Below are 243793 nucleotides of genomic sequence, written 5' to 3'. Positions count from 1 at the left end.
CTGTAGTGTTCTTTTTTTTTTAATCATGTTCCTTTAGTGTAATGTATTTTTTAAAGAAAATCATGAATAAATGAATGTTGTATCTATTGAGTGACTGGGGTCTGCCAACACTATGGTCATGCCCCATAACCACAAATGAGGCTTCTGGGGTGGAAGGTTGCTTTAGGAAGCTCACTTCAGTCATGGTAAACATTTACTTGTTAGTTTGCTGCTATCAGCTGAAATTCCCCTTAGTAAGAATGGCAGTAGAAAAGGATTTTGAAAAACTGGAATATGGAAGTTGTCATGGATCATCCAGTTCTGGGGTCCATGACTTTCTGTAAAGGGTCAGATAGTAAATATACTTGGTTTTGCAGGTCATATGGTTCCTGGGTCAACCACTGGACTTGGAAGTTGTAGCATGAAAGCTTTCGTAGACAGTACACAAATGAGTAGGCACAGCAGTGTTCCAGTAAGTTCATTTTCATAAAATGTACAGGGCCAGATATGTCATGCCTGCAGTAGTTGCCGAACACTAATCTAACAGGATCCCTCTATATATTTTTTAAGAAAAAAGACAGTAGTATGCCAGCAAGGCCTACGCTCTTGGAGTGGTCTAGAGGAAGAGCTAAACTAAAAAGGCAAGAAACAAAATGTGAGAAATTGGAATAAACAAATAACAAAGGGAGTAAACTTTGAGGGAATCAATGAGTATATCATGTTTTGATTGGAGCCTTTATTGAACTCAGCCCTCTGCTGCTGAATTTCCCCACCAAGAAAAGACATACTCAAAATAATATTTTAAAACACACACACGGCTGGGCGCGGTGTCTCACACCTGTAATCCCAGCACTTTGGTAGGCCAAGGTGGGTGGATCATGAGGTCAGCAGTTCGAGACCAGCCTGGCCAACATAATGAAACCCCATCTCTACTAAAAATACAAAAAAAAAAAAAAAATAAATAAATAAAAATTAGCCAGGCGTGGTGGATTACAGGCTCCTGTAATCCCCGCTACTTGGGAGGCTGAGGCAACAAGAATCACTTGAACCTGGGAGGCGGAGTTTGCAGTGAGCCAAGGTCGCACCACTGCCCTCCAGCCTGGGCAACAGTGCGAGACTCTGTCTCCAAACAAACAAAGCACACATACACACACACACAACACACACACACAAACTTTTTATCTTGATTTGAACCCAAAGAAAGACAACTGTGTGAAAAGACTTTTTGGACATGGAAGATCACTACTTAACATGTATCTAATGATATAGCCTCATTGTTTAATTCTACTAAATATTTCTAATTCTAATAAATATTTGTTGCATGAATCTAAATGTAGTGTGCCATAGTATGACTTTGCAAACAGAAAATAAGCTAAACATCACTTTTAGGAATTCCCTGTCAGTTGATGGGGAGAAAACAATGCCTATTCAGTGGAATTCAAGTGGTGGTCTGTGGACCATTGCTGCATGGTGAATATTCAACTACTGTCCTGGGAGAGGATTAAGACAGTTGTTGAGAGTAAGTGTTTCAACACTTTTAGTGCAATTTGACTGTGCCAAAGCAAGTGGACTTGCTTTATTGAAAGAGTTACAGAACAGGTCAAATTCACATGATGAGTCACAAATGGCAGGAACTATGAAATTGTTGGGCACAGTAGGGGCATGTTCTGAAATAATTAGTCAGATTAAGAAGCTTGCGATAGATTATAAATCAATGTAATGTTTGCTTCATTGGGAAATTTTTGTTATATATATATATATAAAAGCAAAAAATCTCGTTGAACTAAACATTATGCTTAGAGAAATTGTAAAATGTAATCATTCCATAAGGGTAATAACTTTAATTTTTTTATAGGCAATGATGTGAAAGCTGACTAAAAACAACTGTTAATGTATGTGGAAGTACATCTTTATTGAGGGTGAAAGTTTGGTGGAGAACTGTTGAACTATAGAACAATCTCAGTGTTTCCAAGGTAAGCAACCAATTTGATATTGACTTTAAGATGAAATTGGACAACCAACCTTTCTCATTTGTCTAGTATTTTGGATATTTCAATTATCTTAATATTGCTTTGCAAAAAAAAAACCATGTCTTTTCACAGCAGATAAGGTTGAAGGGCAAAATCCTCAGTTAGAAGCTTGGAAGAATACAATTTCTGCAGACAAGTTCCATGACTTAACAACAATTATTATTGAAGTGGTTGGTGATCTTGATATTGGACATCTGCCAAAATTTATTATCAAATCCTTACAAATTTGTACAACATTTTGATGTTTTTCTGTTAAAAGAAGATCGATGCCTAATATTAATGTATCCCTCATTCCTTTCATTGAAAGATAATTTAGATATCCTCTTACCTAAGTTAGAATGACTATTATTAAAAAGACAAAAAATAACAGATGCTGGTGAGGATGTGGAGAAAAGGGAACTTTTACACACTACCGGTGGGAATATAAATTAGTAAAATCAAAAAATAGAACTACCATATGATTCAAAAATACCACTACTGGGTATTTATATAAAGAAAACAAAATCAGTATTTCAAAAAGATATCTGCACTCCCATGTTTATTGTAGCACTACTAACAATAGTAAAGATATGGAATCAACCTAAGTGTTCGTGAATAAACCAATGGATAAAAATGCAGCGTATACACACAATGGAATAATATCCAGCAATAAAAATGAGGAAATCGTGTCATTTGCAGCAGCATGAATGGAACTGCAGGTCATTAACATAAGTGAAAAAAGCCACGCACAGAAAGACAAATATTACAAGTCATCACATATATGTGGGAGCTAAAAATGTTAATCTCCTGGAGGTAGAGAAGAGAATAATAGATACAAGAAGATGAAAAGAGTGTGTATGGCAAGGGTACGGGAGATGGACAGAGGTTAGTTAGTGGGCACAAACATACAGTTAGATAAAGGAATAAATTATACTGTTCAATATCATAGTAGAGTGATTATAGTTAACAACAATGTAGTATGTCTTTCAAAATAGCAAGAAGATTTCAAATGATAAACACAGAACATGACACATACTCGAGGTAGCAGTTGCCCTAAATACCCTGTCTTGACCATTATATATTGCATGCATGTAACAAAATATCACATGAATCTGATAAATATGTACAAATTATTTATCCATAAAAATTAAAAGTATCATTTACTTTTAATTATAATTTTACAGGAAATGTATTTATCTGATTATTGCTGAAGGATTGAAGTACATTTTGAAAACATCACTCGTTTCCTTTGGGATAATGGCTAAAAAATTATTATCATTGCGATTGCTGACATTTCTCAAAAATCAATTGCTATTTCAGTCAAAATTTTACTTTAAATTGGTTATTAAAGGACAAAAAGTAGCAACTACAGTAGGAATTTTCTGAATTAACCTCTTGTGAGTATATATAAAATATATATAATATATAATTATATATAATAATACATAATATATAATTATATATAATATATATATTATATATAAAACATGTTTTCATCCATGGTTGTTGGCATAACTCCCATAGTCTTCTGTTATAATGTTGGAGTGCTTTAAGTCTCAGGAGCAGACCTCAGAAAATACAATCTCTCTCTCTGACCTTCCCCTGCCCTCCTCTAATCTTCCCCTGCCTTTCTGATTGTGGGCCATAAGATCCTCATTTGAGAAAGGTCCTGCCATACCCTGGAGGAAGGAATGCTGCACAGAGGTGCTAACAAGAATCTGAATAGACAGGCCTTGCCGGGTTTCCCCACTCAGTCTATTGGCATTATAATAGATATTATAGATCATACCCTTTGTTCTAATAACATTTCTACATGTTTGTTATCTTGCCTATCCAATGGAGTCTTCATAAAAGGCCTGAGAGGACAGGATGTATAGAGCTTCTGGAGAGCTGAACATGTGGAGGCTGACAGGAATCTGAAGAAGAACCTGTCATGTGCCAGGAGGATGACACACCCCAACTCCACAGGGACAGAAGCTCCTGTACTCTCCCAGGCCTCACACTATATATCTCTTCATCTGGCTTTTCATTTGGATCCTTTATTTATTTATTTATTTATTTTTTATTTTTTATTTTATGTATTTATTTTTTTTTTTTGGGACAGAGTCTTGCTCTGTTGCCCAGGCTGGAGTGCAGAGGGGCAATCTCCACTCACTGCAAGCTCTGCCTCCTGGGTTCACGCCATTCTCCTGCCTCAGCCTCGTGAGTAGCTGGGACTACAGGTGCCCACCACCACACCCGGCTAATTTTTTTCTTTTTTTTTTTTTTTTAGTAGAGACGGGGTTTCACCGTGTTAGCCAGGATGGTCTTGATCTCCTGACCTCATGATCCGCCTGCCTCGGCCTCCCAAAGTGCTGGGATTACAGGCATGAGCCACTGTGCCTGGCCCCCATTTGGATGCTTTAAAACATCCTTTGTGATAAATTGATCAACATAAGTAAGTGTTTCCTTGTGTTCTGTGAACTGCTCTAGCAAATTAATCAAACTCAAACAGAGGACTGTGGAAACCCCAACTCGAAGCCAGTCAGTGAGAAGTTCTGGAGGTGTGGAGTTTCAACTGGTTGGAAGGAGGGGGTGTTCTTGTGGGACTGAGCTCTCAACCTGTGGTTGCTGAGGCCATTTCCAGGTAGACAGTGTCAGAATTGAATTGAATTGGAGGACTTCCAGTTGGTGTCTGCTGCAGAATAGATTGCTTGGTTGGTGTATGGAGAGAAACATGCACACATTTGGTCACAGAAGTCTTCCGTGTTGATTGTTGCTGTTGAGAGAACAGAGGAAAAACACACCTTGAGTTGCTCTTTTCCACACTTATCCCTCATGTGCACACTATCAACAAACACCAAGTACAGTTTCTGAAATTCTTTTCTTTTTCTATATAGCTGTTCTGACTTGCTAAATTTATTAATAAACATCTTTTTACTTCTAATGTGTATAATTTTTGCATTTTATTTTTCCAGGAATTTTTAAAAAAAATTTCTTTTACAAAAATATTTATTTGAAAAGGAATGGAAATTTCAAAAATGATCCTAAAGCAGTTAGCTTTAGAAGCATTGGCCTAAATAACATGAATAAACAACAGATCATGATAAGTGTAATAATAAATGTAAAGAGTAAATTACAGAGGCATAAAGAGAGAGGAAAGACCCCACTCACTACTTGCATGACTCTTGAAAAATGCCAGCAATTGGGTTTCATTTTTTTTACTTGACCCTCTAGATGGAGCCACCAGGTAGACAGAGATCACCAAGCTGGAGAAGTGTTCGGACTGAAAACCTTAAGCACTAGCAAATTATAAGGAAGCGTAGCACTTACTTATGAGGGAGGGTAACACTTACTCCTTGTGCTGCCAGTGTACAAAGATGGGGTCAGCTCTCGCTCCTTCAAGTTCTTCCAAGTAGTCTATGCTTGGCTTCCTTTTGGAGGTTTCCAGATACTCTTTTAACAGATACATGACTTACTGGGGAGGGGACAGTTTTAGATTTTAAATCTCTGTATGTATATCTCTAACTTTTATTTCAAATATACAAGATACATTAGTGTGTGGGAAGAGGGTGTATGTTTGATGTTTACATAAGAAGTGGTATCCAAGGTGGGTACCGGTTGAATTGTGACCTTATGTGTCATTTATTACAACAGGAGTGAGCCTTTCAGGTGAGCAGATTGTTTGAGGGGAGTTAGAGTCCTTACATATGTCATCAGCACAACATTTTCACAGACTGCTGAGCAGAATTTAGACAGCTTGAGGAAGTGATGACAATGGCTGGAAGAAGAGTAGAAAGGGAGAGACACAGGTGAGAATGACAGACATTCAGGAAGTGGGTCAGGAGGAGCAAGATATGGCACCACAAAATCAAGATCAACAGGATAATAGAGTGTCAAGCTGTATTTAAAACTTACGAACATGCAAAACTATTCAATATATAGTTTAATAGTACAGAAAGTTTAAGTCAAGCTACAAAGAAAGGCAGTTGACTAATGAACATATAATTCAGGAGAGTGGCTACCGAGGACGTGGTTGTTTGGTGCAGGGGGTGGTGGCCCACAGAAGGAGGCTAAGGTAAATACTGCTCTGTTTCTTAAGATGAGTAATGGCCATGCTGGGATTCTTTAATTCTCTTTCTGCTTCGAGTACACATTTTATGTATTTTCTCTAGTGAGTCAGATATTTTATTTTATTAAAATCGGAAAAGTAAACAGACACAGAAACCTTAACTTATACTGATAATTTTTGAGCTACTGTGGCCTTTCCTATAAGGCCCTTTCCTTTCTTTATTTAAATTTTTTTAAAAAAATGTGTTTTAATAGGAAGTTCGTATAAAGAAAGAACTGCTGCCTTGATCCCCAAGTTCAGATCCCAAATCTCAGAGCCTCTTCCATCCATATCCACATCCCCAGTCTGCTCTTCCCTAAATCCGAGCCACGCCGCTCACCTGGGGGCTCCATTCCTCCCTGTTTCTGCTCATCACAGCTGCACACCTGGGCTGTCAGCCCCTGAGCAGCCAACAAGATCAGGAGTGGGGTGAACACAGCACATGGCCAAGGCAGTGGAGACTTGTTTACTGTCGCCATGGGAACCTCTGAAGGTGCTTTAAGTGGGTGGAGCCAAAAGCTGGGGCAGAGTCAGAACAGCTGGGGCAGCCACACATCTCTGACCTCTCCCAACCTAGCGATTTTGGGAAGCCTTTCTGCTTGGCTCTTTAGAACCAGCTCGCCCCTCTGTCCTGGAAATGAGCCTCAATTATTTTCTCTCCAAAATTTGGGACATCTGGCTCCCCTGGGCAGATGGTGGCGAGATGGGTGAGAAGGAACCAAGGGCGGAGGGAGACAAGGGCTGTTGCAGGGTGGGTCTCCCTGGATCAGGGGCCACTGGAGAAGAACTTCCTGTGATGGAACTTCACAAATGGGGGTGGGGAAGCATGAGGTCACAAGGGTCAGATTGTGACCACCTGGAGTGAAGCTCAGGATTTGCCAGCCAGGTAGAGGGGATTGATAAAAAGCTGGTTGCCAGGGAGTGATCCCAGCAGAGAGAGGCTGGGCATGAAGGGATGGGGTGATGGTATGTCAATTAGGCTTCAGCTCCTGCTCCAGGGCCCTTTCATGGAGGCTTATTTACTAGGTCCTCTCCCAAGGACACCCTCTCCATGCTCTCAACCGCATCCTCCCCTGAGTCTCACGGTCAGACTACAGTCTATGGTCTACAGCTTCCCTCTCCCCGAGTCCCAACCCCAGCTTTCTCAGTTCCTGGCTGCAATGGTCCTAGGCCCTCCACTCAATTTCCAAACCTTTTGCCTGGTGCCACCTTCTCTACCCAGAACTTTGGCCTACCTGTCAGTCCTGCCCTGCGTGTCACCTCAGCCTGGAAGTCCATAGGACTGTGATGAAGATGACTGCTTGCATTTTCTGAATCACTTTGTCGATGAGACATGCATCGTATTAGATCTAACAAAGCTTCACAGAAAGGTTGTTTTGAAGTTGACACTGAGGAAGATATAAGTGCTCTAGGATCAGTATGTGAGGCTGCCACAAACATGCTATACTTTGCACATTCTTGCAGAGAGGTTGCAGAGTCTGCTTGGGAGAGAAGCCTCAAAAACATAGCTGGTGTCTTGGCAGAGTTTGCTCTGGCCCCCAGGAGGGTGTACAAACAGCTTTCATGAGAAGGTGACTTGCTGGCCACTCTTAACCACTAGAAGAAACTGATGCCATGGAACTTTGAAAAATCAGAAAGCAATTCCACAAAAGAAGAACCTCTGAAGATAGTAGAGCCCAATGGAGATAAATGATATCCTCCATAGGAGGGAACAGTGGTATCAACCTAAAGGGGCTCACTGCCCTATGTGCTGGAGGCCAATACTATGACAATGGGTTTTTGAGAAAATAAAAGCTTTGCATTGAGATTCAACCCCTAAAGAGACAGGAGTCAATCTCATCTGTGTCCCTGTGTTGGTTCCAAGGCAGTATTTAGAAAGATTCATGGGGTAGATACTGGGATTAGCAGGTGATTGTAGAAGGTAAGCAGAGTCTGAAAAGTCCTTAGGCCTGTGCAGTTATCTCTTCATGCTACTCATGAGTCATATGTGCAAATTTGGGAGGAGTGAGAGTGAAAGAATCAGTGAAAATTCAGGCTGCAAATTCAGGCTGCAATGTCAGCAAGCTTGTTAAAGTCAGCCATCTTGGTTCCAACAGGTATCAACCAGTTTTCTTTTTGTTTTTTTTTGGTTTTTTTTTTTGAGATGGCATCTTGCTTTGTTGCCCAGGCTGGAGTGCAGTGGTGCAATCTTGGCTCACTGCAAGCTCCACCTCCTGGGTTGACGCCATTCTCCTGCCTCAGCCTCCTGAGCAGCTGGGACTACAGGTGCCCACCACCATGCCCAGATAATTTTGGTAGCAACCAGTTCTTTTATCAAATAAGCAAAGAGAGTTTCAGTGGATTTTTTTTTCTTTTTTTTTTTTCATCTGAAATTCTTCAAAGCAAGAATTTCTGTTAGTCATTATGAACTCTCTGGGACATTGTTTCAATAGAAGGCCTTGAAGCATCACAGACATGTCTTACAGTGAAAAAATTCTGGGCACATGATTATTGCTATTATATTCCTGACATATCTGCTCTTTATAAAGAGAGGATATGAAGTGTCTCAACAGTAGACCAAGAAGAATATAAACAACATCCCAAGAGAAATCTAGGTAATTTTAAATAAACTATCAGATTATATTTTATTTAAATCTTGCATGGTACTTAAAAAAAACTACAGAAAAAAAGAAAAATGAAATAATCAAAGTTTCAGAAAAGACAAAAAGTACAAGGAAAGAAATCAATAATTAGAAGGGAAATTACACAAAACTGAGTGGTCTTACAAATTCCACATTAGAAATTCCCTGTTAGTACTCTTAATAAGAAAGCCGATGCAGTTCTTATCGTCGCCTGGGGCTGGGGGGAGCAGAAATAATTTATGCAGAGAGAATGAAAGTGGCCACCTGAGTAAGGTCCTTAGAAAGTAAACCATCAGCTCAGCTTTGATGGCCATCTCCAGAAACATTCACCAAACAGTTTCACAAAGAGGTCATTCCAGCTGGGGGGCCTCTTTGGTCCTTACATTGAAATGGAGGAATTTCCTACCATCTCTCCACAATGATCCAACTTGTGATTTTTTTCTCTTCCGGAAATGTAAGGTTTGAGCTTATACCTGAGGAAGAGACTCCATGTAGTACCAGTGAATCATCAAAATGCTCAGTAAATTAATGATCTCAGAGCTGTGCCCTCTTTTGGCTACAGCTGTCACCTTAAGCAGTGGATTCTTCCAGATTGAAAAGAGATGCTTTCCACATTGGTGCCCCTGACACTGGGTTTTCCTTACAAATGTCCAGTATGATTCCACCAACTGCAGGATGCCCACCCCTACACAGTCTATTGAGACCCTCTCAATTTGGCTACACAATCGCCAAATAGGATTTGGTTCAGGATTACAAAGTATGTTTAACATTCAAAAATCAAAACAATATGCCATATTAGAATAAGGAACACAAACCACATGATTATCTTAATAAATGGAGGAAAAGCATTTGAAAAAAAATTTAACCCATAAATGATAAAACTTCAACAAACTGTAAAAAAAAGCAAGTCTTCATCATTCTAATAAAGAATACCTATATAAAATTCACGGATAACATCACACATAATGGTACAGAACTGGATACTTTTCCCCTATGTTTGTGAACAAGTCCAAGATATCCACTTTTGCCATTTCTATTCAAAATTACAGTAGAGTTTTTTACTGAGTGAAATAAAGCAAACGTAAATTATAAATAGGAAAATAAAAGCATCCAGTTTGTCAAGGAAGAAATAGACTGTTTTTATTCACAGATGTCAAGATCCTGTAGAAAATGTTATAAGTTACAGATTAGCTTAACAACTTTGTAGGATAGTAAATCAAACTCCAAAATTATGTTTCTATATACTAGCAATAAATAAATCAAACATGAAATAAAAATTTCATTTATAATCGCATGAAAAAGAATAAAAGTTATAAATGTAGCAAAACATTTGCAAAACCTATACATTGAAATTTATAAAACATTGCTGAGAGAAATTTAAAAGGTATACATAAGTGTAAAGACATTTCATATTCATTGATTAGAGACTAATTCTTGTCAAGATCACAATTCTCCCCAAATTAATCTACAAATTCAAACCAATCCTGTAATGATCTTAGGAGGCATTTTTGTCAGAATGAACAAGTTGATGCTAAAATTTATATGGATATGTAAAGACCTTAAAATATTCAAAAGAATATTTGGAAAGAAGAATGAAGTTGGAGGACTTACATACTTGTTATCAAAATTTGCCATGTAGCTCCAGTAATCAAGACATCTTAGTATTGCCACAAGCTCGGGTATATAGAGCAACGAAAACTGTAAGACTCTTGTCTCATACTGCACAAAAAATTAACTGAAGTGGATCATAGGTCCATATATAATAGATAAAAACCACAATGATATACTACTAAATACCCACTACAATGGCTATAGTAAAACACTAGCGGGTGTTGGTGAAGATGAAGAGAAACTGGAATCCTCACACATTGCTGGTATGAGTTTAAAATGGTGCAGCTCCACTGGAAGTAAGTTTGGCAGTTTCTAAAAAAGTTAAACTTACCATGCAACCCAGAAATTCCACTTCTTGGAATCTATTTAAGAAAAATGAACTCATGTTGATACAAAGACATGTCTGTGAATGTTTCTAGCAGTGTTATTCCTAATAGGTCTAACTGAAAACAATCGAAATGCCCATCGATTGGCCAATGGTTACATAAATGTGGAATACCATACCATGGAACACTGTTCCATAATTAAAAGCACACAACTAATATATGTACTAGAACATGAATAAACCTTAAGAACACTGTGCTAAGTAAAAGAATCCAGACGAAAATAGCCTATGTATTGTGTAATTCCATTTATATGCAATGTCTAGAAAAGACAAGTTTATAGAGACAAAGCAGATGATTGTGCCTAACTAAAGCTGGGGATGGAAGACAGGATTGACTGCAAATGGATGTGAAGGACCTTTTTTGGGGAGTATGAAAATGTACTAAGGTAGGATTGTGGTGGTGCTCTTGCAACTATAAATTTAGTCAATTTGAATTGTACACTTACAGTGGGCACATTTTATAGTAGGCAAATCTTATTTTAATTAAGCTGTTAACTGTGAAAAGAAAGAAGCAAAAAGTTATTCTCCCTTTGAAATGTTAAAATAATATGTGTTCTTAGAGAAAAATAATAAAACAATTCCTTTTTTATTCTCTAACTTTTTGTGTGTCTGCAAAAAGAAGTTGGTTATTTTGATTAGAGACGATAAGTAATATAAATATTATATTATATACTATAAATGTAATTCACATATTGCATATTGATAACATAAATTATATATTTTATATATTTATAATATAATTATGTTTTATATATTTATAATATGAAGTACTATATATTATATTTTATAATATATATTTGTTTAATTTAATATAAGGATATTTAATATAAATATTTAATTACACAAGGTATGATAATTAGAGAAATATAAATATGAATATATAATTTTATGCTTAAGAAATTTTTAATAGCTTATTCATGGGACAAAGTTAATATGACATGTATGTATTATTTAATATGCTGGTAAGTTAGTTGTTTTTTAAAGCTATGAGTGAAAGTTTTAACATTACTTATTTTTATACTTGTCTCTGCATGCCTGAATACATGTTTTTTACTCCAAATTATTACAAAAATGATGTAAAACAGAAAAAAATGAGTGTCATTTTTATGTAACATGACTGGCCTATTTTATGCTTAGATTGTAGAAGTTTCTTTTTGTGATTTAATTATTCTGTTAAATTTTGGTGCCTTTTGTACGCACTCAAATCAGTTTTCAAGAAACTTCATGTTTACTTTTCTTAATTGATTCTTAATTAGAACAGTTACTTACAAAATATTTATAATGTTGCCTGAAATTTTTTGACTTTGTATCTTGTCTTTTATAATGATTTTTTTTTACCCTTCCAAAATTCAGAATAATTTTGCTCTTTCACCCTATAAAATAAAGGAAAATAGGAATAATTAAGTTTGTTGAAACTCTTCAGGTTTTAAATACTTCAAAACTGTTATGAGAGTCCTTCAACTTTGGGATTTAAAAACATACAAAAGATTTTCCAAACCTGTCAAATCCAGAAGAGAGCTGATGTTAATTTTATATTAGTAAAAACTATTACTAGAATTAGCTTTTAGTAATCGTATACTTTTCAAGTTAAAAGAAGTATGTTCCTTTTTAAGCATAAACACAGAAACAATAACTATTAAAAGAATTTTCTCCAAGATTCTAGATTCACAAATCCCTTTTTACTTTTTGTTTATAAAAAATCTCAGTAAGTGTTGACCCAATTATGTGGGAATCATTAGGGACCTACTGCTTATTTTAGTCTTTTGTTAGCTCTAGTAGCCAAACTATATCGACCTTGTTTAAGATCTATAACAGCAATAGCAAAATATATGAAAACTTCCATTGACTTAGTTCTAGGATCTCTACTACACTTAACAATTTCTCATCCTACACAGATTCTTTTATTGACAGTCATGTGACATCTATGAAATATTACCGCCTTACCCTTCAAAGGTCTACATCCATTGCTGCTTCCCTCTGAACCCAGGCATCATCTTTTTTATTTTAATTTGTATTTTATTTTGTTGATTGATTTATTTTTTTTCTGATGAAAGAGGACCCAGTAATTTCCAGCCTTTTGGGAACTATTCACAATCATGCAAACCTTCTAGCCAAGATAAATGTGATTTTATTTTGATTTTATGTGGTTCATACTGAAAAAGAAAAGCTAAAAATTATAAAGCCGTTTACGTGATCAGAAACTTAAATTTGGCCTTGAAATATAAGCTTCTCTCAGAAATTAAATAATTCCAGTGGGCTGACTTAATTGCCCTCACTCAGATATGTCAGCTGCCCAAAGATAAAGAAGGTGTTATAGCAGGTATGATTTTTAGGTTAGTTCATGACTTTGAAATGCTTTAGAAGAAAAGAGATGTCCTGACTAATACAAGATGGTGAATTAAAACCCTAATTTGCCTGCAGACAGTGCGCTCTGGATAAACATCAGATTAGCAATGTCTCAGCAATGGTAGGGATCAATGATCTACATCCTGATGCCTGACTAGTTTGCTTTGGCCAAAAGAGGGTAGAAAGAAAGAGAGACGCAACTCTTCATATTTGAGAACTGGTCTAGCACTGTTAGTTCTTGGTGTTGCTAGGAGTAGAACAGGCACTCACAGCTAGGTCATAATATTCTCTGGCTGAGTATAAACAGTTTCGCTGAGTACCAGCATCAGAAAAGGCCACTCTGTGATGGTGGTGAATCAAGACAAAAAGAAGACCACTCCAGTCATGTCTGAATGCAGACAGAAATGTGAACCTTATCTAAACTACACAAACGACCAAACACTCCTCATTCCCAGCTAATATGTGTAACAGTGGCTTATTCACCAATCGCAGCTTTAACCTTACTTCCTCCCAAATTGTAGATCACATTTTTAAAGATATTCAATCATAGTGTTAACACCACTTCCTGATGGCCTCCACCTCAGAGCAAAAGTCCGATTCCGTAAAACATCCCCTAAAGCACTGTAAGCACTGAATGTTTACATTTCCCCAAATTCGTATGTTGAAATTCTAACCCCCAAGGTGACTGTGGTAGGAGCTGGGGCCTAGGGAGGTGTTTGAGGAGTGAAGGTAGAACTCTTACAAATAGGATCAGTGTTTTTATAATAGGGACTCCAGAGAGCTCTCTCACCCTCTTTCTGCCATGTGAGGAAACAGCAAGGAATTGGCATTCTGCAACTCAAAAAAGGATCCTCCCTGGACCCCAACCATGGTGGCATTGTGATCTTAGACTTCCCAGACTTCAGAACTGTGAGAAATAAATTGCCGTTGTTTATAAGCCACCCAGGCTACAGTACTTTGTTATATAGCAGCCAGAGCTGATGAAGACAGGAATCTAACTTAAGTCCCACATCCTATACTGTCTTTTTTAACATGCTCTTACTGAGAGACACCACAGTTCTTCACAGTGTTTTCCCTTATTTCAATGAGTGAGAAACAACTTGTTCAGCCACAGGTCTGTTTCTGGTGATGTTGCTGTAAGATGCCACTGTGGGCACACTGTCTATGGGTTAACCCTCCTCTGCAAGGAGCAGTGCCTCTGTTGCTATAGGCTACTGCTTCAATAAAGTTGCTGTCTAACACCACCAGCTTACCCTTACGTTCTTTCCTGGGTGAAGCCAAGAACCAGGCTAAGCCCCAATTTGGGGGCTCTTCTGTCCTGCATTGCTTTGAGGTAGGGTGAGACTCCTAATTAGAGCTCAGAGAAACCCTCTTGCTCAAAATTAGAATAACTGGTAAATCATAATAAAAAATAATAAACATTTACTGAGCCCTCACTATACCATGCATTCTTCTGAATCTTTTGTGATTTTAACCTTGTAAAAACTCAGGGGCAGGTGCTACCCCTTAGCCTTATTTACTAAGGGTACGACTGAGCTACAGAAGTGTCCAGGGAGCTTGCCAGAGGTCCCAGAAATAGGAGAAATGATGCAGTACATTGGCCTGGGCTATTCTGGTCCAGGGTCCATGCTTTTACACACCACAGTATGTGTCCCAGTGAGAACCTGGCCCTTCCCTCTCCTTCCATGTCCAGAGCTCTCAGCCTGGCTCACGAAGCCCTTATGCTTGAATTTCCCTCTTTGAAAGTAGCAGGACAATGTTGGGGCAGTGAGTGGAAAAGGAAATTAAACTGTCCAGCCCTGGCAGAGCCTCCTTCAAATTGTGACTTTTCACATTGCTGTTAATTTCTCTTTTGCACAAAGCTGTGAACTAAAAGCAGGCTGAAGCCAAGGGTGGCTTTCAGGTTCGACCCATTCCGGTCAGAGGCTGCAGTTGCTGTGAATGTATCTGAGTTTCTCACTGACTTATCTACCTCTGCCAGTGGAAGCTGGACCACTTATGATTCAAGCCTTGAGTCATTAGTTTTCTTCCACACCCATGGAAATGACAGCTGGGTTGATTCCCAGTGTGTGTCAGGATGAAGCCTGGTCCCCTGTGGTGTTTAGTGTTCCTGAGGCCCTGAACCCCCCGCAGGGGATGCATCAAGGGTGTAGTGACTGTTCGTGGGGCAGCGACATCCCAATAGACAGCATGCTTCTTTCTGCAAAAAATTGATTTCTCTGAGAAAAAGCATCGCACATCCAACCCAAAGCCACATCTCATTTCTTTCTCTTCCTCCTTCCCCCAGAGTTGTTGCATACCACAGCCTTGCACACATAAATACCTTTATTACACAGTTCTGTCTAATGAATGATAAATCAACTTATCTGCTATTCTACAAGGATGAACAGGAATGGTCTCACTGTTTGTCTTCCTCCCAGGGTCCCTTCCTCAGGATGTCCTGCTTTCGTGTGTGTGTTTTATCCTCATAGGTCAGCTCAAGGAGAGGTTCTAGAAAGTGGGCACAGAAGTCCCTTCGGTTGGAAAACACTGGCTCCCATGACTCTGGTGGCTCAATGGCACAGTGAGAGACAGATAAGCATGGGCCTGAGCCTGCCTGTTTCCATAGGAGGCCTATAGCCCAGGCTGGTTCTGATGCTGTACATCCTGGAACAGGCTGCATTTCTCTGAAGGAAACAGACCCAGAGAGCAGAGGCACCATGCTCTCGGGTTCTCAGACAGTCTGAGCAGAGCAGGTCCCAGAGCCCAGAGCTACTGGACTGACCCCTGTCCTCTTGATGCCAGAGGCAATATAGTCACTGCAAGAATTAAAGAAAAAGGAGAGAAACTTCAAGGGTGGCTTTACAGTCAACAGGGACAAGTTTATTTTAAATAAACCTGAGAGGGGCGGCTGGCCAAGCTGGGTCAGAGCCACACTCTTATGACTAAGAGTTTTTAAGGATTCAGGGTAGGAGAGTTTATCAGAGGCTCGGACTGCTTCTGTGTCTCTTTGTTGTGCTTATCTGGGAAGGAGAGTTGTGTGTCTGTTCTCATATATCTTTCTGCAGCTGCAGGCATAGCCCCCTGAGTCTGCTTTTAGCTTCCCTTATCTTAGTGCACCTGAAGGGAAAGGAACGTGCTTATTAAGGCCCACTGTTTTACTGGGGCCCGTTGTATGAGGGTGAACTTTGGCAGTTACCCAAGCGACTTTCCCCCTACTTTCCTCTGTGCCCGAGCTGTCTTATCTGTGTTTTACTGTCTGCTCTTTCTGGCTGCTTGTAGTTAGAAGAGAAGTGATTTTCTTGAAATGCATGAGGCTAGAAGGGGAGCTGGAGCTTAAAGTGGCGGTGTTTGTCTGAGATGACGATGCTCCTGCTCTGTCAGTCTCAGCAGCATTTATTTCTTTTTCCTCCTCCTCCTCTTTCTCCAGCAAAGGGCAGGTAGTTTAGTTGGTGGTTGCCTGGCCTCTCTTTAGCAAAACTCTAGCCCACTGCAAATCTCCCTGGGCAGTCGTGACTGGACGTGTGTTCACTGAGCCCCTGGGAGACAGGGCTGTGTCCTGAGTTCTGGGTCATCACGGCAGGCCCTGGAATTCAGCTCCGGGAGTATTGATCTCTGGCAAAAGCTATGTGCTTAAGGAAGGTGGACCCTCCCTAGGCCCAGGAGATGGATCTCACTCATCTAAACCAGTTATGGCATCCCTACTCCTCTTACTGCTGATGGTTTCAGGGACAGGCAGGTGACTGATTTCTGACCAGTCAGTTGTAAGTGTACATTTGCTGGTGTGTGTAGGGGGGTGTCTGGAAAATTTTCACCTTTACAAAAATCCATGGGGAAAGAAAATCTGCCCATTTTTCGCCTTCACCAATGTGGTGAGAACGTGATTCTTAGAGGTACTACAGGCATCTCGTACCCAGGTGGGGTATCTTGTTCTCAAATGCCAATGCATTGGGGAAGACAGGTTGCAGCTGAGAAAGCAGTATTCACCCTTGAAGGTTCCTGGGGCTGCTGAGTCAACCTGAAATCGCCTTTATCCACCTTCCTGGGAGACAGGTTAACAGCATTCTCTCCTAGGGGTCGCGGATCCTGGATTTTTTGTCCCTGTGTAGGAAGCGCCAACACATAGATATACTTGGCCTGAGAGAGGACAATGGCCTCCCAGGCTTGGGGACTGCAATGGGAAGGAAAGGGGGCTCTTCCTGAGACTTTGTGGAAGCTGCTATCAGCAGAGGCCCTTTGAATGCTCCAGTTACTCCATTGTTGTTTATCTAGTGCCACAATCCAAAAGATTATTCATTTGCTCAGAGCCGAAAGAGGAAATGAATGGAAGAGGAAGAAATGGGTTGGAGGCGCGGAAAAATGCACAAATGGCTAAGCTTAGGCTGACATCTTGTGGCTAAGCCCAAAAAAGGCACTTCACTAAGAAATGAACTGAGCAGCTGGGCAGCTCAGCAGGGGGCAGCCTGCAGTCTGAAAACTGGGAACAGCAGCCTTCTAAATCCACTCTTTTTCTTCATTCTCTTTTTTATTACATGTCAAATTTCTTCAGCCTTTTTCTGTACTGTATAGCTATTAGAAAGAATATTTTAACTCTAATGACTACAGACTTCAATTTATTTCTGGCTAAAATACATTGTTATCTTGACTAATCCTGCTTCAAATTAAAACTGTTCACCCAAAATCAATTGATTATCTTTTTCTTTAAATTAGCAATGACATGCAATTGACTTGAGTAATTGTATAGTTTTCTACTTAGAAATTAATAAGCTGTGCCTCATATATTACATTTTTAATGACTAGGAAAACACCTTTTTCCCATTTTACACAGGTGGAAGCCAAGTGATGGCCAGGGTCACAGTGAGCAAATGGCAGATGGGATCTTGCATCCTAGTCCCTCAGAACCTACAGCCTGGAGGTGGAGTTAATGGTCACCACTTCCTTTGAATGCATAGGAACAAGCAGTCTGCATGTTGTCTCATTCAATCTTTAAAACCACCCTAGTAAGGTAAGTTTTGTCTTTCCTGCCTTACAAATGAGGAAACAGAAATCATGGCTCTAGAGGTTGGCTCCCTGGGAAACTGAAGCTGGCTTATCTACTTCTAAAACCCATCCTTCTCATCTACCTCCCCTTTTAGAGATAACTCACTCTTCCCCCAACCCCTTCTTCCTTATCTTACACATACCTCTCGTACATCTGAGCTTCCAAGAAATCGTTAGCATTTGTTGCTATGGTTCTCCTTGAAATATTAGCTGATGAAGAATTATTATTTTTTCCCCCAGGGGCATTTGCATAACAATAGATAAGGCGCTCTTGAACACAGAAAGCCTTTGGGGTTTAAAGGGAGCATGTCAGACTGCAAGAAATAATGGGACAAAGACATTTGGGGGCCAGTGAACAAAGATCTTCTTTAAATCACCTCACAGAGACTGTTCTGTCCTTGGCAGCCCAGGGCTTCCAGACATCAGGTCACATATCTGATGTAATTGAAGATCCAACTAAAGGCAAGCAGTTGTTTATTCAGCATCCTGGACGGATTTACCACCAGACTAACGCAAATGCCACCTGATAAGAGCTGGAAGATGGCCCTAAGCAAACAGAGGGTTCCCCCCACCCCTCCCACCACCATTATTTTGAGAAACAATATCTTTTATAATTCCAAAATACAAGGGGTCAGAATGTTTTAATTCTAATAAGCTTGAAGTTTTCATTTTGCTTAAAAAAATTTGAACAATGGCCAATTAGCTGGTGAGCAATACTTTATCTTTGGCACAGAATTGAACTCATGAAATACTCATTAAGGACCAGGCAACCAGTCACCCTGCTAAGTACTTTTTCTAAATTATCTCATTTAATCCTGACAAAGCTGCCTATAAAGTAGCATTGGTACACTCATTTCACAGATGAGAGAATTGACTGTCAGTGGGATTGAGTGGCCCATCTGAGATTGCATAGCTGGTAAGGGCATGGTGGGATCTAAGTCGTTTCTAGATTCCAAGCTCTTGCTTTCTCTACATCCATAGTATTAATCTCTTTTATTGTACTAAAATAAAATATTGGCGGTGAGCTTTTTACTTTCAGAATCACCCTCCTGCCTCTTTGGCACACAGGTAAGAAGGGTAGATAGAGACACAGACTCAGACACTGGAATCCTTTCTGTTATTTGTAGTTATAACCCAGGTTCCCTGCATTCAAGGAGCCCCCTTGTATGAGTCAGTTCTTGCATTGCTATACAGAAATACCCGAGACAGGGTAATTTATGAAGAAAAGAGGTTTAATTGGCTCACAGTTCCACAGACTGTACCGGAAGCACAGCAGCTTATTCTAGGAGGCCTCAGGGAGCTTTTACTCATGGTTAAAGGCAAAGTGGGAGGAAGTGTCTTACATGGAAGGAGCAGGACTGAGAGAGAGGGGGAGGTGCCATAAACTTTTAAACAACCAGATCTCATGAAAACTCACCCACTCTCATGAGAACAGCACTGAGGGGATAATGTCAATGTACTCATGAGAACTCTGCCCCCATGTTCCAATTGCCTCCCACCAGGCCCCACCTCCAACATCAGGGTTTACAATTTGACATGAGATTTGGTGGGGACACAGATCCAAACCACTGAATTCTACCTCCTGCCCCATCGAAATCTCATGTCCTTCTCACATTGCAAAATACAATCATCCCTTGTCAACAGTCCCCCAAAGTCTTAACTCATTCCAGCATTAAATCAAAACTTCAAAGTCCAAAGTCTCATCTGAGACAAGGCAAGTCACTTCTGCCTATGAGCCTGTAAAATAAAAAACAAATTAGTTACTTCCAAGATATAATGAAGGTATAAGCATTGGTATACTCCTGTTCCCAAAGGGAGAAATCAGCCAAAAGTAAAGGGCTGCAGGCCCCACACATCTGAAACCCAGCAGGGCAGTCATTAAGTCTTAAAGCTCCAAAATAATCTCCCTTAACTCCATGTCTCACATCCAGGGCACACTGGTGCAAGGGGAGGGGTCTCAAGGCTTTGGGCAGTTCCGCCCCTGCGGCTTTGCAGGGTTCAGCCCCTGTAGCTGCTCTCATGGGTTGGCATTGAGTGCCTGTGCCTTTTCCAGATGCATGGTGCAAGCTGCTGCTGGATCTACCATTCCAGGGTCTGGAGGATGGTGGCCCTCTTCTCATAGCTCCACTAGGAAGTGTCCCATGGGGACTCTGTGTGGCTCCTTTTTTCTTATGCAAATTTCTGCAGCCCACTTGACTTTGTCTCCTGAAAACGGGCTTTTCTTTTCTACCACATGTCCAGGCCACAGATTTTCCAAACTTAGTCTTTACTTCCCTTTAACATATAAGTTCTGGTTTTAGGTCATTTCTTTGCCCGTGCATATGAGATAGGTTGTTAGAAGCAGCCAGGCCAAACCTTGAACACTTTGCTGCTTAGAAATTTCTTCCACTAGATATTCTAAATCCTCATTCTCAATTCAAAGTTCCACAGATTCCCAGGGCAGGGGCTCAATGCAGCCAACCTCTTTGCTAATGCATAACAAAAGTGACTTGCTCCAGTTCCCAATAAGTTCCTCAACTCCATCTGAGACCTCCTCAACCTGGACTGTATTGTTCATATCACTATTAGCATTGTAATCAAAACAAATGTACAAGTCTCTAGGAAGTTCCAAACTTTCTCTCATCTTCCTGTTTTCTTCTGAGCTCTCCATACTCTTCCAACCTCTGCTGGTTACCCAGTTCCAAAGCTGCTTCCACACTTTCAGGTGTCTTTAGAGCAATGCTCTACTCCTTGGTACTAATTTTCTGTATTAGTAAGTTCTCGCATTGTTATAAAGAAATACCTGAGACTGGGCAATTTATAAAGAAAAGAGCCTTAACTGGCTCACAGTTCTGCAGACTATACAGGAAGCATAGTGGCATCTGCTTCTGAGGAAGCCTCAGGGAGATTTTACTCATGGTGGAAGGCAAAGTGGGAGCAGATATTTTAAATGGCAGAAACAGGGCCAAGAGAGAGAAGGGGAGCAGTACTACATGCTTTTAAACAACCAGATCTCATGGTAACTCACTCACTTTCATAAGAACAGCATCAAAGGGATGGTGCTAACTCATTCATGAGAACCCTGCCTCCATCATCCAATCACCTCCTGTTAGGCTCCACCTCCAAAACTGGGGATTACAATTTGACATGAGATTTGTTGGAGATGCAGATCCAAAAATATCGCCCCCTTTTCTTTACTGTCTAGGGGCCCCAAGTCTGAGCCGCGTATGGGTGATAGTAGGTTTCTGGGAACCCTGAGGAATACTGGAAGGTTCCATGGGTCCACTTGTGCCTTCAGTATCTCCTGCTCCAGGTTGAGGCTCAATCCCCTCCCTCTATCTCTTCCTGAAGTCTGTGATCCCTTTTCTACTTCATAATTATCATCTCTGGTCTGTTTTCCCAAAGCATTATACAAAAGATGATTTCCCAAGAACAAATAACCCGTAGCTTTTGAACACAACAGACCTCATTGACTCCTGATAACACAAGGGAATTTCAATGCAGAAAAGGGAAACTTAAGATAAAATATCAGGATACCCTTTTCCTGGAATTTCTTTGTTTCTTCTCTCGGAACCTCTCTGCTTCCCACTCTGAGAGTTGAAGCTTTTAATGGCCTTCAGAGTGGGAAATCTACAACCCCTGCCTCTGATCCCTGTCTAGAAAACACAGTGTCAATGCACATCACAATAGTTTCAAGGGGAGCACTCTACTGTGAAGTTGGGAAGATGGTGGCCTTTTACGTTTTCCTAAGTAGGGCATTTCTTTCAGGCATGCACAGTTGGCATGTAGCTTACTTCCCCTGTTGAGTGTTTCTAGGGCACATGGAGTGGGCTTGTGCTTGTTATCGCCTGAACAACGGAAACAACGTGACAAAAATATCTCTTTGGAAAAACAAGACAGTTTGCCCCAAATACCCATTTCATTTCTACCTTTAGAACCACAAGCAAGACATGTTTAGAATACACTGTTTTTTTGTTCTCACATTATAGCTGTATGTGGGTTGCAAGTAATTGAACTGCTCTAGGCCTCCAAATGAAGATGGTAAAACACATCCCACAGGGGTCGTGTGAAGTTAAAATAAGGCAAGTGTTCAAAAGCATCTCATAAACTACAAAACACTACAGTTTATAAACTATGTATAACCACATAAATGGGAGACATTATTTTCTCCCTTTTGTTTTCGGAGCTCCTTAACCCAGTGCTTCTAGAGTTGATGAATTAGACTTTGTTAGTTACCAAGTGTGGTACTATATACATGCAGGCATATTGGCTGAAATCCCTCATTGTATATTTTACATTAATGCATTTTTTTTTCTCTTGTGTGATTGATATTTTAAACTATGTGGGTATGCTTTTCAATTGTATGTTTCTGTGTATATGGCTTTTCCCTTTTCTTTCTAAAGCATTTTTATTTTTTATTTCTTTGGTTTCAGAGGAGAAAAATGGAGTGACGAAATTAGGATTAGGAATATTACAGAAGATATTTAAGGAGAAATAAGTAATATTCAGCTCTTGACATGAAATATAATGTCTCTCTTATCCCTCATATAAGGCCAGACTCTTGAAAATCAGGTTTTACTGGGCCAGAATGTATTTCCTAACTTTGGAGGACTCTTATCAATATTTTTCCAAGGTAGTGAGGATACTTTTTTGTTTATGGCCACTAGGATGGGAGACAGATAAACCAAGTGAAGGAAAAAGAAGCTCAGATAGGAGAGTTAATGTCCTGGGGTAGAAGGATATGATATGGAATAAAGGAAAGTTTGAAGACTCATGCTTCTAGGCCCACAATATCAAGGTTAAAAGAAGGAAAGGAAATGGAGAGAGTAATAGGTCAGGTGCCTGAGATCTGTTCTGAGATGAGGTTGGATCTTGTGGAGGGGCCAGGTTTTCCTAAGGTCATCCAGCTGGGTATGCAGCATGCTTCCACATTACACTGGATGGACTCTGCAAGCCTCTGTCTCTGCATGCGGCCATTGTCAACTTGGTGTTAGGCAAGAACAGACGGAAGTAGACAGGAGTATCTAATTGTTGCTCTAAAACTGATGTAGAGCAGGCCTCACTCACAAAAGAATTCAAGAGAGAGCTGGTGGTGGAAGAAAGGAGCTGTATTGAAGCAGCTGTATTACAGCTCTGTGATTTCAGGGTTAATGCATAGGCAGTGCACAGAGAATAGCCACATGGGATGCTGGCAGTAGTATTATAAATAAAAGTGGGTATAAACCCACTTTTAATAACATGCAAATTAAGGGACAGGTTATTCAGAAATCACTAGAAAATGGGGAGTAACTTCTGGGTTTTGCCATAGAAATGGGTGGCAACTTCTGGGCATTGCCATGGCATTTGTAAACTGTCATGGCACGGCGGTAGGGTAGTGTCTTGGCGGTAGTGAAAGGTTGCTTTCCTGCCACTTGCAGTTTCAGTTTTGGCAGGTTTCCAATTCGGACTGGGAGACAAAATGAGTCCTGGTAGTCTCCTGTCTCAAGACAAGGAGCTGCTTCCAAGAATGCCCTGCCCCCAATCTGGGGTGGTCCCATATGAGCAGTTTTCATGGTACTGCATTGTTAGGCAGAAGGAGAGAGGGCTTGAGTTTGGGCATGGCATGGCTGAAACATAAAGTGTTTCCACCCCACCTAACTCCCCTTCTCAAAGAGGGAAAGGAGAAATAGTTGGGAAAATAGTGGAGGATACTTCCAGAGGGTGTCACTGTGATGAAGTATGGGTTCTGTCCTGGAGGGCTGCCAAGTGACCACATGAGCCAGAATCACAGGAGAATCACCATAGTATTCCTGGGGCGGGAGGGGCTTACAGCACCAACCAGAGCTGACGTGGGGCCCAGTCAGCAGAGATCACTGATGGGTGCTGCTCAGTTATGCTGGCCACAGATGTCAGCAGCTGATGGCAGAAGAATGACCTCTGCTCCAGAGACCACCACCAAGGACTCTGAAGGCAGATATGAAAGTCTATATCACCCCCTACCATCTTGACCAAGATAGGGTGCCATAGAAGCTCTGGGGTGCTGTTCATGTTCTATTTCTTGATCTGGGTGCCAGTTATGCAGGTATGTTTACTTTGGGAAAAATCACCCAGCTAGACACATATGATTTGTACATATTTCTGTATATATATACTTCAAAAAGATGACTTAAAAAATCTATACGAATCATCTATACTCTCCCCTACAAAATAAAATGCTACACACACACACACACACACACACACACACATCACACACCCCCAGAAGGCAGGTAGTTGTGAGAAACATGAATTCAATTATAGATAAATAAAAACATATTATTTTTCTGCACATTTGAGATTAATGTGAGCAAGAGGATGTACTTCATGCTCTTTTGCTAAAGAAAGTGAAACAAAAATCAGTGAATCTGTGAAAATGTCAAAGCATAATGGTAGTGATGCTATAAGGAAAAACTCAAGCTGGCTTAATATTTAATTTTAGAGAAGTATCAGCAAAGCCCTCTAGATTAACTTTTAGGCTACAGGAGCTTAAGAACAGATTCAGGCATAATTGTATCTGCATGCTGTCTTTATAGATAATTATTTGTTGAAACAAATTTTGTTTATTTTTTTGGAAACATTACGTACTTCATAATATTCTTGGACATCTTAAGCCAGCTTTTATTGGAGTTTTCCCTGAACCTAGCCTGAACCTTTCCTGAAATAGCCCAAAATTCAGCCAGGTGAAGTGAAAAGCACTTGTAATTAGAACAAGGAAGACCTGTGTTAACTTCTGCTCCCTTTAGCACTCAAAAGATCTTAAAAGAATTGCATAACATTTTGGTCTATGCAGTGTAATTCCGACTGTAACTATCTGAAGTTAGGTCAAATTTTCAAGTGAAGAACAAAGTTCTATACAAGACTAAATTCACTTCAGACACCAGCTGCAAGCTTGGGAGATCCTGGGCCATTTCTGATAATTTGCTAGAACTAAGAACTAGGAACATCACTATGCTTACTATCATAGTTTTATTATAAAGGAAACAAATGAGTAATAGTCAAATGAAGAGATGCACAGAGTGATGTCTGGTAGGGTCCCAAGTGGGAAACTTACAAGTCCTCAGGACTCATTGTCCTCCGCTAACACATCAATGTATAATTACCAATGAGGGAAGCTCACTTGAGCCTCGGGTGTCCAGATTTCTTTTATTAGGGTCTCATTATGTAGGCATATTTGATTGAATCATTGTCTACATAGTTGCACTCAATCTTCAGCTCCAATTCTCTCTAAAGAAATTGGACTGATATCATGTGGCTCAAAACCCCAGCCTTCTAATAATGTGGTTGGTTTTTGCAGCATGATACCCCATCCTGAAACAATATTGAGGGTCCTCCATGAATCACCTCTTTAGTGCAAACTCAGTGTGGTCCAGTACACCCCTCATGAATAACACAGACATAGCTATTACTCAAGAAATTCCAAGGGTTTGGAGGTTTTCTCCCAGGAACCAGTGGGAAAGGCCAGCCAAATTCTGTATCCTATAATTGGATGTTTGCTCACATAGTGTGATGTGAGGATTCTGCGAGATGAGGATTATAGAATGAAGGACACATTTTCATGACTTTAGATCCATCTTGAGAAATGAAAAGACAAAGCACGTCCAAACTCTGTAACTTGAGTGGAGCTTCATCATGTTCTTTTTGGGCATCTTGCTAGAGAGTGGAAAGCAAGCTGAGTTGGTCACATCAAATTCAATTGTCCTCCAACTCCTGGGGCTTAATAGCCTGCCTTTGAAAGAGATGACCCGCACAATGTTTCAGTCAGGTGCTCTGTGGAATGTGGGTTAATTCTTCCCTTATACTCAGCAGTGTTGAGTTCCTGCATGAGTAGTCAGCAGATGGTGTCATGCTCCTGTACCCTTTTGCCCTTGCAGCCACAGTTCACAGGGCCTAGGGCCCACATTCCCCTGCCAGTATCTGAATTGCTTTGCCTGAGGCTTTCTGTAGCTATTGAAGCCTCTTTTGCCAACTGGAGATGACTGGGATATAATGCACCTCCTCCCCTCATCCAAGCAGCCCTCAATCAATGACTTATAGAACTTAGTGTATGCATTCCCTAGCTCCATCCCTCCTTAGATAATCTAATTCTGAGGACTGTGTTTTGTACTTGTCCCCAGACTTTCCCCAGGCATGCTCTGTGACAGCCGGTTTGACAAGACATTCTTTATTGATGATGTTCTCCCTGTCCTTCTTCCCCACTCCTCTTCCTGGTGTTTCCTTTATTGCCCCAATAAGCTAAATACCCCTTTTAAATTCTTATCTCGGGTCTGTTTCTGGAGCAATCCACCAATGGCCAATAATATCAATTTCCCATTGTCAGCTCCTGATAATTGTGGATGTATTATCTCATTTAACAGTTGTACCTGAAATCCAGCAGCTTGTTCTTACAATGATCATGTCCTACAGCCAATGGACCACACATTGAGTTGAGGATCAAGAGAGGTCTTGGTTTATTTTGGTAGATGTGTGTGTGTGTGTGTGTGTGTGTGTGTGTGTGTGTGTGTATAGCTAGTTCTTTTTCTAAAATTAAATCATTATTTAGTTAGCATTTTTGGGTGCAGCAGCTTTTTCTGATACTGATGTATCTATACCGATATTCTGGAGTTTAGTGTAGTTCCAAAGAAATAGATCTCAAATGTGCTAAAGAAATGAAAATTGTATGCTTCCTTAAGGACAATTATCAGTTTCTTATCATATTCATTAATCAGGGAGAGCTGTGATGAAATGCAGTCTACTTTTTTTCTGTTCTCTCCATTGTTCTTTCTCCTCCTTTCTTCCTCTCCCTTTCTTTTGTCGCTCTGCATTCCTTCCCACCCCCCAAACCTTGGTCTTTCTCTGGACCTCTCCCACCCCTCACAAACACTTTAAAAACAAGACAAGGCCAGGCGCAGTGGCTCACGCCTGTAATCCCAGCACTTGGCGAGGCCAAGGCCGGGTGGTTCACTTGAGGTCAGGAGTTCGAGATGAACCTGGCCAACATGGTGATACCCTGTCTCTACTAAAAAAGTACAAAAATTAGCCCAGCATGGTGGTGCATGCCTGTAAGCTCAGCTACTTAGGGGGCTGAGGCAGGAGAATAGTTTGAACCTGGGAGGTGGAGGTTGCAGTGAGCCGAGATCACGCCATTGCACTCCAGCCTGGGTGACAAGAGTGAGACTCCATCTCAAAACAAAACAAAACAAAAACAAAAACCAAGACAAGCTCTAGATGGCTCCTCTAGACATCTGTCTCAGGATAAACACATTTTGCGTAACAACATACCTCCTGATATCTTAACCTCACACTAAATTATTTTAAAAGACATTGTCTTCTGAGAAAAAACTCAACTACTACTAATTGGAATATTCTCTAGAAGTTGTTGAGTATTCTTGGAATCACAATTATAGCTGTGAATAAGTCATGGGGTAATTTAAAAGGATTCAGAATCAATTTTCTAATGGAGAATAGTTACATCATGGTTTGATCAAGAATCAAATGGAGAGAAATTTCTTTTAAAATTACTAGTATTCGTTTTTTGTTTGAAAATTACAGTGGAAGATTCTGCCCACCTTATGAAAGAATAAGAGCTGGTTTGTAATCATTAAGTAGCTTGCAAATCTTTTCAACTACCAACGATCTACCATGAAACATGTTTACTTTGCTTCAGGAAGAGGAAGTAACAAGGCATTCTTCCATCCCTGAGCTGAAGTGGTTTTATCAGTAATAGTGACATCGAACGAGGGCTTGTCTTTGAAATTGGAGTGCCAGAAAGAGATGTTGAATATTCTCCGTATTTTCCACTGGTGATCCTGGTTGGTATTTTAGAAATTCAGGAGATAACAAAATGGAATGGGACTGAGAAATGAAAGAAGGGAGATTCTGTTGCTGTTGTTGTTGCTACTGCAATGCTTTTTTCTGGGGTTGCACGATCAGAGGAGGTGGTTCATAGACAGTAAAAATTTTTAAATCAACTCTAGTAGGAACCCGGAATTTCCAGAGCTCTAAAATTCTCTTCTTGAGAATTAAGACATAGTGTTTTATGGAGGTGAGAGTATCTTCAAGTCTTTCAGTGTGTAAAGGAGTTTGCCACAAAAACATAGGATGCATGAGTAAAACATAGTTTATTTTGTTGTTAGAGCCTATCTTAACATTTCATGGCCTGAATTTATTTTTAGTAAAACAAGTCTTATCCTTTGATCAGGTCCAGCATGTTTTCATACCTTTCTCTACAATCTGCTGAATACAGAAGGCACTTTGATGAGGAAGGAATCTATAGTAGCTACGGTGAGAAGCCTACTTCCCACACTCTGGAGATTTTCCAGTTGGTGCTACCTTAAGGTTCCTTTGGTCTTAGAGGGTTAATGCTAATGAACTAGTGAAAATGAGTGTCTCTAATGACCTAGTAAGTTATATACTTTTTTTTGCAGGGGGTGTAGTCCGATTTGTACTAAGGCCTTTAATCTCTTTGTGTTCATAGTTTGCTAATGTTTGCCCATCGATCAAGCATACATAACAAACATTTCTTTCTCCTAGAGGAAACAAAAGAAAATGAATGAATGCTGCTGAAAAGTGATAACTTTAGGTTTAAAAGAGTGTTATTGATTTGCTCTGTGCTATTTGAATTATTCATAACAAAAAGGAGAGAGTAGAGGTGCTTAGGGACACAGCATCTATTGAAAAGTCATAATGTTAAAAGTAGGGAAGAATTGAGAGTTAGAGATAAAGGAATTTTCTATTCTCTGATCTTTAATTCAGATATCCCCCTGTAGTCTTTGACAGCTGAATGAGTGCTGGGAAAATGAAGAATTAGCATGTGTATGACTCTATTGCTTGGACAGGCATGTTTAAGACTATCAATTAAGTGTCAAGCTTCAGATAAGGTGTTTTTGTTGAGTTTTCAACTCCTGACTACTTTGCCCACCTTTCCTAATTCCTGAAATAATGTAGGGGTGAGGAGAAATTTTTTTCCTTCTCTTTCTTCAGGCTTGATAAATTGAGTCTACAAAACAAACTGACAGATTAACAATAGACAGATTAATAGGAAAAAGTGGAACACAAATATATTAAAGTGCATATTGACACAGGGGCCAGACACAAAGTATGAGATTCAAAGAAGAGCCAGATGGCTGAGTTTGGAGGTTACATTGGAAGGTTACAGAAAGAGTAGAGACTTGTTGTTTCTTGGGAGGGAGGTGGGATGAGAGTAAGGGAGGAAGCCATGGCTGCTTTGCTATGGAAATGACAAATCTCAGAGCTGCCCTCAGAAAGAATAGATGGGAGCCTGTGGTAGAAGTTTCTCTGGCAGACCCTTAAACGTTTCAGACTTTGGTCTCTTTTTTTCTGTGAGCTAATCATTCCTAGGTTGGGACAAGGAGACAAGGAGGGCCTCAGAGAAAACCTGTTTGTATCTGCTGTTCACTTCATTAGTGCGGATTGCCTTTCCAGATGCAAAACTCTGCCCCAAAAAGACAGCATTTCAAGATATTTCTGTGGTTTGCAGCCCTTCTGAGTATCCAATTTGAAATATGCTAAAAAAGTATATTTTGGGGGTGAAATATTCCAGTTTCCTTCCATAGGCTTGCCTTTCTTTTGATTTGTTCCTATGTCAATCTCAGTCTACCTCAGTCTTTCTTGATCTATGTTTCAAACAGTCAGTGACTATATCTCTTTACATCTATCTCTATGTACACATTTGAAGACAAATTTTAAGTCTGCCAATACTAAGTTTTTGTGAGAATGTAGAGCAACAGGAAGTTGTATATATTCCTGATGGGAATATACATTTTTGTAAGAAGCCAGGAAAACAATTTGGTAATATTTCTGTAAGATAGAAAATGTTCATTCAATCCCAGCTACTCGGGAGGCTGAGACAGGAGAATCGCTTGAACCTGGGAGGCGGAGGTTGCAGTGAGTTGAGATTCCACCATTGCACTTCAGCCTAGGCAACGAGAGCAAAACTCTGTTTCAAAAAAGAAAAAGAAAAAAAAGAAAGAGAATGTTCATTCTACAACTAATAATTCCCCAAAATGTTTTCCTTATTGGTAAATTGGAGTTAATAATTGTATCTACTTCATAGAAATCTTAGGATTAAATGAGTTAATAACTTTAAAACAAATAGGCTAATAAAAGTTAGCCTTGTTATCACTAGTAGTAGTTGTTGTAGTAGCTGTAATAGTATCTTTATTATCCTTTTTAACTGTGTACCATAGAAAACTTGCACATAGCCCCTGGAAGGCCTGTATGAGAATTCTCATAACATTACTGTTTACAATAGCAATAAATAAATAAATAAATAGAGGAAAAAGGAAAAAGAAAACAACTTACTCATTTAAGAGGGAATAAACTGGGCCGGGCGCGGTGGCTCACGCCTGTAATCCCAGCACTTTGGGAGGCCGAGGTGGGTGGATCACGAGGTCAGGAGATCGAGACCATCCTGGCTAACATGGTGAAACCCCGTCTCTACTAAAAATACTAAAAATTAGCCGGGCGTGGTGGCGGGCGCCTGTAGTCCCAGCTACTCGGGAGGCTGAGGCAGGAGAATGGCGTGAACCCAGGAGGCGGAGCTTGCAGTGAGCCGAGATCGCGCCACTACACTCCAGCCTGGGCGACAGAGCGAGACTCCGTCTCAAAAAAAAAAAAAAATGGAATATTAGAAGTGTACATACATATAAGTCTGAATAGAGCTTGGTTGAAAGCAAACCGAACACACTGTGGAAATTCATCCATCAAGCATTTACTGGTAGATACCCATAAAGTTAAGGAAAGCAGGATAGTTGACCTGAAAACTAACAGAGTGATCGACTTAGCCAATTAAAGTGAGCTGAATTGCTCTGTCTACACTGAGTTAACAAACAACAACAACAGCAAAAACAAAACAAAACAAAACAAAAACCAGACAAACAATAAGAAATGTTTTGTTGTTCTGTGGCCCTAGGGCAAGTCTTATCTACTTATGTCTGAACGACTTTTACACTACTGTCTGGTTGCCTTTTATAATTTCCAGGTCAGCATTTTCTCTCATACTTACATTTCTAGGGGGTGGTATTCCGTTTGAAGCACATATCAGAGTCCACTCATTTATTCAAACAGATATTTATTAAGAGTCTATTAAGATTCCAAACATTGTGAGACATTGACCCAATCCTTGTAAACTGAGTGTTTGGAAAACACTGACGATTAACTGTCCAAATGAGAGAGATACGACCTAAATGGGCCAGAAAGATGGGGAGGGAGGATGCTCTGAGCAACCTCTGGCATGTTTTTAAAATATCCCCCAAAGCCCAGGCCCTTTTACATTATGCTGGGATTATCAATAATTATTACTAAAAATATTTTTAAAATCACATTTTCAGTAAGAAAGGGTGAGAGACAGTTCTAAGATTAATTTATCTTTCTACTTAATCTTGGGGCTGATTTTAAATCCGTTTTAAAGTCTTACTGTGGCTTCACTGTTCCAGCTCATAGTCCAGAAGTGTTAACATAAAACCACGTTGCATGTTGAAAAAAGCATTTCAAAGGACCGAACCTCTTCCACCAGCACCGAGGGTATTGTCACATGACACCGAGTGAGGTTTCTGAAGTGGAAATTTGCCTTGGGAAAATCTTTGCAGTTTGAGGGATTTCTGTAGACACAGTACATGGTGGTTTGTTTGTTTTCTCCAACTGCCTTATCTGCAGCTTCCATCCTTGGCACAGCATCATTGTCCTTTTATTTGTATTTACCCACAGAGTTTATACTACTAGTAATAGTTATTATCATTGTATTTGTTGTTATAGAGAAGATTAAATTGAGTATTGCCACTTGGCAGTCTCTGTTCAAAGCAATTTAAGTTCTTCCAGCTCAATCAGTCTAAGACCACCAGGGACAAGCTCCTAGTCCCACTAAGTTGGGTTGCTGATTCATTGCAATGAGGGAGAGCACACATCAGAGGAAGTGTGGGGTATCTTACCAAATAAAGGAACCAATGCAGTTACTATAGGATTTTGGAGAAAGGTGGAGTTTTAGGCAAGATTTAACTGAAGTAGTATTCTGATGGGCTCAAAGCAAAGCAGTGCCATATTTAATGGATCAACATTATGTCTGGACACAAAGTAGACCCAGGGTTGGTCCTGTTAAGGTCCTGTTAATTACTTTGAAATACCAAAGTTAAGGTAGATGTAAAATATTGCAGCCAGAAACCTCTTATTTGAAGGTTTGCACATGAGTTGTTAACTCTGGGCTGCTTTTTTTTTTTTTTTTTTTTTTTTAATGTTAAAATCGCTGAAATCTTCCAGGTAAGAGGGGGATGTTTTCGTGGGAAACCTCCAAGAGCAGAGACCAGTAGGCTCACAGCCAGCAAGGAAATGGGACCCTAGTCCTACAACTCCAAGGAACTGAATTTGGGCAACAACCTGAATGATCTTGGAAACATTCTTCCCCAGAGCCTCCAGAAAAGAATGCAGCCTGGCCAATACTCTGATTTCAACATTATGAGACCCTTAGCAGAAGAGCCAAGTGAGCCCACCCGGACTTCTGACCTACAGAAACTGTGGGATAATAAATGTGTGTTTAAAAAAACTGAAGCCCAAACCAAGCAACCAAGCAATCCAAGAGTGAGATGTTTCATGCATACTGATGTGATTTCAACATCACATTTCTGATAGTCTATGACTTTGAAGAACAAAGTTTCTCAGTAAATAAGAAAGCAGATGTCACCCAACGAAGAGGGTTTTATGACACTTTACAACAGTGGCGTGTCCTTGCAAGAAATATCATTAGCTGTTAACTTTGCAGCTGTTTTCATCTTTTGTCTGTTATCCAAGCCTGATGAATGGCCAGACATTTTTGCTTTCTCAGTCCAAGCTAATTTTTACTTTCTCAAAGTATTAACTTATTTAATCTTCAAAACAATGCTTTGGAATAGGTGATATTATCATTCCCCTTTTTATAGATGAAGAAACTGAAGCATCAGGAGTGATAAGCTGCTTAAGGGGCAAGGGGGAGGTCGTAAGGAGTGGTACCAGGCTTCAACTCAGGCCATCTGCTTTCAAAACCAAGTACTTGGGTGGACTACTAATTGAGCCCTTACACACAGGCCAATAACAGATAGTACCTTAGCAAATGGAAAGAAAATTCCTCTTAGGGAAGAAAAATTAGTTACAAACATTTTTCAGGCCGGAATGTGAGATGAGTTAGTCCATGTGATAGCACCAATAAAGAATATAATTGAACCCTCCATATTAACAATAATGAAAGTCCTAATGCTTGCATGCACTCACTCATATGTGCTAGGGGCTACATATGTGTATTAACTCACTTTAAAAAACATTATATAGGTTAACTCACTTTACAAATCACTTGTGAACTAGGGTGATTCCTATTTCACAGACACGGAAAGTGTGGCCCACAGGTCTAAAGTACCTTGCCCAAGGGCACACAAATTGTAACGGATAGAGCTGGAATCCATACCCCAGAGGCCTGGTTCCAAAGCCTGATTTCTTAGCTATTTTGCTATATAGAAATATATGAGAATTAGAGGACACAGGGACAAAAAGAAGGGAAAGAGAAATAGAGGTGATGGGCTGGCTGAGCCTTATTGCAAGAGAATAGAAGGATTTTGAAGCTCAGATGGCAAATATTCATTTCAAAGTTATTTGCATTGCTGTAATATAAACATCCCTCTCTCCCCAAATTGCTATACATATAAAGGTCTTATGTAAATGAGATTCTTTGGTAGCGGAGGTGGCAGTCAGGGGAAAACTATGAGTTTCACTTTTGGTTAAAAAAAAAGTCCCAAAATATGTAATGGAAAGTGTATAATTCACACAAGGTTGAAAGTAGAAGCCAGAGGGAAATAGAATTTACAATTTTTTTTGGTTGGGTGAGGATTTGTTACATTCCAGAGCATGCACAGAGATTTGAGTCAGTCTTACCAAAGCCTTAAGGAGCTAGAAGACTTTAGTTAACACCCAAGTTGGATTTCCGTTAAGCAATTTCAGAGAGAACTCTCTGAGTTGAATTTAATCAAACCAGTAGCAGGTAATATATTATGAACTGTTAATTATTTCTAATTATTTCTAGCATAGTATCAGGTACTTGGTAGTCCTAGAATAAATAAATATTTGTTGAATAAAAATAATGAAGACATTAATGACTGGTTATTTTTAAACCACAATGATTAATGGACAGAAATAAATTAATTATTTCATTCTGATATGCTTATAGGCAATGAGAAAATTCTTTCCCACCCTCACACTAGTTACATCTTTATCTTCTGGGTTAGAGTATAGACTACAGGTGGTTGCTAGTCCCCTCCTGTCTATGACAATAGCACCTGGTGCCTGTGTTGTGACTAAAAGCAACAAGTTGGTGGTACTTGAGTCATCAAGTTCTAGATAACTGAAGTTGATTTGAAGACATAATGCATGTAAAACGGAAAGCACAAAGTCTTTCATGACCTCTCCTAAATTTTTGCATTAACCATTTTCCAAAATGGAAAACTTTTTATAATGTATCATAACCTTTAAGTCCCAGTTTTCTGAACCTATTAAACTCTTTCTTTGTTTTTGGTAATTCATTTTTATGAACTCTCATTGACTGGCCAAATATTTACTGAGCTCTCCTTTCTGGGCTGCGATGCAATGGTGGTCTTGAGTGCAAGTAGTTGGCGGCATTCTTGGTTTCAAATAGCAGAATCCACTCTACCAGTTAAATAATAAAATACACTTATTCCAAGATACTAAATAGCTTGTAGCATTATAGAATGTAAGAGAATTAGGCATGGAGCCTATGCAGTCCGGAATGATGGCCAAATGACACCAATGGCTGCCCTAAGAGAGACCAAAGTGCTGCCACCATCAGGCACCAACCCTACAGGTTTTACTCTCTGTGGGGTGCTATCTCAGCTACTGTTTCCTCTGAAGCAGGCATTCTCTCTGCCACAATTATTCACCCTCAGCAGAGAATGGGTTCCCCATGGCAACTGCTTTCTCTTCCAAGTCCAAGTTGGGAATGTGTGATGGAATGGGGTTGAGGTCACATGTCCATGCCATAATTACAAGCAAATAAATGATTATAGCTCCTACCTAAGGGTGGCAGACTTAAAAGAGGAGAAATTATCCAAAAAATAGAAAGGCCACTTCAAACAAGCTGGGTAGTCACATACATGGCACATGCCCACTACAGCCATGAAGCCATGTGGGAGGCATCTTTTTGACAAGGAGGGCTCTCCTTTAAAGGATCTTAGCTTGCTGCTTCATTTTACTTGGTCTTTCTTGGTCTTATCTCTTCTTCACTCTTAGTTGTCATTTATTCCCACTACTGGTTAATGGGGGAAAAATACTCTTTATTTTTAATTAGTTATGATAGGTATAATTTGTTGAGCTCCTAGTATGTTCCAGGCTCTATGTAAGAAAGTTTTACATATATATATATATATATTTGTTGTTGTTTGTTTGTTTATTTCATTTTATTTTATTTTATTTTTTTGAGATGGAGTCTCACCCTGTCGCCCAGGCTGGAGTGCAATGGCACGATCTCGGCTCACTGCAACCTCTGCCTCCCACGTTCAACCGATTCTCCTGTCTCAGCCTCGCGGGTAGCTGGGACTACAGGTGCGCGCCTCCCTACCCAGCTAATTTTTTAAATTTTTTGGTGGAGACGGGGTTTCATCATGTTGGCCAGGCTGGTCTTGAACTCCTGACCTCGTGATTCGCATGCCTCGGCCTCCCAGAGTGCTGGGATTACAGGCATGAGCCACCGTGCCGGGCCAGTTTTATATATATTTTAAATTTATTTCTCAAAAAACCCTTATAAGCTCATGACATAAATATTATTCTCCCAGCCTTGAATTTTATAGGTGAGGAAACTGAAGCTCAGAGCAGTGGAGGTATGTGGTTGGAATCTGTACTGAGACACAGAGTGAGTGACAGAGGTGAAATCTGAGCCCAGGCCCCCAGGACTGCAGCCCTAGTACTCTTTTTGCCCATTATGTTAAATCTTTCACTTGCTGGTCAATCAGCCGTGAACTGTTCTCCAGGTTGACTAATTACTTACAGGTAACCATATTGACTTCTTCTGCTAAGAAAGTTAATGAAGTGCCCTGAATTCATTTTACTCACAAGAAATTCAAAAATATGAACAAAGTGATTGCCACACCGTGCACCCCTTTGAGAGAGAAAACAAAACACAACAGCTGCACTGTGTCAGAGTTAATCTTATGTGAGTTCTGCATGAATCAAGTTAGGAATACTGATCTTTCAAGAAATGCAGCCGCCCTGCACTGATTCCTGGGGATTCAAGACTCCATCTCCACATCTGGGGGCTCGTAGTCAGAAGGGGTCTTAACTGATAACTTTGTGGTCTGATTTGATCAGTCTCCTCTAGTATCTCTAACTAGTTCCTGTACTTTGACTCATCCCCCAATTTTCCTGACCTTCTTTGTTTTATCTACTGTATTAGGGTTCTGTAGGGAAACAGAACAAATAGGATGCCTATACAGTCATGTGTCATTTAATGATGTTGATACATTCTGATAAAGGCATCATTAGGCAGTTTTGTTGTTGTGTGAACACCATAGAGTGCCCTTACACAAACCTACATGGTGCAGCCTACTACACACTTAGGCTATATGGCATAGTCTGTTGCTCCTAGGATACAAACCTGTACGTCCTGTTACTGTACTGAATACTGTAGGCAATTGTAACACAATGCTAAGTGTGTGTATATCTAAACATATCTAATCATCGAGAGAGTTCAGGAAAAGATAAAAAGATATAGTACAAAAGATAAAAAATGATGCACCTGGCCGGGCTCAGTGGCTCACGCCTATAATCCCAGCGCTTTGGGAGGCCGAGGCAGGCAGATCACCTGAGGTCAGGAGTTCGAGACCAGCCTGATCAACATGGAGAAACCCCGTCTCTACTAAAAATACAAAATTAGCCAGGCGTGGTGGTGCATGTGCATGCCTGTAATCTCAGCTACTAGGGAGGCTGAGGCAGGAGAATCGCTTGAACCTGGGAGGTAGAGGTTGTGGTGAGCCAAGATTGTGCCATTGCACTCCAGCCTGGGCAGCAAGAGTTAAACTCTGTCTCAAAAAAAAAAAAATGGTGCACCTGTGTAGGGCACTTACCACGAACAGAGCTTGCAGGACTATAAGTTGCTCTGGATAAGTCAGTGAATAAGTGGTGAGTGTATGAGAAATCCTAAGACATTACTATATGCTATAAACTTTAGGACACATTAAATATGTTACATTTTTATTCAATAATAAATTAACTTTAACTTACTGTAACTTTTTACTTTTCAAACTTTTAATTTTTTTAACTTTTTGAGTATTTTATAACATTAGCTTAAAACACAAAGATATTGTACAACTATACACAAATATCTTCTTTATATCCTTATTCAATAAACTTTATTTATTTACTTATTTATTTATTTTTTTCTGAGACAGAGTCTTGCTCTGTCACCCAGGCTGGAGTGCAGTGGTGCAATCTTGGCTCACTGTAACTTCTGCCTCCTGGGTTCAAATGATTCTCATGCTTCAGCCTTCTGAGTAACTGGGACTACAGGCATGCACCACCACGCCCAGCTAATTTTGTATTTTTAGTGGAGACAGACTTTCACCATGTTGACGAGGCTGGTCTTGAACTCCTGACCGCAAGTGATCCACCCATCTCAGCCTCCCAAAGTGAGCTTTAATTGATTAATTATTTATTTATTAGACTCTTTGTTAAAACGACACACATCTGTACATTAACCTAGGAGTACACAGGATCAGAATCACCAATATCACTGTCTTTTACCTCCTCATTTTGTCCTGCTGGAAGGTCTTCAGGGGCAATAATACTCACGGAGTTGTCATTTCTTATGATGATAATGCCTTCTTCTGGAATACCTCCTGAAGGACATGCCTGAGGCTGTTTTATAGTTAACTTTTTAAATAATAAATAGAAGGAGTACACTCTAAAATAACAGTACAAGTGTAGTTTAATAAATACCTAAACTAATAACAGTCATTTATCATCACAATCAAGTATTATGTACTGTAAATAATTGCATGTGCTAGATTTTTGTATGACTGGCAGCTCAGTATGTTTGTTTACATCAGCATCATCACAAACGAGTAATGCATTATGCTATGATGTTAGAATAGCTCTGATGTTATTAGATGATAGAAATTTTTCAGTTCCATTATAATCTTACGGGACCACTGTTGTAAATGTGGTTTGTCATTGACCAAAACGTCATTAAGTGGCACATGACTATATATATATATATGATATTGACTTATGCAATTATGGAGCTGGAAAGTTTCACATCGGCTGTCTGATAGCTGGAGGCTCAGGAAAGCTGGTGGTCATTCATAGACCTGAGAACCAGAGAGCCAATGATGTAGGTTCCAGTTCCATTCCGAAGGCCCGGGAACCAGAGAGCTAAGGGCAGGGAAAGACCAAGTCCCATCTCACGCAATCAGGCCGAGAGAGAGTGAGTTCAATCTTCCTCTGCCTTTTTGTTCCATTCAGGCCCTTAATGGAATAGATAAAGCCTACCCACACTGGAGAGGGCAATCTGCTTTACTCAGCCCACCAATTTGAATGCCAGTCTCTTCTGGAAATAACTTCACAGACACAGTGGAAAATAATTCTTAACCTGTTATCTGGGTATCCCATGACTCAGTCAAGTTGACACTCAAAAAATTACCTATCCTGTCTACTAATACTAAATAGGGAAGCTGCAACTTGAAGTTTCTTTCCTTTTTCAAACTTAAATGACTCTATAGATTTTCCCATCCACCCATTTACCTCATGGATAAAGGTTAACACAACGTAGTGTCCAAAATAGAAAGAATGATTATCACTGTCTATCATGAGCTATCTATGGATCCTCAAATATACCTCTTATAGCTTATGCTTATGCTTTCCCCAGAGATGTTGGTTTTGAGAATATTAAGTCTGACTCCCTGTGAAATTCACATATACACTTAAAATTTAGACTATTTCTTTCCTAATGGATACTAAATTTGGGAAAGACATATTGCTATTTTTTAAAAATAAGTTTGAAAAAAAAAAGTGTAAAACTAACTTAAAAAATGTTTTTTCCCTCCACCGAGATTACTTTTGTATATTTGTGCAGAGACACTAAAACTGTGTTCCATGGAGTATCCAGGACATGTGTGAGGGGTTTTGGGGGTGACAGCAGAAAGGAGCTGGGATACGTGCAGCCTCGTAAGTCCTCATCTGCTTCCCACTGCCACTCTCCTTGAACTTCTTTGTATTTGGGGATCTATGTAAACTTTCATTTGAAAAAGGGATTCCACTATTCACAGAGTTTGGAAGCCACTGAGGTATGAAAGTGTTAAGAGAAAGAGATTTGCAAAGAGCTAAAAATAGACTCGCCATTGGATCCAGCAATCTCAATACTGGGCATCGACTCAAAGGAAAAGAAAGCTTTATATAAAGACGCCTGCACTCATGATTATCACAGCACTGTTCACAGTAGCAAAAATCATGGAATCAAATGTCCATCAATGGATGATTAGGTAAAGAGAATGTGGTACCTATACACCATGACATACTATGTGGCCATAAAAAAGGATGAAATCACGTCTCTTTTCCAGCAACATAGATGAAACTTGAGGCCCTATTTTTCTGAAATAACTGAGAAACAGAAAATCAAATATCACATGTTCCCACTTATAAGTGGGAGCTAAATAACATATATGTATGGATGTAGAGAGTGGAATGATAGACACTGGAGACTTGAAAATGTGGGAAGGTGGGAGAGAGATGAGGGATGAGAAATTACCTGTTGAGCACAATACAATGTACATTATTTGGTTAATGGGTACACTAAAAGCTCAGACTTTACCACTATGCAAGGTATCCATGTAATAAAATTGCCCTTGTACTCCTGACTCCATAAGTTTTTTTTTTTGTTTTTTGTTTTTTTGAGAAAGAAAGAGAAAGAGATTTGTTCCTAGTCATTGAAAGGTGGAGGAAGCAGGGTAGGCTGCCCTTTCACCATTGGGTTTCAGTTAGTTTCTTTCTTTTTCTTCTCTAAGGTATGAATTCTTAGCATCCAAAATATCTATATTCATCCCTAAATTCAAAAATGTGCCCAAATCAAGTATATATATCTATATCTTTTTTTTCTGAGACAGGGTCTCACTCTGTCACCCAGGCTGGAGTGCAGTGGCATGATCTAGGCTCAACTTCTTCCTTCTGGACTCAAGTGATCCTCTCACCTCAGCCTCCCAAGTAGCTGGGACTACAGGTGCATACTACCACACCCAGCTAATTTTTGTATTATTTTGTAGAGTCAGGGTCTTACTATGTTGTTGCCCAGGCTGGGCTTGAATGACTGGGCTCAAGTGATCGGCCCACCTTGGCCCCCCAAAATGTTGGGATTATGGGTGTGAGCCACTGCGCCCAGCCTCAAGTATATATTGCTTGAACAAATCTGACATTTCGGATTTCCCTCAAGTGATCTTGTCCCTTAAGACAAACACTAAAAAAGTTCATTCTCCTCAAATAATTTGGATGGGGAGTTTTTGCAATAAACTAAGAAGAAATCAGCACCATGTAGTACATTCCTTAGGTACTTTATTAAAGCTGAGGAGGTATCATATGAGTTGTAGAGATCTTTCTGTAATGTTCTACTTCTCTGAAAGACTTGAATTCACTGTGTGAAAATATAATTTTCACATGGCTTAGGATGTCAGGCTGGTTTCCCAGTTCTTACTCTGCTTTTATTTATTTATTTGCATGTAGCAAAATGTCTTCTGCTTTTTTTTAAACGGTGAAGGCAGGCCAGGTGTGGTGACCCACACTTGTAATCTCAGGACTTTGGGAGGCCGAGGCAGGAGGAGCATTTGAGCCCAAGAGTTTGAGACCAGACTTGGTAACATAGAGAGACCTTGTCTCTATTTAAAAAAAAAAAAGGAAAAAAAATCTTTTAAAAAGGTCAAGGCATTGCCTTGAAAACTGCTGAGATAAGTCCCAGTGGTCTGATTATAGCTACCCTCAGCTCACTTGCTTAGGGCTGACACAAACATCTCAGCTTTGAGTGAGCACGGTGTTCCCCTTTCTGTGTGTAGATGTTTTCGTGTGCCTGGCTATGAATGTGAGGTCAACCAGGTGCTGGAAATGTTTGGTTGACATTATATGGCACATGGCCTGACTTTAACCTGACAACATCAGGCCTGGCTATATGTGCCACCAATGGCAGGATTCATTTTATTGCTCTTCCGTATTTGGATGCTTGGCACTCTCGTGGTTCGCCCTGCAACAACCAATGGGCTTCTTCTCTGGCTCTTTTTCACGGTGCTGTGGCTGGGCTCTAGAATATAGAGTACCACTGGGTGACCTTGCAATAAAGAGAGCAAAGCCCCCAAAATGGCACTGGGCTCATTAGCAGCTATTCTCCTCAGGTCTCCTGCACAGGGCAGACTTCTTAGGAGGAAGAGAAGCACGATAGGATCAGAATCAGGTCCTGAGTCAGGCCCCAAATTATCGCTGAGTTTCGTTCCTGGCAGAAAAGCCCCACACCTGACCCCAAGCATCAACCTGCAAATTGGTCTTCAGAGTTCTCCTCGGTGGCTCGACAGAGACCAAACACTGCAATGAAGCCTGGGCCAGGCATTCAATTATCCTGTTTCTTTTCCATTGCTCTGGTGGCTCTGGATTGAAGGCAGTCCCTCTGCAGCTACAGAGGGCAGCCCTAGCTTGATTGCTCTGCTCTGAGGGACAAGCTGCCAATTGAGTCTTGATTTTTTTTTTCAAATGAGTTATTTTTAAAGAAGTCTTTAAATGACTTTTATCATTATTGCAAGCTGTGAAAGTAGATCCTTCTTTCTTCACACGTAGGGCGGAGAACAGAGAAGCCCCTTGTAAGGACCAGTGGTTTATATTGGGACTTTGAAGTATTCATTCATTCAACAAATATTTATTGAGGGCACATTATGGGCCAGTAACTTATCTAGGCCCATCAGGGTATTCATCAGCAAACAAAACAAAGCTCTCTTGCTCCTGGCACCTGCATTTTGGCCATTAGATGTATTAAGACTCACCCAGAAGGAAACAGTGACCATTGTCACAGACTGATTCCCTAGTACTGTGAAATCAGGGCCATGCCTGCCTTGCTCAGGGTCCGGTACACATTCATGTTCACCACAGTACACGGCCAAGCTTGCTGGCATCTCCAACAGCTCACAGTTCCTCAGGGCAGCGCAGATGAAGGTGCCCCATGCCCAGGTATCAGGGGCTTCACCAGGACACCTGCTGCAGCTGACATTTGTCCCTTCTTCCACCCCCTGGCTTTGGTAGGTTGTGGAGGACAGCTTGGTGCCGAGTTTCATAGATCTCCTGTTAATTTTTCATCATCGGAGTTGATGTCTGCCTAAAAACAAAAAACCTAATTTAAAAAAATGGATCAAGAGGCTAGGCGCGGTGGCTAACTCCTGTAATCCCTGCACTTTGGGAGGCTCAGGCAGGTGGATCACCTGAGGTCTGGAGTTCGAAAGCAGCCTGGCCAACATGGTGAAAACCCATCTCTACTAAAATACAAAAATTAGCTGGGCATGGTGGCAGGCGCCTGTAATCCCAGCTACACAGGAGGCTGAGGTAGGAGAATTGCTTGAACCCAGGAGGCGGAGGTTATAATGAGCCAAGATCATGCCACTGCACTCCAGCCTGGGTGACAGAGCACGACACCATTTCAAAAAAAAAGGACCAAGAATGTGAGCAGACATTTCTCAAAAGAAGCTATACTAATGGTCAACAGCAATATAAAAAAAGTGCTCAATATCACAAATCATCAGGAAAATGCAAATCAGAACCACAATGAGATGCCACTTCATACCTGTTAGGATGACTATTATCAAAAAGCTATAAGATAACAGGTGTTGGTGAAGATGTACAGAAAAGGCAACCCTTGTACACTATTGGTGGGAATGTCAACTGCTACAGCCATTATGGAAAACAACGTGGAGATTTCTTTAAAAATTAGAGACAAACTGCCATAAGGTCCAGCAATCCCACTTCTGGGTATACATCCATAGGAAAGGAAATCAGTATGTCAAAGCGACATCTATACTCCCATGTCATTGCAGGATTATTCACAATAGCTAAGCAAAGGAATCAGCCTAAGTGTCTATTGATGGATGAATTTATAAATAAAATGTGTATATGTATACATACACAAGGAAATATTATTCAGCCTTATGAAGAAGGAAATTGTGCTATTTGCAAAAACATGGGTGAAACTGGAGGACATTATACCAGGTAAAGTAAGCCAGGCCCAGAAAGACAAATACCACATGACCTCATTTATATGTGGAATCTAAAATAGTCAAATTTATAGAAGTAGAGAATAGACTAATGGTTGTCAGGGGCTGGGAGGGAGAGGTAAATGGGATGATGTTGGTCAAAGGGTACAGCATTTCAGTTATTCAAGATGAATATGTTCTGAAGATCAAATGTATAGCATGGTGACGATAGCAATACTGTATTGTATACTTGAAATTTGCAAAGACTGTAAGTCTTAAGTGTTTTCACCACAAAAAGGAGAAAAAGAAAAGAATATGTTAACTATATGAGGTGATAGATATGATGTGGTTATCATTTCACAATGTGTCCACTTTTCAAAACATCAAGTTGTATATTTTAAGTGTATATTTTTATTTCTCAATTATACATCAATAAAGCTAACAAAGTTCTATCACCCATCTCTCTCTCTCTCTCTCTATCGATCTGTTACCTATCTACCTATCATCTCTCTCCCATCTTACATGCTCTTCTCATAATGTGACAACCACTCCTCCCACTGAAAGGTGGAACTACATTCTCTCCTCTTGAATCTGGGTAGGGATCGGGGGAGGGCTTGTTACCACAACAGATTATGGTGGAAGTGATGCTTTGTGACTTCTGAAGTTTGATTCTCAAAAGTGATATAGCTCTTACTTTCTCTCTCTCTCTCTCTCTGTCCATGAGACTTGGGAGCTCTGAACCACTGTGTAAGAAGTCTGGCTACCTGCAACTCCCATGCTTGTCAGGCCTTGTGGGGGGACTGCATGGAGACAGGGCGAGTTGCTCCAGCCCACACCTGTTTGAGATGACCCCAGTCTTAGTCACCACCTGACTGCGATGTCGTGAGAGACCCTGAGGCAGAACTGCCCAGCTAAGCTGCTGCTAAATTTCTGTCTCACAGAAATCATGAAGTAATCCGTGATTATTGTTTTAAGCCACAAAGTTTTGGGGTGGCTTGTTACATAGCAATGGATAACTAATACAGAAAGTTTCATAGTCAATAGACATGTAGTCCTTAGAAATTAGTTTACTGCCCATTTTGGTTGAATGTCTGAGATTCAAACACTCAAAAATAATATTTAACTTTTGTTGTAAACTTGGGATGTATCCAGCAGGCTGTTTTAAGTGCTTTGCATAAATTAACTCATTTAGTTGTTGTAGCAACTCCTTACCTCAATGTGAAATAGGTGTAAAAAGGAAGCACAGAGAAGTGAGGTAACTTGCTTGATGTTGCACAGCTAGTAAATGGGAGATGAGGAGTTAACAAATCACGTACAAGTATTGCTCCATCAAATCTAAAATTACACAGATCACAAAGTAATTTTTTGAACCTTGCCGGGACTTAAATGGAATTTGAACACAAGAAGTACTGTCATTTGGGAAGGAGAAATTGATATCAATGTTCTTCATTTTGGTGAAATTTAAATGAAAATAAAAGTAAAATTATGCAGGAATTTAGACCAGAATCTTGTGCATATACATCTGTCTCTCTAAAATATAAGAATAGCCCATTATTCTTGACCCTTTTGGCCACTGGCATGGGAGCCACCTGAAGGCAGAGACTGTGCCTTGTTCATTATGTTTTATTTGTTTCTAGGACATAATAAGTTCCCAGAATGTAGTTGTGGACTAAATAAATAGATGTGAGTTTTCAGATAAAAGAGATTATACTAGTACCTCCTTCTTCATCGTTTTATTTTCTATGATTTTAGTTATGTGCAGTACAGTACAATAAGATATTTTGAAAGAGATTGTGGAGACCACATTCACATAACTTTTATTACAGTATATTGTTACAATTGTTTTATTTTATTATTAGTTATTGTTGTTAATCTCTTGCTCTGCCTAACTTATGAATTAAGGTTTATTATTGGTATGTATGTGTAGGAAAAAATTATATGATCTATAGGGTCCAATATTATTCACGGTTTCTGGCATCCATTGGGGATCTTAGAACGTATACTCCCAAGATAAGGAAAGAACTTTAAATATTATATAGCTTTGTATTCCACTACTTGACTGTGTCTGGGGTATAGCAAGTGCTCAAAATGTTTGCTAAATGAATTGGTTCAGCAGATTACAGGTTTTAGCTAGAGTCCTAAGAAGTAGCAATTTTACGGAAAGTAGTTAGCTTATGTCTCTCCAAAATGAACATATTTCTTTTAAAGCAGCTTTAGAAGCCAAATGCCCTTGCATTCTGGAGGGAATAGAGATATTTTCATTTTATACCTAATGAAGAATAAGATTTTTTAAACTTTTTTTCTCTTTCAAAGCTGATACATTCACCTACAACACTGGTCTATGTTATTTGGAATTGAAATTAAGCTTAGAGCTGTACCTCCATTTCTTCGGCCTCTATTTCATGTTGAAAGAAAATAATTAGATTCCTAGTTTTAAACTCCCAGGTTACTGGAGGCTGGGTATGATGAGGAAGCAACCATGCAGGCCATTGGAGGAAATATGCTTACTTAATTTCATGACCATAACAGTTGGCTGTGATAGGTTTGCTGGCACTGGATCACCCCAAAATGATGTTCTTCTATTGTCATAAGGCCATGGAGTAATCACATTGTCCAATCACTTGACAATTGAAGAAAATGGAGACTACAGAGAGGTGAAGTTGCTTGCCAAAGTTTACCATTACTAGCCGACTAGAAATCAGGTCTCTAGAATCTAAGTGTCATTTGCATTATTTCAACATATTTCATTGTTGTCCATAAACTAAATGAGTCTTGTACAGGTTTCTTGATGATAACAGCTGTGCTTCTCTCCCCTATTATTTTTTTCTGATACCAAGGATCAAGCCCTACATATCATGAGCTCAGTCTATCATGGGTCTACCCAAAACAACAGAAAAAGGGGTTCCCATCACCTCCACTCATTGCGTAATAGAAAGGGAAGGTCTCCTGGGCACCTGCATTTCTGCTCATTAAATAATTCACCCAAGATTTAAATGACCAAAATCCCATGTTCAGTCAATCCTCATAGAAAAATCATGTGGCCTCACCTAGATATTGTCCTTCTTGAGGGAGGGGCTGACACTGGCAGAGAAAAGGCAGAATGGATGCCTTGGAGTCTTCCATTTGAGAAACACTGAAAGCCGATGTTTATTCCAGTCTGCTCGGTATTAAGTCTGATTATGTGTCTTCTACTCTTGGGGCACAGTTCCCATTCTATTTTTCCAAAAGTGTACCTTCTCCCTTCACTCCTTCCATAATTCTCTGTCTGATAAGGTTTTTTGATTGCAAAGTTGGTTATAGGAATTAACTTTGGGTAACTTAAGAGAAAGTGGTTCATTGGGAAGCTCACAGAACGTAAGGCAGGTGGAGACTGAGAGAAACCAGGTGGGAGCAGCTTGGTCAGGAGGCTGCCACAGGACTGAGCACTCTTTGGTTTAAGGCCACTTGTCTGTCTATTTGGGTTTTATATTCCATGCTGTGGCTGTCTGGTGGTTCTTGCTTGAGTCATTTGACTCAAGTGAGTGATTCCAGCTAAGGAGAGCAGGGCTCTGGTCATATTCCAACTTAGAGTTCCCTGAGAAGAAGACCATGAGACAAGGATTCAAGTACAAGTAGTATATTTGGAAGATGATCCCAGGAGGCACCTGGAGGGCACTGGGAAACTGAGACAGGGAAGGGAAGGCAGCTGGTAACCAGGCTAACCAACCCCGCTGCCACTGGGCACCTGGAGCTTAATCCCATCGGGGAACTTGGAGAGCTTGTGTAGAACCCACATTGCAAAGTTATTCCACCCAAGGGCAAGGGAGCTGGGATTTGTATTCGCCAGCTCCCATCAGTCATTGTTTGATAGCCCTTGGGAGGAGGTGGTGACAGTCACTCTACAAGCACTTCTGGCATGCCACAGGCACGAGTGGTCTCAGAAAGCAAAGCAGAGGCTGGTAGCTGGAAGCCAAATGGTCTTATAGTAACATAGTGTCTTAGTTTCTTATCAGTTTCTATCATTTTCCTATTAATGTTCTAATTATCACAAATGCAGTGGCTTAAGACAAAAATTTCGTTTACAGTCTGGAGGTCAGAAGTCTAAAATCAAAATGCTGAAGGGCTGAATTCCACCTAGAGGCTCTAGGGGAGAATCTATTGCCTTGCCTTTTCCAGCTTCTAGAAGTCACCTAGATTCCTTGGCTCATGGCCTCTTAGCATCTCCTCCCTCTGGCTCTGTACACCTCTTCTTCCATCGTGACACAGCCTTCTCCTCTTCTGACTCTTACCCCTCTTGCCTCCTTGTGAATACTCTTGTGATGATATTGGGTCCACCCAGATAACCCAGAGGAATCTTCTGTTCTCAAGATGCTTGACTTTACCACATCTTCAAAGTCTCTACCTGTGTAAAGCGACATAGTCACAGGTTCCAGGGATTAGGATGTGGTCATCTTTGAAGGACTGCTGTTCCTCCTTCTACACGTGGTAAGGCCTGAGGCTGGCTGGCTTTTCCCCTGGACAGGAGGAGGCCACTGTGTATAATCTTGCTGACCATTCAAGAAATAACACATTTCTTTTACAGAAACACATTTTCTTCTTTTGTCATAGAGTAAGTTGTCCTCCCTATTCTCTCTATTTGGTTTAAAAACAAAGGCAGATGAAGAAAAATAAAAGACTCTGAATCTTTGATCCCAGATATGAAATGATTAGTGACCCAGTCCTGAGTGCCTTTGGGATTTCCACTAATGATTTCACAAGGTTCCCATTGATTCCCCCTCAACTGAGAGAACTTCAAATGCTCACACCCTCTTCTCCTTATCCAGGTCACTTCCCACTGAGAGCTTGTTTACACCCATTTCAAACACCATCTCCAAACTGACACCTTGACTACCAGATCAAGTGTCCAGAATGTAACAGAAGCTGCCTAATATTTGGTAGAAGAAGAAAGGGAAGAGGAGACTTCAGATGCTAATGGAGAGTATGTATGCACGCATGCACACGTGTGTGTACTCACATTCAGGTCCTCTGACATCAGAGTAAAACCCTGTGCATAAACCTAGAGGCGAGGCTGGCCTGGAGCCTTTAAACAGAAGTGAGGGTATGGTCCTTTATTCTGGATCAACTCTTGGCAGATGTAATGAATCACCTCTGGTGCTTTTCCCATGTTGCTGATATGCAGAGTGCTGAGGGTGGGAAATGGGGGCCAAGGAGCCCGAGGCCCTGACCCATCCCACACTTTGGTGTAGACCTCGCTCCCAGCCTGAGGTATGAGCAGAGCCAGCTTGGAGGAAAATTCTGACACTGTCTTGGCATGATGGGCCTTTCCCTGAAGGGCTGTTTCAGCTGCAAGGCAAAACTGTTATTCCGGGTTACTCTGGGAAAAAATTGTAAGAATCATTTCTCCAAATGCCTTCTCTGATAGAGTTCCCACACAGTCAGAGGAAATGAAATCTCCCTTAATTCCACTGGTTTGGTGTCAAGCTCCTAAGCCCCTCTGAGGCTCCAATACCACCTGCCTCCTCGTTCTCTGCACACATTACCACAAATCACTTTCCATACCGGACTTGGGCAATCCTGTTCATACTTAGGGAGCTAAATGAAACATGCCTGAACTGTGTGTGTTGGTTTATAAATATAATTCCAAATACCAAATTTTGGCTAATAATAGTTTCTTCTAAATATAACATTCTAGGCAAGGGACAAACCCTAACTCTCCTCCCTCCCTCCACCCCCCAAAAAAACACACCACTGTTGCTGACTGTTTTTGTGTGGTCCTGGTCCTAAGCTATTACATAGACAAGCCTTCTGAGGAATAACTGATTGAAACTCTAAGATATTTTTCCACCTACATTTTCCAAGCGAAGTTCATTTTTATTTTATTTTATTTTGTATTACCAGAGTTCCCATGATAGTTCATGAATGTCAGAGAGGCCCCAGACTTTCAAGTTTGCTTTACTCATTTAATGGAAAACTGAAAAGGAGATGAAGATTTAAGTCATTTTCCCAAAGCCACACAGCGGGCTGAGTGTAGAGTCTGTGTGTTAACCAAGAATCCCTCCGGTGATTTTTCAGGAAACACCTGGCCTGGCAAGGAAGACGCTGCATCACAACGTGAGGGTGGTTTTTTTCTTCTCAGTCTTTGAGAGGTGTGAGAGTCTAAGAGGGGCCTGTGTGCGGTCTCTGGGACCACTACCCCCCTCAGTCAGACGCTCCTGAGACCCCTAAAGGCTGTTTCCAATCTCTGTGGGGTGCGGCCAGAGAGAATGCATCCACCCTCAACTTCACCACTTACTGCATTTGTAAAAATTTAAGTGCATCTGAAGGCTCTCCAGCTTGAAACCCCGCAGAGCAGGATGAAGCTCCCTGAGGGCTGTGGAAGCTGCGGCGTCATTTTGATACACAGCGGTTCTTGGAAAAAATACTGCAGCCTTAGCCTGTGGCCTCACACTGCTGCTTCTTAAATGACTCCCCTCTGCCTTAGGGATAATGTGTGAGTCCTTAAGGTGGCTCAGGAGGCTCAGAAGGCACCTGTGCGGTTCAGCTTCTTAACTCCTACCACACCGGAGCTGTTTAGTCTCTGTCGGTCTTGTCTCCTCGTGTACAAGCTCTGGGAAGAAAGGGACCATGGTTTTCTCATTTACATATTTGTCCCCAGAGCTCAGCAGAGTTCCTGACACCTGGCAGGTGAGCAATTGTTGATTGTTGGAAGAGTGAATGAGATCAAATTACTTCTACAGTTGACTGGAATGTGGACAAATGTCTCAAGTCAGGAGAACTTGAGGAAGCTCAGGTCACTTGCCAGGGTCAGACCATAATTTTGTGGGAAGGGACTTTGACCCTGGAGGCCTTTGCTATGCTTACTTTGTGTTCACAAGGAGAAAATGGTTTGACATGAGCAAAAGGAACAGAGAGCCTGGAATTTCTGGTTGATTTATGTAAGTACGTGCTGCAGAAATGACCATCACAGTCTTTCCCCTGTAGGTGGGCAAAAATTGGCCTTAGTTTCTACCCATTTCTTGGAACAGAATTACATCTAATCTCCTTGGCTGTTTAAGCTGGGGGTGGGCTCAATATTTATCCCCCAAAAGGTGAAAAGCACCTGCTGCAAGCCATTAACCACATCCAGTGACAGAACTCATGCACCTGCTGCTCCCCACCCTTGAGGGTGCCCATCTATGCTCAAATTGAAACTACCCAGGTGAAAACACAACATCCCTTTATGTTGTGATTTACTTCAAATGTTCCCAGGGAAGCAGTAGGCAGCCCTATGATATCTGGGATCCATTAGATGGCTGTATTGCATTTCTTTCCATTAACAAATGTTTCTTCTCCCAATGCAAGGGGTGAGCTCCATTGCTCCCCAGAGTCAGCCTCTAGACTGTGTGGGGAACAAACATTAGGAAAACCAAAGTGAGGCTTTCTATCTTATATCTTTATGGAGCACTGTGGTATTCTGGGCTCATCACCCTTCCCTGTCAGGGAGTGGCAAGATGTGCTGGAACTTTCCCCTGGAACACAGCTGGAGTCCAGCTTGTTGGCTTCCAGACAATGTGGAGACAGCGTGGCCTGATGCAGAGGCACTGGGCTTGTCCGGAGACCCGGTTTCTGTTTCACATCTCACACTAATTTGGATTAATGAGATTGTATTGTATGTCCTAAGTTTTTCCTCCTTGTCCACTCTTGCCATTGTTCACTGGGGGTAAGGTATCTTTTCTGGTCCATTGGCTTTGGCCTTGGTCAGTTGACTTGCTTTGGCCAATGGAAGGTGGATATGACAGGTTGCTAGTTACAAGCTGAGGCTTTAAGGGCTGTCACTGCTTATTTCTCTTCTGCTTTTTCCAGTTTCATGAGAAGAACTTGCCCTGGGTAGCTGCTGTAGCCTCCAGATAAGATGAGTCCCCAAGTACTACTGGTCAACCTGCACACTTGTGAGCAGGAAGCAAATGTTTGCTGTTGTAAACCACTAAGTTTTGGGGTTGTTTGGTACTTGACATTTGTATTAGTTCATTTTCATGTTGCTGATAAAGACATACCCGAGACTGGGAAGAAAAAGAGGTTTAATTGGTCTTACAGTTCCACATGGCTGGGGAGGCCTCAGAATCATGGCAGGAGATGAAAGGCACTTTTTACATGGTAGTGACAAGAGAAAATGAGAGAGATGGGAAAGTGGAAACCCCTGATAAACCCATCAGATCTCATGAGATTTATTCAGTATCAAGAGAACAGCATGGGAAAGACCAGCCCCCATGATTCAATTACCTCCCCCTGGGTGCCTCCCACAACATGTGGGAATTCTGGGAGATACAATTCAAGTTGAGATTTAGGTGGGGACACAGCCAAACCATATCAACATTATTGAAGCAATATGTGATTAACGTAAAGAATTTCAAATTCCTTAATGTTTGAATTTTTCTATTTTTGGTCTGAGGTATGATTTGCATACTATAAAGTAAAATGAAGAAATTTTACTATTTTTACTGTTTGATGAGTTTTGACAATGTTCCACATTCATGACCACCATCCCCAACAAGCTATTGACCATTTTCTATCACTCCAGCAAATCCCTTCATGCCCCTTTCTAGCAATTCTACCTCCCCCATTCTAGAGGCAACTGTTTTTTAATTTCTATCACTAGCTTAGTTTGCCCATTCTTGAGTTTCCTATAAATGGAATCACACAGTGCAATCTCTTTGCATTTGGCTTCTTTTGATCAATGTGATGTTTTTTGAGATTCATTCATGTTGTGTGTCTCAGTAGTTTGTTCTTTTTATTGCTGACTAGCATTCCATTGCGTGAACATCCACAATTTGTTTACATGTTTACCTGGCGATAGATATTTGGGTTGTTTCCAGATTTTGGTTACTGTGAATAAAGCTGCTTTGTTTTCAGCAGATGTTTTCTTTCCTCCTTGGTAAATACCTGAAAATGGTATTATTGGGTTATAAGGCAAATTGTTTTCCAAACTGCTTTTGATATATTACCTCCAATCAACAATTTATTAGAGTTTCAGTTCCTTCACATTCTTGTCTTGTGGATTTTAGCTCTTCCAGTAGGTGTAGAGTGACATCTCACTGCGTTTTTAATTTTCATTTCACTGATGAGTAATGGTGGTGAGAATCTTTTCATGTGTTTATTGGGCATTGTTGTATCTTCCTTTATGATGTGTCTATTTAAGTCTTTTGTGCATATCTTAAGTTGGATTTTTTCTGTTTTCTTATTGAGTTGTAAGAGATTTTGATATGTTTTCTATATAAGTCCTTTATCACATATATGCCTTGTAAATCTTTTTGCCTAGATCTCTGATTAGGATTGTAGATTTGACTATTTCTTCCTTCAGTTGTGTTAGTTTTTGCTTAATAAACTAACATATTTTGAAGACCTGTTATTTGATGCATAATTTAGGATTATGTCTTCTGGATGAATTTCTTCTTTCATCATTGTGAAATGTCCCTTCTTATCTCTTGTGATACTTTCTGCTTTAAAATCTGATACTAATATTATAGCCAGCTTTCCTTTGCTTTAAGTTTACTTGTTAGATCCTTTTCCCACCTTATATTTTCAATCTGTTTGTCTTTATGTTTAGAGGATTCTCTTAGACCACAAATATTAAGTAGTTGGATCTTACTTTTTGTTTTGTCAGTCTCTGCCTTTCAATGGTCTTTTCTTCCCACTTAAATTTAATGTAATTATTATTGCTGTTGAGTTTATGTCTATCGCCTTGATATTCATTTTTATTCTCTCACCTTTTTTGCTTTTTGCTTTGCTTCTCATATCCTGTCATCTTCTGGATAAATGAAGTTTTTTCCCCCCACTATTCCATTTTATCTAGTCTCCTTATTTTTCTTAGCTATACATATTTACATAATTTAAAAATAGTTGTTCTGTGTAATAATAAAAAATTTTAATTGTCACAGTTATATGCCTTCCCATGCCTGTAATGATTTGTAAGAATACCACTAAATTTGCTTCTCTTCTAGCCTTTATGCACTTGTTGTCATTTATTTTACCATTATGTGCTATAAACCCTACAGTATACTTTCATTAAACTTTTTGTTTCGCTCAATAGCCTTTTAAATAAATTTACTATAATATAATACAGATAATTTAAAAGTATTTTATGTTTACCCTTTTTGGTACTCCTCGTTCATTACTATTAATCTGAGTTTCTGTCTAATACTTTCCTTCAGCCGGTAACATGTCTTTTAGCGTTTCTCATAGTTCAGGTTTCTGTCTATAGAGGAGTCCTTTTCTTCCCACCACTCTGCTGGGGACACAGCAATCTTGAGTGTCTTCTCTCCTTGGAAGTGTTTGTTAATTTCTAGATTTTATTTCATTTAGGTTTCTTAGTGTCATCAGCTCTCTAATGGGTTGTGAAATGATTTAGAGCTTACTCTTTTTGCTTTTTTGGCTAGGGTGGGTGGCAGTGAAAGTCCAAGATTTAGTTTCCTCTTTTTTGTTTGTTTGTTTGTTTTTTGAGACAGAGTCTCACTCAGCCGCCCTGGCTGGAGTGGTGCAATCTCGGCTCACCGCAACCACCATCTCCCAGGTTTAAGCGATTCTCCCGTCTCAGCTTCCTGAGTAGCTGGGATTACAGGCACCCGCCATCATGCCCAGCTAATTTTTTTATTTTAGTAGAGACAAGGTTTCACCATGTTGGCCAGGCTGGTCTTGAACTCCTGACCTCAGGTGATCGCCTGCCTCGGCCTCTCAAAGTGCTGGGATTACAGGCATGAGCCACAGCGCCTGGCCAGTTTCCTCTTTTTAAGGTGAGCAGTTTAGATTCTATTTATTTATTTGATCAATAAACATTTCTGAACAGCTCTTCCAGAAGCTCAGCATCCAGACTATAGCAAAGAATAAAGCTTTTCTTTCTATGACTCCTTAGACTGAAGTTTACATTTTTAATATGGCCCCCAATACCCTACTTTTATATGCTTTTTAAAAATACTTTGCACTTCTTTACATTGATACTTGGTGATTCTGACACTTTTTAATTTAATATTTGTTTCCCAGCTTGACTCTCAGCTACATAAAGGGAGGTCCATTCATTTTTACATGGTTGATCTGTGCTTTCATGTGCATTTTCTCCCCATCCTTCCTCCCACCCTGGAAATGCCTTTTCCTTCTTTATTCAATGACCATTCTCACTCCCCTCTCTTGAAGTCACCCTAAAACGTCTCCTTCCTTCATACTCCATCCCCAAATCCAAACAGACCTATCTCTTTGACACATAGTAAGAATGAAGTTTATGGCTCATTACTCAACTATTTCCGGATTTGAATTAAGAAAGCATATTCCAGGATAACCCTACTGCCTGGGAAGGGTTGGTGTGCATTTTATTATCTGTGTAATACTGGTTATTAAATATTTTTGTAAATTGCTCCAACAGGACTATCGGTGCATTGCATGGTGTCTGTCTCATAGTATGTGTACAGTACATATGTGTTGAATAAATTAAGGGCCTCCAGAGTGATTACATGGGATGGCACAGATTTGCCAGCTACTAGACTCTAGTTTATGCACTAAGGTACAAAAATAAATGAGGCCTTGTCTCTAGCCTTAATTGGGATTAATGTGTATATATTAGACATGTACATTGTCCCATCCCAACTTTTTGCTCTGGTCATTGCTGTGGACACATGCTGCATTCAAACACAACCCAAGTACACTTGCAACTCACCACGTCTCTTGCTGTCTGCCTGATTGTCACTACTCCCTGAACCCACCCTTGATCACTGGGGGACAGGATCTTTTGGATAAATACATACTCTTCTGTTTCTAGGTGGATAATTCTAGGCATGCTTTACACAGACTCCCAGAGGACTCCATCCCCAGTTGATGAAGCCCAGTTGCCCAACTCAATAATTACCTCTTGGATGACTTTCCCTCCTCTCATATTTTATTCTTCCCAGTCCTCCACTCCTGTTACCTGAAATCACTTTTCAAAATAAATTCCCTGAGTGCATGCTTCATATCTCCTTTTTGGAAGCTCCCAAGCTAAGACAATCTGTAAACAAGTAATCATAGTAAGGCAGATGGACAAGATTAATAAAAGCATTCTATGCTGAGAGAGCAGTGTAGTAAAGCAAGTATGGGAGCCAGCCTCCAAGATGGTCCCCACTGAGTCCCACCTGAGGGGTACCTCTGGTACTCACACCCTTCTTTAGTCCCCTCCTCCTCCCACATTGTACCAGGATTGATCTGTGTGGCCAATGGAATATGACAGAATGGATGACTTGACTCTTGCTGAGATTAAGCTGTAAAGAACTTCAGCTTCCATCATGACCTTTATACCTCTTGGGTCACTTGATCTGGGAGAATGCAGCTATCATGTCATGAGGACATTCAGGCTGCCTATGGTGAGGCCCACATGGTGAAGAATTTGAGTCTCTGGCCAAAAGTCAGTGAAGAGCTGACACCTGTCAGCAACTGCATGAGTGAGCCTGGAAGCAGATACTCCAGCCACAGTGGAGCCTAAAGATGCCTGCAGCCCTGGCTACCAGCTTGACTTCAACCTCATGGGGACCCTGAACCAGACCCACCCAGCTGAGCTGCTCCTGGATTCCTGAGTGCTGTAGCTGTGTGGGATAATAAATGTTTGGGATAATTTGTTATGCAACACTAAATAACCAATGCAGAAAGGAATTATAAGAAAATATGATGAACTTTGAAATTACAAGCAGGCATTTAGGTTTCCAACTCCAAAAACTATGATTACATCATCATTTAGGTCAACACTGTTGAGATTAAATGCGTTGTCTTTAGAGACAAACCACCAACATTACATTATGCCTCTGGCGTGTACTAACTTTGTGATCTTGGGCAATTTGCTTGACTTCTAAACTAATTTACTCATTTGTAATATGGGACTGGAATTCATATCTATCTCAGAGAATACAGAAATTTAAATGAGATGTTACATGCAAGCTTTTATTATGGTTCTTGTGTGTGATAAGCACTTAAAAATCATTGGCTATTATTCCTAAAAATAGTCCCAAAACTATAGGGACAAAGAGGTTAAAAATAAGGTCACAACTTCCCTTTTCTTGGTTTATTTGTAGCCTCTTCTAGCTATTTTCAAAGATAAATTCAACATAAACTTTTCCCCTTTCTTCTTAATCAACTTAGCTCAGGAGTCCAAGAATTTGAAGAAGTATAAAGGTATATTCAATACCTTTAATTAGTAACCGCTAATACATTTTCCCAATGTGCCAACAAAAAGGTTGAAAGTAATCAACTGGGGGAAGGTTAATTAACTCAATCTTTTATAATTCAGAACAGGCTGGGATGTGCTTCAAAACACTTCATTTTGGGCAGAAAGCCTTATGCCCAAAAGAGAAAGAGAAAGAGAAAGAAAACTCAATCCAAATTAAAGTTGAGACCACACAAACAACAAAGCCAAGAAGACTGACAAACAACTCAGCCTGAGTTCCCTTTTTTTCTAAAGATCTGCCCATTCCCACTCTCGTAGTGGAGGCTGGTGCTGGGATTGTGGCTGAGATGATCCAATTGGAGGAAATGGGTAAGTCAGTTTCACCCAGAACAAAATCTGGATAGGCAAAGCAGGTGGGAGAACTAGTCAGCATCCTGAGGAAAGTCAAGGGTCACCTTAGCCACGAGATGACGTTTCTCTGAATGGCTCTGCCCTCTCCTTTTGTATCTTTCTCCCACATACCAACTTTCTTTGATTTCCTTAAAACTCTGCATCTGGCAGGTATCTTTTCTCTCTGTCATTTGAACTGTACGGATTGAAGTCACTGGACTGCCACTCATGAGGACATTTGTGTGTAAAATTTCTCCATCCTCCCTGATAGGATTTCAAGCATCAGGGGGACACTTAGGGCAGGACTTCTCAGAACCCAGGGAACCATTCTGGTTGGGCTAGTACCAAGAGCTTTGTAAAGCACCTTACAGCCCAGAAGGGTAAGGCAGGGCCAACAGAGACATAAGCCCAAATGAAGAGCACAGTCTCTGGGGAAAGAGGTTGACATCTGCAGTTATTAGGAATTTCAACTAATTCCATTGACATTAGGGAATGCATTTAAAGGAAAGAACCCCTAACCCCTTCCCCACTATTTTTTTTTTAGTATAGCACTTGTAGCCTGGGCTTCTTTGTGTCAGAATTTTATAATTAGATCAGATCAGCCTTACAAGAAAAACCTTCATAGCTACTTTTCCTTTTCTCCCAACCTGACTGTGACTATGTCTTGGCCTTCTCTTGTTACCCATTATACCCACTGCAATGCCAGCACACAGTGGTTGGATAACTGCATACCTCTGAGATGCATGAAAAGCCCACCCCTTCTTGCTGGGACTATCTGAGATAGTGAGTGTAACTTGAAGAAATGGTACCTAGACTTTGTCCAGGCTTAGGATTTGAAAAAACAACTAAACATAAAATAGAAGACTCCCTTTTTACTTTCCTTCTTATCTTTAAATCTTAACCTAAAATCTTTTTTTAATTTTTAATTTTTGTGGGTACATCATAGGTGTATATATTTTGGGGGTACATGAGATGTTTTGATACAGGCATGCAATGTGTAATGATCACACCATGGAGAATGGGGTATCCATCCCCTCAAGCATTTATACTTCACATTACAATCTAATTATACTCTTTTAGTTATTTTAAAATGTATAATTAAGTTATTACTGACTGTAGTCACACTGTTGTGCTATCAAATAGTAGGTTTTACTTCTTCTTTCTGTTTTTAATACTCATTAATCATCCCCACCTTTACCCCATACCCCCACTACACTTCCCAGCCTCTAGTAACCATTCTTTTACTCTCTATCTCCATGAATATAATTGTTTTGATTTTTAGATTTCACAAATAAATGAGACCATAGGATGTTTTGTCTTTCTGTGCCTGGCTTATTTCACTTAACATAGTGATCTCTAGTTCCATCCATGTTGTTGCAAATAAAACATCTTCTTTAGAGAGAGGGGAAGAGTCTTGAAAAAGAGCGGAGAAAAATTGAGGGGAAGTAAAAGGGGGAATGAGTGGAGTTCACAGAGGTTCATTCTGTAGGGGTTTGCATCATAGCAGGGATCAGGCTTGCAATTGACAAAAGATGTGTGACCGCTCTCCCCACTCCTCCCATCATCTCTCCACCCAGGAATTATACTGTGGCAGGAAGTCACCTCTTAACTTTTCTTCTGTACTTGTGGGAGCATGAGTTCTAAGAGGATATGATAAGTGTTTAGTTTCTTTGCCAATCTGTATCCGCGTAATTTTGGAAATGATGATTCTGGAGGCTGGCCATGTCGTTTTTGACTGACCATCTGGTTCACTTACTGATGCCATGAAAAATCTGCATCATCTTACTGCATCATTGACTACAAGGAGAATGTGTCAGGTATAGATGTGTTTTAGCATGACCATCAACACTGCTAGGACTCTGGCATAGTTGAATGAACAATGCATCCAGATACTAGATGTGGGAAGTCCAGACTTGGTTCTGACATACGGGACAAGTCAGCTGACTCTTCCAAGCCACCAAGTCCACTTGTGCTAAACGGGGGCATCATCAGATTCAGTGAGCTATTCCTTCCTTTGTTCTTGCATGAAAGTTGAGATTTACTTTTTATCAGTTATTTAAAGATCTAAATTACACAGCAATGACAAATGCGCTTCTATGTTCAACTTCAACCTTTGGAATTAACTAGCTTTCCAGGTTTTACTTTGTTAAACTTAGGTCATGATCCACAATGTTCTCTCCAGCTTGATCTGTTCAAGTCACACTTAGCTCATCATCACTTATTTCTCTACTACTGGAAAAAATTCTGAGTAGGATTTATAGAATCTCGAAACACTATCAAATACTTGCTGTCATGTACAGACAGCTATGGAACCGTAACATAAATCTCTCTACAAGCAGATGTGGTAAAATGAATCATTAGGCAAGCAACATAAAAATAAACAACTCCCACTCATTGGATACTTTCAATGTGCCAGGTATATGTGCCATGTGCATTGCATATGCTAACTTTTTAAATCCTTACCACAACCCTAGGAAGTGGGATTTATATGTTTACACTTGAGGAAACACACTGCAGGTGGGCAGTCAGATTGTGTTGGACAGATTTTGGGATAGCACTTCTAGGTTCCTCCAGACACCCCTTCCCATTTCCACAGTCCCTGGAATCAGTTTCAGTATACATCCTTCACTAGACAGCAGGACCACGGCCTACAGGCTTCGGAGTCATCTTGTCCTGGGGGTGAGTTCTGGCTCTATCCCTTGTTAGCTGTGTGATTTCATGGAGATTTCCAAATCTCCCTGGAATGCAGTTACCTCTTCTGTAGAATAAAACTAATCCCAGCTATCTGTCAGAGTTGCAATGAGGCTAAATGAATTCATAGGCACAATGAATTTGCCCGGCTAATGCTGATCTACTCCTACTTGTTCCTTCATTCTCCCACATGCCCTCTCTTCTCCCTCCTGACTCATCTTGCTTGCTAAGTCATCCATTGTTTATTTCTTGTGCCTCCCTGGAAGAAAGATGACATCTGCTTCTTGTCTGTAAGCCTCTGTTGTGATTTGTTCGCTCTTCTCTACCCACAAGTATTTCCTTTCTGGACTCACCAACTTCCTTAGGCTGGGATGCACCAACCTTCACATTCTTTGAAGAATAGCCTGTGGGGACTCCACCCTAGTGCTTTGAGCAGCCTATCCCTCCTTGCTCAGTCTCTACAATTGCATGCTAGCATCCAAGAATAGCCGTGTAACAGCAGCACAGACAAGAGTCAGGGGAGGTTATTGGATTCTGATTATAAACAAAGCAATCCAAGAGTTGTATAATTAGATTGGAAGGAACATAGTTACAGCTGTTTTAAGGGTTGTGACTCAAACTGACAAAGACAGGAAATTCTGGGAGGCAGATGTCTCATCAACCTTGCCTTTGAATGGCCTGTTTTTTTTTTCCTAATACATTGCTCCCCTTCAAGGTATTTTGAGCTTCTAATTTCTGAATTTTCATTTTTAAGGCATTCACAGAATGTTATACCTGGGATACTGATGGAGTCCTTTGAAACTTAAATAACCCAAAGGAGCCATCCAAAACTCTGGGTGGAATATGTATTCATGCATTTTTAAAAAGGTATATTATATACATCAGCGACTTGGATGGCTCATTAGGAAGAGTTTGGTGGAGTGTTTAATTCAGGATTTAATGTGCTGTCCATGGACTAAGCTTACTGGGGCTGTACTAAAGTTGTTTTGTTTTACTTTATTTTCCACAATAACATCTAAAACCTAAAGCATTTACACAAAATGACTAACTAATCATTTGCATAGTTTCATTTTTGAAATCGAAGGCTTTTTCAAGTTAGATGAAAACCAGACATACCTGATGCCAAAATGCCTTCCGTGAAACTTAAATAATCTTTGTAAAACTTTCTTTTCTTCTTCTCCTTCTTTTTCTTTTTTTTTAAATTACAACTCAGCTGAAATGAGAGATTTTAACTTTTGTCTCTTAGAGTTTTTTTGTGTGTGTGCTTGGATCCTCGCAGTGGAATTTTTGTGATTCCTCATAGAAAACAAGCTTAACCTGAATTAAACTATATAAGCAATTATTAATATTTTTTCTCTGGAATATTAATGCTTTTATATTTTTCAGGATTAAAAAAGATAGGATGGTAGTAGCCAGGATTTAGAGGGAAGCTAATGTGATGATTAACATTTTGGGAACTATCTATTCAAGATGTGAAATGACTGATTAGGTGGAGAGAGACAAAATTGACTTTCTGTACCTTGTGAGTACTTCAGGATCCCCATTTTCCTAGTTCTTGCCCATCCACTTCTCTTTTCTTCATTTTTTTCCGCCAAAACATATAGATAGAAAACATCTCTCACTTTGCTGCTATTTCAATTGACCATATAGAAATATCTAAGTTTCTAGTGGGTCTATATGGGCTGCTGATTGCCACTGAACATTCATTCTTCTAAATCCTGAGGAGCTGCAGAGAGAAGCAAATTCAGTTCTCATCTGAAGAGGAACAACCTTTCTTCTCTTACTGTAGAGAGAATGGGTCACATTGAGGGTGTTGATGAAAGCCTGAGAGACACAAGCTCTTATCCCATGCCTCCTGAGCCTCCTAGGGTATCACAGCTGTGAGAGAAGATGCGAGGAAAGGTGAAGCATATGTAAGAAGCAATGTAAAACACTTCTAAGCTATTTAACAGTCTAACTGTGCATAGAACATACAGAAACATACTGATTTGAGATGTAGTGGATGCTGAAAATTTCCTTCTCTAGGTGTTCTTGAAACTGGCAAAAGGTTTGTGTGTTCTTTAATCTGTTGTTTCTCATAACATTAAGTAATGCATTGTGTTGTGGGTACAAGAAAGGGAGAAAGAGAAGAGACCAATTTTTTGAACTTCTGCTACGTGTCAATCAAGCCAATCACTGTGGTAGGTATTTTACATACATCAATTATTTTGTTCCCTGCCACCCAGCAAAATGATCATTATTATCTCTACTTACCAGTGGAGAAGTTGAGGCTCAGGGTGAGAAATTGATCCATGGCATCATGCTGGATTACTCATTCTTGTCTTGGTTTTGCACATAGCTAGCTGTGCAACTCACATAGTATCTCAATTTTTCTCCTTTGAAAAATGAGTGAGTTGGACTAGGGCTTTGTGTATTCTGGAAGGAAGGTTCTGGATTCTAATATTCCAAGTATTTTCTGTGAATTCTGTGATATCTTCCAAGAGGGGTAATTTAGGTGGCTCCCGTGTTCCACAGAGTCTGCAAACTCATCTGGCAGAGCAGGCATTAGTGGTCCCCAGTGCACTGGAAAACCAAAAGCATTATCTGAAACCTCCATTGTTAAGAACTGAGGGAACCATGGCAAAAGAGACTTTTCTGGATGGAGGAAGTGAGGGCTCAGATGACCGCTTTTTTTGTTTTTTTGTTTGTTTGTTTTTTTTAAAGTGATGAGTTAAGAAATTGCAAGTTACCTTGCAAGGAAAACACAAGGTGTGAGATTTCTGGTCGGAAACTGAAGTAACCCCTTGGTTACTTCTCAAATGTCTCTAGCGCCCCTTCCTACTTGGTCTGACTGCCACATCCTTCTACATTCAAGACTTTGTTAAAATAGCTTAGACTTGCTTGCTTGATGTCTCCATTTTTTTAGTTCTTTCTAGCCTTCTTGCTAAGTCTTCCTCTTACCTCCGGCCTCATTTATTTTGGGTAAGACTCTCCTATAAATCCCAAGATTGCTTTGCCACTCTTAAGACTGTAAACTGGGTAATATGCTCTGAATGAAAGGCTATGGTAAGTTACTCTGCATGAGATGTAAATGCAACATCATCTGACACAAACTGCTCCTGGAACTCCAGATCCTTGTGTTGCAAATGAGCATTTCCATTTCAAGCCCTGGAGTAAATTATTTTAAAATACATTTTCTGCAAACACTATGGCTTTGGTTTCTGGCATGCTCCTCTTATAATCTTCAGTTCAGAGGAAAGACTGAGATCAGCTTTGAGCTTTTCTCTTAACCAATCCCTACTCCACTATCAAATAGCCCCATCCCTTGTGTAACTAATCCCTTTAATTTTTCTTTAGCTTGTGTGAGGATTTTCACCTTAAATTAGAAAAGTAACATATTTATAGACTAACTCATTTGTGATTTTACTAATTAAATTAGAAAAGTAATATATTTATAGACTAACTCATTTGTGATTTTACTAATTTCTGGGTCAGGTTCTTCTGTCTTTTATAACATATTGATGATGCTAGGAACTTTTCAGCAATTTTTTAAAAAAAAAATCAGGATCTCAAGTGGAAAGCACAAATTAAAGACTTCCAAGCTAGATACAATGTTAGGTGCTGCACAAAATGTAGAGAAGGGCTGTTTATTCCCTCAAGGAATGCACATTCTTATAGACAAATTCAAAAATTGCTGCCATGAAAGGCATGCCAATGTACTGTTGCTGGAGTTCAGAGTCAAGGGGACTGCAGGTGTTGGACTCATGTGGTGATGAGATCACTAACTGCTTCCTATCTCAGAGAGCTGCTGCTTGCAGGGACATCGTGCTCTGTGGAGACTTATGGATCTCTAAGTGTATCCATCTTCTCTCTCTTATCATCTTGGAAAAAGAGTTCATACTCCTATCAAAGGCTAAGTCCTGCTCTCAAAGTTCAGCATTCAATCTCCTCGTGCTTTCAAAAATATTTAAGTAAATTAGAAGCCTTATTGAGGTAAGACTGACTTTATGTTCACATGCTATTTGGTTTCTTAGTAATACTTGAGATGGTTAGCACTCACTTCTCCTGGGAGAGTCTCCCATTTTCCTGCCTGTGGACATTATACCTCCTGAATGCACACTTCCTTTTGGGCTGCATTTCCTCTGTCCCCATTAAAGATTTCCCTTGCTTTCACTCAACCCCAATTCCAGGATTTCTAAAGACTAAGAACTGAGTTAGAATCTTTTTTCTTTCTTTTCTTCCCTTCCCTATGTCATCTAATCCATTTTTATAATTTTACGTAGTCTTATAATAATAGCTCCTAATTGTGTTTATCTAAACTACATCTTTCCTTTAGACTTTTATCTTACTTATCCAATTGCCTGTTTCATATTTCCATGTAGATGTTTCACAGACATCTGAGACAACCATCCAAAATGCAATGTTTGATTTCCACCTCCCCCAAGCCCATTGTTGCTGATCTCAGTTTTGGCTCTAACAACCAACCACCCCATTTCTCAAGACAGAGGTTGAGGTGTTTAGCCATAATTCATCCCCTTCCCACATATGATCATCAGTGAACCTGATGGATCTGTCTAATAAATGCCTTCAACCTGACCATTTCTCACCCTCTCTACTAGCATGCCCATGGCTGTGCCTTCATGATATTCATCTGGATTAATGCAACTGCCCTCTCTATTCATACTCCAATCTAAGGGCCACATAGCAGCCGTGATTTCAGCATGCAAATCTTACAGTTCTAATTTACCCTGCATAAATAACTCTGTTGTTTACCTTTTTTTCCATGCACAGACACTCAATCATTCCACTTTTTGATTTGGGATTCTGCTTTTCTACTCTTGCTTCTGACCCCATGAGGTTTCTAAGGGGTTTTCCAAAAACAAAGGGAGCTTCCTTTTAGAGAGAAATTCTGGTAAATTTTTTTTGACTAATAAAGTGTTCATCTAATCAGAAATGGAAACAAATGGAAAAGGTCCTTTGAAAAGTGGAGAGATTTTTGACAACCTGAGATGCTCAGGGAGCACGACACACAGAGAGATTACACATGAAACACAGGGCTGATGTTTGCAGGGGTCATAATATTGGTTTGAAGACAAGTGAGTTTCTTTGGCTTAGCTGGGGATAAGATGTGCATGTGTGGTATGTGGAGGATCCCTGGAAAGGTAAATTGAGGCCCTACTGCAGCTATCCTTCAATGCCTGACTCAGAAATTTGAATCTGGTTCAACACAAGAAGTTGGAAGCCACTGAAGAGATTTTGAGCTTGGATGGGATGTAGTGGATGTCATACTTTAGAAATACCAGGCTGACACTAGTGGCAGGGATGGACTGGGATGGATTGGGATCAGGGAGTCAGAAGGTAGGAAGGCAAAGAAAGAGGCTAATCCAGCTGTGCAGATGAAAAGCATTGAGAGTCTATGCTGGAATGGCAGCCTTGGGTCACTTTCATTTGCTTTAAATATTTTTATGCTGGACTAAATATCTGTTTTCATTGATCCAGTTCTTCCCTCTTGTTCAATATAAATGCCATTGGCCCTTTAGATCTTTCCTTTACACTAAACATTGCCAGATACTGCAGCCTTTCTCCATATACCCTCCCATTTTCATCCGCCCCTCTGGAGGCCACCTGTTTATCAATGCCCTGTCTAAATTTCAGGGTCAGAATTAAGCCAATTGCTTACTTGTGGTTTGCCTACCATAGACTCTCACAATTACTCTCTCCAAATAAGTCATATCAAATCTCTGCTCACCTCATTCAATGTGTTATCTATCTATCTATCTATCTATCTATCTATCTATCTATCTATCTATCTATCTATCTATCATGTCCGTGAAAACAAATGATGGCTCTAAATGATCCCTTGCAAAGAAGTAAACATTCCCTGCTTTTCATTCATTCGTCATGGCAATTTAGGTGATTCTCTTTTGTCTGATTTTGCTTGTCCTTGCTTGTTGCTGAAAACCATCCTGTGTCTACTGTCTCCACTTTACATGTTATGAATCAAGTTTGTTTCAGCTTCGGAGAGCATCAGCAGTGTTTGCTAGATACACAATCTAGTGTTTTTGTAAATGTATTGTAACAAGTATTTATTGGATGCCTACTGCATCTAGACATCGTTCTAGGTGCCTGGGATATTTCCATGAACATAATATTAAAGGTCCCTGCCCTCCATTCCCTGCTTTTCCATGACTTACTCTATGGATAACAGGTAGCAACAAAGGAACATTTATTTTCACTACAATAATGATTTTAAGGCACTGATTCAAATGGAAGGCATTTCAAGGGCAGCAGATTCTGTAATATAAGAGTGAGAATTTCCTATCTTTATCTAGATTATCCTTGCAGTTGGCCCTCTCCTTCATTTAAATTTCACCATTACTGGGGAGGGGAAAGAGATGTTAGCTTGATTCCCATATGGAAATTAATTGATGTTCTTCCTCACACTGGCTGGATAATTTAAAAATTAATATACTGTGCTGACAGCAGTACCTAAAGATTATAGAGGCTGACTGGTGAGCTGCAGGCACTTGGGTCTGTCAAGCAGAATAAGAAATAGATAAAGCTAAATTACAGACCTATTAAAAATAAATTAGTAATGTCAAAAAAGCAAATTAAGATTCAGATAATCAATCTAATTTCAGAGTCTCTGGTGAGTGTTAATGCTTAATTCTTCTTGTGTTTGATGAAGGCATCTATTAATTAAAAATATTTATATAAAAATGAGCCTGCATAAGGTCTTTATTTCAAGAAGAACCAACTTCAATTGATTTGACTCTCAGAAGATGGCCTTGATTTTTGTAATGAAAGGCAAGACCTGCCTTCACACAGTCTAAATCAGGGCCAATTTTCCTAAAATATTTTTGCCAGCTGGAGAAAACATTTGCCTTCACTTTCCTTCACTTTTTGTTTCTCCACTTTCTGTTCTGGCTTCTTGTGACCAACTCCAAATGATCCATCCTGCTTCCTTCTACTCCATAATTGCTCTCCATGCAGAGGTTGCAGCTGAGCACCAAAGTAGAGAAGAGAGCTGTGTTCATTACAATTTTTGGAGAGGGAGAGAGGTCAAATAAGCAGAGAAGCCACAAGCTAGGAGAAAGGAAAGTGCACTTCTAGAAGGGAGGGAGCAGAGCAGGATTCAGATGCCCTGAGCAAAGGCATGTGGGGGAGTTACCGAAGCATTTGGAGTCCTGGGGGTGCCCTGCAGTGTTGAAAAAGCAAATTATGGTCCAGATAATCAGTCTAATTTTAGGGGGCTCTCTGGTGAGTTTAACAGTTAATTATTCTTGTGTTTGATGAAGGCATCTATTAATTAAAAATATTCATAAAGCTTGCACAAGGTCTTTATTTAAAAAGGAACAAATGTCAGTTGAAATAGAAAGCTGTGAGAATTCTGGATCTGATCAAAGAATAGGCCGTCGTATTATAATTGACTATCCTTTTGCTTCTGTCTACTCAATATATTGGGTAAGAGGATTACTACACAGGTGTTGAAAGCACAGGCCAAATAAGTTTAGCCTTTCATATCCATTCCTCTTACCCAACCTCGGACAGGGGGTCAGAGAATAACTCCACAGGGGGGCCACACAGAGCTGTGTCCTGTGCACTAGGCCTTCTGCAGTTAAAGAAACTCACAGTCATGCAGCACTGGAATAAATGCAGCAAAGGAGGCCAGTCCTGCTGCTATATCTCGTTGCCCTACTTTGTAGCAAAAATGGGATTGAGTCAGAGGCTGGAATCAAAGCAAATCTTCCCAGCCGGCTATAAGTCGTGCTTGGGTCTAGCGCTTGCTAATAATATTGGTAGGAAGACTGGTGGAAAGCAACATATAGATTTTTGGTCTTTTAAACTCATTTTTTAATGGAAAATGTTATACAATTCACAGGAAAAAGTTTTAAAACAACTTAAAAAAAAGGATAGATATAGAATGAAAAGTCAGTCTTCCTTTATTCTCTCAGTCCAGGCCTGATTTCCATAAACAAAAAAGGGTTTGCACAGGAGACAGAAAGAGAAATAAATACGAAAAGTGACATGTTCCAACCAAACACTGAGCACCTGCAGCTCAGAGTGATCAGTGTCACAGGGTGAAATCAAGGTGGCAGAGGCTTTCATATTCTTCCAGGAACAAAGCACTGTCATCATAGCAGGGCATAGCTCTGGATTGGATGGACCCTGATCTGTGGCAGGGGCCTAGCACGTTTCTGTGTTGTCGGGGAAAGGTCACCATCTAGTCACCTCATATGGCAATGTTGTCCGGGAAAGGTCACCATTTATTTCCATCAGCGGTCTCTAGGAAAGTGCTGGGCAAAACTTACTAGGCCACCTTTACCTGGATTCTTGTTCAGGGACTGCAGGCAACAGGCTTTTCCCACTCTGAGGGTTTGACGCCTGAGAATTTTCAGTTTAGCACTCTATTTTATACTTAGTGTATATAACAACAAAAATGAAAAATTCAGCAAATATTTATTGAAAGCCCGCTATGTTTCAGGCTTATATATATGTTTCAGCCTCTTATATTTCAGGAACATATATATATATATATATATATATATATATATATATATATTTCTCCAAGGCAGAATTGGTGGTCCCTATACCCCAGCACTACTGTACTTCCTCTTTTTTCTTAGCGTTGATCATACTGTATCTCTTTCTCTCTGTCTTCTCTCTCTCACTGTCTATGTATGTGTGCACGTGTGTGCATGTATATATATATACATGTGTGTATATATATGCGTGTGTGTATGTATATATATATACATGTGTGTATATGTATGCATGTGCGTATGTATATATATATATACACACACGCACACACACACACGCACACACACATTAGCACCTGATGTGCTTTTCTGTTTTGTTTTGTTCTCTCCTATCATCCCCATTTGCCTTCATGGGTCTGGAAGGGTTATTTTCTTTCTCTTTTACAGCACTCAATTTATTTGAGGGAAATGGCTTATTTTCTGGGTGGGTCACAGCCACTCTGTAAAGCCTAAGGATCGCAGGCTGCTCTGCCCACTCCTTTTCCAGATATTCTCTCTGAAGCGTGAGTCAATGCGGATGAACAGCATGGTTAGAATAACCCCAAAGATGAGCCACATGGCTGATGGGCCACAGCACTATTTTTATGTTTGTGTTATTTTTATGCCTCTTTATATGTGCATACATAAAAATAATGCTACTGCTTTGGGGCAGCTCTGAGATGTAAAGATATCTGCCAGGAGATTGGCAGATGACTCAAGAGCCTAAAACTTGTTTTATTCTGCAATTTCCCTGTGGCTTCCAAAGCGTTAGAGCAAAAGAGTAATAACGTTTATGTCAGCTTGCAGGAAACATCCATCATCAATTTCTACCTAAAATTTAGATATGGCCCTAGCCTTTTTCTGCATAGTTAGGTATCTTGCAATACTGCTGAGGATGGGGGCGGTTATGTCAGACTGGACTGTGTCCTTACCTCCCGCTTTTTGCTGCTGTGACAGCTTCAGACATTTCTGCAGCTTTGCTGCTCCGGCTACTATGTACCCTTCAGTCATTTATATCTGATGATTCCTAAAAAGAATTAACCGATTTAAGAAGCCCAGTGATTTCCCTTTGTCCCTTCAGATCCATTCCCTGTCCTTCCTTTGTCTTAGGAAGCTGACCAAGGTCAGAAGAAACGAGAACTGAGGTTGGTTTCAGTCCATTTCTGTGGTCTCCAGCTCACGTTTGTGAGTTTCCAGTTTGTTCTTGTCCTCCCTCACCTTCTAGCCATCCTCCCTCCCCAGCAGCCAGATGTTCTGTGGATTTCAACCTTCCACATCAGACTCAGACCTGTAACACACACACACACACACACACACACACACACACATCTGATAGAGGGAGTGTCTCGACAGGAAATAAAGAGTGGGGCTTCAGGTTTACTTGAACTCTGTTTCTTGGCTGAAGCAAGGAATGGTCTCTTGACTTCTACCGAAGTTGGAGTCAGCAGCAACCAGACCTTCCTAGAATTCAAACCTGCCAGGAGTCCAGTTCATAGCTGGAATCATTCCCCGTCCTCGTTTGCTGGTGGTAGCAGGAGGGATTGATAATGTGGCTGAGCAGTCGGGGGCCAATTTGAGAAGTGGGATTCCCGGGTCTGCGGAAACTTACCAGGCACTTACCAGGGATGGAAACGGATGCATGTGTCCCCGCAGCACCTGCAACACACCGGACTCTGATTTCCTATTCTGGACAGACTTCAGGGTCCAATGCTGGACACAGAATAAAAGACAGCAATGGCAAGAGGGCAGTGTTCAGGGGCTCTCAGGACTGAACAAGCAGTGGGAACCTGACCTTCTACTGAGGTGCTGATACTCGCAATTACATATTTAAGAAACAGCCTCTTGTTTAAGTAGGGTAGAATAATGTATGGAGCTATTCACCTTTCTTCCTTTCTTTTTTCACTGAATTTTCCCCCATCATGCGGGTGGCAGTTGCTTCAGAGGAGGGATGCCTAAGGCAGGGCTTGGAAACCAGAAATAGCCTGCAGATCTCCCAGGCTTTTGTGTCCTAAACCCTAGACTTCTAGGAAAAATTAAACATTTGCATTAAGAAAAATACAGATGACCAGATCTTTCTTCCATCTTTAGACTAGAAAAGCATTTTCCTTTGTTCATGAATGAGAGCAGGGAAAAATAGTGAGGAGGGTCTGTAGCTGCCCTCCCAGAAATGCTTCTGAAAACTGGCAAAGCCTTGAAGAGAAAGTGGCCATGCTGCACATTTTGGAGAGGTCCTGGACAGCCTTGCAGGGAGGTTCCTGGATCCACCGTGTGGCTGATAGACGATTGAGGCCATTTGGCTTGAAAAGTCTCATTGACTAAGGGGAAGATCTAAAGCCTGAGAGCAAAGACATCCTCTCTGTCCACAGCTCTGCATCCTTCATTATGCCAAGACTCTACATAGTCAATATTTTGGCATAATGATAATGTAATAATAAGAGCTAGACCTTAGGCTCACATACTATGTGCCAGCCACTTTACATATGTTAACTCATTTAATTGTCATGAAAACCTTATGCAGTGGCATTTTACACCCCAATTTACAGATGGGGAAGCTGAGGACACACAGCCAGGATTCTAACCTGAGCAGTTTGGCTCTAAGATCCATGCTTGAATTGTGATAGTCAAGGAAAGTGGTATTTTTTGTCCAGGCATAACCTCATACCAGCTAAATGAGTAACCAATATTTACAATGAATATATTTTATCTCGGTAATTCCACAAAGGAGAAAATGAGTACTCCTGGCCTACAGGTAAAATAAAGAGGTGTATACTAAGATCTCTCATAGTCTTTGGGCAGGCTGGCAGGGGTCATAAGTGAAGATTTAAGATTCTCAAACGAACCTGTCTGTGGCCTCAATAGTATCATGCTCTCAGCTAAGTGTCTGAAACATAATAAGCCCCCAATAAATATCAGTTGCCTTAATGATTATGATGATGATTATGGTTATTATCACCCCCAGAGAAGGCTGCACAGAACCAATTTCTTAGTACAGAATTGCTGCTCCTTGAGATCCGAATCCTAGTTTTACAGAATTAGACACGTCTGAGGTTATCACAGTGATTACTCCATCCCTGCCACGGGTGTCCTTGGTCCTTAATTCACTGCTCCCTCCTATTGAGAAGAAGCAAATTCTAATGATCTAAATTAAAAGTTTGGTGTACTAACCCTTTCAGAGGTATTTGCATTTAAACGGAGAGGGCAGTGCTTAAAAAAATGGAAGCATATTTAACAATGTAATGACAAGATTCCCTAAATATTTAATAGTGTAATAGAAGGATTTAATAGCTGTGATATGTCAGGGTGATCAGGCTTACTGTGCTCTTTCAGGTCTTACCCTTGACCCAGTGTTTGTTTCACACATTCCTTCATGTCCTCCTTATAGGTAGGCTGAAGCAGTATGGCCCAAGGGTTGAGATGCTGCTACATAAATATGGCCAAGCATGAGTATTGAGGTCAGAAAAATTTCTTTGGCAATAAACACTCTAGAACATCATGACCTCATGAAGCCTGCTAGGAAGCAGCTCTGTTTCCCCAAATGAAAAGAGAGCCGGCCTGTTGTGTTTTTTTATCAAATAGCAGGTGCCAGTGCAGATAAACTTTGCCCACTTTGTATCCTAGAAGGTACAGATCTGTGTCATGGAAGGGACACTCACCCAAACATGTTTGTGCCTTTAGAGAAGTGTCATCTTTGGAGAGGAATGCCATGAATGAATAAGTCTCAGTGATGTTAAATTCCCAGTGGACCACACACTGGTTGGTAAAGACCAGTTAATTTATTTGATCCAAATGAGGACAGGCAGTGTTAAATCATTCTCATGGCATCTAGCACAGCACCTTAATCACACGTGATGTTCAATAAAGATTTATGGGGTCAGTGACTGTAATGCATAAGGCCCAGGTACTAGAAAGATTGGCAAATACAAACTCAAGATGTCCTGAGTTCTATTCATAGCACAGCCCCCTGAACGGCTATATGACCTTGGCTCCATTTCTCAGTGTCTCTGTCCTTAGATGCTTCCTCTGTAAAATGAAAGGATGAGGCTGGATAATAAGCAGGGTCATTTCCAGCTAGACAGTGATGTAGAGGTACATTCTGTGCTTGGACATCTTCAAATGAAAGTGGAGAGTTAAATTACTCTTTGGAATCTAATGCCTCTCCCTTGGGTACATCCACCCTCTGATCAATGGCTTCTTGGTGACAGTCTCTTTCCATGTCCTGCCTCGAGTATCCTGCAATGATCCACTGTGCAATGATCCAGTTATCAATTGCCGAATCTCAGATGAAACTGTTTCCAGGCTTCCAATTTTGTTTCTACTATAAGTTTATGGGTGACAGATGATACAAAATTAATTCCCTTAGGTTCACTCATGTACCATATGTCTATTCAAACAATGAGTAGAAATGTAGAAATAGCATGGATTTTGGCGGCAAACCTTGAATTATTTGTTTTGGAGGACGTGTTCATAGATAGTAAGCTTCCTAAGGCTTCAGTGTCTGCACTTAGACATTTTAATTTTCCATTTAAGTCTTCGAATCTTATTCATTTTGAATTTTCTCTTAGACAAAATGACTCATAATTATACGTCTTCTCTCATTCCACACCATCACCCAGTAAACAAATAGTCCAATGATATTAACGTTTCCCACTTAATATATTCTTTTCTGTTTATTAGTAGAAAAATGTTTAGTTTTAAATTTGATTTTGTATTAAACTCAGAGACATGGCATTGTTCAGCTATTTCTTCTCTGGAAAGAAAATGTTCAAATATCAGGTCTTTGTGGAGTTTTCCTGACTATTTGGCTTGTGGCAGATATATGAGCAATTTGACCACTGTGGTTCTTTAACAGCCCATCTTAGAGGTGATAAATAAAATGAGTTGACATGAAATTCATCACCTTAATCTGTATCTGTGGGTTAATGGGAGACATTAAGCATGAGATGCCAAAGTGTTCCCAGTGTTTGACAATACTTGGCATGTGGGTGTCCATGACAAAGAGATGAAGCTGTCAATCAGTTTGTTTTAATGCTATTGGACAAATAGCCACACCACCCACCTGTCTGAACACAGCTACCCTCATGGAAAATCAATGAACTGGGTCTCAGTAGCCACGAAAATTAGCATAGCTCCACAAGCTAGGGCCAAGGATCATCTCAGATTAGCTTAGACAACTAGAGAGGAGAGCAAGCAAGGGCTGGGTTAGTCCAGGAAGTTGACTGGTGGTTCTTTTGGGGTTTTCTATAAGTTACAGATGCTTCTCAGATGCAACAATAATAAAGCCTTCTTGAGCTTTTTTTTTTTTAAATATTTTGAACATGATAAAATGCATTGCTTTGGTTGACCTTTATGTTGGTGCAGGCAAGAGCCACAGAGCGAGAGGTATGGTGTTGAAGAGTGGCTTTCCCTGGGGTTCCTCAATGTGGCCCTGAAGGAATAATAGTAGAGCTTCAACTTCACCCTTCCATGTCCTGCATCATGGCTTGCCAACTCTAAATGGCCGCACAAGTCTACAAGCTGAAGGCATTGTCTGTGGAACAATAATGCCTGGCTGACCATGTTAGAGCCTATTGAGGGACTGAACTGAAATGACTTACAAAAACTGCTAAGAGATTTAGAAAAGTGCAATAAAGAATAAGAGTCTGTTTGGGGTGTTTAGAATCTCACTGCGGTGTTAACATGCAGAAGTACCAGTTATAGCTTGTCCATTAACCCCATATTTTCACCCAAACCGTTTGTCCTTTTGTGTTCTCCTCTCAGAAGATGGCACAGGCTAAAATATGGAAATTGTCCTAGACCTATCCATCTACCTCAGGCTAAAATATGGAATATGCCACATAGTCAATCATATACCAAAGCCTACTGTAAAATATGCCCTTATTAGCCTCCACTCCTTTCTATCTCTCTGATTTTATTTCCTTTAGCTTAGATTTTTTTCCAGAAGCTCTCATCTCTATCCTCAATACTCTATTATAGCTACACTGATGACTTTACATGCACACCTAATCATATTTCACCCTATTCAACACCAACTCTTGATTGCTGAAAGAGCAAACCCAAACTTCCTAACAAGGCTTAGGAGGCCCTTTATAATCTCAACTCCCTGAGCCCTCCCATTTCTTCTCTTCTTACTCCTGTCTCATAACGCCAAAGCCCTGTGTTTCAGCCACAAGAAATAGCTGCAGTACCTGGAAGGCACTACAATCTCTCTCACCTCCAGCTTTTTTTTTTTTTTTTTTTTTTTCTTGGAGTACTCTTTACTGCAATTGACAAAGCTCACTCCTATCAGTCTTCCAGGATTCAGTGTAGCTGTCCAGGAACTTTTCCCCAATCATCTAAATCAGTGTCAGGGTTTCCTCCCACATGTGTCCTCAGTAAAATCTATCAAAGCACTCATTACACTTTATTTGCTTTCAAACTCTCTCATTTAAATGTAGCATTCATGCAGAAAAGTGCATAACTCGTCGTGCATGGCTTACTTATCCTGAAGTGAAGCTACCCGTATGATCACCACTCAGGCCAAGAAGCTGAACATAACCAGGACCTCGGAAGACCTCTTAAGGCTTTCTTCCAATCCATACAATTCCTTTTTCCCAAAGGTAATCATCAATCTTGACTTCTAATATTATAGTTACATTTGTCTGCTTTAGAACTTCGTACAAATGGAATTGGGCACTATAAATACTTTTATTTCTGATTTCTCTTACTCAATAGTGTGTCTGTGAATTTTTTCTATGTTGTGTGTAGCTGTAGCTCTTTTATTTTCATTATTGCTTAGTATTCCATTGTATGAGTAAAGTACTATGTGTTCATTCATTCCCCTGTGGTTAGACATTTGTGTTGTTTCTGGATTTTGGTTTTTGCAAATAATAGTGCTCTGAACATTTTTATGCTCCTGCCTTTTGGTGAACATATACACTCATTTCTCTTGGGTACATATTTGAGAAATGTACAGTAGGCATGCATCTGGCTTTAAGTATATACTACCCCAAATTTCCAAAATGATCTTACTAATTTGCTCTCTCCGACAGTGTACGTAGATTATAATTGTTTCCCATTATTGTCAACAATGGGCATTGCCAGTAGTGAGTCATTCTGGTGGTTGTATAGTGGTGTCTTCACTGTGGTTATCATTTCCTTTTTGTGCTTTACAAATGTTTATTGGTCATATAGTTGTCCTGTTTTGTAAATACCAGTTGAAGTCTTTTGCTCATTTATCTATTGGAGCATCTTTTTTACTCTTATTAATTTGTAGGAGTGATTTGTCAGGTACATGTAATAAAAATATAGTTTCCCACTGTGTGGCTTACTTTCTTACTCTTTTAATTGTGTCTTTTGGTGAACAGAAGTTCTTATTTTTAACGTTATCCAATTGATTAGCTGTTTCCTCTATGGTCATTACTCTTTCACTTTGTTTAAGAAAACTTTCTCTAGCTAGAAGTAGACAAGATAGTTTTGGACACATTTTTCTAGAGACTTTTTTGTTCTTCCTTTCACACATATATCAACAATCTATCAGGAATTGTTTTTCATGTATATCCCGCTGCATTTTACTTACCTGTTAGTTGCCTGTCTCTCCAACTAGGCTGTAAAGAGCTAGGAGGAAGAATGTGAATTGCAGCTTCCTAACCTCCAACAGGGGGAAACATCTGGTGTGATGTTTAGGTTTCTGCCACTCTTAAGCAGTAGAACTTTTTCTTACTTTTAGTTAATTTTTCTCTCTGAGTTTAAAAACTTTTTCAGATTCAGTGAAAATTGCATCCTAATGTGTTATTTAAGAAAACATACGCACCACTCCTTTGCCATTGCGATGCTTTTCACTGTTGGGATGGTTGTCTTGTTGCACATGTTGCACATGGTTTTATTTTTGTGGTTGTTAATGTCCTTTTCAAATCCATGCTAAGAAATTTGGAGCAGAAAACGGTATGACATTTATTTAAATTATTTACTTTAATAATTGTTTCCCAGCAGTTATTGATTTAACCTTTTCTCCTTTTAATTATATATATTTTTAAAAAATAGATGGCATATCCTTATCATTCAAACATCAAATATACACATTGAGAAATCTTTTTTTACCTCTGTTCAGATCAACCCACTACTCCTTTTCCACAATGGTCTACCACTTTTGTGGATTTCTCATGTGCCATACACTGGTTTATTTATATGCAGGGGGAAGCTGCATAGCAACCAAGGGTGAATGACCTGATAGCAAACACAACAGGCGATCTGGAAAAACACTTATTGGGAAAGAAACTTATAGAGACATAACAGGTTAGTGCCTGTGTGGTCCCCCATTATTCTGTGGGATAGCAGACAAGGATCCTGAAAGGTCAGTTGTCAGATTTCGGGATTAGGTCTCCAGCCAGTAGGTGGTGGGGTACATGGATCCCCTCCACTGACACCATCAGAGGGCTAGGGTCCAAATCTTGTGGCTGAAGCTGTGTGACAATAGTTAATTGCTCTACATCAGGACCAAGTGTTCTACCTCAGTCCTTTCCAGGATTAATTGCCTTAAGTGGACAATTTTCATGGAGCCCTACAGAGGTTATTACCTTTTCTGAGGAGCCAGCCCACAGGGAATCAATAGAATGAAACGTTATATCTCAGCTCACCCCTTATCACAGGGACAGATGCTTTGCATAATTACCCTCTCAGTCAGGAACCCATATCATTTTAATCTGTAAGATCATGAGGCTAGTCTCTAGTATTGCTATAGGAGATACTGGACTATGGTTATGATGTAAATAAGAAAATGGGAGCCATGAGTAACACCTGAGGCCCTCTCCCAACAGAGAGGCTCAGAAAGCCCAACCCCAGCCCAGAGGACAGGTTCCAGGTTGCTGAGAGCTCTAGACAATCCTTCTTCCTGCTCCCATGTATGGGGCACCGAATGTTCCAGCTCCCCACTGGTGCTGATGCAGATGCAGGTGGTGCATTGGTCCAGGCCAAGATGCTCCCTACCTGGCCAAAAGATAATTAAATTATGTTGTTTAAGATGAGCCTAGAATTTAGGTTAATTTTCTGGATCTTTGAGGCATGGGGGATCTTGTTGGCTACTTGGCCTTTGTGTCTGACAGATCCTATATTATGTCATCAGCACAATTATCCCCCATCTCGGAATTAGGCCACAACCAAGATTATAGAGTGCTATGTTGCCTACTGGGACAACCATGAATGTACATTGCTCAGATATCTCTACAAGAAAAAACTGCTGAAAGGAATGCAAATAGCTGACAGCCTACTGTAGCACCTTCAAGATCTGCTGCAGCATCTGAGCTGAGAGCACACTGTTCCCAAGCTGCCTCCAGTCATTGTCTACATGCTGCGGAGGGACTAGGGTCTGGGCTTTACTATTTATTGAGAGACTCTTCTACAGTCATTCTTTGCATTGGAGCTCCCCACTGCGGTGCCTAAGACTTTCTCAGAGCTGCATCACAGTTGTAGCCTCTTTCTGTGTTATCCTCCTTTCTTTCCCTTCTCCATTCATGGCATCAGGCCTGAATAATGGTCCAAAGGCTTTCTCTCACCCTTTTATATTTCACAGTTTTTACCGCAATAAATCCCTGAAGCTTCTACTCCTGTTTTCGTGTCTTCTTTCTGAAGGTCCTTAATTGGCAAGCGTATACCAGGAGGATTATTCTTTCACACTTGGGCCAGAGGGATGCATAGGGTCCTAGAAGACGTTGCAGGAAAATCTGAAATGACTAGTTGACCCCCTGAACCCTGGGCTCAGATTTTGTTCAACTCAGGTAGAAAAGGATAGGCTGTTGATCCATGGGGGGATAACAGCTCAGGGGAACTACATTTCCCAGCCTGAAAAGTGTCATGTATAGTCATAAGGATCAATCAGTCAGTGGCCCTTTTCCTCATTGGTGAACCTAAGCAGTGAGTGGAGTTGGCCATAGTCAGTGTCTGAAGCTACAAACCAGAGGTTAAGACTATTGAATTCAGGTATTCAGAATTGGTCTTAGCCTTTTTTACTTATTAGGGATACTGTGTCATACTAGAAGGAGGGGAGATTTCATTGGCATATATGCTTGGCCTTGGGATCTAAGATGCTTATTAGACAATTGAATTTACTGGCAAGTAATGAGTGATGTGCCTCAATAGAATATTTCAGAACATGGGAGATACTGGAAACAGTGTTTTAGAAGATGTGGGAATAGCTGTCGACTCTTCCCAAAGATCCAACATAGTATGGCAGATGCAACAGCAAACAGTGAGAGGCCCTCAACTATTTAGAATAGAGCAAAGAATGCAGGATGGCCTGGGTGACAATCCTGCTGGAGCAATTTAGGTGCAAGGTAATGTTAGACATTAGCCCTCCCACCACCACCATGACTGCAACTTCCTGAAGTTTTAGGTATCCCTGTACTACCAGGCAGTAGGCAAGGTAAGCAAGACCTTATGTCTCACAAGCAAATGATAATATAAACATATTCTTATTTTTAGATGAAACACTAAATATTGATCTGCATATAACTTTATTCATTAACAATATGCCCATGCCATTTAGGTAAACAGACAGTCCCTATATTTTCTTCATCCCTGTAGGAATTTCAGAAGGGAAAATATTGGACAAGCATAAAAAGAATCTACAAGGATGGCTATCTTTGTCCCTTTCCATTCTTAATTTTCAGGTTCTATTTGAGAAAATAGATACTGTACAGGCAGTAAGCTATTAGTCTTTTCAAATATGAGAAAACTGCTTTTAACATCAGGAAGTCTTATAGATATCTGCCTGATTAAAATTGATCTTTCAGAACTGATTAATCGACAAAATACTCCATGACCAACACTTACTGTGAGTTCATGTGAGTTCAGTGATGCTTTCTGATTATTTTTCTTTTATTAATCACAATAACATATATATGTGCATGTGTGTGTATGTGTGGGTGTTTGCATATATATACACGTGAAAAAGAAGAATGAAGAATGGTTAGATATTATATTTATTCAGATGGCAATATTTTGTGGCCATGTGGAATATTAGAGTCTCTTATAGTCACAGAAGCAATAGGTCTATCATTTTGACATTTGACATCAGACATTCTTCTATAGAGAAGAAACTTGTTTGAAAAAATGTCTTGAAGAGCTTCTTGGAATGGGAAGAGAGAGACCCTGAAGCATGATGACAGAAAGATCAAAGGCAATAAAAGAGAAGACTGAATTGCTCTGTGTGAGGTGAAGAGAGAAATTTGTTTTAACTCTGGGGAGGATGGGTGCAGGGGGTGGGGTAAAGCGGGGGCCAGGAGTTTGCTGTGGGCTTACGAGAACCCATGAGTGATGTCTTCTATAGGGTGGAGGCTAAAGTCTTCATAAGAAGAAGAATGTTTCCTGTTTACTCTAAAGGTTTTCTTTACAATGTCTCAGTATAAACCTACCTTAGATTGTCTATAAGTCTTTGGTAAAGTTTACCAAAAACACAAGTTGCCTTATATGAGAAGGTTATTTTTTTTGTGTGAGGCAAAGACGGCATGGAAAGGATGACAAGATGATTCACAAACTAAGAAATCAGGAAGTCAGAACTAGAGATGCCCTGAAAACATAGAGCTTTAGAGAATCTCAGAAGCCTTGGGAAGCGTTCTGGAATCTATAGGTGTGTAGAGGATGGTAGTGGTAGGGTGGCAGAGCCACTTAAGAAAACCTTGCCTCAATTTCCAAATATTGTGAGTCTCCAGCTAATATTTAGCTTTCATTCATCATTTACTCACCAAATACTTATTGAAGACCTACAACATACCAGGTATGCTCCTAGGTCCTGGAGATAGAATAATGAACAAAACATAGTTCCTGCCTATGTAAGGCTTACCTTCTAATAGGAAAGACAGTTAATAAATAAAAGAGCAGAAAACATGTGCAATATGATGCCAGTTAGTAAGAGGTGCTATAAAAGAACAAAGTGAGGGGGTGGGTAGATTTGAGAGATGCTTCTTCACAAAGGTCAGGAAAGGCTTTGAAGAGAAAACAAGGTAAGGTAAGAACCTTGAGCAGAACCTAAAAACAGATCTTGGAAAGAGCATACTAGGTGAATGGCCAGTGAAATGGCAAGAACAGAGGGCCTGAGTTGGGAGTTTGCTTGTTGTGCCTGAGGAATAGCAGGGTCAGAGTGGCTGCAGAACACTGAATGAAGGGGAAAAAAGCTGTGAATGAGCGCAGAAATGTTACTGTTGGCCAGCTTATTAGGTCTTTCAAACTTTGGAAAGGAATTTGAGTTTTATTCTAAATGTGGTGGGAACCCATTGGAATGCTCTAAGTAGGAGTGTGATGAACATTTCCTGATTTATATTTACAAAAGCTCACTCTGGCTGCTGCACGGGGAATAGTCTGTAGCAGGCAAAGGTGGAAGGAGATTAGTTAGGTCTACTGTAATTGTCTAGGAGAAAGAAGAGTGTGGCCTCAACTAAGGCAGGGGTTGTTGGAGCAGTGAGATGTTGTCTGAACGACAGTATATTGTGAAGGATTATCCGATAATCCACTTATGGATTTGAAGGAGTTGTATAAATACAAAGCGAGTTGTGGCAAAAACTTAGACATGGAAGATAGTTCTACAGCTCCCCACAGGTTATATTCCAAACAATGAGAATCACATGGGTAGAAGTTTTGATTTTGAGATGCTTTCTATAAATCAGCTAAAAAAGGTAAATTGGTACTATTTCCACTTTAAAATTATGCTTTTAATGATGATGATGATGATTGTGGGTTTAGTTGATAAGAAAACAAGTACTCTTTATAATGTACATATGATGTAACTACTATTCTTAGTGGTTGAAGACTTTATAAATAATTTATCATTTAGTGTTTGTGATGTCAGTAATAAAGAGCACTCAATTAAAATATTACATAAAACTTTGGCTTATTTTCTATGAACTTTTTATAATTAATTACATTACATAATATTACATAAATTGTTAAATTATTTATTACATAAAACATTGGCTTATTTTCTATGAACTCTTTGGTTCTCACACATCTTTATAGAAAAGGGACACCCAATAAAGCAGAGTGGAAATGGTTATAATAATCAGGAGCCTTTATAAATGCTATAAGAGCATGTGTTATTACTCAAAGTGGATTTTAAGTTGAAGACATCAAATTTCAAATCCAAGTTTTACTCTTTTTATCTTTGTGGCTTTGAACAATTCATTTAACTATAGCTTGTTTTCAACTTTAATAGCATGAAATAATGCTACCCATCTGGCAGAGTAGTTAATAAGGATTTAAGAAGGATTTGCCAATGCCTACCATATAAAAATACCTGGTCAATTTTATTTGAATGCAAACTTTTTTATACTGATTCCAAGAATATATATTTTATTACTGATGTTTTCTATTTGGCAATTGACAATATTTATTGTATCTTGGATGTTGACTATTTTTCTTAAATTGTGGTTCTCAAACACTGACAATTTTGACCCCCAGGGATCACTTGATAATGCCTGAAGACATTTTTGGTTAGTATCACTTGAGAGAACTATTGGCATCTAGTAGGTAGACACCAGGAATGTGGCTAACTATTCTTCAGTGAACCACACAGCCACCCCCTGCACCACCTTACTCCCAGAAACAAAGAAGTATGCATTCCTAAATGTTAATAGTGCCAAGGTTAAGAAGCCCTGCTCTAAAACATAGTTGAGTCATACAAAATGTTCTCAGATGTAATTATATTTTTTGATCTCTTGTTTTAGTCATTTGAGTATGGTGAAATTTCACTAGAGCACCTGGCTCATGAGAACCTTGGGAAATACTAGAAAGTTGTTTGTGATTTGTGAAGTATTATATTAGTGCTCAGCAAACATCCATTCTCCTATTCCACTGTGGGCATTTTTGGCCACTTCATTGATGCTGGGTTCAGTCATATGACTTGGCTTTGGCCAGTGCAATGTTAATAGATGTGATGCAAGTGGAAGCTTTAACTGGGTCTGTGTGGCTTGGTTTGTCTTTCACTATTCTGACATTTACTATTAGAACCTTCTCTAAGCAGCCTTTGGCCCAAGGATACAAGAGACACTTGGATCATGCTCAAACCCAAGCCATGTCAAGTCTACCTGATGTTTAGCTTAAAGCAGAACTGCCTGCTGAGCCCAGCCAAAGCCACCCCAGATACAGACCTGCAGACTTGGGAAATGCTAGTTGTTGTAAGACACCCAGTTTTGAGATGGTTGATTATACAGCATTATTGTGGCAATAGCCAATTAATGCATGGCATTGACAAGACATCATTTACTAAGTCTGCATGTTCGGTGGACCTGAACAGGTAAGGAAGATCAGCACTTTGAATATGGGAAGAAAACAATGCAATAACGTGGAGATATTTATAATTAATAACAGTCTCCAAAGATTCTGGGAACAAATCTGGCTATCATCAGCTCAAGGATTTTAGAGATGTGTTTGATATTTGTTATCTGGACATTTGAACATTATCATATCTTGAATGAGCATTTCTCTAAAACAGGTCAGAGAAAATGGTTCCAGCAGTGATTACACAGTTTCAATCAACTGAAAAATGTGTATGTGTGTATTTTTTTCGGAGGTTGGAAGTGGGTCCAGACTTTCACTGGATTCTCAAAAGCATTTGTGGCCTTCTTTATCCCTCTTATCAAGCCAAACAAAACCAAATGAAACCAAACCAAACCAAACAAACCAAAACAAAAACAAAGTAACAAAACGTCCACAAAGGATTCTTAGTCCTTGGATCTAGATGCTATAATATTGGACCTCATATGTACCCTTGTGGAATGCTATTTTTTCATTATTTGAGATCTCATTAGCCAACAAAACCTGCTTTCTTTTTCTCCCGATTCCATAATACTTCTTTGTAACATGCTTACTAATAGGTTTACTAGGCAGAAGAACTTGGGGATAGAAACCATGACATGTAAGCCATCTGTTGTGGCTGTTGTGGCATATGTGCTGCTATAGTTACTCAGTGTTTGGCAGTGTCATACTCCTGATTTAAAACTTTATTTGAGAGGAAAATAGGAATTATGATGATTTAGCACTTGTATGTATGTATACATGACTTAGAATTTGTATGTACATTTAGGGTGAGTGAAAGATCAAAATACAGTCGTAAGTCGAAACCTTCTGGGTCTGGAAGGAATACTAGAGTGTAGGCAGCCTGAAGGATGGTCTCTGTACAGATGGTGGAACATCTGTTTCCTATGCCAAGTAAGCCTACAGAGGCACATCTTTCCCCTACAGCATATGGTGGAACTGAGCATGTACAATTCTAAGACTAGCTGTGACCAACAAGCCTATTGTTTGACTTTAAAAAATTAAACCTTTGGCCAGGTGCGGTGGCTCACGCCTGTAATCCCAGCACTTTGGGAGGCTGAGGCAGGCAGATCATGAGGTCAGGAGATCGAGACCATCCTGGCTAACACGGTGAAACCTCGTCTCTACTAAAAATATAAAAAATTAGCCAGGGGTGGTGGGGTGCACCTGTAGTCCCAGCTACTCTGGAGGCTGAGGCAGGAGAATGGCGTGAACCCGGGTGGCGGACCTTGCAGTGAGCCGGGATTGTGCCACTGCACTTCAGCCTCGGCAACAGACCAAGACTCCGTCTCAAAAATAAATAAATAAATAAATAAAACCTTTTACTCTGAGATTAGTGTGGAAGCATATGTATCTTACAATGAAATTGAATTTTACAACATCTTGTAAGACATAACAAGATATTGACATTGATACAGTTTAGATATAGGGTATTTCCATCACTAAAGGCTCCCTCCTGTGTGCCCTTACATAGCCACACCCACTTCTCTCCTGTCTCACCACTCCTTTAACTCTGGGCAATGGTTATTCTGTTTTCCATCTCTAGCATTATGTAACTTCAGGTATGTCGAATAAATAGAATCACACCATATGCAACTTTTGGGATTTGCTTTTTTACTCTGGAAATTCATTCAGGTTGCTGTGTGCATCAGTAGCCTTCTCCCTTTTATTAAAGAGTAACAATAATTATGCACATCTAGCACAGTTTGTTTCACCGTTGACCCACTGGAGGACATCTGAGCTGTTTCCCTGTTTTGGCTGTTATGAATAAAGCTGCTATCAACATTCACTTTCAGGTTTTTGTATAAAAACATTTTCATTTCTGTGGAATAAATGTCCAGGAGAGAAATTGCTTGGTTATATGGTAATTGCATATTTAGTTTTTAAAGACATCGACAACTGTTTTCCAGTGTGGTTGTACTATTTTACATACGCATAAGCAATGTATGAGTGATCCAGTTTCCGCACATCTTCGCCAGCATATGGTGGCGGTGTGTCTGGAATTGGTGGGTTCTTGGTCTTGCTGACTTCAAGAATGAAGCTGCGGACCCTCACGGTGAGTGTTACAATTCTTAAAGATGGTGCGTCTGGAGTTTGTTCCTTTTGATATTCAGACGTGTCGGGAGTTTCTTCCTTCTGGTGGTTTTGTCGCCCCGCTGATTTCAGAAATGAAGCTGCAGACCTTCCCGGTCAGTGTTACAGCTCTTAAAGGCAGTACGTCCAGAGTTCTTCGTTCCACTTGTTCCTCCCAATGGAGTCGTGGTCTTGCTGACTTCAGGAGTGAAGCTGCAGACCTTTGCCGTCGGTGTTACAACTCACAAATGCCGCAGACCCAAAGAGTGAGCAGCAGTAAGATTTACTGCAAGCAACAAAACATCAAAGCTTCCACAGGTTGGAAGAGGACCCCAGCCAGTGGGGTGGCCAGCTTTTATTCCCTTATTTGGCCCCACCCACATCCTGCTGATTGGTCCATTTTAAAGAGAGCTGATTGGTCCATTTTACAGATAGCCGATTGGTCCATTTTACAGGGTGCTGATTGGTCCGTTTTTACAGAGTGCTGATTGGTGTGTTTACAAAACTTTAGCTAGACACAGAGCGCTGATTGGTGCGTTCTTACAGAGTGCTGATTGGTGTGTTTACGATCCTTTAGCTAGACACAGAGTGCTGATTGGTGCATTTACAATCCTTTGGCTAGACAGAAAAGTTCTCCAAGTCCTCATCCGACCCAGAAACCCAGCCGGCTTCACCTCTCGTCACTTAAACAAAAAAAGAACGGCCAGGCGCGGTGGCTCACGCCTGTAATCCCAGCACTTTGGGAGGCCGAGGTGGGCGGATCACGAGGTCAGGAGATCGAGACCATCCTGGCTAACACGGTGAAACCCCGTCTCTACTAAAAATACAAAAAATTAGCCGGGCGTGGTAGTGGGCGCCTGTAGTCCCAGCTACTCGGGAGGCTGAGGCAGGAGAATGGCGTGAACCCGGGAGGTGGAGCTTGCAGTGAGCAGAGATCGCGCCACTGCACTCCAGCCTGGGCGACAAAGCAAGACTCCGTCTCAAAAAAAAAAAAAAAAAAGAACGAAAAATCATTCTGATAGTGTGTGGTAATATCTTATTGTGGCTTTAGTTTGCATTTCCCCAATGGCTAATATATTGACCATCTTTATATGTGCTTATTTACCATCTACAAATCTTCCTCAGTAAAATATCTGTTTATGTCTTTTCCCAATTATCTGTTTGTCTGCTGAGTTTTATGCATTCTGTATACATTTTAGATAAAAGTTGTTTGCCAGATATGTGAATTGAAAATATTTTCTTTTAATAATCTGTAGCTTGTCTTTTTATCTTACAGTCTTTTACAGATCAGCAGTTTTTAATTTTGATAAAGTTCAATTTGTCAAGTTTTCCTTTTATTGATTATGCTTGTGATGTTAATTGTAAGAACTTTTTGCCTAGTTCTAGATTGGAAATATTTTATTTTATTTTTTTCTAAAGTTTTACCTTTTTATGTTTTGCATTTAAACTCATGACACGTTTTGAGTTACTTTTTGTACATAGTGTGAAGCGTGTGCTGGGTTTTATTTTTTTATTTGTTCTTTTTTTGTTTTGTAAATTTTTAATTTATTTTTTATTTTTAAACTTTTATTTTAAATTCGGGGGCACATGTGCGGGTTTGCTACATAGGGAAACATGTGTCATGGGGTTTGTTATGCAGATTATTTAATCACCCAAGTATTAAGCACGGTGCCCATTAGTTATTTTTCCTGATCTTCTCTCTCCTTCCACCCTCTACCTTCTGAGAGGGCCCTGTGTGTGTTGTTTCCCCTCTATGTGTCCAATATTTAGCTCCCACTTATAAGAACATGTGAGATTGGGTTTTCTGTTCCTGCATTAGTTTGCTAAGGATAATGGCTTCCAGCTCCATCTATGTTGCTGCAAAGGACATAATCTCATTCTTTTTATGGCTGCATTGTATTCCATGGTGTCCATGTACCATATTTTCTTTATCCAGTCTATAATTTATGAGCATTTATGTTGATTCCATGTCTTTGTTGTTGTAAACAGTGCTACAATGAACATATGCATGCATGTGTCTTTATAATAGAATGGTTTGTATTACTTTGGATATATACCCAGTAATGGGACACTAGGTCAAATGGTATTTCTGTCTTCAGGTCGTTGAGGAATCACCATACTGTCTTCGACAGTGGTTGAACTAATTTACACTTCCACCAACAGTGTATAAGCATTCCTCTTTCTTTACAACATTGCTAGCATCTGTTATTTTTTGACTTTTTAATAATAGACATTCTGACTGGTATGAGATGGTATGTCATTGTGGTTTTGACTTGCATTTCTCTGATGATCAGTGATGCTGAGCTTTTCTTCATGGTTGTTGGCAACATGTGTGTCTTCTTTTGAGAAGTGTCTCTTCATGTCCTGCCCACGTTTTAATGTTTTTTTTTTCCTTGTAACTTTGTTTACATTCCTTATAGATGCTGGATATTAGACCTTTTCCAGATACATAGTTTGGAAAATTTTCCTTCCATCCTGGAGGTTGTCTGTTTACTCTGTTGATAGTTTCTTTTACTGTGCAGAGAGTCTTTAGTTTAATTAGATCCCACTTGTCAATTTTTGTTTTTTGTTCCAATTACCTTGGGTGTCTTCGTCATGAAATCTTTGCTCATACCTATGTCCTGAATGGTATTGCCTAGGTTGTCCTCCAAGGATTTTATAATTTGGGGTTTTACATTTAAGTCTTTAATCCATCATGATTTAGTTTTGGTATATGGTATAAGGAAAGGGTTCACTTTCAATTTTCTGCATATGGCTAGCCATTTATTCCTAACACCATTGATTGAAGGGAGAATAATTTCCCTATTGTTTGTTTTTGTCAGGTTTCTCAAAGATGAGATGGTTGTAGATGTACCGTCTTATTTCTGGTCCTCTATTCTGTTCCATTGGTCTATGCGTCTGTTCTTGCAGAAGTACCATGCTGTTTTGGTTACTGTAGCCCTGCAGTATAGTTTAAAGTGGGGTAGAATGATGCCTTCAGCTTTCTTCTTTTTGTTTGGGATTCCCTTGGCTATCCAGGCCTTTTTTTGGTTCCACATACATTTTAAAATAGTTTTCTGTAGTTCTGTGAAGAATGTAAATGGTAGTTTAATGGGAATAGTGTTGAATCTATAAATTGCTTTGGGCAATATGGACATTTTAATGATAATGAGTCTTCCTATCCATGAGCATGAAATGTTTTTCCATTTGTTTGTTTCATCTCTGATTTATTTGAGCAGTGGTTTGTACTTCTCCTTGTAGAGATCTTTCACCTCCCTTTTCAGTTATATTCCTAGGTATTTTATTCTTTTTGTGGCAATTGTGAATAGGAGTTTACTCATGATTTGGCTCTTGGTTGGCCTGTTGTTGGTGTATAGAAATGTTAGTGATTTTTGCCCACTAATTTTGTATCATGATACTTTGCTGAAGTTGTTTATCAGCTTAAGAATGTTTTGGGCTAAGACAATGAGATCTTCTAGATATAGGATCATGTCACCTGCAAACAGGGATAGTTTGACTTCATCTCTTCCTATTTGGATACCCTTTATTTCTCACTCTTGCCTGATTGCCCTGGCCGAAATTCCAATACTGTGTTGACTATGAGTTGTGAGAGATGGCATCCTTGTCTTGTGTGGGTTTTTAAGGGGCATGCTTGTTTACTTTTTCTTGCCTATGTGTGTCCATTTACTCCATCACCATTTGTTTAAAAGGCTATCTTTCCTCCATTGAGTAATTGAATAACTTTTGTATCTTTGTCAAAAAATCAATTGAACATGCTTGTGTGGTTCTATTTTCGGGTGTTCTGTTCTGTTCCATTGGCATATGTGTCTATCCCTTTACCAATACTACACAGTGTTGATTAGTGTGGGTGTGTGCATACGTCCTGAAATTAGGAAAACTGACTCCTTGCACTATATTCTTCTTTTTAAAAATTGTTTAAGCCATTTCTAGTTATTTTACCTTTCCATGTGGATATTAGAATTATCTTGTCCATATCTACAAAATTTTTGCTTGGATTTTAATAGTAATTGTATTAAAGATGTACACCAGTTTGGAGAGAACTGGCATCTTTACTGTGTTGACTCACCCAGTACATCGTATGTATCACCATTTTATAGTTATTTGTTGTATTTAATCAGTATTTTGGAGTTTACAGAAAATGAGTTCCTTACATGTGTTGCTAGATTTATACTTAGATTTTTCATTTTTGAGAAATTGAAATGGTATTACATATGTCAGTGTCCATGTGCTTATTGGTAGTGTATGGAAGTACAATAGATTTTTGTCTATTTATCTTTTGTTATGTGGCCTTGTTAAACTCACTTAAAATCTTTTTTTGGAAGAGATTATGTAAAATTGATGCTATTTGTTCATTAATGATTTGGAAGAATTGTTAAAGTGAAAATATCTTTCTGAGCCTGGAAATTTATTTTTTGAAAGTTTAAAAAATTATGAATTTAGCTAACTTAACAGTTACAGGGCTATCCAAATTATCATTTTATATTTAGTTATTTGTAATAGTTTTTTTTTCAAAGAATTGGATTGTATTCATATTCCCTGTGTTATTTCTGATATACTTGTGTCTTCTCTTTTTCTTTTCAGTTTTTGTGATGGTTAATTTCAGGTGTCAATTTGACTGGACTGAGGGATGCCTATATGGGTGATGAGGCACTGTTTTTCATGTGTCTGTACAAGTGTTTTTGGTAGACATTGATCTTTGAGTCAGTGGATTGAGAGAAACAAACTCACCTTCAATACGGTCAGGCACCATCCAATTAGCTGAGGGCCCATTTGGAACAGACAGGCAGAGAATGCGGATTTGCTCCCTCTGCCTTCTCTCTCCTTTCCAGAGAGAAGGCTTTTCCTACTCCTGCCTTTGGACATCAGACTCTACGTATTCAGGTTTTGACTCTGAGACTTTTACCAGTGGCCTCTCAGGGGCTCTTGGGCCTGACTGGAGGTTGCACTGTCAGCTTCTTTGGTTCTGAGGTTTTGGACTTGGGCTGAGCCATACTACCAGTTTTGAGCTATGCAACCAGCTTTTCCAGTTCTCCAGCCTACAGTCAGCCTATTGGAAAACTTCTCTGCCTCTGTGATCCTATGAGCCACTTCCCCTTAATAAATCCCCCTCCATATATCCTACTTGTTCTGTCTCTCTGGAGAACCCTGATACAGTCCTGATAGAGGTTTGGCAATTTTATTGATCTTTTCAAATAACCTGCTCTTTGTTTCATTCACCTTCCTGTATTGTTTCTCTGTTTTCAATTCAATTCCATTGTTTTCTGCTCTAATCTTTATTAACTACTTTCTTCTGCTTATGTTGGATTTATTTTGTTATCCTTTTTCTAGTTTATTGATGTGGCTCGGGTTATTAGTTTGAGACTTTTTCATCTTTTTGAATATATACATTTAGTGCTATAAATTTCTCTCTCAGAACTGCCTTAAAAATAGCCCATAGATTTTGATATGTTCCATTTCTTTATTTAGTTCAATGTATTTTTTAATTTCCTTTGAGAGTTTCTCTCCAATTCTTGAATTATTTAGAAGTGTGTTGTTTAGTTTCCAGATATTTGAAGGTATTCTTTTTGTTATCAATGTGTATTTGATTCCTTAAGGTATAAGAATCTATTCTGTGTGATTTTATTTCTTTCAAATGTGCTCAAGTGTGTTTTATGGTCCAGAATTTTATCTATGTTGAGTGAGTTGTTCTATAAATGTCAATTAGATCCTGCTGTTTAATGGTGGTGTTGAGGTTTGCTACATCCTTGCTGATTTTCTCTCTAGAACAGAAATATCAATTGTTGAGAGAGGGATGTTGAAGTCACCAACTATAATCATGGGACATCTCTGTTTCCTTTCAGTTCTATCAGTTTATGCTTCACATATTTTGCAATTCTGTTGCTTGATGCATACACATTAAGATTCCTATGTCTTCTTGACAGATTGACTCTTCTATTACATAATGTTATCTGATATTAATGTAGACATTCTTGTATTCTTTTAATTAATATTTATATATCTTTCTCATTATTTTACTTTTAACCTACCTATATTTTTATATTTGAAGTGCTTTTTTTTTGTAGACAGCATATAGTTGAGTTACATTTTGCATCCACTCTTCCCATCCTTGTCTTTTAATTGGTATATTTGGACAATTTACATTTAATATACTTACTGCCATGAGTGGGTTTACAGTTTGTTCTTTGTTCTTTGGCTATAATAGTATAATTATGGTCTAGGAATTTTCTTTCTTTCTAAGATTCCCCTTCCTGGTCCTTTGGCTAGTGAAAAATGTTTTGTTTGCTTGTTTTCTATGTCCATTGAAATTTTCAGGTTGCTTCCGTTTTCATATCCAAGTCCAGAGAACACACCACCACGTTGTTCCATGGGTTCTAAGGCCCCTAGTTTATCTGCCTTATTTCATTCACCTTTCAGAGTTCTCCTTTGTTTGTTTTATACGTCACATCCAGGATTTTTAGTTTACTTAGAGAAGAAATAGAGAACAGTATGTCTAATCCATCTTTCTGGATATATAAGTTAACTTAAGCTCCATATTCAGACAGACTTTGATTCCAATCTTGGCTCCAGCCCATGCTAATTCTATGTCTTTCAACAAATGACTTACCTCTGAGACTTACTTTCTTCTTCTGCAAAATGAGTGAAGCAGAGTTGTGAAGATGAAGTGAATTATCTAAAATAAGCATGCAACACAGCGAAAGCATATAGTAAGCTCTCATTAAATGTAATTTTTATAATTATTTCAACTATTATTACTATCATCATTACTGTTGCAATTGTTGCCATTATTACTACAACTCTTACTACTTACAAACACTTCCTTTTCATTCTTTCTATGAGCACAAAATATTTTCAGTGATTTACCTCTTAGAGCCTGGTTTCCTGAAATAACAATCAACGGGGAGGTCAGGTTAATCCCCTTTGAGAAATGAGGGTAATGGTAAAGATGTTAGAATTTCTTGCTCCTTTGGTCAAAGACTATGATATGTTCAAGGACACCCAAGCCCAGCTGGTGACTGGACTCTCATAATTGCAAAATTTGCTCCTGAACTGCAAATTTTATTCCACAGTTGCATCCCCCAGCCTTTTGCTCTTGCCTCATTACGTGCCTGGTTTTTATTGTTTTCTCTCTGTTTCATGATTTGTCTCTTCCTCCTTGGATTATTCTCACTCTCTCTGGCTGGGCCCCCTCTCTCTGCAATATACGTTTCAATGTTGTTGTGCCCAGCACTGCCTGGTGTTCTTTGGATGTGTCTCTCACCTTGGTGCTGGAATGAATGGCTAAAGTTCGGGTAATGCCAATGGTAACAAAGGATCACTTCCAAATCACCAGTGACAACCTGAAGGAGAGGAAGCAGGGATCCAAGAGGTGCCTCTTACTCCAGATTCTAGTCCTTATAGGTATAAACTCCTCATCTCAGAAGTAGATATAATTCCTTGGAGAAGATAACACACCCCTGCATTTTTCTTTAGTTTTTCTTTTTATAACAAACAATTTGGGAACAGTTTAGGGAAAAAAGCTTGTGTAATCTCACTCCCCTCACTCCCTGAGGGATTACTTCTTTTATTTCTTGAATGTATATTCTTCCATCTCCATCCCTTAATCTTTTCTGTTCTTCAACTTCTACATATTAATGTTGTTGATAAGTTTTGGGGGGACTAGAATTGTTGTTTAAAGACAATTCAAAATGAATCTAGACAAAGATAATATAGAAAATTGTAATTTATTGTTCTACTCTTATCTGACAGACTAGCTGAAAACCAATAAATTTCTAAATAATGTAAAACCCCTGAGAAATCTCTGGTTGATATGAAGAAGCCTACATTTCATGTTATTCTTATATTTTGTTATGGTAAATTAAATGATTCACGTTTTTGGGAGGCAGCAATAACAAAGATTTAGTTTTTTTTTAACATTGATGTAGATCAATCATTTCTAACTAATGTGGGTGTTTTCCTGTTTGTAGAGTAGGGATAACAATTACCCTTACTTCATAGAGTTGCTTTGAAGACTAAAATAATGATAACATTTACCATAAAGAACACGATCACACAGGAGTTTGTGATTACTGTTGTTGATGCTGCTATTGTTATTACATCATCCAATCAATGTCCTTTAACCAACATAGTATGAGAAATGAGGTTAGCAAAATTGTTCCAAATCCAATGATTATTTTTCTTACTGTGTGAGAATTCACAAATTTCTGGCAAATAGTTTCCCCTTAAGACAGCAACTATGTAAGATGTAGAGTACTCAAAACCTCCAGTAGGAAAACTTTTCCTATAAAATAGATTCAGAATAACAAGACTGGGGGTCAGAAGTTTTTCAGGGTTGTTCTTGCTGGTTTTACTCTAGCGGGTGTGGGTTGGAGGCTGAAAGCTACTGAACAATTTCACCCCAGAGAGAGGTCTGAGTGAGTTCAGCCAGTGGGGTGGGGAGTTTGGTGAACTATCTCAGAACAAGAAAAAGGAAACCAACCGTGAACTTGAAAGACAGCATTCTTAAAATTAAGTTAAACCAAAACTTAAAATCATTTAAAGTTAGGATATGGGTTGACTTTCTCTTTAACACTTGACTTTAAGCTGACACGGGGTGAGTATACTAGAATGGTTATTCCTTTCCAAAACTAGTCTATGAAAATAAAGACAGAGAGTTAATTCCCATTTGTACAAAGAAAACCCAGTCCTTTCCTGGACTTGGCAGAAGATGAAAACTATGAGTACCTATTCAGTGTTCTTCCACGGGCTTCTCACATAAAGCTGACATTTCCTGTAGCAACAATCTCTGCCTCATCCTTTCACTGTGCGTCACTCTGGGGTTAGATCTAACAAATTGTCAATGTTTCTGCTTCGTTCCCCAGGACTCTTTTTTCTCCTTGATAGTCTCGGTGGTGACAGATTTTCCTTCCATCTTTCCCTAGCCCCAGATTGTTTTAATTACCACTGCTGTGTTTTGTTAGATGGTAAACTGTGAAAATGGCTTTAGGTGGCTTAGTTTTTTTTTTTTTTTTTAACAAAACAAAACACAAACACTTGCTTGGAGTAAAAGGAGGTGCATAAGACCTGGGGATATATTGATTTACTCATTTATTCACTAGGAAGGGAAGCAGAACTAAAGATAAGAGGTAATTCATCTGCTGCACTCACCGCATTTTGACTGCAGAGATTTTTCTTAGTTCATGCTCTATTGACAGTGTCTGCAGGAAGTGGGGAGAAGATGGAACTTTGTATTTCACTAGGAGATCTTAGTCTCTAAATTATCCCGAATTGTTTTCTTTACACAGTCCTGATAAAGGGGAGGTAGGAAGAGGTCAGCACCTCGGTAAACGTGGGCTACTCAACAGTGAGGTGTGAGTACAGATTAGTCATTGCCCCCAGCCCTTATGGCACAGTGCCTAAGGCAGATCCTCCCTCTTTTAAGCCTCAGTTCCCTCACCTGTAACATGGGATAATAATGAAAACCTGTTTAATGTGTGTATGTGGGGAGTGGGGTGGGTGCTTGCTAATGTACAAATGTACTATAGGTTGTGTGTTTACAGTAGCTCTTGTTATTAATGACAGAGGACCTTCAAGTTCCTTGATTGGCTTCTTTTAGAAACCTAGTCTAGCACAGTGCCTAGTTTATTAAAGGGGCTTGATATAGGAGATTTTTTTAATAAAGGAATAAATGAATGAATGAACTAAATTGAAGACATTAAGAAAGTAGAAGGAAAGAAAAGTAAGAGGTTTTTGAAAAAATGGAGCCAACTTTTGACCTCTTAAAAATGGGAAACATCTTTAGGGGAAGAAACTCTATTGTCCATTCTACAGAAATAAAAGCATCGTGTAATTAACACTGTAAATAAAAGTTCAGCTTAGCATTTAGGTTTTGCTTTGGTAATATTTATACAAACGCTTATACTTCACATGCTGTTAGTTGGGAAAAATACCTGTCATTGATATATTACCAATACTTATAGCAATATATGTTTATTAAGGACTTAGTTCTTTCTTGGTTACTGTCCTAATTGCATTATATATCTTAACCTACTTAATATCAATTTAATTTTCACAAAAGGCCAAAAAGTAGACACAGTTGTTATCCCATATTATAGACAATAAAACAGAGAGATAAAGGTAGCAGTGACAAATTGGTAGTGCCAGAATTGGTAAGTCTCTGGAGACAAATCTAATTTTGGAGTTTTATTTTGGACATTTTCTGTTTTTGCTATACGATGATGGAGTTCTTTTTGCCTAGCTGCATGTACTCTGCCACCTCTATGCAGGCAATCTAAATATGTCACTGTTCATTAGCTATTTGTACAAATGATCATGCTATATTTCTAGAATGTCATATTTGACAATGTGTTAAATAGCCCTGTGCTATGAATAGCCCTCTGTATGAATCAGCTTGCAGACTGGCAGGCTTGTTCTTGTCAAATCACTTCTAATCTAGACTTGCCTAATCACAAACCTTCTTCTTTTTCTTCTTCCATAGCTCTCCAGCACCTTTGGATAAATAGTGTTTTAGCTAACAAAAGCTCCTGCCTCCATCTGGGGCATTGCTACTTCCTTTTCTGGCTTGAAGCTTGTTGCTCTGCTGTTAAACAAGTACAGCAGTTTCAGCACCGGGGACAGCATATTTTTTAATGAAGTGGTAATGGAATGTAGAGTCGGACAGGCCTTGATCAAAATGGAGTACTCTGATTAAATATTACACTCCATTCCCATTTCTTCATGCAATTCCGATTTTTCTTCTGGTTACCAAGCTTCATTCCCAGTCATTGAAGACAGCAATGCAGTTCGTGTATGCTGTGCCTCCAAATAACTTTTAATTAGTCATTTAAATTAGACTGGTGCTGGTTCACTGAATCCAGAGTTTTTATATTTCTCCAATCCAATTATTAGATGTTTTAATTTACCAATTCATGCCTTGCCATTTATTTTAATATTACTTACCATGGCATTAAACCTATAATTCCTAGATTTTCTCATAAAGAAAATGAGATATAAATGTCTGAAATTAAGAACAGAAAATCCTAAGCAGTCAAATTTATAATAAAAAGTAAATAAAGCAAGCTTAAGACATCAAATCTGTAATCGAAAATAGCCATTCTCTAGACAGGTGCTGACGAGGAAGAATGAACAAAATACTGTAATGTGATGGAGAGGACATCTGAAACATCCTAAGGGATTTCCTTGCGCTTTTTGTGAAGGTGAAAGTGAATACGGGCCTTCCTGATGAGATGGGCTACTTCACAAACCCATCTTGGTCTCTACTGGCCAGAACTGGGTTGCAGTTACAGGCCATCGGAATCTTTTCAGGATAGGGGAGACTGGGGCATGAGGTGTGGAGTTAAGTAGATGTGAGGAAGGTTGACATGGCCACTCTAAACATTTATTGAATACTTGTAATACACTGGGAATTTTCTGAGTGCTTTTGCTCATTTAACACATACTGTTATAAAGTATGAACTATTACTGTCTCCATTTATAGAAGAACAAGCTGAAGCACAGAGAAGTTAAGTATCTGATCCAAGGTCACATAGAGAGTAAGCACTGGGAATGAGATTGGAACTCAGGCTGGCTCCTGAATTTGCACTTTCTATCCTCACTCTGCCATACCTCTCCAAAAAAGCAGATAGTGAAAAACAAGAAAAAGCTGGGCTCGTCTGTCAAACCAGTCACAAATGGTAGGAGTTCTTGCCTAATGTAGTCATTGTGAGGATTAAATTGGATAATTCATGTTAAAATGCTTAGCCTAGTATCTGGCATAGAATGTTGTTCATAGTGGACATTAATTGAGAGCTTGCTGCATGTCTTTAAGAAGAAGAAAACCATTTAGTGATGATGATGATGACGATGATGATAATGGGACAGAAGTACAAAGAGGATGAAGCCTAAAGGAAACCCTTAGACGTGGCTTCAGGCACTCCCATCATTATGTAGTGCTCTCAATCTTGATGGTGGTGGATGGAGTCACGAGCTGAGGGGACAAAGAGGGGTTGAGGGGGTTAAGTGATTCGTCTTTCCTTCATGCGCCAGTGCATAAAAACTGGATTTTAACACTAAACAACCCGTGATCCCAACCACGGGCTGGGCCCCGGGCCATCCATGTGCATCCTTTCATCAGTCTGGGGAAGCCTTCTGAAGCAGTGCCTGGCAAAAGTCCAGTGGGGACCCACTGTTTCCACTCACCAGCAATTCAGAGAAAACATTCACAAGCCAAGCATCTTCTGGGCTTCTTATGAAGATGCATGCTTTGCCCTCAAAGCATTCATTATCTAAGAGTAAAAATAAAGTCTGTTTATATTTAGTGAAGAATGTGAGACTGGGAACTGAGGGACAGACATAGGGACAGTTAGTGTGTCTCTTCCAGGAACAGCAATCAAGGTCTTTTTCAAGATTTTTTTATCTGAGGATTTGAGTCAGACACAAAATCGAGGCTTTAGTGAACTTTCAGTGAGACGTCTTATGTAGCCTTGGTGGCAGAGAAATTTTCAGGTACTCCATGCCCACTGCTGAAGCTGAAATGGGTCATATTCCATCTGCTTTTGTCCCCTATATAAGTTTATTTTGTGGGAAGGGAGGTTACCTATGATCTGAGCTTAGCCAATCAGATGATCTTTCCTAGAACTTCACACCTTGATCCAGTCACCCAAGAACACAGTGACTATATATATAGGTCATACATAATAAAGATGGTACCCTACCTGACTAGGGTTTTCTTATTGCAATAGATAAGGAGACTGTTGCTTTGCTGCCTGCGTCCTGTTCTCTGTCACTCTCTTGGCTCCCACTTCTTCCCAAACTCAACCACTCACTAGTTCTTTGAGCCCTCAATAATTTTCCAGTATATTCCCTGTTATCTAAATTAGAGTCAGTGTCTGATACTGAAAACCAATAACCCTAACTTACTAATAATACTACTGCTAATACTGCCTCAAAACGAAATTTAGTCATAGAAACAGCCACAGTCCCATTAGGGTTTTATGGGGTGCTGTTATTAATATACCATATTGGGAACTGCATGCCTATGCCTCTTAGGGTTTTTTATATCCCTAATATTGTACATGAATTTGTGATAGTAACCACCCTAGCTTTCAGTTTTGCTAAAGTGCATCAATAAGGCTTCTGAAGCCATGGGGATCTTTGAATTTCCTATAGTGTGAGATAAGGCTCTTTCTCATTACTCTAAGAATAGCCCAGCTCCTAAAGCCAATCAGAAATCCACAGAGGGAGATCTGGCTCGCAGGCCTTGCAATAAACTCTTATTAACACTATCAAAAGTAATCTGCTTTTGTCTTGACCTCACTTTAGATTCTCGGCAGGTATAATGGACAGATTTGTAGGGTTTCCTTTTCCTTTTTAAAAGACTAGATAAATGTACCTTTCTTTCATCAGATTATAAAAGTCTAATGTAAATGGAAAGTTCATTGCTCACCTTGATAACAGACGTAATCTTCCCAGTGGATGCCCTCCTGTCAGAAGACATGTGAGATAGGCCTAGAGATTGTTTTCGGTTAAAACAGCCTGAAAATAAGCTTAATTTCCCAGTTTGTGCACTTTAACTTCTCTCCAACGGATGTAATGGGAAAATGCTTTTTATCAACTTTCAGTGAGGAAAAGATGTATGCTTTCTATTGTTTACAGTTACACTTGGCTGTGTTGGTCCTGTGCAGGCTGGTTATAATTGGTCCTGATGTTCAACTCATCAATTAGACCAGGCTCCTTATTATTTATTTCTTTTGGTGGTGGATAGGTGGGAGCATTGGGAGGAAGAGTGAGAAACTGTTAACATCAATGTTGGTTTTACATTGAGTATTAAAATAAGCTCAGACTCGCAGTATAGATAAAAGCACATCAAAGCAGCACTCACTGAGTATGTTTAGCATTTTATACCTCACAACATGTGTTTGTTTCTGTCACTTTGGGTTCTATAGCAAATAGGAAGCCTGCACACACCTTTGACCCAAGGGAAAACCAAGGCTTACACACACACACACACACACACACACACGTGCGTGCACGCGGACATTTGACTTAAGTCACACAGCTAAACCAACACTGTTATGAATGAGATTTTGCATATCAGGCTGTTGGCTCATTTTCCTTGGTTAAACAACATGGCAGGTAGGAGAGCCTAGAAGAGAGATGGGATTTGAAAGCAGCAGACCCGAGCTGTGCTTCCAGCTGTGTTCCTTCTTGATTAGCTGCGTTGTGGCAAGAATAAGCCTTAGTTTTTCATCTGTGAAACAGGAATAATAACAATGCCTGTTTTTCATGAAAAACACTTTGTAAAATGCAAAGTACTTTAAAAATACAATTATTATATATTTATGATAATAATTGATTATGTATTGAGCATTTACTATGTGCCAGGTATTGACACACATTATTTTATTTTTATATTGTGAAATAAAACATATATCAAAAATTTCCTAAAACATCATTATATTGTGTAAGAATTAGTTGTGAAGGTTACATCTGTGAACTACCACCACATCAAGAATCAGAATGCTATCAGCAAACCAGAAACTGTGAGTACACATCTCTCTTCCTCCTTCCCCTAGAGGTAACCTCTATTCTAGGGTTAAAGCAATCATTTATATGCTTTTCTTTATATTTTTAATAATCCACAAATAATATAGTTTAGTTTTGCCTTTTTTTTTTTTTGACAGAGTCTTGCTCTGTTGCCCAGGCTGGAGTACACTGGTGCAATCTCAGCTCACTGCTACCTCCGCCTCCCAGATTCAAGAGATTCTCCTGCCTCAGCCTCTTGAGTAGCTGGGATTACAGGCACCTGCCACTACGCCCAGCTACAAGAGATTCTCCTGCCTCAGCCCCCTGAGTAGCTCGGATTACAGGCATTTGCCACTACGCCCAGCTAATTTTTGTATTTTTAGTAAAGATGGGGTTTCACCATGTTGGCCAGGCTGGTCTCCAACTGAACTCCTGACCTAAGGTGATCTGCCTGCCTCGGCCTCCCAAAGTGCTGGAATTCCAGGCATGAGACACTATGCCCAGAAGTTTTGCCTTTTTTTGAACTTTATGTTGATTGAATCAAATGGTATGTATTGTTTTGCATTTGGTTTCCTTTATTGACATGGGGTTTTGAAGGTTCATTCAACTCATTCTGTATAGCTGTAGTCATTCATTTTCATTACTTACAGTATTCTACTGGATGGATATATAATAATTTATCTAAACCTCATACCATCGATTGATATTTAGATTGTTTCTTGCTTTTTGCTCTTGTGAATGATGCACTTATAAATTAGTACATGTATCTTGATGCACATATGTATGCAATTCTGTAGGCTATGCGTTAGCAGTACAATTACTGAGTCACACACAGATTATATTTTTATTATATTTTTTATTTAATTCTATTAGACTCTGTCTTACTGCCTGTAAAAAGGTAGATGTCCCAATTTACACTCCTACTAGCAAGTATAAGAATTTACATTGTTCCATACCCTCTCCAACATTCAATATTTTTGCATGTTTAAGTAATGATGAGTCTGGTGTCCAGATAGTAGCATCTCACGGAGGTATTAATATGCATTTCCCTGATTACTACCGAGGGTGCATCTGTTTATAAGTTTATTTATCTTCTTTTTAAAGTGTTTGTTCACAGGTCCTGCTTATTCTCTATTGGGTTGTCTATCTTTTCTCACTGATTTGTAAGGTTTTAGAAAACAATAATCTAGCCACAAGTCCTTTGTTGGTTATCCATGTATCAAATATCCTTTCCCCTCTATGCTTTGCCTTTTCTTTCTCTGATGGTGTCTTTTGATGAACGTGCTTCTTCTTTTAAACGTTGTCTAATTTATTAATCACTTCCCCTATGCTTATGGCATTTTGTGTCTTGTTATATGATATCTTTCATTTCACGGAAGTTGTAAAGACTTTTTAAATACTATTTTGTAAAATCTTCCAGTTAAGGTGGGGATACAACAGTTCACCATCAGGCAGCTGAAGTTAAGCCACTATTGAGGAAGGGGAGAGAGAAAATGTGGACTGTGGATTTCAGGTTAGTGACACCCATTTTACTTTTGAGTGCTTAGAAAGATCTGTTCAAGGAAGCAAAAGTATATAGAAAGTAGGATAGATGCAGTAGGCTGGTCCAGGGTTCTATGGTTAGGTCATGCAAGATAAGTGGTTTTTTTTTTCTTTCCCTCCATTTCAGGCATGCACACACACACACACACACACACCCCAAAACAAAACCAAACCATAATGAGCTGCTTTATTTTGAGGGGAGTGGCAATTCTGATCCAGTTACTGTTTGCAGTAAAGAAAAAAATTTTGAAGAAGAGAAGGATAACTAGAGCTTTGATACAATATTTCTCCTAGCATGGAAAACACAATTTGGGTAAAATTTAAGACATGAAAGAAGATGGAAGAAACTTTGAAATTGAGGTTTAGAATGTTTTGCAGATTTTTCATTCAAGAGCAAGGGTTACCAAGCTATGGGAATTCTTTAAGTTTCATAGTATCTCTTTTACCCTGTTCCTTGCCCTTCCAAGTAACGTACTTATTAGTATGTTATAGAATATTAGAGATGGACGATCTCAAATTCAGCCTTTTCATTTTTCAGGTGGGGGTACTAAGACTAAAGAAGAATGAAATCTTTGTCTGTGGTCACAGAGCTATTCAGTAAAATAAAATAACAAAAACTAGGTTTCTGAATATCCATCCATGGTTTCTAAAAGTGCTATAGAGTGCACATTTGAATAAAAGTAAATTGCTTGGAGAAATTTCTGACAATTTGAGATGCCATTAGGGATAACTGGAGACATTTATAGTTATTATAAAATCAGGACAAGTGATAGAAAAGTCCATTAAAGTGTGACCAACTCTCCAATTCTAGTCTTACATAAAAACTTAAATCTTTTAATTAATAAAAAACTTTTAAAATACAGTATTAAAACGTTTAAAAATATATGAAACACTTTAATAGGCACTTTACAAAAGGGATACACAAATGGCCAATAAATATGTGTAAAATGTGCTCAACTTCATTCATCATTTGGAAAATGCCAAATAAAACCATAACAAGGTACAATTATACATCCACTAGAATGCCAAAAAACAAATAAGAAGATAAAGCAAAATCAAAACACCATAGACAATACCAGGTGTTGATGAGGACACAGAGCATCTGAAACTCTCATCCTATGATGGTGGGAGCATAAAATGGTCTAATCATTTTGGAAACTGGTAGTTTACTAAAGCTTAGTATATGGATACCCTATAATCCAGCAATTCTACTTCTAGGTATGTACCCAAGAGAACACATATATGCAATATAAGACGTGCACAAGAATCTTCATAGCAGAGCTTTTCTTAAAAGCCTCACTCTGGAGATATTCCAAATGTTTTTTAACGATGAAATGGATAGTGGCATATTTATACAATAGAACTACACGCAGCAATGAGAAAATATGAACAACTATGACATGCAGCAGTATGACTATATCTTACAAACATAATATTCAGTGAAAGAAGCCAGACAGAACAGAGTATATCATGGAGAATTTTATTCATACAAAATTCAAAAACAAATTTACAGTTTACCCTTAAACGACACAGGTTTGAACTGCATAGGTCAACTTATACAATAGATTTTTTTTCAAACAAATGCAGATAAAAATACGGTATTCCTGGGATGCCAACCCCATGTGTACAGAAGTTCAACTTTTTGTATAGGTGTGTTCTGCAAAGCTGACTGCAGGACTTGGGTACGTGTGGAGTTTGATATTACCTGGAGTCCTGGAGCCAATTCCCTGCATATACTGATGATGGAAAGTATTTTGTTAAGAAGTCAGAATAGTGCTTATCCTTGGGGAAATGACAGTGGTGGGTAAATAGAGCTCTAGTCATGTTTTCTTACTTGGTTTGGATAGTGGTTACACACGTGTGCTTAGACTGAAAATTCATCAAGCTATGATATATACCATATATGATATATATCACATTTGTGATATATACATATTTTTTTCTGCTTGTATGTTATGCTTCAATAAGATGTTCAAAAAATCTTAACTTTCTGCAAAGTTCCAGAGCCAGAGGTCTGGAAAAAAACCAACATTCTACCATCCATAAGGCAACCTGAATACATTTTCCATTTGACACACTCTTTCCACTTAGCCTGGCATCTGCTGCACATCTGTATCCCCCATGGCAGCAGTAAGTTAAGCAACCCAGATGCTGAAGAAAAATCATAGCAGTAGGAGGTTGAACTTAAGACTCATAGACGAGGGAGGGCAGCTAAGTTTTCAAGTGACATCAGGAATGAATAGGAAAGTCGATTGGGAAGCAAAGAAGGAGAAAATGATCATTTTTGGCAGGAGTGAAGGCAGATTTTGCCATGGAGTCTGGTAGATTGTGAACTGGAAGATACAGCACAAAAATGAACAACAGTTAAGAACAATGTAAAGAACATGCCTGGGGAACTGGGGAGTTCTTTGCCCTGATAAAACACATGGCTGTCACTAGCTGTCTCTGCCAAGGAAGGACTGTATTCCTGTCTCATACATTACTTTTAAAAATATGAGAGAGAGAGAAAGAGAGAACCCTTAATTTTGAAATGCTCTTTCTTTCTGTACCAGAAGGAAAGTGGGGACTTGCTTTTATAACAGGAAAAGAAAAGCAACTTTGAGTATTACAGCCTGCATGGAACATCCATAGGTATCATAACATTTAATCATCATAGCAACCTGTGAGCTGGTGAGGGTTATTCTCTTTTATACATGGGACTTTAGACTCAGAGTTTGAGAAACTAGCACATTGTCCCATTAGTTTAAGGCAGAGCCCAGCTTTGAACACGCCGCTGTGTGACTAAAACTCCTTACTCTTTTTCACAAAAACAAGCACTGTCTTATGGAAATAGCTCTGCTTCTTCCCCTCTGCACTGATTTCCAAGGAGGAGGAAAATTCTGTCAGGAAACAACTGGTCTGTGATATCTGTCTGGGGAATCTACAAGAGCAGGGATGGGACTGTTTTGTGACTTAAAAAGGAGGGGCACACTGAATCCCAAACATCATGGCAGGGGGGCTCTAATGTATACCCCAGTGCACTGAGGGCATTCAGGGTTTCATTGTAGCCCGGTAGCTGTGGCTCCTTAGGGCAAACTACCATCCCTTTAAGTGGGATCTCAGCCTATAGGTTGAGTAGGTGGGATGTGTTATATGATGTTATTTGGGTTGCACCACAAATCTCCAAAGGAACCCCCAATTCTCCTACACCTACTCCAGTGACAGAAATTTCCACCCCAGCTGTGTCTCTGCATGAAGGCATTATCTGAGGGTAAGTTAAAACCTGGAGAGAAATCACAGTCATTTATCACACAGGCCTTCATTGCTTCATTGGGAGAACCCATTGCCCTTTTGGTGGGCAGGCACAGACTCTGGAGGCTGAGACCCCAAAGAAGTGTATTTTGATGCTGGGGGAAGGTGAAAGATTCAAGAGCTGCTGATGTGGAGGTTAATCTCATTGCATGAGGTAGTCAGGGATAGGTGTGGAAAATGGAGAGATACTCAATGGACTTGGGGGTGGTAGTGTGGGGGATAGTGAGAAGCCACATACACATACACTCACATGCACACTATGCACGCATGCACACTCACACTCATACATACACATGCACACCACCCACACCACACCCCCACCCCAGATACTCAGTGGGTTATATTGGAGTCAGATAATCTGTGTTTGAACCTCACTTCTCTCACTTGTCAGTCTATGATCCTGGCCCAGTTACTTAACCTTTCTGAGCCTCATTGAGCTCATCTGTAAAGCATCTGTAGAGACTGAATGAAAGAAAAATCTACCCATCCCCTACCATGCTGTGAAAACAATGTCTGGTCCAAGGCACTTGTGGATATGGCTGAGTGACACTACAGAGGTGGAATTGGAGTCTAGGACAGGCCCAGGAGGGAGCAATGGGCCAGAGGGCAACAGAGGGGAGCATGATGGAAGTCACGTGGATGCAGATTTTATGATCATGCCAGAGCTATAGAATAAGAAAGACTTTCTGGTGATGGAAGAGGCTGCTTTGTGAGAGAGTGTGCCCCCTACTGGTGGAAGAATCACACAGGCTGCAGGGACACCTGTCGGGCAAGATGAAGTTTGGATTTCCACACTCAAGGAAATTATTTCGAGTTCGAATCCCCCAGTGGGGAAGATTATAGAGTTACTTTCTTTCTAAGCCTTAACCAGGGAATTGGAAAGTGAGCTGTCCAGAGATGAGTGTAGACACCCAGGTGGGCCAACCTTGGAGAGGACCCAGAGATAAGCAACAGCATGTTGTTTTCACTTTTGATTATTTCATTGTTTGATGTCTGACTCCTGGTTTGATTGTGTAGTAGACACTGGTTTGAGTGCCTACCTGAAATTCATTTTGTCTCTTTTCCCTTCTCACCTGCACCCATACGTTTATTTGAGGAAATGCGTCTTACCTCGGGTAGTTGTAGCAGACGGAGGATACCGAAACCCCATCTGTATGCTTATAGTATGTACTCTGGGTTCTGGTCTTTTTGCTGAAAATTGTATTTGGCCTGACTTCCAGCTGGCGGTTTTTACATTTCTTTTTCTGAGAGTTTTCTTTGACTTTTCTTTGTCACATAGGTAATTGCAGAGAAGTAATGTTCTGTAATACCAGTCTTAAACTAATGACTCAGAGGAGTAGTTGGATAAACACTCCATCTCCCTCACCCCTCAGACTTGTCTTTCCTCCCTCATACCTCACTCCTGCACTAGTGTTTTCGAGAATTGTCTCCAAGATAAGCTACTTCCATTTAACTCGTTGTTTTCAGGGTAGGTTTTAGGGGAACTCAAAGTAAGGGAGTATTACTCCTAAGGTTTGAGCATAAGCAAATGAGTATAATCTCATATGTCCAGCCCTCTGAAACTGGTTCAGAAGTGAATGGGCAGCAATCAAAATCTATATAAATTAATATATGGTTTCAAGGTTTGCTTTAGGCATTGTCCAATCAGCGGGACAGGGATTCTGACTCGTTCGCTTCTGTATCTATAGTTCCTAGCAGGGCTAGGAGCTCTAATAGGAGGCCTTCTGTCAATGTTGGTACCTTATCCATATTAAAGTAATAATGAATTATAGGATCACGTTATCAACCTCCCAGGAATAATTACACCTTAAAAGAGACAGAAATAATTTAACCCCAAAGCATATATCATTACTTACGAAAACTTAGTGGAAGATCTGACTTGGAATAGGAACTCCTGTTTTGATGCTCAACAACATATATTAATTTTGCCTGCTTGTGTATTTTATATGAATGAATTCACAGAGAGGTTATACTTGGTTGTGGCTTCTTTTGTTCAACATGATGTTTGAGAGCATCATTTATTTTGTGGTGGGTAGCACTGATTGACTTATTCTCCCTGCTGCATAGTATCCCATAGCATGGAAATGCAAAATGTATCTATCCAACCTTCTGTTTATAAGCATTTGGACCCTTTCAGCTTTGGAGATAGGAATAGTGCTTCTGTGAACATTATAGTATGTATGTGTTTTGATGCTCTAATTATGTAGTGTTCTTGAGTATCCACCTGAATTGGAATTGCTTGGTCATAAGGTTTATACACATATGTTTTAGTAGACGCCACCTAAGGTTTTTTGATGTTTTGTGTAGTGTGTTTTGTATGTTTTAGAAGTTTGGGCAGGGCACAGTGGCTTATGCCTATAATCTCAGCATTTGGGAGCCCGAGGTGGGAGGATTGCTCATGCCTTGGAGTTCAAGACCAGCCTGGGCAACATAGGGAGACCCCTGACTCATATATATATGTCATATATATGACATATATTTATGACATATATATGACATATATTTATGACATATATATGACATATTTATGACATATATATGACATATATTTATGACATATATGACATATATAATATATATATTATATATATAATATATATATCCAGGCATGGCGGTGCATGCCTGTAGTCCTGGCTACTTGGGAGGCTGAGATGGGAGGATCCCTTGAGTTTGGAAGGTTGAGGCTATAGTGAGCTGTGATTGCACCACTTCATTCAAGACTGGGAGAAAGAGTGAGACTCTATTTCCAAAAAAATCAAATAAACAAATTTGTTTTTAAAAAAAGAAGTTTAAATTAATTATAAATATTTAAAAATCAGATTTCCCACAAGAGAATTGGACAAATCAAAGGCCACACTGCCAGATGAAATCAAACAGGCTGTAGCTAGTTGTAGCTGGCTACTTCAGCGAGGGAGCTCACCACAGTCCCCAAGCAGTTGCTTCATTCACAGTCCCCAACCAGTCTGCTTCAACACTTTCTTGAGGTGAGCAGGCCTTATTCATTTGTTGAAGACTGCTGGGGGAGTGTTGCTCATTCCCCAAGAATTCAGGCCTGGTGTACTTGTGTGCAAAGTGGGCTCTGGAGGTCTGAGGATTTCTCAGGCAAACAAAAGCAGATGCTTGCTGGCATTTGGAAGGCAAGGACTGACATGATAATACAGGAATACAAGTGAGGCAATAACTGGCTGCTATGTCAATATATTCCATGTTTTCTCTCAGGTCTCTTGCCCCTAGAATCTAGATCCTAGAAACCTGGTTCTTACAGCCTCAATACATAGAGCTGGACATGTGTTGCTTTCATTTATGCATATGAAATTTCTGCTCCCATTTCCGAAGGTCCATAAGCCCCCCCCTCCTCTACCATCCCCTTATTAGACATGGCCAGATATCTACAGACTTATGGCAGTTTTATTCCTATTACAATCTAGAGTATCCAAGGTCTCTGCTGAAAGCCTTTCTTTCCTTGTTTTCTTTCTATCCAGGTACATAACATCTCCATCACCTCTGTGCAAGCAAATTTAAAATATTTTAATAATACATTTACTGAGATACGTTCATTTTCTGTCTGCATATCCTATGATTTGCAATCAAGTAGAACAATTAGATTGTTGCACAGCCTTTTAAACGGCAGTTAAGAGTTTCCTGGAGATGGAAAGTCCGTATGGAGATAAAGTAGAAATTATATTTCTTTTTTATTGCTCTTCAATTTTCAATTTATATTCCAAGGTGATTTTTTATTTAAAAAAATTCTTAGATTCATAGAAGAGAATAGGATCCATGTGAATAAGAGGAAGCCTACTTATTTATCAGATTTTGTGTTAATAACACACACTGCAAAAAAGAAAAAAATAAGGCTGCAAATGGTCCCTTTGATAAAGAACCCTATGGGATATTTTTGCAAAAGATGGAAAAGTCTAACTTATTCAAAAAATAACAAATATTTAGCCACCCACTGAGACTTAAGTGCATCTCTTCCAATCACAATAATTCTTAGAGGAATACAGTCAGTGCCAAGTCACTTTCATTTTCATTTAAAAACAGCTAAGGTCTTAAAAACAAACACTCCAAAACCCCCCAAAATGTCTAAAGTAATTTTAAAAATACTATTAGCCACAATTTCCTTGTTAGCTAATTTAAAAAATTTATTTGGAAATGACATAAGATTAAAAGATTAAAAAAAAAGAAGAGAACTTTGTGAAAATACCACATGGTTAACACATGCAATGAGAGAGTTTAACCTGGAAGTATTAAATTCCTACATGCAGAAACTGGAAAAAAATTTCAGTTAATACTAGACACACACAGGCAATATATTTGTGTGTACATATGATGATAAGTCTGTCTTGTCTTAGAAGGATGTTATCAAATGAATCTATATAACATAATATGTGTATATACATATACACACATGTATTTTTATTGCTATTCTCTTCTAAGAATCTAAGAACTCTTTTTTAAAATTTAGAAATCACCTTAGAATATGAATTAAAAATTGAAGAGCAATAAAAGGAAATATAATTTCGACCTTACCTCCATACAGATTTCCCATCTCCAGGAAACTCTTAATACTGTTCAAAGTGCTGTGCAACAATCTAATAGATCACACACATATACACACACACACATGCACGCAGAGTTGGTTTTCATTATTCACAATAGTTATGTTCTACAAAGTCACCATGGACACTGAATTAGCTAATATTGAACTATTGCTTCTAGAGGAAATGCAGGGTTAAGTTCCCGAGAGCCTCTGATCACAATGCTTTCATCAATCAAACATTGATTGGTCTTTTATGTTATATAGATTCATTTGATAACATCCTTCTAAGACAAGACAGACTTATCATCATTGAAAATCTACTCTTCCACATAGCACTTAGTAACTATTTAAACAAATTTTTTTGCAGCCTCTTGACCTGCAGAAACTGCATATTTAAAATGTTTCATGCAATACTACTTGTTGAAGCATGTAAGCCAGCCAGCAATGGCTGAGAAGAATTTGAAATTTTCCTGGCCCGGAGTAACATGACCATAAATTTCTTTGGTTTCTAGCCTCATGACAATACTGTCCATTATGCATTTTTATCACATGTAATCTTCTAAATTCACAAATTAGATGCTTTCTCATCTTTTCCATAACTTTGTCATACACTGCAGGTGTTACTTTAGCATTTGCTGAAGCAGCAAGTTTCTTGTTTTTTCTTAAATGTATGATATTGTTGATTTATTAACATTGAACACAGTCAATAGCACTATACGTCATGCCTGAACTAAACTTATCTAGTACACGTATGTTTTCCATAAGGCACATTCAGTCTTCTTGCATGTAGAAACACTTCTTGCAGTTAGACAGCACTTCAGCACTATGCTTGGGGTCCTTTTAAACAGCATCATCAGCAACTAAAAGCACAACGACGTGAAAAACATGGCATTAAGTAGATTGCCAAAGAAACTCTTGTTTGCAGTATTAGAGCTGAGATAAGAAAGCATGAAATTACCTTATCTGGCTGGAGTTGGAAACATGCATGTCTGGTAACTCAAATTTTTCATCACTCTTTTCATGTCCATGAATGACTGTGAAAGCTTCATGGACATTGATTTGGGGCTTACTAATGAGTCTTAGTGAGTAGATGTATTAGCACATACCGAATCCACAAATAATGAGGATCAAGCATATATTATTGCTACTTGATGCATAGTTCCTCAGATATGGGTAATTAGAATAACATTTTTATTAGTATTTTTAATGCTTTTGAGGGGAAAATTCTTGAAATAGTGGGGTGTTTTTTTTGTGTGTGTGTGTGAGTGGCTTCCCTTATTGATTGTGTCCAAGTTGGCATTCCCTTATCTCCCTTGGCTTTTAGAATAAATTTTTGTTCTAATCCTTAAGTGCTATATTCTAGGTAATATCTTGGTTCTGAATTCTGATTCTGGCATGTATTTAGCTATGGTTCTGAATTCTGTTTCTGGCATATTTTTAGTTACGTGACCATTGGCAAGCTACTTAACCTTAAGAAATTTTATTTCCTTATAGCCAAATGTATATAATAATAATACTTCTTTCCTAGTACCACAGTAAGCGTTAAAAAATAAATTTAAAATGCTTTGCAAATTGTTGATTAGATGAGAATTCCTTCTCTGTATCCTCATGTGAATGTGTTTGATTAGAGAGGCATATAAAGTAGTGGGTAAAAGAACAGATTTGGGAGCCATTTGCCTTGTTCAAATCCCAGCTCCATTGGTTACCCACAGTGAAATTGTGGGAACAAGTGGTGAGATGAAGGTCTCCTCTATCCTGGGTCCTGGAGTGATCACGTGGAGTAGAACTCCAACTGACTCATTTTATAACATGAGTGTGAAATGAACCCGTATTGTGCACTGAAAATACTCTAAACCTGAAATGTGCAATGGGAGATTTGTATCATAGAGCAGATTCAGAAATTCAGGGATTAATTTGTTTCTGTAGTTTAACCAAGTGTTGTCTGACAAGTACTTACAGGCCCATGGACCTGTGGCCTTCACTGGGGGCAAACAATTAGGATAGTTATATAGGATAACTATATATATAGTTATATAGGATGGTGAGCTTGTAAGAGCTTAAAAAAGAATATTCTATTTCAAGAGACCCAGGTGTGATTGCTGCATGTGTGCCTATATACTTGGGGAAGGGGTAAGGTTTATGCTGAACAGGGGTGCCTCAAGAAGGGGCAGACTCAAAGAAATTAGAGGAAGTCTTTCAATCATTAGTAAAATCTAGCCATGTGAATAAGAGACATGGAAATGGTGGGCTGATGGAAGAACATTCTAGGCAGGGGAAACTGCATGTGAAAATGTATAGAAGCATAAGAAAGCAGGTACTGGCAAGGGCTAGAGCAGTATGGGGACAGTATCTCATACTAGGGAGTCAGTGAAGATTTTGGAATAGAGAAATGACAGTAGCAAACCTAGGCTCTAGAAAGATTAGTCAATCATCAACACTGATCTGTGATTGGAACAGATGGATAATATAAGCAAGAAGAGCAGTTGAAGGCTATCTTCTCAAACTGTCTACTTGCAGAGTTAAAGCATCTATTCCAGGGCAAGGGGAGAGATGGCTTTCAGAGTCACTGAAAACAGAAGGCATTATATTTGTCGAGCGTATCTGTCAGCAAAGCTATAATAATGCTGTGTAACAACAATAATGAAAACAATAAATGATCAGAAATTCAGTAGCATATAGCCACACTTTTTTTCACTCATGAGACTTTCAGTTAGTTGGAGTTTGGCTGATCCTGGTTGGATTCAGCAGGATTTGTCTCTAGGCTATCGGTTAAGCTCATGTTTGTTCTACCTGTCTCATTCCAAGCCTAGGCTGGAGGAACAGTGGATATCCAGAGTATATATTTTTTCATAACAGTGGCACAAGTGCAAAAGGACAAACCAAACTTCACAAGCACATTTTAAGCCTTTGTTCACATTAAGACTATTCACATCCTATTGAACAAAGTAATTCACATGGATAAGCTCAAAGTTAAAAGGTGAGGAGGCACACTCAGCCCAACATGAGGCCACAGAGGGGTGACGCATTGAAATCAATTGTTGAATCTGTCCCAGTGGATACAGGAAAAGGAGAGATCAAACTCACCCCAAAATTTTGGACCTGACTGGGGGGAAGACTGTCTGTCTTCTGTTTAATTAGTTGCTAGAGCAATATGCTATTGTAGATCGGGTATCTGAGTCTTTCTTCAGCTGGGAAATAGATCCAAACTTATTTTCCTCCAATGAAAGAAGGCTCATGGACTTCAGGAAATACCTGTAGGCTTCAAGACTTTTCATTCTTTATTTAACTGCTTCATTTTGAAGATTTTCATTGTCTGAGACCCTCTGGCTTTAGGAGCGTTTCTCATAACTTAGGAGTTATGAGGCTTTTGGCAAGTTACTTTAACTTCACTGTCCCTTAGTGTCTTGACCTGTAAAATGTACACAATAATTCTACCTGCTTTATACTAAACAAGGTAATACAGGTAAAGCTCTTAGAGCATTTCTGAACTCTAAGTAAGGGTTCCATATGTATTGTTATTATTAACTCATTTAATCCTCATGGCAACTCTATTACGTAGGCATTTTAAAAACAATTATCATCTCATGGATAAAGAATCCAAGTCAGAGTAAGTAGCTTTTCCAGGATTACATACCTAGTGAGATAAGTCTAAATCCAGCTTGACCACCATCTCCACACCCAGTTCCATCGTAGAGAATAATTATTTTTATTATTCAATAGAACTAATTCCAGACCATTTTATCTTTACATTTGTAAAAGTAAAATATTGTTTTGTATATATGTGCAGATTTCCTTTTAAAACATGCTATATTATATTCACATATTCCGTTACTTGCATTCATTCAACTCAACACTATATTTTAGAAGTTTTCTGGTGTTACTAAAATAAATCTATCTTATATAAAGTTTCCCAAATAATTTAATGGCCTAAATATACTCTTACATTATTCAGCCCTTCCATTCTTGGTAAACACATATCTATTACTAACAATACTGTATTGGCTACCCTAGTACAAGCCCCCTGGTGTGATAGATGTGTGTTTCTCTGGGTAAGATTTCGAGAAGTACACTTGCTGGGCCATAAATGTACACAGTTACAATTTTAGGGAATATTAGCAAGCTTCTCTGTGTGGCTCTGGGAGTTCACTCTCCCATGGGCAATGAAGGGGGTTTGTTTCTCTGGCACTAAGAAAACAAGTCTTGAGTAGAAAGGAAATGTATAGGGAGAGAGGAAAGGCTCCAGGAACCACAGGAGGCTCCAAGCCAGTGTCTGCTTCTCCTAAGCTTTCATTGCACCTACAGGATTTAGTTTGGTTTCTGATTCCCAACTACTTCTGGGGTAAAAAACAAAACGAAGGAGATTCTTCTCTTTTATAATGGATAGAATATAATTTCCTATTTGCCTGTACTCAGGAAGCTTCTAAAATTTCACTTTTTTTTTTTTTTTTTTTTTTTGAGACGTAGTCTCGCTCTGTCGCCCACGCTGGAGTGCAGTGGCGCAATCTCGGCTCACTGCAAGCTCCGCCTCCCGGGTTCACGCCATTCTCCTGCCTCAGCCTCCCGAGTAGCTGGGACTACAGGCGCCCACGACCACGCCCGGCTAATTTTTTGTGTTTTTAGTAGAGACGGAGTTTCACCGCGTTAGCCAGGATGGTCTCGATCTCCTGACCTCGTGATCCGCCCACCTCGGTCTCCCAAATTGCTGGGATTACAGGCGTGAGACATCGCGCGTCTTTATTAAGGAGTAGATTGGGGTCTTTTGTTTTGAGTAGAGAGAACAATATTCTTTCCATTACCCAAGTAAGCCTAGTAAGCCCAGCTGGCATTATTAGAAAACCCTTCTTAGTAGCCACTCACCTCCCGATGCTCACATTATATTTAGAGTTGCAATTCAGCACTACAAATTTCTGCTCACTAAAGAAGTCTGGGTATCTTCAGAACGTAAAAAGCTGTGGGAAAAAAGAGTCTTTCCAAATGGTCAAAAGAGCAAACAGAATCTATCATGAGGTATTTCCCTCCTAGCAATTGATAGTAGTCTTTGTAACTATCTACGATAGTTAGCAGAAAATTAGGAGAATGCTGTTCTTCTGACAATTTATAAAGTTCAGTCTTTGGAAACCAGACAGAAAAGCTTGGTTCTAACCTAGTAACCAAAGCTATATAATTAATTAGTTCTTGCAGGTTTCAGGCGGAAAATGGCGTTGCTGTGTTACAGTAATAATCCTGGTTGTCGTTGACTTATCAGCAAACTGCAGCTCCTCTCCCGGGGGAAGAAGCCCTGTAATTTAACAAATCACTGTATTTTGGGTTTTGACATTGCACATGCTTTTCAATTTCCATCTGTTCCTCTGGTTCATTAGTATTTTATTGTTGCTACCGTCAGAAACATTTTAATAGTTTTTCTCCCTCTAAAATAACACACCATCAACTATTTTCTATCATCCCTTTGGACAGCTAAAAATGGCATGTCCATTCCAATTTTAAATAGCTTTTAGGAAGTATTATTTTGGACATTTTCCCAAAAGTTCAAGATGGCTGCCTTTGGCTATGCACCAGAATAATTATTTTGTGTATGAAAACAAATATTCAAAACCTACTTCAAACACAGATTTTTAAAATATGAAATAGAGCAATGTCCTCTTATATTCTTAAGATGTCTCTTTATTAGATCAAAACATGATTAAGGAAGTCACAAATGCATATACACAAAATTCTGATATATATACCGCATACTCCTCAAACACAGTACACACACACAGTGGACACACACACACCATATGTGTAAACTCTCCCACACTCTATATATACACACATTCCATAGTCCTACAAACACAAACACATACATGTATCAGACACATATATACTACACATATATTAATACACACAAACACATACATACTACATATATACACACAACCTTAAACAGGCACACCAAAATTACACACATCCCGTCCTGCCCCAAACACAGCATATACACACACACACACACAGACACACACACACCATGCATGCACATAAGCATATGATCCACATATACACAAACTACAAACACACACACACACGCAGATGACTAGTCTGTGGTGGCATGATAAATAAAAATATTAATCTGTCAAGAATGATGGTGAAAAAATTTATACATAAAAACAAGTAAAATTGTACACTGTAAAATATGTATTGGGAAGTATTTTAGAATGAATCTTCAGATTGTTGCACGTATTTTAGTAACATTCCGGAAAGTCAGATTTTTGGGGCCAAGTGAATAGTTTTCATTTATTGGTCATGTCCTGTCTGTGAAAACTCAGACCCGTTCCTCCTGAGTGGAAATGAAAGGTCAAAGCCAAAGATTCAAGAATGAAATCAGGGCATCTGACCAACACACACATACACACATCAATAGCCATGGACAGATGGTGAAGAGCAGCACTGATTGCAGAATGTACTAGGAATATACCATGTGTGATGAAAAGAAAGGGGTTTCTCTGAGGATGTGGTTGTTCATCACTGGGAAGGATGAGGTAGTCCAGCTTGGAAATCCCCCACCCCCCAGAATAAATAGGCTTATCAATCTCGGGCTCCTTTGTTTTACAGTATTTATTTCTAGCTTCCTGAAAACTGAAGACTTGACAGGCCCAGTGCTGCCTGGAGTACTGCTCAGTGGGAGGCTGATAGCCTTCACTCCTGGGAGTGGTCAGTGGTTCCCTCAGGAAGATAGAGACCAGCCCAGTGCCCATGAAAGCTCAAAGACATGTCAACACACTAAAGTCCTTTCTCAGCAGAAGGACAGGCCTCCCATCAGGATCCACAGCACATAGTCTCATGTCCTGTTAGGAAACTGTCCTTTTCCCAGTGTCACCTTCAGAAAATATTCTGAACACACTGCAGATGGCTGTCAGAACTGTAAGTGTGAAGCTCAAATGCAGAGGATGCCTGAACTTAGAGTGACATCTGACTTCACAAGTTTAAGGACTGTCTAAAGAGCTCTGATGGGAAATCGATTCACAGAAAATGCTGTGAACCCTATCAGACTTTTTAAATAACTTTTTTGCACAGCTTTGTCTCTGTCTCTCCTTTTTTTCTTTCCATTTCTTCCCAACCCGCTTGCTCTTTTTTCCTTCCTCCCTCCCTCCCTCCCTCCCTTCCTTCCTTCCTTCTTTTTTCCTCTATCTTCGTTTTTTCCTTCCTTCTTTTTTTCCTTCTGTAGTCTTTACTATTTTTATTGAGACCAAAGAATGTTATTGCATTATGTTCCATGAGAAAGGGCAGCCCTCTACTTAAATATAATCTACATCAACTGAATGTCCAGTTGTTTAAAGCAGGATTGTTTCAAAATTTGTTATAAAATTTATTTAATCAATGAACAGGCATTGAGTATTGACTTTTAACCAGTTCTCATAACTCTTTCTCAATAGAGAACTGTCTTTAACCAATAACTATTCTATTATTGTTAAGGGACTCTTACGGCCAGCTGAAGTCAGTTTAGATGCAAGTATTTAATAGAAGAATCTTAATTTTTTCACCTGAAGGGTGATTAAAATATAAGATTTATTCCTCATCCACCATTGTAATTCTCCCACATTTGCTGTCAAACTTAACTTCTTAAAACACTCCCTGGATGTTATCCCCCTCATTAGCAAGTTCACACTCACAGATGCCCTTTGCAAGCTAGCTTCAATTCATTATTGGTTTACATCCCAAACTCTAAGATTTGGTCACATGTCTCCAAATCTTAGCCCTTGCTTTCCTTTGGGCTCCCTGTTCTGGAATCCATAGCAGGCAGCTTGTGCATTCACTTGGCCTTGCACAATAATTAGAGGTCTAGTGTCTCTCTTGTGAGGACTGGCACTATTCATCTTGGAGCAACCCAATCACAAAGAGGGATTGCAACAAATTCTGCTAGAAATATAAACATCAAAGACAACAAAGTACTAGTCATCTGCTGTTCTGGCCTGCCTAACCCCTATTCCCTCTCTTTCAAGTAAGAGCATCTGCCTTTTCCTCTGGAAATTATATTTTTTAAAAAAATTCACAGGTAATTGGACACTGACCTTATCCCATTGACGAAGAGATGTACATGTGACCCGACCTGCCCAATCAGATACATAGTGATTGCTCCAGGGATGAATACGTGGCTTAATCGGGCTTGTTAAAGTGAACCTCAGATGTTTTTGCTTAAATTATTGGAAAAGAAGTTTGTTCCTTTGCTATTGTAGTAAAGCTATTGGCCATGTTAAGGGGTACCTGTTGAGAGAGTTTGCTTTTATAAGATGCTTATGTTAAGAAAAGAGCCAAGAGCCAAAGACCAAATTCCAAATGACAGGTTTGGTTTCGATCATGCCTGAAGTTACGTGCCCATGACCATTTTGTCGTATAGCCCAGTGTATTCCTAGTTTTCCTTTGACCTTTTTAATTTTTCTCTGTTATTCTTTTTCTCTTCATTCTTTCATTTATTTTTGTTCTTTACATCTGAAAGATTTCTGGCAGATATAGTCATTTAGAGAAATAATAGAAATAAGCAGATATATGTCCCCTAAGGAGAAAAGATCAAGTAGAAAAAGTTTGTTTTCTGCAACTTCCAATATCATATTTCTGAAGTTGTTTTCCTGGATTCTAATGATCCCGTGTAACTTAGAACACTGCTTCTTCAACTTGAATATACACACAAATCCCCTGGGCAACCTGTTAAAATGAAGATTTTGATCCAACAGATTTGGGGTGCACCTGACATCCTGCATTTCTAGTAAACTGTGAGGGATGGTGACGGTGCTGCCAATAAATGACATTTTGTGTGGCAGGGTCCCAGGGTGCCTCATTGTCAAGGGTCATCATTAGCACCTAGGTCCTCCTGTCCAGCTTCAATTACCTCTAGCATGTCACTGTTGGCTTAAAGTGGTGATGGGTGACTATGCCACTCTTCCCAGATAACTTCCTTACTTTTAAGCTGATTTTCTGAAGAAAAAGAAATGGAGCCAAAAGCAGGATTATGCATGGGAGGACGAGTGAGCAGTTGGTGAAGCCAGTGCAAGGGCAAGTGGAATGACTTGCTTAAAATGCTACAGATACACAGGAACATTTTAAAATCCTGTCTTCCCCCATTCCTGAATCATAGATTTGTCGTATTGGAAGCATTTACTGCAACATAGCCTGTCTCTGCTAGGACTCAGCAGAATTATGGCACATGCTTTCTTCTGGGACCCATCCGGCTGCCCAGCAGAACAACTATTCCACCTGGGCTGTGATCTAATTTATTTCCTTTCCTCAGTGCCAGATTCCTGGGTGCTGGCACTAGGAACTGAAGCAGCACCATTGCTCACCCATATCTAAAGTTGGCCGCTTACTGACAATGCCGGGTGGCTTCGGATAATCTTTGCATGTTATCCTGCCTGATGATACGGTGAGTTGATTTCACTGTAACAGAAACATATGCCTTGTGAGTTAGTTATGTTTGGGGATTATTAATAACCACACAGAAGTATTTAAGCAGGCATGAGCATCTCATCTCCCTGTAAACATGTCACTTTCAAATCCAGATTCTGCTCCCACGTATTCGTAAACTCCTCTCATAGAAATCACTTTACTTGTTGAGACTGAGCATGTCTCCCAATTTCTAGCACATCCTCTCTGAGTTTCTACGGTTTTCTTTCTCCAAATTAAGAGTCAGTTAAGCAGAGATAGCATTACTTGGTCCCAAGAGCATCTCTTATCAGCAGAGGTAAACGTGAGACACAGAATCCTCCTTGAACCCCTTCTCAAGTATCATGAGTAACTGAACAGTACAAGATAAGGAAGGAAGCTTGTTGTTTGTGTTTTCAGAAACAAATGTGACTTCAGATTTCAGGAGCGTTGGATTCAGTGTCCCATAACTTGAGAAACATACCGTTTGGTTAGTTCTTACCTGCCAAAAAAAGAATGTGTTGGCAAGGGTATCAGAGCTAGGGGAAGCAAGAGGAGAGAATAATTAGAAAAATCTGTTAGACTCAAGTTTGTTTTTCTGTATCAGTATTGGGAGAGAGAGAGAGCTTGAACTTAGTCTTTGGAATAAAATGTGATGTTCAAAATACTATTTGGCAAAGAGGAACCCTGTATTAAAGTCACCGTGAAAGCAGAATGAGCAGCTTCATGGAATGAATAAAGCTGGCTTTGAGTCAAGAAAAACTTGTTCCTGTCTCTCAGCAGGGTTTTTGGAGGCTTCTTCTGCTAGCTGATGTGTGGATGCTCACAGAATGCAAACTGATTCTTTTACTAGATTAAGAAAAATCCAATCAGTAAATTAGATATTTTGTAAAACAACTACACACATCTCATCTTCTACACAACTGTAAGTTATATTTGATGAATTGGTGTTCCTATCAATTAAATATGCCTCATAAGAAGAAAGAAGAGACACACGGCAGTGCCAAGGAGTGGGGGAGAGAAAATGGCCTTTCCTCCAAATGACTTTGGCTTCATTCCAGAGCCAGCACCCTTAATTTAGCCCCTTGTGAGTGGAAAAACACTTTATCAGTCTGTAGATATTTGTTGTGAGGTTTCTTTTCTTATACATAAATAGATGTGTTGTTGGCAAAGCGTCCAGACTTAGATCAAATAGATTGTGATGATCATGGGGGAACCAAGTCTTCTTTTCTTCAGAGTTTTGAGATTACCCAAGGGGGCTTTGCTGCTGACAGCCAAATAGCTCTATAGACATTATGAGAGGAGCGGAAGGTACATTTGTGAGAAATGTCAAAGTGATAACTGAGGAGAGGGGAATAGAATGCATTATTCATTGTGCTGGGGACTTTCCCATCAGTGCATGCACCATTACTGTCATGAGAAGACGCCAAGATTTTACAGAGACTTTATTATTTATCAATAAATTAAAAGGGAAGCCTGCTGTTTATATCGTTCATGAGAACATGGCTATGAGCTGGGACTGAGTACTGCTACCAAGGAAAATGTCACTGCTCTAAACAGAGAATGGGCCTTTTGTGGCAGGACTAGGCCCAACAGGGGTGCATATACCTTTTAGGTCCTTATTCGTGGCCAGGTCTGTACCTGGTTAGATTTTTACTCAGGTCCAGGGAAGTGGCTGTCCCCCATTACTGGAAGTAGTCAGTTGTTGTCAGTGGTCACTGAAACTAGAAGCCCTGGCATCTACTCCCAGCTCGACTGGGCAACTAACTCTAACTCTCTGGGCAAGTAACTGAAAGTCTCCGTTTTTCTGGGCTCAGGTTCCTCAACCATAACATGAGAGTTTGGGACTAGAGTAGCAGCCCTAAGGCGTTATGTTCTCTGACACTCTATGATTCTCTTATCCCTTATCTAGACTTTTGGGAAGTCGTGTCAATAATCACCATACAGCCAGATTCTGTTCGACATCTCCACTGCCACCCCCTGGCACAATCTTCTCATTTTTCACTTGGATCACCACAACAGCCTCTGAACTGAACTCGCTGCTTCATCCTCTGCCCTTCACAGTCTGTTCTCAACCCAGCGGACAGTGAGCTCTTTAAATTCCTGCCATGCCATCCCCCCACTAGCTCTCCTTTTCTCCCTGTCCATGTAGAGTCCCATAGAGCCTGAGAACTGACTCAGGCTTATCTCTCCGATCTCAGCTCCTACCTTCTTCCATGTATTATTTCCATAGAGCCACATAGCCACATCCTTCCCTACTCCTCGATTCATCTCCAGGCCTCAGGTGGTCCCTTGGCTGGAATGCCCCTCCTGTCCTCTTTCCCGAACTCCCCTCCCCCAGTTACCTGCATGGTTGACTCTCTCACCTCTTTCAAATTTCAACTTAAACGTCCCCTCCTGTCCTCGATGAGGTCCTCTGTGGCCATTACACTTAATACGTTGAACAAAGGGCACTTTCCAATCCCCTTATTCTGCTTCTTATTTCCCCAAACACTGACTGTCCAGCATTTCATAAACACATGTTAATTACAGATTTGATTCTTGTTTCCTCTACCAGAATGTAGGCTCCATGTGGGCAATGACTTTTGCCTGTTTTTAATTTAATTTTATTTTTATTATTGTGTCACCAGTACCTAAAGACTTTCTGGTGCGTAGAGGTGCCCAATAAAACCTTGCTTTGCAGGGACATGGATGAAGCTGGAAGCCATCATCCTCAGCAAACCAACACACTAACAGAAAACCAAATACCACACGTTCTCACCCATAAGTGGGAGTTGAACATTGAGAACACATAGACACAGAGAACAACACACACCAGGGCCTGTTGCTGGGCAGCGGAGGGTGAAGGGAGGGAACTTAGAGGACGGGTTAATAAGTGCAGCAAACCACCACGGCACATGTATACCTATGTAACAAACCTGCACGTTCCACACATGTATCCCCCCAACCTTTTTTTTTAAGAATAAAAAAAGAAAACAAAATAAAAAAATAAAAAAATAACAGCTTGTTGAATGAATGAGCTAATCCCTGAAACTCTTAACTTACTACTCGTCACGCTCTAGAGGCAAGCGATGCTGATAACCAGCAGCGGTGAAGGTCAGGGGAGAGAGAATGCCCTGCTAGGGGAGGGAAGGCCAACAGCATTTTTGCACCCAGAAGACTTCGTAATTATTCCTAAGCCGATGGGTGTACTAATTTGTATCTGCTCCCTGTGCTTTGTCATGCATGCTGTCAGAGTCCTTCCTCTGGGCCCTGGCATTTACAGTTTCTCCTGTTGCAGCACCTGTGTCTCTGCTCATAGAAGCCTGCGTGGGTCTTTGAGAAGGCATCACCCACAGTGCCAGGGAGTTAATGCCCCTAGAAATATCCTCCAATGAGGAGGAGTGCGAGGTGGTTGCTAAACCTCTCAGCTTCCTTGCCCCTTAGGTGGGACTGTTTTCATGTATGCTAACCTGTGTCCCAAAGGTCTGCAGTAGGATAGAGCCCCTGTTGCCCAGGTGGTGACACATTCATGACCATACGCTGGTTTGACATCTATCCCTTCCCTGTCTCACTTCCCCACTCCCCTTCTCTACCTGGATTTTCTATGGTCACCTCGTGAATAAATTACATCTTGTCTCATGGACTGCTTCTGACTGAACTCAAATTTTTGTAATCATGTAATAAAGACCCTCCTCATCCCTCAGGCATTGTTCAGGGCCTCTGCCTGTCAGGCAGATCACATTCTCCCTGCAGTTTAAGCCTTGGTTGGGAATGTGGATTCCCTCATACTCCCATGACCCAGGATTCCAGTTTGTGAGAAGCTGTGCCATGTGCAATGGTTAACATTCCAGATTGGAGCCTGACACAGGAGCCAGACTGCTTCAGATGGATTCAAGCCCAGACTGTTTCTAGTCAGCTGTGTGACCTTGGGCATGTTACTTAACCTTTCTGTTCCCTGTTTTTTAAATCTGCAAAACAAGTCTGATAACAGTACTGTACCCTGGGATTAAATAGATTCACATTTGCAAGAAGTCTAACCGGTACCTGTCCTAAAGTAGGTGCTACATCATTTAAAATAATAAAATGCCCCATCTTGCCAACAAAAACAAAAACACTGAAGATCAGAGAAGTCAAATTCATTGATTGAGGTCATACAACTAAGACACTCCAGAACGCAAAAGCAGCTCTTTGGAACCCAAGTAGAGTGTGATTTTTGTTACGTTTCACCCAAGAAAACTGAATCCATGTGTCCATGTGTTCTTGAAACATATTCCTTAATAAAGAGTGAAAGGTTTTTTTTTTGTATAATTACTACCAACTAATTAGTGAAAAGCCATAAGCAATCAAATATGTGATAGAAGCTAATTTGAAACAATATTAGCTTTATATATTTGGATCGCTTCATACTCTTATATATAGAAGAACTTCTTGTGGGTAAATATTTCATTTGGATAATAAACCAATCTCTCTCTCCCTCCAGTACTGCAATATTCAAATATAAGACAAGTTTTGCATATAGGAAAGCAGTGCCCTTTGCTCATTTTCTATGAAGCAGTGTAGGAAAGGATTTAGGTTAAATTTTGCTGGAAGGAATTTCATTCAGATGTCAGGCAGAAATTTCATTTTATTTTTATCTTCCACTGCATTGATGTAAAATTGGCAAAAATTTTATATATATTTAAGGTGTAAATGTGATGATGTTATATATATATATAATATATATATGTATATAATGAAATGATTACCACAATGAATTAGCTCATCCATCATCTCACATTGTTACCATTGTATGTGTGTGTATGTGTGTGTGTGGTAGGGGGGTTGTGGACACTTGAGATCTACTCTTTTAGCAAATTTTTAGTAAATGATACAGTATTGTTGAATTATAGTCACCCTGCTGTGCATTAGATTCCCCAGAACTTACTCATATTGTGACTAACTGGAAGTTTGTACCCTTCGATCAACATCTCCCCATTTCCCCCATTCCCCTAGCTGCTGGCAACCACCCTTTGGCTCTCTGCTTCTATGAGTTTGACTTTCTGAGCTCTATTGAGGTTCATATATAAGTGAGCTCATGCAATATTGGTTTTTCTGTGTCTGGCTTATTTCACTTAGCATAATGTCCTCCAGGTTTATCCATGTTGACAAAAATGGTAGGATTTTCTTCCTTATTATGGCTAGATAAGAGTTTTCTTTATCCATATTTTCCCATTGATGGACACTTAGGTTGTTTCCATATCTTGGCTATTGTGAAAAATGCTGCAATAAATATGGAATGCAAATATTTTTTTGAGATGTTGCTTTCATTTCCTTTGGGTGTATAACTAGAAGGGAGATTGCTGGATCATGTGGTAGTTGTAATTTTTTAAGGGATGTCCATACTGCTTTACATAATGGCTGTAACAGTTTACATTCCCACCAGCAGTGTACAAGGGTTCCCTTTTCTCTACTTACTTGACAATACTTGTTCTCGCTCATCTTTCTGGTAATAGCCATCCCAGTGTGTAAGGTGATATCTCTTTGTGGTTTTGATTTACACTTACCTGATGATTAATGACGTTAAGTACCTTCTCATGTACGTGTTACCCATTTGTACTTCTTCTTTGGAGAAATATCTATTTAGGTTCTTTGCCCTTCTTTTGATCAGGTTACTTATTTTTTGGCTAATGAGTAGTTGGGGTTTCTTATATATTTTGGAGGTTAACTCTTTATTAAATATATGGTTTGCAAATATTTTCTCCAAGTCTGTAGGTTGCCCTTTCATTTTGTTGACTGTTTGCTTTGCTGTGCAGAAGCATTTTTTTGTTTGTTTGTTTTTGAGACAGAGTCTTGCTCTGTTGACCCGGCTGGAGTTCAGTGGCATGATCTTAGCTCACTGCAACCTCTACCTCCCAGGATCAAGGAGTTCTCATGCCTCAGTCTCCCGAATAGCTGGGACTACAGGTGTGCATCACCACACCTGGCTTTTTGTATTTTTAGTAGAGATGGGGGTTCAAGACCAGGGTGGTCTTGAACTCCTGAGCTCAGGAAATCCACCTGCCTCGGCCTCCCAAAGTGGTAGGATTACATGCAGAAGCATTTTAGCTTGATGTAATCCTACTTGTTTATTTTTGTTTCTGGTATCTGTGCTTTTGGTGTCATATAAAAACATCATTGCCAAGACCAACATCAAGGAGCTTTCATTCTTTTTTTTTTAGAGACATGGGCAAGGACTTCATGTCTAAAACACCAAAAGCGATGGCAACAAAAGCCAAAATTGACAAATGGGATCTAATTAAACTAAAGAGCTTCTGCACAGCAAAAGAAACTACTGTCAGAGTGAACAGGCAATCTACAGAATGGGAGAAAATTTTTGCAATCTACTCGTCTGACAAAGGGCTAATATCCAGAATCTACAATGAACTCCAATAAATTTACAAGAAAAAAACAACCCCATCAAAAAGTGGGCAAATGATATGAACAGACACTTCTCAAAAGAAGACATTTATGCAGCCAAAAGACACATGAAAAAATGCCCATCATCACTGGCCATCAGAGAAATGCAAATCAAAACCACAATGAGATACCATCTCACACCAGTTAGAATGGCGATCATTCAAAAGTCAGGAAACAACAGGTGCTGGAGAGGATGTGGAGAAATAGGAACACTTTTACACTGCTGGTAGGACTGTAAACTAGTTCAACCATTGTGGAAGTTAGTGTGGCGATTCCTCAGGGATCTAGAACTAGAAATACCATTTGACCCAGCAATCCCATTACTGGGTATATACCCAAAGGCTTATAAATCATGCTGCTATAAAGACACATGCACACGTATGTTTATCGCGGCACTATTCACAATAGCAAAGACTTGGAACCAACCCAAATGTCCAACAATGATAGACTGGATTAAGAAAATGTGGCACATATACACAATAGAATACTATGCAGCCATAAAAAATGATGAGTTCATGTCCTTTGTAGGGACGTGGATGAAGCTGGAAACCATCATTCTCAGCAAACTATCGCAAGGACAAATAACCAAACACTGTATGTTCTCACTCATAGATGGGAATTGAACAATGAGAACACATGGACACAGGAAGGGGAACATCACACACTGGGGCCTGTTGTGGGGTTGGGGAGGAGGGAAGGATAGCATTTGGAGATATACCTAATGTTAAATGATGAGCTACTGGGTGCAGCACACCAACATGGCACATGTGTACATATGTAACTAACCTGCGCATTGTGCACATGTACCCTAAAACTTAAAGTATAATTAAAAAAAAGAAATTTTATAGTTTTAGGTCTTACATTTAAGTTTTTATTCAATTTCAAGCTTAGTATATTTTTGAGTATAATGTAAGATAAGGGCTCAATTTTATTTTGTTGCATGTGGATATCTAGTCTTTTGCACACTGTTCATTGAAGAGACCATCTTTTTCACATGTGTGTTCTTAGCACCGTTGTCAAAGATGAGTTGACCATATATATATGCATGGATTGATTTCTGAGATCTCTGTCCTCTTCCATTGATCTACATGTGCCTGTGAGAATTTCTGACAAATGTGGAGAGTCAGAATTAAAGTTAGCTCAAACTCAATTCTGGAGTTTGAGTTACACTTGGACAACTTCTTTGTCCAAGTAAGTCTTCTATACTCAGCTTGTATTTCCACTACTAGAGATTCATTATTTTGTTGAGTTTAGTTCAAACATTGTATTAAATATTATCCATGAAACAGTCGCTGGGCTATATAGTAGCTGAGATTTAGCTATTTCTAAGACCCTCACAAAATGCAAACATCCCTGAGCAGGAAAAGCATTATGCCATTGTCAGTAATTAACATTTCAGTGGAGCCTTCTTTGACAGATCCTTTTTCAGCTATGATAGCTGCCTGAGAACACGGCCCCAAGGGAATAATATACAAAATTTTAGTTTTAGATAGGGATATGGTAGAGAGAGAAGCCAGTGTACTTGTCATTACTGAGGAATGGAAAGCAACAGTTGTTGAGCAGACACTGCATGACTCCATGAAGACATCATTCCAGGTGTCATGTGACTGTTCTGAGGGGAGCCTGGGAGGCCATTGTAATGGGTGTTTCTGAGACCCCTCATTGGATTGCAATGAGAAAGAATGAATAGTTACCTCTTCTGTTAGTTCTTTTTGTTTGCTATAAAGAAATATCTGAGACTGGATAATTTATAAAGAAAAGAGGCTTATTTGGCTCACAGTTCTACAGGCTACATAAGCATGGCATCAGCACCTGTGTGGCTTCTGGTGAGGACTCAGGAATCTTTCATTGATGGCAGAAGGCAAAGGGTGAGCAGGTGCATCACATGGCAAGAGAGGAAGCAAGAGAGATGCCAGGCTTTTTTAAACAACCAGCTCTGATGTCAACTAATAGAGCAAAAACTGACTCCAAAAACACACTTGTTACTGCAGAGAGGGCACCAAGCCATTCGTGAGAGATCCATCCCCATGACACAAACACCAGGCCCCACTTCCAAAATTAGGGGTCACATTTCAACATGAGATTTGGAAGGGACAAATATACAAACTATATCACCTCCTTTGATTCACTTTTGAAATGGGAGAGAAACCCAGAATATGACAAAATAGAGATTCTGTTGGCACACAGAATTCTTAACTAATGTGCACGGAAATTCCTCGTAGAAATAAAGATGTTGCGATGAGTGTTGAGAGTTACCCAATTTCTTTCTACTACAAGATACAAGTTTTATGACAATGGTAGGTATGCAGATATATTCTTGGTTGAAGAGGAGATATTCTTGTTCGAAGGCTGATAATTAATATTTAGTGTAGAGAAACCTGTTTTGAAGTCTATATTGTCTTTATTAAAGTTATATACTAAGAAGTTTGGCAGAAACAAGAAGCTTGTGATCCTTTTACCATGTGCACTTGTATACTTATTTGTTCTCCCATTTTGTAGTCATTCATTCAATAGGTTTTTTATTGAATATATAGTTTATTGAATATAAGTATTGAATAATACTTAGCCCACTTAGACACCTCCTTGGTTTGCCTCTTGTGGGTTAAAATATGACACAGCTTTAGAATGTTCTTGAATTGCCATTAGGTGGAGCATTTGCCTCCCCTATCATGCGAGCAAGTGAATAGTTTCTCTTTTGATGAAAAACTTGAGATCTGAGCCTTTAGCAAATACTTAATAAAGCTAATTTCTAACAGATACAAGAAAACATAAATATCAGTTCAAAAAACATTTAAGGCATGAGTACTAATGTCAAACCATTATCTCTGATTGGACTTTTAATGTTCTCCTAGTTTATTCCTCTTAACCTTCATTATTTCTGCAAAGTCCTCAATTTCTTTAACGTATTCCTCATCTTGTTCCACTTGCTCATTTTCTTTATGGGCCATGTCTTTTCAAGATTTAGAGGTAGAGTTTGACACTTTAGAGCAATATGACTTTGGCCAAATTATGAAACCTTTTTAACCTTAGTTTGTTCCTCTGTACAATGAGGATGATAATATGTGATATGCTAAGCTTGCTGTGAAGCTCTACAAATTAAATGAAATAATGTACTGAAGGTGCCTAGCACAGCTCTGGACACAAGTTCTGTGCCCAGCAATGAGTGATTATTTGGCTATCCTAGACTTTGGAGGCTTACCAGAGCAATGCATTCTTGCCTGTTCCATCTACCAGCCTTGACACCTGAGTTAATCCCTCCTCTGAGATCATTTCTTGCTGTTTTGTTTGGGGTCCAAGCTCAGTCATTTCACTTGAAGTTTCTTCTTCGGCTTCATTCTCAGTTTTGTTTTTCAGAATCAGAAGAGAAAAGCTGAAGAAAATCTCTCTTTACCATTTTACCATGGCAACCAGCTGTTTCTGGAGAAGATTTATCCTCCTTCCTAGTCGCAATAGAAAATCTGCAGTTTACACCCTCTTCCCTCCCCCTCCTACTCCCGATGGGTTAATTTGAGCCATTTGGCTGAATCTTCTCTAGTATTTATACGAAATAAATAATTAGCTTTAGACTATAACCCTGTTGATATTTTAATGTATTCCTGATCTTTCCTCTCAAGTTTATAAAAGAAAAATAAGATAATAAATAAATAAAGGCTTTGAGTCTGACCAGGCTTTTTAAAGAAGCTCGGAGTAAAACTCCTCCAACAGTTGGATCATTCTCAGCCTCCTGCCTTCAGAAACTGTGCAGAGCTCTGACCTGCACAATGCTGTTCTTGGGTCTGAAATTCCAGGCAGGGCTGGCTTCTCACATGGGACTCTGCTTAGAAGGATCCCATGCTTGATTTAATGTTTTTCTGTTGCTGTCTTGAAATTCTTAATCATTATTGAACAAGAGCCCCTGTATTTTCATTTTGCACTGCCCACCTCCCCCAGCCCCATGTACCCAGCCCTGCTTCCAGGAGCCCTCTCTTTTTCCTTGGCCACCACCTACAGCCACCACCCAACACCTACTACTGTTGTAAGCACCTTCTAGTGCCACTGTATTCTCCACTAAGACAATGCTGAGATCAGACTCAAATTCACTTTTACTAGAAACTCTAGTGAGGAAACAGGAGGGTCCTCAGTGGTTACTCAGTGCCCACCATGTTTACATTACTTTCATCTCTGCTAAACTTTAGAAAATGAAAATGGGGATAAGTAACAAAATACAAACATACGTTCATTCACGCTAGCTTTCTGGTTGTGGTAGATTTAGCTAGACGGTGCAGCTCTTGATAAACTTCCTTTTTTTTTTGACACATAATAATTGTACATATTTATGGGATACATGTGACATTTCGATACAAGTATAGCATGTGTAATGATCAAGTCAGGGTATTTAGGTTGTACATCTCCTCAAACATTGATACTTTCTTTGTATTGAGAATATTTTAAATCTCTTCTAGCTCTTTTGAAATGTAAAACAAATTATTGTAAACTATAGTAATCCTACTGTGCAATTGAACACTAGAACTTATTCCTCCTATCTAATTTTATGTTTGTACCCATTAACTAATCTCTCTTTATTCCCACCCCACCAAACGCAAACCCAGCCCAGTCACTGATAACTAGCATTCTCCTCACTATTTCCATTAGATCAACTTTTCAGCCCCCACATTTGAGTGAGAACATGCAATATCTGTCTTCCTGTGCCTGATTTATTTCACTTAATGCAATGACCTCTAGTTCCATCCATGTTGGTGCAAATGACAGAAATTAATTCATTTTATGGCTGAATAGTATTTAATTTGTGTTCATATGTCACATTTTCTTTATTCATTCATCTCTTGATAGATACTTTAGGTTGATTTCATATCTCTGCTGTCATGAATAGTGCTGTGATAAACATAGAGGTGCAGCTATCCCTTTGATATACTGATTTCTGTTCTTTTGGATAATGACTGAGTAGTGGAAGAGCTGGATCATATGGTAGTTCTATTTTAGTTTTTTGAGAAATTTCCATTTTGATTTATATAATGGCTATACTAATCTACATTCTCGTTAACAGTGTATGAGAATTTCCTTTTCTCCACATCATCACCAGCATCTGTTATTTTTTGTCTTCTTGATAATAGCCATTTTATCTGGGGTATGATGATTTGCATTAATCTGATGCAAAAGATAATGTTGAGCTTTTTAAAAAATACACCTGTTGGTCATTTGTATGTCTGTTTTTGTGAAATTTTTTATTTAGATACTTTTCTTAACTCTTTAATGAGATTATTTCATTGCTTTGCTATTGAGTTTGAGTTGCTTTTATATCCTGAATGTTACTCCCTTGTGGGTTTAATTGTTTGCAAATATTTTCTCCCATTCAACAGGTGTTATCTTTACCAATTGTTTCCTTTGTGGTGTTGAAACTTTTTAGTTTAATATAGTCCCATTTGTCTACTTTTGTTTTTGTTGTCCATGCTTTTGAGGTCTTAGCCATAAAATCTTTGCCTAGACCAATGTTCTGCTGTGTTTCTTCTATGTTTCCTTCTAGTAGCTTTATAATTTTGGGTCTTGCACTTAAGTCTTTAATTAATTTTGAGTGGACATTTTTAATACACTGAGAAATAGGGATCTAGTTTCATTCTTTTGCATACAGATATCCAGTTTTTCCAGTACCATTTATTAGAGAGGGTGTTCTTTTTCCAATGTATGATCTTGATACCTTACTCAAAAATCAGTTGGCTATAAATATGTGAATTTATTTCTGGGTTTTCTGTTGTATTCCTCTGGTTTAGATGTGTGTTTTTATATCAATACCATGCTGTTTTGGTTACTATAGCTTTATAAGATATTTTGAAGTTGGGTGGTCTGATGTCTCTAGCTTTGTTCTTTTTACTTAAGGTTGCTTTGGCTACTTGAATTGTTTTTGGTTCCATATGAATTTTAGGATTTTTTTTTCTATTTCTGTGATAAATGACACTGGTGTTTTGATAAGGATTGCACTGAATCTGTAAATTGCTTTGGGCAGTATGGTTATTTTGGCAATGTTAATTCTTACAATCCATTAACATAGGATGGTCATCATTCTTTACATGTCCTCTTCAATTTCTTTCATTAGTGTTTTGTAGCTTTCCTTCTCTTTCACCTCCTTAGTTAAATTTATTCCTTTTTTTTTTGTAGCTATAGTAACTAGGATTGCCTTCTTTTTTTTTTTTTTTTTAAGACGGAGTCTTGCATGCAGTGATGCTATCTAGGCTCACTGCAAGCTCCACCTCCCGGGTTCATGCCATTCTCCTGCCTCAGCCTCCCGAGTAGCTGGGACTACAGGTGCCTGCCACTGCGCCCGGCTAATTTTTTGTATTTTTAGTAGAGACAGGGTTTCACCGTGTTAGACAGGATGGTCTTGATCTCCTGACCTCGTGATCCACCCGCCTTGGCCTCCCAAAGTGCTGGGATTACAGGCGTGAGCCACCGTGCCTGGCAGGATTGCCTTCTTGATTTTTTTTTTCTGCTAGTTCATTATTGGTATAGAGAAATGGTACTCATTATTGTATGCTGATTTTATATCCTGCAACTTTACAGAATTTATCAGTTCTAATAATTTTCTGGTGGAGTCTTTAGGTTTATTTATATATAAAATCATGTTGCCTGCAAAGAGATAATTTGACTTTCTCTTTTCTAATTTGGATGCCTTTTATTTCTTTCCCTTGAGAAATGGTAAATCTTTGTCTTTTTCCAGTTCTTTGAGAAAAAGCTGAAAGCTTTCCCCCATCAGTATGATGCTAACTGTGGGTTTTCATATATGGACTTTATCATGTTGAGATATATTCCTTCTATGCCTGGGTTGCTTGAGAGTTTTTATCATTAAGGGATACTAAATTTTATCCAATGATTTTACTGCATCTTGAGATGATTGTATGGTATTTGTCTTTTATTCTGTTGATGTGATGTATAATATATTATTGATTTGTGTATGCTGAAACATCGTTTCATCCCTGGGATAAATCTTGCTTACTTATGATATATTATCTTTTTGATGTGTTATTGGATTTCACTTGCTAGTTGTTTGTTAAGGAGTTTTGTATTTATGTTTCTCAGGGTTTAGCCTTGTTGAATGAGTTAGGAAAAATTCCCTCCTCTTTTAGTTTTTGAAATTCATTGAGAAAAATTTGATCTTACTACTTCTTTGTAAGTTTTGTAGAATTCAGCAGTAAAGACATCATCTGGTCCTGGGCTTTTCTTTGTTGAAGAGGGGTGGTTTCATTGCCTATTCAATCTCATTACTCGTTATTTCTCTATTCAGCTTTTCTATTTCTTTCTGGTTCAATCTTGGAAAGTTGTATATGGCCAGAAATTTATCTATTTCTTTAGGTTTTTTTATTTGTTGGTGTTCCTAATAGCTTCTAATTATACTTTTTATTTCTGTGATAACAATTTGAATGATTCCTTTTTCTGGTTTTGATTTTATTTATTTGGGTCATCTCTTCTTTTTGTGGTCAGTCTAGCTAACTATCCATTTCATTTATCTTTTCAAGAAACCAACTTTTCATTTTTCAATCCTTAGCCTTATTTTTTTAGTCTCCATTTCATTTAGTTCCGTTTTCTCTGATTTGGATTAGGTTTGTTCTTTTTTTTCTAGTTCCATGATGTACATGATTAAGTTGTTTATTTACAATCTTTACCTACTTTTTTGATGTAGGCATTTATTGCTATAAATTTTCCTTTTAGCACTGTTTTGGCTATATCTCATGAGTTTTGGTATGTTGTGTTTCCATTTTTGTTTTAATACTTTTTTTTCCTGTCTTGTTAATTTCTGCATTGACCCAGGGGTTATTCAGGAGAGTAATTTGTTTAGTTGTCATGTATTTGTAACATTTTCTAAGCTCCTCTTATGATCAATTTCTAGTTTTTGTCCACAGTGATCTAAGAAGACACTTGATATGATTTCATTCTTTTTAAATTTGCTGAGACTTGTTTTTTGAGATGGAGTCTCAATCTGTCACCCAGGCTAGAGTGCAGTGGTGCGATCTTGGCTCACTGCAAACTCCACCTCCTGGTTTCAAGTGATTCTCCTGTGTCATCCTCCCAGGTAGCTGGGATTACAGGTGTGCACCACCACATCCAGCTAATTTTTTTGTATTTTTAGTAGAGATGAGGTTTTACCATGTTGGTCAGGCTGGTCCCAAACTCCTCTTTCTCTCTTATCATTGTGGTTTGCTGATTTTCTGTAGTGCTAATATTTAAGTTTTTTTCTTTCTCATTTGTGTATCTACTCTACCAGTGAGGTTTATATTTTTGTGTTTTTCTGATAATACATATCATCTTTTTCTTCCGGATGTAGAAGTCATTAAATAATTTTTTTGTGCAGTCAGTCTAGTGGTAATGAATTTGTGGTAATGAATTTCCTAAGTTTTTGCTTGTCTGGGAAGTCACTTCATTTTTAAAGGATAGTTTTTATGGGCATGGTGTATTTTCCTGATAGTTTTTTTTTTTTTCCTTTCTTCACTTTGAATGTATCATTCCACTCTCTCCTGGCCTGTAATGTTACTGTTGAGAGACATGCTATTAGTCTTGTAGAGTCAAACTAATTAGTCTTATATGTGACTTGATGCTTTTCTCTTGCTGTTTTTAGAATTCTTTCTTTGTCTTTGACTTTTGACATTTAGATTATAATATACTTTGGAGATGATCTTTTCAGGTTGAATCTATTCGGGAATCTTTGCACTTCCTGTATCTAGATGTGTATATCTCTCGTAAGACTTGAGAAGTTTTCAGCTATTATTGTATTAGGTAGTTTTTCCATGTCTTTGCTCATCTCTTCTCCTTCTGGAACTCTAAAAATTTGAATGTTTGGTTGCTATATGCTGTCTCAGAAGTCACATAAGCCATTGTCTCCTCCTCTTCCTCCTCGTCCTCTTCTTCTTCTTCTTTTCTCTTCCTTCTCTTCTTCTTCTTTTCTTCCTTCTCCTCCTCCTCTTCTTCTTTTCTCTTCCTTCTCTTCTCCTTCTCTTCTTCTCTTCTTCTTCCTTCTTCCTTCATCTGATGAGGTTATTATTAAAGATTTGTCTTCAAGTTGAGACATTCTTCCTTCTCCCTAATACAGTCTACTTTTGAAGGTCTCAATTGTATTTGTTTGTTTCATTCATTGAATTCTTCAGTTCCAAGGCTTCTGTTTGATTATAACATGTATCTCTTTGTTGAAATTCAGATTATGAATTGTCTTACTGATTAATTTACATTATTTATCTGTGTTCTCTTGTATCTCACAGAGTTTCTTTAAGATCATCATTTTGAATATTTCTTCAGGCATCTTATAAATTTCCTTTTGTTGGGATATATTATTGAAATATTGATGTATTTCTTTGGAAGTATCATGTTTTCTTACTTTCTCATGTTTCTTGTGTCCTTATGTTGATATCTACATGTCTATTTAATAGTCACTTCTTCCAATTTTATGGATTGGCCTTCATAGGGAAAGATTATTTTCCCTACTGATATGTCTAGAGTGTCGGTTGAGTAGGGTGTTTTGGTTTTGATTCTGGATGGGCATTGTAATGTAGTCTCTGCATGATCTTTGGCTATAAGAGTCAGTGCCACCTGTGAGTTTTTCAGTGGCCTACATGGCAGTTGCTAATAGAAGCAGTAGTGAGGCTTTGCTGGGGACAAGGATGCCAAGTGGACTAGACTGCAAGCCCCAGTGGTGGTGATGGTGAGCTGAACATGCCTATCCTTGGGCATCTGGGCAGTGTGCACAAGCAGCAGTGTTATTGGGTCCAAGCAAGCCAATCCTTAGGTTCCTGGATGATACATATGGGCACCACTGTTGGAGGGCTACACCTGAGGCAAATCCGTCCTCTGGGCCCCTAATGATGCACTCAGATGCTGGCTGCAGTGTGTGGGGTGGGTCAATCCCCAGGACCCTGGATGGCACATGGGCAGGCCAGTCCCTGGGCCTTCTGAAGGTATATTAAGATGTGTAGTGGACCTGCTGCTGGAGAAGGAGGGATTTGCTATCAGTGGAAGTGGCCTCAGGCAGGCAGCTCTCAGGCTCTGGAGAATGCAGGCTTTGGTTTCTTTTGTCCATGGGACAGACTCCCTGCTGTGCTGCAACTTCTTTTTACTCAAAATTCCTCATTCCACTGCATGGGGTAGAATGCAGGGAACCCAGCCACACTGCTGGGTTCAGCCAGTGTTGTGATGCTGTTGCCTTCTGGGTGTACATGAGGGTATATCAGCAAGGCTTCAATATTGTGGGAATGGAGGAGCTGTTGATCCTCAAGCAGGATGTAGTCTAGTGGGAGGTGGGCTCTCAAAATGGCAGTGTGCTGCAGCGGCTTGGATCTTGGGAGGTGTTGGGGACCTAGTGTGAACTCCCTTTCTGAAACAGTGCTATTGCATGGACTCCAGGCAGCTCGCTATACTACTCTCTGGGCCAATGAGGGCAGGAGTCTGTGATGGGATGTGAACCACTAGAGATCTCTTCCTTATCTTCACCATGCAATGGGAAGTTTGTCCTGGCTCTGAGCCAATTCTGGCCAGTTGGCTTCTTTGCTTACCTCTCCCTCTGGGCCTCAGAGGTTCCCTGTTGCTTTCCTGCTGCATGTCAGTGTTCTCTCCTAGATGCTCTGTTTTATGTATCATTATCTACTCACCATTTTTGTCTTTCTTTGTGGAGGAGGCTAGCTCTGGGTGCCGCTAGTAAGTCATCTTGAATGTCTGATTCTAGATACCCTGATTAAAGTGGAACATGTGAGATGAACATACCTGTTTAGGTAATTGAATAGAACTTATTGGCCCTAACATCTGCAAATGCCTCCAGTTTTAAGTATATAATTTCTTATAAAACAAGCACAATATTGAATCTGCCAGCTCCATAACACAAGCACATTATTTCTGCCTCACTAGGTTAACACTTCCTGACCAGAAGCTTGATGTGGAACAATTCAAGTATCATGAGGTCATTGTCTTCGGAGATCTTTCTCAGAGTACCCATAGATCTAAAAAGGGGAGACAGCACATCTGGCTGAGTTACTGAATTGAAAATAAAGATATTTAATGTTAACACCCAAAGAACCAGAATCTTATGGTAAGGAAATATTTGCTAATAAAGATCATGTTAATTTGCTTTGTAACAAAACCCCAGAGACTAGCACCTGCAAGAGCATGTGGAACACGGGTCTCCCGTGCCATAGGAGACAGGCAAAGATGTGGAGAATTTGCTAGTTGAGGAAGTTTGGGGTCACAGGGAGGCAATTAGCAATATCCCCACAAATAATAAAAGGTAAGTTAAAATGGGATCAGTCTTTTTCTTTTCTTTCTTTCTTTCTTTCTTTCTTTTTTTTTTTTTGAGATGGAGTCTTGCTCTGTCCCCCAGACTGGAGTGCAGTGGCATGATCTCCGCTCAACTGCAACCACTGCCTCCCGGGTTCTCGCCATTCTCCTGCCTCAGCCTCTGAAGTAGCTGGGATTACAGGCGCCCGCCACCACACCGAGTTAATTTTTTTGTATTTTTAGTAGAGACGGGGTTTCACCGTGTTAGCCAGGATGGTCTTGATCTCCTGACCTCATGATCCACAAAATGGGATCAATCTTTTTCTAAAATTATCTTTTAGTTATAAAAGGAAGACTTTCAAGGAGCGCTGCTGCTATGATTCCATGTTAGACCTTCATGCAGAACTCTGTAACCTAGCTCTTTATGGGTAAGAATTGTCCCTTGTTCATTATTTTCTAATTATTAAGGATTACATCATTTCCAGTTGACTGTTGGTGTTGATTGTGTTTTATTACATTTTAATCCTAGGAATATTAAGAAGCCACATGTGGTTGGTGTAGGTTGCTGTCTTTAAATCCAGTGACCCTAGTGGTTTTATTTTGTCTTGTTTTTTAAACACAAATCTGACTGGATGGCTCAATGGTTGGAAACTCATCAGCAGCTTCCCACTGCTGTTAGAATAAGGTCAGAATCCTCAACCTGCCAGAAGCATCCCTGCCCTTTGTCCCCACATTCCTACCCTTTACTATTAGCCTGGCTTATAAGGGCTGCATGTGAAGAAATACACATATTTTCTTTTCCACTGCTAAAATTCTCACTTGCATTCTTGGTGCTGTGAGCAGAGGTGGTGTCTGCTGTGTTCACTCCTTAAATACATAGTCTAGCACTGTGCCTGGTACATAGCAGATGCTCATTACAAATATTTTAAAATAAATCAGTAACTGAGTAAAACAGTCTACCATGTTAATAATGTGAACTGAAGTTAAATAATTATCCGGATGATAGTGATATAGAAATTAAGAAGAAATTACTTAGGCAGATAGTAAGGGCATGGGAGTCCTCAGTAAGGCTTCTCTCTTTAGTGGAAAGCAGCCCCAAATCATTTTCTAACAAAGAGCAGCCTGTAATGTCGAGCTGCAGATACACACAAGCAAGCTGGGAGCTTGCACAGTGAATGCTGGCAGGAACTAAGGACTAGACGTGTTCAAGATGGCAGTTCCATCTTCCCTTCTCTGCCAGCCAAGTGTACAGTAAGAAATAGACAAGATGGCCTCGATCAACTGGAAAGCTCATTTGCATAAGAAGATTAGGGTGGGGCAACAAGCCTTCCCCAGGCACTATGTAAACGTCATACGTGATCGAACCAATCTATGAGCCCTATGTAAATCAGACACCGCCTCCTCAAACTGGACTATAAAACTTGGCGCATTCACGGCCAGCCAGTACTTTCCCCTCAGAGACCCCTCCCTCTATAGAGGTAGCTGTTTCTCTTTCTCTTCTCTTCCACCTATTGAACCTCCGCTCTTAAACTCCTCGTGCGTGTCCATGTCCTAAATTTTCCTGGCAGGCGACAAGGAACCCCAGGGGTATATACCCCAGACAACATAGCCACTTCAATAGCAGCACAGAATATTAGATTAGAGGAGGAAGATATGGATCCATAAAAAGAATTTAGTGTTAAAAACAGAGGTTATTTATTTTTTAATCATTTTTTTCTGTAGCTAACTATACAGCTTTAAGTAATTTTTATTAAATTTATAATTTATGAAATATTTTTATTTATGAAACTTTATTTATGAAAGTAACACATGAAAATATCTGCTTGATTGATAAATAAAATCAAGTGTTTTCAGATGAACTTGAATTTTTTTTGTCTACCTCCTTTAATGTCTGGGGATGTTGTTAGACTATTATCAAGTTTTATGTGCATTGCTCTGAATTGAAGGTCCACTCCAAAATTCATGTTAAAACTTAATTCCCAATGTGGCAGTTCTGAGATGTGAGGCCTTTCAGAGGTGACTGGATCGTGAGGGTTCATGTTCTGGTTGTAAAATAATTTTAATATTGTCTTTGATTTTTTTTTTTTTTTTTTTTTTGAGATGGGGTCTTGCTTTGTCCCCCAGGCTGGAGGAGTACAGTGGCACGATCTCCGCTCACTGCCACCTCCGCCTCCCGGGTTCATGCCATTCTCCTGCCTCAGCCTCCCAGGTAGCTGGGACTACAGGCGCCCACCATTACACCCGGCTAATTTTTTGTATTTTTAGTAGAGACGGGGTTTCACCGCGTTAGCTGGGATGGTCTCGATCTCCTGACCTCGTGATCTGCCCGCCTTGGCCTCCCAAAGTGTTGGAATTACAGGCGTGAGCCACCGCGCCCGGCCTGTCTTTGATTTTTATCTAATTTTTTACTGTGATTATATACTGTGCAACAATAGGTCTGCCACTCACTACTATGCAATGTTATTAAGTTACTTAATTTCTCTATGCCTCAGTTTCCTTGTCTATAAAATGGAATAGATAACAGCACCTACCTCATAGGATTATTATATTAAATAACTTACTACATGTAAAGGGCTGGAGCACTTTCTGGCACATGGTGTGAGTTGAGTAAATTCTATTATTATTATTGTTATTATTATTATTTTCACTGATACATGCTTCTCTATATTTGTAAGTAGTTGCCCTGGTAGTTAGAGAACATGCTCTCTAGAGCTACACTGATGTTACCCAAAAGGCTTAAAATTAATAAGGCCGTTGCAGAATCAAGCTCTGACTATAATGGCCTGGAATAGAGATGTGCAGGCATTGTAATTGTGTCCAGAGCCCCAAGATTGACTGAAGCTTGATTAAACACATTATAAACCCAAAGGGAGACTTTATCCACTGGAGGGGAGCTGGTTTATCTTTGAAGCATTGGAAAAGGAGAGCTCAATTCAACAAAATACACCAGGCACAGGATCTTGACTGTTGGAAGCATAATGTGTCTTCCCCTTTGAAAATTGCTCCCTCTGGTAGGTAGGGGCTGGGGATGAAATACAGAGAGTGGTGTGGGTGCTACCTGCTTAGGACGGAGCAGAGGCAGAGGCAGGCTGCCTCTGATGGTGTGATCAGAGAAGGCAGGCCAAATGCTATGGTGGGGGCAGATGCTGTGGCTGTCAGAGCCTGGTTGCCAATCCACCTTTGAATCCGATTGTAGACTCAAGGAGAAAACGCCTTCTACCTATTGTAATTCATCTACCTGTGAATGCTACCTAGAGGAAGGGAAGGCAGTGGCCAGTGGATTATATCCTTTCGTGGAGTGATTACTGAGGGTCCAATCAATATCTTGCCCTGTTTGACCTGCTGAAGATAAAATTTGACTAAAACAAAAACAAATCCATAGCCTGGCAGGGCACTTATCCTAGTCATAGAGTCAGGCAATAAGCCATGTACAGTATATAGTTTGTGGGGTGGGGGGCAGAAAAGCCCTGGAGGTTGAAATTTTTAAAAAGTTTTTTTTTTTTTGAGAAGCCTTTTGATTAAATGCCTGTAGGAAGTGAAGTAGTACCTGGTGGGGAGATTCTGGGAAGGGATTCCAAGCAGAGGGAACAACTAGTCTGGGAAAAGTGAGGCAGCAGAGGTGGTGGCTGGAGCAGCTTGAGGAAGGGTGAGCACAAGGAACAGGTGGGCAGATCAGGTAGGGCCTGTAGCAGAGCAAAGAGGATACAGGAGGGAGGCAGCTCAGCACAGATTTTTTAATTGTTTCTATTTTTTTGAAAATGTTCTTTATCAGTATCTCACGAACCTTATTGTTAGAAATGGACATAATCACTTAGATACACTCATAGGATCATGTAATAGGTGTGACTTTCACAAGCTAAGTGCTCAGGTGTGCAAAATGTAACTTATTTTTTTGGATAACGAAATTAAATTTCTAGTTAGAGAGCCATTAATTCCAGTTAGTTCCAGGCACATATAATCATGCCACTTTTTCTAAGGAATTTCTGGTATTTCTCATTCAGTTCCAGGATTTCTCCTGCTTCTTCTCACGGTCGGTATTTTATGCGGCCTCTCTCTCCCTCCATTAACATGGGTGCTTTGTTGTCATTGATGCCTTAGGTTAGTATCACTGAGATAACTGTGTTTCTAACTGGACTTTGAATATTGGTCCCCTGTATTCTGGGCTCCTTAAACTTCCCTAAGGCTTTTCCCATCTTCTCCCACGTTAGCAGCCAGCAGTCTAGTTCTCTTGATTTTCCTGGAAAATGTTACTCTCCACTGGCTGTGGAATTCTTCCCAAGGCTGGTGAAAGAAGGGAAGGAAGCTTTTGTCCATTTTGATGTCTTCTCCCATGTCAATCTCTGAAATGAGGAGCAGCTTGAGATGAGATTTTCTCATCTAGATTCTCCAAGGATTTAGTCTCACAAGTCTCAGAGTCTTTCTCTCAAAGTTGTCTCTGCCATGGGCTTCAAAGGTTTGTGTATGTGGTGGGGGGTGGGGGTGAGCATATCTATGATGAAAAGAAATCAACTATGGCTAAATAAAGCAACATTTGTCTAAAATTCTAGACAATAAAAGCAAATCAATAGAACAGAAAGCAGATCAGTGTTTGTTTAGGAATGAGGCAGAAAGGGAGAGATTTTAAAAGGTCATGAGGAAGATTTTGGGGGTGAAGAGTTAAGTTTATTTTTATGATTGTGGTAATAGTTTCACAGTAGTCTGCATGTGCCAAATCATCAAATTGCATATTTTAAATGTATTCAGTATCCATATGTCAATTATAACTCAATAAAGCTGTTAAAAAAGAATACTTCAGCTGGGCGTGGTGGGTCATGCCTGTAATCCCAGCAGTTTGGGAGGCCGAGGCTGGGCGGATCACCTGAGGTCTGGAGTTCGAGACCAGCCTGACCAACATGGTGAAACCGCGTCTCTAATAAAAATACAAAATTAGCCAGATGTGGTGGTGCATGGCTGTAATCCCAGCTACTCTGGAGGCTGAGGCAGGAGAATCTCTTGAGCCCAGGAGGCAGAGGTTGCAGTGAGTTGAGATCACAACAGCATACTTTAAAGACAGGTTCTTAGGGCAGCTGTGTTGTTATAAGCAGTAGTGTATGAGCAGCTGAAGCCATGTCACTTTGCTGTCTACATCTCATAGCTCTAGTCCATCTGTAATGACTCCATGGGAGAAAAGCTTTTTTTTTTTTTTTTTTTTTTTTAACGTTTTTTAAGCTTTACATAGAACTTTAGTGCCTGGACTATAGGAAGATGAAGAGCATCATGGTTTATCCCTTACAAGTTGAGCAGTCTGAGTCATGGCAATAGAGGTGGAGTGATCAACAGGGTGTCTGAAGTTGCTGCTGTCAGCCACCACCTCTATGTGTGTAGCCTGTGTTTTTGCAGAGCCAGTCCTCCGGTCTTAGACAAAGCACTCCCATAGAAGTGACCTGCTTGTGAGCAATCACTAACTCATTTTCTCCTTTCTGCCAGCTGCAGGGCCAGGTTCTGCAGGGTTGCGGCTCAGTATGGTGGGTGCATCACCACCATCAGTGACAACTGGTCCAGGCCATTGGCTCCTTATGCATGATTATCTTGATGATTGGACTGCTTAGAGGGCAGAAAGCATTTCCATGCTGCTGGATCATAGGCTCTGCTGTAAGGGAACAAGTAATTATGCAGGCACTCACCATGCACACTTGACCAGCACAGCGTTGAAGAACAGGTCTCACATTTCCACCTTGTTGATGAAAGCAGCTTGGGTAGGTTTTCCAGCCACCCATCTTAATGGCCTTTAAAGGCCACAATGACACGTTCCGTTTTTGAGTCAGAGGGCCAAGGGGGGGCCTCTGCCCTTTTATCCACAGCTGGAGATGGACTAGCTTGTCACATGTTGGGGACCCCCAGGAGCATGGCAGATACCTGGTAGACATCTTCCAGCAGCTCTAGGTTGATGTACAGGTAAAGGCCACTCACTGGTGTCATTCTGCCATCTCCTCCAAGCTCTATGTTGAATGTGAGGGCTGCACATTAAATTGTTGTCTCTCTCTTTCTGTACTTTTCAGTGTTAACACTGAAGAAGGAGTAATCTAACTGCCAACGATAGGAGAAAAGACCATGGGGAAAAGGAGAAGGAGGGCTGTGGGAATCAGGTCATTCCCTACAGTATTATACCACTACTGTAGATTTTATACTTGCAAGGTTGAGGACCATGACCTAGACCTTCCTTGATAAATTTATCAAGGACCTGTCACAGCTGGAAGCTTCCATAACTATGCCCTGGATGACTGTTTTGCCACTGTAGAGACTTCCCCTGGCATGGACACTCTCCAAAATATTGTTAACAGGACAGTTTGTGTTTACAAGATTGAGGGGAATTTGGTATGACTATAGAACTCTAACGCTAAAGTCAATGTCTTTTCTCAATGCCATTTTAGCATTGGTCTATAGATAGGACACAGGAAATGGGGTGAAAAAGCTCCCCTTTTTTCTTTATTTGTACAAAATGTCTGGTGCAAGCTTTTGCTTGGGAACCTCAGGGAGACTCTGGGTTATGAGAGAGGAAGGAAGAAACATTGTGAATATGACCATCACTCTGATAATTCACCTGAACTTTTGGGCTTGGATAATCTTAATGTAATTCCTGCTCTAAAATGTTCAGCAAGGGATTTTATTAAATTGAACTTCTAATCACCAAAAGACATTTTCCTGAGTGATGGTCATGACCAACAGAGGCATTAGATTGTTTGGAATCCTTAAGTGGAAGGGTCAGAAATGCTTTGTGGGTGAAGGGTAGGAAGTAGGGCAGGGCTCAAATTTCCAACTCTGCTAACCAAGACAAGCACCTAGCTTGGGAAGAATTCTGGCATTTTCTTTCCTTTTTGTAAAGTCTTCCATTGAAATATAACAGTGTATGGCAGACACATCTGACAGCAGTAACTTAAGCATAGCTTGAGAATGACCCTGTGGTTTAAGAAGAATGTGTGTTTGGTGTTCCCAGCTGAAGAATCCAGGAATGGCCAATACAGACATTCACTTCTTATCTACGAAGAACATCTGAACCCCCAGCCCATTCCTTGGAATGCAGGCTGTACAAGGGACCAAGTCCCTTTGTGTTGGGTTAAATGGAGGTTGCTAGGTGGAGGGTGCTAAGCAAAAATGCTATATAAACTGCATGCTTTTTACAAATGGTAGTGGTTCTCCTTTCCATCCCACCACCACTGGACCGCCCTTGTATGTAAGTCCTCAGTAAACCCTATCTCTGATTCACTGGCTTGAGGTCTCTTTTTTCCCTTGTTGACATAGTGCCAGACATAGAGAAAAGTGTATGTATCATGAGTGTACATGGTGGTACATTTTTGAGAAATAAAGCTCACCCATGTAACATTCAGTGAGATCAAGAAACATTCTCAGCCCTCTAGACACTCCCTCTTTACATGCCCACTTCTAGTCACTTCCTACCCATTCGATTGGCTAATCACAAACCTGACTTCTAACACTATAGGTTAGTTTTGCCTATTTTAGAACTTTATATAGGAAGACTTATACAAGTTTCTTATTTCTGGCTTCTTGTGCTCAATATCATGTTTATGAGATTCATCTCTGTTGCAAATGGTGGCAATTCATTCATTCTCATTGCTTTTCATTTCATTCTCTAAACACACTGCAATTATTTTTAATCTATTTTGTTATTGATGGACATTTGAGTTATTTCCAGGTTTTAGCCATTATCATGAAATCTTGATAAAAACTTTTTTACATGGGTTTGGTGAGCATAGCCCACCAAAATGTTTACTGGCTATTTGTATATTCTCTTTCACGATGTGTCTGTTCAAGTCTTTTGTCCATTTTTTCTTTTTATTGGGTTTCCTGTCTTTTTTTATTGATTTGTCGGCATTGTTATATAATCTGGATGGGAGTTCCATATCAAACATATGTATTGCAAATAACTTCTCCCATTCATTATGTTAATAATTTTTTTTTTGAAAACCAAGAGATTTTGAATCTTTCTCTCAATGCTTACACGCGTGATCTTCGGGTATTCACCTATTCTCTCTAAATGAAACCTTTCTCAGTGAAATGAAACTTTATTATCTTAATTTCTTAAATTTTCTCTTGAGCCTGTATTATTTTACTGATATGGTTTGGATCTGTTTCCCCACTCAAATCTCATTTTCAATTGTAATTGCTGACGTTGGAAGTGGGGCCTGGTGGGATGTGATTGGATCATGGGGGTGAATCTTTTATGAATGGTTTAGAACCATACCCCTTTGGTACTGTATAGTGAGTGAATTATTGTGAGAAGTGGTTGTTTAACAGCGTGTGGCACCTCAATCTCCCTCTTCCTCCTGCTCCAGCCCTATAAGACATGCTTGCTTCTCCTTCACGTTCTGCCATGATTGTGAGCTTTCTGAGGCTTCCCCAGAAGGTGAGCAGATGCTGGTATGCTTCCTATATAGCCTGCAGAGTCATGAGCCAGTTAAACCTCTTTTCTTTATAAATGACCCAGTCTCAGGAATTTCATTATAGCAATGTGAGAAGAGACTAATACAATTACATATGTACTTTTACAAAAGTTGAGTGAGATTCTAAATCACAATTTTGGGCTCCCATCAACTGGTTTGAAGTAGAAGAAGGATGAGCAAAGGAGCTGTGTTAAGTATTGGGCTGGGGATCAGGTGACATTGCAAGGACATATCCAGCCTTTTAACTCCACCCCCAAATCTCTAGCCATTTAGGAAGTAACTTGAAAGTTCTATGCAACTGAAATAATTCCTGCTAAAGAAAATTTACTTCCCATTAGGATAATAATGGGCCACTTCCAAGTTCTTCTTCACTAGAGTCTCACTCTGCTAAATGTTCCACTCTGTGGCCTAGGACATCTCCTGCTTGGCTTGAAGAAACAGACTCCTGCTGTCTTGTCCCCAAAATAAGCATCTGCCATAATACTGATGCTTAATAGATTGTTTTTAAACGAGCAAAGAAGATTCTTGGCAAAAATTGAAACTGATGTGGAGATTGTGGTAGAATATTTGGTGGAATTTTGCTTCCTTAATTTTGTTGGTCTCATTTTGTCTTTTTGAGAGAGGTATGTATTATTTCTGTTTTCTCATGAAGAAGCCCCAAGAATCAGTGTAGGTTGGCAAAATCATACAGAGGCTGGAGTGAGATAGAATTGGTTTAATATATGAATTCTTGACCAATTATGTAATTCTCTGTTTTGTATTTTTCTTATTTGTAAAATAGAAATGATGCTGTCAGCCTTTCTGCGGCACTCTGAAGAATATAAACCTGCATTGTCTGATGCAGTAGCCACTAGCCACATATGGCCATTGAACACTTGAAATGTGGCTTGTTCAAATTTAGATGTGCTTTAGCTTTAACATACACATTAGATTCCAAAGACTTGATACAATTGACTTCATCTTCCTTACATATTACAATGATAACATTTGGAATATATTGGGTTACATTAGAATATGTTATTACATTTAATTTCACCTGTTTCTTTTTACTGTTTTAAATATTGCTATTAAGGATTTTAAATTATATATGTGGCTTATATTTCTATTGGAAAGCATTCTTACAGGTTATGGCTTATAATAGCTATATCCATGTCTGCGAGATCAACACTATCTCACTTACAATGGCAGATTCTGCTTCTTCCATTATATTGGAACACATACACACACACACACATACACACAAACAGAGGAAAAGGAGGTAAGCAAAACTCTCTCTTCACTCTACCATCTCCCACAAAAAGATTCCAAGTTTCCCACCTTTTCTTCAGGGGCACTTATGTGAATCATGGGAAGTCCTTCCTCATTATCTCTTCTACTCCTGGGCCTAGGCCCCGTTGGGGAAGATTTGCTTTCTATTTCACACTTTGAGTGCATCTAATCCTGGAGTCATTTTCACTGGAGTTCAAGTGGACCCTCAGATGCCTCCCTGCCTTTCTAGAAGTCCCAGGCTTTTTTGTTTCTAGGAGGGGAAAAGCTGGCAAATAGGATATATTCACTAGGCACTTAAATCTTTAAATGCTTGCCCCTGTTTGGTTTGGATAGGAAAGGAAACTCTGCTCTCTGGAAGTACCCATGAGAGAAGAGGGAAAGGAAAAAAATGCAGAAAACACTCTGATTTATGGTTTAAGAAATAATGTTGCTGCATAGCAATCTTTTATAGAGCACTGATCATATTTTAGAAATAAGCTAACAGTGATTGATAGCCAGGCAATATGCCAAAGACATTCATACATTATCTCATTAATCCTTGAAACCAACCAACGAGGCTATATACCATTAGTATCACCATTTTACAGATAAGAGACTAAGGCTTTAAATCTCTAGGTACCAGCTATGGTTTGAGTGTTGGTCTCTTCAAAACTGAGGTTGAAACTTAATTCCCAGTGTGGCAGTATTGAGACGTGGAGTTTTTAAGAGGGGGTTGAATGGGCAGAGCCCTCATGAGGGAATTAATCCATCCATGCATGAATGAATTAATAGGTTAAGAGATTAATGGGCTATGAGAATGGGACTGGGGGCTTTATTAGAAGAAGAGAGGCCTTTTGTCATGTGATGCCCTGAGTTGCCTCAGAACTCTCGAGAGAGTCTCTACCAGCAAGAAGTTTCTCACCAGATGTGGCTTCTTGACCTTGGCCTTCTCAGCCTCCCTAACTGTAAGAAATAAATTTCTTTGCTTTATAAATTACTCAGTTTCAGGTATTCTGTTAGAAGCGAAGAAAACAAATTAAGATAGTACCCTTTTCTGCTAAGATTCAAACTATTGACAGTCTGACTACAGATTTAATAACCGTGCTCTCTACTGCACCAAGGAAAGCATCCAGCAGAATGCCAGGAACACCATAGGGACTTAATAAACGGTAGCTTTTAGTACTATTGTGGTCACTGTTCTTTTTTTTTTTTTTTTCATTTTATTTATTTATTTTTTTTATTGATCATTCTTGGGTGTTTCTCGCAGAGGGGGACTTGGCAGGGCCATAGGACAATAGTAGAGGGAAGGTCAGCAGACTAACAAGTGAACAAAGGTCTCTGGTTTTCCCAGGCAGAGGACCCTGCGGCCCTCCGCAGTGTCCGTGTCCCTGGGCACCCGAGATTAGGGAGTGGCGATGATTCCCAACGAGCATGCTGCCTTCAAGCATCTGTTCAACAAAGCACATCCTGCACCACCCTCAATCCATTCAACCCTGAGTGGACACAGCACATGCCCCAGAGAGCACAGGGTTGGGGGCAAGGTCGCCGATCAACAGGATCCCAAGGCAGAAGAATTTTTCTTAGCACAGAACAAAATGAAAAGTCTCCCATGTCCACCTCTCTCCACACAGACACGGCAACCATCCGACTTCTCAATCCCCTCCCCACCTTTCCCCCCCTTCCACTCCACAAAACCGCCATTGTCATCCCGGCCCGTTCTCAATGAGCTGCTGGGTACACATCCCAGACGGGGTGGTGGCCGGGCAGAGATGCTCCTCACCTCCCAGATGGGGTCGCGGCTGGGCAGAGGCGCCCCCCACCTCCCAGACGGGGTGGCGGCCGGGCAGAGGCTGCAATCTCGGCACTTTGGGAGGCCAAGGCAGGCGGCTGGGAGGTGGAGGTTGTAGCGAGCCGCGGTCATGCCACTGCACTCCAGCCTGGGCACCATTGAGCACTGTTGAACCAGACTCCGTCTGCAAACCCGGCACCTCGGGAGGCCGAGGCGGGCGGATCACTCGCGGCTAGGAGCTGGAGACCAGCCCCGCCAACACAGCGAAACCCCGTCTCCACCAAAAAAGCACGAAAACCAGTCAGGCGTGGGGGCGCGCACCTGCAATCGCAGGCACTCGGCAGGCTGAGGCAGGAGAATCAGGCAGGGAGGTTGCAGTGAGCCGAGATGGCAGCAGTACAGTCCAGCTTCGGCTCGGCATCAGAGGGAGACTGTGGAAAGAGAGGGAGAGGGAGACCGTGGGGAGAGGGAAGCCGTGGGGAGAGGGAGAGGGAGAGGGAGAGGGAGAGGGAGAGGGAGGAGGTCACTGTTCTTAATAGTGTACCTTTGAAGCCAAGTTCTAATGTTGTTTTTCTGTCCCTTTTACCTTCAAGCCCACTCTTGTTATTCCTCCTGCCCTTTTTGATGTCTCCTTTAGTAGACAGGAGATGGTGTATAATTTCATCCACTTGCCAGCTCCCACTGGTCAGTTGGGAGTGTTGATGAGGAGTCCAGGGGCACATCCGACTTACAGGAGAGCAAGGCCATGATTGGTCAAAACGGCTTCCAGGGACGGACGGGATAAGTGGGGCAACATCGCACAATGTTGTCATCTCTGCTTTCCCACTCTCTATACTCCCATTGCTCAGAGGTGTCTAACTGCTGCGCCTGTCGTCCCACTGACCAGACCCTTCTTGTATTCTTTCCAAGAAAGCTAGTTTTCAACTAATTTAAGCCTCCCCATGAACAGTAGTCATGACTCTCAGGGACAGAAACTATTGTACAGAATTAACTCCAGAGATATTCTTCCCTAATCACCTTTTCTAGTTATTAATTGCCATGTACTCCCGTAGGACTTGGGGAAGCAAGAAGGTGATGAGGACAAAGGGACGTGTTTGTATACAGCCATCCTTTCCTTGTGTCTCCCATCACATGGCACCCACCTGTGGGTGAAGCTCACTTTAGTAATAAATAGATTGTGAAAGGAAAATAAATCTTTGGGCCCCAAATTCACTAAGCTTAAGGGAAATCTCAAGCTGGGAACTGCTTAGGGCAAACCTGCTTTCCATTGTATTCAAAGTCATCCCTCTGCTGACTGAGATAAATGCATGTCTGATTGCCTCGTTTGGAAAGGCCAATCAGAAACTCAAAAGAATGCAACTGTTTTTCTCTCACCTACCTGTGACCTGGAAGTCCCCTCCCTGCTTTGACTTGTCTTATTTTTCTGGACTGAGCCAATGTACATCTTATATGCATGGATTGATGTCTCATGTCTCCCTAAAATGCATAAAACCAAGCTGTGCCCTGACCACCTTGGGGACATGCTGTCCAGACTACTTGAGGCTGTGTCGTGGGTGCGTGTGCTCCACCTTGGCAAATAAACTTTCTAAATTAACTGAGATTTGTCTCAGGTATTTGGGGTTCACAATATTAAAGGTCCTAGCAAATCCCCAATGAGCAGATTTTAAATGTTTCCTTGTGAGTTTACTCTTATATTTGTGCTCAAAGTAGAATCCATTTTCTCCTCATAACCAAGACAATTTGGAAAACAGATATTCTCCTACAGACGGACCCCAGATATTCTTTATTACATGGCATAAACACAAAGCACTGATATTTGTTTGAAATATGCCCCCAAACCCTGCAAAGGGTAAAAAAGTGTGTTTGGAAATGGCTTGAATTAGGACAGGCTATAATACTCTGAATGTACAGTCTGTCCTCAGTCTTGCTGTTTTGCAAAGAACATCTAAAATTTATGCACTTAGATTTGTCAGTTTAAAATTGTGAGCTGTGTGTTAGCCCAGCTCGGTAAAATATTGAAGGCATCACTGTAGAAGGGAGAGCGGGGGTGGGAAATGTAATACATCAAGATCAAAGGCATCATGCAGACTTTATAAATTCTGCAGAGATTTTATCCCGCCTCATTTGTGAATTTCAAAAAGCTTTGCATAATATCTTCTTTTTCCCCCTTAAGTACTTAGGAAGGACAACAAATTATATTGTTTTTCTGTCACTTTCAGAGACATGCTGTCAATGAACAAGCTGTAAATAATGTAATATTCTTAATAAGTGTGGACAAATCATGTTGCAAAACAAGGTTAGGAAAAGAGGCGATAGGTGGTCGATGACTCATAGCAAATTAATAAGGAAGCATGGGGATACAAGTCCCTATGTTCTCTTGAGGAGCAGTGTTCTTACAACTGTCCTTATTCTGAAGCTCTGCAGATTTAACAATTTTAGCATCACAACCTAGAATCATTCAAAGGGAAAATGCAGCATTAAGTACTGGAAAGGGAAAATGCTTCTGGGCCTCATTTAAACAAGTACTGTTGCTTTTCACTTACAGAACCTCTTGGTAGTGAAAAATGATGATCCCAAATAGGATGTTGAAAGAGGGGAATCCAAATTAAGGCACATTTTTATTTTTACTTTCCCAGAGATGACATCTCAGGCAGTCTTTGCATTTTGCTTTCCTTTTCCTCAAACCAAAACCAAGACATCTTTAGAATGTATGTGGGGAGCACGGCCAGTCCTCATATCCCTTAGCAATAAACTTGAAATAAACTTGATTAAATCATATATGATTACATTATCATCCTAAAATATGTCAAGGGACCCTTGCAATTTCATTTAGGATCATTTTGGAATATCAGTAAGCTGGTTCTATTGGATACTGGGAGGAAGTTAATTGGGGAAAGGAAAATCCATTCCTTCAAAGACTTCTATAAGCCTGCCTAATTGGTATATATGCTACTCTAAAAAGCATGCCTGGCACAATACTATTGTAAGAAGCAGCTTTTATAATAGGTATAGTTCTTGCTGTGTTGCTCTCCTACTTCAAAACATGTACATGGAGATATGCCCTGTGTCTGTGAGAACCATGGCTGAATGTTAGCTAACATCTTAGATGAAGAAAGAACATTTAAGCAACTCATCAATTGAGTTTCTGTTTGGCTGTCAGTTATCTAAACCATTTTATGTTTTTTCTCCCTTCATTGGCACTAATTACATCAATTATTAAAGATTTGACATGTATCAAAAGAGTCTCTGTGCCGGCCACTCTGCTACATGCCAGGAATATTATGGAAGCATTGCCCTTAGAGGGCTGAATGTGGGGAAAATGTGGGGCATCTTTCTTAAACTGTTATGTTATAAACCTGAGGTCTGAAGGGCAAGACTTGGATGCAGTGACTCCTTCCTGAGATCCTACTGTGTTCAAGGAACCATGAAAGCATATGAATGTTAAGTAGATGCTTATAAAATCCAAGGGCCACAGAGCCAGCACTCACAATCTGTTCTGTTATCAACAGAACTTCAGCATCTTCCTTAATAAGGGCATATTAGTCAGTTCTCACACTGCTATGAAGAAATGCCCAAGACTGGGTAATTTATAAAGGAAAGAGGTTTAATTGACTCACAGTTCCACGTTGCTGGGGAGGCCTTAGGAAACTTACAATCATGGCAGAAGGCAAAGGAGAAACAGGCACCTTCTTCACAGGGCAGTAGGATGGAGTGAGTGCAAGCAGGGAAAATGCCAGATGCTTATAAAACCATTGGATCTCCTGAGACTCACTATCAGGAGAACAGCATGAGGAAACCACCTCCATGATCCAATTACCTCCAGCTGGTCCCACCCTTGACACGTGGAGATTATGGGGATTACAATTCAAGATGAGATTTTGGGTGGGGACACAGCCAAACCTTATCAAAGGGTGTGTTAACTCAACTGACATGGGCACCAGCAACAAGATATTTCTGATAATGGCAGTGAACATCATCCTGAGGCAGAGACCTGTTTATTCTCAGCCTGGTAAGGGAAAAGGAGGCCATGCTGCAACACAGATTGCCCTCGCCCCAGCTTAGAGAAGTTACATCAAAGTTTCTGGCATAGAAGAAAATGCGGAAGAAGAGACAGAACAAAGAAAATTCCACAGTTGCAGGAAACATTACAGATGTATTTGCCTTTAATTTCCAAGATTGTAGTTATTTTGTTATCTTTCCACTTTCTAGAAACAAATATTTTTCCTGTTAACAGAATATGGAGAAGAGATGATAGAGAAACAGCCTGTCTTCACAAATCACACCAAAAAACAGTGACTCCTTTTAAAACCCATTTTATCTTGGAAAACACGCACTACTATAAAACTTTACTGCATTTCCCCACCAATGTGGGTGTGGCTGAGGAAACTGAGCATTTGATTGTGAGAAGTCCACACATCTGTTTGTGAGCTGGTATCCTTCCCATCACTTGGTGCCAACAGCATAACCTCTACGCTCTATAAAGCGGGTAGATCCAAGAAACTTTTGACTTTCAAAATGGCCATTATTTTAAAAATGAGTAGGCATATTGCTGGCGAAAGCAAAATTTAGTACAATTAGTTTGGAAAATTTTTGACAGTATCTACTAAAGTCAGGATAAATATATATGACCATACGCTCCAGAAAATTTCCACCCGGGAATATATCCAACAGCAATAAATGCATATATTTACAAAAAGTTGCATACCAGAATGTTCAGAGCAACATGCTCAAGGACCAAAAAGAGCCAATGGATAGTGTTTATTCTCACAGTGAAATGCTATATGGCAACAGAAGTAAACAAACCACAGCTACATGTAACAACATGGATGGGTCCCAAAGACATAATGTTGAGTAGGGAAGCCAGACACAGAGTTCGCACTGTATATACACTTCAAAATACAAGCAAAAATATGTTGCTAGGTGTCAGGGTAGTGGTTACCTTTGGGGAGGTGGTAGTTGCAAAGGCACACTAGGGGACATTTTGGGGAACAGCAATGTTGCTCTTCTGAAAATGGGTGCTATTAGGTTGGTGTGGTTTTTGCCATTACTTTTAATTACAAAACCACAATTACTTTTGGCCCAACCTAATAATTACATGGCTATATTCACTTCATGAAAATTCATAGAGTTGCATGCTTATGATTTGTACTATTTCCTGTACATTTGTTATATTTAGAAAAAATAATTAAAAAGTGATCATGAATCCATAGGCCACTGTGAGATGTTTTGTAAAGCAAGAGCAGTCAGTATAAATCACTTAAGTGTTTTTTGTTCTCAACCAATCAACAATTTACTGAGCACCAACCTTTGCCTGGCACTGTGTTAAGCTTTAGAGAGAAATAAAAAAACTAAAAAGTAGAATATATGGGCCTTGCTCCAGGTGAGTGTAAAATCTAATTGGTGGGATAAACCAAATTAATCTATTAGAAAATTTCTTAGGTTAATGTAGAGTTGGAGCACCAATTAGTATCAGGGAAAAAAATTAAGTCAGGAGTTCAGATTGGCTAAGATAAGCTCTTTTTCCCAGCTCAGGGTTAACACCTGCTTCCACTTCTGTCCCAGTTTCAATGGCACTCTTTGGGAAACCTTCCCTGATTTGCCCCTGTTCTATGCTCCCATAATGTTCCAAAATAATGCTGGGTTGCCTGCATCATGATGAGTTGAATTAATCTTATGTTATTTAGTTTATTGTACCTCTCTCCATGTGGCAGGAACAGTTTTGCTAATGGCTTTAACCCTGGGCCTAACTCATACTTAGAAAATTTTTCTGAATAAATAAGAGTGGAAAAAAAAGAGTTTAACATGAGCTGACTTTGTGAATAAAGACTTTACAGAGGGACATCGTCTAAGTCAGGCTTTGAATGATGCATAGGAAATAAATCAGTGCACAACGTAAGGAAAATGAATACTAACTGAGCAAATGAGAATGTCTCAAGCTGTTTGCGTGTGCACCTCATTTAATTATCACAATAACCCTGTGATACAGTTCATATGATTCCCATTTTATTTATCCCTGTCCAGTATTCAGAGAGGCTAAGTAATTTGTTCTGACTCACACAGTTAGTAAGTAACCAAAATTAGAACCTAATACTTTGGTGCCTTTAAATGGCTCCTCTCAGGAAAAGAAAGGAGGCAGGCTTAGCATGTTTAGATGTGTTCAGCTGGGTCAATAGAACTCCCATGCTATTACATGAATCATTTGGTCCCTGAGAGATCTTTTGGGTGGAAGCCATTTTGTTCCATTAAGCAAACAGTAGGACATTTTCACTTTGTTTTTAAAGAAAGCCAAAAGATTTCTCTACAGGCTTAATCCATTTGGCCATATAAATCCTAGGCAATTGTTAAGGCTGAAAATAGTCTTGCCAATATCTAAAAAGGAGAGGTTTGGGTATAAAATCAATATAAGCAATCAAAACGCACTTCACGCATAAGATCTGGGAGGACCTGCCGGGAGGAGAGGGTTGGGGTGGCCAGAGTGATGGCTGATTCTGATATGCAGGTAACCAGGTACTCTGAATCCTGCACTACTGAGCGTGCTCTCTGCTACCCTACTTCAAGCCCATCTGTGTGCTGCTGCCTGTGTTGCCAAGTACCTGAGTGTTTATGGTGCAACTAATGCCCATCAGCTTTCTAGTGTCCAGCAAATTAATATATCCACTTTGAAGTGTTTCATTTCAGCTAAAAACCATAGAAAAATGAAGCAAGGAGGAAAAATATACAAAACAATAAAAACCTTAAGTGTTATTTTATTTAGTCCTCTTCTCTGCAGATGACAAGTTTGAGGCCCAGAGATGTTGTTATCAGTTATCTTTTGTTGCCTAACAAAACACTCCAAACTCCATAGCTTAAAATATGAACTGTGTTTTACACTTTTGAGTCCACAGGGGAATTCTTCTGATTTAATTCAGAGCTGGGTTCTGGGTTCATTCATGTGTATAATGGCCATCTGGTGAGTCAGTGGTGGTGGGCTGATCTAGGATGGCCTCACACCCGTGGCTGGCTGAAGGCTGGGGTGATCCTTTAGCTAGCAGGCTCTCCTGGGCTTGATCACAGAGAGTAAATGTGTAAAGGTCTCTGGAGGCCCTCATGTCTACTGTGTTCTGTTGAAAACTCAAATTACGAGGCCAGACTAGATTTAAACGGAAGAGAACAGACATTAACTCTCGATGACCAAGCAGAAAGGCCACATTGGCAAGGATGTGAATACAGGGAGAGATGGGAACTTTGGGATAATTTTTTAATCAAGTCACCAAAGAAGTGAAACGGGGGGACTGGTTAAATGTCATTTGGGCTATCAGAGCCGAAGGCATGGCCAACTCAATGTCCCAAGCTGTGCCAGGCCCTTGTGTTTGGGTTAAGACTGAGGTCCTCTTCTGGTACTATGGCACAGTGTTGGTGGTGTGCAAAGGCAACGGTGCACATGGTGTCTCTTTCTTCTTCCTATTAGCAGGTTTGGCCGTTGAAGTTAAAAAGTTCTTTCTTTAGCAGAATGAGAAACCTAGTGAGAATGATTAACAATCATATCTTTAGATTGAAAATGAAGGGGAAAATGCTTTGTTGCTGGAACTCAGAGGGATATGGTAAACTGACAAGACAGGTTTTCTAGAAGTCTAGCTGTAAGCAGGCTCAGATAACTTCTCTTTCTACAGAGAGGAGAATCTGGTAGGTGATCCTGACTCAGTGACCTTGACATAGGGTCATGGAGTGACACTATCTATACCTGTGGTGGTACATAGTGTCTGACTTTCGATTTGTCTTCTGCCCAGGCTCCACTAAAATAGGTTCCATGAGGGGAATGGGTAACTTAAACAAAAACTGAAATTTCTTCAACATTGAAGAGAGGTACAGACCTTTGGTGCCAAAGAAGATGTGGCAGCTGCCAGCAGATGTATCAGTGGAATCTGGTAGAATGAGGACGTATCCATCACATGCCTGGGATAGACTCTGAGGCATCTGGATGTTTTTCTGTCTAAACAGCTGGTGGCCATGGCTGATAAAATTAGATTATTTCTCTTGTTGCAACTCTCCTTTTGCAACAAGGAGGGAAACTCAGTTTCTATTGCCATGCACCTAAACCTAGCAGTAGTAGATGCTGTCAGTGTCCCCCATAATCCTCTCAGTCAACTTTGTATGTCATCACAGCCTTGGGGGATAGTTCCTGCACACTTTCTTGCTATTTGAAGCTCCTGAGTTGATCTGCCTGAGGGCTTTCTGTGGCTATGCGGGCTTGCTTCATACAAAGAGGCAGGCCACAGTTGCTGGGGAGTTGACACCCCAAGAAACAACCCTCATTAAAAGAGAACTATTAATAAAAAGTAGTGGGCAATTGCTTAAACCTTCTCTTCCCTTAGTTGGAACACTTGGGAAGTGTGTTCTACGCACTTCCTCAGGGTGTCTCCAGAAGATCAGGGCATCTCAGAGCATCAGTTTCCCAGAGTGGTAACCTCCTCATTAATAATCCTGTATTTGCCTTCTCTCTTTCCTTATTTCTCTGTACTTCTCTTTTGCTATACTTCCTGGAATTGCATCCATAGTATACCTCTTTCACCCAAATCACTGTCTCAGGTCTGCAAAAGAGCACAACAACCACTTGCAGACTTTCTCTGGTCATCCAGCTGCCAAACTCAAAAGTTACACATTGGTCACATTCTATGTGAACATCTGAGGCTTGTGACATGGCTGACCTTTTCTCCTGATGGACTACTTTCTCTGAGCTACTGGGATATGACCTCAATTCTTGTAGCAAGTATCTGATCTCTCACTTTAAATCTTCTTTTTGTTACTTGCTTCTTCAATGCAGGCAGCCCTCCAGGAATGGGTTGTCATTTGCTTTTCTTCTCTCTTTACTTTCTCCCTTGATGGCCTTAGGTTTTAATTAACTTTTACTACCATATGTATCTGGATGAACCCCGAATTTGTTACTGACCTCAGGTCTGAGAGGTCCGAGGTCTCTCCCAAATCACAATCCCAAATTTCTAGCTCAGTGCTGCTCAATAAAAATACTTGCAATGATGAAAAAGTCTCAGATCTGTGCTGTTAAATGGTAGACAGTAGCCACATATGGCTATTGAGCACTTGAAATGTAGCTAACAAGGTGAAGACATTGACTTTTTAACTTATTTAACTTTAATTTATAATTATATCTAAATAGTCGCATGCGGCTACCTTATCAGACAGCACAGTTCTTCACAGTTCTAGTTGCCTTATGGGTATGTCTTTTTATAATTTTATCTCTTTAATTCTCAATTTTCTCATTGGTAAAATAAGAAGATAGATCAATTCATTTTTTAATTATTCAAATGGAATTTGCACAGAAGCCCCACATATAAAACGTAAATGTATAATAAAAACCTAAAAACAATTACATAGGAACAATAAAAAAGATTTGCCCTAAAATATATCAAAATACCTTCTAAAGCTATGGTTATTAAAGAGGTAAGGTACTTGAGCAGTAACAATGAAACAAATTGAAGGAATTGAAGTTTGGAAAAGACTCATAACTATATATAGAAATTTGGTATATGACAAAGGTAGTATTTCAGAACAGTAGGAACAATATAAATAGTATTAAGACAACTGGGCTATCCCTTTAGTAAAAAAAATCATCTAATTTCAAATTACACATAGTAAACTTCAGATTGATTTAATAGATAGATAAATAAAAATTAAAGACTTAAATGTAAAACCCAAAACTATAGAAACCCTGGAAGACAACCGAGGTAATACCATTCAGCACATAGGCACAGGAAAAGATGTCGTGATGAAGGTGCCGAAAGCAATTGCAACAGAAGCAAAAATTGACAAATGGAATCTAATTAAACTAAAGAGATTCTGTACAGCAAAAGAAAGTATTAACAGAGTAAACAGACAACCTACAGAATGGGAGAAAATTTTTGCAAACTATATATCCGAAAAGGTCTGGTATCCAATATCTATAAGGAACTTAAACAAATTTACAAGAAAAATAACCCAACAAACAACTCCATTAAAAAGTGGGTAAAGAACATAAACAGACACTTTTCAAAAGAAGGCATATATGCAACCAACAGGTATAGGAAAAAAAAGCTCAACATCACTGATCATTAGAGAAATTCAAATCAAAACCACAATGAGATACCATCTCACACCAGTTAGAATAGCTATAATTAAAAAGTAAAAAAAAAAACAGGTGCTGGCAAGATTGCAGAGAAAAAGGAACACTTATATGCTGCTGGTGGGAGGGTAAATTAGTTCAACCATTTTGGAAAGCAACGTGGCAATTCCTTAAAGACCTAAAGGCTGAACTACCATTCGACCCAGCAATCCCATTACTGGGTGTATTCTCAAAGGAACAGAAATCATTCTGTTATAAAGACACATGCCCATGTATGTTCATTACAGCACTTTTCACAATAACAAAGACAGGGAGTCAACCTAAACACCCATCAGTGATAGACTGGATAAAGAAAATGTGGCACATACACACCATGGGATAATATGCAGCCATGAAAATAATGAGATAATGCCATTTGCAGGAACATGGGTGGAGCTGGAGGCCATTATCCTTATGCAGGAACAGAAAGCCAAATACTACATGTTCTCACTTATAAGTGGGAGATACATGATGAGAATACAAGGACACATAGAGGGGAACAACACACACTGGGACCTACTTGAGGGTGGACGATGAGAGGAGCGAGAAGATCAGCAAAAATAACTAATGGGCGCTAGGCTTAACACCTGGGTGATGAAAGAATCTGTACAACAAACCCCCAAGACACGAGTTTACTTATGTAACAAACCTATACTTGTACCCCTGAATTTCAAATAAAAGTTAAACAAAAAACCATAAAAATAATTAAAAGATAAATACAAAAGAATGTTTTTATAGTTGTAAGTTGGGAAAAACTTCTTAAAAATCAGTAAGACAAAGGCAACATTTCAATCTAAAAACTGGGTAAGTCTACTAGTTCAGTCCTATTTTCCACTCACTCTTTTCAGGCAGTGAGCATCCCAGATCAAGGCCCTGCTCTTTTAGAGCTGACATTCTGCTGGGGAAGATGAGCAATTACTTCCCTAGAAGTAGGTGACCAAGGAGTCCCAGTCTATGCTTATTGTTCTGGCATGATTATTGATAGTGTCTATCTTTACTCCCAGCAGGGTCCCAGTGAAATGACAAATTATGTGGTTACCATACTTAGAAGGGCATCAGGGTATGAGGGGCCCTAGTCAACAGGACTTTAAGCTTCTTATTCCAACTATCATAAGAGAAGCTTTACTTCACCTATGTTTCCTTTTTGCAGTAACAATGGTTTTGCACTTTTGAAAGAGTATAATTAATATACCAGCATACTTTCCTAGTCAATTAAAAATATATAAGCATATGGAATTAACTACAAAAAGCCCCATAAGTCTTTTAATAAGCCCAGACCTCTTCTCAGATGTATTCTCTGTCCACTGGTATTCCTCCATTACTTCCATTTTTAAATATTTACATATATATACTGTTTTTAATTTATAATAATTTTTATATTTTTAAATAAATAAGGTCATAATATAGTGTAATATAGTACAAAATATTAGTATAAGGCAATATCATAACAACTGAATTCTTGTTTTCACTTTACATGTGTTAGAGATCTTTCAGCATCAGTAATTTAGGTTTATATTTTTGTTTTCAATGACTGCAGAGTTTTCCACAGTAACGATGGTGTGGTAGGTGGCATAATGGACCCCAACAATGTCCCTGAATCTGTGAAAATGTTACCTTATGTGGCAAAAAGGACTTTGAAGATGTGATTAAGGAATGATTTATATTCCTTTGAGTAAACAAAGGAATATAAGTCATCTTGGGGCTTGAGATGGGAAGGTTATCCTGGATTATGTGGCTGGGCCCAATTTAAGCACAGGAGTCTTTATTAGTGGAAGAGGAAGGGACATAGATGGGTCAGAGAGACGTGACACAGGAAGGACCCCACCTCCCCACTGCTGGCTCTAAAGATGGAAAAGAGGCTAGAAGCCAAGGAATGTGTCAGCCTCTGGAAGCTGGGAAGAGCCTTCAGCATACAGCTGGCAGAAAAATAAGGACCTCAGTCCTACAATTTAAAGGAATCGAGTTCTGCCCACAAATGAAAAGAGCAGAAAATCGATTGTCTTCTAAAACTACCATAAAGGAACACAACTTGCTGCCATCTAAATTTTGGCCTTGAGACCATATAGGACTTTTCTGATCTATACAAATGTAAGATAATAACTTTGTGTTGTTTTAAGTCTCTAAGTTTGTAGTACTTTGTATGGCAGCAATAGAAAACTAATACAGATGGTAAGCTGTAATGTATCCCTTCTATTGATAGACAATAAAGTTATTTCCAATTTTCTTCTATTACAATGCTGAAAATGAACTTGCTTCTCCATTCATCTTTAGGCATATGTGCCAGTAATTGGTTAGAATACATTCCTCTGTAATGAAACTTTTTTATCAGAGAATAGAAACAGTTAGAGGTTTTGCTAAGATTACCACATTTTCTCATAAATGTCATTACCAGTTTACACTCCTGTGAACCGCATATTAGTCTGTCCTTTGCCTCTTCCTTCACCTTCCTGAGACCTGGCTATTATTATTCTTGTTATTTTTTGACAGGTTGATGGATGAAAATGTTTTCTTCTTATTTGAGTTTGGATTCCCCTGGTTACTATTGAGATTGAGCATCTTTTTGTATTGTTACTGCCCCTCGGCAAATCTTTCATAAATTGTCCATTTCAAGTTCATCAAGTTCTACTGTGTAAATCAGCTGCTTTTAATGCTCTTTTGAAGTGAAGCAGATGATAAGGGAATCCCCCAGTATCACAGGGCTGAAGCCTGGACTCATGTTTCACGCCTCCTTCCCTGTTAACGCCCATGATCTGTCCATCCCCCACCCTGAGCGTGCTGTATCTCCAGGTGTTGCTCCTTTCTAGCTCCTCTGCTGCCCTCCAATTCAGACCCCAGTTACTCACATCCTAGTGGTTCTCACTGCCCCTCAGTCCTCTCCTACCATCCAAGTCCCCTTCTTAAATGGGAATTCTACTCTTACTGATCCTACACTTAGGAAGCCTCAACAGTGGCTGCCCTGTGTATCCAGAGACACATAGTTTGCCGGGCTGATTGGCCTTGAGATCTCCATGGTGTGACCCCAGCTGCCTTCTCTCCCACCCTTTCCCTTTAATGTTTTAGCGTGCAGAAATGTTTCTACTTCCCAGAGCACCCTCTCACTTTCTTAGGCCTCTGATTTTGTTAATGCCTAAGTAGTGAATGCCCATTATTTCTGTTTCTACCACTCAAAATCCTTGTATTTTCAAAGAACATTTCAAAATTCCTCCTCATATAGGAGGTTGCTTTTTCCCACAATTTATTATTAAAACTTTCTAACATACAGAAAAATTGAAGGAATTGTATAGTGAATGCTCATATATCCCACCTAGTTTCTACCATTAACACTTTACTATGTTTGCTTTGTCATGTATCTGACCATCCATCCATCTTTTATCATTTTATCAATCCGTCTTCTTTTTTATATATTTCAAAGTAAATTGCGAATTTTATACATTTCTTCCTAAATAGTGCAGTCGCATATCATTAACCAGAATTCAATATTTATACAGCTGCTCTTCAACTTATGATGGGGCTACATCCCAATAAACCCAGTGTAAGTTAAAAATATCATCATAAGTGGGAAATGCATTTAATATACCTAACCTAGTGAACATTGTAACTTAGCCTACTCTACCTTTAATGAGTTCAGAACACTTACATTAGCTACAATTGTGTAAAATCGTTTAACAAAAAGCCTATTTTATAACAGTATTGGCTATGTCGTGTTTTGAGATATCTCAGGTTTTGAGATATCTCATGTTTTGTATTGAATACTGAAATTGAAAAACAGATTTGTTGTGTGGGAACTGGAAATACAATTTCTACTGAATGCATATTGCTTTCGCACCATCATAAAGTCAAAAAATCTTAAGTTGAAACATCGTACATTGTGGACCATCTGTAGTTTCCTAGAGGTAAGATTTGCATGCACTGAAACACACACATGCAAAGTATATCATGTGATGAGTTTGACAAATGCATGTAACTGTGTAATCCAAACCCCTACCAAGATAGAAAATAGAGAGTGCCATCAAATCTGTTCTCAGCCGTGACCATGTCCCAGAAGCCACTATTCTCATTTTTTTCACCATAATTTTGCCCATTCCAGAACATCATATAAATGATTAGAATGGTTATATGTTATATACTTTTTGAATATATATATCCTGAATATACATTTTGTATTTTGTTATTATATAACACTTCTGAGTCAGCCTTCATTTGTTCATAAAAATGCTTTCTCAAATCGTCTCATATAGGAGTAACACGTATTCATGTCTTATGCCTCCTACTGTGTGGCTAACTCTATGAGGTCGGACTTTGCAACGCACATCTCTAAATACACTGTAGTATCAAGCATCCTGCCTTATTTGTAATAGGGAATCCATACCCATTTGCTGAAGTAGAAAGCAGAGTGCTTAAAAGAATCCAAAATATTAGAAGAAGCACACTTCCTGTGTTGCGCTATCTTGGATTGAAGTTAAAAGAAGAGCAAATGTTCTTAAGTTTCTACATTCTGTGAGAAGTATGTAACAAATATCTGATTTTCCCAGTTGCCTCTTCTCATTTTGCAAAGCAGGGAACTGGGTACACTCCTGGGAGCATCCTCAGAGTGGGTACATTTTATGGGAGAAAGCAATTTCTGGCTGCACACTGGCAAAGCTCCTTACAGCTTTTAGAATCCCCAATAACAACATGAATAGACAAAGTTCATGGTCAGAGGCAGTATCATAAATAGAAATTTTGAGTTAAGACTGTGAGTAGGTAAAGAAAAACAGGCCTCAATAAGTGCTCAACCATGAAGAATCAGATCTGCATTTCTTACAATTCCTATTAGAAACTTCCATAATAATAATAATAATTCTGTGTTTGACTTATTTGGGAGGATCAGCTTTGTGCATAGCAATGTGCTGGAAGGTATGGAAGATACAAAAACACAGTAAATAGTTCCTTTGTTTGTCTTCCAGGAACTTAGTGTCTTATGGGGTGAAAATGTCATTGAAGAGCACACAGTAATATGTTGGGGTCAGCTTGATGACTCACAAGAACTGATTAACCTTCCAAAAGGTGCCAATCCAGAGTATGTTAGTTCTTTCTTCATGTAATGGGTGATTATTTGACATTATTGAGGAAAGAGTGAACTGCATTTTTAAAGAGTTATATTATTGATCATAAAATTACTACTGTAGCAGCTGCATCTATTTCTCCCACAGAATTCAGTTGCTAGAATTAAATATTAGTGTTATCACGTGCCAATCATAAAGCACATATAGAGTCAACAAACCAAGCATGATCAAGATCAATGTTCATTTCTGGCACTTAAGAAAGCACTTTATTTCCGTTAAAAATAGTTAAATTGGCTATTTTTTCTTAAAAATAGAGCCTCTGCTCTTCTTCTCATTTTGCTCCATGTCTTCTTCTGAATTATTATTTATCATTTTTTGTAGCATTTGCACTTAAACAGAAAACAACTTTTGTAAAGGAGGTCTATACTACAGGTACTATTGGGAGGCATCCTGGATGATAGCACAGAGATTATGTTCTCTCAAAGGGCAGAAAATCATTCACTCTGTTCCAAGAAAATTACTCATAGGGGCCTTCACAGAGAGATCTCACATCAAAGCTCATTTTTTTTTCATCTCTGTGCTCCTGTTGTTTTTTGAAATCTTTGTGTTTGTGCATTCACATTCATTAGGAGTCAAAGCAATCTGCCACCCTGGTTAATTTCCCCATGCCGACAGCAATAGAAATTCCTATGATATTGCCTGTGTTGGGTAGCGAGGAATCCCTAACTCAACTCAGTACTTTTCCCCACTGGGTAAATGATTCTTCAGAATAGTTAATAGGGCGTTGAAATCTGCACAGACAGAAATGCTAATGCCTCTGCCAAATACCTACGATTATCAGCTCAATCTTTAGTGGCTGGAATCTGACATAAATCCTCTGAATGTATTAAAGTCAGCCATAGTACCTGGCAGAGAGGCTTGTTATGTTGACCTTGAGCAAAGCCTTCCCTGACAGCAATTCAATAGAAAGATGGGTGCCAAGACTGTATTTTTATAAAGAAGGGAAAGAAGAAGCTGTTTAAGAATTTACTTTCATGCACCATAAAAGCCTCCTGTGTATGAGCCACAGTCCAATGAGACCCCGAGGAAGAGAGACATTCCAGGCTGAGGGAGAGTGACATCTAAATGCCCATTACTGGTTATTTCACCATAGCGGCTGAAAGTGCCTAATGACTTTGTGTTCCCTTTGCTAGAGTTTTATTGCTACAAACTGTGATATTTTGAAACAATATGGGTAGAAGATGATGTCTCTAAAGTTTCTCATAATCTGGACATAGGAATATATTGAATAAAACCCATAGAGATTTCTCAATTAGAATTAACTGCTAACGTTGAAATCCCCCGCATAAAACATGAAATAGAAAGAGTATCATTTATGAAATAGCTAAAGGGCCAATTCTCTTTCAAGTGCATGTTAAAAGTTGCCAAGGCCAAATATCATAATAATGTTGAAGTAATAATATTTTGGAAATATTGGATTAAATATGAATAAAATTAATTTTATCCATTTCTTTTTACTATTTTCATGTGGCTACTAGAAAAGTTAAAATTACGTTTGTGGCCCGCATTGTATTTCTAATGGACAATCTTGCTCAGGAGCAGGGGTTGGCAAGCTGGCTAATGAGCCATATCTGGCCTGCAGCCTATTTTTATAAATGAAGCTTTATTGAAACACAACCACACTTATTTGTTTACATATGGTTTACATCTGCTTTTCTTCTTGATATCATTAGCCTTTTTAATTTTAGCTATTCTTATAGAAGAGTCCACTGTGTTTTGACCAGCTGTTTTGTACTCTCCCTTTTCTGCTATCTGTTGCAATAATTATTTATGATCTTTTCTCATTTCCTCCTCCCACTGGACTTGGAGTATGACAGGGCAAGGGGCCCTGTCTTTATTTTCCATGAGGTGTCAAACACATTGTAGAAATATCCCCTGCTATGTATATTCAGTGACTGTTGAAAAATATTGCAATTTCAGGAACTTGAATCTCAGTCACAGCAGAGACAGAACTATGATAAACAATTTTGAGAATTTCTGGAACGCCAGGCTATCAGACCATGTTTTTTAAAAAAGAATCAGAAATGGATGCTCTATGTTTGGAAATTAATGAAGATACAATGTCCTTTCAAAGCCAAGGGCCAGTGGAAAAACTGAGGAAAGAAAACCACAGAGCCAAGGTTGAAACTCAGGTCCCTCTATTCTACCACTTAAGGCATCCCAAGATTTTGCCTCTTATTTCACAGTTAATCTCTTGTCTTATTTCATTGACAACAGTTATAAGAGAACAATCTCATCTGTCCACCAGGAAATCTATCAGCCCACATACATCTATACTGCTGTATACCCTACCTTCCCTCCTGCTCCAGTGGATGAACTGTTCCTTTCTTATTTTAGGATGGAACTTCCTCTTCTGTACTGGCTCCTGTGTTCTCTTGCTTACTTAAGAACTTCATCCTTAAAAATCTCTCTCTTCTCCAACATTAGTTTCTCCTTTTCTTGGATGATTCCTATCCCCAATCGTTTTACTTTAAGCATCTTAAAAAACAAACAAACAAAAAACACTTTCCCCTAAACCACAAATAGTCCCTTCCTCCCAACCTTCTCTTTGGAGCAACAGTCCCCGAAGAGCTATTTAAATTTACTGTTTCCCAAAAACAAAGATAAATAGATGAAACTTAATTAAACTAAAAAGCTTCTACAGAGCAAAAGAAATAATCAGCAGAGTTAACAGACAACTCACAGAGTGGGATAAAATCTTCACAATCTATGTATCCAACAAATGACTAATATCCAGAATCTACAAAGGACTCAAACAAATCAGCAAGAAAAAAACCAATCCCATCAAAAAGTGGACTAAGGACATAAACAGACAATTCTCAAAAGAAGATATACAAATGGCCAACAAGCATATGGAAAAATGCTCAACATCATTAACGATCAGGAAAACGCAAATCAAAACCACAATGTGATACCACCCCACTCCTGCAAGAATGGCCATAATCAAAAAATCAAAAAATAATAGATGTTGGCACGGATGTGGTGAAAAGGGAACACTTTCACACTGTTGGTGGGAATGTAAAGTAGTACAATCACTATGGAAAAAAGGGCGGAGATTCTGTAAATAACTAAAAGTAGACCTTCAGTTTTATCCAGCAGTCCCCGTATTAGGCATCTACCCAGAGGAAAAGAAGTCATACAGGAAAGACACTTGCACACACATGTTTATAGCAGCACAATTTGCAACTACAAAAATATGGAACCAGCCCAAATGCCCATCAATCAACGAATGGATAAAGAAAATGTGATATATAAATATATGATATATTTATACTATATATACACAGTATTATATAGTGTACGTATATCCTATATGTACACTATACTACAGATACACTATACTATATATATTACATATATGTGATATATATGTAATATATATAGTATACATATATATACACTATGGAATACTAATCAGCCATAAAAAAGAACAAAATAATGGCATTTTCAGCAACCTGGATGTAATTGGAGACAATTATTCTAAGTAAAGTAATTAAGGAATGGAAGACCAAACATTGTATGCTCTCACTCATTTGTGGGAGCTAAGCTATGAGGACGCAAAGGCATAAGACTGATAAAGTGCCTGTAATCCTAGCACTTTGGGAGGCCAAGGCGGGCAGATCACGAGGTTAGGAGATTGAGACCATCCTGACGAACACAGTGAAACCCCGTCTCCACTAAAAATACAAAAAATTAGCAGGGCGTGGTGGCGGGCGCCTGTAGTCCCAGCTACTCCAGGGGGCTGAGGCAGGAGAATGGCGTGAACCCGGGGGGCGGAGCTTTCAGTGAGCGGAGATCGCGCCACCGCACTCCAGCCTGAACGACAGAGCGAGACTCCGTCTCAAAAAAATAAAAAAAAAAATAAAAAAATAAAAAATATATATAGTGGACTTTGGGACTTTGGAGACTCGAGGGAAACAGTGGGGGGTGGCGAGGGATAGAAGACTACACTTTGAGTACAGTGTACACTGCTCGTGATGGGTGCCACAAAATCTCAGAATCACCACTAAAGAACTTATTCATGTAACCAAACACCACCTGTTTCCCAAAAACCTATTGAAATAGAAAATTAAAAAAAAAATAAATTTACTGTTTCCACATCCTCAGCTTTCTGTTCTCTCCTCAGCCCACACCCATTAGCCCTTCATTCCCACCACTCCGCAGAAACTGTTCTTGCAAAGGTCAATACCCACCACCATCTTGCAACCCAATGGTAAATTTTCAATCCTTATTCTATTTAGCTTCTCATTAGCTTTTGACACAGTTGCACATTCCCTCTTCTAGATGTACTTTTCTACCCTTGGATTCCAGGATAACACTCTTTGCTTGTTTTCCTCCTACCTCTTTGGCCGCTCTTTACAAAATTTATGTGGGGATACTCCTCCTTTTTCAGACCTCTAAATATTGGAGTCCCATAGCACTTTCTTTTGTCTTTGCTTTTATTCACTCTCTACATGGTTTTATCAGTTCTATCACCTTAAATACCACGTGTATGCTAATAATATCCAAATTTAAATTTCCAGGTCTGTTCTCTCTTCTGACTGCAACTGCCAACCTAACACCTCCAGGTATATGTCTAATGGATAAACATAAATTTTTTGTGATTTAAAATTTAGTTTCTCCCATGTCTACTCCCCAAAATTGCTCTTCCTCCATCTTTATTATGTTGGTAAGTGACATCGACATTCACTAATTTGCTTAAGCCAAAAATCTATGAGTCATTCTTTATTTTTCTCTTTTCTACAACCTTCCAGTTTAAACCTAAGTTGTTAGCAAGTCTCTGCCTTCAAAAATTTATTTGCGTCCCAATGACTTTGCTTCCTTATTTAATCTATTGCTTCCTTATTTAATTTATGTGAGAGATAGCCACTCCTGTGAGAAGACTTTCTTATTCACATTACCTAAAATAAACCCAATTATTTCTGATGCTCAATATACCCTTAATTCTGCCTTGCTTTTCTTTATGATACTGATTGCCATCAGACATTTTATTAAACATTTGTGTTACATTTTTTGTTGCTTTACTTATTGTTTAGTGTTTTGTTTATATGTTTATTTTCAGTATCTTCTTCTAGAATGTAAGTGCCATTAGAGAAGGGACTGGTAAGCTGTATCCAGCTTACACTAGGTTGCAAGAACCAACTCTCATTTAAAAAAAAAAAAAAAACTTTAATTTTCGTTAGGGGATACATGTGCAGATTTGTTATATAGCTAAACTCATGTCATGGGAGTTCGTTGCACAGATTATTTTGTCACCCACATATTAGGCCTAGTACCCATTAGTTATTTGATCTGATCCTCTCCCTCCTCCCACTCTCCACCCTCTTGTAGACTCCAGTGTCTGTTTTTCTCCTCTATATATCCATGTGTTCTCAGCATTTAGCTCTCACTTATAAGTGAAAACATGTGGTATTTGATTTTCTGTTCTTGCATTAGCTTGCTAAGGATAATGGCCTCCAGCTCCATCAATGTTCCTGCAAATGACATTATCTCACTCTTTTTATGGCTGCATAGTATTCCATACTGTATACATACCACATTTTCTTTATCCTTTCTACCATTAATGGGCATTTAGGTTGATTTCATGTCTTTGCTATTGTGAATAGTGCTGCAATGAACGTATGCGTACATGTGTCTTTATGATAGAATGATTTATATTGGCTTGGGTATATACCCAGTAATGGTATTGCTGGGTCGAATGGTAGTTCTGTTTTCAGGTCTTTGAAGAATCACCACATCTTTTTCCATAATGGTTGAACTAATTTACACTCCCACCAACAGCGTATAAGCATTCTTTTTTCTCTGCCACCTTGCTAGCACCTGTTATTTTTTGACTTTTTAATCGTAGCCTTTCTGACTGGTGTGAGATGGTATCTCACTGTAGTTTCAATTTGCATTCCTCTAATGATAAGTGATATTAAGCCTTTTTTCATATGCTTCTTGGTTGCATGTATGTCTTCTTTTGAGAAGTGTCTGTTAATGTCATTTGTCCACTTCATAATGTTTTTTTCTTGTAAATTTGTTTGTTTCTTAAAGATGCTGTATGTCAGACCTTCGTTAGATGCATAGTTTGCAAAAATTTTCTCCCATTCTGTAGGTTGTCTATGTACTCTGTTGATGGTTTCATCTGCTGTGCAGAAGCTCTTTGTTTTAATTAGATCCCATTTGTCAATTTTTGCTTCCATTGCAATTGCTTTTGGAGTCTTCATCATGAAATCTTTGGTTATTCTTTTGTCCATAATGGTATTGACTAGGCTGTTTTCCAGGGTTTTTACAGTTTTGAGTTTTACATTTAAGTTTTAAATCCATCTTGAGTTGATTTACGTATGTATTATAAGAAAGGGGTCCAGTTTCAATCTTCTGCATATGACTAGCCAGATATCCCAGCAACATTTATTAAGTAGGGAATCCTTCCCCTATTGCTTGTTTCTGTCAGCTTTGTTGAAGATCAGATAGTTGTAGGCGTGCAGTCTTATTTTTGGGTTCTCTATTCTGTTCCATTGGTGTATGTATCTGTTTTTGTACCATGTTTTGGTTACTGCAGCCCTGCAGTATAGTTTGAAGTCCAGTAGCATGATGTTTCCAGCTTTATTCTTTTTGCTTAAGATCACCTTGGCTGTTTGGGCTCTTTTTTCATTCCATATGAATTTTAAATAGTTTTTTTCTAGTTCTGTAAAGAATGTCATTGGTAGTTTGATAGGAATAGCACTGAATCTATAAACTGTTTTGGGCAGTATGGCCATTTTAATGACATTGATTCTTCCTCTCCATGAGTGTGGGATGTTTTCTCATTTGTTTTTGTCATCTCTAATTTCTCCAAGCAGTGTTTTGTTGTTCTCATTGTAGAGATCTCTCACCTCCCTGGTTAGCTGTATTCCTAGGTATTTTATTTTATTTTTGTTGTGGCAATTGTGAATGGTATTGCATTCCTGACTTGGCTCTCAGGTTGACTGTTGTTGCTGTATAGGAATGAGAGCCAACTCTGAAATTTCCAAAAATTTTGAGAAATGGTCTTAAAAGGAAACAGGCACTAATTAAATTATATAAACTTATAATTAAATTCATCATATTGAAAACAAGTGCAATACTCAATCCTCATCACTTTCTAATTGCTTTATTACATTTTATTCTTATCTGTGTGCTTGTGGTAATTTTCACCTATCGTATCTGGAGATTAAAAATTCTACATAATGTTGTACTACTGCACATCTTTTTGCCAAATCTGCGTTCACTTATGTTGGTAGCTTAAAACTGACCATGGCGGGTGTAGTCACACCATGGAAATTGGCAAATGTGATAAATAGGCTAAATAACATTCTAAGGCTACAGGCCTAGTAAGTGGGAGAGAAGGGACCTCAGTTCAAGCTGAGGCTCTCCAGGCTATGCGCACATGATCTCCCACGTGATCTACTACCTCACGTGATCATCCAGAAGGCCTTTTGCATCTCATTGTCTCTGATTGGCCCGTGTGCATCAATTCCTGAACCAATGCCTGTGGCCGTGGGCTGGGCTGCTCAGGTCTGAGTCCAGAGAGGCATCCCAAAGTTGCAGTATACTGGCCAGGTGGGTGGCTCACGCCTGTAATCCCAGCACTTTGGGAGGCCAAGGCGGGTGGATCACCTGAGGTCAGGAGTTTGAGACCAGCCTGGTCAACATGGTGAAACTGCGTCTCTACTAAAAATACAAAAATTAGCCCGGCGTGGTGACGGGCACCTGTAATCCTAGCTACCCAGGAGGCTGAGGCAGGAGAATCTCTTGAACCCGGGAGGCGGAGGTTGCAGTGAGCCTAGTTCACGCCACTGCACTCCAGCTTGGGTGACAGAGTGAGACTTTGTCTCAAAAAAGAAAAAAGAAAAAAAAGTTGCTGTATCCTTCCCTGTCCACATTGCATGGACAAAAATAGCAGCCAGGACTTCCTCCTAGAGCTCTTAAGTAGAGTGAAAGCTGTAATGTTCACTACAGAGGACTCTCAAGTTGCAGGGCTTGGCAATTGTCACTGGGGTGGGATGGACTCCCCTACAGATATGCCGCAGGTTCCCTGAACCTTGAGGCGGTGGGGGAGAGCCAGTCCCTCTGGCAGAGTGATGGGCCTGAACAGGCTGAATCCTCTGTGACCTTGGGAAGTGGGGAAGACTCCGTGTGCCATGCTGCGTGGGGGCTCCATCCCATTGTAGGAGCTGATTGACTGCTTGCTTGGATCAGCAGGCCTTCCCTCCCTATAAGGCTTTCAGCTCCCAGCCACAGCGCAGACATTTGAGAACTCATTGATGGAAGCCATTTCTGCTGGGCTTTTGAGGGGCGCGTGGCAAGAAACCAAAAGTGGAGATCGCTATTGAGAAATGAGGGAGTCAGATCTTCACCAAATGAGCCTCCCCGGGGCACAGAGACGACCCCTCCGGCTGTCCAGACCTTTCCACCTTGTCAGTTTAATAAATTTCAGCGCCATAGCCTGCTGGCAATTGTCCGTGCTTGGAGTGAGACAGTGATGTAATCCTGATTAAAATAGTTAATAAGGATTTAATGAGAGGTTATCTCCTTGTCTTCAATCATTTCCTGGTGAGAAGAAGATTCTGGAGCAGAACTCATTAGAGCTGTTCCTTTGCAGTTACTGAAATTACACTATTTTGAAATTACTCAAGGTTTTCAAGAAGCAAACTCATTTCAAGTCATTATTTTCTAATAAGATTCTATAGTATAAAAAGTGTTTTTTTCCAGGTCTATCTGTGTATCTTCTGTGTTGTGATAAGTGGAATGTTTAAGATACAAAAACAAAAAAGCGTCCTCAACAGAATCCGGCTCCTGGGGTCACCCTGGTTACACTGGAAGCTGTAAATCTTAGCCCCAACATTGAACATGTTTTGTGATCTTAGGCAACTAATTTTAAGTTTGTTAAGTTTGTTGTTGTTGTTGTTGTTGTTGTTTTAGATGGAATCTCACTCTGTCTCCCAGGCTGGAGTGCAGTGGTGCCATTTGGCTCACTGCACTCACTGCAACCTCCGCCTCCCAGGTTCAAGCGATTGTCTCACCTCCACCTCTGCCTCCTGAGTAGCTGGGACTACAGTCACACCCCACCACATCCAGCTAATTTTTGTGTTTTTAGTAAGGACGGGGTTTCACCATGTTGGCCAGGCTGGTCTCGAACTCCTATCTCAAGTGATCCACCCACTTCAGCCTCTCAAAGTGCTGGGATTACAGGCACAAGCCATCCAGCCTTGGCCTAATTTTCGGTACTTAAAATACAGAAAATGGGGATAAAAGTAATACTTGCCTTATAGGATTTATTTAAGGCATAAAAGAAGTAATCTGTAAAAAGTATTTAGAAAAGTTTCTGATGCATAGTGTGGGCCCAATGGGTGTGTCTGATCAAGGATCCTGGATTACATTAAAGCTAAGATGGAGAACTTTCCGCTTAGAAGTCTGACAAAGTGTATGGACCACCATCTGGTCAGATTCTGCCAGCAAATTACATTTTATTTCAGGTAATCTTAATGGCTCTCTGGGAAGCTGCTTCTGTCAGAGCACTTGGAAAATTACATCCAGGTGTATACGGAATTTATTATTTGACCAAGAGTGCATTTTTACTCAGAATAGTTTCCTGTCTATATGCTGAAATGATTGCTGAAATAATTGCTACTTATATGGAAGAAATAATACCATGCTGAAATAATTGCTACCTATATGGAAGAAAACATGAGGTCCTTTCCTCACTCCACATACATATGTAAATTTCAGATAGATAAAAGACCTAAATAAAAACAAAAATAATAATCCTGGAACAAATTACAGGGGAATACTTTCATAACCTTGAGGTCATGGGGCATTCTTAACCAGGGCAGGAATCTCAGAAACCATCACGAAATGGAAATATTTGACTATCTAAATACCAAAGTAATATGTCGAATGTATCATTAGTAAAGTGGAAATGTAAACCGTATAGATTGTTAACATAACTACAACAGAAATGACATGATAAAGGTTACTGGTACTGCTGTTCAAATAACTCCTTCAATTGTTAAAATTAAAAATAATATACATGAGTCCAATAAGATGCTTAACCATATGCAGGAAATTGCAAATTACAAATGAATTACCATTTTTTCAGTCATCATAATTACAATCCAATGGGATGAGATTAGCTTTTCTTGTAGGGGGAGTGTAGCAAGGCAAGGAGCCACTGCCATACATTTCTGGTGGGAGAGTAAGTTGCTAACCCATTTGGGAAAATTACCTAGAAATATGGCTTAAAATTGAATATATTGATACCCTTTGTCCATGCCATCCCACTTTACGGAATGTTGCCTACAGAAATCAAAACACAAGAAGGTAATGATATATATAGGAGAATGTTTATTGCAGCTTTGCCGAGGAAGAAAATGAAAAGTAAGCTGGAAAATGCATCAACAAGGTAAAGATTGAATACATAACAGTGGATACATGCTATTGAGCATTATGCAACTTTTAAAGGAATTTATTTATTTTCCCATCTCCTAAATATGTTTTGCTGAGTCTCTCTTGCCTTTCATCTGGCTTTACTCAGCCTCAAAAAGGAGGCTTTACTGTGGCTTTGTTTATGGTTTTCTCCACATCAGTAGTAAGAGAATTGGACCCTGGATGGAAATTCACCTGTTAGATTCATATTCTGCGTGGCATGAAATTGCTGCCTGAAACAGAGCTGAGGGAGCAAGAGGAATGGAATATTGAAAATATATCAGGGCTAGCATGGAGGAGAACACAGGTAGCATATAAATTATTCACTTAGTCTCTTTGCTTCATAATGAATATTAAGGGGGTGGCTTTTCCTGCTGTGGGGGAGGTTGCCTCTCTACAACATCATAGAAGATTTAGCCTTACAACCTAGGCTTGTTCTCATGACAACATAGTTAATGTGACTATCTTCTGGGACCTGCCAGCTACAGTCATGACTACCTGCTACATCATCAAGCTCAATTAATTATTTTTCTAATGGCTTTATTACAGTGCCCTGTGATGACTGCAAAACAGTTCTTAGATTATCTGATCTAATTCATTCATGCTGTCATATCTGCAAATAATTATTAAATAATTGATATGTGTCAGACACTATTTTGGGCACTGGAAGAGTGAATCAAACAGACCAAGTCTGTACTCTTAGGAAATTTATATTCTAATCAAGGGCAGGAGTATAAAACAGACGATAGAAGAGTAAATGAATGGATATATAGAAGAAGATGATGAGTGAATAAAGAAAAATAAAGCAAGTAAGGAGATGGAGAGTGCATACACATGGGTGTGCGTACACATACATGTATTATTTAAAATAGGGTGGTAAGATAGGCCTCTCTGCACAGATGATATTTCAGTCAGACTCTAGCAAAGAAAGAATATGGATTAATGTGGATTCCCAGGAAGGAGTGTTTCAGGCAGAAAGAACAGAAAGTGAAAGCCTTCCCAGGCAGCAGCATTCCTGGTGTTCATGTTCCCAGGTAGGACTAGATGGTCAGTGCATCTGGAACAGAAAACGGGATGGGGAGAGTGGAAGGAGATACCCTCATGGAGGAATGAGGTCACCAAGATCCCCCTGGCTGTGGTGAGAATTATGGATTTTACTCTGCTTAAAGCCATCTGAGGGTTTTGAACAGAGGCTGATGAGATTGCACTTAACATTTTAACAGGGATCCCTTTGGCTGCTTGAAGAAACAGACAAGAGAAGCAAGGGTGGGGAGCAGCAGGAGTCTGCTTAAGAGGCTCTTTCAGAGGTTCAGGGGGAGATTATGGAGCCTGGACCAGGACGGAAGCTGTGGAGTCAGGGAGCAGTGGTCTGATTTGGGACTTCCTGACGATGGAGCTGAGCAAAATTGCTGATGGCTTAGAAACAAGGAAAGAGAGGAGTCGAGGGCAATTCTCCTGGTTTTGGCTGAGCCCCTGGAAGAGCTCCTTTCACAGACATTTCTAGTCTTCTGATCTATATCCAGAGGCTTCATTAATCATAAAGAGGTGGACATTTTGCACTCCAGACTTTGGGGTGAGCTCTGGAGAAGGCTTGTTCAGTAGGGTCTTGCTCCCCCAGTTCTCTAGGGTAATTACAAAACTCACATTTCTATCTTCCTTTAGAAGTGAACGAAAGTTGACCTCATTCAAATAAATCATTTAAAACTCAGAAGTATCTCGTGTGGTCTTTTTCCTATCCCTAATCTTATTCTGATTTTGAGTTTGAAACACCAGGGTCAAGTACTAACATGGTTTCTCCAGCTCGGCAGAGCTGATTTGAACCCAAACCTTCTGATCTCTGTGCCTCACCATGTGATGTCCCACATGAACCTGTGAAGCCATTCCCATGCCTTATATAATCTACACTTCCCAGTGACCTTGCCCATCATGTGGAGCAGATATAAATAGCTATATGGTGTGAACAAGGAAAGTGAAGCTCAGAATGATGTACTGAGATTCACAGAGATCATGCTGTTTGAGGTCATGGTGAGGACCTGAGTCTTCTGTTACTTAGGACTGTGCTGATGTGTCATGGTCCAGGAACCTGCAAGGCTGCTGACAACAACAAAGAATTAACAGACTACTTTTCTCCCCCTAATCCAGCATCTTGCTAAAATACTGAGTTCCCTTAAAATAGGGCTTTCTGGAAAGCTAAATTCAGCAAGGCTCTGTTTTGCAGAGTCTGCTGGCTTACTTAACCCCACTCAGAGAAGATTTTGGTAAGGTGCTCCAACTCAGAGCTCCGAGTTCCCCACTGACCAGGAAGGGTCAGTGCAGAAAGCAGAACCCCAGTCAAGGAAAATGAAAGTTCCTAAGTCTTCTCTGCACTAAAAAGCTGAAGTGGTTGCTCCACTCCACCTGGAACAGGCTCATCAAAGAAGGCTGATCTTTGAGGGAGCAAGATCCCATCCTTTTCAGGGAATCACTGCTCCATGTCAGCTGAAAACTCAGAAGGCACAGAGACACCAGGGAAGGCGCTGAAGCCTTTCATTCCTGCCGCCTCCTTGTGCTTGCCTCCAGCCTGCTGTGGCAGATGAAGCTGGCTGGCTTCACTCTGAGGTGCTTTGCAGCCCTGTCTGCTTAATTTCCGGTGGACCTTCAATGCCCAGGGAGAGCGCATGTTTTGCTTGTGATGTTGGTAATGAACTGCCGCTGGGAACAAATTAATGAGTGTGTCAGGAGCTGCAGTGGAACTGCATCACGATTCATAAACACCACAATGAAAATGCCAGTTAAGCTCTGGTATAAATACACAAACTCTGAAGAAGCAAACTCTTTTTTCTTTTAATGAGAGAAGAATTTAAAATAACATCATTCTGCCCTGAGTAGCATTGTCAGGGGAGAATTTCTTAGCAGATAGTTTCTTTCTTTTTTTTTTTTTTTTTACAAAAAATCATATTTAATACATACAGAAATATTAGAGGAATTTAATTTGACTTTTTACGTTTGGGTACATGCATACTATACTTTGAAATACACATAGCACATATACCATATATGGGTTTGCCGTATACAAAAATGCAGAATGTCAAGTTTATAGGTTATGTACCATGTTTATTAAATGAGATCTTTCTCTTTTTATTGACTATCGTATGTTTCCATGGCCTTCTATTAATATCATTCCTCAATATTCTGAGTCTGGAATTTGGATTCAGAAATTAAAATTCAATTAAAAAAACCCCATTGGTTGAGAGACCAATAACTTTAAAACTCATGGCTAGGGAATGAAAAGAAACTTCCATCACTCCAAATGTGCAGCAGGATTGTGTTTGGGGCACCTGTAAGCATCCGAGTTTGTGACTGACCCCTGATATGCATACAGGTGCTTGTGTTTATGGAGCAAGATGTTGCTGGGATTGAAGGCATAACACAGGGGCTCCTCAGAGCCCCAACAGAAGGCCAACTATAGGGTTTCCTACAGAGCCTCTCTGTAGCAGCTCCCAGTGCTACAGAGCAGAGCACTGGGGGCTGCTACAGAGAGGGTTGGGAAAAGGGGAAGGAATCTAAGTAGGCAAGCTCCAGGCTTTCTCCTCCCAATTCAACCAGAGCCTCTTTTATTTTATCCGGTTTACTTATTAGAGTTCCAGGTAAGGTTTTATTGTATATTATAAGTTAAAGCTAGACAACTACAGGTTAGCAGTAGATTGAGCATGAGTTTTGAAACAGTAAGACTTGACTTCCAATATTAACTTTAGGATTTATGAGCTATTCGATGTGGGGCACATATAACTTCTTTGAACCTTGGTTTCTATCTAAGACAGAGTAATCATAATACCAACTTGCTTGGTTGCCTTGAGGATCACAGATAGTGAATTAAAATGCCATGCACTTCATTGATTTTCACAAAAGACTGTGATTATTACAACAGATTCTAGCTGGTAACTTGTTGTAAATTTAAGTGGTTTGTTTTCTTCTGACAACTGCAGAACATGAAGCCTCCTTCTTCCAACCACTCTAATGCCAAGGCTAGCAGAAGGTAATGTTGCCTTGAGTCAGAGAATCTATTTTAGCTAATGACTATCTCAAATGTTAAATAGAGTTTTAGACAGGAGAACAAAACTTGTTTGAAAGTATTGCTTATTTGTCATCAGCGACCAATTTGAATTTAGAATAATTGTGGGAAATGGTTTACTAAGGCTTAAAGAAATAGTTTAACAGTTCTTTTTACCACCCCATTTTCAGTTATGTTGTCCTCAATTGTTCTTTAGTAACTTCTTAACATTGTAACCTGTGAATTTCCATTCAAAACACTATGCAAAAGAGAAATCACAATGGCTAAATCAGGAGTAGGTGGCAAATAAACTTTTCTAGCATAAAGGTTTGTCTGTGTTAAACTCTAGTTGTCTGTTTGTCTGACTTCAGAAATTGGATTTTTGTAGGGGCCATGTCAGTGTTCTCTCCATTGCCTACATCCCTCCAGTTTTATTACAGATGTGCCTTGCTTCATCACATATTTCCTCTATTCCTTCTCAACAGATTGACTTCCTATTGACCTGGTTTTTTTTTTCTTTAAGGAGATGCAGATCAATTGTTAATGAATCGCTCAGTGGTCAATACAATGGAAAGAATGACAAGAAATGCTCTGCTTTTAATAGAGGTCTTAGTCTTTAAGGGCATATGAAGTGGGTTATATTTTAGAAATCATGGATTATAATCCAAACTGAATGATACTGACCAAAGGAAAGGAAAGACAACTTAACCTGTTCCCACTTTGCTGGGTTTTTTTTTTCTTTTTTCAAATAGATTTTGTCTTTTGGGCAGCTTTTGGAAATTCTACTACCCAAATTGAACTATTTCAGATTAACTTTCTGCAGTTCAAAAACCAAAGATGAGATATTGTATGATCTTTTCAAACTTAGCAATTCAAGGTACAATTTTAATAGATGGATTCCATTTTACATGGGCAAAAGATCTTACATGTTCTTTTCACAAAGCATCAGGGGATGTTAAGTTCTTGCATAACCAGGTATGTCCAGAGAGGGGACACTCATTTTGCTCATTTATAGCAGAAAAATTGATGCTGTAGATAAAAACGGCTTCTATATGTCATGAAAATTTATCCTTGAAGGGCAATTAATCAAGACATGAGAAAGAACTTTAATGAATCCTTCCAGACAGAATCAGAGAAGACTGAGGATTCATTCAAATGCGCACACCTACCAGACTTTCAGAAGTGCTTGTTGACTATTGAGGACCATCTTAGCACAGCTGGAGTGTTTCACATTAGCCAAGGTAGGCTCTAAGCTCAAGGTGCTCAAATTACTTTTAGGTGTAATGCCTGAAATGAAACAAAATTGAGAGGCAATTGTAAGTTACTCAGCAAAGAGGAGTGATTTGTAGGTAGTTAAAGGAAGGTCAGGGTGATCCCCAGCCTATTTTGTAGACTTCTGTTCAGCTCCTGTAGGAGAGCAGTTTTTTTATTTTACAAAGGTCTTTTGCTATGGCACTCATCTTTGAGGGACATACTTTAGTAATAGTAGGTATCATTCACTGGCAGGAGACCACCGGGACACTGATGTCAATTAAGATAATGATATGGTTTGGCTGGATCTCCACCCGAATCTCAACTTGAATTGTATCTCCCAGAATTCCCACGTGTTGTGGGAGGGAACCAGGGGGAGGTAATTGAATCATGGGGGCTGGTCATTCCTGTGATAGTGAATAAAGCTCACGAGATCTGATGGGTTTATCAGGGGTTTCTGCTTTTGCTTCTTCCTCATTTTCTCTTGCTGCCACCATGTAAGAAGTGCCTTTTGCCTCCTGCCATGATTCTGAGACCTCCCCAGCCGTGTGGAACTGTAAGTCCAACTAAACCTCTTTTTCTTCCCAGTCTCGGGTATGTCTTTATCAGCAGCATGAAATCTGACTCATACAGATACTTTCATGTGCATCCGTGTGAAAAGACCACCAAACAGGCTTTGTGTGAGCAACATGGCTGTTTATTTCACCTGGGTGCAGGCAGGCTGAGTCCGAAAAGAGAGTCAGTGAAGGGAGATAAGGGTGGGGCCATTTTATAGGATTTGGGTAGGTAAAGGAAAATTACAGTCAAAGGGGGTTTGTTCTCTGGCGGGCAAGAGTGGGGGTTGCAAGGTGCTCAGTGGGGGTGCTTTTTGAGCCAGGATGAGCCAGGCAGAGGACTTTCACAAGGTAATGTCATCACTTAAGGCAAGGACTGGCCATTTACACTTCTTTTGTGGTGGAATGTCATCAGTTAAGGTGGGGCAGGGCATATTCACTTCTTCTGTGATTCTTCAGTTACTTCAGGCCATCTGGGCTTATATATGAGTGCAAATCACAGGGAATGTGATGGCTTGGCTTGGGCTCAGAGGCCTGACATTCCTGCCTTCTTATATTAATAAGAAAAATAAAACAAAATGGTGTTGAAGTGTTGGGGCAGCGAAAATTTTTGCGGGGTGGTATGGAGAGAGAATGGGCGATGTTTCTCAGGGCTGCTTCAAGCGGGATTAGGGGCGGCATGGGAACCTAGAGTGGGAGAGATTAAGCTGAAGGGAGGTCTTGTGGTAAGGGGTGATATTGTGGGGATGTTAGAAGAAACATTTGTCGTATAGAATGATTGGTGATGGCCTGGATACGGTTTTGGATGAATTGAGAAACTAAATGGAATAACAGAAGGAGAAAAACAGGTGTAAAAGGTCTAAGAATTGGGACGACTCAGGATATCTGATTAGAGAGTGCCTAAGGAGATTCAGCATAGTTCTGCCAGCAAAGATTATTTATTTACTTCAAGAGTGGCAGTTTGGGGTTAGCACCAGGAGATATCAGCTGTGATGGCTTGGAAAAACAGTGTAAACTGGCAGTGTAAACAAGAGCAGGGCATGTATGGGTAGTTGAGAACGGTGAATAGGAGTATGACTAGACAGAAGATAGTAAGGATGACAAGTTTTTTGGGGGGCACAGTCTAAGTTGGTCTGGTGTCTGGAATGAGACCGGGGCCTAATAAAAAGAAGCGTCTATACAGGAGCTTAAACGGGATGTACCTTGTAGCATTCCGAGGACAGGCCTGAATTCTGAGAAGCAAAAGTGGTAAAAGTATTGTCCAGTCCTTTTTAAGTTGGTGGCTGAGCTTGGTGAGGTGTGTTTTTAAAAGACCTTTAGTCCGTTCTACTTTTCTTGAAGACGGAGGACCATAAGGGATATAAAGGTTTCACTGAATACTAAGAGCCTGAAAAACTGCTTGGCTGATTTGACTCATAAAGGCTGGTCTGTTATCAGACTGTATAGAGGTGGGAAGGCTAAACTGAGGAATTATGCCTGACAGAAGGGAAGAAATGACTGTGGTGGCCTTCTCAGACGCTGTAGGAAAGGCCTTTACTTATTCAGTGAAAGTGTCTATTTAGACTAAGAGGTATTTTAGTTTCCTGACTCAGGGCATGTTTAGTAAAGCTAATTTGCCAGTCCTGGGTGGGGGCAAATCCTGGAGCTTGATGTGTAGGGAAGGGAGAGGGGGCCTGAATAATCCCTGAAGAGTAGTAGAATAGCGAATGGAACATTGAGAAGTTATTTCCTTGAGGATAGATTTCCATGATGGAAAGGAAATGAGAGGTTCTAAGAGGCGGGCTAGTGGCTTGTACTATAGCATAACCTGCCTTTGGTGGTGTGTGGCGATTAGGCCTGGTGGAACTGCCATCAATAAATCAAGCGTGATCAGGGTGAGGAACGGGAAACAAGGAAATTTGGGGAAATGGGGTGAATGTCATGTGGATCACAGAGATACAGTCATGGAGGTCAGGTGTGGTATCAGGAATAATGTGGGAGGCCGGATTGAAGTCTGGGCCAGGAACAACGGTAATTGTGGGAGACTCAACAAAGAGTGAGTATAGCTGAAGGAGCCGGGAAGCAGAAAGTATATGCATCAGGTATGAGAAGAAAATAGATTTTGGAAGTTATGAGAAATGTAGAGAGTGAGTTGAGCATAGTTTGTGATTTTTAGGGCCTCTAACAGTATTAAAGCAGTGGCAGCCGCTGCACACAGACATGAGGGCTAGGCTAAAACAGTAAGGTCAAGTTGTTTGGACAGAAAGGCTACAGGGTGTGGTCCTGGCTCTTGTGTAAGAATTCTGACCACGCTAACCATGCCTAGGAAGGAAAGGAGTTGTTGTTTTGTAGAAGGTGCTTGGGTTTGAGAGATCAGTTGGACACGATTGGCAGGGAGAGCACGTGTGTTTTTATGAGAATTATGCCGAGATAGGTAACAGATGAGGAAGAAATTTGGGCTTGATTGAAGTAATGGGGGCTGTCTGTGAAGCTTTGCAGCAGTACAGCCTAGGTAATTTGCTGAGCGTGATGGGTGTCAGGGTCAGTCCAAGTGAAAGCGAAGAGAGGCTGGGATTAAGGGTGCAAAGGAATAGTAAAGAAAGCATGTTTGAGATCTAGAAAAGAATAATGGGTTGTAGAGGCAGGTATTGAGGATAGGAGAGTATATGGGTTTGGCACCACGGGGTGGATAGGCAAAACAATTTGGTTGATAAGGCGCAGATCCTGAACTAACTTGTAAGGCTTGTCTGGTTTTAGGACTGGTAAAATGGGGGAATTGTAAGGAGAGTTTATAGGCTTTAAAAGGCCATGCTGTAGTAGGCGAGTGATAACAGGCTTTAATCTTTTTAAAGCGTGCTGCGGGATGGGATATTGGCGTTGGGGGGGGTAAGGGTGATTAGGTTTTAATGAGATGGTAAGGGGTGCATGATTGGTCGCCAAGGAGGGAGTAGAGGTATCTTATACTTGTGGGTTAAGGTGGGGGATACAAGAGGAGGACGCAAAGGAGGCTTTGGATTGGGAAGAAGGGTGGCAATGAGATATAGCTGTAGTCCAGGAATAGTCAGGGAAGCAGATAATTTAGTTAAAGTGTCTCAGCCTAATAAGGGAACTGGGCAGGTGGGGATAACTAAAAAGGAGTGCTTAAGAGAGTATTGTCTAAGTTGGCACCAGATTTGGGGAGTTTTAAGAGGTTTAGAAGCCTGGCCGTCAATACCCACAACAGTTATGGAGGCAAGGGAAACAGGTCCTTGAAAAGAAGGTAATGTGGAGTGGGTAGCCTCCGTATTGATTGGAGTTTTATTTAATGTCGAGAGCAGATTGGGTAATAAAATGTATTTTGAGAATAAGACGGCCTTTTGAGCTTTTAGGGTCTAGGGCTGTAAAGTGTCTCAGGGTTGCTGCCAAACAAGTCATGAACTGGGCTGGACTTTTCTATTTGATGAAAAAGAGCCTAAACGCTCTCTGATTTGGGATAAAGAAAAAGGAGCATTAACCTTGACTATGCCTTTGGCTCCAGCCACCTTTTTAAGAGTAAATTGCTGGGCAGGTGGGGGAGGGCTAGTCACGGGACGAAACTGTAAGCCTGACCAGGTGTGAGGAGGGGAGACGATAAAAAGATTATAGGGTGGAGGAGCGGAGGCTGAGGAAGAATTGGGACCTAGCTCGGCCTGGCGAAGAGGGGAGAGGTCAGATGGGTCTGTAGAAAAGGAAGATTAGAAAGACTCAGTGACGCTTGGGGTTGGGACTGAGGGGACATGTGGGAGGGAAAGAAGGAAGATTTGGGATGAGTTGCACTGGACACAGAGACTAGGAAGGGACTGATGTGTAAAAGAATGCCTGGACATCAGGCACCTCAGACCGTTTGCCTATTTTATGACAAGAATTATTTAGATCTTGCAGGATGGAAAAATTCAAAGTGCCATTTTCTGGCTATTTGGAACTACTGTCGAGTTTTTATTGGGGTCAAGCTGCATTGCAGAAGAAAATAAGGCATTTAGGTTTTAGGTCAGGTGTGAGTTGAAGAGGTTTTAAGTTTTTGAGAACACAGGCCAAGGGAGTAGAAGCAGGAATGGAGGGTGGAAGGTTGCCTATAGTGAAGGAAGCAAGCCTAGAGAAAAGAGAGAGTAGAGAAACAGAGGGAAGGGGTTCGGGGGTTCTCACCTTCCAGAAAAGTGGGAAAAGGGGTTGGGGCGCAGAGATAAGAGGTCGGGGTGCAGAAATAAGGGATGGAGCACAGAAATAAGGGGTCGGGGCACGGAAATAAGGGATCGAGGCACAGAGATATGAGGTTGGGGTGCGGAAATAAGGGATTGGGGGTTCTTGCCCCCCCAGAAAAGCGGGACTTGCCACTAAGGGTGAAGGAGAAGGGGTTGAGGGGTACTTGCCCTTGCCCCAGGAAAGCAGAGAAGGGGTAGAGACAAGGAGAGAAGGCGTTATGGTACTTGCCCCTTGCCCAGAAAAGCAGAGAAGGGGTAGAGACAAGGAGAGTAGGGGTTGGGGTACTTGCCCCTTCCCCAGAAAAGCGGGACTTGCCGCTAAGGGCGAAGGACCAAGGCAGGCGTCCCTGTGTGGTCTGACACCTTTGAAACATGGATGAATAATCAGGCGTCCCTGCCATGATTAAACACCAAGGGAAGGCTGCCTTCCCAGTCCGTGACTGGCGCTGGAGTTTTGGGTCCACGGATAAAACGTCTCTCCTTTGTCTCTCCCCGAAAATGAAAGGAATTGAAATTAAGAGAAGGGAGAGATTGAAGTGTGGCACCAAGACTGAAAGGAGAAAGAGGTTGAGGGATAGTGAGGGAGGTTGGAGAAGAGCGTAAAAAGAGGCCGCTTACCGGATTTAAAATTGGTGAGATATTCCTTGGGCTGGTCGGTCTGAGGACCTGAGGTCGTAGGTGGATCTTTCTCACAGAGCGTAGAACAGGAGGACAGGGGATTGATCTCCCAAGGGAGGTCCCCCGATCCGAGTCATGGCACCAAATTTCATGCGCGTCCGTGTGAAGAGACCACCAAACAGGCTTTGTGTGAGCAACATGGCTGTTTATTTCACCTGGGTGCAGGCAGGCTGAGTCCAAAAAGAGAGTGAGCGAAGGGAGATAAGGGTGGGGCTGTTTTATAGGATTTGGTTAGGTAAAGGAAAATTACAATCAAAGGGGGTTTGTTCTCTGGCGGGCAGGAGTGGGGGTCGCAAGGTGCTCAGTGGGGGTGCTTTTTGAGCCAGGATGAGCCAGGAAAAGGACTTTCACAAGGTAATATCATCACTTAAGGCAAGAACCAGCCATTTACACTTCTTTTGTGGTGGAATGTCATCAGTTAAGGTGGGGCAGGGCATATTCACTTCTTTTGTGATTCTTCAGTTACTTCAGGCCATCTGGGCTTATACGTGCAAGTCACAGGGGATGCGATGGCTTGGCTTGGGCTCAGAGGCCTGACAGATACTATCTTAGTTAATTTTCCTAGAAGCAAATTCTGAGATGAGGATCCAAGAGCAAGTGGTTTATTGGGAAAGCACTCCCAGGAAACACTGAAGCATGAGGGGATATTGATAAAGCATGAGTTTTTAAGTAAATTATCACTGGGGACAATGGGAGCTCAATCTCATTGGGAAGCTCCAGGAAATGATGTGGAATATGCTTCCGATTTACCTTATATGAGGAGCAAGGAGGGTCAGGGCAGAAGAGAAACAGGAGGCAGTGGCAGGGTGTGCTACAGATGGTGGCATTTTGATGAAGGAACTGATATCAGAAAAGGGCTTTGGAGATTGGGATGAGTTTGGAAAGGGCAGGAGGAAATCCTGCACATGGGAGGATAAAGCAAAGAGAGGGAGCCAAAAAAAAAAAAAAAAAAAAAAATCACAGGAATGTGAGTTTCATGCGAATCTGTGTGAAGAGACCACCAAACAGGCTTTGTGTGAGCAATAAAGCTTTTAATCACCTGGGCGCAGGTGGGCTGAGTCTGAAAAGAGAGTCAGCGAAGGGAGATAGGGGTGGGGCCATTTTATAGGATTTGGGTAGGTAAAGGAAAATTATAGACAAAGGTGGGTTGTTCTCTGGCGGGCAGAGTGTGGTCACAAGGTGCTCAGTGGGGGTGATTTTGAGCCAGGATGAGCCAGGAAAAGGACTTTCACAAGGTAATGTCATCACTTAAGGCAAGGACCAGCCATTTACACTTCTTTTGTGGTAGAATGTCATCAGTTAAGGTGGGGCAGGGCATATTCACACTCTTTTGTGATTCTTCAGTTACTTCAGGCCATCTGGGCATATACGTGCAAGTCACAGGGGATTCGATGGCTTGGCTTGGGCTCAGAGGCCTGACAATGAGAACATTTGATACATTGATTCAAGAGCGAGGGACAGTACTGGGTTAATAATAACCACCCACTATTAATTTTTAAATAGCCACAGAATGATTATTAAGCATGTAGGTTTTCCAAGCCCTGATCCTTTCTTTCTTCCTGTTGGCTTCTATTTGACCAAATCCTTGATGACTACCAGTAGGGGACAAGTAAGGAAAAAGAAGGGAAGGAGGAGGAGAAAGCTAAGAGGAGGACAAGGGGAAGAAGAAGATTAAGAAGGAGGAAGAGAGCAAAAGACAATGTAGACGATATACTCTAGATCAGAAAATTTTGAGAATGGGTTTATGGGCCAATGTTAAACTGTGACAACTTTTTTTCAAGTCCACGGCAGAAAGAGAAATAAAAAGACAGTGTAGTAAAATTCTTGTAAAGCTAAATCTAGTTTGATATCTTCTCAACATTTTGACATTAAAATTTTCTCTCCTTTATGTGACAATTTAATGGGTGGGGTTTTTTTTTTTTTTTTTTTTTTTTTAGAAAAATACTTTCCCAAAGCAAAATAAAGAATTAGAAATCTCATGCTTCCATTTTTTTTTTAAACATATATATATATTTTCCTGGTAGCAGAAACCCAGAGTCCTAGGACAATTAGCCTCATCAACAGAGGCATTCCTTACATCACTCTAAAGAGCCAACAAATGGTAATGACTGCAGGTCACTCCTTAGCAAGGCTGCATAGAGAACACAGCATATTAGAGTGGATAACAGCACAGGCTAAGACTGGAAAAATTAGGACTCTATACCACGTGGCCACTTGCTGTCCATGAGAACTTCTGTGGATTATTTAACCCTTTTTTTTCTTGTGGCGCAATCTTGGCTCACTGCAGCCTCTACCTCCCGAGTTTAAGCAATTCTTCTGCCTCAGCCTCCCAAGTAGCTGGGATTACAGGGGTACGCCCCCACACCCAGCTAATTTTTGCATTTTTAGTACAGATGGGGTTTCACCATGTTGGGCAAGCTGGTCTCAAACTCCTGACCTAGTGATCCACCCGCTTCAGCCTCCCAAAGTGCTGGGATTACAGGCTTGAGCCACTGCACCTGGGCTATTTAACCCTTTTGTGTCTCAAAAGGGCTTTTTCATTTCATTCATTCACCCATTTTATTCATCTATAAAATTGATCAAATAATAACATGTACTTCAGAAAGTTGATATGAAAATAAACCAATTAATACAAGTACAATGTCTAAGACAAGATGTTCCACACACTAAGCAAGCAATAAATGCTGCCCATTACAGTTAACTAAAGGTCCTATCATGTGTTAATAGAAACACACTAATCATACAACTGGAAATTTCCCAAATTGAGTTTCTAAAACAATGCTTTATTACTAAATTACTTAGCCTATATACACTACAACAGGTAGAGAAGTATTTTTAAACAAAATATGCAAATAACTAAACATAATTTTACACACTGAGGGCAAAGATATCATTTATTAGAGGTAATGACTTTTAAATTCTTTAGATTATTTTAATGAACATACAGGTACTCTTTAGATGGACTCTCCTATAAGAAATTTACATTTGTATGAAAGCATTTGTAAAGCTTTTAAGATGTAATACTATTTATTTATTTATTTTTGAGTTAGGGTCTCACTCTGTCACCTAGGCTGGAGTGCAGCGGCGTCATCACGGCTCACTCACTGCAGCCTTGACTCACCCCCGATCCTGAGTTCGGGTGATCTTCCGACCTCAGCCTCCTGGGTAGCTGAGACTATAGGCATGCATCACCATGCTTGGCTAATTTTTGTTTTGTATTTTTTGTAGAGACAAGGTCTTGCTATGTTGCCAAGCCTGGGCAACAAGGGATCTGCCCACTTTGGTTCCCAAAGTGCTGGGATTACAGGCATGAGCCACCACACCTTTACTGTCATTCTTTGCAAGCATTTCTTATTCTAATTGGTATGGAAAACGATGCCATTTTCTTCTCAGTTAAGATACTCCGAAAATTTGTAACTATATAATACTGTACTGAGATGGGATAGTTCCCTTGACCCCCTTCACAGGCTGGAACTGGAGTGGCTCATATCATAGCCTGCTGCTGGCCATTCCTCACAGGAGGGAGTATGTGAGCAAGGGACTGTAGGAACCGGAGTGGATGAATGCTAGAACCAGTCAGTGGCTCCTCTCTGGTGGGAGCAGGCTCTGTGCAGACCTCACGGCAGCCTCCAAGTGTGTTACAACCAAAGCTCCTTCAGCTGCCATCTAGGGATGGCCAAGTGTCAACTGGCTCAGTGGAGGGTCAGGGTGGCAGCCCCTGCCCTCTTGGCACCTGGGTTCTTGTCCGACATCCAGGAAGAATCAGGTCATAGGAATGTTTGAAAGGTGATGAATGTGGAAGACTTTACTGAGCGGTGGGTGGCTCTCAGCAGAAAGGGAGACTGGAAAGGGGAAGGGAGGGTGATCTTCCTCTGAAGCCTGGCTATTTCCAGCTGGGCCCTTTCCGAAGCTGTACATTCTGAAGTTAGCTTTGTCTATCTGTAATCTCCAACACTCAGCCACTTGTATCTTCAGTGATCAGCCGCTAGTATTGCTCTGCCAGCTGAAGTCTTTTATGGGCACAAGATAGGGGCGGGGCAGGCCAAAAAGGCAACATTTGCACAGAAAAATGGGGTCAGCTGTTTTCACTTAGGGCCATGGTTCCAGGCTTAAGAGTGGGGTTTAGCCGGGGTCCAGCCCTTCTGCATCATTTCCAGAACAACTGCATTATAGAATAAAAAAGCAAATGAAAGTAGTCAGTTTTACAGTTTTAGATTTTTCTCATTGTTTCAGTAGCAATTTATTGAACAAGGAAGTATGTAAGTACAGATATAGGAGATGACAATGGTTATAACATGAGTATAGTTTGGAACCAGAGTCTATGAAAGACAGAATAAGCAGAGTCTCCACAGAAAACTGAAAACGGAACAGATGGGCTAATTCTGCATTTTCAAGAGTTATTTCCAAACACGAAAGCCATCCCAGTGGACAAAGGAAAAGTTTTGTCTGAACTCAGCACCTGAAGCAATAAATGCAGACTGTTTTCCCATTATCTTAAAAAAAAAAATCTTGGCCAAGATAGTGGGGAGAGTGATGAGAAGAAAGAGACAAGACAGGTTTAAGATACATTTGTTTCTTTATCTCCTAATGCACAGAATACAATTTGATTTAAATTCCAAGCAACGTCGCATTAGCTGAGTTCAGCAGAACTCCTGAGAGGCGGTTATTGGCCATCTCTAATCACTTCTGAAGCGGTCACTTGGCTGGACTTTCACAGGTCAGCTGGTTTCCAGGCTTGCTGGAGGTGGTGGCTAGAGCACCTGGGAGAGACTATATACACTGTTAGCTTGTTTCTTTCTTGTGTTGTTCCTATACTCAAGGAAGCCACAAACAGCTGTTTGTGGGTGTCTACCATCATGACTTGTTGGGAAAATGCAGTTCACAATTATGGTTTTCAAAATGGCATTTTCCAGTCTGACAAAATACATTTCTATTTTAATTCCTGTTTAAAAATGTGGAAACTGATTTGAATTGCCCCTCCAATGCCCTCTCTTCATTGCAGGTGGTAGGTTGATAACATCTGGGTGTCTACCCTGGATGGCTGATTGTAGATCCAGATGGTTATTCACATTTAATCCAATATGATTACATCCTTTTAGTGGGAATAACATGTCCTTCATATTTTCAACTTATTAAATTCCTACTATGTGCAAACAACCCCTTTTCTAAGTGCCGAGAAGAATGTCAATGAAATGCAACGTACAACCTATACACATGCACGCAAACACACTCACATACCATGGAGACTTGATTAAGTAAATCCACCATGAACAGTGAATTTACGTATTTTGAGAAATGGTGATTAAAGTTACGGTTTGCAGAAATGGCGTTACTTAATGTTGAGTAGCTTCTAAGATGAAAATGCTGAATGCGTGTTTTAAAAAAGATGATCTGCAAAAATATAATTTGTAGAGTACAACATTTTTAACCAAAGAGTGAATATTGTGATGTAGACTGAAAATCAGCAAATTAAAAGTGGATGAAATTTGCTCTGAGTTTATAGGTTTTCCAGTTGCTGCTTTATAATTACCAAGTATGTGTGAAGCCCAGAGTCACACAACGAAACTGAGTACATGATTGAATTTGCAGACATAGCATTTCTGAATCTGCAGATTTCTCATCAAATGCTAAAGCTCCCCCAAGGTTGGTATTGCAGGTGGTGATTAAAGAATAGTCAAATGAAATACTCTTTTTTTTTTTCTCTCTCTCTCTCCCTTTGTCTCTTGCTGATATTAGTACCAGAAGTTAAAACTGATGTAACTCTAGGCTAGTGTGGTAGGCATGTGTCAGAGAGTTTCAGCAATACAGTTTACCACTAATTGGGGGAATAAAGAAACCCTGCTGTTTTCCTCTCTGCCTTCCAAAGGGAGAGGAAGAAAATCAGACCCCATGGGCTCCCTTAACTTTCTGCCACAAGATTGTATAGGCCAGGCTGGAGATCTCAGTTGGGTCCTGTTCCTCTCACTTCTGCACATACTCCTGTGTCTCTGCCTAATTGTACAATCAAAGAGATCTCTGTGTAGTTGTTTAGCCTTGGCCCAAGATGTTTCTTGATATCACATGTCTATGTCTTCTAAATGCAGCTTTTCTTTAATTTTTTGGGATGCCTTCCCTAACCACCCCCAGCAGATCCCATCATAGCTGCCCTCCTCCACACACACACTTTGTGGGGTCCTAAGAAAACCGCCAGTTCTTTCTTTATGAAGTGATACCATGTGGTCTCCATCACCAGACTGTGGGATACTTAGAAGGCAAGAACCATGATGCGTTTAATTATCTGGTCTCCTGCACTTTGTAGGCAGTTCCACATGATGGAAGCTCAAAAGATGTTTGCTGAAGGAATCAGGAGTAAAGGAAGACAGTTATCTAAAACCCTAGCACCAGGGAATTTTGAAGTAAATCCAATATTGATCAGCTCTGGTGTTTTTCTTTCTTTTCTTTTCTTTTTATTTTTTTCAGTTAATGAAGAATGTAGCCGTTTCTTTCTTTCTTTTCTTTTTTTTTTTATTTTTTTATTTTTTGAGATGGAGTTTCACTCTTGGTATCCAGGCTGGAGTGCAATGGTATGATCTCTGCTCACTGCAACCTCCGCCTCCTGAGTTCAAGCAATTCTCCTGCCTCAGTCTCCCAAGTAGCTGGGATTACAGGCGCTCACCACCACAAAGGGATAATTTTTGCATTTTTAGTAGAGATGAGGTTTCACCATGTTGGCCAGGCTGGTCTCGAACTCCTGACCTCAGGTGATCCTCCTGCCTCGGCCTCCCAAAGTCCTGGGATTACAGGTGTGAGCCACTGCACCCAACCAAATATAGCCATTTCTGACATGCCACCCACCTTCAAGTCATAAGTTGTGAATTCTTTTAACATTTAAAAAAATATATATAATAGAGGCATGGCCTCACCATGTTGCCCAGGCTGGTCTCATACTCCTGAGCTCAAGCAGTCCTCCCACGTTGGCCTCCCAAAGTGCTGAGAGTACAGGCATGAGACACTAAGCCCAGCCATGGGCTACTATCTGGAAGTAATAGTAATATAAAATGCAGAGGAGATGATATGCCACCTCATCTGCCTTTTCTTTAGTCCTTAACTGCAACATCAAATCTAGGGCCTTTAGCATTTGAGAAGGAATCAAAAGAACTGTATCTGTGAACCCCATCTTGCACTCCATTTCCCTGTGTGACTCTGGACTCCACACCTATTGGAGGATTAAGAGATAACAATTGGAAAACATACATTCAGAGCAAATTTTACTCACCTTTACTTTTCTGATTTGCAATCCATATCACAACACTCATTCTTTGATTGAAACTGCTGAGTTCTATCAATTATATTTTAACTTTGACTTAAAAAGCCTTCAAGGCACATTTCCCCAGAACATAGCAATCTATGAAATTCTGGATCCATAATGTGTTGTCTTTATGTCAGTATAAAGTAAATGTATATTTATTTGCTGAAGCAACTAAGCCGAATATTAATAAATTATGGAGCAGGCCACTGCAACTTATCACTTCACTGTGTATCTTACTGGACCATAGATTTTCTTCCAAAATTTAAGCATTAAAAAGGCAACTTCTCAATTTCACCAGCAGGTATTCAGGGAAGCCCCAATAGTAAATGAACTAGATGAACAGGAATCCAAATAAAGTTTCTAAAGCAATAGTAGTAAAATTAAGGGTTGCATTTCCCATCAAGGACTCAGTATTGAGTAACTCTAAAAAATCATGAACAATTGCTGTAGTGAATACATAAAAATGTTACATCATACAAAGAATTTAAAATAGTGAAATTATGTTTTATGCTCAGCAGCCATATACACAGGGGAAACATTTACCTTTAAGTGCATCCATGGTGTCATAAACTGCAGAGACAGTTTTTCAATGGGTCTCAAACACTTAACAGCAGAACACATTCTTATTGACATCTTCCAGTCAGAACACGAATAAACTGAAAAACCTGAGCACTTCCTTTTCCTTTCCTTTTTTTTTTTTCCTTTCAGTAGCTTAGGCATACAAGCGGTTTTTGGCTAAGTGGACAAATTGTATAGTGGTAAAGTCTGGACCACTTTTGTTTTCATTTTTGTTAAGGTGAAAGCAGGAATAACCAAGTCTCTCCTTGCCTTTTGTGGTCATCTCTCTGAGACCTCAGGACTTTGTTAGATCATGTGACCACCAAATTAGAAAGGCTAAATAACCAAAGCTAAATATTTGATCTTTCCTTATTTTGTTTTAAAAAATCATTCCTAGTTATTTTTAATAAGTGATATATGTATATGGTGAAAAGTTCAAAAGGCACAAAAGGAAATAGAAATTTCTAGATTGAAGATGACAGCATTTAGCTGCCATATGCCCTCTCTCTACATAAATCACTAGAAACAAGAAGGAAAAACAAGAGGGACAAATGGAAAAGCCAACTCCATATTAGACAAAATTTGGGCCAATTGAAATGCTGAATCAGTGGATGGAAAGGGCATCAGACTACTATTCATGCAAATTACTGTGGCTGTATAATATTCAAATTACTGTGGCTATATAATAAACTTCAGTATTTGTTTGCCCTAATCCTCCACCCTCACTGTTGCCCCTTAATATTCAAGGTTATTTTTGCTTACCCATTTTTTCATATGAAGTTTAGAGTGAATTTATCTTGTTCCAAATAGAATACTACTTGTCTTTTTATTTAGATCACCCTCAATTTATAGTTAAGCCAGGAGGGCTTAATAACTTTGATACTAAGAACATGGAATTTTTTTCCATGTTTTTGTGTCACAATGTATTTTTTAACAGATTGCTCATATTTTTGTTAAATTTATTTATGTACTTTTTTTGATTGTTACTTTATGTGACATTTCTTATTCCATCATATCTTCAAATAATTTGCATGTATGAAGGTTATTAAAGTCTGTGTATTATTATATTTTTGTGCCCAGATACTTTTTGAAATCTTGAATTGTTTGTTTTTGTTTTAAATTAGATTCCAGTTTCTCATATGAACTTCTGCAATGATTATTTCATTTCTTGGTTTCTCACTGTAATTTTTAAATTTTTCTTTAATTATATTAGCTGGTATTTCTTGAGCAATGTTATCTAATAATGGTGATAGCAGCATCTTTGTCTTATTGCTAACATTAATGAGAATGCTGTTTAGTATTTCCCCAATAAACCTATTGCTGACTCTAGGCTATAATCATTCATATTTCAGAGCATTATTTTATTTCTACTTCATACTGGTTTTTTAAATCAAGAGTGGATTTTGATATGGTGTGTGTGTGTGTATATATATATAAATTAACATGTATGTGTGCATATATGGCATTTTATGTGTGTGTATGACATATATGGCATTATAAATGTGTGTACATATATATGTGTGTATATATATATAATGCCATTTATCATCATAAATTCTATAAAGGCATTTTGTAGAATTTATGGTGATGAGTGTCCACTTTTGGTCTATTTATATGATAAATTATATTAATACATTTATTAGTATTCCTTGTTAAATTTTTCTATTGAATCCCATCTTGTTATTCTGTGTTATTTTTTAATGTGCTGCTGCATTTTGTCTGCTAACATTTTGTTGGGATTTGAATATCACTTTTTATCATGGACTTGATCTAGAGTTTTCTTTTATTGTATTGACTGTCAGGTTTTGGTAGCGGTGTTACAGTATTTTCAAAGAAAAAAATAAATTTGAAGTTTTTCTTTCTTTTTTTCTTGTGCTTTAGACAAAGCTACAATGATAAACATTAGAATTATCTGTTCTTTCAAAGTTTAGTCGAAGTGCCCTGGGAAACCATCTGTGCTTGATGCTGTTTTGGAAAGGCAGGTCTTTGAAATATTTCACCCCCTATGGCAATTGGGTTGCCTGGATTCTCTATCTTTTCTTGAATTGGTTCTGGTCAAGTTTTGCTCAGCAATGGCCATGGAGAATCTGTTAACCATACAGAAATCATATTTTTGGAAGCATTGTTGACAGCTATTTGGGCACCTTGTATTTCCTTGGTGAGCTTCTATAAAGTCAGAGATATAAAAAATGTAAATTCCAAACATGTGCCACAGAATTGCTAAAACAAGCATAGGAAAGTGTCTTGACTGTAAATGTGCTACTGCCTTCCAATAATGGAAATTGGCAGGAATATTTGACTGACAGGAAAAGACAGGGAAGGTTTTCAGAGCTTGTAGAAAGCTCTTAAGATGTTGCACAGCTCACAAGGATAGAGTCTTCTTTGTGAGAAAGCTGCTTGGCAGAAACCAGTATTTCCATCACTTATTATTTTAAAACTCAGTTTCTCACCCTGGGGAAATCACTAATTTCTGGATGTTTGTCACAAAGCTTTGGTACATCCTTGTAAATACCAAAAAGAAACCCTCTGCTGCCTCTGCTTACCATCTCAGATCATGAACTCATTCCTATAGTGTCGATTTTTTTTTTAACTACTCAAAGTGTATTGTGCTGTGCAGGCCTAGAACTGAGAGTTAATTAGGCAACAGGGAAGTAAAGAAAGAAAGCAGAGAAAATAAACCATTCTTAACCATCTACTATGTATATGACATGATAAAAACTCTTCATATGCTACGTTATTTTTTATCACATCAATTTTACAGAGAACTAACGAGGTCAGTGAAGTTAAGTGACTTCCTTAAAGTCACATTATTAATGCATAACTGAGTTGCAACATCAACCTGTGTTCTTTCCATTACGCTATCTTGTAACTCAAATGACAAAATGAAGAGCTTCAAAGAAATAAAAGTGCGATTAGTAGAGTGAAATATCTATGACCCTAAGTAAAGGGGTTAAAAAATATCATGGACAACAAAAGCTGAGAATATCAAAATTTCACATCTTAGTCAATCATTTTAATTCCCATTTTATCAGCCTTTTATCACATCAGGGGAAATAAGCATTCTTATTAGTTTCTATTTTAAAGTTGTCAGGCACATTAAAAAGAAAGAAAGGTTTTCAGCAACTTTCTGGTCAGAGAGGTAATTTTCCAGATTGGCAGTTAGTTCCTAAGTGTGAATGCTATTTTGGTCTGACCTAAACATCAGCCCACCATCCATAAGAAACTGTCAGACACCTCTCCAAAGACTTTCCTGTGAAAAGATAGGCTTCACAGCAGTGTACGGGAGATATTTAACCTAGGATGGTTTTAGAAACTAAATTGTAGCAGGGAAACAATGCTTCCTGGTGGCACACTAACCAGAGCCCACTGTTTCTTCTTGTGAGTTCACACATACCCCTCACTAATTTTCTTAGAACTCAGATTTTATTTCATTATTTAATGGGTACAAGGTACGCTATTTGGGTGATGAGCACACTAAAAACACAGACTTCACTGCTACACAATATAGCCATGTAACACAATTACACTTGTACCCCTTAAATTTACATAAATAAAAGAAGTGCTGTTTCCAAGTGCTTTATGGAAACCACTATCTCCTTAAAATGATCTTGCAAATAATATTTCTAAAGTTAAAAATGCTTTTAGGAAATGCTGAGTACTATATTCATCTCTTGGAATCCGCAACATACAGTCACATATTCAAGGCCCTGAGAAGTCCTGCAATAAACAAACTTGCTTAATTTTGTTTAATCCAGCATTTTCAAAGTAATATTTGAATAAGATGCATCATAAACTGTTTTCTTTCAGTGAAAGGAAATGTTTGACAGATAAACACGTTTGTAAACTATTTTTGAAAATACGTTATTGGAACATATTTCTGTTTCCATTTGGCCCTATTAGGATAAGTTGAGAAACCTAGGAATAAAAAGCAAATGTAGGCATGTCAAAAATAATAACAATAACCATATTCTACCAATAATAGTTCCTTTTATTCATGAAATATCATTAATTTTTCATCCTACTATATATTCTGTATATAAACTTCTGTTCATGCCCATGAACTAAGCGCAACCACAGCCTTGTACATCCTGGAGCTAAGAATGTTTTTCACATTTCTATAAGATTGTAAAAAGAGGAAAAAAAATGAAGAAAAAAAGAAAAGACAAAAAATAAAAAGCAAAGAAAAGGAAGAATGTACATCATGGGCATTCAAACTCTACATGTGACCCTCAAACCCTAAAATATTGACTCTCTGGTCCTTCATAGGAAATTTGCCCACTCCTGTTAATCTAAACCAAAAAGTTAACATAATTGAAGTTAATAAAGATGTATCACTTGTTATAAATTATATAAAATAATTTTGAAAAAGAATAAAGTAATAGTTCATCTTTCACTTTAAAGATTACCCTTACTCCAGGCTGAGTGCAGTGGCAAATGCCTACAATCCCAGCATTTTGGGAGGCCAAGGTGGGAAGACTGCTTGAGGCCAGGTGTTCAAGATGAGCCTGGGCAACACAGTGAGATCTCATCTCTACCAAAAATAAAAAATAAAAATAAAAATAATCTAGGTATGATGGTGTGTACCTATAGTCCTTGCTACTCAGGAGACTGAGGCAGAAGGATCACTTAAGCCCAGGAATTCAAAGCTGCAGTGAGCTATGAGTGTGCCACTGCACTCCAGCCTGGGCAACAGAGTGAGACACCAACTCTACAAATTAAAAAAAAATAAAAATCAAGATTACTTCATGATAGAATTTAAAATTTAATTACTCAGATGAAAAGCATGACAATGAAAAGATAAGAGGGTTCAGGGAGCTCCTAAATTTGAGAGTCTAAACCCTCAAATTTAAACTCCATATCAAGAGGCAACATTTAAAATAGGATGAAATAAAGATTAGCTTTAATTGACTCAAAATAACTTTGAAGCCTATACCAATTGAAGGATTTCTAACCTCATAGAATCACTTACAGTCTCAGTCTATTATTTACAAAATGAGCAGATTGAAGTCACTGCTTCTTAGTTTGAGGAGAGTGTGTCACAATTATCTAGTAATTAAAATATGTGAGGTTTGCAAGCTGCAACCCTGTTCTACATTAACTAGGTCTTCTCCAAAAGTCACTGAATCCGGGACACTTTTTCAAAACACAGATCCCTTAGTTAGATCCTTTCTCTTGAGATATGTCTTTTAGGTGTAAGGTGGGTCTTATAATTTGACAGACCTTCCAGGGACTTCTTTTTTGCTCCTCCCCTCCTCTTCTCTTCCTACTGTTGTGTAACAAACCACCCTAACACTTAGTGTCTTAAAACAACAGTGTAATACACCCACTCTCCTTGGGTCTTTCATGCAGTTGTAGTCAGATGGCACATCAAGATATGGTCATCTGAAGGCTTAGTTGGGCTGGACATCTAAGATGGTTTATCTGCATGGACGGCAGTTGACTGGGAGCTCCTCTGGCACTGCTGGCTAGAAAATCTACAAGTGGCCCCTCTATGTTGCTTGGGCTTCTTACAGAATAGAGTTGCCATCCAAGCAGAGGTATCCGAAAGTCCCAAGTGGAATTTTCCAGAGACCTAGCCTCAGAAGTCCAGAACGTCACTTCTACAGCATTCTACTGGTCAAGCAAGTCATTAAGGCCAACTCAGTTTTGAGGGGAGGAGAATAACATGAGGGCACAGAGAGGGAAATAATTGTTACTTGTATCTTTGGAGTTCATCTACCATGCTCCACAGCTAGATGGTGCCTGTTCATCTAAGAAGCTCCGTCATTTCCAGTCTATAAAGGGATGACATGTCCCTTTTAATTTCTCACTGACAAGATATTGATGCCACTATTTCCAGTGGAAAAGTGGAAACTACAAACTACGGAGCACTATGATTTTTTTTAAGAGGAGGTGCATTAGGATGGCTTACGGTTGCAATTGCATTATTTTTCGGTGGCAATTTCTTGTCAAGTAACTGAATGTGTTTTGTAACTTCATCAACCATGGGATTGTACAGTGCAAGGTGTTTCCTTAATTCAAGATTGATGTGATTCTGCAAGCACATACAACACACACAAGGCAGTGTGCTTATTGGTGGGGGTTTTTCAGGACTTACGGGATTGAATGAAAGCAGCAATTGGACAGACTGATTCATTGCTCAGGAAAACTCCTGAAAGCAACTCATCTGTGTAAATGTGTCTCTCCATTCATTTAGCCGGGCTGTATAGTTTCCCCTTAATGCTCTGTCTTTGTATCTATAGCTATCCATATATTATAGTAATCAATGTATACGGAAGGAATGTTCTTACTCAAATAAGAATTGATCTAGCTGTTTGGACTGATCCTTACTCAAGGGATATTACAACGAGGAGCAGGTAGGGGAAAGGGAGGTCCATTTAGTAGGGCTTCACATTCACAAAAGATCTTAAGTTTAGATCTAGATGTTTTCTCCAAATGAAGATAGGCATATGGTCAGGAGGATACCCTGGCACAGATTAAAAAGACTTTTATTCCAGTACTGGACCCAAATTCATGATCAGACCATTACAAAACTTGTAGTACATAACAATTTTTTTCAGCTAAAACTAAATCTTCTACTGTCTGCGAATAGCATCATCATATTGTTACACATTTGTATGTACATGTTAAAGTTGTATAATTTTTTCCAAGATAAATACATCCAATTGGCCACAACGTTTGAACTTTGTTTTGAACTTTTTTTCATTTTTATTAATATGTAGAGCATCTCAAGAGTTGGCAAGACCTTGTCTTGGCTTTGAGAAGCCACAAACCTCCCTCATCTGCATTTTCTGGGGGCCAGGACAGTGGTAAAAACGGCTGCTCTCTCTATCCAATATTGATTGCTCTACTTAACTTACATATGTCACATAGGAGAAAATGATCATCTTAGCAGGAGATGGAAGAAAGTCATTTTTTGGGAAAACTGTATCTTCTGAAAACAGCCTTTGATATGTGGCAGTTGCATAGAATTTATTTTTTTATTTTTTATTTTTATTTTTTGAATATCAATGACATTTTTATTCTCCAAAATTGTTGGTGACAAGTTTATCTATTTTGTGGTAAAGTTATATATTTAAGTTTTCTACTTGTAAGAAGTTAATCATTCAGACTCTGTAAGAAGCCAAAACAAAGTTGCATGGAATTTAGCTTTAAGCCTTCTTCCACATTCACATAAAGGATGGAAGAGAACTTTAATAATTTTGTAGAAAGAAGCGGCAGAGGTCAGCTGAGCAGTGTGCATACAGAAAGTTCAAGGAGAGAGATGACCCCTACACCTAAAGAGACTTGTTGCATTGTTCCCTGTATAAATCATTGTTAAAATGCTCGCTTCAGTCAATTCTACATTACTAAGAAATATTTTTGTGTGACTGTTCTTTTTGAGAGACTTAGAAGATGATAATGAAATGGCTGGCTATTTGAACCACATAAAGGAATAATGTGATTTGATGAGAGTGGGGGCCATAGTTTGAATGTGTCCCCCAAAGTTCATGTGTTGGATGCCCAGTACAAACAGAATTGAGAAGCGGGAACTTTAAGAGGTGATTAGGTCCAGGGCTCTGCCCTCACGAATGCTTTAATGACATTATCTCTGGAGTGGGCTAGTTATTGTAGGAACAGGTTCCTGGTAAAAGGATGCATTTGGCCCTCTTTTTTCTCTCTCACCTATGTGATGCCTTCTACCATGTTATGACACAGCAAGAAGGCCCTTGCAGATGCAGCCAGTTGATCTTGGACTTCTCAGCCTCCAGAACCATAAGCCAAATAAATTTCTGTTTGTTTTATTTTACTCATTCTGTGGCATTACATTAATACCACAACAAAAAGTGGGTTAAGACAGATGATTATACAGCAGGACCCCAGCAGGGCAGAAAATGAACAGCTGTGTTCTGGGCTGCTGTAACAAGAGCAATAGCCTTGATAATGGGAAAGAAGAGGCAGAGGTTTGCTGAGCCTAAGGGGCTTTTCGTGAGCTGGAAAAGTAACCTGGGCTTTACCTTTGTCCCACCAACGCTAGGAAGCTTTGCCCAACTCTTCCCTATGAGGAGACACAACCAGGGTGTGATTAGAACCACTCTTTAGTACCAGATAGATTAGAGCCCATAGTCTGCCTCTTTCACATGGAAGTAGTGAGACATTTGCCAAGTTCCTTAACTCTGTCTGCCTTGTTTCCCCCAAAGTATATTGCAGTAAATGGTACCCACCTTAAAGTGCTTCTATGAGACTTACATGAAATAATGCATAAAACATCCCTGTTGGAGACCACACTTAGTAAGTGTTCAATACATGATAATTTTTACTGTTATTTGTAACAGTATTACTGTAACTATGAAAAATGTTCCTACATTGGTTAAGGACACTATAGGAGTACCATTTGTTTGGAGGAAACATCATGCTCTGGCAGTTCCACATTTGCCTGGAATTCGGCAGTAACAATTCAGAACAGAAATAGCTAAAGCAATAGACACAGGCTTGGTGATTTTTCAAAACTGAACTCAGTCTTGGAGACACAATGTCCTCGAATTGGAACATAGACTCTGAATCAGAAAGCAAGCATTACAACACAAATAAGTAAGACCTGTGTGGAACAGGGACCAATGGAGGCTCCTAAGAGGAACAGAAGAGGAACAAATGGAATCGATGGGATTCAGAGTCGAGAAAATAAAAAATTAAAAAAAAAATCCCAAACCTGTGACTTAGAAAGTTTGTTAGATCAGGTCTTCAAGAATCAGAACTTGAGGTCAGAATTTGTGGGCTCCCAAGACATACTGGTGAGGACATGGGGAAGAGAGACAGGGCAAGGGAAGGGCAGAAGCCAGGCAAGATCACAATATTAGAAACCCCAACCTTAGCCTGATCTCAGGGGAGCTCTGCAGCCTGGCTTGCACTAGGATTTTGCTTCTCTTGAGATAAGGAAACTGGCTTTTGTTACTCAGCACTGGTAAGTCATTGTCACTTTCCAGCTCACACTATATGTCAGCAACCAGAAACAGAATGGAGAATACCTGCTGGAGGTCAGTCACCCTGACCAGAGCCGAGATATGACCACTCGTGGCATAATATTCAGTTGGCACCCACCAGGATGGTCAAAATAGTTGTTCTATTTAAATACTTCTGTACAGCAACAGGGCGGTAAAGGGCTATTGCCTCGAGCACTCTGAATGCCTGATAAACACACTGCTGCCTGAAGCCCACCTCCAAGGCCCTTCAGATCTCCCTAAAGGCTGCTGGCTACTTATCGGATTGTCCAGTGGCCAATCTCAGAGGCTGAAGGTTCAGGATATCACCTATGAATGGGTTTTCTACATCATCATTGTTAAGTTGCTAGTCTATCCTTTAATAAAATTGTATCCGGGTCCCTAAACTCTGCCCTCATGGGGATAAATTCCAAAGCATGATGAGAGCAGCAAAGGCAACACATTTTGGGATTTTTATAGGTGAATTTCTCTTCCTTATATAGGAAGTCTGGAACATTTTTAGTAATGTCCTTGGACTGATTTAGTAAAGTTTCTCAATGGCAACTGGGTTCTCTTTTTTCCAAACCCAGGTGTTTAATGGGAAACTTCAGAGAAACAGCCTGTGAATCACTCTTAAAGTGACACACTCTGAGAAGGTGGGGGGTGGGGGGAAAGGCAGTGTGTTACCATTTAGTACAATGCAGCTTACAGCTATGTGAGTTCCATTCTCTTGTGAGTTCCATTGAGTTGCCTGTGATCACTGTATTGACAAGCTAAATCTGTCTTTCATCCAAGTTGGTAAAGAGAGCTGTTTCATAGTACAGTGGGGAGGAGGACGCACCTATAAGGGGGTTATGGAATAACTAGAGATGCGCTGCTGAGATCTACGGGTTTAATTCTTTCCCCACGTCATTTGCCTCCTGGTCAAATTTCAGTGGAATATGAACAGGCCAGGGCCCTGTTCAGCCATGCTCAAGGAAAGATGAGGCATTTATTTCTGAATTAGCTTCTGGATTAGCTCTAACTGGTGTATGTGATAACATGTCTTCTGGTCTTTGGGATATATGACCAGGTATGTGTGAGTATGTGAAGAGGTTGTCAAAGATTGAGTTTCTCCAGAAGCAGACCCTAAAAAAAAGTTGTGAGTGCCAGCAACGTATTAAAAAGTGATCCCACAAAGCAGGGGTTGAGATGTGGGGAAGAGAGCTAGGGAAGGAGAAGGGTGTGTTGTTGAGTGGTAATCACTGTGGGCCACTTGGGTTGAATCCATCCAGGAAAGCCTGAGAGCTGGTGTAGAGCATGTGCCTCAGGGTTGTCCCCAGCAGGGTGGTGGTAGCATCTCTGTATAGATTGATGCTCTCCAACCCAGGCTGTTTTACTCCTTCTCGGGATAGACCAGTGAGTTTGTTAATCTGCAGTTGTGAGGCCAGGAGCGGTGGCTCACGCCTGTAATCCCAGCACTTTGGGAGGCCGAGGTGGGTGGATCACCTAAGATCAGGAGCTCCAGACCAGCCTCATTAACATGGTGAAACCCTGTCTCTACTAAAAATACAAAAATTAGTTGGGCGTGGTGGCAGGCGCCTGTAATCTCAGCTACTGAGGAGGCAGAGGCACGAGAATTGCTTCAACCCGGGAGGCAGAGGTTGCAGTGAGCTGAGATCATGCCATTGCACTTCAACCTGGGTGACACAGTGAGACTCCGTCTCAAAAAAAAAAAAAGAAAGAAAAACTGCGGTTGCTTGGTAAGTTGGAACAAATGGGGTTATGTATAAAGTCTTAGTTATTACTTGACATTCTAGAAAGTGGGCATTAAAATGGGCATCTCTGTAACTCAAAATACAGAAATGTTAGGAAGTTTTCTGAACTGTTGCTTTCTACCTATATAAAGTCTTTAATACTATCCTTCCATGAACAAATTTACAGCAGCCATTTTTAAATTTCTGGGTTGATGTTCTTACTAATGGCTCTTCAAGATAGGACAAAAATTGAAAAACCCTTAGACATCTCCACAGATGTACCCAAGGTTAAGGAGAGATATAAGGAAGCAGGACCATCTCTCCAAATTCCATTCCTTGATAAATCAAGAACAAAATTTTCATAACAACAATCTTTGTCATAAGAAAAACAAACAAAAAACTAGAAGGGCAATCTAAGAAACACGAATGAGCAGGGACTAAGAAAATGGAAACAGCAATCCTGTTGCTTTAAACCAATGTAGGTGTATTAGTGAACTCTAGATTGGGGGTCAGAAGACTTCGTTTTGAGTCCGTTGTTTACCCCATCTACAGCAGTAACCATGATCTGCTCCTCATCTCTCCTGGCCTCAGTTTTAAGATGGAGACGAGGAAAAGGCTTCATTATATGATCACTTTTGGTGCCAAAAATTCAGCACATTTATTGGCTTCTTTGTCCGCTTACATTTTTTCAGGGGGAAAGATAATTTTTCTTTTTGTTTTGTATCCCTTTTTTACCCATTACCAAAGCAACATCACAAATGTAGAAAACATATGAAAAATAGAAACAGGGAAAAAATATCCATATCCCCTCTACTCTATTTTAGTACGCATCTTTCATTCTTTCTTATGAACACGGTTTTTACATAGTGAATATGATAATTTGTATACATTTGCATATTTTTATATGGATGTGAGAAAAGGAACAGAAAAGAAGGGGATAGTTCTTTTCAAATACTTGAGAGTCTGCCGTGTGGAAAAGATGGCACACTTATTCTATGTAGATTCAAGGACTCAATAAGAAGAGCCAATATCAATTCTGTCTTGCTACAGGGAAAAAGGTTCCTTTTCTGTGTCTCCAGAGAGTGGTGTTGTTCAAAGGGGATGGAATAGGGAAATAGGGAAAATTTGAGATGTGCTAGGATGAGATGATGTCACTCCATTTTGGGAAAAATATAGCTCTAAGGTTTCACCATTTAAGGTCATTTTCTGACATTCTGACTAGCATCTTCCATCCATTGAAAACTCCTAGTGGCCATTTAGCCATTGCCACACTTCTAGATTGATAATCTTAAATGACTCTTCTAGAGAGGACACAAATATGAAAACTTGAAGACATCTCCACAGCTGTGCCCAAGGCAAAGATGACACATAGGAAAACAGGACCTATTCATGGTCTCTTTAATTTCTAGTTCTTTAATATCTATTACCAGTTACTTTAAACTTCACTGACTTTGCCTTGTACATTTCTCTTAATAAGCCCAAACTGGTTTATTTCAATGCCTTGTCATATGCTATTTCTGCAAAACATTCTATTCAGATCCATGATACTGATTCTCTTAGATTAATCACTGATGATTTGGCTCAAATCACTTGTGGGTAACGTAGGTGGCAAATGCAGCAAGGCGTATAATGTCACTTCCATTAAACATTGCTCTAAGAATAGATTTGAATTATTCTTGAGAAATGGGTAAAAACAAGAACTCTAATTTTTACAAGCTTTTTCCTATACCTTCTTTTTTTTTCTTTTTTACTTCAGTGCAGTTCTTGAAAATATCTTTTAGTGTGCACAGGAGTTAAATTAATCATCAACTGGAAGCCAACTCTGTTCTGCTTGAAGAACTATCTAGAAGGGGACATTTGGGTATTCAACATCCTTGTAAGATGAGAGAAGCATAAGCAGGAGGAATTAAGTCCTCTCAACATATCATTGCAAAGGCATTTAGCTAAAACATTTTTCTACCAAATTGCTTTTTAAAGCTTTTATTGAGATTTACGACTGAGAGACTTCAGATGGCAGAGGAAGGAAGACATTCAGGCATAATCTGGAATAGGCATGCTTAGGGAGGAGACCCATTTCTTACTGTGTCTGGTGTTTTAATTTCTGTTTATTGTAATAATTATTTCTTGATAGATGGGTCTTATTTCATTACGGTACCTTTAACTCTTCAAGTTCCATCTATTTGTTTAATTTCATTTGATCTTAAAACAAAAACTCTAACAGCAAAGACATGAAGCTCATTGAAAGAACAGGAGACTGAAAAATAATGGGGTTAATAAAGTCATAAGAATATTAATAAAATAACAGTAATGAGATGTAGTGTTGGGTCCTCTGCTGCAAACTTCAATTTTTTTGGTTTTGGTTTGTTTTTTCAACTTTTATTTTAGATTCAGGGATACATGTGCAAGTTTGTTATATAAGTAAATTGTGTGTCACGGGGGTTTGGTGTACAGATAATTTCATCACTCAGGTAATAAGTGTAGTACCCAGTAGATAGTTTTTCTTTTTCTTTTCTTTTCTTTTTTTTTTTTTTGAGACAGAGTCTCCCTCTGTCCCCCAGGCTGGAGTGCAGTGGCACAATCTCGGCTCAATGCAAGCTCAGTCTCCCGGGTTCAGGCCATTCTCCTGCCTCAACCTCCCAAGTAGCTGGGACTACAGGCGCATGCCACCACGCCCAGCTAATTTTTTGTATTTTTAGTAGAGACGGGTTTTCACCATGTTAGCCAGGATGGTCTTGATCTCCTGACCTCATGATCCGCCTGCCTCAGTCTCCCAAAGTGCTGGGATTATAGGCGTGAGCCATCGCACCTGGCCAGTACCCAGTAGATAGTTTTTCTATCCTCCCTGTACTCCAAACCTCCACCCTTAAGTAGGTCCTGGTGTCTGTTGTTCTCTTCTTTGTGTCTATATGTACTCAAAGTTTAGCTCCCACTTATAAGTAAGAACATGCAGTATTTGTTTTTTTGTTCCTGTGTTAGACTGCTTAGGATAATAGCTTCCAGTTTCATCCATTTATTTCTTTGTTTCCTCTATGTCAGGTTGCAGATGGTTATACATATATTTCATCTTTTTATTTTTAAATAAATTATCTTTGAGTGTGAGGCAGTAGTAATTGAAATAAGGTAGACCAATACTGGTATATGACTTACTATTGCCTCTGGAGAGAGACAGTATAGTACTGTGGAAAAAGCATGAAACTAAAGACTAAAAATGGGCTCAAATATTAGCTCCATTTTCCTTATAGGTCTTCCCTTCAATGCAGAATCCTATTCACTTAATTCATCTGAGCCTCAAACGCTACTACTTCTTTTTAAATTCTTTTCAAGGTGACCCATATTTGTATATCAGTTGGCAATTCCTAATTGTTTGGAATGGGGACCAGTTGTCCTGTGGCTGCCAAGTGAAGTAGAATTTTCTAATGTTTCATAAAAGAAGTGTCAATGGAAGATGCCCATGATGTGTGTAGTTACTCAATGTCTGTAAAACTGAATATCAATTGCAGTGTCTGTAAGGCATCTCTAGGTTGGTGATTGTATTCATGTCATTATTTTGTGTGGCTACTTTGTAGGTTCAATGATGTGTAACTTGCCTGAGCTCATTGTTTCTAAATCAAATTGTAAAACAGAATCTCTGCTCTGCAGGACTTAGCTTCCCTCTACGTGGAGTGCCAAGGGTAGTTCTGAATTTGTAGGGTGGCACAAATCTTGGGATTCCACGGTAGATAAGTATGCCATTCTTATTTTTTTCTTTTAATGATTTTCCGCCAACTTTTATAAATTAAACATTTTATTTTGAGATAATTGTAGATTCACGTGCAGTTGTAAGAAATAATACAGAGAGATCCCCTGTACTCTTTACTCAGTTGTAGCCATTCTAGTCACTTGTCTCTTCCTTAGAAATTCTAGAATAATCTTTTCTATATCTCCAAGAAACTTGCTGTGATTTTGCTAGCAATTGCATGAAAGCTGTAAAACAATTTGAGGAGAACTGACATCACTGGTATGTTGAGTCTTCCAATCCACCAACATGGTATTTTCATTTATTTACATTTTCACTTATTTCTTTCATTAGCATTATGTAGTTTTCAGTAAATAAGTCCTGTGAATATTTTGGTAGATTTATACCTAAGTATTTTAGTTTTTGAGTGATTGTAAACAGTATTTAATTTTGGTTCCCAAATATACATTGTTGGTACATAGAAATACAATTGAGTTTTCTATGTTTATCTTTATTTTGCAAGCTTTGTGAACTCATTTATCAGTTGTAGGAGTGTTCTTGTAGATCCGTTTAGAATTTCTACATAGACAACTATATTATCTGAAAATAGAAATCATCTTATCTGTTTTCTTTCTGATCTATATGCCATTGATTGGTTGATCAATTGATTGACTGATCTATACGTGCCTTATTGACCTGGCTAAAGTTTCCAGTGCTATGTTGAATAAAAGTGATGAGAGGACATCCTTGCCTTATTCTCCATCTTAGAGAGTAAATATTCAGTTTTTCACTGTTAATCATAATGCGAGCCATGGGTTTTTTTGTAGATGTACTTAATTGAAGAACCTCCCCTTTTGCTTGACCAAGAATTTTATTATGAATAGATATTGAATTTTTAAAAATGCTTTTTCTTCATTGAATTGATGTAATCATATAATTTTTCTCCCTTAGCCTGTTAATAGGATGGGATATATGAATTTTTAAATACTAAACTAGGTTTGCATCCCTGAAATGAACTCTATTTGCTTATAGTACATACTTATTTTTATATATTGCTGAATTCTATTTACTAATTTTTGTTTGTCTGTTTGAGACGGAGTCTTGCTCTGTCACCCAGGCTGGAGTGCAATGGTGCAATCTCGGCTCGCTGCAACCTCTGCCTCCCAGGTTCAGGCAATTCTCCTGCCTCAGCCTCCTGAGTAGCTGGGATTACAGGCACCCGCCACCACACCCAGCTAATTTTTGTATTTTTAGTAGAGATGGGGTTTCACCATATTGGCCAGGCTGGTCTCAAACTCCTGACCTCAGGTGATCTGCCCACCTTGGCCTCCCAAAATGCTGGGATTATAGTCGTGAGCCACTGCACCCCGCCATCTGTAATTCTGAGGGATAGTGAACTGTTGTTTTCCATTTCTATGCTATATTTGTTTTGCTATCAGGGTAATATAGCTTCATAATATAAATTGAAAAGTGTTATTTTCTCTTCTATTTATCTGGAAAAGATTGTATAGAATTGGTATTGATTATTCTTTCTATGTTTGTTCTTGTTACTTCTGAGCTGAATGGGATTTCCATTTCTCCTCATGGTTTCTACTGATACCACAGTAGGATGCCATCCTCATTTTGCATGGTATTAAAGACAAAATATACTAGAGTTCCTCCTTGAATATACTGGTACTGCTTCCCGGACTAGATATGATTTTATAAGCCTGCTTCTTCAGGGTGGATGAAAAAGATAGAGATGATGATTATCAAGTAATTCTCATTGGTATCTTGATGTTTAAATCAAGTGGTCAAGTGTCCTTATCTTTTCCTTTTTTTTTTTTCTTTTTTGAGAAATATCGTGCAGTGCTGCAGTCTCAGCTCACTGCAACCTCCACTTCCCAGGCTCAAACAATCCTCCCACTTCAGCCTCCTGAGTAGCTGGGATAGGTGCTTGCCTCCTGGATAATTTATATATCCAGGTGCACTCCTTGATAATTTATTTTTATTTTTGTTTTTTTTGTGGAGATGAAGTCTCACTACGTTTCCCAGGCTGGTTTCAAACTCCTGCGCTCAAGCAATCCTCCCTCCTTGGCCTCCCAAAGTTCTGGGATTACTGGCCTGATTTTTATCTTAATGCTAAAGAAGATGTTTATAAACTGGTGACATGGAAACTCTGATATTGTAGTGTTGAGAATATCTTAATTTGTCTGGGAAGAAGTTTCTTAGCTTTTATTAACTACTTAAAGGGTTCTGCGGACCCCAAATTAAATAAAATAACTACTCTAGAGAATTTAAGCTGCAGAAGAAACTTCTCTTGCACTTCGGCAATTTGGCACTGGTTTAGTAGAGCTTAGCAGTAGGTAACGTTTTAAATGATGTCCCCACAAGGAGGAAGGTGGGGTCCTTAACAAATCGTTCATAGGCAGAAACCACGTTTTGGCTTCCTTAGACAAATAAAATTGGCAAATCCTTTCATGATATCCCTTCCCAGGTAAGATTCATTGAATCTTAATGGATTAGTTACTGGTACATTCTGCCCCATATCACAGTCTTTACATCTCAGTCCCCTGCACACAGTAGCACTCTGTAGGTAATGGTCATGTCTGACTCACTCCTATCCCTAGTTTTCAGCATAGAAAAACAATAATGTTTGCTCTGTGTAAGTTACAGTTCAATTCCTGAACCATATGCATGAATCTAGCTCATTTCATACTCTCATAGCCACAGATGTGATCTAACTCCTAGCTGACTATCTGTAAATATCTATCACTGATCACAAAGGAAGGCTGGAGAGGGAGCAAATTAAAGTTGTGTCATGCAAGGAATAAGAGCAGGGGCTGCCTCAAACCAGTCATGAGATCTTGGAGAAGTTACTTTATGTTGCTGAGCCTCAGTTTCTTCATCTATAAAATGTGGATGTTAGCAGCATCCATCCACCTTATAAATTTTTTCTAAAATAATGAATTATTTTACATAAAATTCCTAATGCTGTGCTTATCGCATAGTAGACAGTGCTTTTTTTATTTTTATTTTTAAGTATTTGGTGAAAATTCAAGCTCACCTTTTGTAGTATGCAGCCTCTATAGCCTCACTCAGAAGGGACCCAGTGATTCCTGCTTCCTGGTATCCATACCCTTGAGTAATCCCCTCTCTTCGAATGTGAACTAAACCTGGTGACTCACTTTAAATACACAGAATACAGCAACAATGATGGCTGTCACTTCCGAGGTCATGCTACAGAAAGATTGTGACTTCCACCTTGTTCGCTACCCCTTACCCTCTCACTTGCTTGCTCTGAGGGAGTTCAGTGCCATGCTGGAGCTGTCCTCTGGAAAGGTCCAGGTGGCAAGGAGCTGAGGGCACCCTCTGGTCAAAATCCAGCTTGTAGTCCAACATCCTGAGAAGCACTGAATCTTGTCAACAGCCACTTGAGTGAGCTTGGAAGTAAGTCCTCCCTCCCTTGAGCCTTGAGCTGACTGCAGCCCCTGCCAACATCTTGATTGCAGCTTGTGAGAGATCCCAAACTGGAGCACCCACTAAACCATACCCAGACTTCTGACTCACAAAGTGTCTGTTGTTTTAAGCCATTAAATTGTGGGGCAATTTGTTCCATGGCATAGATTAGTATAGTGTTGCAAAAAAAGACTAGGATATAAGACCTATTGGTGCTAGCTCATAAAATATTTATATTCAGAAAGCTGCCCATTATAGCCATGTTTGTACATTTAGCCATGGGATAACTATGGACGGTAAAGACATGTGCCTCCTGTGCGGTGCCCCCAGTCTGATACCCCCACCTGATGTTTACCTGGTTGAACACAATTTATAATAAGCACAATATCTAAAGCTGAACAGCAACGTGGTGGTGATGGGTTGGGGAGCAGAGAAGGGGAGGAAAAAGAATTAGAACTGACATTTTATGTCTTTTAAAAAATCTGACCTTTTGGAAATATCACTGTGTACATTTAAAATATTAATAAAGGCTCTTGCTGTTAGTAGGCAAAAGGGGTTGTTGTCATGTGTGACCTTTTATTGAAGTAAAAGAAAATTGACAGTTTTATTAGCAGTAGAATATCACATGAGTAAATGCAAAGGAGGAAGAAAACCTGCCACAGTATAATTAGTTACATAAGCTGAATATTGTAAGCAGCTGAGATTTTAGACAAGGGAAGCCTAAATGTGACTTTTGAGCCTCCTCCACTGAAGCCAGTGTTAATTATGGCTAGTTTGGGTAAGCGCTATTCATAGACTATTCTTTTTGCAGGGATTATTTATGGATTTTTATGTTTCCTTTTAAAAAAATTTCAGCCAAGACATTTTCCCCAAGAAAAATCACTTAGAAGAGCCTGTAATCCTATCCACATCTATTCATTTATGTATTTATTCAACAGATATTTGCTAAGCACTCACAATGTGCTTGACATGTTTCTAGGCTCAGAGGAATCAATGATGAATAAAAGAGAAAGGTCCTTGCCCTTGGGGTGCTTATGTTCCAGTGAGAAAGATGGAAAATAAGCAAGCACATAAATGTCTATCACTACTTCATTGAAAAAGTGAGATCTAGAAGGAAGAATCACAAAATAACTGTACTCTTACACTTCAGAACTTATCCAAATTGTGTGATATTAGTTTGCATCATTTCCTGGATGAAATGTTGGTCCAACACCAAAACATCTTTAATTTATATCATAACTCAGACTACAAAAATTCTCTAATCACTTTACAGCACAAAACAGTTTCATTTCAGTAATGAAAGTACCCAGCCCCATGGACTAATCAAAACTCTTAACTACTTCAAGTATAGCTAAAGCTTCTCACTTCACCAACTGATAGAACCCTGTAACAGGGAAAAGGGATTGTAGACAATCGTTGATTTGTTTTCTTATCTTGTGCTTCTCCTTTCCTCCTCCTCCTTACTACCTCCTTTGATAGTTTCTCACCCCTTTAGAGCTGGGTGGAGGGAGGCAGGGGAGGTCTTCCTTGTGAGACTGTCATGCCCTGGCTTTGTTATGCTCTGGGCTTGGCCAATGCACAAAGCTTTTTCTGCACATGTACTGAAGGAATCTTCAGGGGTCCTTGACATGGATGACACTAACTCCCAGCTTTTTCTCTGCGGGTGCAGCCTGCAGCCTCGATTTGCTAAGATCCTTTCAACTGAGAGACTTGCCTCTAGTTCTGCTTCAGAGAATTCCACTTTGGGCATCTTCTTTGGCTAGTCCTCCTGATCTGTGAGAGTCCAGGCCATTTCCATTATGGCTGACTCTCCTTACTTCATTGTCAGCGCAGCTGGGGCAGCCATAATCAGTTTCTCTTCCTGAGACTTTCCACCTGAGGGTCTAACACCACCTAGGGAACACAGTCTCCACCAGATTTCCTGAAGCCTCTTTCAGACTGGGGTCAAACCACCCTGCTTCCCACCAACACTGGGTGAGGGAGGGAAAATCCACAGCAAACCAATGACTCTCCCCATCTCTTGCTTTGATAGTTTACTCTTAATTGACACTGCCTTACACTTGTGAGTATTGGGCTTAGACTGTGACAACCTTTCTTTTCCCCCATCTCCTCTGCAAGTCATGCACAAATAGCCCAATACTTCATTTTAGAATGTGCAAGTGCCTGCCACCTATTGTTTTGTTCTTAGCTTTTTATGACTAGCAAAATTAGAGACAGATCAGCAATTAGACTATCAATCAATCAATCATATTTTCCAGGTATTGATAATAGCAATAATTACAAATAATAAAGCTAACTGTAGTATATTATATTATTGAGGTGATAAGAAAGTCTTTTTAAGGAAGCAATCCACTCACCCTAAACGGATTTTGCAAAAAGGAAATAGGGAGGAACAGTGGCATTGAGATGACCTTGGGCTTATTTCCCAAAACAAACTATTTTGTTTTTGAGATGGGGTCTCACTCTGTTGCCCAGGCTGGAGTGCAGTGGTGTGATTATAGCTCACTGCAGTTTCGAACTCCTGGCCTCAAGAAGCAATCCTCCTGCCTTTACCTCCTTAGTGACTGGGATTATAGGAATGAGCCACTGTGCCTGGCCCAAATAGAACTTAAACAACTTGAAGGAAAGAGGAAGGGATCATGAGTTATGCTTCTAGAGTGCTCAACATTGCTGCTAGCCCAGCACTGTTCGATAGCAAATATTCAGTATTTTTTTTTATTTAATAACTAAATGACTGAGGAGGTAAAAAGCAGAGCTGTCCCTTGTTGATAGTGGATTTGTTAGCCATATGAATTCATACCCATTAAAATATGCCATTTGAGTTGGTCAAGTTGGTGGGTGCAGTGTTTTGGGTCTGCCAACCTCTGATAACTCTTCTTTTTGCTCACAGTTTTCCTCACTTCAGACACAGCCTTTCTTTGTTTAGAAAAAGCATTTAAAAAAGCACTAGAAAAAACAAACTGTGATGTACATTTTAGAGATTTTTAAGTTCAAAGCGAATCTCAGGCTGAAGTTTGAAACCTGTCTTGGTTTGATATGTGATTCTTCTTTTACTGATATATTTATGGATGCAGAAAGAAAACTTGGACATTTACAGAAAACTTTATGAATATTTGAAGAAATGCCTATCAAGTGGAGTTAAGAGACTAAGTGCTTTTATAGCAGGAAAAAATAGCTGTCATAGAACTGAGAGTCAAGTGGGAGTTGTAGGTGTAAATTACATGAAATCCATTTACTGGAAAATAAATATATGTCCTTAGGAAGGACCCTGAGGCAGACAAGGACTGCCCTTACCAGGCACTCCTGGTTATTCCAACACTAGCCTTGATAAAAAACGTACCCTATGTCTAAGGAATTTCTGTCTTTAAATCAGCTTCCAAGTGGAATTCAGTGACAATGTAGGTTGTTTAAGGCTTAAAAGCATATGATTAAACCACTTGGGCTGGCATTTAGTTTCAAGCATTTAAAACCAAAATTCATGGGGAAAAAATGGTTATCCCTCTAGGTAATGACAACATAGTCTTTAAAGACTGAATTACTTAATATCAGATAATAGGCCCTCACTTTTTTTTGTTGATTTAGACGTTATTCTTTCATTCATCCTACATCTATTAGTCACATCTTATTCGCCAAGAACTGAGTTAGACACAGAGCATAAAAAGAAGTCCATGACCTACTTTTAGCCCTCAAAGGCAAAATGAGGGTCACATTTTATTTTACATTGAAGATCTAATATTTTGGAAATACGGAGTTAAATAAAACACACTTTTAATGTTAATTTCACCTATTTTTTATTTTTTACTTTATAAATGTGACTACTAGAAAAGTTAAGTTGACACAAGTGGCACACATTATATTTTTGTTGGATAACACTGGTCTAGAGGGATCTGCCCACACTATTGAAAATCCAGAAGTAGGCTTCATTACCAATATTATTCATTGGCAGACCAAATACACGGTCAGGACTCTTTAATGGGTAACATTTAGCTTTTCAGTCTGGACATACAGGACTCTTAAAGTCCTTATCTAAGCTTGCATCTCAAGTGCAATACTGTTTATAAAAACATTTTATAAGTTTTTCATTTTGGACAAGAGTGTGACAAGCTTTAGGGACAGTGTTCCTTAAGGGAGAATATAGGCCTATCAGTAAATCTCTAGGGTTGTAGTACTTGTCTACTTAGGTCAAATATCAAAACAAATTGCCCAGGACATCAACTATCACAATAAAGTTTTAGACAGAAATCACCAGTAATCAACCATTAACTTTGTTTAGTTTCGAGAAGACTGAAGAAAACCAGAGAAGAAGATGGAAGAGATCAGGTGTGGTGGGAGTAGAGATACGATTGAGTGGGCAAATAAAAACTACCTTCAGAGAGACACAGTGATTTGAGTAACTGCTTATCAATTAACAGCAATCATGGATGAGGACCCTGTTGTTTTTTCTCAGGAGTTTCCTGGGTATTTTTTTTTTTTTAACCTGTAGGTTTTTAAATGCTTCAAACTTAGGACATGTCTTTGTGGTAGATTGAAAAAATTCCTCTTCCTATATCCATGCTCACTTGTCACGTGACTGTAGCTTTTCCTCTTGAGAGGTAAAACCTAATTCCCCATCCTGTAAATTTGATCTGGCTGGTGACTTGCTTTAATGAATGCAGCAGAAGTAACTGTGCGTCAGCTCTGAGTCCGGATCTCAGGAGACCTTGCATGCCCTGTCTCTCTCTTGAAACCACAAAACAGCAGAGAACAAGTCCAAGCTATCCTGGTGAAAGATTTATTTATTTATTTATTTTAAGTATGAAACAGAAATAATCTGTTCCAAGCAAGATCATTCCAGAACAGTCACCCTTGTCAAATATCTGGTAGTTGACTGTACACATGTGAGTTATCCAGCTGAGACCAGAACAACAACCCCGTTGAGCCCAACCCCAATTACTGACTCACAAAATGATGTACTAAATTGATGATTAGCTTTGGCATGGTTTGTTACGCAGCAAAAGCTAACCGATAGAGAGCCCTTGAATTCTTTTATTTCCCTCTCACACAATAGAACCTAAGTTTCTAAGGTTGGGTGACTACTATTGATTAGCTCCTTTGTAACTTTTACGTGGCAAGACTACTTAAACATTGAAAACATATTTCTTGTTCAAAAAACAATGTTAGATGATACTGACAATTTAGAAGACAAGAAAGTGGGAGGCTATAAATAGTCTAGTTTTACGTGCTTTTAATGTCAGCTGATTTTCCAGGTTCTAAAACAATTTTCTCTCTAGCTAAGTTATCACTGAAAAAGCCTGTTATAAAATATATATATATCACATCTTCAGTGATTCTGATCATTTCAGAATGTTTTTCAGTGCTTTATTATGCCCTCCAAAGATTTGAGTTCAGTCATTAAACTTCATCCCCTAGCAGACAAATTGCTGATATTATTTCCGTTTGAGTGGGATAATGCTATAATCAGGGTGCTCTTTGGAGTTCTATTCCTCTTCAGAGAAATTGTGCCTGCTTTAATGTGGCTGGAATTGAATGAGAAGGTGATGTGTCATGTGAAACTTGGCTATACTAAAGATTTGAGGAAATAAGCATTCTACTTTAAATACACACAGAAGGCAGAAGGAACTTACAGAAACTTTCCCTTAAAATAAAAGTCTGAATCAATGGATGGAGATACAGGTCATGCAAACCAGATTGTGGATTGGCATTTTTTTTTTCTTCTTATAACAAAAAGGAATTTGGGGTAGGAGTGCTGGGCAATAGTTTACATAGCGTGGTGCCTGGTGGGAAAGATGTGTGCTAGGAATATGGGTCTTTGGAAGTTAGCAGAAGATGGGCAGAAAGTGGAGGAGGGAGTGATATGGTAAGAGCTGAACCCATGGCTAGAGAATTCCTCTCTCCAAAGAGGTAAGTTGTGACTGTTTCTTGAGGGTGCTGGTAAAGGGAGTGAGCCTAAATGGCTGACATAGTACTGAGTATGGAGATGAGAGAAAACCACAATGGGATGGTACCACTGAGGATTTTATAAAATTGGGGGAGAGACACTGGAACCATCCACATAGTGAAGTTGAGTGTTCCTATTAGGGTTACCTAAATTTCTGACAGGCAGCATGACTCCAGGTTATTTATACAGGTGATACATTGGAGGGGGTTTCTCCAGAATATGGATCTTAAAGAGCAATGTCCAGCTGTATCATTAAATCACTCTGCTGGAGCTGAGTCCACCAAACCTCAATTGCAAAACTGCAACTCATCATGCAGGGAGTAAATATTGATCCATAGAGGACACAGTGTTCTTTATAACAGGAGAGATGTGGAAACTATTTTGAGATATGCTTTAAAACCCCTGGGGAAGCACTTCCAAGACTGGATGCTTCAGAGGGATCCAGGTGCATGAGAGAGCCAGGTGAATGATGTAAAATTACCAGAGTGACTCATGAAATTCCAAACTGGAAGTTGGTAATGTTTAACTAAGGTATTTTGTTGTTGTAGAAACTGGAGAGCATTCTAGAAGGGAAAGGAGCTCCATAGTGGGTCCTCATTTGTTGGGAGAGGATTCCCTGTACCCTAGGCACTGGACTGTGTCAGTCCCACAGTAACTGCTTGTCAGAAACTGCTGGTTGTCAGTAACCGCTAGGCCCTGGTGAAGGCTACTCATTTTCAGAAACTGGAGATATTTATTTGCCAGGAGTGCAGTGTCAGGAAATGGGATATTTTAAAATTGATGTTAGAATAGTTTCAATCAAACTGGGATTTATGAATTCTTTAGCGGAAATTTTGCATTTGTGGTTTTCATTTGCTAAGTGAATAAAAGAGTAACATTTTAAAGGCTACTTTGGGTCCCCCAGATAAGCCCGTATGAGTAAGTCTTGTCCTGCAATTGCAGTGTCAGCATTTGCATTTATGGAGACAAGTAATAGCTCTAAGATATCTTTACATGCTACTGATAAAGATTTTGTGGCTGTTTAATAAGAGAAAACTGGTGAGAGAATTGAGCCATCACTTTTACAGGAAGCACTAAAGGCATATGAAATTCAGAGGCAATACTATGGTACAGAAATTCTATTTTTCTTTAAAAGATATCTATGTGTTACTCATATTTGGAAATACTGGGTTAGAATATGCCACTGAAATGCTGCAAGAGGGGCAGGCCTCTGGTCTGAAGGTGGTGGAAAAGCTGTGTGCTCGCACTTTGGGAATGCTTCCTGCTGCCTCCACTGGGCAATATAGTAGCCCCTAGCCACAGGGGGCTATTTAAATGCAAGTATAAATGCACTAAAGTGAAAATGAAAAGAAGTCTTACATTTCAAGTGTTTCAGTTGTGACACCTTCCCCAGCCACACTTCATGTGTTCCATATCTACCTGTGGCTAGTGGCTACTGCGTTTGACAGAACAAACGTAGGTAATGTCCGTCATCACAGACAATTCTACTGGACCATACTGCTCTGTGGTCTCCAAGTTCCAGATGCCTGTTTCTTTAGGGAGATGCCTAACAATACTTGCCCAGGTGTGTGGCAACTAGAAGAATTGTGTGGGTTTTATATCTATTTGCTGATCACAGATGAGCAGGGAGGTGAAAGTCCATATGCATTAAGATGTGAAACTGTGTAGCAAGTATAACACATGCTCAGAGTGTATATTTTGGATAATCAGGCTGGACTGGAATTATTAGTTCCAAGAAGAATGCTGGACAATTTGGATGTCATCTAAGAAGATTCTAGAATTCTCACTCTCTATGAAGTACAAATGAGAGAAAGAAAAAGGGCTGTGGTGCTGACAGCTTTCAAGGAATAAGATGGATTGGCCAGCAAGGTTTCAATAGAGAGCCCTGGTCTAGGCTTGGATAACCAGTGGGATGCTGACGTGACTTGGTCTCTTCTGGTCAGATCCCCACCATGCAGGACACCAGGGATTAGAGTTGTACCCTGCACCCTGGGGAAGTCACCAAACTCAGATATCAGGACTGTGTAGTGACTGTCAGAAGGCTGACCCCAAACTCTGAGATTTCAATCACTCCCAGGAATTCCATGGCATGAGACTGCCATCAGAGTAGCAGAGAGGCCAGACTTTGAGCTCACAAAGCCCAGGGTAGACACCATTAATGGGCTGGGCACCAGAAGACCCTCCACGAGTGTCTGCCATGCATCTGAAAACAGGACATGACGCTGAGTGGAGAGGCAGCAAGAGGGCTCTGGAAATTTTTTTGCCAGCTTAATAGATCATGTACATAGAATTAGATTCAACTTGAGTTATAGAGAAAATAAGAGATAAAATAAAGAAATGTAACATTATTTGCTTATCCAACTTTCAAGAATAAGAGCTATTTTCCATACAGTGGTGTTTGCCACTGAAGCGGAGAGTGGTAGTCAGCTTAGACTGCCAAACAAAATATCATAGACTGGGTGGCTGGAACTACAAATGTCTTTCTGACTGTTCTGGAGGCAGGGAAGTCCAAGGTACCAGCAAGGTAGATTTCATTCTGAGACCTCTTCTCTTGGCTTATATGTAGCCTCCATCTCCCTATGTGTTCACATGAGCTCTTCTTTGTACATGCATGGACATGGGGTAGCAGGGGCAGGCAAATGGGGAGGGAGGGAGAGAGAGAGAGACAAGTGACAAGCTCCCTGGTGTCACTTCTTATGAGGACACTAATCCCAGCACGAGGACCCCACTCCCATTACCTCATCTAAACCTAATTACCTCCCATCCCAATGTGACCACCTTGGAGGTTAGAGCTTCAACGTGTAAATTTTGGGAGACTCAACTCAGTCCATAGCACAGGGGAAGAGGGTTTATGCAAGGTTTCTGTAGTGTGGTATGTAGGCAAGAGATGAAATGCAGGGGCTGGGCGCTGTGGCTCACACTTGTAAACCCAGCACTTTGGGAGGATGAGGTGGGTGGATTACCTGAGGTCAGGAGTTTGAGACCAGCCTGGCCAACATGGTAAAACCTCATCTCTACTAAAAATACAAAAAAAAAAAAAAAAATTAGCGAGATGTGGTGGTGTGCACTTGTAATTCCAGCTACTCAGGAGGCTGAGGCAGGAAAATCACTTGAAACTGGGAGGCAGAGGTTGCAGGGAGCTGAGATTGCACCACTGCACTCCAGCCCGGGCAACAGACCAAGACTCTGTCTCAAAAAAACAAAACAAGAAGGAAAGAAAGAAAAAGAGAAGAAAAGAAAAGAGAAAGAAAGAAAGGAAATAAATAAATGCAGGTAGCCTTTAAAGATGGAGGGGAGGAGGCAGATAAATCCTTGGAGATGTAGGTCCAGAAATTCTGAGATCAATGGAGGCATCAGACTCAGATGCAAAACTAGGGGCTTGAGCCAAGTTAAGCTAAATCTATAAGGGTTAATAAATAGCAAGTTGTGTTATTCTTTATTTTAATAAGTACTACATTATACACTACATATATGTGTAGTTATATTTTCTACGTTATAACTGCTCACCATCACCTCATTTTTTATTGTTAATATAACATGTTATATTAACAAACATTTATATCGTGCTTACTATGTGTGTGACACAGTTGTAAATGCTTTACAAATATTGACTCACTAAATCAGCATAACAATTCTAATATGTAGAACTAACTTCCACAGTTTAGAAATGAAGTAACTGTGGCACACAGTGGTTAGTGATTGCCTGAAGCTTCCACTGATAGAAATGGCTCTGCTGAGATTAAAACCTAGAAATCCTGGTTTCAGAATCTGGATTCTTCACTCTTTTGCTCTGCCAATCCTCCCTCCCTCCTTAATCTTTCATTCTACCCTTTGCTGGTTAAAAGGTGGAGCTTAACAGAAAAGGTCAGCTCATGCTTTGGCAGATTTTGCTAAATTTGGACAAAGCAAAACCTTCTTTAGTCCTTGCAAACCATTTTCTGCCAAGAAGATTATGACTAACTTATCTGTTTTTCTTCACTCTCACTCAACATCAATGGAACCACCTTAGGTTGTGAGTCTTAGTGGAGGAGTAGTTGAAAATTCAAGCCTCCCCTTTAGAGATAAAGTTCAATGAGCCACTGAGCCAGAGCAAGGAGTTAGGAGATTCGACATTTTTCAATGGAGATATAATTCACGCACCATACAGTTAAACCCTTATGTAGTAGACAATTCAGTGATGTTCAATAGAGTCACAAAGTTGTGCAAACATTACCACAACCTTGTCCCAGAATATTTTCATCACTCCAAAAAGAAACCCCCACCTCCCTATATTCTTTAGTGGTCAATCTAATCTCTCCTCCCCTCAGCCCATGGCAAACACTGATCTATTTTCAGTCTTCATGAATTTGCCTATTCTGGACATTTTATATAAACGTGGCTAAATAATATGTGACCTTTTATGCTAGCTCCTTTCACCTAGCAAAATGGTCTCAAGGTTCATCTGTGTTGTAGCATGAGCCAGTATTTTATTCCCTTTAAAGACATAATATTCTGTTGCAAGGCTAAAACCATTTTGTTTGTCCATTCATCATTTTGTTTGTCCAATTGATGGACATTTGGGTTGTTTTCACTTTTTAACCAAATTTATAGGTATAATCCCTAGTGTTTCAGAATGTGACTATATTTGGATATATGGCCATCAAAGAAGTAATTAACGTTAAATGAGGTCATTAGGGTGGGCTCTCTCATTCAATGCAACTGCTGTCTTTTTTTTTTTTTTTTTTTTTTTTTTTTCTGAGATGGAGTTTCACTCTTGTTGCCCAGGCTGGAGTGCAATGGCACCATCTCAACACACCGCAACTTTCGCCTACCGGGTTCAAGTGATTATCCTGCCTCAGCCTCCTGAGTAGCTGGGATTACGGGCATGTGCCACCTCACCCGGCTGATTTTATATTTTTAGTAGAGATGAGGTTTCTCCATGTTAGTCAGGCTGGTCTTGAACTCCTGACCTCAGGTGATCCTCCTGCCTCAGCCTCCCAAAGTGCTGGGATTACAGGCATGAGCCACCATGCCCAGCCCTGATGTCTTTTAAGAGGAAATTAGGACACAGATACAAAGAAAACACCTTGCAAAGGTAGAGAGAGAACATCTACAAATAAAGGAGAAAGGAGCTGGAAGAAATCAACTGTGTGAACACCTTGATCTTGAACTTCTAAATTCCTGGACTTTGAGAAAATAAATTTCTGTATTTAAGCCACCTAGTCTGTCATACTTGCTTATGGCAGCTCAAGCAAAGTAATATAATTTCTTATTTTATTATATAACATTGATCCAAACTTGCCATTATTTTACACAAGTGTTTGCTTATAAGTTTATTACCCATGATCCCAACTAAAACGTAAGATTCTTGAGAGTAAGACTGTGTCAGTGCTACTCACTGCTCTGTTTCCAGCACATACACCAGCAGAACTGGGGACTTAGTAGCTGGTTAATAATTACTTGTTCATTCAATAGTAAATCAATGAGTTGGGAGGGATTCTAGGCAAATAGGGAAGCAAAATATGGCTTGAAAGTTTAAGTTTTAGTGCCAAAAGGATGATGATTCCATTGACAGAAATAATATAGTCCAGATGTTGACCTAGTTTGGACAGTGGTTGAGCATTGGCTTCAGTGTTATTAAATTTCCAGCAATAAACATTATACCTAGGTAGAAAAGTCCATAATGCAGTTATAAATATGGAATTGAACTTTAAAATACAGGTTAGGGCTAGTGACTAATTTAGGCATACAACAAAACCAACTAACAATGGCCTAAATAAGATAAATAAAGGCTTATTTTTCTTTCCTAAACAAAAAGTCTGAAGGTCAGCTGTTTAGAACTTAGATGACAGCCTAGGGATGCAGCCATCTTCTATCCTTAGCACATGGCTTCCTTCCTTAAGGTCTTCTAATAATTACAAGTGGACTGTGGAAGTTCCAGCCATCAGATTCACATTTTAGGTAGAAATGAGGATGAAGAGCTGAAAGGATCTGCCTCTCAGATGAATCAGCCTATTTTAAGACCTTTCAAAAAAAAGTCCTATTTAATGACTTCTGATTGAATTTCATTGGTCACCTTGTATGCAAAAGAAGGCAAAAATGACATCTAGCTGATCATTGATGTGTCTAAAAATATGAGTTCTATAACTAAAGAAACAGGAGAGGTGAATATTATAGTCTCTGCCCCTAGCAGTTTATATTACACTTGTATGGAGAAGAGAGAGTTTTATTTGTGAGTGCTGTGTTATTAGTTTCCTAGGACTGCCATAACAAAGTATGACACAAGGGATAACTCAGAACAACAGAAACTATTATATCATAATTCTGCAGGCCAAAAGTCCACAGTACAATCAAGGTGTTGAGAGAGCCATGCTCCCTCTGAAACTGGAAAAGAAGTCCTTCCTTGCATTTTCCTAGCTTCTGGTGGCTTGCCAGCAGTCTTTGGCATTTCTTGGCTTGTTGATGCATTGCTTCAATCTTTTGTCTTCACATGGCATTTGCCCTACGCATCTTCACAGTTTTCCCTCTGTGTCCATCTGCCTCTGTGTCCAAATATCCCCTTTTTATAAGGACAGCAGTTATATTGGCTCAAAGCCCACCCTGATAACCTCATTTTTAACTTGGTTAAATTTGCAAAGACAGAAATAAAGTCATATGCTGCAGTACTGGGGTTAGGACTTTATATATCTCCTCTGGGGAAAGTAATTCAACCCATAACAGAGCGTATTATGTTCTCAAGACAAAGGTTTCCAAATCCTGCACTGAGGCAACCCACAGTACTATTGTGAATTCACAAAGGTACAGTAGAATATTTTAAAATTTGAGGGGAAACACAGGCCTACTTAACATGTATTGGACCGCACAAATTATTAAATCAAAGTAGCTCACAGTTTCAACATTAACTCATGCTATGTTCTTGTTAATGATGCCATAACTTTGAAAACACAAGATTTCAAATAAGCAAACATAGAAATCAATGTAGAAAATGGAGTGAGTTTGAGGATGTTTGATCTGATCCTGAATTTTGAAAAGTTTTGCAGTGGTCAACAGGTACACACAACCTATTAGTAACTGTGCTTGTTTAGAACTGAGCCAGTATTTAGGTATGTCATGTTTTCAAATTGCTGCTAATTTGTTAAGACATATACATACTTATTAAGTTGCTCAGATATAACTCTTTAATGAATGGAACCATTATTGTTTCCTTTGGCCTAAGGGCATTGTGAAACAAATTACCAAGATACCAAGGATGTCATGAATCTAGAAAACCTGGGAGCGTCTGAACAAGGAGCTCATTAGAAGGAGACAGGACATATGACCAAGCAAGCACAATAAAGTGTGAGAGAGATCTGAAAGAACACTATATTGGCAGAAAAGCAGATTGTCCAAATTCAAAAGAGAGATGGCACTTTTTCTGAGTTTCAAAAGCAAGGGAGAGTGAACATCATAAAATCTTGCAGAATGAAGGAGAAAGGAGTCTGGAAAAAGCAGATGGAATCTGAAATAAAAAAAATTCATTTCCTGGCATGGGCTTTGGGAAAATGCATCAGATAGAGATCATCTTTTCTTTCAAGTTTGAGAAGCAACTAAAAGGTGAGGAAATGAAGAAATTGAGTGCATAGTCATCAAGATAGCTGTTGATGAAGGGAGTGAGGGAAGTAGGACAGTAGCTTATAGCCTCTGGGATTCAGGGCAGGTGTTTGTGTTCAGATTCTCTTGAAAGCAACATGTAGGACAAAGGCACTGGTAAAGGTAGCTTATCAGAATGTGACGTAGGGGACAGGAGTGAGGAAAGGAGATGAGACAGGGAAGGCACTGGTAAAGGTAGCTTATCAGAATGTGACGTAGGGGACAGGAGTGAGGAAAGGAGATGAGACAGGGAAGGTGGAACAGCCAATAGGAATGTGCTGTACCAAGGGCATCACTGTAGGAAATGGGGGCTTGATTCCATGGGCCACATTCACTTACAGTAAACATCTCAGAATTGTCTTCATGACAAACAAGAGGCTGGGGCACATTCCCATCCCTCATGGACTTTACCTCCTCTATACTTCTGGGCTGTGTATTGAGTGGCTTCTGCCTCTTTGAAGGTGGCTCCAAGACAGAAGAGCAGAGAAATTCCCAGATGAAGGTGGCCTCTGGCAGCTTGAGACTTGAATGGATCTGCCCAGCACAGCTGTGGTTAAAATCCGAGAGGAACTGAGAGGATGTGACAAAGGGAATTATACTTGTTTGCTGCAGAGAGCATTTGTGTATAGAGGGAAAGGCCATAGGAAGGAGAAGACACATGTATTAGAGCGGTGATTTTCTAAGTGTGGTCCCTGGACAAGTAGCATGAGCATCACCTAGGCACATGTTAGAAATGCAAATCCTTGGGCCAATCTCAGACAAACTGAATTAGAAAATCAGGTCTTGGGCCCAGTAACGAATGTGCTTTTGAATAACTCTTCTACGTAATTCTAATGTGCACTAAAATTTGAAAGTCATTGTGTATGTGTTCATGTGCATGTGCGTGTGTATGTGCATGTGAGAGACAGAAAGAGAAGGATGGAAAGAGAGAGAAAAGAGAGTCAGGTGAGATGTGAGAAGTGTATGAAGTCCCACCATTATACATCATTCATTCAAATATTATTTATTGAGTGTGCATATGTGCAAGTCACATCCTCTTCATCCTATGAAGAATTGGCAAAAGCAGGAGAACATGGACCCAAAGGAAATACAAATATTCTTCTCTCAATTTTTTAGTCAGTAATGTCAAAATCCATTTCATTCAGCCTTTTATAAGACATACTAAATGCAACCAAAACTGATTACTCTGAATTTTATTACCTATTTGTATCTCTCTTCTGACATGATGAAAAAAGTGAAATGGCAAAACTGTGGATAAATGAGAAGAGAATGAAGAGGAGGGTATGAGCCACCAACTAGTTAACTGGTACTTGAAAAAGGCAGAACTGAAAATATGCTCCTTATTCTGCTGTCCATTCTATACTTTTGTGACAACTAAAAAAGCAGTAAAATGTTCATGTTTCAAATTGGGGATGAATACCTTTTTGATGTCACACAGGCACAAAGCAGTTATGAACAAACATAATGCATCATCCTCCATGCCTAATTTCTAAGAAAAAAATAAGCATGAGAGAAAGTTTCTATTCATTGTGATGACAAGGAAAAAAGTTTCTTATAGTATGTAACTTAGAGTTATCAACTGAATACTAATCTGAAAACCAAGCCCATCTTTTTTTTAATGGAAATATGTCCTGTACTATAAAAAAGGCACTGTAAAACTTTTCTTTAGAGAGGACACAGATTTCTCTGGTATTTAATGATCATAAAAATAATTCCTCTCATTTTTGATCTAACTCCACTTACTCATGACTGAGTCAGTTAACGATACTGAATCTTACAAAGAGCGTTTTATCTGGAATGACATTGGTATTGGGAGTGGGAATGTTCCTCTGGCTGTGAGAGAGAACTACTACCTTTTGTTCTCTCCTCCGAGGTGAAGAGAATACCCATTACTCCTCTTTGTCTAATTGTCCAGTGAGGCGTCTTGAGTTTCTTGCCTTGATGGAATACATTATCTGACTGTGCTGTTTTGAGGCATGGTATAGCCAGAGGCATAATCTATCTGTAAATATTTCAGCACCTGTCTATTTCTTTTGTCTAAGCTTTGATGGAGGATGGCTTTTGATTTAAAAAGCCAATATAAAACCAATGCTGCTGCCTATAGCCAGGAGTGGATGCTCAGGAGACAGAGAAAATGAAAGAAATGAGCAGTTCAATATGTAGCGTGGATTATGTTAGGATTACTAGCAAATAAAAATGTATACAACAGGGAGAATTCTCTATCAGAGATTAAATGTCTTTTCTTTTTATTGGCTATGCTCTGGAGAGAGATGATCCCTCATTTTGAAGGCACAAAACCTATTTCTTTCCGTCACCCATGACAAAGTAGGGAAACTGTGTGTGTGTGTGTGTCTAATCTGTCTCCATGGGTCAAAGGCAGAAAGTTTTCAGGCAGAAAACTTTTTTGATCTAAGAGGAGGCACTATGGCATCCTAAGAGGGGGATAATGAAAGTTAAGTATTGGAAGATGCTGACCTTTAGACTGACCACAGAAAGATGGGGTCAGTGAGGACAGAAGGCCCTCAGAGGATGGGCAGGCCAAGGCCTGATAGCAGCTCCCAGCTAAAAGGACCCCTCTCAGCACTGATCTCTCTAAGCATGGGTTAACATGTAAAAGACAAGTGTTATTCTACTCTTGCTTCCCCCAATATACCCATACTCTGGGCATGTCATCTGAATGTCCTCCAGGTGCCTGGAGGCATAGCTGCATTCTGTGCCTCAGAGATGCTCCAGGGGCATAGAAAGATGTACAGGATTTCTTAATATTTAACAAGGTGGAAGGCTTGGTGTATTCATTTCGATATCAGAAATCCCAAGTTCCTACATTCTGGTCATAGTTTGGGGTATGTTGAGAAACAGAGGGTATGGGCAATCTTTGTTACCAATGCAGACCTTGATAACAATGTGCATTAATAAATATCCACAGGTATATGTCTTTCAAAATGAAAAATTTGGAGTTAAAAAATAGATGACTGATTTTTCCTATTTTAAGTCTTACTATAAAGCTACAATAAATAAGACAGTCTCAGATTAGTGAAAAATAGATAAACAGATCAATGAAACAGAAGAAAGGACTTAGAAACAGACCCACACAAACAGCCAACTGATATTTGAAAAAGAAGCAAAGGCAATTCAATGAAGAAAGAATAATCCTTTCAGCAACTGATGCTGGAACAACTGGACATTCACAAGAAAAAAAAATAGATCTTATATCTTTCACAAAATTAACTTAAAATGGATCATAGACCTAAGTGTAAAACACAAAACTATAAGACTCCTCGAAGATAACATTGGAGAAACCCAGGTCACCATGGTTTTGCCAATCACTTTTCAGATATCATAACAAAAGCCTTATCTATGAGAGAAAAACATTGACAAATTGGATTTCATTAAAATGGAACATTTCTGCTCTATATAAAACCCTGTTCAGAGAATGAAATAACATGCCATAGACTGGGAGAAAATATTTACAAAACACATATTTGATAAAGGACTGGTATCCAAAATATACAAAGAGCTCTTAAAACTCAAGAATAAGAAAACCAATTATCTGATTAAAAATGAGTGAAACATCTTAACAGAAACTTGCTAAAAATATACAGATGGGAAAAATATATATGAAATAATGCTCAATACAATATGCCATTACAGAATTTCAAATTAAAACAGTGAGATACCTCTACACACCTATTAGAATGACTAAAATCCAAAACAATGCAAACACCAAAGGCTGACCAACTTGTGGAACAACAGAAACTCTCATGAATTGTAGGTGGAAATGCACAATGATACAGTCACTTTGGAAAACAGTTTGGCAATTTCTTACAAAACTAAACATACTGTTGCCTATGATCCAGCCATTACACTACTTGATAATTGCTCAAATGAATTGAAAACTCATGTGTGCACAGAAACTTGCACATGAATATTTATAGCAGCTTTATTTAGAATTGCTAAAGCTTTGAAACAACCAAGATGTCTTTTAATTGGTGAATGGATAAACAAACTGTGGTACATGCATACAATGAAATATTATTTGTTGATAGAAATGAACAATCAAGCCACAAAAAGACAAAAAGAAACCTTTAATACAAATTTCTAAGTAACACAAGCCAAGCTGAAAAGGCTACATCTTGTATAATTTCAACTATATAACATTATGGAAAAGGCAAAACTAGGAGAAACTGAAAAGATTAGCGATTGCCAGTTGTCCGTGGGAAGAAAGGGAGAGAGGAATAGGTGGACCGCAGGAGATTTTTAGGGCAGTAAAACTATTCTGTATGACACTGTAAGGCTAGATAAATGTTATTATACATTCATAAAAACTCATAGAAGATAAAACACACACGGTGAACTTTCATGTAAACTATGGAATCTAATTAATAACTTATCAGTAGTGGCTTATTAATTATAACAATTATACCACATTAATGCAAGGTTTTAATAATAGAGAAACTGGGTGGGAAGAGGTGAGGATATATGAGAACTCTGCACTTTCTGATTATGCTCATTTAAAAAATTTTTTTAAATTTAAAACTACTGTAAAACTATAGTCTATTAATAACAAAACAAATAACATGTTTTTTATTAAAGGACAAAGAACTTGCATAGATATTTCTACAAACTAGTTATATAAATAGCCAACAAAGGCAAAAGAAGATGCTCAACGTCACTAATCATTAGATAAATGCAAATCAAAACCATCTTATACCAATTAGGATGACTACTGTAATAAAAATAAGGACAGTAAGTGTTGATAAGGATGGAGAGCAATTTTAACCTTTATTATTGTAGAGAATATAAAGTCAGACAGCTGCTACAGAAGACAGTATGGTGGTTCCTCAAAATATTAAAAATAAAATTACTTCATAATCAACAGCTTCACTTCTGGGTATATACTCAAAACAATTGAAAGCAGGGTCTTAAAGTGACATTTGTAGGCCGGGCGCGGTGGCTCACGCCTGGAATCCCAGCACTTTGGGAGGCTGAGGAGGGAGGATCACGAGGTCAAAGAGTTTGAGACCAGCCTGGCCAATATGGTGAAACCCTGTCTCTACTAAAAAAAAAAAATACAAAAATTAGCCAGGCATGGTGGCACGCACCTGTAGTCCCACCTACTCGGGAGGCTGAGGCAGGAGATTCACTTGAACCCGGAAGATGGAGGTTGCAGTGAGCCAAGATCATGCCATTGCACTCCAGCCTGGGTGACAGAACAAGACCCTGTCTCAAAAAGCAAAAACAAAAACAAAAAAGTGACATTTGTACACTTAAGTTTATTTTAGCATATTCACAGTATCCACAAAGTAAAAGCTACCCAAAGGTCCAACAGTGGATGAATGGATAAACAAAATGTGGTACATATATACAATAAAATGTTGTTCAGTCTTGGAAAGAAATTCTGAAACATGCTACAACATGAATGAACATTAAGGACATCATGCTAAGTAAATTAAGCTAGTGACAAAGAGACAAATACTGTAAGATTCCACTAATATAAAGTATAAGTAATCCGATTTATACAGACAGAAAGTAAACTGGTGGTTGCCAAGGGCAGGAGGAAGGGGAGGAATGGGGAGTTGTTTAACAGGTGTAGAATTTCTATTTTACACAAATAGCTAGAAGAGAAGATTTGAAATGTTTTCAACAAAAAGACATGATAAATGTTTAAGGAGATGGCCATCCCAATTACTCTGATTTGATCATTACACATCATATGCATGTATCAAAATGTCACATGCACCCCATAAATATGTACAACTATTATGTATCAATAAAATTGTGCATCAATAAAAAATTTAAAAAAATTAACTACAGAAAGAAAAGATAAAATTTCTGGATGTTGATTACACAACAATGTGAATGTACTTAACACTAATAAACTGTATACTTAAAAAATCTTGAAGCTGGTAAACTTTGTGTTATGTGTGTTTTACCAAAATAAAAATAAAGTCTATTAATGTAAAAATAGATAAGTAAATAGACTTCCAGTTTTAGCTTTCACGGGTAAAGAGATGGTAGTTGTTACCCTCATGTTTACAACAACAACAACAAAGCTGAGAAAAATAAGTCAGGGACCTTTCTTGGACCAATTAGAGAACTGAGGTTGCAGGACAAACCACCCTTCTGAAATTTGGAAAGACGGGTTAATCAAGAATGACAGCTAAGGTTTGCATACTTGGAGGAGAAACCAGGAGAAACCATGTTAGTTATAAACTAGAAGAAACTCAATTGGTAATGTTGAAATATTGCTGGAAGCTGAGTATGTACAATTTGTGAAAAGAAGAACCTCCTGAAGACCAGTCTTGAGGAAACCTCATATTTTCATGAGTTTTTACTTCCATGAGACCCACCAGGTTCCTGGGATGAAGATCTAAGAAAGATCCCCTTTAGGCCCTGGCAAGGCAGAGGAAGAACAATCATTGTGCAATGCATCTAGAGCATTCTCCATAACAAAATCTTACTATCCAGGGGAAAATGCTTTTTGAGAGACTTATCCGGCTCCAAAGGGCTTTCTTCTTATTCCAGCCTCCTCTAATATTCCTATCTCACCTAAGAGGGAATAAAAACACGTAGTCGACAGGGGTCACAGGCTGAAGAAAACAGATTTGAAATGCTTTTAACTAGGGAAAGGAGTAAGGGAAAGAGGGGGAAAATCTACACTGGAGTGGCACATTTGAAGGTTACCATCCAGAGACAGGCCAACTAAGATGCAGACGTTTAATTATAATACTTTAGAATACCCCCCGCCCCACCACACATGCAATCACCTTACCATCACACCAATACCATTCCAAATAAGAACAGTGGGTTAAAGCTGAAACAGCTGTAAAAGGCAGCCTCTCTGAGGAAGAGTATTTAGGGAAGCCCAAAGTAAAAGAAGGAGACAAAAGCAATGACACAAGAGGTCTTTGAAATCTCTGGCACCCACAGCTTCAGAAAACATTAAACCATGGTCCAATTTCTAGCTAGATTAAACAAATTACTTCACTAAATGCCTATTTACTACTCTTCCTATTAACCAATGCATGTCCAACTCTTGACAAAAAGTTAAAAGACACAATAAAAAGCAGAAAGTAGATTAGTGGTTGCTTAAGAATGGGGATGATGAGGGGATGGGAGTAATAGCTAAAGAGGAATGTACTGAAACTCAATTTTATATTTTAAGTGGAAAAAGTGCATGGTATATGAATTTCATTAAAAAACTGTTGAAATTAATTTTTTAAAAAGTGAAAGGATAGAGAAAGATATATTATGCTAAAAGTAAACTAAAGAAAGCTGAAGTAGTCATATTAACTTCAGACAAAGCAGACTTCAGACCAAGATAAATTATCAGGATTGAAGAAGAGCATTACATAGATAAATGAGTCAATTGTCCAAAAAAGACATAATAAAGCCAAATGTGTATGTACCCGACAACAGAGTTTCAGAATATATGAGGCAAAAACTGATAAAACTAAAATAAAAATTTAACAAATTCACTATTTTTGTTGGAGGCTGAACACACCCCTCACCCCTCTCAGTGACTGAGAGATCAGGAAAGAAAACCAGCACGGATGTAGTTGACTAGATCAGGACTATCACTCTACTTGAACAAAATGACATTTATAGAATACCTCAACCAATCACGGAAGAATACTGATTTTTCTCAAGCTCAAATGGAATATTCACCAAGGCTGACCACATTCTGGGCCATAAGAAACATCTTAACAAATTTAAAAGGCTAGGTGTCAAAACACATATGTTCTCATACCACAATGACATTAAACAAGAAATTACTAACAGAAAGACAGCTGGAAAATTCCCAAGTATTTGGAAATTAATCAACACAATTCTAAATGACACATGCAAATAAGATAAAGAATATGAAAAAAACCAAATCAAAATGAAAATCAAATGTATCTATATTTATGGGATGCAACAGAAGCAGTGCTTAGGGGAAAATGTGTAGTATTAAATGCTGGTATTGGAAAAAAATGATTTAAAATCAGCAACCTAAACTTCTGTTTTGAAAACTAGAGAAAACAGAGCAACTTAAGCATGAAACAAATAAAATAAAAGCAATAATAAAACTTAGAGCAGAAACCAATGACATTAAGAAAGAAAAAAATAGAGAAAAAACAAATCAAAAACTGGTTTTTGAAAATATTAATATTATATTAATAAATATCTAGCCAGACTTATCAAGAATAAAGAAACAAGTCATAGATTACCAATATCAGAAATGAAGGATGATCAGTATTGATTCAATGGAGAGTAAAAAATTAGAAAGAATATTATAAATACCTCTGTGGCCACAAATTTAATGGCTTGGAAGTAATGGACCAATTCCTTGAAAAACACAAGGTACAAAAACTCACACAAAAAGAAACACTTTGAATAGGCACCTATATATATTTTATATATATATAAAATATATGTAATATGTGTATAATATGCATACTATGTATAATACATATATAATTTTAACAAAGTCCAACGTATCAATATTTGTATTGTGTGTGTGTGTGTCTGTGTGTATTAGATCAATATCTACAAAAATGAAGCACCAGTCTCGGGGGCTTCACTTGTGAATTCTACCAAATATTTACAGAAAAAAAATACTATTTGTTTTCCACAATTTCTTCCAGAAACTATTAGGTTGGTGCAAAAGTAATTGTGATTTTTGCTATTTAAAAGTAATGGCAGAAATCGCAATTACTTTTGCATCAACGTAATATGATCAGAGGGAGAACATCCTGGCACATTCTGTTTCCCTAGTACTAAAACTAAACTAATAAATTACAAGAAACGTACAGGTGAATATATTTCATGAACATATTTGCAAATATTCCCAACAAAACATTATCAAGTTGATGCCAACAAAGTATAAAAAGAATTATACGCCATGAGAGAGTGGTATTTATTTGAAGCAGGCAAAACTGATTCAGCATTCAAAAGCCAATAAATGTAATCTGCCACATTGAGAGGCTTTAAAAAATCACATTATCATACCAAATGATGCAGAGAAAGCATGTGACAAAAATTCAACACTCATTCATGATCAGTACTTTCAGCAAACTAGGAATGCTGTTAAATTCTCAACATGATTTAAAAAAATGCCCACAAAAGCCTACATTTAACATCATGCTTAATGGTGGCAAAGTGGGCACTTTCCTCATAAGATTGAGAACAAGTCAAAGATGTGCCTTCTCATTACTCATATCCAATTTCCTATTTGAAATTCTAGATAATGCAATGATAAAAAAGAAATATAAACTTTATAAAGTAGAAAGAAAGAAATTGTCCCTATTTACAGATGACATGACAGTCTATGTATAAAATCCCAAAGAACTGACAAAAATAAAACTCTTGGAAAATAGTAAGTAAGGGCCGGGTGTGGTGGCTCATGCCTATAATCTTAGCACTTTGGGAGGCTGAGGCGGGCCGGTCACCTGAGGTCAGGAGTTTGAGACCAGCCTGGCCAACATGGCAAAACCCAGTCTCTACTAAAAATACAAAAATTAGCTGGGTGTGGTGGTGGGCGCCTGTAATCCCAGCTACTCGGGAGGCTGAGGCCAGATAATTGCTTGAACCTGGGAGGCGGAGGGTGCAGTGAGCCAGGATTGGCTATTGCACTCCAGCCTGGGAGACACAGTGAGAACTCTGTCTAAAAAAATAATAATAAAATAAAGAAAAAGGAAGAAAGAAATGAGAAAGAAAGAAAGAAAAAAGAGAGAGAGAGAGGAAGGAAGGAAGGAAAAAAGGAAGAAGGAAAGAAAGAAAAAGAAAATGAGTAGGGATGGCAAACTCAGGATACAGGGTTAATATGCAAGTCAATTGACTTTCTGTGTACTAGCAATGAACAATTGGGATTTAAAATCTGAAAAGAAAATAGCACTTATAATAGCCCCCCAAATGATATATTTGTGTATAAACCTAACAAGATATGTACAAGATCTATAAATCGGAAGCTACAAAACTATTACAAAAGAAATAAGATATTAATAAATGGAGAGATATTCCAAAGCTACAATAAAAAGTTAGTACAGTATTAGCAAAAGAACAGACACATAGAATGATGAAACAGTACAGAGTCCAGAAATAGGCCCCCTGTATACAGTTAGCTAATCTTTGACAAAGGAGTAAAAGCAATAAAATAGACAAAGAATAGTCATTTCACCATATACTTCTGGATCAATTGGACATCCATGTGCAAATAATAAAAATGTTTTAAAAACTACACAGAAATCTTAAACACAGATGTTATGCAAAAATTAACTCAAAATAAATAATATACCTAAATGTAACATGCAAAATTATGGAACATCTAGAAGAAAACATAAAACAAAATATTTATGACCACTGGGATTTGTGATGGGTTTTTAAATAAAACATCAACATCACAACCCTTGGAAAAATATTAATGCATTGAACTTTATTAAAGTTAAAACTGCTCTGCAGAGACACTGTCAAGAGAAACAAAAGGCAAGCAACAAACTAGAAGAAGATATTTGCAAAAACATATGTCTGGTAGAGAACTTGTATCCAACATCTATAATGAACTCTTAAAGCTCAATAATTGGAAAAAACATTAAAAATGAGTGAAAGATCTGAATAGATCCTTCACCAAAGAAGATATTCAAATGGAAAATAAGCATATGAAAACATGCTCAATATCGTTTGCAATTAGTGAATTTCAAATTAAAACAATAATGAGGTATCAGTATATACCTAATGCATATTGCTTTAGAAGGGCGAAAATCCAAAAATCTGACAATACTAATTACTGCTAAGGATGTGGAGCAACAGGAATTCTCATATATTGCTGGTAGGAATGCAAATGGTATAGCTACTTAAGAAGCAGTTTAGCAGTTGCCTATAAAGTTAAGCACAGTTTTACCATATGACTCAGCCTTCATTGCTTCTAGATATTTACCCAAATGATTTGAAAACTTTTATCCAGATAAAAACCATCGCATGAATGTTTATAGCAGCAGCTTTATGATTATGAAGTTAGAAAAATATAGAAGCAACCAAGATGTCTTTTAATAGGTGAATGGCCAAACAGATGGTGGCATATCTATACCAGGGAATATTATTTAGTGACAGAAATAATCTATCAAGTTATAAAAAGGCAGTATAAATATATTTCTAACTGAAATTTCTATCTCTAAAACCTATTCCTAAGCATATTTCTAAGTGAAAGAAAACAATGAAAAGACTACATACTGTATAATTCCAATTATATGATATTCTGGAAAAGGCAACACTATAGTTATGATAAAAATATCAATGTTTGCCAGGGGTTTAGAAGGAAAAAAGGAAGGTTGAACAAGTGATACACAGGGAAATTTTTTAGGGCAGTAGAATTTTTCTGTTTAATACTATAATTGTGGAAACATAAACTATCCGTATATTAAATCCCATAGAAATTTACTGTAGAAGAACAAACATTAGTGTGTGAAAATTTTAAAAAATCATTTAGGAGTTTGGGAGAGCCCGAGATGGAATGCAGCACATGACAAAATAATTTACCTAAATTACAAATCTATGAAACAACTTCACTGAGCAGGGTGGAGGAAAAGGTGCTGAACTCAATAACTTTGGATATAAGTGGAGTCCACTCTTTGAGTGGAGTAGAGTCTGTAAGACTAAAGACAAAAGGGAGTGTACATAGACACCATACTGTGGTGGATAGAGTTGATTTTCATGAATATATGGGTTAATAATTCTGTTGCCAATGCACATGTATCCTGAAATTGGACAATTCGGATGGTAGGAATCAGATTTCTAGATGTTGAGGGGAAGTTATAAATACATAAGGAGAGGAGAGTCAAATGCTCCACATGGTAATAAATTAGAGTAGGAGACATCAGTGCAAACTGATATTTAGCTTAATATAGATACATATGGCTACATATATAAATTTTATAAATATGTAAATATACTACTGGAAGCAATGACACCACAGTAGCAATGAGCACACCTATGACCCGGATATTGGTTCATCATACCATTCACCATTAACAGTACCGTGCTTCTTGTAAAAATGGTAGCTCCTAGGATTGGCAAATGAAATATATAGGATGAGCCTTAAAAATGTGGTATTGCCAGAAAGTACGAAAGTACCTGGAAAAATACCTCACTCTGATGGGTATATGGCAAAAGGACACAGAAGCCAACTTAAAGAGTTCTCAATGGTCAAATCTAGAGAAATTTAAACAATAAAATCAATAGAAAAAGATTGGATTATAACCCAAAGTGTAAAGTATTTATGAGCCCATATTAACATAAATAAATGATTGCATAAATAATTAAATGAAGGAAATGGACAAATATCAAGTACAGAATAATTCCAAATAATTTATTTAAATTCTCAACCTTCAAGGAAGAGGTGGGTATCAACTTCTACTGTTTGGTATGAGTTATGCATAGTTACTTCCTTTAAAGAGCACAGTATGGAAATTGTGAGGAAAGAGGATAACTTTAGAGGGGAGAAGCCTGACAAACACTACCTCAGCCTGGTGATCAATGTCAATGTTGTTATGTGATGAAAGTGGCACTTTACCTCTGTGGTCTTCCTCTCTTGACTAATTCTTTCCCCTTTCTGTGACTACCTGCTTTCTCTATACACTGTTTCACTTCTGCCCTACAGTTTAGCCATTCACTGATGACTTTTAGTCTTACTCTTTAAGACTCAGCTGAATGTATACAACCTTCCCCATTTGCTAAACATAGGCTCATCTGTTCTTGGTTCCTGTTATCGTTGATTCCACTCTGGAAACTCTTGGCTTCCATGTCTCTGCATTTGTCCCAGTCTCAGAGTTACTTCTTGGGGTACTTCCTGATTATTTGTTTACGATTTACTTTGAGCTTGAACTTAAAACTGCAGTATGTGTATTTCAAACTGTGGCGTTGATATATCAAGGCTAGATTTTGGTGGACACGTGGGTGGTGACATTTCATTTTGCTTTAGCCCTTCTGGCCCTGCAGTTCTCAAACATGTTACTCTCATTTCTGCCTTAGGACCTTTGCACTTATGACTTCCCCTCTTGGAGCACTCTTCTTCCCCAAATTTCCATCTCATTCTCCTTCATCCAGGTCTTGTCTTAAATCTCAAGCTCTTTAAAAAAAACTTCTGTGACTATTCTAACTAAAGCAATATGCTCATCTCATAACTTTCTATTCCCAGCTGGCTTGTTTTTCTTTTTAACATGTTAATATTATATATTACATAATTATGTGATATAATTATATAATTATTACACATTATAATTATATAATGTAACTTACATAATTATATAATAATCATATACATATTATATAGTTATATAATTATATATTTCTTATAGTTTATTATCAGTCTCTCTCTACTAGATCATAAGCTTCATGAAAATGGGTGCTTTTTCTGCCTTTATCACCATATTTCCACCATCTAGGACAGTGCCTAGGGTACTCTAACAATATTTGACATTGAATAAGTGAATATCACTCCATCTACCAAGGGTAGTTTTTCCTGTCCCAGAATACATCAGAGAGAGCTTAATATTCGAATAAAATATAATGCTTCCAGTGCTGATGTTTCAACTGGATGCTTGACTTCAGCTGCCTCTTCCCCTACATCCATTGCCATGTACCATTGATGTCTGACTTCTGCTGAGGAATAACTATGAACTCAGGCCGTGGGCATCCTGATGTATCATACCCATGTTTCCAATTATATAGTGGCTCAAACTGATGAGCAGTCCGTGTCAGAAAAGCTGCAATGCCAGGGGAAGCAGAGCCCATCATGTACCTACAGATCCTTGGATGGAGAGCTTCCAGGACACTCATCTTAGCTACAGTCTCAGATGGTTGAAGCAAAACATTGAAAGTAATGATATGGCTCTGTTGCCTGGAGAAGCACCCAGGGTCCTTGGTCTCGCGCCGAGAAAATTAGTGACACGGACACAGGTGGAGTGGTTTAAAGAGCAAAAAGTTCAATGGGCAAGAAAGAAGAAAACAGCTCCCCCATAAAGAGGGAGGTGGGCTCCGGATGGAATAGCCCTGCCTATGGTGAAAAGCAGTTGGTTATATTGGGAGGCTGGAGGAGGTGGTGTCTGATTTGCATAGGGCCCAGGGGATTGGTTTGATGAGGTACGTCATTCACGTAGCCCGCAAAAAAACGGCCCTCCCACTCTAGCATTTTAATATGCAAATACGGCTTCCTGGCCTGTCGCCATGTTGTCCTGCATACGTGGCTTTATCTGGAGGCTGCCATGACACCTGGCACATGTAGTGACAAGGAAAAGAGGGCAAGAGGCTCCATATGGAATGCACCTGGCTTCCAGGTATTGCTGCTGGCATTTACATATAAAAGCTTCTAGTGTGCGTATCTATGCCTGACTTCTAGGCTGCTTTCTGTTAGAGAAGAAATGGTTTGGTGGTTGCTTTTCATTAAAGGAAAATTCCACCAAGAACTTTCACCCTTTCTAGCTGCCTAAAAATTATTTCTTAATAACTCCTGTATTAGTAAGAAGTGTATATCTGTGAAATGACAGACACGGATGGGTAGAGTATAGCCCACCTGGCCTATGGCATTGGGGATTTCAAAGCAACATGGTAACTCTTGTACAAAGTAGAAAGCCAGAGACCATCAGAACCAGTAAGCATGGTCCACTGAGATGGCTGGGATCCCCATTACTGAAACAATGCTTTCCAGAGCAAGAGTCCATATATTCAAACCAATGATGGGCTCAGCAGACCCACACAAATACCATACCCTTAACATTCCTGGGAAGATTGTGACAAATCCAGTCCCTGAACTCAGGACCCAAACTCTGACACAGACCAGTGTGGCTTGTTTCTTCCTAGTATGCTGACTTTGATCTTCTGTGCTGGCTGGCTTACTTCACCAGCCAGTACCATTAAGATAATCTAGGAACCATTAATTCTCTACAAACCATTAGACTTTCAACTGACTTCCGACTGCAGTCCCTGGTTCACAGTTCAGTAAAACTCAAAGGTAAAGAAAATGGTTTTAGATCAGTGATTCTTGGTTAAAGTCTGGGAGGCCTCTGCTTGATCTCACAGGGTGGCAGTATACTGCAGTGGTTACCAGTTCAGACTTGAGAGCAGAGAACTGGCCTCCAAGCCTAGCTGTACTATGTCTCACTGTGGGATGTGGAGCAGATGCTTATCTTTTCTCAGCCTTTGTTTGCTCAGCTATAATAGTGGCTGCTTCGTGGCATTGTTGTAGAGCCTGTGAAATAATCCATTAAGTTACTTGACATGGCTTTCACCATCATCTTTTCCTACTTCTCCAAGGTGAAGTCTCCACTATAGGAAGCAGTATCATTATTGTCACAGAGCTCTGGGTACACTTCCCTTCTCCTGTCTGTGAATGTTGTACCATCCACATAGATCATCTTCTTTTCTCTTATGTTAAACTTACATAGTGCATGTTTGGAGTAGATTTCCCTGAGCACTCTTTATGAATTGTCCTGTCCTCTTAACTCTTAAGATACTTAAAATCTGTGCTGATGCAGATAGTACATGCTGCCATGCATTCTAGAGCATTCTCATTTATTCATGACACACTAATGGACTGTCTACCATATGTCAGTCACTGTAATAGATGCTGAGCATACAAACAAGACCTTCCTCTTTTCTTAGAATCTGTTTCCAGTCTGCTGAACTACAGACAGATGAGATTATCCCCATGCATAGAAGCCCCTAGATGGAGGGCATCTAATTACTGTTGGGTTAAGGCTGGAGGCCTTGTGGAGATGATGCCCTTCATGTGTTTTCTCACCCTAATCATTCCACAAGTTCCTTGAAGCCACGATTATCTCAGGTCATTTATAATGCTTTCATATGGAAGATGACACATAGTAGGAGCTCTGTAAGGCCACCTCACTAAAAGTAAATAATATCAACTAAAAATTATACAACAATTTTAGAAAATAATTGTAATAATTTAAAATATAAAAATTTTCCTAAGAAAGCCTGCTGGCACAATCTTTAGATGAACAGATGCAGCCCATCTCATGTGCAAACTGGGTGACAGCCTGAAAATGTGCATCTCAGTGTCCAGCAACAGCCACAGAAATGTTCTCTGAAAGTGAGGCTCCCCACAACCTCTAGGCATGAAAGGCTGTGGGTGGAAGACTTGCTCTTTCAGGTTCCTTTAGGTCCACAAGAAGTTTCCATTGATCACAGTCTCGCCCAACCCCCCCACAGGTTCACAGATTGGGCATAGACCTCTGCCATCGTTCCTTAGACAGATGGCCCAGTAAATTGATTAGCTGAAAGCTCAATGTGGTTATTATGGTTTTTGCTAAAGAATATTTATTTTTCTTGACTAATTATCCAGTTTGGAGATTTCCTAATCTCTTCTGCCTGGCCTAGTGTTTAGAAAAGCTTGTTTCTCATGACTGATGACTTTTCAGGCCACTGCAAACTCTGTTTAAGCCACAGAAGGAGAAGCAGGCAACAGAATGGCTTTACTTCACCAGTGTATGCTATTTAGGGAACGTGGCTCAGCTAGGAGAGAAGGTTGCTATGTTCAGGGGCATAGAAATGCATCTTTGCACCCCAAAAAGATGAGAAATGATTAAATCAATATATCCAGGAACATGTTTTTTACCTTCTTCATCAGCAATGGGTTCTACTGAGTAATTGTCATCAAATGTGCAGCTTACCCTCTCGGTGTTAGCCATTCACCCAACATTGTCACTTATCATGTGAATGGTATTGAGATGGGTCAGTGATTCTTAAAGTATGGTCCCCCAGATCAGCATCACCTGGAACTTGTTGAATGCAAATTGTTAGAAAACAATACTGTGGTTTAATAGGCCCTCCAGGTGATTCTGATTCATGCTGAAGTTTGAGAACTAATGAAATAAATGATGTGTAAGGGATAAGACTGCTGACTTTTTATTTTTCTGTAAAGATTCAGGAAAGTTTCTTGTATTTAGGGTATTCAGAATAGAAAAGGGTGCTTTGATTTTAACTTTAGTACATAATTCAGGAAGCTGAAGAATGTTTCAGGTAAATATGAAAACCTTTAAGTCCCTTCTCAATTCTTTTTCATCACACTTCTGACCCCTAGAAGTTGAGAGATGCTGTCTAAGCCAGTATTCCTCAGATACTGTCAAGATCTCTTTAAGTCATCTTGGCTGAGTTCAGTGTGGTTCCTGCAAAAAGTAGGGATTCACCCCACATCTCAGGCATATTATTGGGAATCCCCCATATTGACCACGCCTGGATTTGCACCAGAGAGACTTAGAAAAACTTCAGCGCATGAAAGAGTACCCAGATCAACCCACTTGCATAAGAATACTTCTTGAAAGATCTAATCCCATAGAAAATTTCCGATGGGTTATGGACATGAGTATATTGTATTTAGAATTCCTGTGTTAGTATGACACTTCGGTTGTAGGTAACAGAAAACTTAGTTCTAGTGAGCTTAAACAAATAGGAGTGTGTGTTTCATTACGTAAAGTTCAAAATAGCCCAACTTCAGCCACAATGACAACTGTGTCTTAGGAAATCTTCTCTTCATCTCTCAGTCCTGCTGCTTTTCTCTGCTGAATTTCTTTTTAGGCAACATCACCTCAAATAAGGACAAGGATGGCCTCTATTAGTTCCAGGCTTATGTGCCACCAACATAGTAAAAATCAACTTTTCTGGTAGCTCCATCAAAAGTCCTGGTGAGGGCACTCAGGGGCTTGCCTTGGTTCATGCACCTATTTTCTAGCCAGTTACTAAGGCCAGTGCTGAATTGGTCTGACCTGGAGTAAAGGCAGTGCCAACCAGGAGAATCAAAAGAAAAGACGGGGGTGCTCACCTGTGTGGACATTAAGGGCTCTGTTGTCCATCAAGTGTTATCAAGCTGGCAGAAACAAGTGATTTCTATTGCAAACCCCAAGAAAATGTGTAGAGCTCAGGATTTAAGAAGAATGCTGCTTTCTGTTCTTGCCATCTATAAGCATAGTAGGAGCTTTCACTCCATTACCAGAGTACACATTTAGGGAAAAATCAAGATTATTAAATTCGATGTGGACCAATACAAAGTCTTTTGTTATTTCCTTAATAAGTAATTCATATTTATATGGTATTATGCTAGATGGTGGGGAAGAGGGCTATATTGCGATGGTTTTTACACATTTATGAGAACATTCTAGAAAATCAGGATAAAAAGACACAACAATTAATTATCTAAAAATTCCAGGACTAAGTAGTCTACAGAAAACTCAGTTTTGAAAATATATTCAACAAGTCACTGGTTAAAAAGTGGTTCATATCCTGGCTAACAAGGTGAAACCCCATCTCTACTAAAAATACAAAAACTAAGCTGGGCGTGGTGGCAGGAGCCTGTAGTTCCAGCTACTCGTGAGGCTGAGGAAGGAGAATGGCATGGCGTGAACCCAGGAGGCGGAGCTTGCAGTAAGCCGAGATCGTGCCACTGCACTCCAGCCTGGGCGACAGAGCAAGCCTCCGTCTCAAAAAAAAAAAAAAAAAAAAAAAAAAAGTGGTTCATAAAGCCATATAAACAGATTTTCTATCTCCACGCACATTTTCAAAAAGGATGCTTAACTTCCAAAGGACAACCATGCCCATTCCTCCTAATCTGAGGACTATTCATTCCAGCAAGTATTCCATATGTTTTAAGAGCCTAGAGCAGAGCAGAGCATATCCAGGCTAAGATACATACCCTTCCATGCATAACAAGGAGTCGCTTGCATTTTCATCCCAAGTGTGAATGGTAGGTATGGAAGAGCAAGTGTAGAAAGGCAAGTGTTTAATGAAGTGTGGAACTGCAGGGTGGACCAGAACGCAGTGAGAGGTCATTGGATGCAGCTGCTGCGTTGATGACTTATCTTTGACAGGAGAATGAGGGAACTCTGGCTGAAACACCAGTGTCACTCCTCACTGCACTCCTGTCGGATGAAGCCTACTGTAGATTAATTCTGTTACAGGAGAATCTCAGCCTTGCCAAAAGCTACAGGGATGAGCCCTCCCGCTCTGATACTGCCCATTGCCCCCTTCAGGCTTGAAGGGGAAAAGACAGTGCCAGGCTACTGTTGGTGGTGGTGTTGATATGTCCAGGTGAAAAGGTCACTCCAGGTAAATTTCAGCCTCTTCAGTGTGCTGAGTTCAAAGGTACTGCAGAAAGATGAGGTGTGTGGCAAGAGGGAGGGAGGAAAATCAAATTAGAAATGGCAGATGTAGAGTGTTCAGACTCTAGACTCAGAGGGACTTGGGATTAGACCCCAGCTCTACTGTTTACTCACCATGTGTGGTCAGGAAAGTTTAACGCTTTACCTCAGATTCTTACCCACTCAATGAACGCTCAGATTTGGTTATAAGGATTAAGAAAGAGGCCAGGCGCGATGGCTCATGCTTGTAATCCCACCAGTTTGGGAGGCTGAGGTGGGCAGATCACCTGAGGTCAGGAGTTTGAAACCAGCCTGACCAACATAGTGAAACCCCATCTCTACTAAAAATACAAAATTAGCCAGGTGTGGTGGTGCATGCCTTTAATCCCAGCTACTAGGGAGGCTGAGGCAGGAGAATCGCTTGAACCTAGGGGGCAGAGGTTGCAGTGAGCCGAGGTCATGCCATTGCACCCCAGCCTGGGCAACAAAAGGGAAACTCCATCTCAAAAAAACAAAAGAAAGAAAGACAGGTATATGAAGTGTCTACTTGGTGAGCACTCAATTGATGGCAATTATTGTGAGTAGTATAATCTAAAACAAACAGTGGTCACTTTTCTGCCAGTTCTGGAACTTTACCATAAGTAATCCCAGAAACACAAATTTTAGAACTGTGTACTATAAGTTGGTTCTAAGGGAAATTTTGAAAATTCAGGTTTATTTATTTTCAGTGTTTCTTTCCTTGAGGTATTTCTGATTGCTTTATGCTACTTGACACTGGCAATAAATTGTCAAATTTTGATGCTATCTCAAAATACTAAACTGTCATATTCATTAGGTCTCTTTTTTAAGTTAGTGAATTTTCAGCTTATTTGTGAGACTATTTCTATCATTATTTGAAAATAAGATATAGTTTGATAAAGGTTGCTACTGAAAAAATTTCTTTAAAATGTTTTACTTTACAAAGTCAAAAAATAAATTAATATATTAAATGTTAAAAGATATCACCTTTCCTTAAAATATGTTAGCTTTCACCTTATTTTTACCTTCTATGAAGTTTATGGGCTCAAAAAGAGAGTCCAGGTTTGAAGTAACTGGTGAGAAAGCATTTTCAATTCGGTTTTGGGAATGAGTGATCTGAACACAGGACATAATTACAGCTGAAAAAAAGGTGTTTCTACAGTGATGTCAATAAAATTAAAAGAATCATAAAAAAGATAAAAGGAACAAGAAAGACGTCTTGTTAAGACTACAAGAATATATTTATACATATATATATACATATATATGTATATATGTATATATATACATACACATATATATACATATATGTATAGATGTGTGTGTGTGTATATATATATATAGACGTATATATAAAAGGAAAAGCTATACTCATATCTAAATCCTAGAGCACTTTTAACTGCAAGATACGGAAAACCAGGCTAATCAAATCGACTTGAGCAAAAAATTGAATTTAGTCATTTATTCGCTCACATATCCAGAGAAGTCCCAGGAGTGAGTCAGGATTCATGCTTCACATAGTCAGACCTCAATTTTTCTCAATCTTCAAATCTTGTGTCTTCTCAGTGGACATTAATCTTTGAGCACTACAGCCTAGAAGCTGCTCTCTTTCCTAACAGCTGAACATGTTTATTAGGCTTCCTCTTGTGGTTTCAGTCAAGTCCTTATCCCAGAAGCAATTCCTGTGACCAAGGGGATGTGATGCCTTGGCCAGTTAGACCTGAGTCTTATGGACACCCCTCAAGTCTGGAATATAGTTCCCATCATAAACCACATGTGATGATGGTGGAGGAGGTGAGAGTTCCCCAGGAGAAAATCAAATGCAATTATTGGAAAGGGGAAGATTACTGCATTCCTCAATGTCCAGTTTAAATTCTACTTTCTCTGGCAAATCTTTCCAGAACACATCTTACACAGTGACCACTTCTCCCTCTCAACACACAAAATATACTGCAACTGATGTGCTTGCCTGACAGCCATTCTAATTCCTTGTACTGTTCTTTACATCTTAGATTATTCCAGGGGATGCTTGTCTTGGTCCATTTGGACCACTATACCAATGTACCATAGACTGAACCACTTATAAATGACAGAAATTTATTTCTTATTGTTCTGGAGACTAGAAGTCCAAGATCAGGGTGCCAGCATGGCTAAGTTCTGGTAAGGATCCTCTTCCGAGTTGCAGGCTGCTAACTCTCAATGTATCCTCACATGGTGGAAAAGACCAAGGGAGATATCTGGGGCCATTTTTATAGGGTACTAATCTCACTCATGAGTGCTCTGCCCTCATGACCTAATTACTT

At 39.5% G+C, this 243793-nt stretch overlaps 3 long non-coding RNA genes across 6 annotated transcripts; 1 reads left to right on the top strand and 2 right to left on the bottom strand.

Annotated features, from left to right (window-relative positions):
* Nucleotides 1-265: 265 nt before the first annotated feature.
* On the top strand, nt 266-135274 carry LOC129529206 (uncharacterized). 4 transcript variants are annotated; one of them, XR_010132329.1, is made up of 4 exons: nt 266-451; nt 1835-1952; nt 17849-18025; nt 134899-135274. It is a non-coding gene; the product is annotated as an uncharacterized lncRNA (long non-coding RNA). The 4 variants fall into 4 exon arrangements; XR_008674668.2 differs by lacking the exon at nt 134899-135274 and adding an exon at nt 18301-18635; XR_008674667.2 differs by lacking the exons at nt 266-451; nt 1835-1952; nt 134899-135274 and adding exons at nt 5685-5779; nt 18301-18635.
* Nucleotides 4181-6869, bottom strand: LOC129529207 (uncharacterized). Its single transcript, XR_008674670.2, has 3 exons — nt 6419-6869; nt 5324-5748; nt 4181-4746 (listed from the first exon to the last, which is right to left on the bottom strand). It is a non-coding gene; the product is annotated as an uncharacterized lncRNA (long non-coding RNA).
* Nucleotides 135275-172308: 37034 nt separating the features above from the next.
* On the bottom strand, nt 172309-183473 carry LOC115931723 (uncharacterized). Its single transcript, XR_004068168.3, has 2 exons — nt 183054-183473; nt 172309-177721 (listed from the first exon to the last, which is right to left on the bottom strand). It is a non-coding gene; the product is annotated as an uncharacterized lncRNA (long non-coding RNA).
* Between the last annotated feature and the right edge of the window lie 60320 nt (nt 183474-243793).

The sequence above is a fragment of the Gorilla gorilla genome, chromosome 21 (genome assembly GCF_029281585.2).
Source record: "Gorilla gorilla gorilla isolate KB3781 chromosome 21, NHGRI_mGorGor1-v2.1_pri, whole genome shotgun sequence".
In the NCBI taxonomy this organism is placed as follows: Eukaryota; Metazoa; Chordata; class Mammalia; order Primates; family Hominidae; genus Gorilla; species Gorilla gorilla.
The sequence above is the reverse complement of the archived record's forward strand: the minus strand, read 5'-3'. Positions and strand labels throughout refer to the sequence as shown.